Source organism: Ciconia boyciana, chromosome 9 (assembly GCF_034638445.1).
Source record: "Ciconia boyciana chromosome 9, ASM3463844v1, whole genome shotgun sequence".
Taxonomy (NCBI): domain Eukaryota; kingdom Metazoa; phylum Chordata; class Aves; order Ciconiiformes; family Ciconiidae; genus Ciconia; species Ciconia boyciana.
This window is the reverse complement of record NC_132942.1, coordinates 35049061-35292853: the sequence shown is the minus strand read 5'-3', so window position 1 is coordinate 35292853 and position 243793 is coordinate 35049061. Positions and strand designations below refer to the sequence as shown.

General features: G+C 40.3%; 1 protein-coding gene across 1 annotated transcript; it reads right to left on the bottom strand.

Annotated features, from left to right (window-relative positions):
* Window positions 1–6643: 6643 nt before the first annotated feature.
* CHST8 (carbohydrate sulfotransferase 8) lies at window positions 6644–147822 on the bottom strand. The gene is made up of 3 exons (XM_072873172.1): window positions 147633–147822; window positions 10300–10337; window positions 6644–7842 (listed from the first exon to the last, which is right to left on the bottom strand). The coding sequence occupies exons 1-3, from the start codon at window positions 147739–147741 to the stop codon at window positions 6694–6696; spliced, it is 1296 nt and encodes a 431-aa protein (XP_072729273.1). The 5' UTR covers window positions 147742–147822; the 3' UTR covers window positions 6644–6693.
* Window positions 147823–243793: the final 95971 nt, after the last annotated feature.

Genomic DNA, 243793 nt, shown 5'->3' with positions numbered 1-243793 from the left:
TGAATTTAAACAGAAGAATTCAGGTCTCATACAAGATAGGTACATAATGGAAAACTTGACCTCCGCTGCAATTCTGTTAAATGTGTGCCTTCTGTTAAAAAAAGAAGTTGGCAGCAAAAATGGCAATGGATGGCAGAATTTGAAAGAGCTTATTCATGCAACTGGGTAAAAATCACTGTGGCACAAACTGCCTGGAAAATGACACTTAAAAGATTTGCCCATGTAGAAGGTGTTATGTATGTATGCTCCTTGCTACCTGCAAGTTAATTGTCCACTGAGTTGTGTGTATACATAGAACTTCACAAAGTGTTATTTTTAAACTAAATATTTTGAGTTCTTAATTAAACCAGATCAGAAAATATTTTTACAAGGCTGAATGTTTCTATTAGGCTAGTCATAAAGCAAACATTATTCTTATTCTCTAGCATGAGTCACAACTAACTGTATCAATTGCTTCATAATACATTAACCAAATAGCATGGTGGCAGCGAGCAAGGCTTAATCATGTCTGTCTTTCCATTCTGTGTCAGTACCTTCTATACTGTCTTGCCCTTACTGCTCAAGTGATGCATTATGCGTCATGCTTTCACATAATTCAGGATTAAATTGAAGTATGAAACAGGTGAGTGTCTGCCATTCTTAAAACTTGAATCCACTGTGAGTCTAACTGCATGTTTAATTCTGGACACCTATATTTGAATGGATAGTTCTGAGCAATTTTGGCAAAAGTAACTTACCACTGGTAAGTTAATCAGCTGTCACTGGTATAGCTAATGTAAAATCTCACTCTCTTGTACTTGACTCTAGTGCATTCTTGCAGCAGTATCATGCTGGAAGCCATTAGAGATGTTTGTTTACAGGCTCGTCTGCTAGGTTCCATTGACGAAAGCTAAGAAAATTGCTGGCCCTTCTTAACCAGTAGCTGTTGTCTTGGGATGAAAATTAATTACATGCATCTTGCCGTATGAAGCTCGGGACACTTTCCAAGTAATTGTTCAAGAGTGCCCAGGTGCATGCTGAGGCCTTGAAGTCACCACAAATAACAATGCCAACCTGAAAATAATCCCTTGAAGCAGTATCAGCTCAAACAGGCTGTGCTCTGCCTTGTCTCATGTTGTGCTCTGAAAACAAACTACTGCTGCATGCAGGTGTTGTTGTTCTGGTATCACTAAAATTAAAATGAACAGATCAGGCTGAGATTTGTACAGTTGTGTTTCTCATCCAGATGGTTGGCTGGACCATGCCCAGCTACCTGTGTGATCTCTTGTTGGGGGTAGAAAAAGAATGTCAACTCGGTGATTTAAAGCAACTTATGTCAATAATAAAGCAATAATAATTAAGCAAAACAACAACAAAAAAGAAACGCTTTTTCAGTTTTTATCTGGTAATTCCAGATAATGTGGTACCGTTTGAGTTGGCCTAATTAATTCATATTATTGTGCAAAGAAACCAAGAACAAATATTTAAAAGACAGTGCATTATGTTTTATATTCCTTGTATTGGTTTTACAGTTAATCTTTGTGGGATTGTCTCCCCACATGCATTTGTGAGTTCTTACATTAAAATCTTGCTGTTAATAGATACCTTAGTATGTATAATGCTATTTGCACAGATTTTTTTCTATGTACTTTATATCGTTGTATATAAGTAGATAATTATACATGAATTTGTGATAGGTCTGCTCTTGCTCCTACTGTCAGCAATGGTGTTACCCAAATGGGAGAAGTAGCGCAAATAAACTAAGGGTTAAATTCATGTACTGTGGTGTACATGCAGTCCATGTATGTGGATCTCTTTCTTACTCTGTGGATCTCTCAAAAGATACCATTTGATCATCCGAAGAGTGGACTTTCTCTGTAAGTTGCTCAAATGAGGCTGGGGGGGTAAACGGGACCACCAGAACTCAGTACCTACATTTAAAAAACTTTAAAAACTCTTTACTTCAATCATTATGAAGATAAGCTGTAAACCAATAAACCAGTTTGTGGCAAAAAAGCTGATCTCCTATTCTCAATCCATCTTCACTTTTGATATTGTGCAGTCTGATGTGCTCAAATATTGGTGATTATTATGGAAGAAGTGTTGGAACCCCATCATGCAAATTCTGAAAAGTTATGGACATAAGGAGTTAAGAAAATGCACTTTAATCTCTTGATTATTTTTTATTTTTAGAGGCATAAACCCCCATAAACTGACAGTACTGGTATGAGGTCGACCATAGTAAATATCTGTTGTATTATAAAAGCCCCCCACACTACAAAAATCTGCAAATCACCATCACTCAATTTGTGCACATTACAAGGATAACTTTAAGCACACAAATGTCTCAAAGGAGATGACTTTGTTCAGATCCTCATGAACTTTATGTACAGCGCATCCCAATGTCAAGTTCTTAAATTATCCCTTAATTAAAAAGTGATCGCTGTTTTCAGTTTCAGACTTCGCAAAGCCAGGTAGATAATAAACTGCATATTGCACTGTTGGGTATGTTTCACTTGGCCGTGTTCTGGGCATGGTGACTGGTTAGTGTCATTCTCATGCTGAAGTACCTATGGCGTGACAGAACTGCAGCTGGCAGCTTGGAGTGCCAGGACAGCAAAAGCTGGCTAACAAGTTGGGCTTCGTTTAGATGATAGTCTTGCCTCTTAAAAATGGTCTGTTACTGATTTATTCAGGTAACACCTACTTAGTTTACACAACTTATTTTTGTATCTGAGTTAATCCCCTTTCCTTTTTCTGCTATAGGCTTTAGACTACTTTGAGGCATAAGGTCTAAGATTCTGATCTGTTGGTGTTTCAGTGCTTTCATACCTCAGCTTCGGTGACTGCTTTAGCTGGGTCCTTACTCCTGAATTGTTACTATGAACAATTTACTCCAAATGTGCTGGTCACTGAAATCCTAAAATGGGAATTACAGATTTTAGAAGTTTTCAATATATCGGGAGTAATGGAGAGCTGCCCCAGCTAGAATCAAGTGAAGTATCTCCAGTATTGGAAGCAACCTAAGAATGAATTTATGAAGCTGGGAGGCTGGTCTGTTTAACCTGTCTGGGGAGGGAAGATGCTGGGGCAGTTTGCTGTCAGCACCTGAGCTATTTGTAGTTATTAACTCTAGGGTGGACAAAGTCCTGAGACAATAGAAGTTGTAAGTAGAGAGGTAGGGCAGAAAAGGATTGGGAGTAAAAACATTGAAAAATGTTAAGGTGAGAGCTAGGAGTACAGTTCTATAAGCAGTCCAATAGTAACAATTCACCTCTCATCTAAGATACATCAAGAAGAATTAAAAAAAACAATTGGATTGTCAAAAAGATTTTGGCTAATTATAGCAATGCAAGATGACTACCTTGGCTGACCTCTGAGCTAGGCTGTTTGTCTGAAAATAGGATCTTTTTGTACAAAATATTGAATTTCCACTTTCCATATGAAATTGGATATAAATTTCCGTATCAAGAGAAGGATAAAATATGGGAAAAAATTCAGAATAAACAACTCTGAAAAAAGTTCAATTGCATTATCAAAAATGAAAATGTCAAGATTTTATATGTGGGAAAGAAAGGCAAGATAATCCAAAGGGAAATGAGCAGTCTGAAAACTTAACACCATCTAGTTTAAATTGTTGCTTTTTATTTAAACATTTTGATTGATATGAAAATATTAGTTTACTTGTCTGTTGCCTTAGCTTTTTTGTTCAAGATAATACATCTCTTCTGGCTTTAAAATATATACCTTTACAGATCTGATTTTTTTTTTTTCTTTGAAACCATTTCTTGTCTTGTTTCTACTAGTCAGTAGGGAGTAAGCGATGAAAGTAATAAAGCCAAATTAGTGCAACTAGCCAGTATTCAGTACATTCAAGTATTTAGAAGGTTGCTTGTCTTCCTTGAGATACTGTAAAACAGATGCTACTGTGCCATATACAGTTTGTCATAAACACACAAATCATTTATTTAGCAGTCTTTGTTTAAAGAATGCTTGTTACCCCAGACAAACTAAAACCCTGCCAAAGTCTTCATCTTCATCATTAAAAACGTTATTCCCCTGTCATTAGCTTTTATTGGGGTAGTAAAGGGTTTTAATCAAAATAGGTTGGGGGGGTGTAGTGGTAGGAAAAGCACCAATTTGATACAATTAGAAGTGCAATTTTGCTGGTGTATTTTTCCACTCATACAGTGAACACTTCAGCGATGTGTGACTGTACCAACATAGTCTTTAAGATGTAAACATGACCTTGTGGTTCTATCAATTTATGTAGATTAAGCCGAAAAGGAACTGTGGTGAGGGAGGAGGAAGAGGAAGGAGAAAGTCAGGTCTTCAACGTGAATCTGGCTGTAGGGTTAAGTTCTTTAATCTCTTTCCCTTAGAGCTCTCTAAAACTGGCAGAGGTCTGAATACGAATGATATCCAGCCTTTCTCTGGTTGCATCAGAGCTAACCTATGGGTCTGCATGTTCTCTTCTGCTGTGATGGTGCTGCAATAAGGTGAATTGAGATTCTTCTCTCAATGGAAGTTCACCGGGTGACTTGAATGAGTTCAGCACCAGCCTGCAGGAGCAGTGATAACACACTGTGCTCAGGTACACTGACCTGCTTGCAAGATCAGACCCTGAAAAAGAACCTATGAGGGCTCCAATATTTATTATATCCTTTCCTTGTGTTGGTGACTATTTGTGACTTCTGTAACTACAGGAAAATTAATTGCATCAATTAGAGTACTGTCATGTCTTAGAGCACTTAATATCATTAAATGCTAAGGATGGCGTAACTCAAATTCCTAGTAGTGGTCTTGACTATGCCTCCCCACCCCCCAATAAATCCCATCACTATCAGAATCGATGTTCTCCTCTGTCTGCACTAGGAAGTGATTATTGTGCCTTGTTTTCCCCTGGATACTCCTGAGTGTGACCTGTTGAGTGAGGTTATCTGCCATGCTTACCTGTTGGCAGAGCAGCCCAGGTGAATAGCCCCCAGCCTGTTACTGCTGATCTGAGCTGGCCTAGCAGAAAAATTACTTTGAATAAAAAGGCTATTCCCTAGTCATGTGAGCAGATCAACAAGCATCTGAGGGGGTGGGAAGGTGGGGTAGATGATTAGCTGCAGTAGCAAGGCAGTGATGAGCAGCTTGGGCAGACCGGGAATGGTAACCAATTTCATGGAACAATGTAAGTTCCACATTACCTTTCTAATGCAAACAGTTTTTCTCTGAACAAAAAATGCAAGTCTGATGTCAGATGTGTGAAGTATTTGTCAGTAAAGCTTTCAATAGAAGGTATTTTAAAACATTTTTTTCTGTATTAAAATTAAAAAAAACCCCAAAGATACTGGATGTTTCTGGGGAAACTGTGATGCCAGCACTTGTGATGCATGAAACTATCTGTAGGAGTAAACTTTTTTGGATCTGAACTGGTAAATATGAAACCGCTTGAAACAAGTGTTGTTTCTTAGGTGTTTGTACAGTGCCAGTTGTGGTGGAATTCTTGGTTGTAAAATACTAACTCTAGAAATTACTGGGGAGTTTGTCTGACATTGTGGCAGAGTTTGAGACTTGTTCTGATATGGCCAATTTAAATATCATCATTTCAAGTGGTTAAATGACATGTAAACAAGGATACTGTATACAGAATTAATGTGAAAATTTACAAAATCAGTGGAAGGTCCAGTATTTGATTCTCACAAGAGACTTCTGCTAGAGATGAAAGAAAGACTTCTGTTAAGTATAGAAAATGAACAACTGAACTAAAACACCTGGAATATTTTTTGTGTGTAAGTCAGGTCCAATTGTTACTGGAATAAACAAGTGCAAATTGTTTGCAGCAATGAAAAGAACTACCCTGTTGGGCAGGAGGTTGCGTTTATTCTTGCTTGTTATTATGAAGGAAAGATTTGATATTCCTGGTGACTATGAAGATTTAAACCAGAGATTTATGTTAATGCAAAGGATTAAAATAATATTAATACCATTTATAAAGATGAAAGTATTCACCTGCATTTTATCTGTTTGCAGATGGATGTGCCATAAGGGAAATAATGAAGGGGGAGAACATGACCTCACTCTGAATTCCAACATCTGGTTTAATACTGCACTCACATGGTCATTAATTATTAGTTGTTTTTACTAGTGTGTTTTTGAACAGTGTAAGTGTGATGGACTTTTTCCTCCCGCACTAACTTACGAATATCAGGAAATAACAATCTACAACTTCAATTACATAGTGCCTGTTTAGCATATGGCTTTGTGTTGCAGATTTCTACAAGCTATAAATATTACTCAGGGTATTTTTTTTTCTTGCTATTCTGTCACTTTCAGACTTATTTTCTAAACAGTAAAGAGCTTGAAATGCTGACTTCACTGTAGAATTGTCAGCTGTGTTTCCCCGGTTTCAAACCATCCTCCCAGTGCAAACACAGGCCATGCCAGCATGGAAAATTATGTACTTTATTTGGGAGCCCTGACATATAATATTATACATATATGTACATACATTTCATATGGAGAAATTATAGAAAAAATATGATTTGAAAAAGGAGGCAATTAAGGTGAAGGTGTAAACATCACTAGCTGTTTATGTTCTGTTTTGGGTTTTTTCCTGCTCTTCAACCAATTGTTTACTAACAGACAAGTATATATAAACAGAAGCCACCTGGATTTGTTATGCAATTCAACTGATATGACTGTGGAAATGTCCCAGCTCTCAAATCAATATAAATCTTCAAAAGGTTTTGAGTAGTTAAACATCAAATAATCCATATAGTAAAAGTCATAGCTTTGTTGTCGTTGAGAAGGAGAAAGCTCTGCAAAATACTGTTGTGTAATTTTAGTGGTAGTTCTTTCTTCATTGGAGTGCCTATCTTTAAACTTGGGGAAAGTTAAATTTTGTGGAGCACCAATTAAGTGCAAGAAAAAGTTTGCATCTTCTTCCATACTTTCAAATTTCCCAACAAAGTCGTAGTCTATTAAACATGGGCTGCAAAGCCTATTGACGTGATCCCAGTGGATATCCATACCCACTGGCCTATGTACATCCAGGAGATATTGAATGAACTCTTTAAATTTGACTCCAGAGCCTGTCCTTAATGCTTCTTTGGTGGCATTGACACGGTATCTGGAAATGATGGCTTTTCCAAAAACTGGGTGGTAGTAATTGTTTGGATGTTCAAACTTGTCCCGAAATGCAGATACCAGTTTTTCAAAAGGTTCACGAATAAAAAGCATCTTTGTGTAAGTGTTGAGCCTATGATAAATTCCTTTGTGATCAAACCCATCCAGCCTCTTTAAATAGTTTCCATAGTGCACTGTGTTGTGCTGTATATCTTTTGTGGAAGAAGCCAGCCCATTAAGAACCATGAGCACACGTTTCCAGTTAGAGCAGCCGGCTTTTGGTACTTCACAGTATAAAACTCTATATTTATCTTCTACAAATATTCTAGAAACATGATAAGGAGTGATTATTCTTCTGTTATTACTCTTGTATTTAGAACAAGTTTCCCTCATTATCCGCTTTCTTTCTCTTTGGATCTGATAGAGACTTTTCCACTTGTTGTTGTTTCTGTCCTCAGATTTAAGCGTGGGCAGGTTGAGAATGGAGCTGTTCATGGAAATCAGAATTGGGCTCTTCTTAATTATAAATCTTTTCCTCCGTTTATGGAGCCTGATGGAATTAATTTCTTTACCTTTCTTTTGATCTTTCATTGCAAACATTATGCTGCTTTGCCTTCTGTCTGTGCTCTGAAGCTTAGTGGGCACGCTTTCAGGTAGGTGTAATGAATTGCTCTGCTTTACCATTGCTACTCCGTCTGCAGTATTTTTTCTTAATCTTCTATCCTGGTTATTGCTGGAAACACAGTCCTGATGGGGGGGGAAAGATGAAAGATTTTAGTAAATGAGTGTTTGTCACTATTAACAGCTTGTACAACTTAATGGGGATCTATTCATACACTCTGAGTTCAGCAGAATTGTACAACAAAATGCATTGCTGCAAGTTGTCAGCGCTGTGCATACATTGTGGTAATGACTTTTCTCTTGTCATCTTGTTCTGTGCTTACATGAAATTCAAAGGCTGAGAGGAGCCTGAACTGGGAAATTCCAGTTCAGATTTGGATTTAACTGTATTTTAGGTGGTGCCTGTACCCAGACTCTGATAAATACTTTTGTCTTAAATATGTTGTCTTTGAAATTTCCACAAAAGGTATCTGAGTATTTTGAGGACTTAATTATTCCAGGCTGCCTGTTGTCTCACAAATCTGTTTGTTTCCCCCCTACCCCTTTCAGTAGCTTATCTTGGCAGTGAGGGCAATTGTGCACAGAGTGAAGCCTGACAGGAAAGGGAGGTTTATGGTGTTTGTAAAGCGGAGTGAAGATGTAGAGGGAGCAAGAGTGGGAAGAGGGAAGCAGAAAGGACTGCAGTGAGAACATGGAGGCTTTGCAGAGAAGTGGGTTTGGCAAGAGCAGCGTGAATAAGGACCCCAAAGGGAGGCTTGAGTGAGGTGAGCCTGGGACCAAAGCAACTGAAACTTGATGAGAAGCAGTAAGGGGTGGGAATGAGGCTGTGGCTGGGATTAGGCAAGTGAAAATAGAGTAAGCAAAGCAGGTCTATGGATAAGGGGTTTCTGGGACCTGCTGTTTTTCATTAGGTGGATCTCACTGGTTAATACTTCTTTTGGCATACAGCCCAGATGTGCTCCATTACTTCCTGCTTCTCAAAGCAGCTGAATTAAATCCCTATCCACATGTCTATGCCTCTAAGACTAAAATTAGGTTCTGGACACTGTTTAACTACATGTCATCCCTGTTTTGAGAACTCATCTGGAAGCCAAGTGGCATATGAACCACTAGGGAGTATTTCAACAGAGGAAGCAGATGTAATTGCAGAATGTTTATTGCTTACCTAAAATACCTAATGTTTATTTAGAGGTTTTATAAATTGTAAATTTCTGATTTTCAGTCTTTATTTGCTCCCTAAAGTATTTAAAACTGGCTTCAAAAATAAGATACTGAACGAATTTTAAGGTATACAGTATGGGGATTAGTAGGGTCATGCTCTTTCAAGGTGGCAGATTATATCTTAATTGTAATAGTGATTTTACAAGTCTTTCTGTTTGGCTGAAAAAAGAGATGCTATAGGTAATTTATCAAACTTGTGCTGTTATGGAGGTTATATCTTGCCACATCCTTCTTTAAGGATGAGACATGAAAAAAAAAAAAGACTCAGTATTCATTAGAAAAAGTATTGGTGACAAGAAGAAAAAAAAAATTGTATTTTGTAGGTGACTTGCTTAAATGGATAACTATTATACAAAACTCAAACAGAACAGATCAGTATTAAACACAATTTTTAGAGTACTATGCAAGTTGTTGCAGAACTTAGGCTTCTAAAATGTTTTGCTAGCTATTCTGGTACTGGAAGTGGTATGTGATGTGCAGACTGGGAAACCAACTGATAATTCGTCACAGAAGACACTATGTATTCAGTTGCTGGGAGTGATTGTTGTACTCTGCTCTTATCTCCAGAGGTTGTTTCTAGTAGTCAAAGGTGTATTAAAGTTTTTGTCTGTGTAAAATATCAGATGTATCTTTAAACATTACCCTTTACAGAGTGGCTGAAATTCCATCTCATTTACTCATGATGTGGCTGATATTTCAAGGTTATCAAATTCAGACTTCCTAGATATTCGCAGCTTTAACAATGACAATGATGATGAACCTTCAGTTTTTGTGAAACTCAAATGCCATGATTTGAATGTCTTCTGTCAGTGTAACCCTTCATCCAGAAGGTCAAGCTGGAGCTGTAGAGATGGAGTGATGTCGATCACATCACACTGATTTCACCAGGCAGTGGCATTTGGGTAACAGCTAGCAGCTGCACAGTTGTTCCTCTGCATATTTTACACTTGTCTTTTAACTATGAAATAGTGAATGGCTGTGGTGGGCTGTCACTGCTGCTGTGAGTGTGTTAACAGCCACTAGATGGAGGAATTTCACCAGTATTTTTCTTTAGCCTATTTTTAAGTAGCTCTAAAGACATTCATTTGATCAGTACAATTTCATACAGTATGTTAATATATGCAAAGTTTACAGTATCTTTTAGCAATATCCAGTCTAGGAAAAAACTCATAAAACTAAAGTTGCATAGCTTATCAAATTCATATTTTAAAAGGAAAATTTGCGCTTCATGGCAAAGCTTTGATGCAGCTTTTCTTTTCAATGCTTCATCTCCAGTCTAGTGGCCTTATTTGAGCCATCTCTATCTGTACTCCATAGTCGGAATATGGGTACAATTTTCCTTATATACTTCTGAAAACTTACTTTTTTTGGTTGCTGGAATCCCATGTTATATTTTATCCCTAAACAAAGAAAGAAATTAAAGTCATTATTTTGTAGAAATAAAAACATTACTTTCTTTTTTGCTGGACTGATAAGTGTTTCCTCTCAGTAACTAAAAAGAAAACAGGAACAAGTTCTGTTAATACAATGATAAATAGATCAATGATGAATCATAATTAATGTATTTTTCATAGTAACAATATTCCTTGGAAGGCCTCTTTATTTATGGATGTTATAACAATTGTGAAATGGAGTGAATGTCTTTACCTCCCTTTTACAGATGGGGAAACTGAGATGGAGAAAAGTGATTGCTTAACCTCAGCTAAAAGGCCAGTAGCAGAACGAGAAGTGGCTGAAATTTGTGATCCCCAGTTAGAGCTCTCAAAAAAAGGCTGTTCTTTGTGTACTTACCTAAAGCTGTGTGGCTTCTCTCCCCCCCCTCCAACTTTTGATAATATGGTACTTAATCATAGTAATAGCTTGCATTGAGTATTATCCGTTGCTTTAAAACCAAAGCAACGCACAGTAGAGTTATGTATAAGTGAGGCAATGTCTGTAGAGTTTTGGAGAGACAAAACAATACAGAATTGTGTTTTGCCAAATCTTCTGGCTTCTACAGTGATGTCTACCTGAAAATATAATAAAGGTGTGAAAATCCTGGAAGGCAGCTTTAGCAGATGTATAGGATCTCTTTACTGTTTCTAATCTCTACTTAATTATAAGTTAATAATACAGGAATATATAATGGAAAACACTTCTTTAATTATGAAATTTAGTTTGGGGCTTTTCAACTTAAAACTGCTATAGTCACTGTTGCTTGAGAACTTCAGTTGCTTGAAGACTTCAGTTTAAGTCTGCATTATGAATCCACAGCCTTTTTTGACAAGAACAGGTAAAGGTATTGCAAAGCATTATAAGTGAAAGCATCATTGGAACAGCTCGGTCCCATCAGATTAATCTTCATGGTACTATGAAAGCTCTCAAACACTGTGTGTGCATAGTTCACATTGTACCTTATTGCTGTTAAAGTAGCAAGTCCAGCTTACATGATCAGTCATGTTTTGTTTTTTTAAATCAGATCTACAAACTGATGTTTATAGTAGAGGCTGAGTAAAATTGCTATGGTTATTTCTATGCTGTTAGAACTCATCTAGCAGTGCTCATTACTCTTTTGGCTCGTGTTTGAGCTTTAATTCCACTGCAGCAATTTGTTAGCAATAAACTCAAGTTAAGGTGGATGGGGATATTGTGATTCTGTGCCTATTAAAAGCAAAGGGTGTATTATTTTTACTTCATCAGAAAAAAGTTCCAGACATCTTATAGGAGTCTTAAGCCTTTTCCTAGCTGCGTCTCAAAAATGTTTAACTGCAAAATAAAGTCAGAGGTATATTCTAAAGAGAAACAGAGCTAATCTTATAGCATCCTTGTGTGGGTTCTAGAGGATTAAAACTGATTCTGTTGCACCAGGCTTTAGGAGATGTTATTGAGCTGTTGTCCAGTTCTTGATGTAATCAGGTAAAGCCACATTTATTCTACTGCTGTGTAATGTTACACGCAATGAAGATATGGAAACCTCTGTCCAAAAAGAATAGCAAAAACTGAGCACCAGCACATTGAAAGAATTGATGCTAGAGCACGGGTGATCTGTGTAAACCATGACAATGTTCTGTTTGTCAGCAGATGTAACCTCTTCTTTTTTGCTAACCCTAAAGGCATAACTTTAAGCCGCTTGAGCTAGACTTGCGTTGGCTGCTTGGCCTCCACTTTAAGGCATCATTAATACAGCTGGTTGGAGTAGTTGCTTAACTTTAGGCTTTCTTGTAGCAGAGCTTGAAATTAAATATTATTTTCCTTATAAATTTAGAATATAGTTATGCTATTCTTCTCTTACAGGCAGAAATCGTATATGTCAGGTACGGTTTTGAAAAGTTAATGTGGTTAATAAACTTAGTCTGGTCTTGTGGGTTGGTCAGTTCTGCTCATTTTCTATGGATATGTTTTGGTTTCTTGTGTATATATAATATAATGCACATAGTAATTCTCATAATAATGTTATTACAGACAATAGTCACCATTCTGTTCAGTACCAATTTCTTCCTCTCAAGTATTTAATTTCTGGTTTTTCTTTAAACTGTATTGAGTAGTGTTAAGTCATGCCTTGTCCTCTGTCACAGATCTTAGAGATTTACTTTGGCTGTCAATACTGTCAACATGCATGGATGAGAATTTACATATTTAAATATTTATCCTACTGTGAACTAGTTATGCCTACCAGTGCAAGATAGGAGAAGGGTTGTGCAACCCTCCCTGAAAGATAAGATCATATAACGTCTATAAATCCACTCCCTTTCTGAAAGCATTTTGAGCTTTTCATAATTGAAAACATAAATAGGTGAGAAAAGACTTGGTCACCTATCGGAAAACTAAGGAAGTATTTTGGACAGAATCATATGCAAATATTGGAGCATTTGCTGTGTCCAAATTGTACTGTAAAATTGGCATTAGTTTTTCTCCCCAGGTTTGTTTGGTTGTGGTCATTTGTCCTGACTTCAGTGGGAGCAGTGATAGCTTGTAGCAAAACCACACACTTTGTGTAATTACCATTTAAAGCTGGTATGTATCTGTCATGAAAAATAATTATTAAAAAAAAACCCCCACAAGTGCAAAGAGCAGATATGAGTCCATCTTTTTTTGTGGTTAATTATGACTAATCATGTTTTTGTAGTAGTGTTTCATAAAGATAACTTATTTTAGAGATTAATACTTTGCACTGATATACTGTGCTTTAAAAAATTTAAAAATAAATGCTAGTAGGAGATGAGTAACTTTAAAAAAATGATTCTTCATTTACTGGCTTTAGGATGTAATCAGAACAACAATTCATGTTTAATGTAAATGTTTGCTGAAGCACTTGCCAATCTCTTCAATGTTTTCTGAATTTGTGACTTCTGAAGTTGGCTTCTTTTAGCTGTCTTTCTCATGATACAGTCTGTCACTTCAGATTTAAAGCTACATGGAACAAAACCTCTTAAGTACAGTGAATTCAGGGAAGTTATTGCACAGATCTACTATACTAATCAAAATCTAAATTTAATGTTATGCTACATCTTTACTCTATGTTACTTACCAGCTCTCAGATTTTATTGCCAAAATGGTAATACTTTTTGCCATAAATAGAACACTGGTCTGTTTCACCCAGGTGAAGTTAGTGATCATTAAATGTTTGGTGCCAGACACGACAAGGACCAACATCTCGCTAGTGCTCAAACAGAGAGAGTATAGCCGAGAGACAGAATCATTCTATCAATTGTACATCACTTACGTCAGTTTTCGTGGTGTTCTTTTCTCTTCGCTTTGTGCAACCGTGAGTTTCCAGACCTGAGCTTGGCCTATGTTTTATGTCTGCTTTTGTTGTCTTTCATGAAATACGAGCCTTATGCTTCATCCAGTCCTACCATATAGTCAAACCCATCGTGAGCTTTTATTTTTTTTTAAATGCTACTAGCAACACAATAAAATGGCCTTCATCTTCCCTGTGTAATATTATATAGCTTTGCCTCTCTGCCTTCTCCTCTATCTCTGCTTCAAGACCTAATTTTGCTTTGCCTTCGGTGTCTTCCTCTGTTCCAAGACTACACTACAGCTGAAATATTTTTTTACTAAAAATGATAACTTCAAGCCTGCATCTGTGACTCCATCCCTTAATGGGCTTCTGTGTACAGTTTGTACTTGTTTGCTTCATCCTAACTGATTTGCAAAATATACTCTGGAAGGGCCGTTACTGTCATTGCATGAACATCTGTGTCAAGTGTCCTATCTGCATGTGCTCCGGTCTGTGGCCTTTACTCAAGGACAACATGTACTTAATCGCAGAATGAATAGTACACTAGTACTCAGAATTCTGATTATCATTAAAAACTCTTACTTTGAAAAGGATTTCCTCCAAAACATTGGTTAGATCATCTTTTTCCAGTTTTTTTGTCATTTAAAATGAACTCTAACTTGTACAGTATAAAAGAAATGCTCATTTCTGATCTTAACTTCTGTTTACATATTTGAATTAAATTACTCATTAAAGAAATTTAATTATTTTTAAGATTGCTACCATTGTAAACTATTTGTTTTTACACATATATAAAATATATGTAGTGTACATATTTGGAATACTTTAAAAATATATAAACCTCTTGTTAGAAAATGCCTTTATTTTGAAACTGAGGCCTAATTAATAGAACAAACTTTATATGTGTGTGTATCTGTTTTGTTTGCGCTATATATATCCTTTTTATAGCTGAAATTTATAGTTTATTTGGTTAGGGAAAAACACCTCAAAAGTCCCCATCTAAGCTACATACACAGTACCTCATTTTAATAAAGGTGAAATTAATGAGGCAAAGTAAAGAAGGCTTAGCAAAGCAGTAGCACATCTTAAATTCAAGAAAGAAGCAAACCTATACAGTGAATCTGTATAGTCTAACCTCTTTGAGTCTCCAGTGAAGCTGCAAGTATGCAGTGTCATTTCCCACAGATGAGTAAACTTTTACAGTGAGTGCTTTGGTTAAATGATACACTGTCGAGCCCTTGTCAAAGCTAAATGCTTAGTGATGGGACATGCATCATTGTGTTTTAGAGACTTGTGAAGTCATGTATTTCTGAGACACAGAGTGTCTGTTTTCGTGTCTGTTTCACACTAATTGTTGCAATGGTCAAGATAACACAAACAAATGTACTGTATTCTCTCTGAATGACAGGGTGCACACAGGAAAACCTTGAGCCTCCTGCAATTTGACCAAAGAACCTGTCTGTCACTCTTAAAATGAATACAGTCAAACACAGTCTCCATAGCACCACTCATTTTTATGGCACCTTTTTGTATTTGGTGGCAGAATAATTATATGTATGACAAGAATGATTTTATTTATGTATGAATTGTAAGGGTGAATTATTGGGGAACTCATCTGGGGAACTCGAGGTAGCTTTTCTGGAAAAAAATAGATGTTACTGTAAATATTTTATTCTGATATCCATTGCTTTTCTGGAAAAATCAGATGTTAATGTAAATATTTTATTCTGATACCCATCGCTTTTCTGGAAAAAAATTAGATGTTACTGTAAATATTTTTATTCTGATATCCATTGCTACAGTATGTACCATGTAGTGATTTTTTTTTTTACTTTATATCACAAAGCATAGTAAGTTATTTGTTACTATTCCAGCTTTTCACACATGAGAAGCAGAGAGGCTAATAGCTGCATTTGCCAAACTGATCTGGTTTTAGGTTGTCACATTTTGAATTACACACTCAAATATTGATTGTCTGAAAACCCCATGTTACCAGTCAAATTTTACTCAAAAATTTAAATCCAGACTCATATAGTGAGTCTTTAGTAATGTCTAGATTAGAATGCAGGTATCTGACTTCTAATCATGATGTTCAGTTCACCACATTGCAGATGATTGCTCAAGTAGTGAGATGTAGTTTATCCGCTGAAGACTAAGGTTTTGAGGCCCAGATTCTGCTGCACATCTCTGGATGTATCGGATTCTCACTTATATACTATCTGGGCAGTTGGATGTGCGTATCCTTAACACGACACATGTCAATGGACTGTGGGGTGTAGAAACACTTCCAGCTTGTGTGAGGCTGGCCCAGTAAGGTTGGGGACTGAGCTGCTGAGAGAAGGATCCTTCAGTAAGCTTCATTGTAGGGCACATGGGCTGCATGCAATACAAAGTTGCAACTTCTTAAAGAACATCACTGTGAGAGTGACCTACTTTTGCCCCTGGTAGGTGGTGCGTGTTCCAGGGGAGTCCTGATTTTTATAGCCATGATGGAGAACAGGGACTGCTAACTTGAGAGTACTTCTTTTTGCTTCCATGGTGCGATGTTAGTATTTCTCAAGATGCAATTATTTATTGGCTCCTCTTCAGTGCTTTCTACAATCTCTGTTTTTTGGCTAATATTTACAACCTTTTTTTTTTTTGTACTTTCTCTGCTCGTAATATTCATGCTTCTATTCTTTCCAGTAATTTCACTTCATTCCCTTCACCTTTCTTTCCCTGTATAAAGAATTATCAATCTCTGCTCTGACTCTGTGATCCAGCACTTTTGAGGGTGTAACAAAAACTAAGCTTGTAATATTTCCAGAAACAAGAATGTCTGCATTTGATTAACTCCATTTTAATTATCGTTCTGAATTTGAAACTTGTGGTCTATCGCTTTACTATTGTCCTTGCCAGCAATATTGATGCTAAAAAAAAAATCTCTTATAGGGAAAAATCTAGCTGGGATATTTCATTCTTCAGAGGGATGCTCATTAACAGCAACATCTGACAGAAATGCATTTTTATTCTAATAAAAATATACAGCATTTAAAGTAAGATTTATAGAAAGATACACTTCCTTTTTGAGTGCAGTTAAATAAAACAATATTTATTTGTTTGCTTTGCAAATGTTAAACCTTCTTATGTTCTCATGCCTCTGTGGTTCTGGTATGCAACACTGATCTCCTGTTAAGCTTTGTGGCAAAGAACCTGATTCCTTAAGTCCATCTTGCTGATTTAAAGGAGCTGAAAACTTAACAGTCACATTTGGTTATTTCCTTTGCACAGAGGGGGATGGGTAGAATGTTTCTGTGGCTATTTCCCAGTCTGCAAAGTAGCCCTTTGGAGCTCTAAGTAGTTAAATGTGACACTCTGAGTAAAGAGCTTCTTTTTTCCCTATTTTGGGAAGGCATAAGAAGTTTGCCAAGCTACCAAGGGTTAGGGGTTTTTTTAATCTCTTTATGAGCCTTCTTTCATATGTGAGTTCCTTTTGTAAATCAGATAACTCATTCTTCCTGAGTTCTTAGCTTTTTGTTTCAATCCTACCATTGCCAAGCATGCAATTTTTAATAGTTTAAATGCAATCTATGTGAGGAACTTTGAACTCTGACTTGTGGCTTATTCTTAAGCAGTTGTTGTGGTGAAGTAGAATACTTCCCAAAAAGATAGCCATTCACCCTCGTTTTCCTCTCTCCTGTGCTAGTACTGTGCACAAACTGAATTACTTCATATTGATCTTGTGCTTTTCAATCTGAGTCAGCCTCAGAGAGGTAGGCATTGAATCTAAGTGAAACAGTTAGCTTCATATGTCTAAACCAGGCAAATCTGCAGTTTCTCCATCCCATAGGCAGCAGGCAATGCAGTATTGTGCTGTGTTCATGTCATGGGGTACTTATGAAGGTAGCAGCTTGTGTGCACTTCAGTTGATTAAAACACGATTACTCTCGCTTTTTGTGACTGAAATGACTTTCCATCCTAATGAAGTGAGGGAGTCTCTGGACAGAAGTACTGTATATGGGGAATGCAATGCAATTCTGAAGGGCATACCCTGGAAATAATTAACAAGTGTTAGGTTTGTCCATCAGTTTGAACAAGAAAAAAATTACAAATGGGGGAACCAAAGTAGAGATCAGTACACACATTAAGTGACTTTTAATGTTTGCCAGTTGAGGACTTTCATACTGTCAAAGAACTTGGTATTCGCAGTTCATTTGTGGTACCAGTTGCTGATCTTGTATGTCTGAATTGAGCAAAACTGGCATCATTCTGAAGCACAGCGCTTGCTGAGTTGTGGCTGCTGCCCTGCTGTCATTGCTTCCCTCTTCATTCCCTAATTAACTCCCTTGTAACCAATACTGTTGGCATAATGTCCCTCTTGACACTTTAACTTAGGCCATCCTTCGTACACAGTTTTCTCTGCTTTTTCCAGTAATGGATTCTTGGAGTAAAAGATCACAGTATGGAGCTGGTACCCACTGTTTCTAAATGTGGGTGCCACCCAAGTATAGTGTTCATGTCTACACAATGTTTCTCAGACAAAATACCTAGGCTAGCCTCCTGCTGTTGTTTCCCCCTCATAAAGGCTTTGTAACTCTTGGACAACTTGCTTCATGTCTGTTTTGCTGTACGTATTTTTGTGTTAAGTGTACTAGTAAGAAATATCATCTCCTGAAACTTCTGTTTATTATTCCGTTATTTTAAACACAAATTCATGTGAGAAATAATTGTTTTGATATGGTTTGCCTTGCAAATTCTTTTATTCATCGAGGTCAAAACAAGAGAGAAGCAGAAACAGAAATGGTAGCATTTTAGAGGAATAAATTCCTTTTGAATCAAAACCCAGTTAAAGAGTTGCTGTGACTTCCTGGTAAGTCCCACCACCTGCATATCTGCAGTGACTTTGTTAGCTGAGTATTGTTTGAAACTATGGTGTTGGTCCTGTCCAGAAAGTTATTAATTGGCATTCAGACTTTGTAATGAGGCTTTCTTTCATCTGTTCTCTACTCCATTGTTGAGACTGTAAGTTGTTTGAAGAGAATATTCTTGTATTACTTGTAATTTGAAAACCCTGGTGGTACTTTGAGTTGCAACATGCTAACAGAACAGGTATATGAACCCTTAAAGAAAGACACATACTACTGTGTTTTTTCATAATGTTCTTATGTTCTAAAATATACTGAATCCATCTCCTTGACTAAATAATCATGTAACTTACGCTTGATCTGTTTCCTTGATAGCTAATAAAGGAAAGGGAAATGCATGGTACCTTTATATTGCAAGCTTAATTGAATGAATACAAGAAGCTGTTGGTGAGTTTATTATGAGGAAGGTACCACTACTTGTTTACTTTGCCTTCTTTTTGCTGTTTAGCCATCCTAATTAGAGTGCTATTTTCTGATTTAAGTTATATTTGATAAGGATTCTATGAAGAAAGCAGAAAAGTCAAGCCTGTGTTATGGCATTCCCCATTCCTTTTGTGGACCTACCCCTGAGAATATTGTTAATTAGCATCATTAGCTTTCAGGCACTGTCAGCAGTTACTTGCAATTTCTACTTAATACCTTTCAGTTATTCTCCATTCTCATATTTAATATTTGCATATTGCCTTCATAGCATGACTTTGACAAGGACACTACACTTTATTCAGGTTTATTAAAAAGTAAAAGCTAAGGTTTAAAATACAGCACTGCATTTATATTTAGTAGCCTGTAATAACTATTCAGGTAACCAGAGGGGTTTCAATGAATCTCAAAAAAGCACTTCATGTATTTTGTGATGTAGTGGAGGAGTTAGCTAGCCAGAATAGCTCACCTAGAACCCCAGAAATGTTTCAAGAAACTGTGCAAGTAGGACACTAAAGCTTTGGTGGCCTTTCTATTGAAGGGAAGACAAAGTAATACAGGTAGAATTCTGGACTGCTTTCATGTCACTCTATAGAGACACTTCTTTGGGAGAGAAAGTGCAAAGGCTGCAGGCAAAACTTAAAAGGTAGATCTACACAGATAGGCCTCTGAGTGATGAAGTTCACTGATTTGATAGATTGACTGTGGATCAAATACCACAGATGTGCATCCAAATGCTGTGTTACTATCTTTCAATTAGCTGGAACTGTTTCCCTTTCTCCTGTTTTCATAGTTAATTACTGACAAGTCTTCCTAGTATAAGAGATCAATATGTAGTATTTAAAAAAAAAAGTTAACACCTGCAACTTAGCTACAAAACATGGTGCAAAAGGGGTGATAATTGGACAGACTTTGATTCCATGACCTGTGAGAAACAAGCAGGAGAACAGTTCTGGGAAAGCTGGGTGTGAGGCGCTGAGCTCTTTGCTACGCTTTTTATTCCTGACTAATGAGCAACTGAAGGACAGTGGTGATTTTCTGTTAGTCATTTCTCACTGACCCTACTCTTCTCCTTTGTGGAAGACTTCCTGTTTCTTGTTAAGGAGCTCACCTGCACTCCTTCTCCAGCCAGATTTTAGTGGCTGATTGGTAGAACACTTTGCTTGCATAAGAATAGTGTCTTGGATTGATTTTCATATCAGTAAGAATGAGGGGGAAATGATTCTGCTCAAAAACTGAGTGCTGCCTACTTCCAGTATCCATATGACGTTATGTGGTATCCAGAACCTATCCTGAGCTGGAAACCCAGGTAGGAAGAGTCAAAGTGCTAGTCTTGAGTTTTAGTGAGCTTGAAACTTCTTAAGCGTAAATGCAGCCTACTTTAAGATGTTCTGAAGCTTTTGGAACTCGCAATTTAACTTTTTTTTGTGTAAAGCTAGAAAAATCCATGTAAAGCTTGAAAAAGTGGTCATTATTTAATTTTAAAGTTTATAATGTTTTCTGGAGAACTGTCCTACTCCTTGAGTAAAAATACAGTCAACCTAAGATGCTAGCCAGGAAGATAAATGATTGAGTAATCACTGGTAATTCAAGAAAAAAGCCATGAAGTTGAAAGTGGCAAGAAAGGTATATCTATCCTGAAATTACTTGGGAATGGTACAGATCTCCCCACTCTGAAGGGATTATGCCTTGTTACCTCATTTAGTGATCCAGGCCTTTGTCTGTGTTTCCAAGGTCTTACACAAGTGAATACCTAACTTAGTAACAATCTTTCTCTTTTGTTCTTCCTAGTTTTTGCATTCAGTGGGGATAAAGGTATTTTAGAGATGGACTTGGAATCAAAAGTAAGGGGAAGACAGTCTTCGGTTTGGGAGTTCTGCTGTACTCATGGCATACTTCACATGGACTGTGTGAAGTTAGTCTTCCAAAACAGTACAGTTCCTTTCTGCCTGGAGAAGAAGTTGTTCACCAAGGCTATGATTGCATTTTTCTACTTTGGACACCACATTAAGGGATTTGTCTTTAGCAGCATGTTTTGCCGAAAGTGCATTATATGGCAGCCGCTCACCTTTACATCCTTGAAAATAATAACGGTGCTTTCTCCAATAAATTGGAGACATGCTCTAAGATAGCTCTAAGAAATGTACTTAAAACAAAGAGGAGTGAAGCAGACTTATTCCACTCGGAGGTCTCCAGTTTTAATACTGTGGAGTCTCCAGATGCTGTAATGTTGTATCAAGAAATTTAAGAAATTAAGGATAACCAAGCCAAAGCACAAATTAAGTGAATTGTTCTCAAGTCCAATTAATAAAGAAACAAACAACAGTGATGATGTGTCAAAGGACTTCAACGCTGTAGTGGTAGATGACATGAAACTGCATCAAAAATCAGATGCAGAGAGAGTGGTGCCTATGCTTGACAAAACAATGCCAGCAGGTCAGAGAGGCAGTCAGATACTGTTATTGTCCATGGAGGCTGCCAGCATATCAGGAGGCATTTCTCCATCAATAAAGTGGCAGTTTGGTGTTTGTGTTTTCTCCTTGGCTATGTAAATGTCGATTAAAATTGGTAGTAGAACACCTGGAAAGCAGGACTTCATGTCTGCACAAGCTGTCAAATATCTCCTTACCTTAGTGTAAGGGACAGTGCTTGAGGACAGGAGGGTTTTTTAAAATGAGAGAGAAGTTCTTTTGTTCTGGTGAATGGGATGAAGAAGCTTCACTAAGGTAGAGTAATAGTTCCTGCTGCCTGAGAAATCTATCTTATTAACCCTAGGCAACAGGAGAAGAAATAAATAGTAACTTGAGAAAAGAGTACTAAACAAGGAGAGAGACTGAAAAGTGTTAGCCTTCTCCCAGGAAGATTTGAAACGAACAGAGAAACTTATTCAGGATGGAAATGGGAAAAACTCCACACAAACACACTTGCATATCAGATGAAGACTGGTGGTTCTCAGTAGGTCTAAACTGTTTTATATTAGACTGTGCTAAAATGGACATGCATTGCTGAGGGTACTTAATGCTTCACATGATGTGTCTTGCAGGTTCAGGTGCTTATAGAACATATGGTTTGAGCTTAATGAAGCATTATATCATGTGGGCATTATAAGACAATCCAGCAGGAGTGGGATTTAGAGGACATTTGCTCAGTTAACCACTGCTCGCAACTCTTACCATTAGGAACTGGATATCTTGGGGTCTGATCCATTTACAGCTTGGTATTTGCATTGGAGGGAGGCCTTTGATGCCTCTCTCCCTATGCGCTTCCCAGCATAACTCTACATCTCCATTCTAACGTTATTTTTGTACCCACAGTTGACTGCAAATACTCTGGATGGGATGCATAGGGAGTTGCTGCTAAAGTAAATGGCTTTCCCCTATCCACATGACTCTTCTGTTCACTTTACTAGTCACTGCCTCTGCCAGGTCACAGCATTTTCCTTCCTCTCCCCTGCCCAATTTAGAAACATGGCATCTGACAGAGAAGCAAAAAAGAAGGTGCAGCAGTGGTATGGCAGTATACCTCGGTGGTATAGTGCCACATGTGGGTGAGAGAAAAATAGCCTTCTGTGGTGACTGGTCATTGTTCTCTTCATCTCCACACCTGGATGAGCTACATTGGTCTTCTAAAGGGGTCACAGCTGCTATGGCAGGGAGAAAAGGCAAGTATTCTCCATTTGGTTACTATTCTCCGTTTCCTACAGGTGCCACTTTTGTCTGTGCAGCCCACTACCTGGGCTGCAGGAACCAGAAGGGCTCTAGTGTATTTGCCTCTCTTGCACTCTGAACCACCAGTGGTACCTGAAGTGAGAACCCCTCTGCTGCCATTTTATGGCCACATCTGCATTTTTCATTCACACATAATAGCACTTCCTAATTTTTCTAGTGTCCCAATGTAGAATGGTGTATCAGCCCAAGAAGGGGCCATATAAACTGAGAGACTGAATTGTTTGCATCTACCCTGACAATGCAATTTTGGGATACAGTTGCTATGACAATTGAGTCATCTGATTTTGTAAGTCAGTGCATACAAACAGTGAGTAGCCAATTAGTTGCTGAATATGGTTAGCCAGGAATTTAACTTTAGCTGATGAAAGTGTGTGAATGTGTCTGATTTCACTGAAAGCTTTTCTACGATGATCATTGTTCAGAGCATTTCAGTATATTCATGGTTCACTCAGTACATTGCATACAATTATATACAATTCATTTTCTCCATTATGCATTGGGTAAAGGATCTCTGAAGTAATCTGCCACTCTAATTCAGTCTTCTGAGATCTTCTGAGACAATCGTCTTAGAGAAGGAACTATTTCCTGACAACGAAGCACGCCACTGACTGGATGTGTGGCTTATACAGTGTAATTCAATATTGTAACTTTTTTGATGCCTCTGCTCTAGTACTGCTTAAACCCCAGGATTGTAGCAGAAAACCATGTACATACAGGACTTTACCTATCTGACCATTTGTTTCATCTGAAATGCAACTCTTTCACTTCAGATGTGGCCTCTTTACTGAGCTACTTGGTATCTTGTTGAGCTTTTGTTGAGAATGCATACAGGTTGCACTCTTACGTGTAAATGCTAGATAAGACCTATTTTTAAATCTTTGAGAGCAGTATGCAACTCTACTAGGTAGCCTCTAAGTCTCATCTCTTGTGTTTATCTCAATTGTTTGTTAATAAATATTTCGCCTTTGACAAGTCAATTCATTTCAGCCTTTATTTCCACTTTTGATGTTACATTAAACGCATTCAAAGTTGTGACTTTGTTGTAACTGCAGATGACTATTACATTTAAAATGAATAGTGTTTATCACAAACCTTTCACTATTTGCAAATCTGATTTGGTGGTCTTCTCATGGCCTTATAGTTGATCTATTGGGGGGAAAAACCCCAGAATTTATATTTTTTTACTTCAGTGGCTGAGTTCCCTACGGCTTTATTACTCATTGTTCAGGAATGGAATATTTAAAACTTCTGAACTCCACTGTTTGAAGATTTGCTGCTCTGAGAATTGGAATTGGAAATGTGAGTTTAAAAAACAAAACAAAAAAACTTTGTTACAGGTGTTATAACATCTCCTGTTAAAGCAATAGTTAGTTATGACTGTATAGCACTGTCTTTTAAACTATGAAAAATTTGGCATTTACTTTGGTGGGTAGAGGATCAGTTCCTCAGTGAGCGAGTAGTAATGTATTATTGATCTTGCAAGTGATGGTAAACTACTCTCCTAATCTTTTTACTCATGCTGTGTCTTCTCACAGTACTCTTCCCAAAAAGGATTGGGAAGTTAGTGCTGCTCCACTGAAACCATGTATTTTGGAAAACTATAGTGGGCTTGCAAAAAGCAAGTTTCTTCCTATTACATTTTATTAAAGAAAAAATATTTGATAAAATTGTCACTGACTTCTTTGATTTCTGCAAGAACTTCAATGTAGGAAAATAAACATGTATTAAAAAATACTCAGAATAAAGTTTTGGTCACATTTGTTTCATTTCTTTGTGCTCTGCCTCAAGAAAAACTTAAAACCACTGATGTATGGAAAAGATATATGGAAAAGAACATCACTATTTCACACACTCTCACTTTTCCAGCCTTTTCTCCTTGCATAAAAGGGGGACAGCATTTTTAAAACTGTCATAATGCCCTGTAGGAGAAGCTTTAATTACCCAAAAAGTGAAGATGTCAAAAACTATAACATAAGGACTAAGTTGGAAATGAAAATTTTTTTCATCATCGTTTAGAACAAATTTAAATGTCTGTTTCCTGATGCAAATCTAGCTTTGCTTCCCCCCCCCCCAGCCGCCCCTGGCCCTTTAGATTTTCTTTTTCATCTTAAAGCGACTAAGGCCTTCTGGCAGAAATTGGTTTCATGCTCTTCATGCAATCTCAGATTCTGTTTTCACAGATGCTCTAAACTTTCTTTGGTGGAGCTGAAATGAACTGAAACTTGCAAAGGCACACCACATGCAATTTCAGATAGCTTTTCTATACCTTCTGCTGTATATCCTGTTTACTTTGAGAAAATACATGGTAGCATGGCCTTGAATCCCTTCCCATAACTGCTTGTGCATTTGGTTTGTTTGCACAAAAGTGAAATTCTTCAGAGTATATTCCTGAGAGAATATCTCATGCCAATTACACAGAGGAACTTGAGCAACCTGCATTTCACTTATGTAGTTTGTATGTGCTGCAGGGCTGATAATCTTATAAAAGGGGAATGTATCTTACATGAATAAAATGAAATCATTAAAATTATAGGAAGCTTAATCTGATCTCTGTTTACTACCTCTTAAATTTGGATCCATAGCTCTGTTTTGCTTGTAAACAAATGAGACTCCAGACTATCAATTGACATCATTTCCCTTTTTTCCCCATTAAGAAAGGTGGTAATTGCCAAGCTGTTGACAGCAAGTGCTAGGAGAAGCAATATGAGTGATTTCCTTGGTGACTGTCAGACTCTTCAGACAAGGCTTTCAAAGTACATTCATAATAACAGAAATACACTGTGGGAAAGATAGGCAATGTGGTCTTTAGCAAGCTTGTTTCTTGCCAATGTACTGAAATCACCTACCAGCAATTCCAGCTCTGTACTGGTGTATTAGCTGGGGGAACTCACTGAAAGACTAAATGATTCATTGCTTGCTTTATTTTTAGAGAGAAACAATAATGTCCTTCAATTTTAGACACAGAACCTCTGGTATAAAGTCTGAACTTATTTTTGCAATGCTGGGTCCTCAAGAGATCTTTTTGGTAGTGACTAATTTTGTATTTCATAATGGTGTTTCTTAAATGCATTCTGTCAAGTCACAAGACAGCAGATACTGTCTTGGAGTGAATTAACAGAAGAAAAATTCTTAAGTAACCTGCTGTTAGTAAATGGCTAAGTGTGGGTCAGGCAGTTTCTGAGTTTGTTACTTAATGTAGGCAACGCTCCTTTTGTCTTGCTGATTGTTTTAAATGGGCTTAATTTGCAACAGTTTGCAAGATGGTAGGTTTCAAAGCCTATGAGACACAAAATTATGAGCTCAGCATGCTTGACTTGGTCTGTAGGCTTGGGTTCATCACTAAACCTCTCTGCCTTGGTCTCCACAGCTATAAAATAGGAAGAATGTGCCGTCCTCAGAGTGCGGTGCACGTTAACTGATTGACCAAGAACATAAGTGGTTGGTGCTCTGCCAACGTTATAATGGTAGTCTCCTTAATTGAGGATTATATTGCTTATCACAGGCAGTGCTTTTGAACAAGGAATGACTTTTTTTTTTTCTTTTCCTAACTTCTGCCCAAAAGTTTCCTGTTGTATTTTGTGCTACCTGCTTTGTCCTAGAATTTCTTGCAAGTTCTGTCTGTGTTTCTAAGCTAACATTGATGGACATACTCACTGTTGATGCAGACATTTTCCCAATGCTTTTACTGTGCATGCTACTTTGATGGGATAGATTTTTCAAATATCATTATTTAGTTGTTTGGCATCACATCCTATCTCACCTAAAGTGTCACAGTGGACTAACTCATATAGAGAATAGAAATATTCCTTGCAAAAGTTAGATTTGTGGATATATGAACCACTTGAGTGATTTTTAGTGTGGGGGCTTGTAAGCTTTATTTGGTTCTACAGAGTGTTTCAAAATAATTTGCATGTGTATAGGATATGTGGTTATTAAATCAAGAAGTCTTAATGTGTTTTTCTTTTTTTAAAGACTACTTTTTGGTCATATTCTGAAAATCTGCATAACACTGTTTAAAATAAGCCTGTTCTAGTAATTTTTAGTGATGATTTCACCTTTGCCAGTAAGATAATGCAAAGAAATTCTTCCCTGATATATTAAGGCTACAGAGATCTAAAACCAGCTGTAGTATCTTTGCTTAAACCATACTCCTCTCTGAGTCCTCCAAAAGGAATTAGTCTGTTTTATTGCTGTGCACCAATTTTCCCCATAGAACTGTGCTGCCTCCTTGTTCTCGGGGTTCTCTTTCTTCTCTTTCAACACCCTAAAGGCATCACAATAACCAAAATGAATATACACAAACATCTGAAGAGAGAAGTGCCTATTAGGATTTCTGTTTTGAACGTTTTTCTGCCTTTCCTTATCTGCATGTGGCTTTGTTTAGGGAATAAACTTGCAAATAATTAGAAATCCAGATAGGGATTTCTCTTGCCTTAAAACTACATGGGGACTGAGGAACCCTAATTCACTTGTTATTGAATTAGGGAATTGCTGAATACTAGACTAAAGTAATACAGAAACCCTGGGTCAAGTGAAGAATCCCATTTGTTTCAACTGGATTGAATTATATTTATCTGTATTTAATGTTTCCTTTAACACAAATAAATGTTCAGATATTCATGACATGTAAATTGCTGCTACTAGTTCAAAACTATTGAATAAAAATTCCTTTCTATGCATCACTTCTATTGAAATTGAGAGAGAGCTAATAATGAACACATCGTATCCTATATTTTTATAAGAATACTGCTGATTTCATTCCAAGGAAAAGTTATTTTAAATAAAAATCTGTGTAGTGTTTTAGACAGTAAGTTACAGCACTAAACCTAAATCTTGTTAAACATAATTTAATAAGAGCAGAAGATATTTTAGTTGATTTTCATTGTCCAAATTCAGGGAAAAAATAGATAAGGTACACTTACTGCAAAAAGCACAACATAGAAATCTGTAATTATTTTCTTCTTTTTTTCTTCTTTCTTTTTATAACTGAACCTGCTATTTTTAATGTACATGAAAGCCTTTGGTTTTGCAATTTCATATTAAAAAAAGTATTCTTCTAGAACTTCATGCACTTTATAACTGGGTTATGTAGTGAAAGCTAAAAACCTGTCTGTTTTATGTGGCTCGCTTCCTAAAAGTAGGCTTGTACAGTAGTACCACTGGCTCTCATCACATTAAAGTGAACCTGCGTAACAACATGGGCATGAAGATGTCAGGCTTGTAATACTTCTGCTCATGGTCCGTTATTTTTTCATTGATCTTTACAAGCCTATAACTCTTTTAAAAAGCATGTCATTAAATAGATATTGAAAGGAAAATGCTGATGATGGCTCTACAAAACCAATAAAGCTGCCTTTATTAGGTTTTATAAAAGTCTTTATTGCTCATAGGGTCTTAGTCTTGGCAGGCAGTGAACCACATTTAGGTACTTAAAGCCTGTTTCTCATAGGCATCTCTAGAAGCCTTTGCCCCTGCACTTACAGTGCTCCACCCTTGTGAACATATTTCTTTTGTCTTCTAAGTTTCTGCCCAGTAAAGTCAAAATACAAAATGTTAAACATATGTACCTTCTCTTAGGTGTTGATAACCAGTGGAAGACGTCAGTGGTGGCTCCTGGGAAAGGAACAAGTTTCTTTCTGTTTCCGGTATTATAATAGCTAAGACAGTAAACATTAATTTTCATTAAGCACTTTGCTATAAATCTCAGTTTAATATCTGTTTCAGATGTTCTAGATAAATCCTTAACCTTTCAGTTGTTCCCTCTTGTAATCCTGTATCAGTGATGAATCTTGGCAGTGACAAATGGTACTATTAGACCCTGCAACTACTTCTGTTCATGTTCTTTCCTATGCGTTTTCTTTAGAGGAAGGAGGAGGGGAAAAGCCCAGACTGGGGAAGACAGTTTGAATATCAATACCCATAAATGGCACCCTTTTCCTCTCATTCCTCAAACTCCTGAAAAAAAAAATTAAATCAGTAAGCTGACTGATATAAACCATTTGCTTGTCTTGGGTGTAAATTAAGTAATGCTAGATGATCAATTAATGATCTGCAGCTTTCCAGATCACTTAGTTCCAGCAATGATGCATGTAAACGTCTGAAGTAGGTAGTCTCCTGAAGTAGGAACTACCTTGTGCTGTTGAGATCACTTGCAATGAGTTTATTGTATTCTTGCAATAAATTGTCTGATAGCATAGCCAGTATGATTGAAAAAGTGATGCATGCCTTCTTACAGCAACCAGAAAGTCCAGAAATCTGCTTCTTTTTAAAGTTTCTAGTGGCAAAAAAGTTACCAGTTGTCCTATTGGAGAGAGAGCTATTGTCATACAACAAGTGAAAGTTAATAATATGTCACACAAGTAGCTGATTTGTGTTGGACTGGAATGAACTTGAACTTTGAAACTTTTGGGTCTGCCCCACCTTTACCACTACCTGATGAGAAGACTGGCAGACAGGTACAATAACTCACATTTATGAATAGTGTTATTCCAGGTGTCAAAGTGCGAAGGTAGAGGTAATTAAGCAATAACCCTATCTTCCCAAGGACAAAATGAAAAACTTACTGTACTGCTTTTTCCAGTTAAGATCCAGGTGAAAACAGGATTTTGACTCAAGGTTAGAATGTAACTATTAGTGAAATGAAGACACTAGATTAACTTAGGAAACTTTCATTTTGGGAATATTCAGTTTCTCTTATAACGGTATTTCCTGGCATATAATTTTCATGACTATCAGAAGTATCGATGCATAATATGTTTAAAAAACCCCAAACCAATCTACTAAAGCAATATGAGGTGTTTTAATTTTCTTTGTGTATTTTCTGTTTTGAAGAAAACAGTACAGACAATTTTAGAAAATAAAGTTAACAGGACGTGTCAACTCCTATGTAATGTAACAATTTTGTAGTTAATGCTACTATTAAACTGTCATGAAATAGCATGAAACTGTTAAAATAAAAATTAAAAAAAATAAGAATTAATATCTATCTGATAGGAAAAACTTTTGTTTGGGATAATGGGAGATACATTTCAAAACCTGAGTTTCATATGGAAAATATCCTTTGTAACTAGTCTGCTGTAGTGAGGATCTGTGCTGATAAGATCTTCTGGCCTGAGCAAGCTGAACCCAGCTGTTGTGTTGTGCGCTTGTTTGCTATGCAGTGTAGAGCAGGTAGAGCTGAAGACATTGCATGAAACTGCCCTGTGGTAGATAGACTACAGGGACTCCCAGCTGTAATGCTTTTGCTGACCCATAGTAGACCAGCGCAGAGACCTTTTTGGTAAGCATGTAGCCCCAGGAAGTTTTGAAATGAATGAGAAAGTCATTCAAGAAAGCTGCAGTATCACAGAGCAGGGCAAAGAACAGGCTCTGTCTTCTGAAGAGTGTGTGTCCGCAGCTCCGGGCACATTTAAAAGAGCTGGGTACATTTAGTACCTTTGAAGACCTGTCTCAGACCCTAAATTTTCATGATACTACCAGCTCGATATAATTTCCTGTTATTGGTTTAGTGGGAATAATCTTTCTTAACAAGCTCTCAAGGGTGTCACAAAACTTTATTAATATTAAGCAAAGAGCTTGGAGATTCTCCACCACAATGTGGAATATAACAGTAAGGATAATGCTTCAATAGCATGGTTTTGTTTGTCACAAAAAATAATTAATTCTGTCCTGTCTCTTTGAACAACTGCAATGATTTTTGTGCTATTTGTTAAATATATTTGGATTAGATGCTAAAGTGAAAGCCTAAACACGCTGTCATCTTCAGACACACTTAGGCAATTAGAGTGCAGCTTGTGTTATTGTTTTATAATTCAAGCCTAGTGAAGTCATAAATTAAGAAGCTCATTAAATTTTCAATTGCATTAATAGGAAAACTCAACTTATTAAATTCTTTGGTAAGACCTAATAACAAAACATTGGAAATGCATCTTTATTTTTTTTCTCTTTGTTAATCCTTATTGCCCAGATAGCCTTCTCTACCCTTAATATAGGAAAAATAAAGTAATAGGAATATAAATTGTAGAAAACAATGTCTCTTACATGGCGCTTAACACTGATCCTCTGTGTCACATTTTAAAGAATTCTTAAAAAAATTCTCATGACTGGCAGCCTGCCCCATAAATAGCTGCAGGCATCTCAGCAGCAAGGTGCCAGCATCTTTGCACTCTGTGCTTGGCACTGCTCTGTTTATACCAGCGTATCAAATAAAGACTGATAACACTATTTTTATTTGGCAATGCATAACACAATTTGATGCTATAGGTTGAACTGTTTAAAAAAGAAATATTAAAAATATCTCAGTTCTCCCTGCAACTAGAAATTGTAAGTGTATGTATTTAATGGAGCACGCAAATATGAAACTGCTCAGTGAGCTCAGTCTGTACTGGTAGAAATGGCTTCATATCCATTAAAATCATAATGACTGTATTCACAGTTGTGGTGGATTTCCTTATTTAATGAAGCTTTTTTTTGGTACCAGCTAATGGTTCAAGCCTGAATTATTTGAAAATTAATGTAGTTACACCCAGTTATGCTGCAGCTGATTTTTTTTTTTTTTTTTACTGTGTGTTAGCATACTCACAACAGTACAAGTACTACAGAAATTCTTCATTCATCTTGATAGGTGTTGCTGGTGTTTAATTTATTCAGTGGTCATCTCAGTTATTGCCAAATTGTAGTGAGACAGAGAAGTGATCATGAAGGGGCATGAAAGGCTTTGCACATAGTACTAACTCAGTCTAGGTAAGAGAAAGAAAAAAGAAAGAACACAGAAAGAAAAATAATTGGCTAGATAATTTGAAGACTTCATTGTAAGTGTGAGGTTTTTTTCTGAACAGTAGGCTACTAATCTTCTGTTGCCCGCTACCATTCAAATGATAATTTTTGAGTTAAAAAGCTGTCTTCTATATCTAGTCGTACCTACCAAAATCGTATCTATTAGCTGTTTGCTCAATTAACTGCTCAATCTAGACAAACAAATGCTATAGGGCAAAAAATAGGTTTCTTCATTTATAGGCAAAAATAGGCATTTCTTCAGGCAATTCTGGGGCATCTGTTTCTGAACTACATTTCCCCCATGTGCACAGGTCCAGCCTACTGCTCAGCGAATCCAGTAAACTCCTGTGGACTTCAAGGTTTGTAATTGGGGACCCATTCAAATTCCCCAGTTGCATCTCACAGCAGGACACTTAGTAAATGACCTTTTGCCTCACAAAGGTATCTGGTATTTGCAATATTAGCTCTTCCTATTCCTTCTGTGAGACACTTGGATATCAAACTGCAAGGTCAATTAGATTTCTCTTTTTCCTTCTGTGAAACCTTACACTTTTCTTGCGGGCTGGGGGGGGGGGAGGAAATTGGTTTCGGAGGTAAGCGTAGTCTGTCTTGGGGTGTGGGGAACATGGAAGCAGTGCTGCAAATGAAGGGTGTCTGTAGGGGTTTTATCATTTAAAATTCTGACGCTGCTGCTCTTGTAACTTCCTTGTAAAAGATTTCATGCCAATCAGTGCTTCTCAGGGAGGTTTAATAACGGTGTAGGGCTAAGTCATAATCTGATGTGTTCCTGAGTAGGGGAACCCAAAATATCGCAGGTTGCTGGGAAGGGCAGTCCTTCTATTCATGCTTTTGTGAGGTGATTTTTCTCTGTCTCTTCTTATGCTACTGTCACTGTGGGTAATGAAGTGAGTAGCTAGGAAAATAGGATCTAAAGACGCTCTCAAAACATGTAGCAAAGTAAAATTAATCAGATTTTTAGTTTTGTTACCTCAAGTTTCAAATTCATTGAGCTAAAATTATGGTAGTTCTGAGCTTGGTTCATTATTTTTGATTGCTCAAGATAGTCAATGTGAGACATGTGGCATTTCTCTTTTTCTTTATTTTTTCCCTCTCTTTCTTTTTCCTCCCTAAACATCAAGTCTAGCAGGCTTGAGTTTGCGCTGGTGCACCACAGCCGTATGCTGCCTGTAGTCAGGGCTCAAACCAAAATACTGGCTCTGGGGTGGCTTCCATGTCTTCCTCATCTGTTTCCACTAATTTATATGCAGCTTAAACAAACAAACAAAAAAACCACCAACGCCCCTCCCCCAACAACAACAAACCAACCCAAACCCAACAAAAAAACCCCAAACCACAAAAAACCCCAAACAGGCAACCCATAGCTCTGGTAACGTGCTGCCTGCTGTAGTGCCCAGTTAGTTTTGTTTTCTTTGTGTTCCTGTCCAGTCACAAAACCATGAGTCCATAATAACATGGATCTCTCTTTGACCTGTGGCATTCCTTATTCTCCCTGTTCTTATTGCTGTTTACTTTTAGCCTCGCCTCTGCTGAACTCAGCCAGAAGGTTGCTAATAACTCTTCCCTTTGTCCTGTCACCAAATACTAATTAGCAGAGTTTCTTCTTTCCTTGAGAAAGGGACCCCCCTACCCCCCAAAAAAAACCCCTCCACACCCCAATGACTAATTGAGATGAAGACACTCTCTACCCAGTAGAGTCTCTAAACAGATTCTCTGTTTAATGTAATCCGACGTGCTTTAGGATTTTCTAGAATATTTGCAGTATCAAAGCACTTCTTAGATCATCATGAACTGTATAATGCGTGTTTTGCTGGACTTCCTAAAGTCTTCAGAGTAACAAGAAAGGAGTTTTCAAATGGGTTCTGACTGGGCTTCAACTGTAAGGTATTTATTTCCAGAGCTAAAGATTGTCCACCCTCAAGATAGAGAAGCATGTCCAAATATTTAAAATTGTTACCATCGTGATAATGAAGATGTTCACAGTAATGAAATAGTGGTCGGTGAAAGTTCAGTATGTTACTCCCCTCTTTCTGAAATGTGGAAGTTTACAAGCAAGTTTCTACACAAGGTGGTATTTTGTTGAGTACATGGTATCAGCAATGAAAGGACTAACTTTTGTTTTGTTTTGAACCAGTATAGCTCAATCTTGAGGCCAGTTGTTCTTCCTGTTGGCAGCTACAATCCTGTTTGCAGTTCCAGGCTTGCAAGTGTCCACGATGTTCATTATATTTGGAGGTGTATACTAAAGAGCTGAGATACAATGAAGGCTGCCTGGCTCATGCTCAAAGGAATAGGATTTCGTGTAGAAATGTGATCTGCATTAAAGATGTGCTTAAGCTTGTTTTCCCTAATCAGCATCATGATGAAAACTGTTTTCTTTGGTTTGGTTTAAGCATTTATCTTTAAAGTACATAGCTATAACAGAACAATTTGGTGAAACTACCTGTACTTCTGTGCAATGGCTTCTTAAAGATGGTTTGTTAGAGCAAAAGGTTTTGGCTTCTCAGTTTTTTTCTATTGTCAATCAGAATAATAAGTTTTAATGTACTTTTCTATTTATTTCTTTGAACAACGCTGCTGCAATAAAGCATATTAAATAATTTCATTAACCTTGGCCTAGACTTGCACTAAGAATCTCCTTAATTGGGCAAGTGTAGCACAGATGTGAGGTCTATGATTACTGCAGCTATGCCAATCTACTAGCAATGTGTCATTTTTAATGTGACAGCTGTATTCCAGCAATCAAGGGTTACAGCTTCTGGCAGCGTGAAGTTCTCATTATGCCATTTCTGCTCTGCAGTAAAGTAATTATTTCAAAGCAAGCTGCTTCCTTCTCATCCCTAACCTGAGATCAGAAGTCTTCCTGTTTCTTGTTTTGTGACTTTTCATCTAATCATTTTCTGCAGCAGCTGGGTTCATGTTTAAAAGTTAGTGTTCTGAAACTGACCTAAGGTGCATTACTTTAAAAAAAAAAAAAAAGTGTGTGTGTATATATATAAAAAGCAAACAACAAATCAAAACCTGTTCCAAAGTATATTTCTCATTCAAGTAAATGAACTAGGAATAGCTAAAAATTATAGGGAATTTTTTTAATACTCTGTCATATACACAAATTATTTTTATGAACTTGTCTTTCAGGTAATCTATGAACTAGTAAAATGAATACTTTCTATAATGATTTCATCTAGGGAATTTAAAAATAAAAGCTGTGCAGTATCTAAAAATATTTAAAAATATTTTATTAGTATTTTTAAATATTTAAAAAGTATTTTAAAAATATTTAAAAGTATTTAAAAATAAAAGCTGTGCAGAAGTTGCCACAGCAGAAGCCTGAATCAATTTGACTAATTTCACTTGAGATCTTTTTAAGAGGAATATGTTTGTCATTTTTATCCTGAAATGGTGAATTTTCTTTAAAGTCCAAGTGGCAAACAATGCATAAGTGAACTATTAAGAGGTACTATGTTACCACAACAAGATATGCTCACATTTGCAGATGTCAAAGGCTTTGGACAAGCTACTGCTCTATGCCCTTCCCCCTTCCCACTTCTGAAGTTGCTCTGGGCATCTGAGCAACTAATAAAGGAGGGTGGGTGGGGTGTTTTTTTTGTTTGGGGGTTGGGTTTTTTTTACTGTCATAGACCAAAGAATCAAGCTAAATTAAATGGCGAAAGTAACACAAAAAAACCCTGAAACAATTCTGAATTATGACTGCATGACCAAAAATAGAACCAGCATTTCTGGGATCTAATGACTACAGTGGTGATAGCAATTGCAATGGAAATTAGAAAAGCATCTTGTAAAGAGAATCACTTTTCATCAGCACCTTACTTTTAATAAATCAGTGCTGAATTTTAATTTGTAATTCAATTTCCTTAATGCATTCACCTTGTGTAACTGAGAAATCAATACCATTGGATGGATGTATTGTTTTTGCCTCTCTACTTTAAAGGTCACGTCCTAATTCAAGCAACTATAAAAATTAACATTTTTCGGTAATTTTAGAATAGATAAGATTTCTCTGTAGCCTTAAGAAAAGTATACTAACATGCTTTTGGCAGCAGAATAGTTTGATACATAACTGCTATGTGACAAACCCAATACAGAATCCTTATTAATAATCCTATTAATGTTTAATCTAATGTGAGGGAAATGGTAAATAAATTGTGGCTTTAACCCACTGCTGAGCTTCCAATTACTATTTTTCTCCCTATCTGCTTGCAATATATCATTTTTTTTAATATGACTGAAATGTTCTAACAATCAAGGGTTAGGATCCTAACAGCATGCAGTCCTCATTACGTGATTTCTACACTACAGCAAAATAGTGATTGAAGCAAGCTGTTCTCCATGTAACACTTACAGAATAACTCATAAGACTACCCATTTACCAGCTTCTGGTTATGGATTCAATTACTTCATGCCTCAGGTTTGTGGATGTTGGAATCATGTCATGCATCTGTCTTGAGCTGTACCATAAAAAGCATTCAAAGTGAATAAATTACAGGTGATGTTCCCCAGAAGCACTCTGAGGTTTTTGCTTTCTCCCAAGCCACTCAAGGCCGTGTCTTCTAAAAGTTTAATGAAGGTTTCATAAACCATAAAAAAGCCCACTAGAATGTCATGACCTTCTTTCATTTTCTGAAACTGCGCAAAAAAATCTACGTTTTCCACAATTAACAGGGAGAAGAGTATTACACTTGAGACAGCATTTAAATGGTATGTTATAGTCCAAATACATATTAAACAGAACTGAAGAGGTAAATAAACAGTATATCAGATGGCTATGCAGATCTCATAAAGAGAGATTTTATTTTTCCAAACAACAAGTCTTTGTATCAGATTAATACAGTTTGCCTCCTTCAGTATGCAGTATAAAATTGGCAAGGAGATGAAATAATAAATACTTAATTATTAGCAAGTGACTATGGGTACAGCTGCTGTATATCTACTATTTCTTATATTAAGCATATAGCAGGGGAAAATTCAGGGTACCTGACTGTACTTCATCTGACCTATAGCCCAATTCTTTTTCTTCCTGTTACTATAGGATAAAATTAAGGCATACATTAATGTAAGGCTGACCAAATATTTTTTAGAAAAGCCTGTTTGTTCAAGAGGAAGGAATCCTGCTGTGCTGACTGTAAGAAAACTTGCAAATGGTGAATAATTGTTGATGGGTGATCTAAAGTAATTACCAAGTTTGAAACTCAAACAGCGTACAAACCATACCACAGTTATAGCTCAATTATTGATTGTGCTTTTATGAGAAATTTAGCATTAGCTATTGTTTGTTTGCTCTCTGGTGCCCTTGGAGAATGCAGTAAGATGCTTACTTGAAAATGGAAATAATGAATTCACTTGGAGCAGTGTCTTGCTCTTTTTCCTCCTGTTTTGGTGATTTCCCCCCACCCATCCCCCTTCTTTCTCAGCTTTACCCAGTAGAATTTCACAGGGAACAAGGTAGTAAGGCTACCGATACAATCCGAACTCTCCTTAATATCTGGTAAACTCTTATATGCTGTGCTCCCAGCTCACACTTTGCTTTGCAGTCCACAGAGCTGATCAACGGTGCTGAGGCAACTACAGCGTCAAATACTTTTCTCTCTCACAAGTACTCTTGTAGCAACCTGAGGGAAAAATTAAGATTATTCTGACATGATGAGAGAGATTATGCACAGTAAATTCTTAGCTATTTCAGGAATCTGGCTGACTGTAGCAGACTGCCAAGTATTCCCTTATGTCAGACAGGGAAGCCCTGTAATTCAGGACCATGCTTGTTGCATGCAGTCACATGGAGTGCCAGGATTAGACCACATACATGGACTGCATTAATAAGCCTTTTGCTCTGTAAAACTAGGCTTCCATACCTCAGAAAATGGTCATTGTTTTCCCAGAGGGTGAAATGTATGAAGAATTTTTGAATGTAGATACGTTGTTTTGACACTTCTGCTGTGTGTGAAATGTATGCCTGGTGGGTACGAAGTGGGAAATACTAAAACACGTGAGGATTTTCTAATCAATATGCATAGCTCTCTTGCTTTCGAGGTATTTTAGCCATTGACAAGAAAAGAACTTAAGTGTAAGTTATGGCTTGCTCAACTCCAGACAGCAAACTATAGATCAAAGGAGACTGGCACTCAGGTGTTACACTTGTGATTAGATACTCAGGTGTGGGGTTTTAACAAAGATACAATAGTGACATTTTTATGATTGTTTTTTTCTAACTGCTCTGTTTTTGTAGCTTTCCAAGTGTTACTTTCCTGACCGTTGTTTGATACCCCTGATTTGCAGGATCACTCGGAGAGAAAAAAAAAATAATCATGTATCATTAATCCTTATAACGTTGGTATTTATCTCATCCCTTGATACTGTTCCTTTCAGTGTTTTGTTTTAGCAAAAGATTAAGTATTTTAAGTCCTATTTCTTTTACCCCTCCAAAATTTATGGATGTTATAAATAATTTTGTATCCACATGGCTAACATGGTGCATCAGCTGCATGCCTCAGTGGCAGTATTAGTGAGGAATATAGTGATCATGTTATCATTTGACTGGCTACACTAACGTAATTAATAGAACAACATATATATGTGAGCTAATGGGCAACATGCTCTAGAGTCAATGCCCACAAAATCATTACCTTGCAATATACTGAAAGTGTGCCATTTGTCCAACATATATTGGTCTAGGGAGTGTTTGTTATATTAAACATACTGGGTATTCATCTTAATATAAGCTACTTCATTCAGTAGGTATCACAGATATCCAGAATAATATTATTTAGTGGATAATACACACAGAGAAACAAGAATGAAAGGGTTCTAAGTACAACCACTACAGACTGGATAGAATGGGAAAAACAGAAAAGGTTGTGTATGAGGTAACTGGATTTCTTCTTGTGATTAAAGAAATCAGGAGGTACAGAGCTTGGCAGGGCAAGAGTCAGAGAAAGTCTTTAACATCATCTTTAACGTAATTTTTCATAGCAGAAAGGCTTTAACATCATCTTTTTTCAAAAGCTTATGGTGTACTATTGTTATAGACAAATGCAAGATATATGTTGGAGACTGGGTCACTGCACTCCCTTTTCTTCCTGCCAAGTCTGTCAGTTGAATTCTGAATCACTGCAGCCTCTGTGCAGGTTTCTGAAAGCCCTGCAGTGGCAGGAGGCAGGACTGTTCTTGAGCCAGTGAGGAGTCATTTTCCAAGCAAGAAGCTCAGATGGTTTCCCTGATAGATGATTAAGTTGCAATGAGTGTCAGCTGCCTGTAGATGCCTGAGAGACCTTGCAACAGGACAGGCTGAGATGTGTCTTCTGGCACAAGAATGAGGAATATAGGAATACAGACATGGAGAATGTGGCAGAAGTAGAAATTCTCTGAGCAGGTTGGCTGAGGCCTGAGGAGCTTTGAGGTGTGTTACGGTCATGGTGACTGTGGAGAATTTTTAGCTAGATCCGATTTTGGGAGCAGAAATGAGTGCATGGGATTGGCTACCCATAACTATCCCAAGAGATTACCTTCCCCTGCTTTTCCTATACTGCTTCCTTGCTGTTATTGTTAGGAACATGACAAAGCAGTTGCTCTCCTTCACCCGTATTTTTCCTTACTAAAGATTTCCTTTGTCTCCAAGATTATTTAAATTCCACTTTGAAAAAAACCTACCATTGTTCATCACTATCCTGTCATCCCTGCCTATATACTTCTGGGAGCAGCGTGCTCCCAGCTCAGCTGATTTGCACCACAGATTTGAATCCTACCCTGGGGTGACACTGGCAATGGTGGGAGTTCTCAATTACCACTGCAGCTTCTCTTTGGAGTCGGGCTGTTCTTTTGCACAGCATGGCAGGTGTCTGTAGGAGACATCAAGTTAGCAGAGGGAGTTGAGGCTCTGCTTCCCTGAGACTGGACGGTCAAACACCACCTAACCCAGTGCCTTCGTCTTGTAGGGCAAGGGGTTATCAAACCGAGATGCTTTTCAGCTCGACTGTTAGGACTCATGGGAAGTATGATGTTAGGTTGCTGTGGCTTTTTTCAGTTCTCATTGCTGAGGTTGGTCTTTTCCCATCCTTTCTCTGTGGTAGTCCCCCACATCTGGAAAGTAAAAGCACAACTCATGGGATATGTTGGATAGTTGTGTAAATCGGTGCAGATGTTAATTTAATAAAGACTCTATTTCAGTCATGGTCCTCAGTCTCTGTTCTGTATCCAAGTCACTGATTTCCTGTAGGTTTTTACAGTCATTCTACAAAGCTGAGTACAGAAAAAGAATCATTGCTGTGGAAACCTACAAGAGGGTTTGGGAAAGGATAGCACTTCCTTAAAACATTATACGATAGCAATTAACTTAATTGCTTTTATACTTCATTGAGATACTTTTCATTTCTTCCCCACTACAGGAATATAATTACATAATATATGGTATAATATCTGTTTTCCTGAAGCCATGATGCTCGCTTTGTTGGGACCAGATTTTTATCTATGGTGCTTAAAACAGGCTCATATAATAGAACTGGCTATTGTTCTACAGACATACCTAAATGTGAAGAAGACTGACTATATGAGAGATGCCTGGCTGCTGAGCTGAGAATTATAGGTCAAACTACATTGTGCACCTAACTAATACGTCAAAAAGAAACCAAAAAGTTCAAATAAATGGGCCATTTATTGCAAGGTGATCAAAAGGAAGAATTGTGAAGCCTAACCTTTAGAAAATCCCAGCTTGCTTTAGTAGTTCTATATCTTCTAGAAAGAAACCTTGGGATTTCCATTCATATACTTCACTAGGGGTTGGCTCTTTTGTAATCTATATCTTATTCTTAAATAGAAAAGGCATTATTTGCTTTTGTATATTCACCTAAATGGATGCTTCCTGGAGTGACTGTTATGGACTCAGGTACCTATCATACCCCTGAATTAAATTCTATCTATGTAACATATCTTTAGTGTCATTGTGTAACACTTTGTAGCGTGAAGCATGTGAAGTTTCACAGTGAATATTGTATTTTTATTGTCATATACTGCTAGCTTTTCAACAGTCTCTTTGCATCTTGTAAATATTTGCAGCAATTTGTTTAAAAAAAAAATCTTACATTTGAGTATTCATAAGGCTTTAAATTCCATAATGCTCAGAGTACTTTGCAGAGCTGTTATCATAAATACACAAACATTTTTTTCATCAATAAAGAAATCCAGTGAGCATGTGTGTATATATATGAGTTTTTCTAACTGCGGAAACATTACAAGTATCTGCAGGGTAGAAAAGAACTGATCAAGACTCTTGAACTGTTGCCCTTGCATGTTTTGTTCTACAGCTGAACATGCTATTAAACCAATCCAGGCATACCAGGCAACAAGATTTGATGAGACCTATTGAACACAGAATTTTCACAGTAGAACTGCACAAATTTATTTAGCACAAGCATCTCTTTAACTATTAAGCTCTGAATAACTGTGTGGTCTCTGCTGTAACATTTGCACCTATGTAATGTGATTGATAAAATCATGAATATTAACTGGAATACAAAATACAACAGGAATGTCTCTGCCTGAATCCAGTCTTGGCTTTAGCTTTCCCAAATGCTTTGGTGGCAGAATGTGGTTAGTTGCTTCTCACTTCAGAAGGGTATGTTAATGCTATACAGGGATTCTGGAGGAGGCTGCTGTCTCATGTATAAGCTACAGTAGAGTCACTTCACTGGGCTTAGTGTTAGTTGCAGAAAATGATATCATTAAATAGAAAGGGTTGACAAAATTCTTGCCAAACAGCTACAGCCGAGTAATCCTTTCTGTGATGATTTGTTCAAAATGGTGGGAAAAAAAAGCACCTATTTTTAGTACTTTTTTGTTATAATATCAGGGAGGCTTTTAACCTTTTTTTTGTTGTTGTTGTATGGTGCTCTGAATGGAAGCAGAGGGACAGCCAGTGTTGTGCCACTTAGAGGATGAATAAGTGGTGCTTTAGACTTCAGTAGATTATCTATATGCATGAAGCAATTCATATATCCATAAACAAAGATGGCTACTGTTTCAATAAACAGGGGAAGTGATTCTGCCCCTCCTCTCTGGTGAGACCCCACCTGGAGTTCTGCATCCAGCTCTGGAGCCCTCAGCACAGGAAAGACATGGACCTGTTGGAGTGGGTCCAGAGGAGGGCCACGAAAATGATCAGAGGGATGGAACACCTCTCCTGTGAGGAAAGGCTGAGGGAGTTGGGGTTGTTCAGCCTGGAGAAGAGAAGGCTCCAGGGAGACCTTATTGCAGCCTTTCAGTACTTAAAGGGGGCTTATAAGAAAGATGGGGACAGACTTTTTAGTAGGGACTCTTGCGATATGACAAGGGGTAGTGGTTTTAAACTAAAAGAGGGTAGATTCAGACTAGATAGAAGGAAGACATTTACAATGAGGGTGGTGAAACACTGGAACAGGTTGCCCAGAGAGGTGGTAGATGCCCCATCCCTGGAAACGCTCAAGGTCAGGCTGGACGGGGCTCTGAGCAACCTGATCTAGTTGAAGATGTCCCTGCTCATTGCAGGGGGCTTGGACAAGATGATCTTTAAAGGTCCCTTCCAACCCAAACTATTCTATGATTCTATGAAAAACAAAAGCATCAAAGCCTGAGACAGGCAATGTGAACACTGCAGCAAGTCACAGATGTCCTGAAGAGCCACCCAATTATCACAATTCCTGACCGTTGAATACAGGCAGGCAGGTACGTAGAAAGTCTCTTTCAGGTATATTGTAGATACAAAACTAATTGCTAATGGTCTTTATGCTCTAATCTTAAAGTTGCTCTGTAGTAGCATTTGCTAAAATTTATCTTGAAATTTTATAGATTAAACATAACCCCCCCCCGCCCCCCCAGTTCTCTGGAAAATTGGAAGCTTTCAGTTAAAAATACTTTGTGTTTAATGTTTGAGCCAAATGCAATATATAATAATATATACCGCAAGTATATTAGCAGTGGAAGGCTCTGGCTTGGATGTGTCACACTGCTCATTCTTACAAGCCAGGTTTCTCAGCTGGACATGCTGCCGCAGCTGGAGACACCAGGATGGCAGATGCAGTCTGAGCTGCTGGGGAATCCTGGGAGGAGGAGTGTGAGATATCCGAGGTTTGGCTCTGATCAGGCACCACAGCTGCACTTCTGACTGGGAATTTTAGCTTTATCTAGATACACTTGGTTTATAATTTTGTTTCCCTGCAAAGTTGTTGCAGTTTTCCTCAGAAGAATTTTCTCCTTCCCTGGCCTTTGAAGATGCTGCAGTTTTTCACCTTGCAGTATTTGTGTAAATTACTTTTTTTACGAAAAGTCATTTTTAGGAGACTTTTATCTTCTGATCGACAGCTTGGGAAAGGCAAAGAAAACTACCAAAGGAGGCTAAATAAAACCAAAATAATGATAAAAATGGAAAAAAAAAACCAAACCAAACCCCCAAAAACCAAGCCTTCAGGTTTATGATAAATTTTATTGGTCAAAAGAAGCATTACAGGATTTTTTCAGTGACGCCATTCTGTTTCTGGGAATGTAGAAAAACACCAAAAGCTTCCACATCGCTGATGACCGTGCAGTTCTGCTAATTGTAACAATACATTCTCTGCTGTGAGTGCCTGTATGAAGCTGAAGCCATTTAAATGATTTCTTTTAGGCCACTGAACCTCCATTTGATGGTAATAACTTTTTGGTTGCTACAGCCCTGTGCTGGATTCAGAGCAGTGACCTGTAGATGAAAGGCTCCATAGCCCATTGCCAGTCCCCTGAGTTATCCAGTCTTGGCCCATTTTTCTTCTCCTCTGCAAGCAGCTGCTTCTGCCTCTGGAGTTCCTGACTGAAACAGGCAGCAAAAATCATTCTGTGGCTCATATTTCCACTTGGGTTCAGTGATCAGGATCACAACAGAAATAAGTGTGTTGAACTGAAAGGGTCTTTCTGCTTTTCTTCGATGTGCTTCGTGATATAAATGTTACAAAAGTGCTGTGTATTCCAATTAAACTTAAACAGCAGCTCTAGCAGGGAGCAACTGCTGTGCACTCACAGGATAAATCAGCTTTCCTACTGAGCTCCACAGCATAGTTAAAAAAGGAAAATCTATTTCAGCAACCTCCATAAAAAGCATATGCATTTTCTTTCTATCTTGCTTAGTCCTTCTTATGTAGTTCTTATTTTTCACGGATACTGATACCTATGACTCTGTGTGGGGTCAAAATCCTTTTAATTTCAGAGAGTCTTAAACAGTAGTATTGTGTCTGCACCATCTTTTGCAGGCAGATGATGGAGCAAGCTGGGCTTATCAGCCCCGAGTTTTAGTTCTTCTCCAGATCCCCTGTGGGATGTTGCGCAAGTCATTCCTTCCTGCAAATGGAAATAATGATTCTTTTGCTGTTTGGCTCTCTTTCTGCTTCAGGTGGAAAATCTTTGGGCCAGAGATATTTTTTTTTGAGCCATTTAACTCACACCTCCTACACTAAGTCCTGAACTGGATTCCAGTTGGGGAGGGCTATCATGAAACTGAACCAAATCCAGTTAATTGTCACCATTTTAATTTTTTCTATCTGAGCCATAACTGCATCTGAACCCATGGAATTTGGCTCATTTATGAGTAGAGAAAGAGCCATTTTGAATATCTGAGTATACAGAAACATCTACAAAGATAAGTCCCCGGTGGAAGACCCACTGTATATAAGCTGTGACTGGAGTTAGCTCTGTTTAGTCACGTTTTAAGACAAAAGATGTTTTTCACACTTAGCAGAGTAATCCAGTGCTGCTATTTCTCCTGTGGTGCATCAACAAAATGCACTTTTCATTTGGCCAGCTACAAATACATGTGTTACCCTTGGTTATGTTTCTTTTTGCCTCTTGCTACTGTACTGGATAGAAATGACCTTAGCAAGGCATATTAAAAACTGACACTGGCTTGTGCCATGCTTTGACCATTAGTACCGTCATAGCCAAAAGGCTCAGACAGCCAACTGTGCCCTTCTGTGGTCTCCAACCTGACCAAAAAGGGAACAGATTTAATTAAAGCTATTATGGAGGTAGCACTGCATAATGATTTACCCTGAGTGAGAGCCAGAGTCCCATTTGTTGGAGATTAATATAACTTAATATGTTTGAAAGGCTATAGTTCTCTACGTTAAATGTAATAACTGAAATTTCATATCTGCAAGCCTAGTTGTTCCAGGCATAAAATGAAAACCAACCCTGTATTTACTCAGACCATTTCTGTTGTTTGAATCACTTTATGGATACATGAAAGAAAGTCTGATGAAATGAATTATAGATATAAAAAATAGCAAGACTAACATGCGTTTCAGATTTTTATATTGTACAAGGGGAGTCTTGGGAGTTCAGCTTGACAAAAAAAAATCTTTTTTCTTTTTCCCCTCTTTTGCCTGCCTGCCTTTTTTTTTTCATTGCCTATGAAATTGAGATGAGGACAAAGAAAGATATTAAAAACCAGTTTTCCTGACTCAGAATAGGAAGGATTGTGAGGCAGCAGGATGCCCTGTGCATTGCAGACAGTGGGTAGCAATCAATAATAATGAAATTTTAAAGGTACATAATTTTACAAAATATATCAGTGGGACAGTAATCTGGAGGACGTGTCTGCAGCTTTGCAACAGGAGCAAAAGTTCTGAAATATCCATTAGCTAACACTAATTGCCAGATTATTTCTCTTGCAGCACACGAGTATCATAAGAAATCCACAGTGCTGAGATGAACTAAAAGAGGAAGGTCCTAAAGTGCTACCACCTAAGAGCGGGGAATAGTAATGCACTTTGGAAAATGGACATCTTCTGGTATATATTTTTTTCACATATACCTTATTTATTAGCTTTACAGACGGTCATAATGGCTGTACCTGAAGTAGTAATGACTCAGACAAATTCTGCCTTCCCAAGAAACATAGGAAAATAAATGGACATAAAAGCTTTCTAAAGTCTATTTAGAGGAAGAGTCAATATTACACAATTAAAAACATTTTCATTTGCTGTCATATGTGATGAAGTAAGAAGCAGCAATGCCTTTGAATTGTTGATTAAGTTGGTGTTTTATGCATCTCAAGGTGATTTCTGCTAACTCTCTTTTCCTCCAAATTTCACATTCACTTGATAAAATAGGCCATTGTTGTTTAAAAAAATGATAGATTTACATCTACCTTAAACAGAAGGAAAAGGTACCTGAAGATTTTGTATGACTGTAATGAGCCAGTTATCCTTAATGTAGAATTACTCTGTTGATATGTAGTTATGAGTGTCTGTATTGTATTTTCTGGAAGTAACAGGGGAAAGGGAACAAAGCCAACATGGGACAAAAATCTGAAAGCAAACAAGCACTGTAGTATGATTAATGTTTAAAGGAGAGCTGTTGGATAATGGTGTTGAGCTGATTATAAGCATGTCTAAGGAAGTAATTTCTCTCTTTAAAGTATGTATCACCTTGGATTTGAAATGTGATTTGTTTTATTTTTCACTGATGTCTTGCTTATTAAACAGAGTGCTCTTTTGAAGGGAAGAAATGCTTGAAAAATATTTTAGGAGTTGGTTTATTGGAATATGTTTTAATACTGCTGAAAGATTTTTTTTTTTTAAATTAGGAATGTATGAATGTTTAGTCAAAAATCCCAAGCCACATTTTAGATTTAAATTCCCAAAGTAAACTCTTTCTGGTTTGACTGAAAAGGATATAGTCTCTAAAACCAGCTGATTCTGTCTTTCAGACATGCTGATGTTTATCCTTGAGCAGATGTAAGGATTTCCCATCAGTTTTTCTGGAGTTTGATACTGAGTCCTTTCATTCCTAAAGTTCTTGGTAGTAGGTGGCCATTTTAAAGACCTATTGGATATAGCTCCAGATGCACTTCATTATTTCTGGCTTTTGAAGAGGTAAACTTTTTCATGGAACTTTGTTATACTTGTTTTAATGTAAGTGACTCCTTTATACACTGTTAGCTATTGATATTATTTCTGCAGTACTAGGACTTTCAGACACAATCAAAAGATAGGGCCGTTCTCTACAGACCTTACTGTCTAAGAGGAAACTTGGAGACAATGGAAACAATGAGAGGCCAGAAAACATTCACTGTATTACTTCTTGTTCACAAACTAAAAGATAAATTAATTCATGATAAAGCTTGACAGTGTTTTAAAGCTTGAGCTGTTCTGGTTGAGGCTTATATTTTTCATTGTCTTCTACCATAACGTATCCAAAAATATTCTGTGAAATAGGAACAGTCAGCTTGCAAATACGTTGTCAGTCCAGTTTCATGGATACCTATCTGTGTAGCAGGAGGTCACAATAAGGTGGAATAAAAAAAGACATCCCAAGCTGGTTTCCTATTTCCTTTGAAGTATATAACACATCCTGCAGCTGTCAAAATTACACAATACATTCTCAGAAAACAGAGGTGGTGCGACTAAGATGCTTCTGTTTTTGAGAATTAAAATACCATAATTAACTGTGGATGTTTGATCATAGGCTACGTATTACTATCTGTACTCTTATTGGATCAATTTATTAATAGGAAAAAGTAAACATTTTTCAGGTTTAAGTATGAAATTGTTTTCATTTGATATGTTCATTACATCTGTTCTAATTATGAATTGAAATGTACAGGATGTAAAAATAGGATAAAATGCCTTTTGTAAAAGTAACGATATTCATTCTAATTCAATTTAACACAAGATTTTCTCAGGGATTAGATAACATTCTTTTTAATAATTTGAGTAATAACAGTTGGTTTTACTAAATAAAGTATGATTACTAGTATGCTTTATCTTTCTTTTAAACAAGCACTGTATTTCCCTGATTTAGGAACAATTACAAGAACAAGGATTGGAAAGTCACAAAATTCAAGTGTCAAATGTGGATGCTTTTGCATGTTTGAAATAATTAGAGCTGAAGAGAGAGCTTCCTGCTTAGAGAGTCTGGCATTTTTACAAAATTACGTAAATATTGTTTTGGTATAAGCAAGACATTTTTATAAATTCAGAATGCTTCTTTCCTTTCAAATTTTTGCACAATTCATCATTACAGGCTTTTGAAATGAAGAATTATTTTTATCGGGGAAAATTGAAACATTTAGTTTAAGACAGAAAATCATTTTGATGTCTGCTGATCTTTGTTTGAAATTTTTCTGTCAAAACAGACACAATTTTGCAAAGCATTTCACTTTTCACTAGGTATTTTTCCAATGCTTTAGTGACTAATTCATATTGAAATAGGTGGGGTGAAATGTGCTAGAAAAAGTTTGTAGGGGCAGACTGTGTAGTAGTTGTGGTAATCGTGTCTGAATAATTGATAAAATATCATTTAAGTTCCTTCCCCTGCTTCTGCTGGTTGCAAATATGTTGTGCTATAGGCACCACATTTATGCTTTACTAAACTGATAGAGGCAAAATTATTTTGGTTTTAAATTTTTTTGTTTTGGTTTTGATTCTCCCCTCCCCCCCCCCTTTTTTTTTTTTTTTAGAATTAAAGTACAATATCTACCTCAGGGTCTAACATTACAATAAATTAAAATATCAGCATTAACTGCTCGATACCATTACACAGCCGTATGACCTCAGCTCAGTTATGGGTCTCACAAGCCATCAGTATTTACCATTCAGTCATTGCTGACTTGCAGTGTTCAAATCTTTGCATTTTGTTGAATGGCCAAAGTCTGAATTACATCAGAGTTATGGTAATATTTATGATCGCTAAATGCTAAATTGTGAATTACTTTTCATAGCTATAACACTATATGGCTTGTCTATAAATTTAGAGTCTATTCTAGAGATTTCAGAGCAAATAAAACGTTTTCTTAACCTTGTAGCAGACGTGTGTATGCACTTCTAATTACTATTCACAGTGCAAAATAGCTTTCTGTAAGATTTATCTTTTAGTACCTTTCCTTGCCCATAGTATAACAGACAGTATAACTGCAGGTGATCATGTTTATAGGTTGGCTGCTGCTTACCTGCTCTGACTTCTGTTGGATTTTTAGGTGGAGCAACTTAGATATGAACTTCAATTGATGTCTTCCGTTGAAGTTGGTAAGAACTTTAGTTCAGAGATGATATTTAACCCCCTATTAGATAGGACTCTACCCAGGCAAATTCACTGTATAAACACGAAGTGCAGATTCAGCAAGCCATTTAAGTTGTTAGCTTCCCATTGAGTTTAGTTTTCTACTATTTTCTTGTCTTTTGTAAGTTTTTGAATTATGCTGGGCTGTGTCAATACCATCTACCAAAAAGCATGTTGGGCTGCATAAAAGTTTAAGTGGTCAAAAGTCAAAAATGGGTAGGACTTTCTGTGCAATTGCATGCATAGTGCATATTGTTGCGAGTACTGAGTCTCAGGTTTTGTATGTTGAGATGGTTCTTGAAGACAGACTCTTTTTTTTTTGAATTTAAAAACTCTTTAGTTTTGATAACTGTAAAACAGTATTTCTGCCCTATATTACTAAATTATTTATTTCAAGGAATTTTCCATAGTTCTTTGACATTAAGTAATTTATAATTATCCTATTTACCAGGGCTCTGTAATCTTTAATGTCTATTAACATGTAGTTACTGCAAGACAACCCTGGCGTATTAGATCTCAAAAAAAAAAAAAAAAAAAATTGCCTGCTATCAAATATCTATTACAAGGGTAGGTGTCCTTTAATTAAAGCACAGAGGAAAAAAATAGTTTGCTAGTATTTAGAAAAATATTCATAATAGGTTGACATGCTCCAGTTTTGGAGTCAACAAGAAATGAAAAGAATTCTATTTAACTCAAGGTCGCAGAAGAGAGCCTATTAAAAAGGGCTCTGTTTCTGAAGTGTAATGCTAAACTGTCTATGCTTTTTAAATGCATGAAGTTTGAAAGGTAGAATGGTCTAATGTATTTTGCAGTTCCTCATTAACATGCATTATCATTGAAAAATAGTTTAGCTTATTCTCTTTTTCATTAGTAAATATATACTGGTGAGCCTATAACTATAAATATATACTGGTGAGCCTTAGGAGGTTGAAAATACGACTTCTGAAACAACTGTCAGAAAATCATATCAATTTAAACTTTTGAGTATCTCTCTTCAGACTGTGTGCCGGTTCTTGCTTTTCTGACACTCAGGCCCTTGTTCCTGTAGTTAATCTTGCAGAAATGTTGGGAATTTTAATGTGCTGTGGGTCACATAAGCTTCTGAGTCCATTAAAACCGTTAGAATACAGGCTAGCAGTTGGATTTGGAGACTTTCTATTTTACATTTATATCTCTTGACTTATATGTTTTCATGACTGAATCTTCAGACTTCTTAGATGTTAAAACAGCACAGGCAAAAACGTTAGTGCTGGACTAGCTTATCAGTGGATATGATTGGGGATGGTTAAGTCTGGAAGAAGACAACAGATCATCTTGGAAAGATAAAAGGCAGAGGGAGAAGAATCAATAAAATTAGTTTCGATATTAAGCCTGATGGATAAAGGCATAGTTGTCAGCTAGTCAGATATTGCGGAGCAGTTTTGACTGGTGTGATGCTATTGGAAGTGGTAGTTGCATATGCCGGGTATTACTGCGGGTGCTAAATTCCTGTAAGTCGAGGGCAGCGTATCATTGCAGCAGCCAGCAGCACCAAATGGCAGCTTTCCCTGCCTAGGGCCTTGTTCTTGCCAATCCTCCCTGGGGGATGCAGGAGTGAGCCCAGCCTGTGCTGCTTTTGGAGTGCTGACCTGCGGTAGCTGGAGCCCACGGTGCCGAGCAGGGGAGCTGTGGCCGTGCTCACCAGCCCTGGTGCCTGCCCTTCCCTTCCATGGCCCTGCCAGGTAGGAGAGCGGGGACCGGCTCTGAGGGTATGCAAGAAGGGCCCTGTGGATGCAGGGCAGAAGCAGAACTTCTGATCTCTATAAATATTTTCTATTGAGGATATTGCTGCTAGTTCTCTAGATTCATGTGGACTTGGGCAGTGTCAAATACAGACATGTTCCTTCTTGAAACTATCACTTCCTTGGCACTGACAGGAGGCCAGCAAGCAGTTCAATGATGGCTGTAGGGCAGTGAAGGAAATCCAATATATGTTTTAATAACATTTTATTACTTCACAGTAGAGAGCCTTTTTCTTTTACATAAACAGTGGGTGACAAATTCAGGAGCTGAAGTTCAGCAATGATGAGACATGTAAATTTCTTTGGTGTAACTGTTTCCACATTTATGGAAAAAATTTTTTCCACATTTTGGAAAAAAAAAAGGTACATATATTTGATGTACATGTATATTCTTTACCCTTCATGTTGTTACTTTGTCTTCTTTCCTTATATGTTGGGCAAGGATTTTGTGCTTTTACTTCTGATCAAAACTGCATTATAAATAACTCCACTTATCTGTCCAGGAGTGAATAAGCAGCATCCTGACATCATTAGACCAACATCATTTGGATTTTAGTGGGATATATAGATTTGAAGGTCAGCGATGGAAATATTATTGTTGGGTTATCTAAAAACTGACGGTACTTTGCAAGTCTGCTCAGAGATGTGAAATGATGTAATTTCAGCAGGATGGATTAGTTGTCAAAACTTTGAAGGTATATGAAAATGTAATTAATCATAGGATTTTCAGCTCTGTGTATATTGCCAGTAGAAATTTTTGTGCGTGTGTGGTATAAATAATTTGCCAACATTCAAATCTGTAGGAGGTAAAGAGAATTAAGATTTCGTATTATAGTACTTCATTCTGCATTGTGATCTGACCTACTTGGCCCCTTTCAGTTGCATGTTAGTCTTGTTCTGGCTTTAAAAGAAAAACAACATTGTTTTTCTTTACCTACCCTATTCTGTCTGAACCTTCCTCTTAAAATATATCCCTAACAACTGTCCCATTTCTCATGCTTTGAAAAGGTGGTGGTTATGGCTTCCCAACCACACTCTGTGCAATTTGAAAATAAAAAGATACTGCTCTGTCAAATGTTGAAAGAAATCTTCCTTTTCAAAAAGCAGAAGAAATTGTCTAGCTGGGATTAAACAAGGGCAGGAAGTGAAGCATTTGTTTGTTTTATTGAAGTCTGGTGAATTTTGATAATAAGTCCTTTAAAATATATGATATCGAAGCTTTTCTAATTTCAGACAGATACGAAATAATAGTTACATATTTCAGCTTCAAAGACAAAAGTAACCTTTTATCACCTAATTTAACAATCTTCTTAGTAAAATGTCTTAGAATGTGAAATGTTATTTAAATAATAAAAAGCACCATCTTTGAATAGCAGGGTTTTTTTAATTGCCATAATCAAAGTCCAAACACATTTCCCTGCTTGCTTTAAATAGATTCTCTTAATGACAGGTTTTTCCTTAATGAGGAGAACAACAAAGGGAACTCTGAGTCTGCCGGTGTGACTTCAGTATGACGAAAGTTCTAATTTTTGACAGCCCCCACATGGAAAATAGGAAAACTGGAAGTGGTTTAATTAATGTGTAGCTATGAATTGCTAGTTTGCATTTTAAAATATAAACATTTTTTATATTAGCATTTGAATTTATGTTTTAAATTGCAGAAAAAGCCAAAGAAATCTTACGCTGAGGGTGACATAATGTAGCATATTAATTCACACTTATTTTTGATAAATAATACAAAATACCATTTAAAATTGGGCATTCTTGTTAAGTTTACTAATATTTTCTGTGAATTTTGAGAGTGATAAATAGCTCAGAATAATTACACCATTCATGGAGTTTTTGGAGATTAAATCTTATTCTATTACTAAAATCTGTGCTTTGAGAAGGGGAAACCTCTAACAAATTCATTAATAAACAACAGCAGTTAGTGTTACTTAAATTCACATGATCAAGTTAACTGATGTGTGATCATACTTAATAGGAAAGGAGAAGATAATCCCATACTTAATGGTGATCAGATTTTCTACAATTGACTAAACCTCAAAAATATGTTCTGTGTGTGGTCCTTTGTAGAGAGCTTTGTAGGTTTTAATTGGTATTAATGACAACTAAGCAATAATTCAGGTAATATACAAAACTTTACAGTAGGGATAGATATCTCTTTTTAATATTGGATCTCAGAGCGACTTTAGTGAGTCCCATTTATTTTCCAAGGAATCATTTGTTTTCAGAAACTGCTTGGTTCTGTAAGGCTTAAGAGGAGTGAACCCTTATGCTACTAAGAAAATTTTAGATACCCTTCTGGTGTGATAATAGCAGCATAGTTAGCCTGCTGCAATGTCTCCCATGCCTTCGTGGAGAGTTGCACCACTGCCGGAGCTGGCTGCTGAGTGCTGGTGGGTGTCCTGGGCTTAAGCCATTGCAGGAACGTCTGCCTGTGTCTGCAGACAGCCAGGAAGGGTAACAGGGTAACTCTGGGACGTGCGCTGGACTTTTCTAGCTTAATATCACTATTCCTGTTGTAGCTTTCCCCTAAATTCCCTGTAGCCTAAAAGTACACAGATGTTGGGTGACACAAGGAAGGGCACCAAGGTGGAGCTGGGAATGATGGGGCAGTGAGAAGAACCGGGGTCGTACAATCTCGGCTGCTCAAGTGGCTGCTCTGGAGTGACGAATTCAGAAATCGGTGCCCTGCCCAGGAGACAGGGCCCTGGTGTTTTCAGACAGGAAGGAACGTTTGCATACCTATAAGCTTTTTGCTATTCTGTCAAATTGTACGTATTTTTACATCCACAGACTGCTCCAAGAATAATTATAGTTTTTAAACAATTATTGTGATTGCATACTAAGACTGATGACTGTTTGATATCAGTTTAATTGGAGAGGAAATGGCCACCAGTTTTTGAATGGCAGGAATTCTTTTGTTTTGTTTTCCTCTGCTGTCTGTAAAGCTATGAATTGCAAAAACATATGGATAGAATCATGGCTGTTATCTGAAATGTAAATGAGACACAGGGCTGGGGAACGTCTCCCTCCAGTCCACCCCTCCAGTGGCATCTGCTGGAAAGGTTACTGTGCAGAAGCAGTTTTGTAAGAATTGCTCAGAAGAGCCCTTCTGCTCCCTTTTCTCTCAGTAGCATCTGGTGCAAGAATGAACTGCAGTATGAAACTGGGTTTATTATTAAAACAAGAGATTATAATTTCCACGTCATTCTCTCCATTCCCCACCCCCCACTGTTTGATAATAATCTAGTCTCATAATGAAATTCATGAGGCCGCAACAACAAAGGAGCTCATGGAAGAGAACAGGAGCTTTTCAGATGGTATAGATTTGCATACTAATGAAGATTATGATGTTATTAATATTACAAAAACATGGTAGTATCCAAATGCCACTGAAATGGGGAATGATAGATCACGGTTAAACTCCAAAAACAAATCAGAGAATGTATTTTACAATATAGCTACATCTTGCCACTGCTGAAGACAGAAGTAAACCCAGTTCTTGTAACTGAATTATTTTGATTTGTGTGTCTTTTCAAGAAGGTTAATAAATGTAGACTTTCAGAATGTTTTATTGTCTGTACTTTATTGGAAAAAAGGACTCAAAACTTCAAATTTCTTTCAAGCTACAAAGGCTGATCACAAAAAGTACAATGCGTTGGAGTTCATAGGACTGAGGTTCAGAAGAACGTCATGCCTTTGACTTCCAAGTGTGAGTTTAAGACAGGAGGCTCCATCCATTGTTGGGGTTTTATTCCTGTCTTTGCTGTAGGATTCTTGACTCAACTTTGGACAACCTTATGATATTTTCCTTTGCTTGCTTTTTCAGTAAAATAGGTTCATAGACTGCACTGAGATCAGGAAGAGAAGGGCAAAGCAGAATTAAAGCTTCTACAGCTCACATAGTAGGCTTCCCACATTCCATGTCTTCTGAACAGTTAAAGGTATTCGTTTGCTCCAAAAAGAGCGCTTGGCATTTTCCAAGTCTTATGTCAAATGACAATTTGAGCAGCAGTTTTCTGGGCTTGATTCCCTCTTCTTTCTGCTTTGCATGACAATGGTGCCTGTGCAGAGACATGTGATGCTCTCAGAGCAAGCTGGTGGTGTTTTTATATCTCCTCTGCATAAACAGAAATGAGTCCTAAAGTCCAGGACAGTAGACACCCTCACTTCCAGTAGATTTGCCTTTCAATTAAAATATGGAACAGTAAGGCTACCCTTGTTACATGCAGCACTACGATTTTCCAGCATATTATCTGCTGCAGTTCAAATTGAAAGTCTATGTTTGTGAAGAAGATAAGGAGGATCAGGTTCTCACAACATTTGGCTGCTATGAGAGGCTTGTTCTATAGCTCTAACGCCACAAGGAATTAATTCAGTGCAAGAGAAGCCTCTGTCAGTCAACAGGAGAGTTATGAAAAAGCTGGAGTGTCTCATTGCTTGGGTGTGATTGAAGGTGGTGATGCATTTGGGAAGATTTCAATGAGTCTTAGGGACCATGATAGACTTGAGTGAAATTTAGTGTTTGTCAGTGTTTGTGAGGTTAACAAAGCAATTCGTGCTTTTCTGTTACACTGTGTAACTTATCAGGGTCATTTTGCCCAAGTTAAAGTAGTTCAAGCCTTAAATCTAAGTCAAGAACGATGCTTTGACAATGAAGCTTGATGAGGACAAATTGCACCCTGCAGACAGTCAGATTGGCGCAGTTTTGATGTGGTCAGTGTGGCATTGAGACGCAGCAGTGTGCACCCAGGAAGTCTGCAAATGATGGGTGCTAAAAAGCCCAGCACCACACCTTTGCTGCTCTAAAAGAGTTTGTGCCTATTTGTGATGTTTCTGAAGGAAGGGTGGCATACAGGTAGCCATTTTGTGCTCTGCTGCTGGTCAGCCTCTTGCAGAGCTGTAAAATGGATATACAGGAGCCAAGAAGGGGAGGTGGCAGATGCTGAACATCAGCAGAGGACTCTGCTGTCCCGTTCCACAGCCTGGGGGGAGCATCCCAGCCCACAGCTGGCTTCCTTGGGCTCTGTTGCAGGGAACAAGGATGGGTCCATTATGCAAATGCTTCTGTAAAGAGAGCCATGGATTCATGTTCAAATATTTTTAAGTGTCTCTGTTTATAAAATTTTGCCTTAGGCAGATATTTCTTTCACATTGAATTTTAAATAATGAAAGAGTTTATTGTGTTTCACATCAGAAACTGCTTAATTCTTTTTAGGGATTGTGAAATAAGTGTTTTCATAATATTGTCCAATGTTTAGTAGCCTTCATAAGAGTTTGAAAGGTTTCCAGTATCCCTTTCCTTTTTCTCACTATAACAAAAGGTTTTCACTTCACTGTTAATATGTATTAATAAATCTGCATTAAATAAAACATGTAGGAAAGTGACAGTTCTGACAGCCTAAATTGTACTCATTTGTGATGTCTTTTTTCAGAGGCATTGATGAGTGAGCAACAGTTCCTTGTAGTGCTGTAGTTTTGATCAGATAAATCTGATCAAAAACATTTTAAATTTGAGAGAACTAATACAGCATGGTAGCCTGGGAAGAAAAGACAGCTTGTTTAGTCTCTCCCCCTTCAGCGCAGGAGTCTTCCCTAGTGGCTGTTCACCGGTGTCTGCGCCATCACAGACCGCAAGATGCATGATGGTACCTGCAGGATGAGCTACTCGTGGCAGACACTGGGATACATACTTCCTGATGAACAACTGCAATTAGGAATCATGTGGATCTCTTAGGAGGGCCTGTGACAGGCTGACTCTGCTCTCTTTGGTTGCAAGGGACGCATGTCTCTAAACCCTCCTCCTTTAGCTGCTCTCTTCCCTCAGGCTCCCTTTGCATTCTTCCTTCACAGTTTTTCATAAGGGTCTTTCAGTGATGAGAGGAACCCCTTGTGAGGTTGTCACAGCCTGCATGTTCAATTACTGTGTATCTGAGCACAGCTGTCAGCTTCTTTCCTAACCCAGAGTTTACTGTGGAAGCCAGATTGACCTGGTGCCAGGTGGTGGAAGTGAGGAACTACTTATCGCAAGCTAAGGGAATGGGGCAGCTCAGTTGTGCTGCCTTCCATAGATATTGCAGAGGCTGTGTTAACTCCTTGCGTTAAGGCACAAAGACACAGGTCAGACTAGAACAATGAACTCTGGTGGCAAAGGGACCAATCTGTGTAAAAATGTCATTGCAAGTTTGAGACCGGTTTGTAGTTTGTACTTCTCTATTAAACACTTGATGTGAAACAAATTCACTTGATATGAAACAAATTCAGAGAAATGTTCCGGTTCCTCTTAACAACCCTTGAACCCTGGTTCTTCAGACTTATTCATAAAACAACACTTTGGATTGCCAAATATTCTGACTACGAGGTAGAAGCCACTGTACTTCCATTTCTGACTTTTACTGCTTATGAAAACAGTGGTAAATAGAAGTTTAATACAGTTTTGACAAAGACTGTAGTTCTCTTTGCCTTCCTCAGCATTGACAATGATCCAGTGCCTGTTTGCTAGTGTATGCATTAGTGGCCTTTAGACAAAGCACAGCAGTAGCCTGGTATTTAACAGTACAATAATTGCATGACAGCATCATTTAATGGAGGTCTTGGTAAAACTGGAGGCAAAAGAGTGCTCTTACAGCTTTTACTGTGTTCAATAAGACCTATTTTTAACATCTTTTCCAAGGAACTAGTGACTGTTTTGTGAAAGTCTTACTTTTTTGTTTGTTTTTCTTCAGTATAGCACAGTGACTCTATTTAGTATGGGGAGCTGGGGTGTTTACCAAAGCCACTGTTCTCCTTCCTTCCCCAGCCTTCCCCCTTCAGGTCTGTTAACAGCCATCTATGCTATTTCTTTGTTTCTGGGAGTCTGGTGCTGGGCTGAAATGTTGCTTCCCTGTGTGTCTGTACGGTTCACTAGCACATTCAGATACTGAGGTCAGTCTTAGTTGTGGTTTAAGTAGCCTATTAACATCACTGGGATTTCGATTGTACTGGGGCTGAAGCTTCCTTTTCTTCCCCTCTGTTCTTCCCCTGAAATCATGTTAGTTATGAAGACATTGCTTTATGCAACAGAAATGAATCCATTATCTGTCAGAGAACCATTTTCTACAAAACTTGACTATTGGGGTCAGAAGCACTTCACTTTCTTCTTCCAAACAGAAATGTCAATACAATGCAATTTTCAGTTCTCTTGAACTGGTGCATAGCTTTGAATGAGTTCATAGCAGGAAGTGCTATAATAGCCTCCATTCACTGTTGTGGCAACCCACACTGTTTTTCATCCAAGGGATGTATGCCATTGACCAGATCGGGGCTATTGCTTCATCCATATGAAGCATCGTCTATTCAGAATGAATGCGTTTGCCCCACTAACAGTGAAGTCTGATTTTTCTCTGATGTGTGAGGCTGCTTTGCAGAATTCAACGATGGTTATTTCTGATTTGACAGAGACAATGGAAGAAAACTGGCTCCTAGAAATATCTGCTTATCCTTAATCTTTGTGGTGATCTCTCATGGAGGTATGATAGGCCAGGGCAACCTGATTTGACTTTGAAGCCTGCTCTGCTTTGAGCAGGAGGTTGCACTGGAGACCTCCAGAGGTACCCTACAACCTGAATTTTTCTGTGATTCTGTGACACCCTTGCAGTTTAGCAGGTCATCACATTTCTACTACGTTCATATTTTGTACTGCTTAATGTTACCTTTCACAGCTCCACAGTAAAAGACGTTACCTTCCTTTGGAAACATTAAGGTCTCTGTTGCACTTTCAATGATTTCCAAAAGAATTAGAAAGGGATTTTATGAATTACATTCAACAGTATTTTTGAGCCGAGCTACAAGACATGGCTGGGCTTACGGAGTTGGTGGGTGTTGGTAGGAATAGGTGAATACAGAAGAGTATTCTAAAGAAAAATGTAAGTTGAATCCTAGTACTTAAGAGGTGATTGCTCTGAAGCTGTGCTTCCTTACTCATTGCAGTGTGATCATGATTTAAATTACCTGTCTGCTGTTGCCTTTCTGCAAGAATTTTGCCTGTAAGTGGTGCCTAAAGCCATGTTCTGCAGAGCCAAAATTTTGCTATTTGAGGTTCAATTGATTTCCCCTTCAGTTTAAAGGGAAAGCTCCAGGACACCAAACATCAATACTGTGACATTGCAGATGCTGGGCAGCTGATGTTAAATGCATTGCACGTTTGGATCTTTTCCTGTGGCTTTCCCTTTGCTGAGATGCCTTTTGCAATTTCTGAATTCTTTTTCCTGTCACAGCCTCATTCCGCTTTTAGTTCTTTTTATTGTATAAAGCTCTCTCTCTCAAAAAAAAAAAAAGGAATTTTTTTCCAAAGGGTTTTCTGCACTCAGTATCATTGTTGTGTGTCCGTTTTAAGTCTCTCTTGCTTCCTAAAACAATTACCTCATCGTTTCAGATCTACTTGTATATTAACAGCTAATCAGCTTTTTACCCTCTGGTCTTCATGCCCTTCTTCACACAGTCCCTGACCCCTTTATCAGCACGCCTCCCCTGTTTTGTTCACAATTTAATTTTTGTATCTTTCTGTCCTCTTTCATCTCTCTGTGCTATGCATATTTCAGTCCAGATTCTCTTCTCTCCAATTAGCTTTGTTCTGTTTCCTCTGCCATTTGAAGAAGCTTCACTGATGAAATAGTTCACTTAATAGAATTCCCTTTTCTGGTGCTCAGCCTGTAGCAGTATATAGGCCCCATCACCCACAGAAGCCAGTGGCACAACTTAACTGGCAGCAGTGCTACAGACTAGCCCTAGATAAGGTACAGTGGTGGTGTTTTGTGCCAGTTTCAAAGCACCTCTTCGTGGTAATAATGAACCATGTTATCTATTGCCAGCATGGTTAGAGATGAGAAATGAACGGCCGACCTGCTACCATTTCCGTAAACGCTACAGGCAGCCTCATGAGGGAAATCTTCAAAGCGGTAACAATATTAAGAAACTGGACCATGCAACTAACAATATTTTGGTAAGAATTTTCCTTAAAAAAACCTTTGCTTTACTTGTGGAAGACTTAATGTATGAGGAGTTTGGCTCTGTGAAAGAAAAAAGAAGTAACTTCAAGTTTACATGCAAGTTGGCAGAATTTTAACACAGGAGCCTTGTTAGTCTTTGCAGCACTGATAAACAAACAGCACTGTCCAGTGTGCAAACAAGTCATGTCTGTAAGCACGGTCTGCGCCTGAATGTTGTAACCAACTGTATCTAGACTGGAATCCTCTGGTGAGGATCTCCTTTCTCTGATGGATCACCGGGAGTTTCCTATAGCCCTTTGCCTTCCCACCAGGTTTGGGAAGTTCAGAATATGGGTCTGAACTTTGCAATGTGAATATCTCTCTAATGCGGTTAAGCTCTTTCATTTTGGATTCTCCAGTTTCTCCTCCTAGTAATTCAGAGAATGACTTTAGAAATAGCATAAGAAACTGCAGATTCCAATATTTTAAAATAGTTATTCAGGAGGATTTCAGTGAGAGAATCATGTATAATTCCTGTAAGTTCATTGAAAGTGGTAGGTAGAGTCATAACTGTGTTTTTATCCCTAACCAGAGTCCCAGTCACACAAAAAAATCCTATAAGCTCACTCTGATAGTGCTTTTAACTTGAATTTCCTGAATCTGAAGGTACTACAACTTGGTTAATTACTACTGTGGCCATTTATGAGGATTCAGGCTAGTGCTGACAGGTTAATGCTTTAGTGCTGACAGTCTTCCAACACCACCTGTAATTTTTCATGTCAGCCTGGAGAGGACAGACAAGTTATCCTGTACTTTACTACAAAGAGATCATAAAACAGAGAGGCCCTGAAGAAAGGTCCCCAGTGATCTTTTAATGTCCTATACAGCTAAATCCTCTTTTTGAATCTTAAGTGAATTTGTCCCTTAATGAAAAGATGATTAGTTAAAACTGCCATTAGTATCTTTACTGTTTGCATTGCTCTAACTCACAGTTTAAAAACCAAATTGTGTAGACAAGTGCAAAAGCTCTGCTTCTGATTGTGATTTTTAAGAAGGTTCATTAAAAACCAAAGTAAGTCACAGGACCCAGTTTTTCTCTTGGGCCTCATCGAAACCAGCAATGGATGACACTAACTTCAGTAAGGTAGACATCATACGTGAATGTTACACATAATATTAATCAGTGTTATTCTGGTGTATGTTCAGTAGTGTAATTCCTGATTTATAGCAGCAGACATGCACACAGAATTGATCTGGAGGCATTTGTAACTTTGTCATGCTGCACGTGTGTTTTTGCGGGAAATAATCTTTATCCATCTTGTGGTTAAGGCTGTGTGGTTTAGTGTGAGTGTAAACAGAATAATTACCAAAGTGATACATTTCCCTCCGTTAATGTAATAGACTTCTAAATGGACTCAAAGGAAATTAGGGAGTTACATACCGAAAAGAAATGACCGTGTAGCATACTGCAGTCAGTACAGCAGTCTATGTATTTTTAATTAATGTTAAACCCATGAAAGAAGGTTGTATTTTCATGTGGTGTTAAAAAACAAAACCCCACAAACCTGCCCTACCCATTTTGATCCTGTATATTAAGATGATTGTCTGCCACCTGGATTATCGGATTTCATGTATGTACATTAGCAGTCAAAATGTTGAATTAAATTTTTTAAAGTGCTGAAACAACACTGAAACATATATCTTCATCTCCCAAAATCTGAAAAGTAACTGCACAGCTTTATCTCCAGTCTTCAGAGTCCAAAGAACTCACTAGGTGTATCTCAGCTGTGCTGGGAGGAGGAAATACTTGGCCAATAGCAGTGGGACAAACTAAGCTCAATGACAAAACTCCTATTGGTTTTCAAGGAGCAGGATTTCGCTTTTAACTTTCCAGAAATGCCAGTGGATTTGTAGGGTCTGATTTTGTATGAACCGTCACTGAATATCTGGTTCTTGTGTACCATATATTGTGAGAGAGGGGAAAAGGAGCCTTAGATGTCTCGCTAACAGATTTGTTCATACCTCTAAATAATTAGGTGCATAGCTGGATTTTGTACTTGCATTTGATATCCCTTCTTGCAAATGTAGGCTAAGTTTAAAAAATCAGTTCCGTGATGTCTATATATAGCTGAAAAGATGATGTGATATTTGAACTATGTGCTAACCTTGCTGGGATTCAAAGCTGTGGCTCCAGAGGGCCTGTGGGCCAGGTACAGGCACAACACCACACCAAGGCTTAAAATGTGTACTTTTGAGTGACCGCTTGGAGATTGCAATTATTCAGCTAATGTGATGTTCCATTCTTATTAGAACTTTTAATTCTAACTACTATAGGAATTTTTCAGATAAGGAGTTTTGGATCCCAGTTTCATCAGTAGTGGAATTCCAGATCTTTTAAGCATGAGTTTGTGAAATACAATTTTAAGATTAATTTAATCTTTATTTACTTCCTGTTTCCAAGTCAATTACTGATCACATAGAAAAACTTTATATGTTGCCTTCTGGCAGTTCTTGAAATAATTTTTTTCATAGCAATTAGGAATGCACCATTTTCATTTAAAGTTTTTTCTAATAATAACTAGAAAGCAACTCAAGGCATCTTTTGTGTGTTTGTAAATGGCTTGTGTGCATTGTGCTGCTTGAAGTTCTGAGAAAATAAATTTGGTTTTGTGTGTCAGAGTAGGCAACACAGCAGGATTTTAATGTGATCATAATTTAATGTAGTATCCAGCAACAGGACCATAATTAAAGAATATTAGTTCAATATTTGGACTGGTGAACAATTGGAAACATGGGAAGAAATATTCTAGGATATATAGGAGCATAGGTGAAAAGAACACTCGGTAAAATATTCCTCATTTATTGGTGGAATAGTGTAACCGTTCACATGCAGTGTTTAGGTGTTTTCCACCTGCTTGAGACAGTATCAGGCTTCCTTTGAAAGAAGCAACATTAAAATGTCAGGAAACTTAAAAAAAGAAAAAGAAAAAAGGGAACACGATCTGAATGAACTCAATATGGACTTTCTTAGTTTACAGAGCAGTATATTTTAGCATATAACTGGGCAGACTGTTTTGTACTGGGAATGTTCTTCATAGTGCCTGTGACCCTATAGATAGCTAAACTGTGATTAGATGCTTTTGCCTTTACATTTCCTGAAAGCAGGTCTTTTCTGAAGCAAGCAGTGCACGCTGAGCTAGAAACTAATTTGAAATCCTGACGACCGGTTCAGGTATGTGCTAAGGAATAATGAAATTATTTTTGTAAAGGCAGATTGGCCTTCCTGAACCCTAGGGAATGATGCCCTTCAGTTCCTGGCAGGATCCTGGCATTCACATTTTTAAACGGCACATACAAAATTGTACTTTGAAATCAGTATCTAAATGAGTCATTGTCCTAGTAATTTGTTTGACTTGCATCTTTTTGAAGGCAAAAGGAAGAAGGGTGCTTTCTTTTTGGTTTGGACTGAACACATTCTATAATATTGCTATGTTGTTTAAGATAGTAGAAGGTTATAATATTAAATGAGAAGGGTGTGATGGGCTACTTTGGAGGCAGAGGCGAGAGTGTGTCAGTCAACTGTGGCACAAGAAGGGGGATAAGAGGAAAAACTGAAAGCTGGATACAAAAGAACTCTCCCCCCTCCTGTGCACGTACACAGCAATTAGATCAAAGACCGCGATAACCATGAGCTTGATGAAATTTAAAGTTGGCAGTGCTGCCTATTTGTGTAATGAGGTGTCACTGGAGTGAAGATCACAAAATGTAACTACAAAAGAAAGAAGCCTGCCAGGCATTGTTAAACCTTTGCTTTTGACTGCAGTCTGAAGATTCTCCTGAATCCTTTATGCAATGAAAATTTTAAACAATGTGATTAACCTTAACTATGTCATTAATGTAACACTGGATTTGAAACATGCTGTGCAATCTTGGCTGCACCTTCTCTGTTAATCTGGTATTTGTAATTGATTAGTGTGTGTAGTAGTAGGCAAAAAGATGCACTTTAATCAACTGGGTACCACCTGCACACACACACGGGTGCAAGAGACTCCTGCTAGAGAAGCATTCACAACTTAAAACACACAAAGGAATAGGAGTGAGTAGATAGAGATTCTGGTTGTTACCTGTTATGCTAAAATTTAAGATCATTAAAATTTAGAAGTTTTGAATAGTTCACAATTCAAACCTTGTATATAATTTAAGCATCAACAGTACTACCATCTTATACATAATCAAGACTGTAACTATGAATAGAGTTTAATCAAATGTGCCGTATATTAATTCTACTGAAGTTAACGAGTGCTTTTCTACTGATTCAATTTGAATCAGCATTGGATGCAAATATTGCTTTAATTTTATGATAACTTATTTAAATAATCAGAATGCTCTTGTACCTGCTTCCATTGAATACATGCCTGAGCCATTTTGGGTCAGCAAGAATCTTACCTACTTTATTTCATTCTGGATATTTGCCTGAAGTTACTACACATGGAATGCCTCAAAGCATTTCCTCAGTTGCGGTTTTCCACAGTTCTTAACTGTTGCTTCAAATGAAATCTGCTTATTTGTGTTTCTACTTCTGTGCGTTTACCCTGGTGCTAACAATACAATAAGCCCTGGGAAGATGCTAACATACTCTTGTAATACACATCACCATTTGAGAAATCTCAGTGTCTTAAAGAGAAGGGCGATTTTCCCCGAACTGCATAGTTGGAGAACTGAAGCATAAAGATACGGGTTTTACCTGAAATTACCAATTTACAACTATGCTCAGTGAGGGGGACAACCTGACAGTCCTGTCCCCCACTTCTGCAATGTACCTCCTAGGCAATCATATTCCAATCTTGTTTTACCATTTTATTGCCATAATTCCATTTGATATCCAATATTCCTCGGATGTTTGAGAAACTTGGGTCTTAAGTCTTATATACTCTATGAAATATGCCGGTTCTTACTGGATTGAATTATTCAACTGAAAAGTATCTCAGGATTTGGTTAACAGCTGTGATTTTTATTTTGCATGGTTTCTGCAGCAGGGTGTAATGACTTCGTGGAGCTGCATGATATTACTAACTAAAGTGTTAGAAAAAGATGTAAGGCTGTGAAAGTTATGCAGAGCTTGTGATGCAGAGGCTTTCCCTCCGCAAAATAGATGATTGTTCTGAGGCAAACTGATCAAAGAGTTCGCCCCATGTTTCCTACTATTCCATCTGCCAGTAAATATTATTCAGGCAAAATATTGAAGCTCCTTATTTTTATTTTATTAGCCGAATTTTGACACCTAGAAATTAAACTACTTTTGACAATATCCTTCATCATCTTTCACTGAGATTTTGATTAAGTGATGACTGGTTTATCTGAAGTGTTGCCCTTCGCATTAATCTTTGTATGGCTGCATGATGAGTGCAACTTTATTTGGCTAATGTTACTTTTCAGTCCATCTTTGGTATATTTTTCTCTGGGATTGCTATGCATTTACTTTTTTTTTTTCCTTGTTCTTCATAATAAGAATTATGGCCAATTTCCAACAGAGTGCTACAGATTTATATAAAATTCATGATCCTATGTACAAGTTTGTGGAATTAATCTGGTCCTCTGGTTTGTACTTTAAGTAGATGCTTATCCTTTGCCAAATAAGAGGAGTTTTATAGGGTTTTAAATGACCCTTTGAAAGGTTTACTTAAGTTATTGAACTTTCCATGGACTGTAAATGATAACTCCTTAATGTTATGGCTTATTTGTCTTACAGCAGTTTTATCAATAACCTGATCACTTTTTCTTTGTAATCTATTTTTATTTCTCCTTTCACCTACTTCCATATTTTGGAGGAATTAACTAAGTAATGAGGATAGAGTTATTCTAATAGTCTCCAGCCAGGTTTTTAAATTGTCTCATGACCACTATATCTGAGTGCCTGTTTGAAACAATTAATTGGTGACAAGTCAGGCAGGGGAGGGTAGTGGCAAAACCCAAATTACAGACCCATTTGTTTTTAATTTAAAGGATCACTTTGCTTCAATGGCCACATTGATCTGCTACCTTAATGTACAACAAAATATGAACAAACTTAATTATCTACTTGCAGAATGTTTTAGTATCTAGAAAATGCAGTACTTCATAACAAACCTGTAAGGAGGAAATGCAAAACTCCCTGATATTAATGGTTTTTAAACTATAGCTGGAAATAAATTAATTATCCACTTCACTATACTAATTGGTGTTAATCTGTTTATTCTCAGTAGTGTCTTGACTATTTTGAGCTACTGATAAACATTGCATTTATATTTACATTTCGGTGAAGAAGAATGTTCTTGTTGCTGAAGTTCATTTACCACTGATTGCGCAAGATCATTCTTTTGCACAGTCTTCATCTGCTAGTTGACTCTCTGAATGGTTTTCTAGTTCCACTTACCCTCGGGTATCCTTATGATAATTCAAAGCTACCTTGCATTTATCTACCCGTTCTTATTATACACAATCTACTAGAAAGCCTGTCAATACCAAATATACAACTGTATCTGTTTTATGACACTCTGCTTTCAAGGACATGTAAAATTAAGTGTTAGTCCAAACTGCTGAAGAGTTTTCTTCAATTAATGGAGGAAAAAGAAAAAAGAAAGAAAGAGAAGAGGATATCTTTAAAGAACAGATACATTCTCAGAGAAATTAAATACTGTCTGTAACGCTTTGCATTCCTTGGCAGGTTTGTATGTTGTGCACTTGGGGAAGAAACATTTATTTAAAGTTCTGTGAGGTAAACAGCCCATTTTAGCTTGGAGAAAGAATAGCAGGAAATAAATGATAATGAGCAAAGTCTGTTTAAACTGCTACTTCATGCTAATAACCTGAAAAGTGCAGAATTTGTGCTGACAATTCAGTCAAAACAGCCAGGTCCTAGGTCATCTTGGGGAATGAAACGCTAGATTTCAATCACTGCTCAAGAGGCTGGATTGCTAAAACTGCTTTGAAGTTCTCTTGTGATCTTCTATTGAGAGGCTGAGAATCAAAACTGCAGAGAAGTTAAGAAGTAAAAGGAGAAAAGAAGCAAAACCTGAAAAAAATAAAAGGTTCAGAGGCTTTGACTTCAGGTATGTTTTTCAGGTTTTGCTTTACAAGAATGTTTTAAAAAATAGTCTTCGGTGGTCAAAGAATTGCTGAAATCGGTCTACCTATCCCAAAATGAAAATGCAGACTTCAAAGCTAAATTTTGGGCTTTTAATTTTGAATGTGTGGCCCTGATCTCGAGATGGATGTTTGGAGGTGCTATATTTAGAAAATGGCTTTGTGATCTCATGTTACCCACAATTCTTAACTCCCAAACCTTTTGTTTATTCTGAAGGTGCTGCAGTTTCTTGTCTGAGCTAGTCTGATTGTCCAATTAAAAGGTGATTTCTTGCTGTTCGATGTGTCTGTTGGTATAATTTTTTTTGGTCACAATTAGTCATTCCCACAGCAATCAGTTGATTTGAGTTTTATTGCACTGGCAGTGGCATGACTGTCTCCGAGACAAACTTCCCAGTAATTCCTCTTCCAGTATGAGAACTCATATTACCTCTGAATTCTTTCCAAAGTAACAGGATATAAAGCACTGACTTTACTGCAGTATACTTAATACAATAAATCAGGAGCAACAGCTAATGAAAATGTACTGTAAGGTACATAACTATATGAAAAAAAAAAAGATAGGGGTATTTTTAGGTATATAAACTCATTATTGTAATTTCTCTTTCCCTATGCTATCTCTTCTTCCTAGCCAGGGTAATGATCTGTCTTATCACTAAAGTGCCTCTACTAAATCTTTTGAAATGTCAAAAGAGAACTAATATTTACATCAGAATAATAACTACAATTACTTACCCACTTTCCAATTCATTTGGAGTCAATTATTCTTTAGTACTAAGAGAAATAGAGCCTTACTGTAATACTGGAATGAGTTTAATTAATCCTTTTTCACATACAGCAGGCTAATAAATGAAATTCAGCCTGCAATTTAAGAGCTTGGGGAAATAGTATGATATTAAGGGTGCTTTGAGTGATTGGCAGTTTAATTTATTACAAAGAGCAGTAGTCTGTCTTACCTTGGAGTTCATTCCAGTTTTGCAATTAATGATTTCAACTGGGGAGAAGATCATCATTCTAGGAAGACTTTCCAAACAAAATTTTTATGGACTTCTTGGCATCCCCTATCAATTACTGCACACTTGTAACCATTTATTTTGTAAAAATGACTGATAAAGAATGCAATGTGTAATACCAAAAGTGGTGCTGAAAAGTTCATAGGAGCTGGAGAATATGATATATTTGTCTAGTAGAATTTCCCACAAGTTGATATCATATTTTCATCAGGAAGGAGAAAGGGTAATTGGATTTAAATGTCAAGATGTTCTTTATGTAGGTTTGAAGTCACACATCTATTTTCTCAGCTACAGTTTTTGCTTGTGATTATGAAAACTGCACCCACTTGTCGCTGAAGATGACAGTAAAGAATTCCCTAGGAGGGAGTTAAATGCTGAACCATAACCTGAAAGTTTGACACAAGCAACATAACACCACTGGTACAGACGAGAGAGAAATTATTCCATTGGATTTGGTAGACTGTAGGTGAAATAGTGATTTTACTAAGAAGCAACCCAGATAAAGCTAAGAAAGATTAATCCAGCAACAGATTTCTAATTCAGGAAAGTACAGATTCAAATGTCCAAGAGGTGAGGACAGAGTGTCCTACAGGAGGAAAACACTGACAGATTTGTTTTCCTATCCCCCACATTTTTCTAGGTATTTAGAAGCAAATAGAATGAAACATTCCTAGAACATCAGTTATTTCCTGAGACTGGCAGTTGTGGGTATGTTTAAAATAGTAACAAAAAGGGGTTTTAATAAATGCTATAGAAATGTGCAGAGAGCTCCTAATACAATTCCCTTGGCAGCAATTGTGTTCCATGCATTTGACACTTACTACTACTCCATACGTGTTGGCTTCTCCTGACTCTGGCCGAACTCAAAAATAGCTTAAGCAGCACAGTTAATGCTAATTATCATTTAGTAAAATTGGGTAAGAAAGAACTGTCATCTTCCTTCGGTGTCTGTATTGGGAAAGGGTGTCTGGGCTACATCTTTTTTTTTTCTAGAATCTCTAAATTAGAGGAGAGCCTAGGGGGTTTCTCTCGTGTTGTTGAGGTACAAGGAGAACCCCCGTAAAGGCCATCTTCTGTGAATGTTGGGTTCGTATGCCTGTCGTGTGCCATGTTCAGCTGTAACTGATTACATGTGTAAAAATACTTCTTGTGAATAAGGATAGCATTATTTCAGTTATGCACCTGTGTGTGCTATTTGTTACAGCAATGCTAAATATACTTAGAATAGACTTGTCTTACCAGAACTTTGTTTTACAAGAACTGTTCTCTATATGTTTGTTAATTTTTCCCTTTTATAGCTCAGTTTTTTTAAGAGGATGCTTGTAATGCTTTAGGAAATACACAGCTCATGGATTCTCTTTGATACTCAGGTAATTTTTGTGCATCTCTGTCGGTCTGTGCGCTCTATTTTGAATATGCAGTATCTTTGCCTTCTCTTATTATGTTATTTTTTCACCCCTGTTCTGGACTGGTATCTCAAAGACCCAGCAGCATTAAAGGCTGGTTTACTTAGAGTACTTCAGTGTGTAAGATTGTACCTTAGTTTAACAAGGAAAGAGTGCTGAGCATCAGGGAAAGAATTAGGGATCTGTGATTGCCTGTTGGGTCAGATAAGAGAATTCATAATGAAGAGGGATGGAGGCTGTAAAGCCAGTGCTCTAGAGGGAAGCCACATTAACTAGTCCAAGATGAGGGAGAAGTTTGATAAAGCAAGAGAAAAGAAACCCTGACCACCAGAATTCAGTATAGCCTTAGTTTGTGTTTTTAATTGGTTTCTAATCGATTTCTACTTCTGCTTTATCTTAGAAGTGAAGAGCATTTAGAAACCTGGTGGTGGTGGTAGAGGTTGGAAACCTTGTTCCATACCGACTGGTGTGTGGTACAGTATATTTGTGACAGCTCCCTGGTGGTCAGTTAAATCTCCAGGAGGTCTTGCATGGACCTTCATTGTCCACTGTCAGAACAGCTGGGCTTAGAGACTGCATTTGGGCTAAAAACCTCAGCCTTTGTTCAGATGCTGGTGGCCGAACCCCATGGCACAGCGAGAAAGAAAACAGCAGTTACTGCCACAAAACAATTCGATTCTGTGGGGCTTGCTCAGATTTGTGAAAGCATAATCCCTATATTGCTGTTCTTAAGTAGTTCCTTTAGCTGAGTACAGGCAAAACATTTATACTTTCACAGGTTAAAAACTGCTCTTTCCTCAGCAATTGCAGGACAGGGGATTTGTGCAAAGTTTTCCTGCTTCCTGCACGCACAGTTCAATGGAAGGAAGGCGGGAAAGCATGAACACTGTCTGGGGCCAGGGCTGATTTGCAGGGCTCCTCATGGAGAGGAGGAGAGTAAATGTTTTGATGTTCCACTAATCTTCAGTGCAGTGGGTGACTGACAGGCGTCTGGAGAGCGTTTCTCCCCTTCCTCCTCTGGCTCATTCTGCAGGTGCTGCAGTGTTGATGCATCAAAGCTGCTCTGTCAGAAAGTCTAATTTGACAGTTACAAATTTGTTTATAACTTCAAGTTTCTGAGTTACGTAATGAAAGCAATTCATAAGAGATACCAGGCTTGGGAGTGAGAGGTATCAAATAACCTGCTGTTGTTGATACTATTTATGACAGTATCCTGTCTGGTGCTTTTACAGTGCCTTCCAGTTCCAGCGTCCTCAGTACTGAGATGCATTTGGCATCACTAAAATTCAGTGGGTGGACAGTAGTAATTAGATGATAGATTACGTGTGGTAGGGTAACTGTGTGGCCATAATTATTAGCAAAGACACAAATGCAAATCCTAGTTCTTACAAATAGCTCGAAATGAGCTTTCTTATCTGTGCATCGTAAGCATGGCCTCCCTCAGACCATGGATAATCAGTACAGTAGATTTTAGTCATTTTTATCTAAGGATGAAAAACTACTATCCTTTTATATACAATGTTACCAGTGTATGTGGATTATAACACCTAAATTAAGAATGTGACTTTATTTTTTTGTTTTACCATCACTGCATATCATCACTTTACAGTCCCATGTATATCATTATTCACTGGGCTGTTATTTAAAGGGGTTTTTTTATACCTTCCTTTGCTGAGCATCAAGATAAATTGTTGTCTGTACATTTGACTTTGAATTCCTAGTTGGATGGGAGCTTCAGGCTGTGGTTGTTTTTTGTTTGTTTTGGCAGGTTTTTTTGCACCTTTTTTTTTTTTTTTAAAATCTGTGAATGCCAAGAAAATTAAACCTCTCCTTTTCTACCAGTTTGGACTGACTGGTGTACCTGGCAAGGCTCCTTCTGTACGTCGCCAGGTTGTTTAGTACTGTATATCACATGTACTTAATCCAGTCCCTGAAGCTATTTTTTAAATTCCACCAGTTACATGCAGGCAATACAAATTCCTGTCATGCTGTGACTCATCATTGGCCCTATGTAGTCTGCTACTGTCTTAATTTCAAAATGCTTTGTAAAGAGTCACATGGCAGGCCTGGAGGCAAGCTGAAATCTAGTATGTATAAAAAGTTTTTCTAGGCCTAAAAAGTTTAGGAACAGCAGCTCTTGAGAGGATGAGGTACACCTCCACCATGCCTGACAGATGTCTACCTAACCTGTGCCTATAAAGAATGATAGGGTTTCCATAACCTCACTTAGCCACCTGTTACATTATAATTACCTTTTGATGTATAGAGTTTTTCCCAATCTAAATCCTTTTCACTGAAAATTAAGCCAATTATGTCTCATCCTTTCCCCAGCAGACACAGAGGATAATTCATCAAACTCCCTCTTAGTAAGAGCCTTTTACATTGAGACGATTCATCTCATGTCGTCTTCTGATCCTCTCTTTTCTACATGGGGAAAAAAAAAAGCTGACTCTTTGAATTTTCCTCCGTTTTTTCCAAAGCTTTTAGCATTCTTACTAACTTCCTTGAACTCCCTGTTCTGATCTGCTTGCTCTAACAGGGTGTGCCTAGAAGCCAAAAAGATTAACTTCTCTTCAGACCCCCCAGATCTTCAGCATGCCTGGTCCTAGCAATCAGTGACTAAAACAAGAGTCTCGTGAGTGTCTTGTGTGTTTGGTCAGATCTGTGAGCATATGATCCTCTCATAACTGCTGTTGAACATTTCCTTAGCTAAACATAAAAATTCCTGAATTAGGATTATCTTCACTTCTATAACCGGTCTTTACAATAATACCTTAGTGTGATTTTTTTTTTTTAAAGTTCGTTCCCTCTCTGTTTTATAACATGTTCAGAGGCAGCACATGCAATAAGCTGAGTACAGGAATAGTGCTATGGAACAAAGGAAATTTTGCAAAAGTAAGTTTTTGCGCAGGGTCAGTTAGAAAACATTCTTGTTTTCCATCACTGCTTTTTTCTGCTCTCCATAACATTCAAGTGCCAGTGGTAGGCTCTAGGTACCGTATGGTACGTAGATGTTCTACATGATCAATAATTGATGAAATTGGCAATTCTTAAATGATTAAATTTTCAACAATGATAGCAGGTTCCTTCTCTGCTCTTGTAGTTGTTATCCCACTGAATAGTTACATATCAACAAATGCTGAAATAAATATTTCAAAACATTTTTTTTTAATTGTTGTGATCCACATTTTGACTGACAATCTTTTATTAACACTGGGGCTGTATAAAGAGCATACCATTTTTTGCATTTAGGATATTAACCATATTCAGTGATGATGGCTTGCTCTAATTCCCAAGTGACTGAACTATTATTTGTGCTCTGACATAATTTGTAAATTACGGAGATAATGATTTACTTGAAGAGAATCATATTATGTAATGGGACAGACTTTGTTATAGTTGTAAAATCCCACTAAATAAGGTGGAAATTCAGTATGGTAATGAGGTAATTTGAGATTACTGTTTTCTGTAACAATGCTGATGAGAACCGATGTCCTTCCCAAACTAAAGGCAAGATTTGGCTCCATCTTTATACTTGTCCATGGTTGTAATTTTATCTTGGAAGTGTAATTTTCAGAAACTTGAAGTGTCCAAATGACTGTGGTTGGAAAGATGTTTCATAAATGACAAATATGAAAAAAATAGAGAAGCTTTTGAAGACCTTTGACTTGAAGCCCCGAAAGTTAGAGGAAATCTGTTTTCTGGCTTTGTCCCAGTTCTATAAAATATTTTAAATAAAAATCTCTAGCTTGCAGAGGCTGTCCAGCTTCTAATTTCTGAAGAAATTAATTTAAATAAGAATTTAATTGCTGAAGAAAAATGTTACCAATTATGTAAAGGAGAGGAAAATGAAATATGACCTACTTTTTATGCAGGAAGGAAACTTACTATGATATTCTGCAATAATTTAATCTGTAAGAGCTGCTTTGAAGTAGCACACAACAGAGTGGGGATAAAGTTGAGTCTAATTCCAGAAACAGACCTCTATACAGACAAGGTGCTAAGTACACTTCATACCCTACTAGTCAGCAGTAAACATTTCTTTCCCTCCAGGCACACTCTGAAGTAGATCCTGCTTTCTGCAGTGGTGATCCTTCTATTTTCTCAAGCTTCCTATCCATATTAAAATAATGAAGAGAAAAGACAATGTCTTCTATAAGGCTGTGACCGAATAAGAGTTAAATCCCTGTCAGGGGCAAAACCCTATTGTTGCATTTTTAGGCTGGATGTACAGCTGTCATTGGATTACTCTCACCTTTTAGTGAATCCAGGAAATCGAGTTTCTGCTGATCGCCCTCTTCTGTCATATCCTCTTAAAACAAACCTTGATTTTTGCAGTGCATGTGGAGGATTCCTGCATGGTGTTTCTGTTGCGCAGCCTCGTGCAAAGCTGTGCAGTAGTGTTTCCATTGGCATTGCTCATCTGAGGACTCTTTGTTCCTACAGAATGAGCACTGATTTGGGACCAGGAACTAAGCGAATAGAGCTCTATTTTAACAATAACAAAATGAAGTGAATACTGCAGTTAAATTTCAGCTACCTGGTTTTAATTTTGGGTTTTAGGGTTGATGTCTGGGTAGTTATACTGAATTTGTGACTTGGGGTTCTTGCCCATTGCCCTCCTAGCACGCTTGCTTTATTTGCAATAGCATCAGCCCAATTTCTCTAATTTGCTTTATTATATTGGCAGTGTCCTTAACCAGCAACAGCCAAGGCAGCATGTTTCTATTATTGGTTTCTTCTTCTGTGAATTACAGGATTGATTACTTCCCCTTTCCTGTTAATGTATCTTCAGTTTATGATAGATGATATCCCTGGCAATAGCTTAAGCAGAAGAGGAATCTGGCTTACAGTGTGTAGCAAACTACAGTTTTTTTTCATTGAATTCATTTAATCTCTGGATCTGTGATCATAAAGTGCAGTGCAGTTATTTCTTTATCTCTAAATTAAGGTAATTGTGGGAGTGGATTTATGGAGAGGTTTAGTTATATCAGATGGAATTTTTTATTTGTTTTGTTGGACGATTCTGAAAGCTGGAGAACTGTGGATAAAGAAATTAAAACAATATCTTGCTGCATGTGAGGATCGTTAGGATGCCTAATCTCTTATTAGAGAGCAGGATTCAGAAGTCTATTATGAGTTTGCTCATTGCAGAGATTTAAGAAAATAACAGTTGAGACTGAATTTGTTTCTGAACTCTTTGTGAAAATACTATGGTTTACATCCAGCCTCCTTTAGCAACAGTAAATTTACCATTGTGAAACAAAGGAATATTGAGATAATATACTACCAAGATTTTCTTATCAGAGATTTGTGTGTACCAATTACATACTGTGTTTTCAGCTACGTCTGTTGTCACCTACTAGATACAAAGTAGAAGATAGATTTGGCTAAGGGAAGATATTTTCTTTTATAAAGTCCTGTCTAATATCAGGAGGATTTGAAATATTTTTGGCTTCGCTTCACAGCGAATCCCCTTCAGGAAGTGGGCTTGTAGTTGCATGTGATCAGGTTATGGTGTTTTCCCATGTTCCCATTTTGAGCTGAGCTGCTGTCGCTGCCTTTGGACACACTCCATGTCATGGCAATGGTGAACTGAAATTTATGTGCTGAAAGAATCCTTATTGAGGTTTACAGTGCACTGGAGCAGGCTAAAAGCCTTGCACGGTCAGTTGCAGTGACCGAGATGAAGACCAGTAACTTGTAAAGCTTTTGTAATTCAATTGTACTTTAGTTGTGTATTTGTACACTTCTCTTCCCAGGCAATATATTTAACAGCCTCTGGAATTTATGATGCATTCCAGTGGTGTATCACAAAGTTTTGGAATAGGCTTATGTTAAAGCTATCCTTTTTCTTGAAGTTGGTGTTATTTCCTTCCTACTAGTGAATCTATGCCATTTTGGTTGCCGCTATATTATGTCTGCCAGGGATGACTTATACCCCTAAGAACTTGTGGTTGTTTTTGGAATGCATTGAGGTTCAGGATTCCTATCATATTTGTATGCTAATGTTTTAATCAGATGAATTCTCCCTCCCTCATTTTACCTAATGAATGATGACCTTTCTTCTCTGCTCCCCGTCTAGTAATATATTTAGACATTGAGTATAAATCTTCTTAGCAAATTATTTGCTTATGTATATTTGCCACATGATATATGTCTCTTTTGGTATGAGCAAATGTTTTGTTTAAACAGGAAAACCAATTCCCTAGTATCTTTCTTTTTCCTTTTTTTATGCACAGAGTTAGGCACTTCAGCATGGTTATAATAATAATATATAGCTAGTATGCTGTATTATGAAGACTCTTAAGTACATAATGTAGTAGATCTATTATGTGAAAGTATACTTAACTAAAAAAAAACCTCATTTGATGCTTGAAATCAAGGGAGTCAGTTCACATTCTGTTCAAGTGTATATTCTTCTTTGCATCCTTCTCTGACTGTTCACCGGAAAAAAGTATGCCTATGTTGAACTAAGGTGTGTTTGTTTTCTGGTTTTGTGTGTCTGTCCTCCCTCCACCCCCACCTTTAACTTTCAGCAATCCAATAAAAGTCCTTCACATAGGTGGAGAAGCATGTGCATTGTAATGCCCAGGTACATAGACTAAAATTTTAAATCCGCTCTTTTCCACCTTGATCATGTTACAGCATTTTCTGTTAACTATGTCAGCTGAATAAAATGACATACTAAAAGTATCGATTCTCATTCTTCAGGATGAAAATTACTCCATTACCTTATACAGATCAGTATGTAGCACCAAGAGTAAACATTTAGTTCTTCATAGAGAGCCTTTTAAAATCAGGATAGTGTTTGTCATGCAAGCCATGTGTTTGTTAAAGGACAGGATATTCCCGCGATTTTGCTTTAAGGCGTTTGTTAAATGTGACACAGGCTGAAGGAGAATTTTCAGTGTATACTGTACAGATACCCGCTGGGCTGAATGTCCTGGCAGAAAGAAATCTTCATCTTACCAACAGACTGGAGTGGAGTCTGTAGCTGATTATTAAGCCAACTATCGATCACCTGTGTCATTGGAGAAGAGGGCATGTTTGAGATGGACATAACATTTGCAATAAACACTTTAACAGTGTTATCTACATGCATGAATATTTTATATTTTAGATGTCTGATGGTGAGGATATTAATGTTAGGATTCAATGACTTGACCCTACTGCTGCCCCCTGCAGAACCCCTACAGATGCTAAGAGTGGTTCTGACATGAAGTTCTGCAGTGAAATGCTTTGAAAATTATGCCAAAGAGGGAAAGAGAAATAGGACAAAGAAACAACATCAAGGCTGTGCATTTTGGATTTTAAGAGTAAAGTGGAGCAGCTGTGAGCAAAAGCTCCTTTAAACAAAGACTGACACAAACGTGTAAAATGACCTTTACCTGGAGTAGCGTGGATGTGATCAGTAAATTCAAGAAAGGCTGAGGTGCTGTATGGTAGCTTAATAAGCTTCATGGAAAGGGCAAGCATTAAATTAGAGATGAATTAATTTGTTGTAACTTAGATATTTGTCATCTTGTTCAGGAAGGATGTTTTCAATTATTTCCGGCATAAGAGTTAAGATTAATCAACAGTTTTAAAAATGAAATGCATGGACCAGTTTGGAAAAGATGTAATATCTTTTATATTCAGCTGGGACTGTGATACTGGAGAGAGGGAGGTAATGAATGAATGAACGGTCTGAGTGGAAGCTCTGGGTGTGTGAAGAAAGGAAAAAAGTGAGATATCTACAGGAGATATTTTTAGAAGTGGCTAAATCATGTCAAATGCAGTTATATAGTGGTGTTTCTGCTTGACAGGATGAAGTTAAAACTGCTTGATTCGTATGGCATATTAGAGATCTCCTATTTATTTTAGCTTTTACTCATCAAAAAGAATCTGTAAAGAGATTCTGCCCAGGTGAAAAAGAAGAAAGAACAAGAAAATAATGGTTTAACATTTTTGACTTTCCCATTAATGTCATAACTCCCAAGAAATCCTGATTTTGCAACGTTGGCAGAAAAAAGCTACTGGTTCAAGGGACACTGTAACTAATAATTGTTTGACTGTGGGTGAGTGCACATCCATGTGTGTGTAAAGGTAGCTCCTGACCTGAAGGCGGTTATTTTTGATGGAGTGTGGGCCCAGGTTGGCACTAACAGAGTGGAGCTGTGTAAACATGTTTCTTGCCAAGCCAATTGTGATTAGAGCCCCCAGTAACAGGAATTTCAAATATGGGATTAGAGATTTCAGAGTAACTTTAAATTAGAAATAAAGTTGGCCAAGTTGTTGGAAGCACTGTCAACAGCAGCCACCTTCAGAATTATGGGCAACAAAATGGCTTTGCAGATTTTACAAACAAATAAGGAGTAGGATTTTTTTCTTAAAATGTATCTCCTGTAATTATATGGGCAGTTAACACGCCTGCCAGTCAGTTTATAAGTAAAACTAGAATGAGAGATAAGCAGGTATTTGCTGATAGTGTGATACCTACGCGTGCAGTTTCTCCTTTTTGAAGACACAAAACAATCAGTGCAAGGATTGTAATGTGTGTGGGGAACTAACTAAAGAGAAGATTGCAACAGATCCTATTAAAAGGGATATTATCAGATAGCAAATACTAATGATGTTCTTCAGAGATCAGTCCTGGCTTAAGCCTGCTCATTGTATTGATTAATGATGTGTGCGGAAGAAGTAGACGTGTACTGAAATTTGTGGATGGCATGAGTGGAGTGAGGTGCTGCAAACCCTGGAGACTGCAAAATCGCATACAAAATTAATATCACAAAGTTGCTATTTTTGCACTTTTGGGGGTCAAACATAACTTTATGCTATGAGCATAAAGCTTTTGGACGTGATGGAGGAGGAAAAGGTCTGGTGGGCTGGAGAATGGCTGGAAGTGCCAGTGGGCCATGGTGTGAGACGGGCAGGTGTGGCTCCGGCAATGCCAGGCTGGGTGCTGTTGAACAGCAGCAAGAAACACTAGCCTAGATGAGCTGGCCTGACTTCCAAATGGGCTGGTCATGGTGGAAGGGAAAAAAATTGTTTCAAGAGGGAGCTATGGAAAAGACTATATTCCAAACCAGGAGTTTTCTTTGAGATCAGAAACCAAGGGCTTGGTAAGAGTCCTTGGATTCTGTGAGCAGATATGCATAAGGGAGTTTGAAAGGAGACCAGATTGCAGTTTGTTTGCAGTAGTGTAAATTATATTAATACCATACTGCAGAGCTCCTGTTGGTCATCTACAGAGGTGGAAGATACTGTTTTTCCCTTGACTGGTAATTTTGCTCTTTGTCCTGCAAAGTTAGTTCGTTAAGTGTTTTGAGGTCCACAGGTCTCTGCGTTCTCTCAACCCAGGGCATCCGTTAAACACTTTACTGAGCCTGGATGCCTTGATCAGGTGGCTGTACCCGTGCCACACTCCTCTTTGTGGGTTTACATTGCTGAATTACCAATACGTTTCCTACTTGTTGAAATAGTGCTCCACATTTTTCAACTCTGAATTAATCCTGTTCCTTTTTCTTCTAAAGCTCATCCCCTGCCAAAGGTATTTGTTTCTTTCATGCTCAGGTGTGCTACAGCTAAGCTATGATACTACTTGGTGTCTATTTGAGGATTTTTTTCTATCTCACCAGGGTATCAGGCCTGGAAAATCTCACATATTACAGCAAGATATTTCTTTTCTCTGTGTGGTGGAAGGCATACGATGCTCATTTTCAAAGTCTGTTATGCGTCTACTTTATGTTAATTTGCCATTGAATTACTATGCCTTGAGCTAGGAGCTTTAGGAAGCACAGACTTCAGTATTAGATAAAAACCTATTCAGTCGTCTTTGACATCAGCTCACCATGCTGCTCAACGTTCATTTATTTTTAAGCTACAATTTCTTCTGTGTTTGTATTAGAGAGCAATACTGCGAATGCACAAAGGAATGTCACAAGCGGGTAGTGATCAAAGCAGCTACCTACCACACCTTAAGAAAAAAGTAAAGGTTTGATTTGAAAGGTGCTAAAGTTAAAACTTCAGAATTGGGCACTGTAGTCTGAAAGGCACCTGCATCTGTAGTTCTTTCTTTTTCCTTTCGGGAGAGCCTCAAGTGGCTGAAAATTCTAATTGATTAATTTTATACTGTTACCTTAGGGTACCTATGGTACACCGGAAAGCCTATAGAAAGTGTGGCATTCTTGTTTGCTTTGCATGTGGTTGAAAAAATTATCCCAGAAAGTAGGTAGTACATGGTCACATGGTTAGCAATTATCATATTATAAGATTTTTCTGGAGTTAATTTCCCATTTTATGAGTATTTTTCTCTTTTGTCCTTGTTTTCCACTCAGAAGCTATTAAAAACCCTGATGGAATGACAATTAATACAGCATGTTCGGATTTACATTGGCTAAAATTTCACTGATGCAGTGAAAAATATTAATTAGGTTCCTGCGGTGGCAGCTTGTGCCATCCTCTGCCACTGTATTGCAGGGGCATCCCTGGTGTGAGTGCTGCTGACAGAGCTGTCTCTGCTCTCTGGACCTCAGCAGTGTGAAGGACCTTGGCTATTTCTGTGCCCTTTGCCAGGGATGATACGGACTCCTGTCTCTGTTTGCTGCAAGAGAAGTGCTGAAAAAAATCATCGCTTTGCTCCTTTAAAACTTGCTTTTCAAAAAAATGCTGCCAAGAACAGCCCAGTGTTTTGAGGATGATAGCTTAGATAACCTTACAGGTCTTTTCTTTCTTGAATTTCAAGACATCTTTGGTGTTGTGAAATTTCATTAACTGGTGTGATAGACCATGTGTTTATATTACTGGTCACCAAATCAGCTTCTGGCCAGCAAAAGAAAACTCACTCTTACAGCCAGCAGTCCAGGTTTATGCTGTATGTCAGGCTTCACCTGCTCAGGTGCAGTCTGCTAACAAGTCTGAAAATCTCCAGACTTGTTCTGTGGCAATAAAATTTCTCAAAACTGAATGTTAACAGGAAGGTTTCTGGATTGTGAATGTGAAACTTCAGAGAAAAAAAAGTTATAAGTGAAAACAAATAATTCTCTTTCAGCTTCACGTTCACCATGACACCTCCAATATTTAGATAGCTGTAGATGCACATAAATTTCTACAAGTAGAGGTCAGAGTGTTAAAACGCTGCAGTGTAAACTGCATCTTTGATACCAGCTGAACTACTTCCAGAGCCTGTAGATCCCTGCAGCTGTTGAAAGGCTGATGAATATACAAGGTGAAAGGTGTGTGAAATAGTCAAAATGAAATTAAATACAACAGCAAATTTTATTTATTTTCCTGAATGCTGATGAATTTGACAGTCTGTTGCACGTATTTTATTAATGTGTTCAAATATATAGACTGAAAAATAGATCTGATTATGAGATACATTGTAGATGCCTTTCTCAAATAAGGCTTTTATACCCACATATGGTATATGCTTTCCAACAAAAATAAGGGCTCTTTGCTAAAATTGGGGGGGAGCATAGTATTCTGAAGTCTCAAATATGTGGAAGAAACTAAAAAAAAATGCAGTTAATCTCTTCTGCCCTCAGTTTGGCTTCTTCACGAGTAATGAGGATCCAGTGCCCTCACTTCAGAACAACATTCTACTTGCTGAACATACCAATTATTATTCCAAGATTATCTCTGGGAAACTTCTGTTTGCACCCAGCATTGCTTGCTTGTCTCATAAGAAAGTGAAAGTCTTTGAACACTAGTGTAGCGTGGCATCTGCCCAGAGACAGCTCTCAAGAGGTTTGCTTTGCTAAAGCCCCCAAAGAAATGGACTGTTCCTAAAGAGATGTAAAACATGAAGTTTCATTACATTTTTGGATTTTGGGAGCTCCAGTTGCTATCCAGTGTTACAAACTGCATTTCTAGGGATTGCACATCCACCACTGCTGCCAACTTTGGAGCAACGTTTTTTTCAGCTGTTTTGGATCCAGAAGTGCTCTAACAAGATGTTATGAACACCACAAGCCACAAGAAAACTTTCAATTAGCATTTGCACCCTACTAGCCACCAGAGACTCTAGACCTTACATTAGTTTTGCTGCTTGGGAAACTACTCGTTAATTATTTTTTGTTTTTGTTTTAAAGGACAGAATGTAATCTGAATGTATTTGCTGAATACATTCTGTCTAAAGACATAGGATAACAGTTCATAGATCTGTAAAGGGCTAAAACCCTTTCCAGTCTTAGTCAGTTACCATACTATCTGACTTTTTATATTCTGTACCATGATGCTTGAAATATGTGGACACTGCACTTTATTACCTCCAGAAATGTCATTTTCTGTTGAGGAATTTTCAGGTGATCTCATCTCTTTGCTGCAGGCTTGACACATGATATTTTCTAATATTGTTTTAAGGTTAAATATAATTGATAAAATATTTCCTTGTGTGTGCTAGGAAAGGGAGCTTGTCAGATATACAAGGGAAGGAAGCCCAGCAGGGCTATGGCAAGCAAAGTTATGGGTTAGAACTAGTTTGTATGCAGGTATGGTTGTATCACTGCTGTATCCTTAACTGGCTTATCCCTGCTAGCCTACCTTTCTTCAAACAGTTTGTGGCCAACGTAGGATGCTTCTCATTTAGCAGCTGGCTTACCTATTGTGGGTATTTATTTCTGCAGCCATGGCTGTGAACGTTTTTATTGATTGCTGTCAGAAAGACTCTACACAGTATCCATCCTTGGATCACTTCAGTAGGTGAAAACATTTCCGTAGCATACTACTAATAAGCTAGTGTTTGAGGATTTATCATGAGCATAAGTTTTGTGTCAATTTTCCATCAGACCATGAAGCTTTCAGTGTAGCGCAGTGAGTGTAGGAGGGAATGCCATCACGTGAGCCATGACATTTTGATGACATCCACAGGCAGGCATACATGGCAGTCTGTCCCTCTAGTGCAACAATACACAATTATACTGTTGACTTCAGATATAAATTGTAACACATCTTTTAAAGCAACAGTCTCATAAAGGGAAAAAAGTTTTGTACCAGTGACAGCTGCTGAAAATTGCAGTGTCAGCCTTAGGACTGCGTGGCTCCAGGATCTTGCCTGGCTTATCAGTTTATCTGGAAGTGAGCTTGGTACAGTAACAGAGATTCTTGACACTGCAAATTCAGGTTGTATGTGGAAGTTGTCATGCAGGGATCTAGGTCTACCACAAAAACATCTCATGCCCTTCTTAATATTTGCATAACTCCCAATACAGTGTGGCTTGCTTAGTTTATACCATGTTAAATGATCGAATGGGAATTGAATGCAGATAACGTAAAAGGAGGACAGCTTGGTTGATTTCAAGAGTCAGAACTCCCAGGATCTATTCCTACTCTTCCAGGAATTTCCTGTGTGGTGCAGTTAACAGTAGTCACTTTAGTTTACCTTCCTGAAAAGATGAGATGCAATACTGTGGGATGTGTTGCCTGCCTTAGCATAAGTATCACCTAACACATTAATGAATTTTAGGCAGCCAGTGCAGCGGTCTTCCAAGTCTATGCCAAGGTTCTCTATGCGGTTAAGAGAAAGCAGTAGATGCTTTCGAAGGCATCCAGAGGTTCCTCCTGCCTGTTTTCCCTTGGGGACCAATGCAGGCAGACAGGCAGTTGGGCTCCTACCCCATCAACATTTTCCAAGTGCTTTGTATTCCATGGATAGAAACTATTTCAATGCACAAGTGCAAGAAGCTAGTAGTAATAGTGCTAACAGCTATCCTAACATTGTGGACTTGATTTTAGATGTTCATAAATTGTCACTGAAGAAAACAGAAGTTTATGCCTCCCTAAAGTTCACGTGCAATAGACAGACTTTGTTCAGCTGGTATTTAAAGTGCCAGTGTGATGCTAAGGTCTGTCAGACTTCATGTGGGAAGTGCCCACAGTTTTTGATCAGAGAGGGGAGTACTTGGGAAGTATGTTGCAGAGTTATTAGAAGGGAGTTACTTTCAGTGTCAGCTCTTGAGTGTAAAGCTGAGTGACAGACTAAAAGCATTCAAAGCAGCTCATGCTTAATTCCATCTGCCAGTAACAGCTTCTTCATTACAAGGAAAAGGAGGGAAGGAAATACAAAGAAAGCCTCATATAATATACCTATGTATTTACAAGCTTGTTTTCTGCCATATATAATTGCAGTTATCAGTTTCCATTTATAATCCAGTAATTTGCTTAGTGAATGTAATTCCTGTTTTGTTCAATAGGAGCAGTAGGAATTCTGATGGAAGAATTAATCTTACATGTTTTGGCCCGACTTTAAAAGGGCATTTTGAAGCCTGATTCTTGTAGTGGATTTTGCACCTATGTTTTCAAATAGCTGCACATGATTTAAGCAGGCATGCTTTGGTAAGGGTTGTGTGCAAGAGGCACGGCACTCTCAGGAAGCACTCTGGGAATAGAGGGTAAGACAGTGCTGCAGTAGGCATTTATTTGGCATTTATTTAGTTGTCTGTCTTGGCAATCTCTGAACTTGTCTGAAATTCTCTGATCCTGCCAATTGCACTTCATGTCCAGTATTTCTGGCTGACAAAAGGTGGTAAGAATTACAATTCTTTGTTTTACTTCTCCATTACTTTTGACACTATAAAAGTTGAAAGGTTTGAATGAGTTCTGTCTGTACTTTTGTCTTCCTTGGAAACTCATGGAAAACATTGCATGATTTTTAACACAGATTGAAATTCGATGTGCTTCTGACACAGCTCAGGTAGATTCCTGACCTCTGAGATCAGTTAAGAGCAGATTTGCTTCCAGTGTCTGGAGACCAGCAGGGCTTTTTCAGGCAGTGGGGACTGCCTGTGTGTAGGTTGCCTTACATCATCCTGCCCTTGGCACAGTGGTCATTATATGTTGTGAGAAATTATCTAGAGAAAGTAAATGTTGAAACATCTGGGAAAGTTAAGTTTTGAGGCCAGAGGCAACCTGAACTCAGAAAAAATATGTTTCCCTTAGGAAAAAATAGCCATAAACATAGAAATATTAGTTGCAAAGGCAAATAGAGCGAGGTACTGATGAATGAAAGAGCTCTAAAAGCTGGATCACCCACTTGTCTGATTATATTGCTATTTTAGAAATGCACAAAACTAAGTGTTTTGGCCTAGATTAAGAAAAATATGATGGTGTAGGTGCAGGTGTATTGAATGAAACAAGTGTAATAGAAAATAAAAATATCCAGTTATTTGTCTACATGGCAATGGGCAACCAAGGTCTTTGGAATAATGCACCTAGCTGCACATGCACTGCTTTTATGTAAGAATTCTTCCAAAGTAAAAAGGGTGATGCCATGTAAAGCTGAATGAATGTTTTATATCACTTCAATAATGTCTTGTATTGCTAAAGCCACGCTGGGTGCTGAGGGAATACTGCACACTGGTCGCTGGGGTGGTATGCCACTGGTGAGGGACAGGAGGGGAGCATCCCCATTCTCCTCCAGTACTTCTGGCAGCTCTCGTCGTACATCACCTCTGCTCTGGCAGCACAGGGATTGCTACCTCCAGCAATGTAGTCATGTACAAACAGAGCAGTTTCCCTGTGTGGCTCTACTTCTGCTGGAGTTTGGCACAGGTAGCTCATTGGAATAGCAGAAAGGCCAGATCAGATTTTTAAAATTTACAAGGAAATATATGGTAAAGTTTCAAACAAACCACAGTCCCTCAGCTGAATTTAACTGAAGTTCCTTTATAAGGAATATTTAGAATATTTTAGAATAGGAATATAAGGAATATTTTATAAGGAAAATAATTATATTTCAGTATAACTGAAATTCCAATTCATAGCAAGGATGGGAATATTTCTCTCCCAGTTAGTGATGGTTTTTCCTCTAGCAAGGGAAGGCTAATGATTTGAACTGAAACTTATCAATTTAACTGTTTCTCTATTTCATCAAGAATTGTTTCTCATTTTTATTTTTACTGAGAACATTTTAAAGTAGTCATACGTCATACCTGAAGCATAAACTTCAGAAGTTTTGAGTATTATAGGTTTCTTGATTCAGACAGTTTTCATTTTCTGTATGTGACCTGTGAGTATTTGAGAATAAAGAAACTAGTTGTGGTGCATACTGATTTTGGGACCTGGAAGAAAACTTGAAAGTGCTGCCTCTTGGGCAAACTGGACAGAACAAATCTGATTTACAGACTTGTGTTGGATTTCTGAAAGCACTTAAGTAGTTTAAGACCACAAGTACCATTGACCTGAAAGTCAATAAGATGTTTTTGAGAATCCAGTCCACAGTCAGTTATTTTCTAACATGTAAATTCTTCTGCAGCAAAGGCAAGCAAAAACTGCAGTTACTGAGTGCCTGCACCAAATTACATCCTAACCTTCAGTTGGATCTTCTTGCACAGAATCATTGGAGGTCATGCCTTTAGCAGTCCCATGGGGGACCAAGGAAAGGTCTGTTCCAGCAGGTTTAAAATCTTAAAAGAAAAACTTAAATGTCTAGATCACAAAAGTTTCAGCGCAGGCATGGAGGTTTGGGGGAAAATCTATATTGTGTATTTATAGACAGGAGTCATATCCCTTCTTTGCCTTAGGATATTTATGTGGTTGCTGTACTACTCCCAAAGATGTAAGTTACCAACACAACTTTGAATTGTGGAATTTTTTTTTTTTTTTTTTTTGTGAGGACTCATTTTGTCTTTCTTTAGGCAGCCAATTTAGGTATTTTCATTAGGAAACTAGGCTTTCCGTGTAGGAAAGAAGGAAGAGAGAGGGGCAGATTAGAAGATGTGAATACCTTCCTTTGGATTCACAGCAAAACAAAGCACAGTGAGAAACTGTGGAGTCATGGACCATCTTTTATTAGTGGAATTACATAGCTCCATTTTTTTTTTTCCAAGTAGAGGCTTAGAGTCAGGACTAACAACATATTTCTGGGCAATGAGAGCATTAGAAGGCAAACTACCCTTTGAATCTGTTGCAGCAGAGACGAGGTTTATAGTTACATGATGATATGGTTTGTACTCATTTTAATGTTATACCAATGTGGAGACAAAAGAGATCTACTATTCCTGGATGCTTAATTTTTTATTGTATTTAGTTTTTCTTGGAACTGTAGCTATAATAACTAGTGTGTTTTCTCTCCCTGTGCTGCTTTTCCTTCCCTGCTATCATGCTCAAAAAATGAAGAAAGGTGTCACAGCAAGAGAAGTGCATCTGTGGTGCCGTGCTCTGACAGCTTCTCTATTTCTGCCCACGAGTTCTTATACATGCACTGTAAACACAGACATTTCAGTTTGCATCTTTCTCTCTTTCATAATATTATTTACTTATAACATAAAAATTAATGTGTCAGGTCTCTCTAGCATACTTCCAGACTACCTGGTGGAATTTCAACTGAAGCAGGAGAAAACGCATTGAGGAAGGCATTTTCCTCCAAACCTGTTACAGCCTTTCCAGAAGGGGCTAAAATTAAGGTTGGAAACATGCCTCTTTATTCTTTCTTTCCTAACAGGAAACCTTATTTTGTTCCCCATCTAACCAACCCATCTAATCTTTGTAATCCTACCAACTCTCATTTTTCTTTTTCTAGTCCTGTAGTATTTTCTGCTCTTTGCTGAAATGATTGTCCAGAGGAGGTAATGAGTTTTGTGGGAACAGGAGGCCGGTCAGACATTCAGTAATGATGACTCTTGTGGCAGTTGCAGCAGAGGCATGTGGAGAGCTGTGGATGTGGAGAGAGCTGGGGAAATACGTGCTCCCATATCTGAGAGCTCTCCTTAGCACCGCATAGATGTGTGTGTGTATATCTATATACACTCAATATATGTGTGCATATGTCCTCTAGCAATAATATTCAACGCTGCTGGAAGAAGAAGAACTCAAATCTAAGTGGTCGGTGACATTCTGTATTGGCCCCTATAAGTCTGTCCACCTGGGGAAGATAGTTTGGAGCTGAAGACATACATGGCTAATTTTGAATCGGTGCCTATTTGTGCCTTAATACATTGGAGAGTTTGTTCAGGAACAGTTAGTTCATCCTTGTGAAAACATTAGCCTTCTGTTGCTGCCAAGGTCATTGTTGGCTTTGGTTATCTGGTGCCCTGGGACACATTTCCAAACCAGTGAAGTCCTTGGAAGGTTTACTTCAGTGTCTGTCCTTGTCTCCAATATAGACATATAATAAATACCTGTTACTATTCTTAACACAAAGCAGATGTATTCTTTTGGGTAGTCCTTCAGCAGTGTACAAAGTGTTAAGACTGTTACGCTGAAGTGACAGCAAACAGGTTATTCGGTTTTTCTCTTTTTTTCCTGAGTATCTTGCATTTGTTTGTGGTCTCTTACCACAAAATGGTTAGTTGCTAGAATAATATCACTGGGAAAGTGTGAGCTTTTGTGTCCCCCAGGTGCTTGGTCTGTGTAAGAGGTTGCTACACCTCCCCTAGAGCCCATCTCAAAGGGTTGAGAGTCCTGCTTTTACTCCAGGAGCCCAGGGTTCAACCTGTCAGAAAGGACTGGTTGTCACAGTGTTGCTGGAGCTGGGTTCAGTCTTCATAGTGAGTGAAGACAGTGTGAGTAAGTTTGGCAGGCGGCTTAGGACTGTCTCAGGAGAGCGTGCTGTACATCTGTACTACATCTGCCCTACCTGCAGCATAACTGCTGCTGGCAAGTACGCGTTGGGGAGGTGTTAAGGCTGCTTATGACCTAGAAGGCTGAATGTCTCCAGCGTTGGCGGTTCAAATTCTTTGCCATTCAACCCGAGTCCAGGCCAGCCTCCTAGAGCCATAATTGACCCTTAATTAGGAAGCATAAAATTAGTACGTGAGAATTCTCTTAATTGGGACACCACAGTGGACCCATCATCTCCCTTAAAGGGAAAATAATTTATTCTGTAGAGCTTTGAATGCAGCAAGTTTGCATGTGGTAGGAAGAATTCATGGGCAGGTGGTAAGTCTAAAAAGGCAAAATACAATATCAATTAAAGTAAATTCATAAAATATTCACTGCATTTCATTTTTTGTTTTGTATTTTTTAGTCTTTTTAGGGTAGCTTATTTGATAAAAGACAAGAGATGAACATTTCATGCCTAATCAACACCTGGTAAAACACCACTTCTCAATACTGGCCAAATGTCACCATTAAGCAGAATATTTGATAATGCTGTCATGCTCAAGCAGCAGCTATTGTCAGTTAGTATCATGAAACAGAATTGCTTTCCTTGAGGAAAACCCAATTAAGAGAATTCTGAATAACAGTGAGTAGTCTGCTGTGCTCCTAATGCTATTGATCATGCAACAGATTCCTTTGATGACTATTCAAGGCCCTAAATCAGGCCAAAGACTTTCTATGAAGATAGCTTCATTTTTCATGTATGTGAACACATATGAAAAACAAAATAATTATTTTCTTATTTTGGATTTATTGAAACCTCATAACTGCTCATTCAGACTTTGGGTTCATTTTCTACATATGAATACCTATAATGCAAGCTAAAATATGAAGGATTAACGTTCAAATATCTATCAATAATATGAGAGTAATGAAATAGATGTGTACAAATGAGTGCCATGATGTTTCATATGGTAATTGAACATGGAAATGATTTACATTTTCATGTGAATTTTGACATATGGATTGGCATGCCTAAAGGTTTGAAATCAGAGATGATAATTATGCTGTAGTTCTGAGTAACAGAAAGAATCAGTTGCACACAACCTTTTAACAACTTATTTCCTGACCTTCACTGTGGAAAACCCCAGATTTTTCTACCTTCTAAAATGCTATTTTTAAAAAATTTAAAATGTGGTTTGATAGGGGAATGGAAGAGTTGATTATGAGTGGAAAATTGACCTTTTGTTCTGAATTTAAAACACATTTCCACCTTCTGCAAAATTCTCAGTTTTCTTATTACCAAAAGCAACATTATCTGTCAACAATGCAAAGGGTGAATGTGATTAACCACCCACTCACTTGGAACAAGTGGTATCTTGATTCATTTAATTTAGAACATCTAAAGCTGTCAGCGACTTACCATCTGTTAAGAGTACCTGCTGTAGTCTGAAATGCCCTCTTAGTGATACTCGGCTTCGGTTATATAAGAGTTTCCTCATCTGTATTTTGAGAATATGTTTGTGTAGTTTTTACTTAGTTAAAAACTGAGCAACATAAATTGCTTCAGAATGTGTAAATTAATTGCTCCCCAAATCAAATCTGTAATGTCTCTGATGTAATTTGTGTCAATACTATAGTAAAAAGAGATCACATAGTATCAATAATTGACTGCATGTGCCCAAATGAAGATCTTTTCATTATGCAAATATTTCTGAAAGACAGGTACTGCAGCTGCTTTTTAATTGTTTCTCAAAATATTTCTGAATGGGCACCGATTTAAAATAATGTTAGAAGATGGAAGTCTAAATTTAATATTTTGATTTTTACTTCAACTTTTGGGTGCTAGTAAGTTTTGCTAACAAAGCATAGTCATTGCAACTGGAAAGTAGTTTTGACAGAGAAGAGGAGACTTGAGCTGGTCACCTTCCCCCACCTCTAGAGCGGCTGGTTTGAATGGCAGGTGGGGCATGGTTTATGGCATAGGAAGATGTTGAAGTTTGTTTTGTCAGCTGCATCTTTTATGCAGATAAATACAGAATATCAGTTCCCAGTTTTATCAACTTGGCACCTTTCATGACCATTTTCATGAAAGCTTTTGAGCTTGCTGTAGTCTAATATCTATCCTAATTTGCATTCTACTTGAAATTAAAAGCAAGCCTTTCATAAAAGCAGTCTGAATTGGTAAAATCCGTGCCAGTAATACAACAACAAATTGTTGAATGCTCTTTGTAATGAACTGTGGAGGAAAAGTAAAAATACATTACTCTTAAATGGGAAATATAATGCCAGAAACTGTGTTAAAATCAAAGTAAAACATGAAATATAACCAATAAAATGACGTAACACTGGCCAATGATTTCTACACCATCTATAACTTGGCACCAAATGCTGCAGATGTACAAAAGCTTCCATTAAAACCCACAAAAGTAACAGAATTCTTTCCTGTAGCTTCAATATGCTTTGCAGTAGCAGCTGAATTTTTTGGGGGTGTCAAGGATACAGCCACTTATTTTATTTTATTTTTTTAAATACCCAGGAGGTTCTCATCTTGCAGTGTTACAAATCTTGGCAGGTTTAAAATTCTTCTTTGTAAACATAACTAGTGCAGATTCAAGCGTTTTTCAGAGTAATTTTCAAAACTTGGCCTGTGTATGACCATGTAGCATCTTGGGAAAGAAGGAAAAAGATTTTGGAAATACTGCAGAAAGTATACATGAAGTGCTTTCAAAATCAGCTCAGCTTTTCGAGAGTGCAGTGGAAAAGACTCACATCTGTAGCCCTTTAACCCCACTCCTCCATTTCCTTTTTAGAAGCACGTTGTGTGCCTTTAGATTAAACACAGGTAAATTGGCATTGTCAGTATGGAAAATGCATTTTTGTTTGTTTTCACATCTACCTGTGTCAAGGGTCAGGAGCTATACTTGTGGTCTAATTCTTCCACCTCTTTGAGTTGTGCAGCCGTAAGGAGAGCAGACGTTGGCATTTGTACCTGGTTCAGTAGGGCCAGGCATTTGGGTACAGTTCAGAGGGATCTTGTGTTTAGAACCCTAACAAGTTTTGCCCTGTTTCTCTAGCTTCCAAAATCCTTCCCAAAGGCTACGTGTTTTCATCTTTCTTGTGGCTCTTCAGAGTTTTCCCACACTATAAAGTGTCCATGGCCAGAGAGCGGTTGTTTGGAGTGCCCTAGGCGAGAGCCATAGGTGGATGCTGGTGCTAGGGTTTGACATAATGCCCTAGGAAATACTTCACTCACTCATCAACAAAATAGTTTCAGATTAAAAGTTCAGGGTCAGTTGAGACACTTAATGCATTGGAAATTCTCTAGTGTAAAGAAAACCAAGTAAAGTAATCAAGGGAAAAATACCTGCACTATCCAAGGGATTTGGAAAGAATCTTCTGCAGGTAAAGTCTGAAGTGGAAGGACTCAGTAGATTTGATTTCTTGTCACAGCTCTGAGGACACTCCTTGGTTGAAGAACAAGAAGTTGTTTAACTTTACTGTGTCCCAGTTCCCCTATATAAAATGAAGGAAAATTCAGCTCCTTGGACACACCTTTTGTCTGCCTTGGTTTAGTTTGTAAATTCTCGTGTGCTTTGTGTCTGTGCAACAGCCAGCACAAATGGACACCGGCCTATAGCCCCGGGGACCCTGCTCTCTTTGCTCTCTCTTCTTCCTCTTGTAAGACAGAGAATGAGACATTCTGAAAGTAGTATTTTGGAAAACTACATATGCTTGGAGTCTAAATCACATTTGACTTGGTAAATAGGTAATACAAACAGGGTTTGTTTTCAGGTGAACCCAGTGGGTGTATGCTTTGTCACTCTTGGGTTTATGCTTATTTTACCCTATTGATTCCAGCTGAGGGTTGGCTTGCAGTAAAATTGGAGCAAAGCAGGGCTGGCAATGGCTGAGAGTTTTCTATCTGGGGTGTAGTTCCTTGCATTTTCTGTGGTATCAGAGAAGCTTTTTTCCCCTCCTTTCTGTAGTTCCGCAGTTGTGCCCATTCAGGTGTTTGGTCAGCAGGGCTGTAATGCAGGGGGAGGGAGAGCAGTGGAAGCACAGGAACGTGTCCCAAGGAGCATCACTCAGCTGCGCCCGCTGTCACTCCTAGGTAGCTAATGCTATTCAATTCACCTTCCCAGCACTCCCACTGCTTTGTTTCTCCTACCTTAACACAGCATAGTGTTTGACAGACTGGTACAAAATATTTCTCTCTTTCAGAGTGCTGTTTGTTTGCTTGTAAAAAAAAAAAAAAAAAAAAATCATAATTTTGATAACAGGTTATAAAATCATTCCTTAAATAGAAACATTTACCCTTATCCTATCAGTAAAAATGTCTGGCTAGGAGATTTGGAATCAGTCAAATGATCCATATTATGGGTAAATTTTATCACTTCAGTGTAGGGAAGAAAGTAATTTCAATTTCTTTTTAGAGCACAGTAAGCCAATTTGCTCTGAGGTTGATCTGTAGGCTAAATTGTGGGGAATCACACTGCAGACTTTGTTTTGATAGAGAAGTGTGTGGGGAGAGAGTTAAAATGCTTAGCTGAATGCTTAAATTCCTTCTCCTCTCATACCCTCAGTGCTGCATCTGACACCTTTTTATTTAATCAGTTCACAGTGTCTCTCCTGCACCATTTTTATTGCTTATCAAGTCATTAGAAACTGTTTAATCACCGTCTGATTATAGCTCTCCTCTCCAAGGTCTTTACAAAACTGGTACCCTCAGATGTTTGGCTATACACAGTGTTGTAGTTTGGATACTGGGCCGTGCTGCTGTTCGGACACTTTGCAGTGGAGTGTAAGACCCTTAACATCAAATCAAGCTATTTAATGCTAAAAGGTAGCTTTACTTTTTAATAATTTTCTTTGAAAACCACCGTTTTCATTTCTGAAAGTGGCTTGCATGCCAGGCCTCTACTTTAGTGTCTAAATTTTTCACTCTAGGAGCAGTGGGGTACTGGGCTTTACTAAATGAATGTACTGTAGATCCCCCCTTTCTGCAGGTACCTTCACAGCACTCTCTTCTGGCTCCTGCTGTCTGAAATTGCTCTCTTTCCATAACTAGTGCCTTTCAGAGACTGTTTTCATTTCAGTTGGATGTGTTTGCTGACCGTGTCAATTTTTGTTTAAAATGGCCCATATGTGCTGTGTGCAAGGCAACCACTTTGCTTATAGGTCTTAGGCTAAAGTGACAATGTCAAGCTTAGTAAGGCTCAATATCTGACCCTCGGGGGTGGGGGGAACCCAAACAAAACCCAAAACTGAAAACCTCATAGAATTCCACTCAGTTATGTTTTTCTGCTTTGAATAAATTAAACTGCATACCCTTTTTGGGGAGAGAGAAAAAGAGTAGGATGGGGAAAAAAGGAAAATATTCATCAAGGGCACAGAATTCATTACAAAAAAGTCACCAGAATATATGCAAGATGAGAGCAGGATAACATGACAATACACAACTGAGGAAAAAAAAAAAACTGTTTTAAAAACAGCTAAAAAAATTATAAAGCTATATATGCATTATGGTGTTTTTATGCTCTTACAGCTGCACAAAGCTTTAATAGCAAAAAACAATTTTGTACAAAACTGTCCTGGTTATAGCTTTTTATAGTATTCCCAGACTTGGTGGGATGAAATGTAAGGTCTGTGTGGGCCAGATCATGGTAGAGAAGCTAGACAGTTTTGGAGATGGATGAAACATGGCAAGCTGGTTGGCATCAGCTACTTTTTTGGGTGGCAGAGGAGAGAATTTGACTAATACCAAAACCTCTCACTGAATCCTTGTGAGTAAAACAGAAATCTGTTGAATCTGTAATAAAGAAAATTGCAGCTCTACCGCTGGATTTTCCTTTTCTGTATGCTAACGAATGATGCTCATGTGCAATATGTTAGCTGCCCCCTATCTTCTAATGTTATTTTCCCTGAAAGAAATGGCAATGTGCTACTGTTAAAATGCTTACCGAGTTGCTGAGATAACAAAAGGACACCTCACCAAAATGTAAGTTAAACCTTTTCATCACTTACATATAAACTTCAGAAATAGGAGAGAGTAACCATTTCAGAAATGGTTCTCATCCCCTGTGACCACTTCTTTATATGTCTAAATCATTACTGTGCAGTCTGCACTGAGTATATCTAATCTATTTGCATTTAATTTATTTTATCAGTATTTGATAACTAAATCCAGGAATGCTTTTTTAAATTTCAGTGTACTAGCAAGTTCCCATACTACTTATGATAAACATTAAAAAAAAAAATATATATATATATATTGAAAAGATACCTATTAAAAATATTGTCCTTTATTTGAACAAATACCTAATATTTTGTGATTTGCTGAATGGAAGAAATAAGCTTTTTTGAATATTACAAGCATAGACTTGTAAGTGTTCCTCAAGCACCAGACTCTAATGTGTATGTCCTTCTTACAAACACATAAAATAGATTTCTTCAGTTCTTGTGGTTTTACTGCCATTTCATTTATTACATGGGAATCAATATTCTTTCAAGTATAACTTGAATATAAAAATGAGTAACACAAGGTACATATTTTGCATAGTAAATAATAAAAGGAGCCAGAAATGTTCTGTGTGCCTCTGTTCCAAAATTTTATACTACTTATAATTCAGTACATGAACCTTTTAATTCAGTTTCAATAAATTGCTTATGAGCCCTTTGAAAGCCGGTCCAATTTAATAATATTAGATGACAAGAACTTTCATAAAAATTAACTCCATTATCTTCCTCATTAGTTGAAAGAATGTCAGACATAAAAAAACCTACAATTGCTCTGTAGGAATACTTATATTTGTTTTTTAATTAAGACATTTTAAAAATTAGTTCCTTTTGAAAGTTCACTGGTGATGGTTATTGAAAAGTTATTTATGCCAGTTTTGTTATAGCCCTCCATTAGTGGAGCAATTTACTGAACTATGAAGACCCTTAACTGCGTTCAGAGATTTGCAATTTAACTTATCTGGTTTTATTTGGGATATTTTGGACTCATAGCAAGCTCTTTGATGATCTGGATTTTGTTAGTGATAGAATTTTACCATAGGCACTTAGATGGAAAAAGATCTTCATAGTCATTTATTCTTTCCTTTCTTCCACCAAGGTGCACCAGAGTTACCAATGGAGGGAAATCCCAATGTTGTCGTGTTTTTAAATGCTGTGAATAATTAACTTACCATAACAGCTATGTTTAAAGAATCCTCTCTGTCAGTAAGTAGGTTTTGTATTTTCACAGGAGACTGAAACAAATATAGATGCCTAATTTTGGAAATTTGCATGCCTTTGGAAGTTTGAGCTTTAGTCTTGGGAGATGAATTTTTCTTGGCAGCTATTAGTTGCCTGAACTCCCTTTTAGCAACTCCTCTCCATCCTTTTCTTTTGACCTGCTTTTGCTGGTTTGCCATGTCATATCACTATGATAACTGAACATTATTTTGTCCAATATTATAAAAAAAACCCCCAAAACAAACCACCACAAACTTTTTTTCTTGGGTAATATGCAAGTCAAATGTATCTTTTCTCTAAATTCTTTTATTTCTCTTTCCCTTCTTCTTGCTGTTGTCAGGGACCTGCTTGGACAGAGAGGCTCCATGCTAAGGTGCCATGAGGAAGGAATGAGGCCTGCCGGGAGTGGATGATGGGAAGCAACACATGAGTGTGAGAGAACAGAGACTCTCAACCCCACTTAATAATAATAATATTGCTTTTGGTACCATCAAGCTTCGCTCTCCAGAGAAGTGAAAATCCTTTGGTGTTTTGGATGAGTTTAAAAACTCAATTCTCTTTATGAAATCTACCCCCCCCCAAAAAAAAAAAAGTCAATGTTTCTATCAGTCAAAAATGCAGCCCAACAGATCTTTCAGTCTCTGCTGTCTCTGGTCTTCTGAGTTATTCACTGCTACCTCTCTCCTCCTTGAATTATTGACTTACTACTTATAAATACATCCCTTCAAATACAAATTTGTATATACATAATTTTCATTTGTATAATTATAAAAAGAAATCTTGCTATCTACTCCATTTAATCTAATTTTATTTCTAACCACTCCTGGTCCAGCCTTTACTGACATTTATAACATCCTTTTACTTTTGTATTGAGTAGTTTTGCAGTGACCCAACAGAGATAAATATCACCCTATAGGGATCCAAGCAGATATGAATTTTCATGACCCCTTTCATATGTATAAGATTGACAGGGGTTACCTTTCCAAAGAGAAACTGTGATTCAATTCCCAAAATGAAGCACCCACTCTGTAAACTGATTTAAACCAAAGAATGAGTCAATGAGAAAGGAATGAAGTTTAGTGGACCTTACTCTTCTGTACTGGAATTAAATCTTTCCTTTCTGACTGAGCAGAAGATGATGGGAATTCAGGATGTACCAGAATAATGCTCAGTACTTTTTTACTGACAGATAAGGTGCTTGTAAGGATTTAATGGAATATCTTAATGCATCATGTTTTGTCATACTGAATTATGTATCATACTCTTGAATGGATTTTTAAATGTAATACCTTAGAAGGGAGGTCAAGTTGTTGATAAATAGAAATGACATACTGTGCTTAAAATAAAAAAAAAAAGTGATGTGTAGGAAGCTGAATACACACATCTGAGTGAATTTAGGGGTATTTTTTTTTGTTCTTCAGGAAAAAGACAGCAATCTGTACTGTAATCTCAAAAGATAGGTGCAGACAGGAACTCAGCTTTTGTCTTTTTACAGAAATAGACTATCATTAATACCATCCATGCCAAAATTCATCATCATCAGCTGTCCAGCCAGGTAGAAGCGGCAGTTATTCTTTTGAAGAACAGCTCCTACAGTTAGGGGACACAAGACTTTCTTGAGTTCCTTTTATACTGGTTGCAAATATTTATTTTTTAATTTTAATTATGACAGACCTTCAGCTGACTATTGCTTATTTATAGGTACTGTTATGAGGAAAATGAAGGACCTACTGCTTGTGCTTGATATGGTCTTCACGCTTCCACTGTATTTCAAGGAAAGCTTGACCATGCTCTTCAAGAGTTGCAAATTCTATTGTAAAGGTTGTGTTTTGAAGTCTTCTGGACAATGTTTGATATACTTGGACATCATGATGTATCGTCTTACATGCTGTTGGGGGAATGTAAGGAACAGAAATCGCGGGGACATGCTTGGGTCTTCATTTACTAATAGGCATTACTGAAGTAGGTATTTCCAGTTTGGGTAGACCACAACAGTTTGAACAGTGTCAAACACCCACTCTCTTCTACCTAAAAATAAAGTTGTTCTCTCTCTTGAACTGGGTTCTGTCATACTATGAAAAATAAGAACCAGGTAATCTGTGGAGCCCAGCAGACATGCCTGTGTTTTCTGTAGAAGTTGCTCAGCTACAGTGATGATAGGGAAATGTGAGAGTGGGTAAATGAATGACTGTATACTAGACCTGTTTGAAAAGAAAATACAGGACAATAGGAAACACTCCTTGTTTTTGCCTATTTGTATCATTTTAAGAGCTGATTGTATCTGAAGTATGTTTGAAACAAATGGAGTCAAAATAAGATTCATTCAGTTCTAAGTAACGTTTTGCTGTAACACATACCTGTTTAAGCTACTGGATGTTTCCTGTTTCTTGGGAAAAAGGCAAGTAATGCAGAAAGGAGCATCAGGAGGAAGACTTTCAATGGGACATACATGTGTACCTCACCTGCTGCTCTGGCATTTCTTTCATGCTCAGCAATCACACAGAGTTCAGTGGAGTTTGGGGAACTCCATTATGAAGCTGAAATCAGGGAATGAAAAGATTGATCAGAGTATATGTTGAAGCCTAGGAGATGTGAATCGCTGCAGGAAAATTTGGGCTAGTTACTTGAGTTCAGATATATTGGATTCCACTGTGACTCCAAGTATGGAAAATAATACTCAAAAGCCAAATCTGAAATTGGGGCCCTTCAAGGCAGGAATTTTCCCAGAGTGCTGAACCTTTAGCAACATCCATGGACTTAAGTGGAGCATTCAAACATGAGCAGCTTGAAAGATCAGTTTGATTTGAAAGCAACATAAATAAGGATTAAGGTACGTAACTTTCCTGTATCTAAGCTGGGATTCTCAAGTGGCTTTATGAAGCTAAGTATATGTATAGGAAGCATATTTCCCTTATGGCATGTTTCCTGTATGATCTCTAGAAACAGTTCTATTTTTAGGTGTGTTATTTAAAATGTTATACTGACAAAATTTCTAAGCATTGCTAAAAAGCGCTCAAAATGCTTTAATAAGAATGATTTTAAAGCATTTTTCTGGCTTAGTTGCAGCTAGAAATAACTGAAATAAGAAGCCATTAAGAAGCTAGTCATACTTCTTTAAAATTGATACTGAGCTGTTCATAACACATTCTGAACAAAATAACATTTTTTTTTATTTGTTCATTAGAGAATGTGCCTTAAGGAGAATGGATTTCATTGCAGTAAACTAAAATAGTTACGCACAGAATAAATACATGACAAAACAAGGAGGTGGAAGAAGAATCTTAAAGACCTATATACCGTAAAGTGTGAACCATTGTTCAAATAACATGACTGGCTTAGTTGTTGTCCACATAAAAATCTGAGTAGGAACCTGTGCTTACAAATGTCTTGACTATGTGTGGGATACTAAGAAAGAAATGGAAGTACTGGATTACAAGGAAATGCATATTTGACATGCATTTCGTAGTTATCTTCTATAGTTGTCTTTCAATTCTTTCCTCGCTGATGCTTGTTATCAGTAGTAATGCAGACGCGACTGCTCAGTACTGACACGCTACTGAACACAAGGTGCATGTCTATTAAGACTGGATATACAAAACAAGAAGCAGCTTTTTCTGCATGTCTTGGTGTCATTGCAGTGACGATATGACACCATTGTGCACTGCAAGTGCTGTGAAGTTTTTAAAACTGAAATTCAGATATATCAAGGTACTTTACTGAATTCAGATGGCAGGTGCTGCTGCCCTAATAGCTGCTCCAATGGACAGTAATCTGTGTGTGTGTGTTCATGTGCTTTTCTGCTTCTCTTGTCTGGTTAGCCTCTTACATTGCCTTTCTCTCCAGCCTCAGGCCCAACATTTTGTTCAGTCATGCCTTTGGGAAGCTAGGTGATTGCTCAGCCCAACCCATACATGGCGCATACATGTCTCCTGATTCTCTGACCTTATGAACATTTAGTAATAGTGACTTACCGTTTACTTTTGCATGGACATAGGATTATAACACACAGGTTTTAGAAATGCCCCCAAAATAATTTTATATCCTAGCTGGCACAGGAACGTAAGACTACACTGGCCAAATTAATTCTGTGCATTGTAGGAACATACTAGGAGTAGGTAAGGATTTACTGTAGGAGCGCTGCCCGTGACAAGTTTGGACACTGTAACGTTGGCGACAGATCCTGAAGGTGTTCTCAGAAAGTGAACAGCATGGTGCAGACCATCCACAGAGCCAAGAAGTTTTGGTGTTAGCTCATCCTCCCAAGTGGTAAAACACACTACCTGAGGTACTGTTTGCCCTGCATGAGAATCCTAATTACTACCCTATTCCTTGCCATGCAGTGGACTGACCAAATGTAAAGCCCCAGACTGTGCTGTTCTTTGCTTGTTTCCCCAGGCTCTGAAGGACTCGTACGTTTAGATCTCATTACAAGGCATGCATCAAAATCCAGTAAGTCCTTCAAAAGTCTATAATGTGGAAAGTTGTATTTTATTTGCGGCAATTGCAAAGTGGTGGGGCTTTCCTTCATTTCCCTTCTGAGGCTCAGAGGTTACGCTTTGCTTTGACAAAGCATTTACTGCAGTATTTGGTTTCCTTTCAAATGCAGCATCAGTTTAGACCCAGAGCAGGTAGTGACAGCCACTCATACCATGCTGCATCATGTGGGACACGGTGCAGCAACCATCCTGCTGTTTCTCTGCTCTAATAAATGAGGAACCTGTGGGTAAATTACAGCTTGTGGTGCATGATCACGGACATTGTAAGTGGCTGCACCGCAGTTGTCTTAGCAACAGCCACATCCCACAAGCTAAAGAACAGCTTCTTAACTCACAAGCGGATAAAGAGACATTGATGCTTTGTCTCCACATGGAAAAATACATGCACATTGTATTAAGTGTTCTCCTCCCCATTAGAAATAATTTATAGGGAAAGCCTGTAATAAATACACATTTTCTCTTTTACATGACTGGCTTGCGTTCTTTCATGCACTATGGGACACTGTAACCAAGAGGACATGCGCACAGTAAACCTGCAGAAAGCAAAATGCCCTTATGTTATTCTGTCTGAACAGGGACGTGTTCTGTACCTATGAAAAAAATCTTCCCAGAAACCTAATGAGTTGCCACAGAGGGGGCTTGGCAGGATTGGCCTCATCCATCGACAGCTGATAGAAAGGAAAGACTCCCCTAGCTGTTGCTGGCTTTGGATCAGAGCTGTGTGTATAAAATGAGCTTCTAGAATCCATTCCCTGTGAGTGAGACCCATTGAAATGAAATAATTGATATAGGCACCAAAACTTGAATTATTCAATTGCTTTTCTAATGCATGGTTCTAAAGACGTTGATTGTGTGAGGCTGGCAGTATGAATTGGGTTTGGGGGCTGTGTAACTGTGCCTGATACAGCTTTGTGATACAGCAATGTCTGTTTGCTGTGTTTTTATCCTGCGCTGAAAGGAGAGTGATGACTCTATCATGATTGGATAATTTTCAAAGATTTTTACTGGGGATTATTAGTTTTACTGCTCTAATAAACATATAATTAAACAATGCCTCTGTATTATTGGATCCTAGTCTGCTTTGTACACAATGGATTTACAGCGTGTCAGTAAATATTGCAACTGTGATGCGGTAATTAAGATTTACATAAACCTTCTCTGGGAGGAGGATGAGAGATTTTTACTGCGAGACTCAGCTGAAGTGTTGCAGTGGTAGGAAAGTATCTGAATGTGAGGAGGAAACACTGGCTAGTTCATACCTTATAGTTACCTAGTTTTGTTTGAGATTTCAGCCTTAAATATAGCACAGTCTGCACTTTGAGGAAACAGGAGTCCTTCTCAAAGTCTAGGACAGCACTCCCTGACATAAGCCAAGGCAAATGAACATCTAATCTGTAATCTAAGAGATAACCTTGAAGCAGGAGAACATATTTGGGAGCTCTCTTCCTCTACTAGACTGTTACGGCTCTATTCAATTTGATGTGCCCTGAATTGCCAAACGCATTCCACCAAAGGACTTGAGCTGAGATGTTAAGACCTGACATTTGATTAAAAGCACAGCATACTTCATTAGAAGTGGTGAACCTTTTTCAGGAGGAAAAAAAAAAAGAGCCTTAAATTATCAATCAAACAAATTGCAGTTTAGATACCATATTTTATGAATGTTTTGTGAAACTTGCTCATAAAAAATGCAGGTCTTGACAGAACTAATATGTACAGGTTAGTTCGTTTTAAGTACTAATCAGCCTTGCACAGTGCACACCCTGTCACTTTTCTTAGCTGGGGAAAACAGCTAAGTGGTAAACTGTTCACGTGCATGTTGTGGTTTCATTTAGCTGATTTCATTTAGGTGATTATTTAGGTTTCATTTAGGTGATTATTTAACTTGATGTAACGTGATGTAAGCTTCTCCTGAGAAAGATTAGAAAAATGGGCCCCAGCAATATAAAATGATGAAGACAACCTTTATCAGTGCACCATTTATCGTAAGTTGTGATGATACCTCCCCTTTGAGGCTACTTGGGGGGAATGGCTGAACTCTTGACGTGCTTTGGAGTGAGTAGGATTCAAAGGTGCCACATTGATTCCCGTGGTGGACAACCCTAACAAGGTTGAAGGACATTGAATAAAGATGGGAGTAGGGCAGAAGGAAGCTGTTAATTATGTGTTTCCAGTCATAACACTGACAGCAAGCAGCTGCACAATATTTATACCCACCAAACCAGACAGAGTACCCTATGCAATCTTTCCCTGCTTGTGTCACTGCATGCATGGTCCATACAGTTGTTTGCTTTAAAAACTTAGTTTTATGTGGAGAAAAGACTTATACAAGCGTACTGTGCATCTGTGTGTGTTTTTCTGCCTCTCATAACTGTTGAACCCACTAGCCAGTATCAAGTAAAAGGAGCAGAAGGGGTCTCGGCAATAATTACACTCTTACCAGCTTCATGGAAGCGGGCAACTGAGTAAAAAAGCCCTGTAAATGCCCACACTAAGGGAAGGTGGCAGTGCAAGCTCTCACGCCGGGTATGTGCAAGAATTTGCAAGGCAGAAAGATTTAACAAATGTCCCAACTGTTAGAAAAGCTTCAGCCTGAGCAGCTTAGTTCTTCAGTCAACCATGACACACAAATCTGTAGGAAACCAGGGTTTCATTAATCCTGGTGCTCACAAAACTGCTCTTTATACAACTCCTGTTATCTAAGGTCAATCTGAATGGACCACTACTGAGAGACTGTGATAGCAGCACCTATTGTGTATTCAAGGAAATGATATTGCTCTGATTAAAATATTATCTTTGGAGATTTTTTTTTTTACAAGAGATAAGCACTAGGGATCTTTGAATTTACTTTTGGAATCAAATAATGTCCAGAAAGATATCATTCCCAATATGCAAGGTCTTAACTATGTTGTCTAAATTATCCCTTAGTGCTGTTCATGTGAGTGAGATCATAAGTATTTGTCAGGCTTTCCAGAATCAAGAACCTAAAATTAGATTTTGAATTGATGGCTGCTAATTATTGCATACAGTTTAGTTATTTTCCTTCGGTTAATAGATAGGTATGCTCTTGTTGCTGAAATACTACCTCTTGCTGATAGCCTGTTCATTATCAAACATATGAAACAGAAATGAGTCTGGTGGGAGGAAAATGAGAGTTGGAGTAAATATTAAGGAAAATTAGACAGCACTTACAGTTACGTAATTTTGATTTCTGAATTGTGCTGCAGTAACATCTACCCAACTAACCAGGCTTTTTCCTAAGGTAATTTGCATTCTCCCTTAAACATTAACATCAGCATGATAAAGTAATTTAACTCTTATTTTTGTCAAATTAAGATGCTTTAAAAATTATTTTATAGGTAGTGCTTTGCAAAGTCCACAGAAAAAATTATGTAATTATTACATTATGCTGAAAATGTGAGGTTTATACTAATTATATTATAGATTCAGTCCCTGGAATTTTGCCATAGTTCACTCTATAATACTGCTCTCCTGGGAACTGAATCATTTGGCACCTGATTGCACTAATTACCGTTGAACTTTAGAATCTTTAATGCAACAAAAATTCAAATATTTAACATGCACTGATATTTTCAGGATGAAAAGGTGGCATTTACACAGAAATATGATATCTAATTTATTTCTGTAATAATGCCAATAACTTAGAGTTAACTCTTATTAATATTTAGTGCAGTAGTAAATGTAAGGAGTTGACATTATAATGTTATGATTATGATCGATAATACCTTGGCCCTAGGTGAGTTTTTCTGCTCTTGTTCATTCTTTGTGTAACTTGATATGGGAGGGAAGGAAGAAGCAATCAACTAATGAACCAGTTTATAAATATCCAATACACATGCTGACCTACTTAAAGGATTGTGAAAGGGAGATTATTGTAATGTCTAAATATAGGCAACAGTTTCCATCCCTATCAATAGTAAAGAGAATTATTTTCTACTCCCTAATTCCTAACAAGAATGAAAGAAAAGCTTCTGGTGCTTAATGGCATGCAAAACGGTGAACTTCCTAATCAGTGTGGTATTTTCAACCATTGCATTTATGTAGGAAACATATTACATGTCTTTACACAAAGTCATTTTGTATTCAACTGCTATCTCCCATTACACATTTACCTTTTGATGTATGGCTGGGAAGTGTTATTTTGCTTTATGAGCCTCATTTAGGAGAGTATTCTGTTAGAGGCCAAAGCAGACACTTGCTATCAGGAAAAGAACCAGAGAGGAATTCGGGTTCCTCGATCAGAAGCATAGAGAATGACGTTCCTAAGTATCTGATCTGTAACTGGTGGTTTAGGTAAACTTTTTCTGACCCATTTTAGTTATTCTTCACAACATGTCACAGAAATTGCTTTTTTACTCACCCTTCCAAGAGTCACTTAGTGGTCCAGATCCCTTAATTTTCACTGAAAACAGTCTAAATACTTTTGTCTATCATGAGCACATCTTTGAATATTAATTCTGTCTCTAGCACACATAAATGCCATCTTCCATGTATTTTGAGTTCTTTGTGAAGTCTCTAAGTATGTTACCAGGGATGATACCTATCTTGATTGATTTCTGGTTTAATCATCTGGATTAGCTATTTGTAGGAGGCTTCACTGCTATGTTTTTTTCCAAACTTTACTTCTGTTTGTACTTGGCATTGTCCTTGTCTTGTTAAATCACTGCAATGGTCCCAGATCTTATCTGTATATTTCATGAATAATTTCAGTGGGTCATCATTTTCTGACAAAGCAGCCTATGTAATTTGTGAAGATTTGCTTGTCACATAAACCCAAACTTGTTTTTTCACAGAATTGCTGGCGTCAGCACTACCTCTAGGTATAACCATGAAAACTTTTTTTTTCTCGTAAAAAATCATTTGGTATTTATACTAGCATCGTTGCTTTGAAGATATCTACTACTTTGAAGCTAATGCAGGTATTCAGCTAATTCAGCATGTGTAATAGCTGATCCATTCTAATGATCCAAGTCTTTCAGATGATTGTTTCATTGAAAAATTTTCTGATCCCTAGAAATATAGAGGGAGGACTCCTAAATCCGTGCACCGTTACTGTTCTGCAGTCTCTTTTACAATGGTTATGTGACTGCTGCTTGACCAGCCAAATGTGGACTGGATGTGCAGTGTTGCACACTGTCTGCTGTCACCATGGCCTTGGTGGGGACAGTTAACCTTGCAGAACCTCAGTTCCCCGCTACCAAATGAGGATAATGGCTCTTTATTACCTCAGGGAGGTAAAGGTAGCATCTTGGAGGTTGTGAGGAACTTGGTCATCGTGCTACAGTGATGAGGACCAGATAGGAAGAGAACTTTTTCAGCAGGAATTAGCAAAAAATATTCTCTTGTACCCATATGTAGGAAGATGTCCTGAATGTATCCCAGTTACCGATGCCTTCTCTCTCCCTGAACAAGCAATGGTGGCAATTAAAATTAAAACTGGGCCCAAGGTGCCATCAGTCCTTAGCTTGAAACTCATGAACCTGAGAGAAAACCTATTATAGCACCTGTGCAGGAGAGGAATAGGGCTGGACAGCATTTATGGTTCTGAGGACAGCTAAATAAGACCTCATATGGAAGAAAAGTCCTTTACCCGGACACGTGCTGAATAAGTATTTATTTATTATAACATTCTAAATACATATAAGTAATTGCTAATGCAGCATAGATGCTGCTGACATAGTGCTGCTTCTGGAATAAATCTTCAAGAGAAAAGTCAACAGAAAACTGATGAGATTTAATGAGCGAGCTGTGCCAGACACATACTGTAAAACTGTTTGCCTACTGTGCATATATAGCTTTATCCTAATCACTTCTTCACCAAAAATATTCATAAATATGCTCTTCCCACATTCCAAATAATACTATGCAGTAACATAAAGACTAAGGAAATCAGGCATGAAAAGTCCTTCAGCTGCCAAGGACAGGTTTGGGTTTTTTTTAAAAGCAATTCCTTAAGCAATATTTGTGCTGCTTCACAAGGAAAAAAAGAATTAGTTGAGCAGCTAATCAAACAGGTATCCTGCACCAGCCTCTGCCTTGGTGAATGCTTCAGGTGAGCCAGGTGCAATGGCCCGAAGGGAACCATGAGGCGCTTGCACTCTCACCAGTGGTATCGCCACCACTCTTCTTACTGTTGCTTAATCTTGAATTTTTGCAGGACTTCTGTTTTTAGCACTAATGATAAGGAGAAAAATGCTAAATCTTAGGTATTTTTTAATGCATCTAAGGTTCACATTTAGCATTTAAGCATGCTGACTACTTATGACTGACTTTCTGCCATCTCCTGACAAACTGGAGGGTCTGCCTATAGTTACTCATATACTTGATGCTCTGTCACTTTGTTCTTCTTTGACTTCCCCAAGCTAGGCTAATTGGATGGCTCTGAAGAATGCGGGGAGTATTTTCGCTTTTGAAAATGTTCTCCTTTTCAGACTGCTTTCCAACCTTTTCTCCCCTGCTTAATGACCCATTCAAAAAATTTCCAATGAAATTCTTAGACTAGATTTACATAAGATCATTAGAGTATTCCAACTCCTTTACTTTAAAATATTCATGGCAATCTCACATTGCTGGCTTCACAGAACCAATTTTGGGCAGAACTCCCATCAGCTTCACTGAATAAGGATGGCAGGGTAGAGCTCTAATTGTCAAAAGCTCAAAAGCTTCAGCTTTGGTAGCAGTACTCCATGTCAAGTACCAATTCAGGTAGTGCTTCATTGCGCATTCTGCTCACCCTGTGCAGTTGGGGAGAGGCAGATTAGATGCTTTTTATTGTCCCCAGTCTTTGAAAACAAATTGCAAGAACTTGCTGACTTAAAGCTCGGCCTATGAAGGCTTTTCTGTGTATCATCTGCGTGTAAAACTTCACTGGATTTGCACATCGTTATATTAAAATTTCGGGGCAGATTTGTAGCTTACTGGTCTATTATAATACTTGCTTTGGACAATTTTAGAATGGCGAGAGATGCTGTCCTGTGAAAGGGTGGCTTGATTTGTCCACAAAAATGGTAGGAAATCTTTATATATGAGGTGCCTCTTAGCTTAAGCAGGGAAGTGCTTTTCAGCATCAGGATAGTACAAACAGTTTCCTAGGGAAGCAGCAGTGGGGACAGCATCTCAGTCCACAGAGCGGCAGGGAGGAGAGCACGGCCGAGGCCTGGGGTTGGGAGGCTCACTCAGGGGTCACAGAAGCAGAGCAGAAAAAGAATAATTTGAATTCTCTGCTTTTGCCAATAAACTTTGTGTTGAGCTGCTGCACTCTGCGTAGACAGTGACTGCAGCAGCCGCCCGTAGCAGTAAACGTGTACAGCACTAACACTGGCCCTCGCTCTTGACGTGTGTGCCAGCTCAACAGTGCACGGGGCCTCCAATTCCCTCTTTCCTCTTCAACCGCTTCCAGTGTTTGTGCCCAGTGAGTCCAGATCCAGAAATGTTTTCCTCGGCATTGTACAGTCCTTCCTATTCCGCTATTCCTGGCTTAATGAACAACCCAAGATGCAAAGAAAAGTCTCTGGAGAACAGTATGATGTAAATGTCCCGCCATCTTAAAAATTTATTACTGAATCAACTCTGCTTGGATATATTTTTTAAAAAGGAAATTAATAATTTAAGACTGCTTAAAATATATGAACATAACTTTAAATTAATCAGGTTTTTGTGTACATTGCTTGGCAAATAAAATATGTCTCGAGGGGTTTGGTTTTGTTAACAAAACTCGCCTCCCCTTTCTTTTTTTTACCACAGAAGCAACTTGAAAAGGCTTTTAATAACATTTCCATAAAGCTGAAGCATGCCCTTCGTCCTGCCTCCAAGCCCCCGCATTTCAAAGCAGACAGACACCATTAGCCACACCAAGGGCAGGTGAAGGAGATCTGTCTCGGCAGTTACCTGAGACAGAGGGGAGGGTGTTCAACGAGGGCAAATACACCCAGCCCTGCTGGCTGTCACCCTGGCCGCCTGCTGGGGTGACCGAGCAGCCACTCTGCGGGTACCGCAGAAGCTGGTGGCAACTTGGGAGAAGGAGGGGAGAGCGGGTAGGTGCTGGGGTGGGTAGGTGTGGACAGCGGCCAGAACGGTCGTCTTGAGCTGCACGCGTGAACGAGCAACCGGCTGCAGAATAGGCAGATTTGGAAATGAGTGCGGTTCTATTTGTGTATAGTATTTGTGGCTTTTTCTAGGGAAATGTCCTGTATACTCTGCCCTAGATAGTTGATAAGACATAGCTTAATGGCTGTGATAATGGATGATACCTTGAAAAGAGATTGGTCAGTCAGAAGCTCAGCTTCTCAAGTTTGCTCCTGTCTGTTTTTTAACGGTGCGAATATCGAGACCTAGCTTGCCTTCCAAGGTCCAGCGAGTGCAGGCTCCTGCTGCCAAACTCCTCTACTACAACAGTTTCCTTTTTGTGGAAAGAATTAAATACCTGTTCAGTCAGAAAGCGTGTGGCTGACAGGGATGTGCAAAATTCGGACTGAACCTGCTGTTGTGTTTAATTTGGTGCAAGGACAGGATCTTAGGATCCAGAGCGAATGTTGCACCTGTCAAGCCGTAGAGTCTTCTCATCCCTCTCTTCTCCTAAAGTTGTCATTTGGGGTGAACAAAAGTTTTTTCCAGTGTTTGTCTGTCAGAAGTGAAAGCAGCAACTTACCTACTCTAGTTCTAACTCCTGTGGTCACGGAGATTTAAAAAAAAAATTGGCTAAAACCCTAAAATTGATTTAAGGTATAAAACTTTATAATTGATTTATTCTCACTAAAAACAATGAGGAGGCCTAGCTTTACCTCTTCATTTGCTTCATAAATCATTACAGATTTAAGCGTGTTACCATTTACCGTGCTTATATTTCTGTGCAGAGCTTGCGAGCTCTGGAGTACGTGAAGGTGAGCATTGGCGTGAGCAGCAGCGGGCGCTGGCGGGGAGGGCCGGCACGGCGGGGAGCCTCGGCCGGCACCCGAGCGGTGGGAGCTCTGGTGCGAGGGGCAGCAGGGGCTGGTGCGGTGTGGAGTACACAGTCCCGTTGTGTTCCTGTCCCTGGAAATCTTGAGAGTGATCCGATCTGTGGTTCCTCTAAACAACTCGTGGGTTTTCTGTGTGAGTGAAGAGCAGCAGGATGAAAATACCGTTTTATACTTTTGATAAATTGGTCTAACTTTTTCTCCTCTCTTTGGATTAAGCAGTGAGATTGCAATGAATTTGGCTGCTCTCAAAGAGGGCCCCATACTGAGAGGTACCTGTTCCATTTTATCCTAGCAGCTCAAAGACTGGGGTATTTTCACACAGCCTTAAACTTCATTTTCCATCTGCCTGGTAGTTGGACTCATTCTCATCGTGGTTTTAAGGACATCATTCAAGAACCTCCATGTTTTGCACATTGCAACAGTTTTTGGAGAACAGGTAGAACATGTAGGATAGGAAACTGCTGGAATTATGGGTACTACCAAGGATTAAAAAGGCTAAATTTTATGGATTTGCCTATATTTGACAGCGATCATGTTTCTGCTCCTAAAGTTAATTAAAGGCAACAATTAAGGCCTTAGAAACTAGTTCTGGTAATTTATGAAATGCTCTTACTTAGCTGCATGTTTTTGATAGTATCTGACGAATGAGGCTATTGGATCAGTTGAGTGCAAGAGTCACTATAAATAACAACGTAGAAGAGGTATTTCTGATGCTATCTGCATATTCTCTGGTATTTAGATGAAAGCAAAAATGAGCTTATCTATAGATCGCTAGGTAGGAAACGATTAACTGTCAATCATGTGACTTGGTTAATGCTGGGACACTCAATCTTCTGTTACTGTTCGCACAAGGTCTGACATATTACTGATTTATTTAGCATTTTGATATTAGCAAATACGTATGTCTAAAAGAAGCTGTCCAAAACGTAAACACAGAACACAAAGGTTTGTATAGATGACATAGGACAGGCAAACGTTCTTGGCTAACAGAGCATGCCTGACTGACATGGCATATCTGAAATGAAACCATATGGTAGGATTGGGGTTTTTTTGTTAAAAATAAATAAATAAAACCCTTTCAGAACAAATATTTTCTAGTATGAAGCCAGAAAGAACATTTCCTTGTAAAGCTGGTTAACTTTTACAATGTGCCCTGCACTCTGAAAAATGCACAACCAATTCTTTGTATCAAACTGTGTTCGGCAAATGGAGCAGTAATATTTGGCATTATTTGGTAATTTACCCATTTTAACGTTAGAAGTTACAACTATTTATGGAACTTAAACAGTGAGCTGTTAGAAGACAAACATCCATCTGGGAGCATAGTGGAAAAAACAAAATGATGCATTTAAAATATTATTTAATATGAATTAATTCTAAGCCAAGTGTGACAAACAACAGTTGCCAACATCTCATCCTGACTTGTAAACTATAATCACATCTGTTGTATTAGTATTTGTAATAACTATGCTTGTGATAAACGATCACATCAAATTTTAATAGCTTTCCTAATGTTCACAAGAACGATTGCATAATGAGGTTAGCTTCTCTTAAATTTATTGTGTGAAAAATGTTGCGTGTAGTGTACTGACAAAAGTCAGCTTCCTATCAGAAGAACAACTTCCACAACAACGACTTTGCAGCAACAACAGAATAGTGAAGCAGCAAGCAGGAGAAAAAAAGCTTCCCAGAAAAATCTCCTTTGTGAAGGAGGTAGGGACTGCAAGCGTGATGTATTCTAGCGTGCTTCAGAGAGGGTAGCTTGTATCTTTTTACAACTCAGTTTACACAGTGTAAAAGATAATAGCAAAACCAAATCAGGAGAATAACAATAAAAGTAATGACTCCCGATCTTCTATATACTCAAATCACTGCTTCTTCCACTGTCAGAAACTTTTTTGTGCTATATATACTGTCTATACAATTAATGCCTCCATATTTTAAATTAAATCATACCTAAAATGTATCACAGGACCACTATGTCTGCAAGAAATAGTTGGAATTTAATAAGTTCCTTCATGTATCTTTAACAAAAGTAGAAAGAGATTCTTTCCTGCGAAGCGAGGTTCTACCTGCACTGAGCGCAGAGGTAGGGATTGAACACGATACATCAGATGGCTTGAGAGAGAATGTGGCTGTCACCGTATGCTGTCCAGTCTCACCTTTTTGTGCATTTTACTTCCGAATAATACAGGATTCACCTATTCTGTATGTTTGATTTTCTGTAATGTACAAAATTTACAACCACGTTCCCTAAGTCTTTCAAATTTAATTCTTTGTGGGCAATTTTAGCCCTTGTCAGAGACTTTCTGATAATCTGAAAAAAGGCCCGTTAGGGTATGTCTTATAGCCAGGCTGGTGGCTAGGGTGAGAACTTACCTAGCACATTTCCCTACCTAGCAGCGCACACTGCTTCAGAGGATCTTGCATTGCCCTGAGTGCAGAGAAAATGAACAAGGATCCTGTGTGTACTCAGTGGATCAGATTCTGATCTCTGTTACAACAGTTTATATCTAGTTATTTATACTGGTCTAAAAGAGATCACAATCTGGTGGCTTGATCTATGCTATGCAGTATTAGGAGAAGCTGAATTACCCAGTAATTTGCGTCCTACTATCTTTGTCGCAGAGAATCTGTACAAATGGTGTGTTTATAGTCTAGCAAGTCAGTCGTGTTATTTAGGAGCTGTAGTAATGCTATAACAAAGTATAAGAGCAAAGACCAATAGCTGATGCTTGAACCCTGAGATGTACCCGCTTTATAATCCTAGAAATACTTGCTTCTTTAGGGTTTTACATGCAGAAAATCCAGTCAAACTAGCACTTGGGTTGAAAAAGAAATGCTCTGGTAGAAAGAAAAGGAGATCATTCTGGGTTTCCTGGGCTTCTGAAGCATATTGCAAAATGCTGGGAAGAAGTCAATGTTACATCTTTCTGTTGTAGCTCAAATATAGTATCTAAATACAACATAAAAGATAAGATTATATTTATGATAAAGGTTCTTCAAACATATACTTAGTTCAAGACATTAAAATGGCATGAAAACCGTTACGGCAGGACTAATTTAGAGGCTACACTGAAGCAAGGAGGCATCCTCCAATGAACAAAGGACCACACAGCAGGAAATTCATGGTAGCAAATACCAATGCATGCCTGTTAGCTGCTTGTGGATAGGACCAGGCGTGCCATTTCCATGGCTGTGGGTCTGCCTTTCATCCATTGTCCAGAGACACTGCAACGCGCTGCACAAAATCTATGTCCTGGCAATTGAGCAAATTAAGCAGGCGTATAATTTATCAACCTTCTGATTACATCCATTCAGCTCTAATACGTTAAGGGACAAAAGACCCCTCACTCTCTGTAAAGTTTGATTTGAGAATGTGTGCGTGCACATGCAAATTGCAAAGAGACACACCTGGCTTTCACACTCATGTACATAATATGTTATAGTAAATTGCATAGTCTGCTGGTAAGTATGTTTATCATCAGTTTCCCTGAGGCCCCACTCATCTCTTAAGGACTTATTTTGACTTTCCAGACCACTGAACTGCTCTGACTAACCGACCTTATTTAAATTAACCTGACAGATGTGAAAATTTCCTCCTTTTTGCAGCCCCAAACCCAACTCAGTGCTGCAACAGCAACTTCTTTATACATTTTAAATGCTATGAAAAAACACTGATATCTTAGAATAGGGCAGGCTGGCAAACCCGATGTCCTGGGGGCGATCCCTTTGGCATGCCCACACTGAGCCTAGTAAAAGACTGGCTTTGGCCAGGCTTGCTCAGCTCCAGACTGGCACATGGAGGGCCAGGACGGGAATGTTCTCTGTAGCCCAACGCATCAGCAAGCAGCCTGGGCTGCCAGTTTTGGGGCACAATAGAGTAATTGGCATTGCTGGTCCTGCTGTTGTGGCTGGTGAGGGAGTGCAGAGATATCCCAAGGCTGGGATTGCTTTTCAGGTGGGGAGGTCAGATGGAAAGGGACCAGATGCACTGGGGGGAATATTGGAGGCTTAAAACAAAGAGGCTATTGTCGTGGGAGATCTGGGAAGGAGAAGGCGGCACATGGAAATTATCTGAAAGGGGGAAGAAATGGCCTGATATCAGTAGGTTGAAATCTTTAGTGGCTCACATGCTCATCTGATGCGTGTGTCCTTGTGGCAGGGCTTGCCATGGAGCAAAGCAGCACTCTGTTGCTACCAGCCAAGAAAGCTCCTACTGTTTTTTGGGGGGTTGTTTTTTTTTGTTTTTTAGCTCAGTGATGCCAAAAATCCCAGAATTAAACTCTGTTGCATTATCTGTCAACCGGCTTCTTATTTAAATTTCCTGTGCTGCCTGTAGAGTAACTTGTTGAAGTCACCAGGAGAGTGACCGTGCCCACGGTGAGCTCAGCACTCCAACCTCTCGCTAAGGGAGGGGGCATTGGCACTGCTTGACCCTCCCTCGCCAGGCTGGGCAGCCCCTGTGCCGTGCTGCCAGCTTTCCCTGCAGCGTCTGGGCTGGGGAATCTACAGGTGAGCTAATTCTTTTGGTGCCAGGTGGCACCAGCTCCGTTTTCTTTGGGCAGGGATGTGAAATGATTGACCGGCACTGAAAGTGTTTGTGTACGCTTCAGGATTGCTCATCACTTTCTTCCGTAGCTCACATTTTTGGGAGCGCAGTCCTGTTAATTGAGCTACCTCGTGCTTGTTTATACAAGAATCCAGAGTGCGTAAACAAAATACTTAATAGTTCTGCTTTGGTGTCTTCCACAGATGGACTGAGGGAGGTTTGTGATGCACAAGCATTAGGACTAAAATCAAGAAGAGAAAACCAGCTATCAGCAGTATCATCAGTCATTTGGTAAGGATTTTATATACTTGACTATCCTGTTAGTTGTCTGATCTGAGGTTTCAGTGTCCTAAGCTTGGACTGACCCTCAGGTCTTCGATTTAGAAATGCAAGGGAATTGTCTGTGGTGGGAGCAAAGGGTCATATGTGAGTACCTTTCAACAAGGAGAACAAAAGGCAAATCTCTAACACCAGCGCTATCCCTTTACTAGCAACAATGACACTTGTTCAGCAGAATATACATCTGATTTCAGCTGAAACCAAAAAAGGAAATGTTCACTTGGCAAAATTGCCTCTTGCCCTCCCCCAAATAATTTTTTTTAAATGGCTGGATCATTTATTTTGGAGAAAAACAAACAACAAAAAAAATCAGCCCAACTAGACATTCCCAACATGGAAGAATTTAAAGACTAGGTTCTAAGTTTAGCAGCTAAAGTACAAGATCTTATAAGGCAGTGATGGGTAACTGCAGTGACGTGGTTCTCGTCTTCACTTATTCCTCAGTTTCAGAGAAGACCACATACCAAAAATTCTCTTCATGCGAAATAACCTGGTTATCATAAATAACCTGGTTCAAGATGGAGAATTTGTGGACCTAGTTGTTTTATCTACCCATATGGTTCAACAAAAATTTGTCTCTGTATAATCAGAAAACAGTTTAAAAAAAACTTAAAAAAGAAGAGAAGGAAAAGATGGCTTTTTGCTAGCAGTATGAAACTGGGATTATGGGGTTCTTGTTGCTATTTTTGCTTTTCCACAGATTTTCTGTATAAAATGACCAAACGACTGAGTATTGCTTCCCATTGGTAACGTAGGGACACTCACAGCATGTTTGGAGGCTTAATTCATATTTGCAAAGCACTTTGAGACTCTCAGATTGAAAGTGCTGTTAGCACATAGTACTGGTATTAATTAATAAATCATAATTGGGCTCTGTGGATGCTCACAGCTGGCACCTGCAAACCCAGGGATTTTGCATGGCTAGCCCCTCAAATAAAGCTTGCTCAACAGAATAGGAAGTTTTAAAGTTGATTATTTGGCAAGGGTAGGCTTTGGAGATATGTTCATGGACTGAGACCAGATTTTGGCTCAGTGGATTTAGAGTAAAACTTTCAAAAGATTCTAGAGATTTGGGATATCACTATGTAACTGGGATAGATACACATGAAATCCCTCAGTATACTCCAAAACTGTACTGGTGTGAGAGACATTTTTCTTTGTGTTAGTGCAGCACTGCCCTGAGCTGATCTGTTCTAACAGGCATGGCTGTAACCATCATGTAGATAAATCTGTAAGGTCTGTGTTCCTCTGAAGCCAAATGAACTTAAATACATAACACATTTTTTTAAAAGCCATCTCTGTTTTTAAAAATTTTTTTAATGTGTAAGTGTTAAAGTTTTTCTGCTCTCAAAAATGTGGGGAAATCTGAACATTGGATTGTGCTTCTTCTATTAGGTATTGTATTGGTGTTAGATAAGGAGGAAAATCATGCAATGGAGATATATTTTAAAAGGAAGGTTTCATTTGGATGTATAAGAATACGTTTCAGTGTTTCAATATGGCTCCTGAGTTTTAATGCAATTGTTAAAAAAAAAAAAATCAGTCTTTTACAACTTTAATTTTTGTTTCTAGCTACATATTGCATTAAACAAGAGAGTAATTGATGAGTTCCAGCGGGTACCCTGTGCCTTAGGTTCTTCCTGTGCAAGCTGGAGAGAAATATTTATTTCACATATCCTGCAGAAGCTTAATTAATTTATATTTGGATAGAAGGGCAAATATTCATATTTCAAACTCATATTGAAGAAGGAACACTTTTAAAAATCTTTTTTCTCTGTAATTTGTGATCTGTTGAAAAACACTTTTCTCCCAAAGCAGATGGACAGAAGCTAATGCATCTGTGGTACTGCAGCCTGTCAGTGGGAGCTAAAGTTGATCAGTAGCTCATATGGTGAGAACCAACATTTTGCATCTGTAGCGCAGTAAGGATATGGAATAAATACTTTGTAGAGAGATATGAAATGTTAACGGTTGCCACTCCAAGTCTGCAGTAGTCTGTATTGCTAGGAATACTTTGCAATTCAGTTTGGTGGAAGTAGTACTAATGGACAGAAATTTAAACATAATTGTGCAAGGAACTGTTATGCAGATTTCTCCCTTTTTTGTTTCTTTTTGAAACTGCCTCCTGAGCAACTTCCTGACACCAGACCCTTCTAACATCTCTAAATGTTGCTGACTGAGAAAACAAACAACACTGTCACATTTGGAAAGTCAAAGCAGAAAAGTGTCTCATTTGTAGAGCGATTCATTTCGATTTTCATCTTGCTACTGTCACTGAGGATACATGAACAGCAGCAGTTGGTATTATCAGGAGACCTAAGCAGACCTGTTTTGTTGGCTGACTTGACAGCTGTTCCGTGAAAGAGATTCATGCTCACAAAATCAAAAAAGTATGAAGACCAGATTTTCTTTTTAACCCTTTCTTGGCTCACTGTACCTGGGTTATGCTTTAATAAAAAACCAGAGAGAAGGATCGGGTTGCTATGGAAAACAGCAGAGGGATTTAGTTTAGCAAACTGCCCCGTGTGTCCTACGTAGCACTCCTTAAAGCAGTGTCTCTGACCTTGTTTGGATCAGCACAGCCGTCTGGGGAAATTAAACGCTGGGGCCTAATTCCCCTGTTACCGCAAGCAGCGCATAGCAGGGAAGGGGTTTACATTATTCTCCCGAATGCTCCATTTCTCAGGCAACCTGGATCTTTTTGTCGGGCAGATTCTTTTTCCTTAAATCAGCAAATATGCAAATATTTAAATGTTTTAAAAATTATATTTCCTTTTAGTTTTCTGCTTGCTAGTTTTGAAAGAAACATTATTTTAGCAGATACTATTGCCAGGTGGTTGTGTTTTCTAAACAGTAAGGATCTCCTACTATAGTGGTTTTAACTTGCCTCTTTTGAGATTTAGTTCCTAATACAGCATCTGTCTGCGTGTTGACCCCTTGATACCAATGTCATTTATGCAGTAGAAGAGTTTGTCTCACAGTTATTTAGACAAGAGGAACTTTAATATCCGCTTGTTTAATACGAGTGGTACTGATTGCACTGCACTAACATGCATTGGTGACACCGTTTCATTTAGCTCCTGCTGCAAAACTCTGCAAGTTTATCATACGTTACCATGAGGTGTTATTGCTGTGAATTGTTACAGTCAATGGGAAATAAAAGACTGTGGAAATGAATCTCTGTGAGAAAGTCAAACGTGATAAAAAACTGTGCTCCATTGCAAATACATGCGCCTTGCCAATTACAGTAGAAGGATGCCAGATTTCAGTGAGTGTTTAGTTAGGGCTGTGGAGTTTGGTTTGGACTGCACTGAAGACAAAAAGTAAAATAACTGCAATGTGTGAATGAAACTAGGGCAGTTCCTTCCAGTTAGCTCAGCCAGTGTTCCTGGGTATCTCTTTTTCCAAGTCTTTTGAAAGGTGCTGTCCCCCTCCTCGGAGGCTGTGGGGCCCTCGTGGTTAGGCACAGGTGTGGGGAGGTAACTGGTTTGGTCCACAATCATTTCACCATGGTTATGATTAGTCATTTTAAATGAATCACCCATTTATCTGGGACCAGTGTCTTGGGTTGCCTCTATATAAATCTAATTTAATTATTTAATTAATTATAGATACTCTCTTAAGGCTGTGACATTGAAGTTTAGAAAAGCTCTTTGGAGATCATACTCAGAGATTTTGTTGGCTCTTTTGGATTTTCGTGCGCTGGGACATGTGTTAACTATGGTATTTGCCTTCACAGTTGGGTATGAAAACAAGCCTTAGCGTACTTTTTCTACCAACACGAATTGTGAGCGCAGGCTTTGCAGTGCAGTGATGAGATCCATCTGTCTAGCATAGAAAAGCACAAAATCACTTTACTCATTGAGTATTACCACTAAAAGCCATGGGCAGGACTGCCCTTGTTAGCGAGTGCTGTTTCCATTAGTATGTGTTTACAGAACAAGTCTATTAAATATGTATTAAACACTTTTCTGGACAATATATGGCATGTGCATATGCTTGTAGGGAGGTGCAGATGACACTTGTTTGAAACGATGCTCATCAGTCATGAATTCATTGCTCCTGAGCCACTGAAGCCATGATAATACTGCACCTTTTTCGCAGGACATCTTCTGTGTCTTGTATAGCTACTCCCAAAAACATACTCAAATAGAAGAGCTCAAACCGATTGAATTACTCTAGGTGTCTAATACAGTACTCGGCTATGTTGTACTTCCACTGCTGTCAGAAGAAAAGAGAGGAAAGAATTGACAAAGAGCTCTTCTTTCAGACGGGGCTCTGATGCTTTCTTACCCGTTCACAACAATGGAACCTGATTTTTGCAATTAGCTGAAGGCTGCAGCTGGGAGTATTTTTACTGTAGATGAGTATAAGCAAGAGTCCTCATCTTTTATCATTCATTACCGAGCAAGTAGTTGCTTCTCGTTACAAACCTTATCCTGAAAATTGTTGCTGAGCACCTGAAACCTTTTGTTTATTAGGTTGTTTAGGACATGCAGTGACTTTAAACAGTGAATGGATGTGTTTGGATGTAGTGTCTTCTTATCTTCTTATCTGCTGTATAAGACCTAACAATGAGGTTGAAATATGAGGGATGCAGAAATGGAGGGAAACAAAACTGCTGGTTGCTTTTAGAAATCTGTCTTTTCAAAGTAAGCCTCAGCGTAGCTTTCCAGAGCTGCTGCTACTTACAGAAGTCATTCACCTAACTTTTTTTTAAGCATGTAAGCAAAACTAATTACTTACTTCAAACTTAGTATGCATAGAAGTGCTTTGCTAGATTCAGACCTGCAGTCAGCCATTATCAACTTCAATTATCAAATGCTATGCTTTTTTATCTAGGTTTAAGTGCTCATCCCAGTTTTTTCAGCCCAAAGACTCCTGGGACAGTTTTTATGTTGATACCCTCTCTGACCAAGTATGCCTAACAAGTTTTTTACAACCTGGGAATTACAGCAGAGGGAAGGGACAGTCTGGCTGTACTTGTACCACAGCACATTCTTCATTTTCCAGGGAGTGCTATCTTTTTTGTCATTTAAATGGAGGCAAGACCATTGGTTCTGAGTTATTCTCTGTAAAGAGCCTGTGCATGCATACACCCCAGCCAGATATGTGCACAGTAATAGGCACAGTCCTTGGTTTACACATTAGGTAGAAGGACTTGATTGCCTTACTGAGATTGTAATATTTGGTAGCAATGGAGTCTAGATGTTTTAAACAAGGCTGTCTCTTCCAACTCCTTTTTCATGAATAAATTATGAGTTAGTTAATTATGTGATTTTATCCCATTTCCTCCTAAAAGCAGTCCTGCTGAGATTTTTAACATGTGGTTACAGTGAAGTCTAGGTGTTTTAAACAAAGCCACCCCTTCCAACTCCTTACTTTTTTATTAATAAATTATGAACCAATTAATTACATTTTTCAAATCCTCCCTGAAAACTACTGTGCTACGTCAATTGTATAAATACTTTGTCATATGCTTGTTATATTCTGAATAGATCGTTTGATACTAAGCCTCTGAGTTTTTGTAATCTATTATAGAATTATAGAATGATTATAGAATTATTATTAGGAAATAGTACAGATCTGGGTCTCTTTCCCTGAGAATATGATTTGCTCAGGAAGAGCTTTCACATTATTTGATTTGCATACTATGAATTAAGATTTTAAATTCCTTTTATACCTGTTTTGTAGTATTTGTTGTATCACATGACTACAGACATAAGACATGCATCTATTTTTTTCTGCTAAAATATATTCACTTTAAAACTTTAGGCATAATATACAGTGTGAGATGGTGAACATGAGTACGTATCTATAAGCAGGGACTGAAAAAAGAAAAATAAAAAACCCCCTGAAATTGTCTGGAAACAAATTGCAAAAGCTGAATAAGCAATACTTCATTAGCATTTCTGTAAAATATTTACCTAACCTCTACTATATATAACAATCTCTGCAAGATATAACACCTGTAGGATCCACCACTTTGGTTTTCCTATAGTGAAATAAAGCTGTTTTGTGAAATACCTGAATTAGAAATTATTTGTTTTCTGAATCTTTTTTCTCATCCCTTGTCCTTTAGTACTGTTTAAACACCATCAGTTGAAATATGTGCTGTAGTCTCTGGTTTAGTGGTGATGCACATCTGCTCTGTATGAAGCAGAGAGTAACCAGTGCAAATATTTCTTGTTCCACTACTCTAGCAACCAGTTGTCACTGGGGAGGGCTGTCAGCTGGCCTGACCTCTGCCTAAGGACGAAAGTTCCAGCCCTATTGCTTTTGACGGGTTTATCAGGATCAGATGCTGTGACAGCAGAGGCTGTAGGCGGAGGGATGAAATGGTGGGAGGGAAGGTGAGGTGTGGAGGTGACGTAGTGTCCCCACAGCCCTGCTTGCGGGCAGGGACGTGCAGTCTGGATGCTTCGCTGCAGGGAACAAGCAAGGAGCAGGTGTTCTGCCCAAGTGCTGTTGTCGAACGGGAGGGGTTTGCTCTGGCTTGGTATTTGAACTTTCGGGAAAGTTTCCTCTTCTCAGTGATGGCAACTGCAGAACAGTAGGACTGGGCAGAAATTATATGTTAGCAAAATCGTGAAACAGCTCTCCACCATTCTTTTGTTTCGGTTTTGAAGGTGAATATGGGAATTTGCCCTCTATATTTTCAGAAAGTTGGAATCTTTTTTTTTTTTTTTTTTTTAGAAAATGGCATGAGTGTAATGCAGTTAGCTGGGGAGGGCAAGCTAGCTAAATGAATCAAGCCATAATTTCAGAAGGGTTGGTTCCTGAAGGTGAAGCCTGGGAGGCTGAGAGCCTGCAATGCACCTCCAGTGACATTGTTATTTCCCTTGTTTTCTGAGAGAATGCCTAGTAAATTCAAAAGCTGTAACATTAATGCTTGCTGATGGTTTCAACTACTTATATTCTAACTCTCTGTATTGAACAGGAAGGGGGGAAATAATGGAATTTATTTATCCCTTAATACCTACATGCACTGTGCTAAATTAGCCAAAATGCAAAAGTTCTGCTCTCAAGGGGTAGAAAAATTAGATATTTAATATGTTGGCAGGGGAGTATATGCAGCTAACACATTATAGATCTTGTTGAGCCCTTTACTATGTCACAAAAAAGCAGCAAAGGTTTCAGTTGGGGACCACTCATCTTTCAAGCATATAAAATTTGACATAAATCCATTTCCAAACTGATATTCTAATACAGTTCCTATAGAAAGCCTGTGCATTTTCAAAAACTAGGACAAAGTAACAGACTCTATTACCCACTTGGTTATTAAATGTGATTCTTGCCTGTAAATCCAGAATATTGATATTTAGTTATGTTTGATCATTATAAATTTCTGTGTCCTTAAACTAATGCTAAAAATAGAAATGCATACTGAAAAGCTGAGAATATGCTCTAGTAGCTCAAAAAAAATAATCACAAAATACTCTGTGCTTTGTTACAGTGAGTCTCAATTCTAGGTGTTTATCAGCTGAAATGCAAGTTACTGTTAAAACTTGTGGGATAACAGGGTAATAAATAGAGAGCAGGTGGGAAAAGACATCCTGCGTCTGATGATTACATGTGTTACAGTAGCAGTTCAGAGATTACTTTAATAACGGACAAGGCTGCAGCCTGCTGAGCAGATGTATGATGATACGTCCTTGACCATGCACAGAACATGCCTAAGCATCTTGCTGCAGTTTTGAGCTTCACACAAGGACAGTTGGCTGCTAAAAATAACTTAAGAGATAACAAACTAAAATATTAATATGTTGTGGGATGCGATGATTCTGTGCACACTGAACAGCGCTGCCATGCAAATGATAAATTTCCAGAAGGAGAAGAGAGAATTAATTCTCATATTGCCACACTGAAATGGCTTAAATATGCACCGAAGCTATTTTCGGTGACCAGACAATTGCATCCTGTATGGCTTTCTGAATGTGAACTGACAGCCTGCTACAGGAAAGTGCAATGCAATCATTTTTGGGCTCGAGCCAGGCATATCAATCGAATCATGGCTCCTCCATAGCAGCTCAGTGAAAGAAATGCAGAACGAGCATGTCATTTTATATTGAACAGAAGGCTAAGAGTTTAATGACTGTTCGGGGACCTCAGGCAAGACTTCCATCAACATAGTTAGCCACTGTTGTTTTCAAAGGAGCCATGAAGTAAACACTAAAGCTGTAAGAATTTACTGCGTGTCCCTTGGCCCACGTGAAGGCTGGCAGCGTGCCTACATGTGCTGTTTGTTAAATATAGCAGGAAGGCTTTCTTTTATACCACTTGTGACATTTATGAAAATTAGGGTCCCTAGTTAAATTAATTTTAGGTTTTTAGAAGGTCTCCTAATGCTACTGGTAGACCTACATTACCGGTACTTACATCTTCTATCCAAAGTTTTAAGTCAGAGTGACATTGCTGTGATGTGATGTGATAAAAAGTGGGAGGGAGTTCTTCCTTTGGCTGTGAGCACATAGACCAGGAAACAGTTGAGCTTGTCTAGTACTTCAAATTGCATTTGTGCAAGGATTTAACTGCTGAAACAAAACAAGCAAAAGAAATCAGTCGATATTATAATCTGTGTCGCATTTGGAATTGCTCATTGATCAAGGGGTCCAGGTAGCAAGGCCTGCACTTCTGAACTGAAAAAGCTATGGCATCCTTGAGGTTCATGGTACCAGCTCAAACCAGCTCATGAACTGTGCCAGGTGTTCCTTTTAGACAGGCACAGAGGTGTTAGAGCAAGAACAAATAAAACCCACAAAGAGGATTATTTTCATCTTTTTATATCTATACATGGAGAGAGAGAGACAGGTGTATATTTAGTTGACAAATAAGCTATCCTTGAGCTGATTTCCTGTATGATAGCAATGATTCCTCTTCTAAATAGATTTACACTTTCTTTAACAAAGTACAAGCAATACAAACGCTTAACACAAACAGCTCTACTGGTTTATTACTCTTTCAGCATGAGTGCAATGCTGTCTGCAAAACAATACTTCATGTAGAAGACTTAATTAACCAAAGACATCAAGGAGGTAACTAGCTCCTTAGCTTTCAGCAAGGACTTCTTTGACGGATCTAACGTAACTGAAGATCTGATCCTATTATCTGTAATATGTCAGGTAAATTTTAAACAAAATCTTCCGATGTATGTTCAAATGGGAATGCCTGCTCCACTAACAGCAGCCCAAAATATGTTCTTGTGTAAGCAACTATATGAAAAAGGCAACTGGCTAACAGGGTGTGCGACTGAACAAGGGTGGGAAAGGCCATGTATGAGGAAAGCGGTAGCTGCACTGCTGTGTGCCTCACCAGCTGGGCAGGCATCTTGCATTTCTTAATGAAAATTGAATTCAATCCATTGCTTTCCATGACATACCCTCCCAATAAAAGGTTAAATAATTGCTGTTAGAGATGAGTGTCAGCAGTACAACTTCAGACCTGAGTCGGTGCTGCTATGCTGCTGAGAGGTTTCAGACTCTCCTTTTGCCGGGGTATTTTGCTGGTTTCTGTGGATTAATCAGGTGCATACCATATGCAGCCTGTACCTCCAACTCTGAACTTGAGGTGAATTCCATCTTCCAACTGATCTACCTAGCTATCTTTAGGTGGACATGGTGGCATTCAGTAGTGGCATAAACATTTTGAATTGATCCACTTCAGATAACATTTTATTTATTATTGGGACATTTAGTAGCAGAACAAATATGATTATTCACTGTCTTTATCACCATTAGCCTTTTTGCAAAGCTCAAAGATAGGAAAATCCTGAAATGTATTTCTCTTGGATTGTTTAACAACTCTGGGCTTGATCCTGTAAGCTGTAGGTAGTGAAAAAGCACAGCTAAGCCACTGGTAGGATTAAGGAGCATGCTGTATTTATCTCAAAGAGCAGTAGTAGAAAGTTGACATTAAAGTCTGGCGTGCTACTGGAGTCTGGGGATGTTGCTGCCTGCCTAAGTCGTCGTGAGCCACTGGGCTGTAGCTGGAGGGACAGTATTTCACCGCAATTGCTACTGATGTTGTAGTCGGGCATCCTGACAGGCTGGGCTCCTACTTTCCCTTGAAGTCCAATGCTTGCTCCTTGACAAACCAAGTTTTTTAGGCAGCAGCAGGGGAAACCTGTAAGGACTGGTCCAGTCTGTGCATCCTTCCTGCATCTGTGCTGCCCCTTCCCTGGGGGCCCCACCAGTTCTGACGTTCCTGCTCACCACCTCACGGCACTGTGGAGCACCAGGCGCCTTGCTCTGTGTTCAAGGCCTGACCAAGCTGTGCGCCACCACAGAGCTCAAGTTGGCCTTGGGGGAAGATGGTTTTAATAATAATAATAACAACAGCAACAATAATAGTAGTCATATTTTAAACATGATTTAAAAAATTTGTTTAAAAGCATGAGTTCTTTTCCAAATCCCTTGCTCCTGCAAGGGATTAACTCTACTGTGTTAAGATATGTTATCTACTTAACTCTACTATGTTATCTGTTACTACTATGTTATCTACTTAACTCTACTATGTTAAGATTAACCAAATAAATACAAAAGAATTTAAAAATCTTGTAAATTGATACTGTGAGTTCCAGTAGCTTTCAAAATGTTGATGCTGTAGGTTCTTTGTATCTTCAGCCAGCATTTTAAAATGCAAACACTGAATTAAAAAGAGCTTTAGAAGAGTAGAAGCTGAAATACACACCAATACCACAAGAGAGAGATAAAAAAACTTTTGCAATGAGGAAGGAAGGGAGAAGTGTAGGTATTGTTTCTTTGCTTCAGTTTCTCACAATCCTTAGTCTGTTTACACAGAGATGCTTTTCTGTCCTTGTTATATTACTCCATAGGGTATTAAGTATAAAGCAAATACTCACATTGTGTCACTTATTTCCACAGGAGTAGGCGCATAATTAAGGTGTAGCATGTATGACTACATTTGCAAAATCAATGCTTCAGGCAAAGTCTTTCCAAAAAGATCCCTGCAACCTGGTGTTGGGTAATCATAGATGTGCTGTGGATAAAGCACTTTAGAAGGTATGGAAACAGATTTGAAACCATATGTAACACACCTCATGGATTCCCCAAAGTCCAGTCTTTGTTGGATAAGAAAATGCAGGAGGCTGACAGGCAATAACCTCCCAGGCAGCTCCTGGCGGGTTGATGCTTTAAGGGTGATGTTGGAATTGCTCATCTAGAGTATACGCAGCAGACTTGTCAGCGGTGGGTAGTGAGGAGCTCCCAGCCCCAGGTGCTTTTGGCGAAAGGTTAAGAAAAAATGTTATGATGGCAACAGAGCATGTGTCAGAAACTTCACTGCTTTTCCATAAGTGAAAGTGAGTGCTGCTGAAAATAGATAGTACTCTCAGGTATTAGTGCAGTGTAGTTTTCATGCACGTTTAATCTGGCCATCTTTCATTAAAACCTAGCGCTAAACTGTGTTTGCTGAATACATCCATTCAGGCTATGGGCTGCTTGGAAATGAGTAAACCCTCGATGGGACAGGAAATCATGTGCGGTGATGCCTGGTTAGAGCATCTGAGAGAGGCAGTGGACTGAATTATGTGCTAATGTACAGCAGTGTGGTTCCACTGAAGTCACAGATTTAATGTATTTGCTACAATGTGCCTTTCTGTTTTACTTTTTTTTTTTTTGCAGCTATACAGATATTGCAAACTTAAATGGGCTTGGGAACAAAACCTGAATGATATTGTAGAATAGTTATTATCAACCCAGAAATGCCATCATGGAATTTGAAGGGATTGAGAATCCCATGTGGAGAGATCCCAGGCTTCATAAATTTAGGGAATGGCTTTTCAATCCTTTACATTTATGTATACCTTCTATTGACTTTGTTAAATCCAGGGAAGTAGCAAAAATGTCTGTTCCTTAAATAAAACCTGTAATGTCTGAAGATTCCAGGCTGTTCTCTGAAAAAAAATGACACGTGAGTCTTATTTTTGGTTACATTAACGGCCCCTCTGTACTTCCTGGCAATTTACATGGACTTTCCCAGGGTGTAAATTGTAGTGGAAAAGCATAAATGAGAATCAGGCTCCATGATATTAAGCAGACTAAACTTGGTAGCTGTGTTAACTGATACATTTCTGTTACGCTTGAACACCTCCTTTCTCTCTTTCATTTTATTCTGAAGAACACACTCAAGAGGGCACAGGTGGAGAGCATTTTATGCAACCTGGGTGGGATTTTCTTTCCTGCCCCTCCTCCAAAGGCATTTCTCTTTCGTGAGAAAATAACTACTACTTCAGATACATTTTAATTTTGTGGATATTCAGAAGAAGCACTTACATTACAAACTGTAATCTAAGGAATGAATGAAACATGCTGCTCTGCTCTATCACTCATGTGGTTCCAGAAAATCAAGATAAGTGGCAATAGTATTAAAAAATCAATTTTGATTAAAACAAAATAGCTGTACATTGGCTGATTTAACTTAAAGCTTTGGAAACCTGAAAGTTGATAAAGCCCAGGGTTTATAAGTTTAATCTCTTTCTGGAAACTGATTTCAGGTGTTTGCAATGAATGAAATAATGTATTTGTAAGTGAATATTCTATTACAATAATGTGGCAAAAAGAGAAATATATAGGGTAACTAGCATTAAAACAACTGGAAGCATATTTTCCGTGCTAAACTTATGCTTTTAAAAGCATGTATATAGCATGATATGTACTGTCTCAGATGCTATTTTCATTCTTTGATGATTTTTTTATTAGAGTAATAACACTGTGTGATTTGGGAGGCATAAAAGAACATACAGCTTCATTTCAGAACAGAATAATCCATGTACTCACTGCAGTGTTTTAACTCTAAAACCTCTGGAAAGTGAATGAGTTGCCAGATAATAAATAGTAGAGACTGTTGCATTTTAAGATGCTGCTACCCTTTATCCATTTGTTTTTGTTTGATTGTGTCAGGCATTTCCATGTTAAATGAGTAATCTCGGCTCAAAGCACCTCTATTGGTGGCTTAAATTAAGGCAAGTTTAAACTAACCCCCAGGCATGGTTGGGCTGAGTCCAGATTGCCATTGCCTTAGTTTTGTTGCATGATTCTTTTGCAACAGAACTGAGCTGGTTCAAGCAGCTAACCTCGGTGAAAAAAAATGATCTATCTAGGAGGGTGAAGCAGTTGGAGGAACTGAGCTGGACTTGTTTTAACCCAGGGAAAAAAGTTATTTTTCATTTGTAACAGCTCTGTAAACAACTGTCTGACTTTGCATTGAAAATGAAAATTCATGAATTTTTTTTGGCCAGCCAAAATGTGGGAACAGTGATCTCTGGTAGAGAGGCAGAAGCGCGGTTCTCATTGGGATTAGCTTCCTAAACTGAACTCCAGTCCTGGCCTCAGATCTATTCTGGCAAAATACAGTATTTTCACAAAAGTACGTTCAAAATATTTGGTCACTAACAAGCAATTGTAGGATTACAAGGTAGAAACAAAGATTTTAAATTTTTTTTCTTATTTTTAAAATTGTAGTAGACTACATATACATTTCCCCTCCAATTTATCTAACGTGGATATGTAAACTTGCCTCTATGGCCATTTCTATAGTTAGAGTTCTTCAGAGTTACTGAATTAGGTTGTGAATGTCCATATCTGTAAGTAACCTTGCTTTTATCTCCATGCAGTGTTACTTTAGTCCCTAGTACTTGAAAGAGCCCTATGCACATGATTCCACAGTACTGTATGCCATTTTCATAAATGGAATTTGCTAAATAAGAATTATTATAATTAAAATGGCATTTTCCTAGACCGCTTGCTGTGTGTCATTTACTCAGATTCAGAGAAATCTGAGGCTAACCATACTAGGCATGCTGCTACCCTTCTGGTGCCTCATGAAACAGTCCCATAGGGTTCCATCCAAGACACTCCTGGTAAAGTCATCCAGAAACATGAATCTGTAATCATGAGAAGCAGTTTAATCCAAGTTCATAAATGTCAGATCTTCCAAATCAGTGTGCATACTGTGGGTCGCACACATTCCCATATGCTTAACTTGTGTGTGCCAGTACCAGAAGGGAATCCATCCTGCGTGTTCCTATACCTAATGGGCGCCCTTTCCTGCAGACATGCACACGCTGACATGTGGCATAGAGGTACAGAATGACATTTTGCATGTTTAAATTAGCTTCATGCATTTTAAAAAATGTGCTCAGAGCAGAGGCAGTATTTAAAAAAAAAATCAAAACATAGTTCCTGTCCATAAATTGTGATTTTGGATTTAAAAAAGGACATATTGTAAAATATTTTCTGTATGCAAAGTCTTACTGCTGCTTGGCTGTGTCATCCAGCCAGTCTCCAGCACACCTCCTCATGTTAACCAGAGGGGAGTTCTGCTTACGAACTGGCACAGTGAGGCTCGTCATTATAAATACATGACTAGAGGCTCTGAATTTACAACCAGCCTGACTAAAGTTGGACTCCTAAATCTGTAATCCTTCATCTAAATAAGTGTGTGGTTTAAAAAAGTGCAGTTTTGTTCAGTGGGAATTGTTCAGGAGGGGAAGTGCTCCAAAAAGATGTGTATTTCTATGTGAAACTATTGTGTTTGTATGTAGAAAAATAATGTTGTAGTGAATTTTTTCTTTTGTGGGTTTTGTTGGAGGTTTCAGTGGAAAAAGAACCCCAAAACTTCTGAGGGACAAAATCCAGTGTTTGGTTGTTGAAATCCAATTACCTTAGAAATAAAATTCTTTTGTTTGTTTAAAAAAGTCTTTAACCCATTCTGTTCACTAGTCTAGATAATAAAATGATTTATTTAAAGGTTCAAGAATAAGTTTAGGGAACAAGACTGATACTTTAGCATGCCTCAGGATCCTGTATAGCTTAGTAGACAATTAATACGGCTTACTGAAATATTTACCCTCCGCTCTTCTGCTAGTAACAGCTAAAGTGATTTAAGCCACTGTATTTATACAAAATAATGAAAATGTACATCTTCACAGAGAACTGTTGCATAGTCTTACTTATTAATTTGACAAATGTAATCCATAAGAATGAGGCTTATCACTGAAATAGCAACAGAATTTTTGGGGTGTTGCTAAGCAGTATTGTAATTATAAGGTTTGGATATAAATTGCTCTTGCGTGTGAGAGGAGGTAATGGCTCATGAAAATGCATTAACCTTTCACACCAGGGCGTGAGACGATGTCTACTCGCCTCACTCCTACGGGGTACCAACTTCTTCCTGTAAAGATTCACCTCAATTTCCATAGAAGGGGAAAAGATTGTAAAATCAATAAAATAATTATGGTTGTAGCTAATCTATTTTAAAGAAATACTTGTAAGCGATGTGTATTATTAACACAATGAGATAGGTCTGTGCTTACGGGCTTTGCTGCCAGTCAGCTTCCCAGAGACGAATATAACCATGCAAACCCTCTGGTCTGCAAAGTGTCTGACAAGTGTTTACATGTTAACATTCATTAGAAGACTCGGTCAAGCAATTCATGCTTGATTAATTGATTATCTCATGGTGACAGTTCATTTTTTGAAATAGCTGCCAACCTGAGCAGGAGCAGGACAGTCCGACCCATGACAAAAGACGTTGATGGACAAACACTGGACTTACTGAATAGCTGCTGAAGTGACAGACCAGCATCTACAGAGTTTAATCAATGCCTCAACGACATGGCAACACTATAAAGACTGTTTATTTCTTTTCTGTGCATTTATGAATTGTTAATGCAGTCAATACATATTAGCTTCATTTGTTGTTTGGTTAAAATGCAATTTGAATTTTCCAAGTTAAGAGTTGCCTTAATATCAGTTTTTGTACAGTGAAATTTATGAGTCCTTACAGTTTTATGAGGTTTTATTGATGGCTGGAAAGCCAAGCATAATTTCTGACTTTGTTTATTCCAGCATTACAGAATTAGTAAGAGCTGACATTGCAGGGCTTATTGAATAAATTTGTTTCTTGACACTGTGTGCATTTTGAATTTTCTTGAGTTAAGCCAGAAAAAGTGGATGCATCAGCACAAGCTAGTAAATAGCAACTGCACTGCAAGAGGATTTCAAGCTAGAGCAATGCAAGGAAGAAGCTCTAAACCAGAGCAAATTATCCACAGACAGTAAATGTGTTGGAACAGATCAACCCTTGCCTAATGGTACTGAAGTCCATTGAGTTACCCAAGAGACAAGTTTGGCCCAATATTAATTTGCAGCAGATGTTTGACTAACTAATTATTTGAAAGGGCTTGAATGTATTGCGATATAATTACCTGATATTGCAGCGTACTGCTTTCAGAGCTTGTTTTGGTCTTATTCTTGCAGTAGAAACAATAATGCAAAAGTCATGGTGTAAGTCTTCTGAATGATCACTTGGTTTTGTGGGTATAAAGAAACAAGATTCCCAAATCGTTAAATGATTGCAGCTTACAAGTGAAGTGAGGTACTGACTGATCTGTAACCTAGCCCATGGGCAGATGTTGTTTTGAGCCTTGATGAGACAAATATTCAGAGCGCTGCTGTTCTTGCATCACGTACCTCCTTTCCTCTCCCTCCTCAATATCCTCTTTCCTTGCACGTTACAGGGTGACGGGGCAGGACCATGCTGGTGCAGCAGAGGTGGTTTGTTGTTCCTTCTGCATCCCCTGCTACTGGTAAGCCCAGGGAAGCTGCTGTAGCTCACATCCTTCTTGACAGCCCTGCCTAAAGATTTGAGGTGGTTCTCCCGTAGTCAGTAGGAGTTACTACTGAATTCAGTTGCAGTTTCTGCTACTATTGCTGTTGTCTTGTGAATTCCAAGGTTTCTTGAACTGATCCTAAAGCTCAATTATTTCAGCAACAGGCTGTAGGAAAGAGTCTTCTCTACGCATCTCGTTTTTTGCACCACCATGTTTGAACCCGTCAGTTTCTGGTCTTTGTCCTCCCTAAAGTTGTAACCATGCAACCACCATGAGCTGCTCTGGGCACGACCATGATGCTGCAAACAAATTCAAATGAAGAACAAGGAGAGGCATCATACTGTATGTCTTCTGAATTATGAGATTGTTCAGGAGTCACGGAAAGAGAATTCTATGAAGATAAAAAGATTGGGAGTCTTTGCCAGAGTAAAAGGGGCTTTGTAAGAAATATGAGTCCTAATGAGAATATTGAAGAAACTTTACTTTATAGTAGTTTATTCCATAGCAGACTACCTTGCATTTTCCTCTAAATCATATCATACCATCCATTGCTAAAGACAGGATATTTTAATGGATAGATGGGCTGCTGATCTGCGCCACTATGGCAATTCCTATGCTCCTATTAACAGAGGCTGCTGTCATTTCAGTGACAATTAGCAGGCAAATCCTGTTACAGGAATAAGATCACCTAATCCTCAACTCTGGTACATGCTATTCACTATGATAGGTGTTTAATTATAAGGCTTCTGCAGGCTACAATACTTTGTGCAAAAATTCCAGAAAATATAAAAATTATGTTAGAAGACTTCACTTAAAAATGACAAGTTAGATATCTGCTACTTCAAAATTATTACTCCAACCCTTTTAATTGGCATAACTACTTTTCTGTGCCATTCAGAGTGGCTTTTTACAACTTGTGGTAATGTAGGAAAGCTAGCAAGGTCTGAAGTGTCACTAGCAGTTTTCCTCTCTGCTGCATTTTTAACTTGTTTACAAAGGTAGAAAGCAAGAAAAAGATCCTTGGAGAGAGCCCACCAGGTACATTATCCACTCAGTGGTTTGATCCTTTTAAACTTGTTCATTAGGTGTAGCAAAGAGAGAGAAACATTGCAGGAATGAATGCGAGAGAGCCTGGTTGCACGCTGTAATGCATTCAGCCATTAAACAGCCCATCACCGTGCTCCAGGAACCCTTCTCTGGCTATTGCAGCTTGGTGCGTGCTGCAGACTCTGGCAATTACTCAGCAATGAGGAAATCCAGTTTTTATCTAACAGTAGCTACTGTCTTGGGGCTTCTTGTCTGATTGTTTTTTGTCTTTCTGATAGGAAAAGGGCTAACTCCAAGAAATATGAAATCTAATAAAAATAAGATGAGCTAAGGGCAACCTGTACTTTCTGTTTAGTTGAAGCATAGAACAATTTCCATGAAGGATGATGATATGCATTAGAAGAATCCCTTCCACTCTTGCATAAGCTGCCTTTGGGCATGTGTAGTTTGCATAATAAATCTTGTACTTGGTTCCCTGTATATTTAACTAGCTCTTCTTTACTTGACTTTCTACTCTTCAGTATTTGAAGTTTTGCAAAGTATTTAGCACTAGCATAAATCTGCTACCCGTAGAGTTACTAGTTAAAGTTTAATGGTGGGAGATTGAGATTTGTTGTTGTTGTTGCTTTGAAAAATGCCACCTAACAGTCTACATACAAACTTTGACCATGCAAGCAGAATTCGGCCTTAAAGGCTGCACCATAATGTTAAGTTACTGTAATGTTACTAAGGACTCTCAATATCAATGCATTTTAAAATCTGTTCATTATAATTTCTATTTCACAGAGCTAGAATAACTGCTGTGAATCTCTGTTCCCATGATATACATGCTCTTCCTAGTCTTTTATTGTACTTAATAGTTCCCTGGATTAACTTAATTGTGAGCTGGGGGCTCAGACTCCTGAAGGTATGCTGTCTTGGGCTGATGCTCTTTCCAGTTACCACAATTAAATCTCAATTACAACAATGAAACAAAACAATTAACAATGCTTAAAAAATTATTGTTATCCTTTTTCACAAAAATCTATTTATTTTTTTAGCAGCCTACGTTACTCTTGTTTCCCGTATTCTTCCCCAAAGCCCAGGATACACTTTCTCAGTAGCTCTTTCAATTACAAGTACCAGTATTATGATTCTTTGTCATGCTTTGTATTTTGTTATCCCAGGACTCTAAATCTGTTCCTTTCTCTTCCATGTTATCTTTAACATCTTTATAACAAAAGTGCTGCAAAAGCTATTGGAGAAAGATCAGTCTGTCTGACAACATCATTCTTTGCAGCATGGTAGATTTTGAATAGAGGCTACCAGCTCTGTTATATGAAGTAGCATTCTCTTTAACAAAGGAGGATAAGCATCAGAAGCATCTGGGGAAAACCACTGATTCAAAGTGCTGCACTGTGAATATGAATTTTAACCAGTAATAAGAAAAAAGCAGAGTATCATCTTCAGTAAGCGGAGTTCAACTCTATTGAAGCACAGGACTGAAGGAACTGATAAGTACTTGGGACACAATCCAAGTCAATGGAATAGTTCCTAGTGACTTCAATGGTCTTTGAATCAGGTTTTCTAAAGCTATTTTTAAAGCACTTATGTACGTGAACCTTCACCTGCATTAGGAGCTAACAATTGTTGAGCAAATGAGCTATTTATGTGTATGAGTGGATAAAGCAATCATAGAAAGATCTATGCACCCAATGCACCAAAAGGCTGAAAGCAGAGGCGTCGTTGGAACCTGCTGAGGCTGACCACTGATGCTTTTGGGTGTTGGAGTGGGAAGGCTCTAACTTGCCTGTAGGACTGCTAGATACTGTCCCTGTCCAGTCACACTCACTTCCATAAGGGCTTGCACTGTTGTCTGGGCAGGGGGACAGTGGCTGAACCAAACTGCAGCTTAAAGGATGAGGTTGCCACCAGCTGTAGCAGAGGCTCTGTGCATTACTTCTGCATGCTTTTTTGGGGAAGTTGAATTTTAAACCTAACTGGAGATTCTGAAGCTTTGGTTATTTCCCCAGATATATCTTTCCCTTTCTGTTGTTTCAGATATATAAATAAATGTTAGAAGAAGAGATCTGAAAGATCTTTGTTTGCAAGGAGGGTTAAATGTGATTGCCATGAACAGCTGGAGCATAGCTAATGCGCTGCTTCTCTGTGCCTGGCCCGCATGGAATGGCACACAGCACTGCTCACTCCTGGGGTGATGGATAAGCAGTACGGGTAACCACAGGCAGGGGAAGAAGAGCTACATGAAGAGTCATCCTCAAAAGTTCCCCGAATAAAGACAAAACAAATATTGTGTGGCTTCTGAAGAAATGTGGTGCTGGTTTTTTTTCCGCTTGAAGCTGAGCGAGACTGCAAAAAGGGCTATTAAGTGCAGGCACATTTACTCCTGACCCTGCTCCTGTGCTGGCCCAGTGAGATAATGCAACTTTTCAGCTGTGTGGTTATTTGTATCTGGTGTAGAGCACTCCTAATATTACACACCCAGGAAGGACTGTGCTTTACTTCAATCTCCTTTTGGAGAGATCATTTCTGTTTTGTAGTTCAAACCAAACGCATAGCTTTTGGTGCATTTCTGGTAATTATACCCTTAAAACAGCAGTTTCAACCTTCATTAAGTCTGTGAGCCTCTAAAATTATTCTGTGGACATATGGACCTCTTTATATTGAGGTCTGCTAGGTGTAAGCTTACTTTTCTTACCTTTTTCTGGACCTTTTAGTTACCTTAAAAGCAATCCATGAACTTCCCGGGGTCCACAGACCACACTGACTTACTGACAGCTACTGCACTAAAGTGATTGTGGAGAAGCAGAAACAAGGATGCCAGAGCTGTGCTCACAGATCAGCTCCACAGTGTTTCCGAGCATCCAACATCTGGGCTGTTTTTGCAAAAGTAAAGTTGACAAATGTACCTATGAGTGAGCTGTACAAGACTGTTTATGCATTGCCTCTAGAATAAAATTTTGCTGGGGAGAAATCCCTATATTGCATCTTCAGACTGTAGGTATACAATATTACTAGCTAGAAGCTGTTGAATTTTAAGTGTAAGGTTTAATCCCCGTGGTTCGTACCCATTGCATGGTAACGTTTTACTGTGGGAAATAGTATCTACCAAACCTCTATGTAACATATATGGTGCATCACTTTATTTGCCATGTCCAGCAGAAAAGCAGCTGTCATAATTTTCAGTTTTACTGCCTTCAAGTAACCTTTCCAAATGCTAATTTCCTTGTAATGCATTCTCCAGTAATTTTAAGTAGGCCAACATAAACAGCATGTAATTTGCAGTTTTGCTTTCTTTGAAGCACCTGAGCTAGACTTTTTTCATAATAAAATTGATATCTAATTTACCACCCCTATTATTCTAATCACAGTAACAACTTTCAGTTTGCATACTGTGTAATCGTGCTTTCACATTATTCAAAACCAGTTTATATCTGGTGAACTTCTGATAATTTTTTCTTTAGTTTCTGACAGTTATTTAATTGTCTTGTTAACATGGATCATTTGATTTTATATCAGATTAAACTGCGGTCTCGATGGTTCATTTTTGAAATATGCTGTGGTGACAGAAAGGTACAGAGAATTTGAATGGATATATATCTTATTAAATGCAGGTTTCATTAGCATATCATGTTAATACTCTTTTCAGTTCGATAAATTTGTGTGGCACTTAAAAAACTATTAGCTTCTCTATAAAGCTTTGGATAAACATTTTGAAGTTGTATGTTGGAGCTCATTAGGTTTCATATATGTGTGTATGCAGGTTTTTTGCTTTTGGCTTTTGAAAATAGGCACCGGTGGGAAGGTGCTTCCTCAGCGGCAGTGCAGTGGTTGGTAGGTTATCTTGCAACATAGTTTATGATTGCTGGGCTCGGGGCTGGGTTTTTTGCTATACATGTTCATGCTATACATTTTTTGCTATATATGGCAGTAATTACTTTGTTTAGGACTATAATGCTTGAGGAAGGGATTATATCTTTACTGTAATAAAAATCTCTAATTAAGTCACATTTTTCACATCTCTCGCTTTATATCAGGTAGGCCCCCAAAAGACCCATTCATTGCTCTTGCATCATGGGAAGCAGAGAAGAGAGCTCGACACAGCAGGAGAGCAAGTTGTATTTAATGCCATGTCTAAGAGTGATTGTTTACTTTATAAATACTAGATTTCCTTTGTAATGCCACTTAAGTAGACTAGGTCAACATTTTGAATTGGTAGCTAAACTAAAAAAAGTTGGGAAAATAATAAATTGAAGGTTTTTTTTTTCCCTGCTGCAATGTCGCTTACCTTTCAGTGTTGATCATTTTGTTTAATCTAGAATGTTTCATTCTTTTCTGGGATGTGTTTTAACCCTTATTCTTTTTTTTTTTTTCTCCAAGAAATAAAATTTTGCAAAATTTAAATTTCAAATATATTTGTTTAGAAGGATGATTTTTGGTTGAAACATTCGCGGGCTGTCCAGTGGGAATGGTGAGAAAGCTTCCCCTGGACTATGAAGAACATTATCAGATGGCACTGCCCCAGGGTATTGATTCAATATAAACAGTAGTACCGGTAGATAAGCTTGAGTGGTATTTGTTTTAAACTCTGATTTATCAGGGCCAGCCACTGACACAAGCTATTTGGCATTTACACACTGCAGTCATGATACAGCCCCGCTGGGTAACGTGCTAACTGCAAAATGTTTCAATAGCTTTTGAGCATTCGTTTTTAAAAGACAAACTGCAACGTATTAAGTCCAGCAAATGCAAAAAATAAAACTAGAAAAGTTTTTTTCCCCCTTAGTATAAATAACCTACAAGATAGATTTGATTTAAAGAAACATCTTGTATTGCCTTCACCACCTCTGAGAATCCTTCTGGTATCGGCTGTCTTGTCAAGTTATATTTGACACTGACACCATAGTGGCCCACTGTGAGGATGGAGAGACTTCCATTCTGCTTTTATTACTAATTCTACGCTGAGGGATAAAACCCCTATCATCTTTAGGACCTGATCTTGCCCAGAGAATTGTGCAATTACTAAACCTGTTGCAGAGAAAAGGAACCAGCTAAATCAATCAGCTCTCTTCAATGAACTCAACAGGCACTACCTAGGCCTGCTGCTAAGGGAGAGGGGACGTTTTAGCTCCATAAATTAAAATAGCATGGAGAGATAACAAAGCTTGAAAGTGTAGTGTAGAACTGTTCCCATATATTTTGCACACACGTTTTCTGCCTGACTGGCCACCACCCCTTGGTGGCTCGGGGACGTTACGTCTGGCTTTGGCTGGACAGGCTTTCACTGGCCTTACGTCATGACGTAGTGTGTGTTGCCCAGGGCAAAACATCATGGCAATGTGAACGCTGTGCTGCATGCTGTATTACAGCAACTGGATGCTATGATGCCTTCTGCCCATGATACTATCAGACCACGTTGCTTTCCAGCTCACTGTGGGACACCGGTTTTTGTCTGCGGCAGCAGCCCTAACAGGTGTCGATGGTCACTCCTACCCCATGACTGCAGTCTGCTGTTCAGCACTGAGTTTGCTTTGACTGTGAAGGCTGTATTTATTAGTCAATACCAATTTTCTCCTGGTGGTAGGAACATTATCAGAGAAACAACTTGTGGATTGTCCCATTCTGTGCCTAAAAAACCCACTTGGCCACCTGCACCTGGGTTTCCATTTCCCCTGCAGGTGCCCTGCAGCTGAGCCATGGCTCTGGAGAAGATGGACACAGCAACCCAAATGCAGCTATGCATTCAAGAAATCTTTGTTTTGTGAAATTCCTGCCAAACAACACTTCAGCTTACTAGATATAAGAAAGAGAGACAGATTAATGCAACTAGGCTAAGAAAATGCAGTCGTTACATGCAACAGATCAAATGAGTGCTTTGTTTAGGGAGCAAAGTCAAAGCCGGGAAACAGAATTGCCTTTTCCCAAGGTAAGCTTCTAACTCTGGGCACCTTCTCCATTGAGACAGGAGATGGTAAATATTTTGCCACTATCAAGACCAGTGTTGCTGTGCTTACTTCTGATTCCTCTAAATGACTACAAGAAGATGGTTTGTCTTGCTAATTAGAGCTGCTCTCATAGTAAATAGGGTTACTCTTGGAATATTAACAATTTGCCCTTCATTTGAATGTTTTTACAGCATCAATGGTTGGTTGCTAAAAGGACAGAAACTCAGAAACATTTAATTAATGGATGTTAAAATATTCAGAATTCTTGAAACGCTGTCTCAGCAGTTCTTTGTGAAACATCTTTTGTTTTATATATATATATCTCAAATGACTATCTGTTTGTGGTGGCGAGGGAGGGCTGTGGTCAAAGTGGCTGAATGCTGTAAAAATGCCTATAAATACAGGCACCCTTCTGAACTCAGTAGGAGCCAGCATTGACTCACACTCCCTAATTTGAGGATTTTGAAATCTAATTAACATTAAATTGCAACAAAAATATACAAAGATCAAGGGACAGAGAGATGCCTTCGCTACGCAAGGTAAGGACAGGGCTGGAAGGCGCACGCTTGGATGAGGGAGGTGAAGAAGGATGGCAGTGTGCTGTCTGCCGTGTCCCTGAGAGACAGACTGCAGGCGGCTCAGTCCTGCTCCCCAGGCTGCCTCATGTGAGATGTTTAAAAGCCAGAGTTTTCTCCCCTGCACAAAAGTATAAGTAAATAACCAAAAATGCAGTGAGGCCAATGCTGCAGAAGTTTCTCCCCAAAGCCCCGAAGTAAAGAGGGCAGGAGGCGCCGAGATGACAGCTGCATGCGGTGAGAGTACCTCTGCTGATCTGCTCAGAGTCATTCAGAGCGAAAAGGAACATCTTCACACTTGGAAGGGACTGTGGTGATGGCACATCCAAGACTAACGTGAAGGGTAAATCAAGTACCATTCAGCCTTTGAAGCTGAAGGGGAAGAAGAGTAAAATTCACGCGTCTGTACTGTAGGTCTCCGATTTCTAATGTGTGATTTCATGGAGGAAGGAAATTGTGTCACTGAACTCCTTTTAGGAACTGTGTCCTTGGCTTATTAACTTGCTTTATGCGTTGTCCAATTTCAGAGGGGGAAAGGGCTGCATTTGTGTGTGGGTGGTATTATTTTAGGAGATGTCTTAGTTAATTATTATCTACTGAAACATCACCTAGGAGATACTCTTTCTCTGTCATGCAGCTTGATACTTCATGCAGTAAAAGGTAACTCTTCCGTAGTTCATTAAATTATGTTGTGGTGAACTTATCTCCACTGGGTCTCAATTAAGAAGTGAAGCCAGTGTCTTTAGAGGATAAGGCAGAGAACAATCAGAATATACTGAATATATAATTTGATCTCTGGAAACAAGCAAGAGGAAAAATATGGTGTGCAAATGTGTAGACATTAAGAACATGTTATGTCTCAAAGATTTGTATATGGAAGTATAACGTAATTAGATCATTATTGTTCATTAGGAATATTTAGTGCTTTTAAAAATTTAAGGTGTTCTTTCTAAGTTCATTAACTACTGTAAATTTACTGTAGTAAATATTCATTTTCCTTACTACTTCCCTTGTCTCCATTTTAGCACCCCTGGGAACTTCAGTCCTACTGATTCTGGGCCCATTGTCTGTTAACATGAACTATAAAACTACAGTAAATTTTCTGTTACATTCTAATTTAATTAAACATTTTGGTTTTAATAATATTTTTTATTTTCCTTTTAAAAAATGTTTGAAGTATCTAGCAGAACTAGTCTCTCTGGATATTCTTCTACAAAAAACCCACAAAGCTCCTTTCATTAAATAATTCCAAATGTGAAGAACAGAAAAGGAATCTCAACTTGCGTTTCTCAGACCTCCTTTCCTAGCATTGTGTGCCACACACACCTTTTTTTCTGTTTCTCTCCCATTTACATGCTTTTCTTTCCTAACGCTGCTGTTACAATGGTTTGCTAAGGTCTGTTCATTTTGTTTTTCTCCTGCAAAATATAAATCATCCCCAGAAGCATTCTGCAGGTATTGGTGAAATGCTACTGGAGCAGGCAGTGACATGGCTGGTTTAACATGCAGCACTGAACACATCATCAATATATAGGTGTTAAACAATACCTGACTCTGTACATTCTTGAGTAACTTAATTCCCTTTAATAGCATGAGAATGAGCAGCTCATAAATGCAGAATAATTGGAATTTTAATTAGGTAGTGACTTAAGGATGCCTCCTGTTTACAAGGTAATAACGTCTCTTGAGCTAAATGAATGGAGGGGCAGGTTTCAATTTAACAGCTTATAAAAAAGCAGTTGATTGGTTTCCACTATTAATCTTGGCTGTTCACAGTATCTAAGTGAACTTGGTGGCTGAGGTGCTGTTGTTTGTTTTGGGCATGTGAATGATATCCCAGCCCTGCTGAAGTTCTCACCAAAGTCTTCAGGATGAGTTTTAAACAATTAGAGTGAACTACATTAAAGTCTCAATGAGTACAGAATTGCTTTGCTACGGCATAAAATTCACGGTATCTACCTGCAGGTGTATACTTTTACTTTTGTGACTATTTGAATACACACCTTTTCATTTGTTTACAATGGAGTAATGAGAGGAATTTGTTTTCTTGTATGAGATAAGCATCATTATGTTTTTCCTAGCAGCTGCATGCACAATTAGGAGGACCCAATTAAAGCTGCATTCAGTTCACACAGAGCGGCAGTGATTGCTGTCTATAATTTCTCCTGTGGTTTGACTTATGGGCATTAAGCTGTGCAGAACTTTATTAACAAATAAAGTCAAGTCAAACAAGTCGAGAAAAAAAATGCGACAAGCTGGAAACGGGTATGTAGGATCTGGGCTATTGTGCACTACCTACAGCTTGAAAAAAGGAGTCTCCCCTCCCACCGCTCTCAAATAGTCACTGGGCAAATGACCAGTTTCCTCTGTTTGGGCTTGTGCTTTCTGTCCTCCTGGCCAGAAGAAAAAGGATTTGTGTGTCTCCTATGCTTCCACGTCAGCCACTCTGACTGCAGTGGGTGCAGGCCATCTGAAGACTCCTGCGTATTCGAGCCTAAAATAATTCTAAAGCCAAATATACCTTTGTCCCAAGCATTATCTGTGCCATCATTACAGAAAGCTCAGCACTGCCAGTCTTTATGCCAAATGGAAGGAGAAAGGTAAATGAATTAGAATAGAGAAGGAACAGGGCACTGGAGCACTGGTGCCTTCTTGAAGGATGAGGAATTTCATTCACAACCTGCTTTTTTTTCCCTCCTGAGGCTGTTCAGTTCCCACTGCTCCATAAAGGGACTTGATGTCCCTTGATTTCCTCCCAGCCCGTGTAACTCTCCTTCTGTATGCACATACGTACTTGGTGGCACAAGATGTTTCGCTTTCATCATTTAGGGATACCCGAAGTCTGTAAATACTGATCCCTTGGCTCCTGCGCTACAAAGAGCAAAACATCAGACATCCAGTCCCTGCAAAGAATTTTATGAGAAAATGTGTGGTTTCCAACTGAAAAGCAGGAACAGAAGCCCCAAAAGACTCCATTTCTGTAGGTATGAACAGTCAGTGGATAGTGATTCTGAAAAAAAGAGGGAAAGAACATGTCTGAATTGCCCTGATGTGCAGAAGTGGCAACGGAGGAAGGGCCTGGCTGGAGGATTTTTCCCCTTAATCACCACATAGGTCTCCTGAAGTGGTTGAGACCAAAAAGGGACAAAGATGGGACTTAATTGTACAAGATGCAGAATATTCTGACCCTCGGGCAGCAGAGCACTTCAGGCATCAGAGCAGAGCTAGCAGGCGAGCCACTTAGTTGCTATCGAAGTGCTTTTCTGCACTGATGCTATGAGCTAGCATCTTGTAAGATAGGGCCTGTACTGAATAAGATTAAAATCAGTTAATCACCTTGCGTATGTCAAGTGGTGACAGATCCAAAAGCAGACACTTACTTTCAAAAATAGATAGATTATTCATTTGGAGAAAATGATAAAGATGTCCACAAGAAGTTGCTCTTGTGTAGGGCCTATACAAGATCAATTATTTGGCTTTTTATGCTCTCTTGACTGGTGCTAAAGCAGTAGTTAACTGGCAGTTTTGATGCTGATACACAAAGCAAGCCGTAATAGAGAAGAAAGCCACCTTTAATTTCAAGCTCCACTAGAATCATGAAAGGAAAATTAATGTTTACTAAATGAAAAAGGATGATATTGCTGGAGAGAGGAAGTTTTGGTTAAGCTTTTAGGGGAACCTTAATAACTCTGAGAAATGGAAACATATATTATAAAACATCTTTAAAATGGCATAAACTTTAGAAAATCCAGAAAGTATTTTAAACTTACGTAAGCTCCTCAGTGTGGTATCGAGTTTTAAAAATCAAGCAAACTGAATGATAGCTGACATATGGAAGGAGGCTTTCTACTACTGACACATTTTCTATGAAAAATTCAATATAGCCTTGTATTTAGAATAAATGTTTTGAGGTGAAATGAAAGTCTGCTGATCAACTTTTGCACATTTCTGTAATGCCTCTGCAAATTTCCAGGGGAATCTGAGAAGCATCCAGGCTCGTTCCCTAGGAATATACTTTCATAAAGCTGCCACTCTGAGAGTCTTCTGACATATCAGTGCGGCGGAGTTTTGCCTGTGATATGTTGCCAAGCACCATAAACGAATGCAGCTCTGAGATGGCAGGTCACTTTTTATTTTGCCAGACACAACAAAGAAGTGTCAACCTCTGACAGTTTTTAAAAGGAGGCTTTAAAAGAAATATCAAACCTTTTTTTTTTAACCAGTCAGTATCTGAGAAGAAACGCTCACAGATAAAGAGAGGATAGGGAAATTTGTGGAAGTGGAAGCTGCACTATGTGAGTGATTTAGCACTACATCACTCTGGTTTTATGCTGATAAATACATTCGGGATTAGGTGACGTGGACTTTATGCCATCAAATAAGTGGGCAGTGGATCCGAGTCCAGTCATCTGATGTGTGTGTGCACCACTGTGGTGGGATTATAACTGCTGCCAGCAATGCACTAGATTTTGTCATAATCTCACAGTTAATACGCTTTGGTCTTGCATTTTTGTTGTAGGATCTTGCAGTCCTTAGGTACCTTGAATGCCCTGCAGAGAACCCCCGTAATAATAGGAAATGGAAACCTTTAGCAGGTGAATTGCCTGATTTAACACAATATAGCACAATCTATGAGCAGTAAGGCAGGACAGGAACAAACCACAGCAGCTTTGGATCCCAAATCCACAGTCTAACAGCAAAGTGCTCCAGATCTGTGAAGCACTTGCTCATGGTCTGACAGGAAATACTGGTCCTATAAATGCTGGCCTGCGCTGCTATAGCTTAAGAGCTGTATTTGCTTTAATGGGCTTTAGGCTGGAAAAAGTACTGACTTTTGAACTGCTAAAGCATGTTAACAGAAACTGTAAAAAAAAGTAAAAAAAAAAATAAAATAGTGGCGCTCTCTCAATACCATGTCATAAATAAATGCTGCATTTTTCATAAGACTGCCAAGGATATGGTATAGTCATGAAAGCAGGAAAAAAGCAGTGTGGGAGACAATCTCTGTATATTATTCATGATAAAACAGCTTATATGCGATTGCTTTCAGCACTAGACGGCACGTCCTTTGAATGGGGTTGCACTGGCAGTGTGGTGTAGGGTTTCCTTTGTAACCATCTGGGCAGCATTTGATCCCCCTATGGCAGTAGACTGATGAAGTTGTTGCCAGCACTTCTTTCCAATGTAAAAAATAACCAGGTTCACATTCACAGTCAGTCTAAACCACAACCGCTTCAAGCAACAGAAAAGGGAGTATCATACTTATAAGACCACATTTCCCTTACAAGTACCTTGCCTCAGCAGACAAGGCAATAGATCTTTTTCTTTTCGTCCCAATAACTGCAGACCGTTGGGAACTAGTCTGCACACAGGGAAGTTCTTTGCTGGGGGAAGTTCAGCTAAAGAAGACTCGGAGGATGCGACTGCAGAAGGTTCATCCACTCTTGAGTTGGTGGAAGCTACCCTTACACACGTAACAGTATGCCGCTTCTGCTTGAAAAGCGTATCGGCGAGCCCACTTGCCTCCGCTACAGTCACCAGGTTCTTTTGTTCATGATTTCTTCTGATGCTGTTAGTTGAGAAGCAGATTAAGTGGCTTCCAGTTTACAAAGAGAAGTAAGTTGCAAATTGTAGGAAAATTACTTCTGAAATTATATATCAATGCTAGTTCATTTTCAATTGTATTTATAAAAAGTTTCCAGTATGACAAACAAGCGGTACATTGTGCACTAGGATAGTATTGTGGAAATGTACAGGGAACATGGAGATGTGCATAGGACTGTAATTTGTGAGTAACAAGGTGTACGTGCTCTGAATAAGTAATTAAGAAAATTTCAGTATAGCTGTAATATTGGTATTTGCTCTAAGGCTACTGCAATATACAGTAAGATTTCTGCACTGTGGCTCCCTTGTGCCGTCAGGTTTGCAATAGCATTCGCATGCCAGTCTTTCTGTCATCTCTCCTTCCTCCCTCACCTCCCTATCACACCCTTAGTAAAGCAGAAAATAAAGAAGATGACGTTATTATGTTAGGAACTGGTAGATGAGGTAAAGAGAGCAATCACTGCAGAATCTCACTCAGATGAGTTTCAGGCTTGGTTATATTCATACTTGACTTTCAAATTCTGATACGGTCAGACTGCAAAGCCATTTCCATTCTACTCCCTGCTTTCACCCTTTTGGAGCTTTCACAACATGCATCCTTTGAGATGTATTTTCCACCTTTCACCAGCTCCCAGAGGAGCGTGTGTCCATATATGTTCATCTTAGAAGTTCTAACTGAAAACTGTTACAGGTTTGTGAATTCAGTAACCATATGGCAAAACCCCAATAATTTTTTCCCATGGGCTTATTCACCATCTAGAGAGAAATTTGCTACCTACAGGTGTATAGAATTAGGTGTAAGAACACCTAATATGTATATAGAAATATTAATACTTCCCCTGGTTTTTATTTGGCAAAATCTCCTATTAGAAAAGTAGATACCATTTGAGAACATCCCTCCTCTTCTGACTAAAGTCCACAGAGCACATGGTCTCAAGTACAGCTGTAGATACTGTAGTACAGCTATAGATGCTGCGTCCCTGGTGCAACTCGGAAGCAGTGGTCCCGGTATCCATGACCTTACCTGCCCGCCTGCTATTCATGACCACAGCCCTGTCTCCAGCCCATGGACTGGCTGGTCTGCAGCTCAGAAGTTTGTGCAGGCGTTTGAAATCCACCCGAGAGCTGTCAGGATGGGTTGCATCCTCTAGACTCTCCTCTCACTTGCTGATGTTTGTCCACGTTGCTCTCTCTTGTACCACCCAAATGCAGCTCTCACAAATCCAAGCTCTCCGTGCTGTCAGCGATCTCATAAACTGCAGTGGCCCTGGCCAAGGCTGCAAAGGTGCTTGTTAGTCCTAGCAACTCTTCCACTGTAAATCCCGAGAGAGAGGGCGCGTGCCGTTATGCTGAAGAAGCCTCCTGCTAACCACAGGGCTGGACAGGCCCCGTCCCAGCTGCTTTTGTGGTTCAGGACAAACACAGCAGTGGACTGGCTGCACATTTCGTTACTGTACAGTTTCTGTATGTTTAATATCCTATCACAGACAGGAGATTTATACATTCAAGATTCATTAGCATTAGGATGGGGATATATGTGTTAATTTTTTCTTGTACACCATGTGCAAATGTTCTTGACTTACCCAAAACAAATCCTTTACTGTGTCTGTTTAAGAATAATGGCATGATTACTGCAGAAGCCAAGTTTTATATAATTATACAGGGATAATTATTAGAAGAGCATTACATTTCTGTATGGTGTATGACTATCATTCATACCGCTTCTCAACCCACACCCCTGCTTTATCCTGCATTCTCCATAGTAATAGCACTCTTCATAGATGCCAAGAAAATTACTGTTGTAAGTGAAGTTATTGTCTCTTTAATGACCACAGGAATATCTACTGAATTTAATATATTGCCCTGGGAAATCTGTTTTGCCCACCCTAAATGGCTGTCTGTCTTAAATATATCTGCTCAGAGTGATGTGCGTTATATAAATAAAACTACAGACAGGATGTTTGTCAATCAGCAAAAAAGGCTCTACACCCACTATCCTGGGCACATATACTTTGTAAGCATTGGTTTCCAACAGATAAATGTAATCAAGGTTTATATGCTCACAGAAGCCAACAGGATGGGATTGTTTCACTCGAGAGATCAGAAGAAAATTGTAACTAATGTTGTGGAAAATTACTTTGATATTGCTTTCTCAGTACAGCATCACAATTAGGTAGCAATGTGAAGCACAGGGAAAGAATAAATGAATAGTAACAAATCAACACAAACAGCTACTGTCAGGACTGCTTTGCTCAGTCAAAGTAATGTAAGCATTACTTAAAGTTTTATGACTGTGGATTTTATACTGGTTTAAGTAGTACATCAAGGTCTCACCATCATGCTTGCTAGGACTAAAACAATCAAGAACAATTTCCAGAACAGACAGATAAAACTAAAGTACCAAAGTATTTTTATTAATCTTGTTTCATAAGTTGTACTATCTTAAATTAAAGATGACTGGATGTACTAACAGTGAAAAATGCCCTTTTGGACAATGCAAAATTCTCCTACGCTGCTTTTCAGTGGAAAATAATTGTGTCTGAACTTTTCTCCAGCTTTCCTGTTGAGATTCCAATGCCTGGCAAATATGTTTTGCTACATAGTTAACTACATGGGAAATACAAAAGCAAAGGCTAATCCAATAAAACTTCGCTATGCAGAATCTGTTGTCCTAAGTACCTTAATGACACATGCATTTGTTCAATTCTATTGAGGGAGCAATCAGACAAGCAAATGATAGCAATATCCGATCTCCATTAGAAACAGGCCCTGTTAAGGAGAAACACTCTGGACAGGGGAAGGGAAGGATCCTTCTCAGCTCAATCAAAAATGTCGCTTGTAATTGACAGATTTTCACAGGAGACTGTCTAGAGATTAAATAAGCCTACCTCTCTTTTGAATGAAATTAATGGATATTTTTTCCTGTGTCCTTTAAGCTGCCTAATATGTTTTGGTGATAACTGGTATTGTTTTCAGAAGCAAGGGATGTGAGGAGTTTCTGAGTCCGCTGGGAGCTGAAAGCACTTAACACACATGAAAATCAACCAAACATAAATAAGAGTAATTGTATTGAGCACCTTTTACTCAAGGGTACAGTCTGGTTCCTATTAACGTAAATAGTAATTGAATGTGAGAATCGAGCAATTGATTACACACCTTTGGCAGTAACAGCATCGTTGGGATGTTCACGTTTTAGCTATGCAGAACCCTGCCCACAGCAATCGAGTATGTTATGGAGTGAGTTTCCCTGCTGGGAGTAGGAGCTCTGTTCAAACTTGCTTTTATTTAAATGTGTTTGGGCATCCCCTTCTACAGTTATATCCCTCTCAAAAATCACTTCACAGTGTACGACAGTCACCAGTCGGCGTTTAAGAGTTTGTGGCAGAGAGACAGAGGTACGACAGGTAATGATGAGGGACCAATAATGAAAAAATGGTGAAGAAATGGCACTGGTTTTGAGACACCACTAGAAATTCCTTCTCTTTCAGGAGCAAAGAATTAACTTTTTAATGTAAAGTTACGCATTCTTAGATGCATTAGAGTACTGCCTGCATTTGCTGTCCATATGTCTTTCCCCTCACCCCCAATCTACTGGCCGATTTCAGTCGAATGTGGCCAGTACTGCCAGTTTTAATCTGTAAGCTCTTTTGCATCTAAGTATAGAAAAATAAATTGCAAAAGCACTGAAGGGGCTGGTTAATTATCTGCTTTGCACAACACAGATGATTCATTATTTCTATAGTTTCAGCTGAGTGGCTGCTTTCAAAATTGGTGTGCAGTTGGAGTAAACATATTAAAGTATAGATTGTTTAGTGACATGGAAATAAGCACTTAATAAACCCAGACACAGAAATTAGCACTTAATGTAATTATTTAAGAGTTCTCTGTGTTAGGGTTCAGCTCCTTTAAAAATGTTAATAATACTTTAAAATACACACAATCGTGTTCACTGTACAATGAAAATGTCAATCGAATAGACTTTTTATAAAGCATGTATTTAGTCAAAGGAGAAGTTCAGTGCATATAAGAGCAAATACAGTGACCAAGCCTCAGCACACAGAGGCATTATTATGAGCTGGAGTAACTGCACTGGCATTTGTCTAGGCTCTAAACCAGCCTTCACTACAGCCTTAGTCAAAGACAAAGCAACTGTAAGGAAATCAAGAGTTCTCGTGCTTTTTCATACTTCTTGCGTGCCCCTCGTTTAAAATGAAACTGCTATTTCAGCCCACAGTTTTCTAGTTCTCACATGGATGTGGTCTTTGTGGCTCTTGACAGTTTAAAGTTAGTAGCACAGGAAGATGGTGTGCGTATGAATGAAAGTTATGAAAAGTTTAATGGAAAGTAAGCACATTAAAGCAATGCATCCCAAAGTATTTTGTGTTTCTTGCATGACTCATTTACGCATTTCTTATTTTGCATCTCCATGACACATTGAATACCATACACAGGCAAAGGGGGATTCAGAGGCATGTGTTTGCAGGAAATGAACTTTTGGCAAAATTTTTCTTTTTCATATTTATAGTGGTATAGCTGGTAGCAGAAGTTGGTCTCAACTTTAGCAGAAAATTAACTCCATCCAGCTGGACCCTGTGCACCTTGGCAAAGATCCCTGCATAATCAGTTAATTGGTTCTTGGAATTGTTTTTTAAGCAAACTCCTCTTTTTTTTTTAAAGAAATCGTTAATTAATTTCAAAATAGTCTTCATTAAAAAAAATTACATACCTTTGTTGAGGCAACCTCTGTGAAATATGTAAAACATATTAAGGGTATAAGTACAAAACGTTGAACATGAAAGAGCGAGTGAGTCACATAGAAACAGGAATGCTAACCTGGTGTCTGCTGATGAACTATTTCTTCTGGATCCTGCAGGTGAATGAAGACAACGAGCCCAGCTGCTCCAAACAGCAAGATGAAGGAGAACATACATGTCAGCCTCATAATTATTGTTCTCAGATCAATCTGGTTCTGACCCAGGAAAAGAACTGCACGCAATCTCCAGGACACTCTTCACTCATAGTCTTGTCCTCTCATCTGGAAGTCTGGTGTCATACGTCTACAAGAGGTAAAAAACCAAACCCCTAAAACTTAACATATAGAGCATTTATTTTTTCAATGCAGATTAGTAGATTTAAGTCCTTGTTTAGACCAAATAGCTGATTTCTCTAGTATTTCTTTGGTACAGTTAATTGCAGTAATTCAGTCAATTTCTGCCCCATCAGTTTGTCTTCAATTATATGTCACGGTTTTTAACGTGTTGAAAAGACAATGTAGAATATCATTAAAAAGTGCAGTTTGGGAAAAACGGTCATGCCATGGCTGCAATTTGCACAGACACCCCTCTTAATATTTGCTGGCTTCAAGTGAAGCATGTGTCACTTTTTATTTTTCACCGGTTAAACAATATGAAAACCATAAAGTTAGATAATGGGGGGGAAACGATCACAAGAGCCGCACCTTGCATGTCAAACATGGGGAGGAGGATGAACAACTGGCAGCTGCCTGCTTCACCCTTGATAAAAACAGTCAAACTAAAACGGTGCTCCACAGGTCACCGTGCCACCCGTTGGAAAAGCTCTGCAAGCGGATTGATTTCCAAGGGAAATACTGGTCACAGTGCTTGGACCTCCTTTTACTGGCTTGCAGAAAATGTGAGAAAAGAGAGCATGGGGAGCAAGCGGGCTGTCTCTGCAGGAGCGACGGGCACGGCTGCCTCTCCTCCCCCAGGAACTCCCAGTGAGTTTCTGGGCTGGGTTCTGCGACTTCTCACTGCCCGCTCTAACACCTGCCATTACGTGCGGCCCCAGTGAGGCGGCAGCAGCCCGACCGAGTCCCAGATGGGCACATTGTGTCTCATTCTAAACCCCTCACCGAGCACAGCCCTAAGGCTAATACTTCACTTTAAGCCCATGAATAGTCCTCCTGGAACCAATGTCTGTTCTGGTAAGATACTAAGAAGTGAACAAATGAAAGAACGGGCACTAGAGAGGAAAACCATTAGCAGTGCCACATGGCTTTATTAATTAAAATAAATGCTTTTGCTACACAACTATGCTGGTCCTGCATTTTTCAGTAACTTGAAGGAAGGTGCATTAGAGCACACACAGCGGAACTGGGTCCCAAAAATGTAACTGGATTTCTTATCAGCAAATTATTGAACACAAAGGCTCAGTCTGGAGATCAGGAACAGGTTGCAGGGGTGGCGATCACTTTGCTTTTCTCCTATTTCTAATTGTAAACGTGACCTGGTCTAAAGGAAGGTTTTTGAAGGTGGTCTTTGTTTACAAAGGAGGTTTTAAGTACAGAAAGACTGTGTAAGATTAGTTTGCAGGAAGGATGGGTTGTGGAAAGATGATGACTCAAAGTAGTTATGCCAGGAAAAGTCTTTAAAGATTTGTTCTCAATGTGCCTGGAATATTTGGTGTCAGGGGCAACTTGTTTGCTTTTCATGGTTTCCACAGCAGGTTTTTAATTTTCTGCAGTGTACTGGTATTCTAAATTTCTAAAATGCACCAAAGAAGAACACTAGTTGTGCAGTCCTGATGAAGTAATTTCTGTGACTCTGATTGATAAGGTTATTTAATGGTAACTATGTTTATTCAGTGTGTAAAGTGGCTGGAGCTCCAGGCCAGGAACATTGGTGGATGCTTGTATCTTAAATGAATGCAGAGCGCTAAGTTCTCTCTATACATAGGCAAATTCAGCTTTATTTTCTGTTAAAATTATGGCAGACATTAACTGTGTATTTTTATTATTTTTTGGCTTAAACCTTTCTCACCCCTTTAAAAGTAAAACTAAAAGAAAATATCGCTAAGTTTTTCAGCACTAGCAAAGCCAAATCCCTATGGGTCCTTGTGCAGGTTCATCTGTGCCTGTTGTGTGCCTGTGTATGTAGTATAGATGGACTTTTTGCACATACATTTATTATATATATTTTTTTAAGGGTCAAATACTAACTCTAAAGCCCTAGGGGAGTCAGATTAGGGAAGGAGGATTAGCCTTCAAAGCAACTGTGTTACAGTTCCAAACACTGCTGTTACAAGCAAACCATAAGGGAACATGAACCACCCTCTCTGGTTCACTACAGAATTTGTTTGCGCTACATAGTCAGTGGTTTGGATAAATGGGTACTTTGAACCAAATCCACCTGTGGCAAGGCTGGTACACCACCAAAATCACACCATCATTTTGTAAAACCACCCAGTCAGAGCTTTCTAAGAATTGTATTTGATTACCTAATATAATCTCCCTTTTTGTAACCTATTTACGCTCTCTGCACGCCCATGAGGATGCTACTACCCCAGTTTTACAGGACAGGCACAAGGCAAGTGTCTTGCCCAAGATTATACAGCAAGGCCGTGATGGAGCAGAAAGTTGAAGGGTCTCCCAGCCCCTGGGCTGGGGTCGGCAGCGCTGCCCTTCTCTGCTGGGAATGCCCTGGCAGCTGGTGGGACAGAGAGCTGGCAAGAAACGCACGATCGTAATTTGAGAGAGAGCAGCTTAAAAGAATCCACTCCCAAATAACAAGGGTTTTATATTTGCTTAACGCTGAGTTTTAAGGTCATTTTTTGAATGAATTATACCCTTGAGCAAATATAGGTTTCTAAAACAATTATTATTAGCTTAAAATGCTAAACCGTTTTCCCTGGTTTTGAGTTGTTGAAATGTTTTTGTTTGAAGTAGAGGCAGCATCAAGAAAGAAGATCCCTAGCCAGTTTTTAATTAGTGCAACAAATGCTACAGTAGCAGTTTTTAACAGCTATAATGTTTACATTATTCCACATCCTATAGGACAGCTATGTTCAGGATCACATAACCTTTTAGGTTAGACACTGCAGTGTCTTCTGGACACCTCAAGATGCAACAGTAACGCAAGCTAGATGAAAGCATCTATTGAAAGAAGAAAAGGCCACATGTACTTGCATAACTCTAAAGAAAAGACTGCTGCTTATTGCCTGGTGCCATTACACGTCTTTGCAAGCAGTGAATATACAGGGAGTCCAAGAAGGAAAAAGAGAACCTTTTTCCTCTCAACAAAATTATTACCTCTCAACAAAACACAAACTTCAGAGATCTTTAAATTATGGGTCTAGGCTTTTCCCCTCCGTTTTCTCCTGTAATTATTTTTTCAATCAGTTGACTTTAATTAACGTGTCCTAGGAGAGCAAACCTGGTGAATGGGAACGGCTGTTTTATACATGCTGAGCGTGTGCTTCCTGAGCCCTCCCAGGCTGGTCGTCGAGTTACAGGAGCAGACGAACTCTGAAAGCAGTTAGCACTGACTGATAAATGCGAACAAAGTATCCTCATTAAGGAAATATTTGAAAATATCTTTTACACTCAAGTCACATCATTTTAAAAATGGATTAGATAAAAAACTACAAAAAACCTTAGTGGAGCATCAGCTAACAGGTTCTTCAGCCAATACTTCCTCAGGCGTATGAGGGAGAGGGATGCTGTATGTGGAGCTTTGGATTGATCCATGCAGAGCCCCATCATCTGGGAGGCAGAATTTGGATGAATCCATAGCCTTCGACTTACACTTTGGATTTGCAGTCACATACTTTAACTGTGCTCCTCACAATGGGCAATAACATATTTTTATAATTCTTATTAGTGTTACAGAGAGTGCGAGAAGATAAGGTTGCAAGCAGCTTCCAATCTAAACTCCATTTTCAGCTGCCCTGAACTTACTAAACAGATGGGGAGCGGTTCACTAGAACGTGCAATAATGAATTGAAACATCTAACTTTTAATTTATTCTTCCTTTATACCTTTCTATGATAGATAAAACTCCTAGGTATCAATATGTGTTTTTCTAAGCTTTCCTATTACCATGGTATGTGAATGCTCTGCCCTTGAAAGCAGCAGAAATATGTGCATATGCGGATAATAATTAGCACTCGGATAGCACTTTCCAGTTCAAAGACATTCATTAATCACCACAGTACTCCTATGAATTGTGAGGTGAGGAAGTATTAGCATCGGGTAGGAGAATAGCTGTTGCATCATTAAAGAAAGCCTTTTAAGGAAAGAAGGTATATGGTTTTAGGTAAAAATAATCCAAATATATTTGTGGAAAATATTTTAATATTATAGCAAAATTTTCAGGCACCAAATCTTTTACTTACAAACACAGAAGCAGGACTAATTCCCCCCTGCTCCCAGGCAGTACTGAAAGACATTGCAAACCAACATGATGGGAAAGATTTATTTAAATCTTTTGACAAGAGCGGCACTGAAAGTAGTGCTTTGTAGGTGTGCTTTTTTGCAATCACACCCTGAAAGCCTGATGGCTGAACATTTTTACTGTGAGCAATTTGACGTTATGATAATGGATCACTCCAAGGAAGACAAAGAGACAGTTTTCCACCAACATCTCTGTTGTTTGGTTCCTCATCTGAGAGGGGTCAGCCGTGCTGCACTCGGGGTTGTGTCTGATAGCACATGGCTGTTTGTTCATTCATGAGTTTTGCGGACATGACATTCTCTCCCTTGTCTGCTAACAAGTCTGTGTGGAGAATGGCAATGATAAGATAATAATCTAAGGACATGATGTAATTCTTAGGTAGAAACTCAGGGGATTGCCTTTGGTCCATCTACAACTGGATCTTTCCCTAATAGTAGCCACGTTGATGCTTCAAAGGAAATTTAAAAAAACCTTGCAGAGCAAAGCAGTGGGATAACTTGCCCCCAGGAAAAGATCTGTCAATCTTTAGTTGAGGTCACCTTCTTTTTATGTGCTTAGCGTACATGAGTGGCTGTCTTAAGAAAACACGATGTCGGGGTATGTAGCTTTCACAGCACTACCAACAATTGCTTTCCAAGAGCTTGGTCACTCGCAGAGAACAGGAGGGACAGGGGGCACAAGATAGCTACAGCCCTCATGTCTCTCTGTTGGCTGCTCACAGAGACCCTGCAGAACCCCAGCTACCTGACCCTCTGTGCAACTGGGTGCCGCAGTGCTTTCACTCCCCCGGATAGCTGGTGACCAGCCCAGCTAAATTAGCCTGAAGATGAAAGGAACTGTGCCAGGATGAGAACAGAAGAGGCTCTCTTCCTATGTTGAACCAGGGGAAGGGAAGGACCAAGGTGGGCCAGAGACCCCCCCAGGGCACCTTGATACTCTCCCTTCCTGGGGCTTCACTGCCAAGGTGCTGATGCAGCTCCCAGTGAATCAAGGAACGCAAACTAATGCCAGCATCAGGTTTACATTACCATATACATCAGCAAGTCAACAAAACACCCAAGTTGTTTGCAAACATCTACTGATTGCTAAATTGGACGATTACAAATCACCTATGAATGAATGTAAATGCCTAGTTCACATGTACACGGTAAACTTCATTTCTCATGCTGTGCGAGCTTTAGTTGATATTCCTTTAGCTGATAGCAGGCTGCCGGTTCAGAGCGGAGTCAAAGCCCACTGTTTATTGAAAGGAGAGCAGCAGTAAGCAGGTATCTTTGCCTTTTGAAAGCAGGGGTTGATGCGTTTCCACCAGGCGCTCTGTGTGCTGTTGAATAACCAGGTACTAAGCAGCAGAGATTAGCCTGGGCGCGGGCTCCCGCTGCTGTGGTTATACCATTCTCCGGAGGCAAACTGGGATGTCTCCACGGTGCTGTGGAGCTCTCTGTGGAGGTACGGGCCCGTGCAGCGCGGTCCGGGCTCTCTGTACAGAGAAACGTGGCACTGCATGGGCACAGCCTCAGCAGTGTCTTTTATCTTTGCCAAACTGTCCTCAGTTAATGGCACGCATTGACTGCTAGCATTACCAGTTCAGAGAGAGATGTTTATAAATGCAGAAATATTTTTACAAGTCAGTCTTTACCTGATAGAAATAAAAACTACACGTTAAATTTCAGCACCCCGTAGCTGATCTGGGCAAGTTTAACTGTGAGCTGTTGGCAGCTGGGGGCTCTGATGGGGTTTTGTCTTCTACTGGACTTTGTTTTGTGCGTTCTGAAAGGGTGCCGTATTGGAGCACTTACTTTATGCGTTATTAAGATCATTTTACTTAGATTGTGTAATAGTTACAGATAGATAGTCTAGATAGAGACTGGGATAGTGACTGTGGGCAATTAACTGAACAGAAAAAAAAGGGAATACTATTACTACAAGAATATTAGAAAAAGATTTGCTATTATTACTGAAATGATCACTTCAAGATACATTAGCTGTGTTTCTATGAGTTGTGTGAACAATGGCTGCTTCTCATCTCTGAAGCTGAGCCAAGCATGCATTTCCTTGCTTCAAAGCACTTACAGAGACAAAAGGCCTTCAAACACAGGGCACTAAGTTTTCCCATCGCTCAAGTGTCCACTCTCTGCTTTACCCCTGACTTCTAGATCAGGCTTGTCACGACATTTACAGAAGAAAAAAGGATTTATAAATATTATTCATATTCACCAGTAAACCTAACTTTTTATAGCAGTTTTACAAATGCAGGCACTGTACTAGAGGTGGAGATATTAAAAGTCATATTATTCTGTAGCTGTCAGCACTTCTTCTTGGAAATAGGAAATGCAAATAAATCCCAAGTATTATGCCACAAATCCTCTGGCTTCTTTAGCATAGAAAGAAGTAGGAAACTAATAATCCTGTGGCTGCTTCCATTCACCAAACGTTCATCTTTGGGTGCTGGATTTTCTGTCGCTATATTCTTGCTTATGTATAAATAGAACAAAAACTTTGATTTTCCCTGAGATTTGGAAGCAACAAATTTGTTTCAAGCTGATATTTCAAATCAAAACAGTTTGTCTGGCTTACTTCAGCTTCATCTGTAATTATGTTCTTCTTTGTGTAATAACAAAAAATAAGTATTTCGAAGAAGGGTGAAATAAGAAATTTTAAGTTGAATCTGTTCAAAATGCCCTGCCCCTGAAATGTCCCCAAATTCTTTCTTGAAAAAAACCTGGATTCATATTTTTCCTTCATATGGGGAAAGGAATTAAACCTGCTTCAATGAAATCATGAGTGAAGTTAAAGATTTCTCTGGCTCTGACAAATCCCTGGAAATCAGAAGTGAAATACTTGAATGGAGAGTGGTGGCTCAGCCTTCCCACCTCTGTGTAATACCAGCCAACGTCCGAAGGATGATGGAGAACCCTCGCCCGCAGGTAGCTCTAATGGGTAAGTCCTGAGCCGCCTGGCAGCGCTGCCAGATGCACCAGCCAGTTTAGCAGTTTGAATTCAAGAAGCGAAAGCATACCTGCCGTGTGTGATTTTACGCAGCACTACTTTGAGCTCTCAGTTTCCCTAAGAACCACTTGCAGAGGCAGGAATTGGCACGTGGGTGAATTGCACCTACTGACCTGCCCGATGAGCTGGCACCTCTTCTCCCCTGCAGCTTAATTAGTCTCTTCTGTGTCCCAGCGATCCTGAATGAACACGCTGAGCTGCCCACCTACGTTACGTGCCCCCCAGCACGCACCAGCAGTGTTGTAGGAAATTAGGCAGAACTTGCTGCCTTTGAACAGCTCTATTCTCCAGTCACTGACGTCATTACGCATCTTGGCTTTCAGCGTCTCCTCCAATTATGCAAAATGGGGATTTCTCGACATGAAGAAAGTCCTGAAAATTATAGGATCCTCTTTTGCTCACATATACACGAATCCATATACCGCAAAAAGTGGGGGAAAGGGGGTTTAAAGGCTTTCTTTTATTCTGGTGGAAACTTCTTTTGTCAGGTATCAGTGGGTCCAGTTTACTCTGTTATGTATACCAGTTTTGTCCTGTGGACCTGCACACTGCTAGAAGGTATATTCACCCATGTAACGTGCCAAAACATGCATTTTGGTGTAACTACAAAAAGCTATGATACTGTTTTATGTGGTTGAAGTCAGAGTGATAACATATGACCCCTTTTTCCCATTCCAAACACCCCGGCAAAGCTGCTAAAGCTGCTCCTCTCATTTCCATCACATATTGCAATAGGAAGCAGGCACTTCTGGTTTCCACTTTCATCTACAACTTTAAGACCAAAAGGGACAGCACTCAGTAAACAACCAAAATAATCCTTTCGAAGTCGAGAAGATTTCTTTCCTATCTTTCTGGGTGCAAATTGTAGCAGGAGTCATGTGCTACTAATCTCCTCAGTACTGCAGCAAGTCCTTAGCAAGTTAATACACACACCTCTCCAAGATCCTCGAGGGGTTATAATACTATTCCTAAGCTAAAATATAATCTCTAAAGCAGTTTGCATTTGAAATGAAAAAAGTCGTCTTTACTTTCTCTCAAATTAACATCTCACAGGAGCTGCACAGCGATGGTGTAAACAGTGAGTGTCACTAAGGAACTTGTCCAGCTTTCTTGCACACCAGAGCGGAAGGCTCACAATTTGCATGGCAGATCTCACGCACAGGCAGCCCAGCCCTCCCAGGCTCTGCCTGGCAGCAGGATTTATAGGGGTATTGTCCCACTTACAATATTTCATACAGAAAACTGTGCTGAATGCAGTGAACTCTGTTGTAAAATACAGTGGAAAGGTTCCTAGTTTTTCAGCTGCCCGCTTGGTTCTAGTGAGCGCCCGGTCTGAAATGCTTCCCTCTCCCTCCACTTGCCTCAATCTCTGTTCTATTTAAAGTAACTATTACATTTTCAAAGGTTTTTTTAGATGATTGCACCATCGTATGACACTGGTGGTTGCACATCCCTGAAGGTGCTTCATTTGTCTCTTCTATAGGTTTCCTGGCTATTCCAAATAAAAATGCCGTCTTTCAGAAGATACGATGCATCTGCAGTAAGCGGGACTTCCAGACGTACCAAACAAGTAATTACCCCAGACATATTCCCTCCTTTATGTCAGGATGAAGCAAATGTACATTGGAGTTTGCTTTAATAAATTAATTTTTCTGTGCAATTTTAGATGTGTTGTGGTAAGGAGAAAAAGATGACAGAGCTTAAAGATTATGGGCTGCTTTTATATATATGTATTCTTTCATATATATATATATATGTATAAACTTAAACAATATGTTCCTAGCCATTGGGTAAAAGTTTTATTCACATGCCAAACCTCTTGACATCATGAAATTTTGAACAGTTTTTATAACAACAATTTTGAGTAGCTTTATGTATATATATGTGTGAGGCCCTGTCCTCCAACATTATGGCTGAACTTTGTGCCATAGGTAACACAGTTCATATAATACAGTGTGGAGATTCATGATTCCTCAATGCTGTTTCCTTTTCCTAAAAGATAAAAGTATCTGAAGTGGAGATTCTTTGTCTGGGAGTTGTAAGCAAGCAAGAAAAACAGGAAAACTGTGAAATGGTCCCTGTAAGCTAGGAATTAAAAACGTTTGTCACAAGTGAGGGTGGTTTTAATTCTGTGCTTGAGGAAACAAAATGCAACAAAATTTCTGCAAAAGCAGAAAGAAAACAACCTCCTGGCTCACACTGTGTCTAGTTCATTGTGATGCTACTATGGTTACTTCAGGAAGAAGAAAATAGCCCTCGTAACCTTGAAATGGAACATTTTGCTGTGACAGTGGAGTGGGTTCCTTTATTGACTCGAGCAACTTTTGTAACGGTGTACATCTGATTGTTTTCTCTTAATACTGGCTCTTAATCCTTCTAGCCGTGATGACTAATTTGTTTCTTATTGAAATTTTACAAATGCTCTCTCCCTAATGAAAGATTGCCATCGGTTTAGTCAAGGTACTTTTTTACTCAGACTATGCCCGTATGTCAGAGATAAGTTATTTTTTCTTGTTCTTGATTTGGGCAATTGAAACCCAGCAGCTAATTGAAAGGACGTATTCTATAAGTAGATCTAGTTGGAAAACTACTTCTTTTTTCTTCTCTAAAATGCCTCTTACATTTTCTTTCCAGCTGAAAATTTCCCCCCAGGATATATTGCAAAGCAAACTGAAACAAATATTTCCATTTTATTTTGAAGTGCAGTGTGTAAACAAAACAAAATAGAATTTTTGTTTTTAATTCAGTTGTCACGTTATTGCAGTGTATAAAGGGAAGCTGCACTGAGTGCTGAAGGATGAGTTGGCTGGGTGTGCAGAGGCGTAGCTGTGACATGCCACCGGCTGGATGGGCTGGCAGGTCTGAAGCAGGGACTGAGCCCCTCCAGCTCCCATCCATGTGGGACCAAAGGGAAGAAGCCCTTCTGCAAGCTGAGAGATCCCCGAGGTGTGTATTAGGGAAGAGAAATATCTGGGGGTTTTGCCATCACTTAAAGAGGAGTGAAATGGTTCTGTGTAATGATGAGTGAGGGAAAGTACATGTGGAAGCTGGTGGAGTTGCAGAGAGGCAGAGCTTCATGGTCAGGAGCTTCCTGGGGAAGCAAGCCGAGCGTTTGCACTAGATGGTGCCTGTTCAAAGGCAGCATGAGGGTGTGTTTATCAGTATTATACTGGAGCGTTGCTTACATTGTGTGGTGAGCATTTGCTCTACCCTTGCACTCCTTGGCTTCCAAAAGTTTTGCATTTTGGCAAGGTCAGCTTTGGGGAAGGGGTGCAATACCACCTGCACCTTCAGCACAGTCGTACTCTGAATGACAGGAGTGCATAGCTGCCAACGGAGCCACCGAGGAGACAGACACGGTCTGTGTTCAGAAATGTTGCTGTTTCATTATGTGGTGGTTGCAGTAACTGTAAGACTGGGTGAGAAAGGAGGTGCAAGGTTGTCTGGCCAAGGACCATAGGTCCCCATTTACCTAAGGGAGCAGAGACACCAGTATGATAGTCACTGTATAAACAACTGGGATGCCTACATGCGATGCACTTCTAGTTCTTCCTTATCTGTATGCTACTATGCACCAGAATTTCAGATGCGCCAAATTTCAGAGCGGTCAGAGGAAACACATGGATTTCAGAGCAACTACTCAGCCTTTTAAGCAGAAGGGGATTTGCAATATTGAGCTGTAATGAGAATCCTGAATAGGCATGAACTCTCTTTAAAATCAGTTCTGTAATGCCGGTAGAGTGGGAGAATATTACTATTTGGTTTGCTGTTATTCAATTATTTTTAAGCACCTTTTGTCAGATTTGTAATAAGAACAGATAAGGCAACTAGCTGCTAGGCATACTTGTGTGCTGTAAATATCGGAGATCATTAAATGTCACTGGGGAAGTTCCTGTTGTTACATTGATACTCTATAGGAATGGATATAGTCTATTGACTCGATGCATTTGATATCAGACTCAGTTTGTAACTCCATCTCTTCTCAGCTTCTGCATTCAGTGAGGGGAAGGGAGACGCAGCCTCAAAACTTCTGTTCGTTCCTCCCTCTTTTTGCTGTAATATAGACAGGCATAATAATGCCTGCTCCAGGAGAAGGAACAATTGTCAAAGTCTTTGTGACACAAAGGAATCCTCCTGGGGAAGAAAAAGGGTATTCTGGTATTCCCCTCCCCAGCACCAATGCTCTGGCTGTGCTGTTGAGACGCTTACCAGCGTGTTAGTACTGGTGAATTAGGCTCAGATAACTGACCGGCAAAGATAATACGAAATAGGGATCTTTTCCCGTTTGGTGTGTTTAGCCCTGTGCCAGGCGGGGTCATTCAGACACCGGGGGATGGCTCTCAGGGCTGGCGGTACCATCTCGCCCCTGTGCCTGCGCTGTCTCTCCTGGTTGGCACCGATCAAGTTCTGGCTGAGGGCTGGGGGAGATGTTACCGCAAACACAAATATTTGCATTCCTTACTGAAACTGAGGCATTCGCATTCAAAGAACCTGACTGAAGCTCAGAGAAATTACTGTTAGTTTTCCAAAGCCAGTCACATTTAATGGTTCTGTAAAGGGTACCAAAAGAATTGGGTTTTGACTGTAGACGCTGCATTGTATGTCACGAGCAGTAAAGGAAGGCTGAGACTTAACAGGTGCAAAGATGACTTGCCTGAGTAAGACTTGGTAAGACAAATTTCAAACACATTCTGCACACACCGAAGCATCAGTATTTGTCCTGGCACCAATAATAAACACCAAAGTTTATCTTGGTTTTTTGTTTGGTTGGTTTTGTGGTTCACATCAATGTAATTATCTGTGCCTCACAACCTTCAGTGTTTCCCCTTGCAACACTTGTCTGAAGGGAAGAAGTAATTGCATTGATTTTGTATTTTTTTTAACATACAGATGCACCGTTGCACAGGGAGGAGTTATGTGATTTGCATGAAGTTATTCAGGATATTTCTTATGAAAGCAATAGCTGATGTTGGCTTTCTCACGCCACAGATAAAGACTAATCATGAATTCATTAGTGACAGATGAAATTAAACTACTATTTTTATACACTTTTCTTTCAAAGGCTTGATCAAGCATTTGTCTTTTAAATACAAAACCCATATGGAATAAAATGTGTATCTGAGGGGAGTATTTCCTACTAGTAATTTTACTAGGGTAGCGTCACTATTGATATACGCTTAATTCCACAAAGCTGGAAGAACCTTGGTTAAAAACCCAAAAAATACTATTGTAATGCAAAAGGTGACCAGCGAAAAGTCAAGGCTAGAGTCAAGGACCGGGGGTGCTGCCATATGCTGTAGGTCTTGTTCCACACCTGCAACCTGCTGAGCATTGCAGCTCTCGTAGCAATTAAGGGGCATCTAATTCTTTTCCTTTCTGTGCAGTGTTTGGCAGAGATATGGTTCAAGTTAGTCAGACTGCTTAGCTTTGGATTTTGTTGGCTACATCACTGTAATATCCCTTGTGGACTTTAATTTTCCAATGATAGCACATTGCTAAATGGTTTTTTTGCTCAGTCATACCGGTTTGTACTCCATGACTTCACTGGGGTTGCCTAGAGAAACCAAACAAGGTACAGTCCTGCAGCGCTGGTGCCGGAGCTCCTGGGGTTGGGTGAGTTTATTATCCTACATGCACAGTTTGATAGGAAAAGATTAAATATCTGCATTTTCAGATTTAGGGTTTCCTTAAGCTTTCAATAAAATTAGGTGGCAGCAGCTGACGGTTACAAACAGATTATGGGAAACAGTGCCAGAGGGGCTGAGCTTTTCTGGTTTGCCCACAGTGTAAGTTATCCCCAGGATAAACTACATCAACTGTACTTAAACCAGCACTAAAAGATGCTTCGCTAACCTGTCCACAGAAGTAGCCAGGCACAGAGATTCCATGGCCTCCTAGGACTTTATAAAGAAATGATAATTTTTATAATATTTCCTGCTTTTATCACTCTGTAATTATTTCCACGATAAAGAAACCGGGTGTGCCTGAGCCAGGACTCCTGAAGAGTACGCAGAGCCAGGCAGCCCTTGAGCTTGCCATCAACACACCAATGACAATGGTTTCATTCAAGCCAGGACAATAGAGACAACGTTTTAACTCCTGGTTCCATCAAATTCAGTTTTTATATCAATGTCCACATGTCCAGAAAACCACCTTAGACCTGATCTGGTGCTTGACAGCTTCTTAAATCTTCCTCTTTCACAAAAATTTCCTACAAAACCACAGGTCTGTCCCTTTACAAACTGATTATGCCCCCTTAGCCCCAACTCTGGCACTGGCAAAATCCTCTGAAGATTAATTCTGACCATTTGCATTTCCTGCGCTATCCACTAGTGCTTCGCGGTTTCACTTCATACCCTTTCAAGAAGCATTTCACAGATACAGTCTTCTCCAGTGAAGCAGATGGGAACATTTACGTGCGCAGCTCCTTTGCTCCAGTTCCTGAGAATTAACCTTGCCTAATCCCTCTGTGCACTTTCCACTGTGAGCCGTCCCACCACTGAAAGAGATTGCTAAGCCCGCAGTGCGTAAATATTTGTATTAAGCTATCCAAATTTAAAATCAAGACCTTAAAAATATAATAGTTACGACCTTTTAGCTCATTTATAATTAAAACCCATTCTAATGTTGTGCATATAAATAATAGATAGCTGTTTTCACAGATCAATGCCTTCTCCTGCTTTGTAAGAAATATTTTTAAGTAAAATTACTGTGCCTTTAAGTTTAATAGGAAAATTTGATGTGTTAGCAACTATGGGTTGATCTCTGGACATTTTTCAATTGTAAATTGCATTTTAAAAATGCAAACAATTATTAATATTGATTTGGACTAAAACAATATTGAATTTCAATATATTTCTGGCTCTTTTATGAATTACCCTGCACAGCCAGTGTGATTATGATGAAAGAGTATCTGCACGCTCAATTTCTTTTCAGCAAGAAACCTTGAAGAGTGCTAGTTGTGTTCAGGCTGATAATGATAAACCCATGCATTCAAGGAAAATAAGACTACCTTAAAAATCTCAACTGAAGCATAGTAAATTAATATTTCATCCTATACGTGCAGTTCTTATATCATGCTAGATGAACTTTTGTTATTAACAAACATTGAGAATTTAGTTAGAATGCAGCTCACTGCCTGAGCCCTCTGTTTTGGTTGTGCATCGTATGCAATTATAAAATGATGTCAATCCATCACTGCAATTTCCTGCGACTAAGCAAAGAGACAAATATATTCATGACCTAGAATGCCGTAAGACGCCAATTTATTTAAGTGCCATTAAAACCATGTTTCTGCTGCGGCTGGAACAAACATGTCATAGCTCTGTTGGTAGAGGGTTTTGAGCTTTTCTTCTGATCTCAACTATAATCTCAAGGCCTGTTTGCTAATTGCTTACTCAGATACCCCAGCATCTCCCTGGAGGCCTCATCTCGGGGACAGCCCTTCCCCATGCGATGTGGCAGCGGCCGTGGCCAGCAAGGTCACTCCAGCAGAGTGCCCTCATTACAGCACAGAGGAGTGGGTGGCCAGGGGGTCTCCCGAGAGCCCTGCGATACGTGGACAGAATTGTCTGGAAAACAGAAACCCTTTCCCCTGGGGAAAAGAGGTGTATTGAATCAGGACAAAATGTCAAAGTGAGATTTTTGTAGAAATGGATTTCCAGAAAAATTTAATTTATTGGGCCCTTAAGTGGCGCCTTCATTGTGCTTGGCTGCTAACCACTTGGACAGATGTGCAGAAAACTTGTGAACGGCCCAGGGTTTCTAGGTATGTGGAGGGCTCCAATTCCCCACTTCATCCTCTTCCTCTCCCTTCGCAGCCGTCTGCGTGCCAGGAGGGCAGAGAGCTGGGGACTGCTAACCTCCAGCAGCCGGCCTGGAAAGCGGCTGTGAAATTCACTTTCTGCCGAAAGTGGAATTGAGGAGCGTGTAGCAGGCAGCAGCCGGGCGAGACTTCATTTTGATTCTCCCAGGGAAAAATGTATTTTTTCCAAACTTTCTTTTTCCACACAGAAAACTTCAGTTCTGTGAAAAGGGCATTTTCTTACTGAAAATCCTTCTGCTGGAGAATTCCCCAACCAGCTCTTTTTCTGGAAGTTACTCCCACATAAACTGAAAATAACCCAAACTTGGTGACTTTCCAGTCATGTTACAAAAGCTAATGTTTTGCTAGAGTCCCTGGAGACGGCCGAGTTGTGCTACTTATATTAAGAAAGGGGTAGTAGCCAGCTAGCAAGTGTCTGCAGGACCGGTGTGACGGCTGCTGGCTCTTAATTCAATCCTATGTAATGAAGGATTAGTAATATTAAGTACTTAACCTTGAATAGTGTTGTAATTATTTTGATTATGAAATAAAATCCAGAAAGCGTTTATGACATTTACTATTTTTAAACCTCATTATTTTGGAGAGCGTCATTCGAGAATTTTGAACACTTGAAATCAGTAAAACAGAAAAATGAAATGACGCGTGATTTTTCTTTACCTGACGCAGGTGCTCTCTAGTGTGATTTCTCCCTTCTGTGGGTAGAGTAGTAGGTGGGTAACAGCAAGTGCCCTTCTGTGAAGTAATCTTGTTTCACCGTTTTATGCTCAGATGCCCACAAAGGTGTAGTCACCTCTCTGTTATTTCACGTTGTAATAGCATTGTGGTTTTGATTAGAGCAAGTCAATTTTCTTTGCCGAAATGGCTTTTTAACAAAACAGTGCCTTTCAGAAAATGTATTACTTGGTCATGATTTTGTGATGTAAGAGGTGCTTTCCTTGACAAAGTTAAGTTCTGTGTCCTGTATTGCCAAAACTAATACTGTGAATATTACTATAGTTTTATAATACATACATGTTGCGTGATATATAGTATATTGAGACAAAATACTCTTAAGGACTCCAGCCTCCAGGAAGAACCTGGAGCTGTATCAGTTTGATGCAGGAAATGCAATCCATAATACTTCTCAGCAGAGAGAAGTCCGGGTTTTAAGAAGGAAGGATATTCTTCCTGTTAATTTTTCCTTAGGTTGATCCAGATCCTGCCCAGTCACTCCATACTCTCTAGCTAGATTAATTTTGGATACACAACAGATTTCGTGCCTTCCAATCTCAACAGCTGTGGCCGACAGAGCTAATTCTGCATTGCCGGAGAACAGGCGCAATGTATCGGCTACCGGTGATTCCCCACCGGGCGTCTGTTTAAACAGGAGAGCACGTCAGCTCTCAGGTGGTGGGGCTCTGTTACGCTAGAAGGATGTACGGCTATATAGCGATACATGCTAGCGTTACTGTGGTGCATTTCTAAGGAATTCCTTTCATCATCCTGGTTTTAGGGAATGAATTTTAGCATTCTTGGTGTCTCCCAGGGGATGCTTCCCGACACCCTAAGCTGGTATCAAAATTCTTGCTCAAGTTCACTGAAAGCAACTTCTGGCTCCTTAACACCTTTCTGTCCAGACCGATGCCTCTACTCATCCTAGGAAGAGGGAAATACCCAGAGCCTGAAATCTACCTTTTAGTAATTACTGTACGTTGTGCTGCCTCATCAGATGACAGCTCATGGTTGTGTGACTCCAATAGAGGAAAAACAGCGTAGGATTTGAGGAAAATACATTTTTTTAAAGTCAAACCAGGCTGCACATTATTTCTATCCCACTTGCAATTAGCAGCGTGTGGGCTGATCGCTAGCAATAAGCTGTGGTTAGAACTGAAACTTAGCTGTGCCACTCTGGGTGTCACATGTGGCTGTAAAAGTTTAATCTAACAAACTAGAGAAGCCATTAGAGGAACTCCTGTGGCTCCAGATAGCAACGTTTCAGCTCTGCAGCCCTCTTCAGGGCTAACAATGACTGGAGTTTATGTACATTCACCACGGTGAAAATTACAGCTTTGCCCGTATATTAACTTGCTGTGTGTGTGCCTAAGAGTGGCTGGACCACAGTGTTAGATCCCCAAAATACCCAGGTATAACAGAGGGGTTAAGTGCACCATTTTAGAGTTCATTCTGGACTTTCCCAGCTTCCAGCCAGCCCACTCCATTCCTTTTATTTAAATTGTTAATATTTTTTATTATTTGTTTTTACAGATGAATTTCACATCCCTTTTCAGTAGCATCATGACTGTATTACTAAATGTTGCATTGCAACGCAAGGTGGATCTGAGACCTCTTCAAACCATTAGCTCTGGTTTAAACGTATTTCCAGTACACACTATGTGAAGAAAGCACTAAAGAGCTTCTTTCCCACATAAGTGTACTGTAACTGCAATATCATAATTGTGTACAAAACATTATTAGAGATCAGTAAAACAGAATGAATTGAGAGCATCAAGACTAACATAAGTAAACTGTGCATCTGATGGCTAATGGTTGTGATGTATTTGTGTTTTAGAGACCTACTGAAACATAAAAAAAGCTTTTTTGGCTTGAACCATTAGTGGTAGCTTCTTTGCTGCCTCCGCTTATCTTTTTCTCCTTCTTGCCTCACCCCTTTTTTCCTATTCTGCCTATGTATAATGAGCAACTTCCTGTTGAAGTGTTTTAATGTCAAAGACATTAAAGTGATAACCCAGGGGACTTGGGAGACAATGCAGACAAACAGCAACCGTAGGCAGAGAGCAGCGACTGCGTGGTGGAGGAATTTTCAAGCTGAGTGTACGTGGGCTATTTCTAAACTGTTCTGAAAAGTATCGAAGAAAAGCAGCCTTACTGTCATAGACTTGTTTATCTGCAGAGGGATTCAGGCACTCTTAAGAAAAAATGAGGAGTCTATCAATCAGGAAAACAAACCAACCCCCAAACTGAAGACCTGTCTGAGGTGGTGAAATGGTTGAGCCGTATCAGCAGCATCACCCGACCCTCACTCCCGCAGCTCCTCCCGGGTTAGCTGCAGGAAAGGGTGAAGTTGGGCAAAGAGATCCCTCACTCTTAAATGGAACTTGTATTATATACTTGACCGACTGCTCACCACTAACACTGTAAGTCCTAATGATCAACACCATCTTTTCCCTTCACACTGAAAACCACTATAAAACTCAGTCTTATCAGAGAAGAAATACACAAGATTGCAAATGAGATGCTGAAGCATACGGTAGCACAGAGTGTAAGCAGAGCGTGATCCTCTCCGAACTGGCTTCTTGTTGCTTGGCTGAGATGCCTGAGAGTACCTGGAGACTGCATCTTGCAGAATGAGAGAGGAAAAGAATTAGCAACTGGTTTTCTCCTACCTTGTGCTCCTGACTGTGGATTTGCTGCCCTTCAAAATGTTATGACTAATGCATAAAGCGTTGCTCCTCTCCAGACACTCAACTTTTCACTAGCTTGAGACTTAAAAAAGCAGCCATGAATCTGTCTTTGGCTGTAGGTCTCCAGGCATGTAACCTTTACTGTATATGCCAAGCTGGCATTCGTTGTCTAGTCTGCGCTGTGTTTATCAGCCTCACTTACTTGCTGTGTGTATTCAGTCTTTTAGATCCTTCTGTATGTACTCTTTGCCACCCTCCCCCAAAACTAGAAAACTAAATGGGAACAGGATCTCTTGGAGACAACAGCCCAAAAGGGCCTAGGCAATATTTTGTGCTGAATCTCTCTCCTTGGACCTTTATATATCATTGATGTATCTTTCAAGACACCTCTGGGGTTTTGAAACTAATTTTCCATCATCATTAGCGAGAAACTGACCCTCGTACTTCCTTTCATTAATGTCTAATACAGGAATGAGAAGAAGTGCTGTATATGCACGCTCTTTTTAACTTGATGATGCCATATGCAAATAATTAAAGAAGGCACAGAAGCAATGGTTAAAAATTCTGCAAAACTTCCTCATTAAACTAAGCAATTATCTGCAAGAAGAGAGACATCTGAACCCTCTCCCTCCACACCCAGGATAAAATCTCCACATCTTGCAGATGTTTAATTTTTGCCCAGGAGGAGAAAATTCACATTTAATTACTGTCAAGGGTGAGGACAACATGGTGGGTGCATCGATGGTGACATTCAGTTTGTATCTGTCAGTGAGGTGGCTGTGACTTTGCATGTGATCTGTTTGGATATCGTATAAAAGGTCACAGCTCTATGCAAAATCAGTGGAAACATTAACTGAGTTCCAGCTATGTCATATGCTACTGGGCAAAAAATGATTCATGAAACTCTAGGGCCATGATTTGCTGTTTGCTGGCGGTACAACTCAAGCAGTTAATACTTTTCGCTGTCGTCCCACCTGCTGCGTTACATTGGCATAATGTCTTTGAGCTGAGTAGTGAAGTGAACTGAGGAAACTGATTCAGCTGAGAAACAGTCCATAAAAAAGAACAGCACCAAAAGAAAGTCATATGCGTGGAGATAAATATATTTTCAAAGTACTAAATCAGATTAAATCCCTCCATGTTCTGTTCTTGCAGTACAGTTTATCTATTTAGTCACCTGCATCGTCCCTGTCACTGTAATAGCTGAGATTTTCACAAACTATAGTTGTGAAAACATTGTTGCTCCATTTACAAATGAGAAGCTGAGGCAGAGAAACCTGAAGAACTTGCCTAGAGAAGTGGGAAATCTGTGGACAAGGAGAGGTTAAGTTTGGACCTTCCACAGTTCAGGTTAATATTCCAGCTACTGAATCCTCCTCCTTTTCCTTAGTTACTGGAGAATAATGAAAAAGGTAAAATGTTTATTTTTTATATAAGAGGAAATTGAATATGCAAATCTGAAAACGGGAATAGATTTTTTTAAACTTACAACCAGAAGGTGTGTAAATCTGCCAAGAACTTCAGTTAAGCAACTGTTTCGCACTAGCTAGGATGTAGGTTAGTGGTTTCAGCAAATACACAGATAATTAACTGCAACTCCTTTTGTTCTAGCTGACAACATAAAAGCAATGAGAGAAAGGAAGAAAAATCACTGGGGAGTAGTGGGGCGCCTTGCAAGGTTTCCAGTGCAATATACACAGGATTACACTGACAAGCTTTTCTAGTGCTAATGAAGGGGTGTCAGACTGGCAACACCAAAACCTGATGTATATGCTGAAAAGGAACAATATGAGAGAGAGTAGCTCAAATTTCCTTTTCCAGACACCAGTGGACAGTTGTGAAGGGAAGGCCACGTACATTTAGTCTGTCTTTCTCTTTCAGCGGTGGTACAGCCTGCTGCACGGGCAGCTGGCGACCGAGAGGTGGGCAAGTGAGCAGGTTCTCAGGTGTTGCCAAGGCTGGGGCACAGAAAAGCAGTTTGCCTGTAGGGAAGGGAATCTAAGCTGGATAAGTGCAATATATAGCGCTATATTATTATTACATACTACGTGCAATATATGGCACATAATAATTATACATTATGTGCAATATATAGCAAGGATATCACTGCTGTCCCTCTGGAGTGTCCCTGCAGGTCTAAATGTGCACAGAGAGGGTCTCTGTTCAGTGAGGACTGTAAGATGAAGGGAGTTACCAGCTTGCAAGCTCCTCTTTTCCTCACTCCCTCCAACAGTTGGTAACAGATTACTAAAGCACCGTATTAATTTATTGCAATAGTTTGCAATCAATAATTAATTTATTGCAATAGTGAATCCTGTGGTTAGTGAGATGTGAATTAATGAGGCCTCTCCCAGAAAGCAGGAGGTACCTTAACCCAGCTTCTCCCATGCTCACCTTGCATCATGTTACATTACTATTAAAGTTATTATTAATTTTTTTATTGTAATGGCGAAGCCAAAACTTTTATTTACAAAACAAGGCGTTTTATAACAGAACAAGCAGTGACCGAGTTCCCCAGTCAGGTCTGTGAGGTGCTCAGCAACTTTTTTAGATGAGTTCCTGATAGGTGTTTTATGAGGAGCAAGGTTAGCGCTGCAGGATAAAGACAGTTCTGAAGTTTCTGGAGCGGGCTGGGAGGTAGATGTAAAGTGTATTTAACAGGCAGCAGCAACAATCAGAAAACCACTACTGGCAAAAGAACTTGCTGAGGTGTTTGTTGCTGCAGCCTTGTTTGCCAAATAAGTTGTCTGTAAACTCTGCCATCATTAAAATTCTCCACGGTGGTAACAGCACTTTCCCTGGAACATTTTGTTAAGGCTTGCAAATAGAATTATCTGCTCTGACTGCTCTTTTAAGCAGTGTAAATCTTCAACAACAGTCCTAAATAAGCCTGTGATATACAGCGCATGGAACACCTATTTTTATAAATATCTCTGCAGAGGAACGCTAGAGGTAGGAAGAATAAATTACAAGCAAGAAAAATGTGCTCTAACCCTGTGTGCTCCCACTCTCTCTTGGCACTGTTCTACATTAACTTAGCTCCAGCCCCTGGAAAGGCAAAGGTCACAGCTTTTATTTACATAACACAAAGTTTCTAAATAACAAGCATTAAAGAAGTGAAGCTTCACAGGAAAAAAAAAGAAGTATGAATAAGAAATAATAGTTTAGCCTCTGTGGCCAGAAAGATATCAGCATTGGGAATAATATGCCATTTTAAGAGAGATACATAAACACTATCACTATTGAATATAGTACAAATACCGGACTCCCTGCTGGGGAAATCATATCTCATTTCAGCTGAGGGACACCAAATTACTCTCTGTTGCCTTGTAAGTGCTTGGTGCTCGGCACCTCACCATGCACAGGACAGCTGCGTTTCTGCTTTAGGCTCTGACTGCTCCTCAGAGATCTGAAACGACTTCCCCGAATTTGGGTGTAATCCCAGGCATGAAGTAATTCTTCATCTAATCCTAAACTACTATTGCATGTAAATATCCAAAGCTGAATTTAGTGCCTGGAAAGCTAAGGAAAGGTTTAGCAATGGCCCTTTGAGCACCCTCTGTCTTCTTACACTTTACAGTCCTGCCTCACATCGGTGAAGTTTGGGCTGTTTAGAAAGGACCAGAAAGATTTGCCACATCTCACTGCTATAACTCAAAAGAGTCTGCTTCATCTTGCAGCATGTACAGGAACAGCTTCCCATTTCACCCCAGCCCAGCCCTTCTCATTCTAACGCTGCTCATTTTGGTGAGCTTTAGGATGAAGGAATCTGGTCAGGCAAAAGAACCTATAAAATTGGTGTGGGATAATGATGGTCCAGGTGTCTTATTATAGAGCAGGTAACAAATATAATAGGTCTTATCCAGAAGAAACAGTTGCATTGTACCGTCCAAAGGAGATTCATAACTATAACCCAGTATAGAGGTTACGATGCTGCTATACTGAGTTAGCCAATATAACTTGTTATGCTATGCTATTGTACCTTTAAGTAACGCAGAGCAGGTATGATAGATCCAGTCGTGCTATGGAGCTTATATCATTTTCTACCTGTCTGGGAGATGACTTTTGTCACCCATGCAATATAACTCCTGTGCAGCTGCTATGACTGCTAGATGTGCTACTGCCAGGGGAGAACACAGCTTTTTAGGCATTGGCCATGGTGAAGGATGATTGTGAAGAAATATAGAATTCATTTTCAGGATCACCTGCTACTCACAGCAAATGAGAAGTACATATGGATGTTTTCATTTTTCAGACTGTACTGCTGTCCCATGAGGCCCAGGCTTTGTAACTACTGTCAACTCAACAGTCCATTGGTATTCATTACACCAGAACCAGAGCAAGGAATTTCTAAAGACCTTAAGGAAAGCATATTTGGTTTCTCATGCTCGAGAGAAACTTTGGAAAAATCCCAAGCATGGAAAGAAAATGGGATAAGAATTTTTGACTTTCAATGAGCCGTATCTGCACATACACATTTCCTGTGTTACCGTATTTTAGTAGGACTTTTGAAACTGATGAGACATGACCAACCCCCACCCTTTCCCAGAGACGTAGTGGAGCTCTGCTTCTCTTTTGTAATTCAGGGCTACGGAAATAATACTTGCATTATACGCTCAGTTAAATTACCCTTCCCAGAGGCAGAGCTCCTGTGAGTACCAGGAAAAATGCCGCCTGTGAAAGAACAGGTGAAACAGATTCTGGTCCACTCCATCCTTACAAGCCCCAGCTGGTTGGTATCGCTCTTACCAAGAGCATTCAAAGTCCTTGCAAGGAGCACGGTGAAGCTGCTTCCTTGTCTTTGCTGCAGCCCCTCTGTGGCTAGTCCCTCTTATTTGCTTGCTGAGGCCGAAAGGTAGAGGCAGCAGGAGAGAGAGCAGGAAGGGGGCATGCTGGGCGCTGGTGAATGGCCCTGTGAAAGGGCCAGCTCATCCCAGAGGGGATGGGAAGGGCACGTGGGGGCTGCTGGCTGGAGGATGTATGAGTGTTATGGAGAAGGGGTAGCTGGAGACCACGTTAACAGCAAAAGCGTGGAAGTAGAAGGCTGAGATTGCAAAAGGGAAACTGAGCCCCAGGTGGGGGAATACTGCCTGGATAGTAAAGCTAGTGAGGGAATAAACAAAGACAGACAAGTGGGACTCCCAAAATAGAAGAGACTCCAGTAGTATGAAGACAAAGGAAGAGAAAGCTGTGGATTCAGTATCCTGACTGTGTCCCACGCAGGTAAATCACTTTCTACCTCTTTTTTTCTCTCCCATTGTGTGTATGGCAGTCTCTCCTCCCTGCCTGCCTGCACAGCTCCTGAGTGCCCTGCATTGCCAGGCTATTGCCGTGCAATGCCTCAAAGGTGGTGCCTTCCTGGGATGGATGATGTGATCTTTGCTAGCAGGCACGCTGCCTTCTTTGGTTCGGAGAACATTTTGGAATCTTTTGGGTTGAAAGGTGCAACACTGATGTCTTATTCTCTGCTAAAAGGATATACCTGAGAAAGAATCAATAGCACAGCCCCAACACACCACTCCTCACAAGGGAGGCTCTTGGATCCTGCCCAGTGTTTGTAAAGCATGTGTAAATTAATGAACGTATTCATTATTAATAATGACACAAACATATGAAAACCTTTTAAATAAATACTTGAAAGAGTGCTAAGCCTACTACCAGAATGAAGTCTAAGGGTTCTCAGCAGCAAAATACAGTAGAAAATTGTGGCTGAAAGGAACAGATGTTTAAAATGAATGCTTTCAGTGCGCTGAACTAAAATATAATTCAAACACATACAGAAGACATATAGACTGCCTTTCAGTAGCACAACCCCCTGAAATACCTACACAAGTAACCTTGTTTTGGATCAGCAAGGCTTATTCTATTTATTAAATCAATAAGTGTAAAGCCCATAGACCATTTTAGTTATCAACCTTTTCCAAATGAATATCCCAAGCATTTCTAATCACAACCATCTGATTTCCATTATTTTGACCTCCTTCTTCTTTGGCTGGATCAATAATGTCTGATGTAATAATTTATCAACATATACTGGGAAAATTATTGATTCTACTTATACACATTAGCTGGGAGAAAAATATGTCAGGCTCTCCCTTTAGTCTAAATGCCTTTCTAGATTTAAATTAAGCTGCATTTGGTATTTGTATGAAGGATATTAGCACTGTATGTAAAACAAATCACTGTAGCTGAAATGGATGTTTTACTTGCACCAGTTCCCCTGATACTTTTATGGCACCCATCACTGCAGTATCTGTTTTTCATACCCTAATTGCTTTGTGAAATCTCTCACTCCTCTGCCTCCCACCCCTGTGCATTTGCACAGCGTACTGCAACGCGGTCTGACGCTTTTCATCCTACCTCTTGGGGAGGCTGAATTTAAGGCTAACTGGAGACTTTATTGAGTTGAGACATGTACGATATGGGTAGAAAGCTTTCACATAAATCCTGGATGTTCACACATATGTGTCCAATATGGTATGGGGTAAGATTAATATTTGGCCGCGATACATTTTTAGGTGTGGGGTATATTGGTGAAAGTAGTATTCTAAAGAAGACAATGAAGAAAAGCTATATGTTATGTATGTTGCAATATGCTATATTTTCTAACAGTATTGTGCCTGAGAACTATCAATTGCAATTCATCTACAAAAATCAAACACATGGAAATCTGGCTAATTTTATTTCTTAACCGCTCCGTGCTAATATACCTTGAGGGGAGGAAGATCAAAATACTAAAACAATGTGCTGAGTCATTAAGTGGAATGAACCACTAGAACCATCCTTCCTCCAGCAGCTATAATCTGTCATCAAATTACTTACCTAATGTATATGTTGTAATAGCCAAATGTAGTTTCTTTTTCATATTCTTTTGTTTCAGATGAAGCGACTTAAAAATTGCAAATGTTTCTCCCCTTAGATGCAAGAGCATAAATCACGAGTAATACTGAGCTCTCTGCCTCATATTGATTCTTTCGTGAACTAAGCCAGATGGGTTCAGATATGAGCATGATCTAATATTCCCCTTAGCTTGATTTATAGATTTCTTTGTGCATTACCTGACCATAAATGAGTCTTGCATTATTTCTTGTGTGCCTGTCAAATTAAAGAAAAATATTCTCGTTGACCTTTAAACTTGGGGGAAAAAAATGAGTCAGAGACATTTTACTGCATGTATTACAGTGATCTTAGTGCTTACATGCCAATTAAGAGTGTGTGATTATAAAAGAGGTCTAGTAATTTGTGTTGTGTGTAATGATTTCATTTTCCTGTAAAGCACGCAGTAGATACACAGACAGTAGCATAAGCTACATCGCAAATAAGCCTGGAAGAGAGAAAAAGAGGAGAACAATTTGGCACAATTCATTTCTTAATTTACAAAAATGAGCACTGATTGCAAGAACTGAAATATTTTTCTGGAAGAAAATAATGTTCTTTAAAATGTAGGCACAGCAAGCAGAAATGCAGAAATGACTGCCACATCGGGTGTTAATGCCATTCAAGGGAATGAGCATCGTGAGGCGTTTGCTGACCCCAGAGACCTCTTCTGTGAACAAAATGAGTTTAATATGTATGAAAAATAATGAGCAATCTATTATGAACCTATCATTGGGGCACAACCCTAGGCTCAGGACTTGCAACTCAACTGTGGTGAGACACACTAAGTTTTGGCTGAGCAAAAAGCTTATGCTTAAACTGAAGGGACTGACCTCAAGATCCAGCACCTCCTCCCCCAGTTTTCAAGAGTGATTCTAATGAGCCTTTTATCTCCTCTGTACTTATTTGTAATTAACACTCAGAGCTATCAAATCTAGGCATTAAAAAAGAAAATATTTCCATCTTTGCTATTCTTCAGTTTTTTGACCAGGTGAAATATGGTAAACGTGCTCTGAAACTGCTCAGTAGACCAAATCCCTGTCACATTTCTATTCAGGTTGTATCTCTATTCTGTATCTGGAGATGACATTTTCAGTAAGAACAATATTTTAGCTTCTGTCTTCTAAGAAAGCACTCTTTTAACAAGTCTTTCCATGCTATATGGGCATGCCACAAAACCTGGCTCGTGGCCCTGGCCTGGGCCCTTCTAGGAACAGGCAGACCTGTTTGTGTTCTCAGCTCTCTTTTCCAGATACCCCCCCCATGTGTCTGTATCACCGGAAGAATCCCGTTTTAGATTTTTCTCCAGCTCAGGTATGTTTAGACTAGCCAACCCGTTCCTACAATTGAAAACAGGGGTTCAGGAGTATTAATATTCCTTTCCAGTCTCTTGTTAAGGTCATTGAACTATTGAGTATCCTGTTTCCTAGCCCGTGGTCTTCATTATTTTATTCCTAAATGGCTCTGGCGGTGGCAAGAAAGCTTTTCTTAACACTGCCAACTGGCCAAAGGCTGAAGTGTAGCCAGTGTTTTACATCTGTCCAGGGATGCACCTAAACAGTGTATCTGTTTTCGGGGCCAGTATGTTCACGAGAGGGACATAAGTATAGATTTTCTTCGGCTGGGATGCTTTATTTTAATTCCAGTGGCTGATCACATTTGTTTATTTTTATTACAGTAAGCTTCCAGTCCCTGAGAATGGGATCTGTGGTGCTAAAGACACTTTTATTATATATGAGACTTCAAGTGATAGTCTTTGCCCTGAGGAGCTCACAATAAAAATAAGCAGACAGATAGAGAGATAAAAGACATGATTCAGCATCAGATGTAATTTGCTGTATGAAGCTGATCCAATTGTATTTGAAGGATTTATTTTACAGATGAAGAAACTTAGGTACAGTGAAATGAAATGACTTGCAGAAAATACCACAGAAGTCTATGGAAAAGTAGGAACTAAAACTCCGAGTGCCCTGTAGCTCCCAGGACAGCCCTTCTCTTTGAAGCAGGGGGAACTATTTATGCATTATTTGAACACCACTACATCCCCATCTGTAGAAATTATACAGCCCTACACAGTTATGCCACACAGATTTTTTTTTTTATTCCTCTACTGTGCATAAGCCTGGCACTATCTCTTCTTTCTTCTGTGAGTAGTTCTTACTCAGAGATACTCGACTTCTAGCACAAATGGTGCTTTGAAGAGATATGTTTACTGCATCAAGACATAGAAAATATACCTAAATTCCCTACGCTGGTCAGGATATTTATATGAAAAGTATTGTGGCAATAAATCAAAATGCAGTGATTGCCATTCCCCTTCCTGTAGTGATTTATAATTGTGGCTGTACATCTGGCTAAAAGATACTGTTCAGACTGTCTAGCTTGCACGGTAATAACAGCAAGCTCTCCTCTGTTTCCTTTTAGTACGGCAATGGAGACTGAGAGCCCCTTCACTTTAAACAATTCGATGAACACATAAAATGAGAGTTAAAACCTTCTGGAAAATACAAAAATAATAAAGCACAATCAGTGAAACCCTAAATCATAATGACAATGTGATCCAGTGTCAGCTAGAGACACTCGCTGACTACAATGGAGTTTAAGTGAAGCATTGCTCTATCTGGTAAACAAAAAAAAAAAAAGGAAAGAAAAAGAGGAAAGAGGCAGGGAAATAATATTCAAGAATTTCTTAATAGAATTGAGAGGCTAACAGCAGATGAAAACTATTCACCCTCTGGTACTATGGAGTTTTACTTCACAGAAAAATAGGATGCTGTAGGATCAAGATGTCTTGTTCCCTTTAACAACATTTCTCAGTCTAAACAGTATAAACATCCAGGAGTCACCTCCGCATTTATAAACTATAAACATAACTATCCTCAGCTCCCTTTGTTAAACCCACTCAGAAATGTTTTTTCTTCAATTGCCTAGAAAAGCAAATACACAAGGATGAGGGCTGGTAGCTTGCTGTTGGTAAGAGCTGGACGATGGTATTCTTGTTTGAAAAGTAAAACAACGGGCTGACCTGCAAGACCTTTACCATGTAACGAACAGGATCTTAGTAACAGACTGTTTGGCGGAGGAGTTTTCTGCTGGCATCAGGAGTTCAACTTTGTTCCTATCCTGAGATCAGTAATGGACAGCCTGTGAACGTGCTTCAGGCTCAAGGTAGTCCTCAGGCTTCCAGGGAAGGGAAATGCTGTAACCCATGCATTTCCCCTGAACTCTTCTCCTTACTTTAGCGTTTCCAGAGCTGTAGGGACAGTACACAGGTGCTAAAAATTCATTCCAGACTGAAATTGTCTCACAAAGACTGAAGATAAAGAAAGAAAGGCAAAATTTGCCGCTCAAGTTCATATAGATATTCATCACCATCCAAGCCAAGCATCTTTGCAATCCGTGATATCCTTCAAGGGGAATATGCTATGCTCTACAGATCATCTCTGCACAGAAGAGAAATACTGCTGTTTTGCTGGACAGATACTGCCTTTGTAAGGCAGTGAGGAGATGAACTAAGTTGAACTTTTTGGTAGTATCCATCACTACAGTCAAAGCATTAAATCCTTCTCCTTGTCCAGTGGTTTATTCCATAATAGAAACATAGATAGTAGTGACAGAGAAAATCACTTGGGTCATCTAGTTTATCCTTTGCTGGGAGAAAGATTGTTTCTTGCATTTGTTGTCTTTGCAGACAATACCTCACCCAAAATTACCACCTGACCTAAAGTCTGACAGAGAAATGGAATATTACTAAGATAAACCATGCTCGGGTGCCTGGTTTATCGTTTGTGTAGCAGCAGAGAATGAGATCAAGGTACAGCTTACAAGATGAAAAGGGGGGGGAAGAACTGTAAACCTTCCTCCCGCCCAGGGATACCAGCTCAGGGGAAATGCTGGGGGAAGGAATGGGAGAAAACAGAGCATTATCTGTCTGCGAACAGTACTGTCCTAAGGGGGTGGTAATCTGTGAAAATTGTTGGGAATCACTGGAAAAGGAATAAATACAGTAGTGGTCTCTAGGGGTATCCTAAAGGAGTCTTCTCCCCTAATCATGGGGATTCTCTGGGAGAGGACTGGGAGTCCTTTTCTTCCCCATCTCTTTTCCCTACAGGACTCGGGAAAGAAGTCACATTACAGTGGTGATCTGTTTTCTTCCCATCATTGTAAAGGGAAGAGAGGAAGAGAAAAAAAGGAAGAGGATTATGCCCCGCAAAGCTCTGTACAACAGCTGGAAGGTACAGTTGCTCCTTAGCACCAGACCCTCTAAGACATGATTGTGTAATGGCAGCAATGGTTTTTCAGGGATTCACGTGTGCTCCTACACCACAGGTTACGATTTAATTTTCAGCAAGTGTTTGCTTTCATAACATTCAAGGTGACTCTAGGACAAGACCTAGGGGAGTGAGAGGGAAAAGCAGGGCTTTGCCATGCTTTGACTGGTCCAAGGTCCAGGCTGTGGGAGACTCATCAAATAACCCATCCCTGCCACCAGGAATTGCTGCAAACTGTTCCCCTGTCCTCCTTGAAAGGAGACTTTCATGGCTGGGCAGCCTCCTGTTCTCCACTTCACGAATCCCTTGGGGCATGGATGGCAGGTCTCTTTTCAGCTCATCTGGCTCCTTCTCACTCCTGTGTTCAAGTCTCAGCTCTTGCTCTCAAATTTACACCTTCCCCTTGCACGCTTTCCCCCCCCTTTGCCTCACTAGAGCCTCCGGACAGCCCAGATCCCTCTTTTCTTTTAGCAGTTGCACATTGTGCTGTCTTTGCCTGATTTTATTCCGTATATTTTGCAGTCAGTGCAGTGTCTGGGAAGGGATACAGGACTGACTACGCTGAGAGCAACGTCCAGTGACAGGAGGTCAGGAAAAGCAAAACCAATTAATGGATCAGTGTCTTACCACGGACTGCGCGCTCCTCAGACTCCCCCTGCCCTCCTTCACCCCTGCCTTTCAGGAGGCGGCCCCTTCTGCTCCATAAGCAAAGAGCACAGCCTGTTCCCTGGGCTTCAGACCAGGGCTCATGCTGGGGCCCCAGTCTGCTTCTGCTTTGCTTGCCCGGGCTAAGCCATCCCTGTCATCCTCTGGAGGATGACAAAGACCTCTGCATTCCTATTGCATGAAGAACGGGGCTGGCCTGGCCAATCATTTAAACAATTAATTGAGAAAACAGTGATATTTTGGCCCAAACGGGGTGGAGATAGAGATAAGAGATTCTTGTTCTTGGGGACAGACAGGAAATACTGCTTTCCAAATTAGTTTATTTTGCTTATGTTTCATCGCAGGGTTTTTACCTTTCCTTTCTGAATGCTCTCAGGACACAGGGACAAAAGACGTGGTATTTTGGTACACTATTGTATTTAGAACAGCCACAAAAAATTAGGATCCAAATCATATCCAACCTATCGTGTGATTACATGGCAAACTTGCACAGCTGGAGGTCCTCTGCGCCACGCTCAGCCCTCGACAGAGCTCTCACAAGCAATGTGAGTGATGAGCTCCTATTTAGGAACTGACAAATTTGTGTGGATCAATGATTATTAAAAAGAAAATGTCATTAAAGAGGACAGGGCGGTGCAGTATCATCCAGGAGCTGTCAATGTCTCTGCTGGGAAAATTAAAATAAAGTCATCCTACAATGCTTATTTCAAACATTTTGAATTTAATAATTAACTAAAAGACAGAAGCAGCAGCCTATTTCCAGAGTGCATTTTGGTGTCCATTAAAAACACCGATTCTCTGAAAGGCAGGAGATTATAACTTCTTGTAATTCTTGCTAAAGCTTGCTGGGATCTTTCATTTACAAAGTGTTTGTAAATTGACCTGTATGGGTTTTCCTTAAATGAGGGTAGCAACTGACTAAACATCTTACAAATTACTCTAAACTTAAAAAAAAACCCAAATGTTTTATTTTTATACTTGTAAGCAAAAAAAAAATCTTTGTATTGGAAATTATTTTTAATTTTGAAGATTTCTGTTTCATTGATAAAAATGAAACACTCACTTGTCTTTTGGACATACCTGAAGCAATTCTTCGCCCTACTAATTTTGGTTCAACCACTGAAAAGAAAAATTAATTATTCAGAGAGTTCAATTCTTCTTGCAGGAACAAGCCCTGCAGATGTTAGTAGTCCACTTCGTACTGTCGTATGAAACCTGTCACGGCTCTGCTGAAACAGAGTGAGGTGAAGTTCCAGTAATATCAGCAGTGTTGCTAAGAATAAATATTTGTACAGTATGAAGACAGGAGATCTTTTAGAAAGTTTGTCGTGTCCTGTATGACAGCAATCCTTATGCACATTGCTGCTATTACTTATTGGAGGAATTTTTTCAATAAACCAATGTAGAACTAAGAATTAATTATTTTAAACACAGTATTATTATTACAGGTATTTTTTTTCTCATGATCTTTCAGAACTGAGACCTTAATTGCAGATTCAGTACAAGCCCAGGACAAAAAGAGACAGTTGTTTCAAAAAATAAAGAACTAAGTAAAACCAAAGGACAGGTACAGAGTGATGGGGAAGTCCAAGGAAGAAGCTGGAGAAGTACTGGTTAGTTTGATAGATTATTCTGTCTTACAAGGGACATCATTAGTGTCAGGTTCTACACAGGCATCGGAGTGAATGGGAGATGTGCAGAAATCTAATCCTGGGCACATCCACAGAGCCACACATGCTACAGTGTAGGAAGCTTTTTCCATCTTCCAGTACTTTGTTAGAAATCTTAATATGACCTAATTTTACAAATTTAGGTTCAAACTTCTCCCTTCGTCTCAACTTTCCTGTTGCTCTGGGGGAGCTGTAATTCTTTCCCCATACAAAGGTCTCGCTCCCAGGCACGGTCTCCTTTTCTGTGATATGATACAACCTTTTCCTGAGGCTTTTTACATTTGTCATTTGTAGCTTTGTTATAAACTTTAGAAAAAGCAGCAAGCTAAGAGGCAGTGCTGCATGGTGGAGCCCAGGACGCGGCTGAGCTGCGGGGTTTGCTGGGGCCAGCTTGGGGCAGGGTGGACTGGGACCTGCAGCTCCTGGGGGGCACTGAGCTGATGAGCTCAGCCGAGAGGTTGCAAGGGGAGCTGTGTGAGTACAGCCAAATCATAGTAGCTAGGTTAGATAAAAACCATCTAGATGGAGCATTTCTACTTTCCCCAAACTGAATTTCCTTCCCAAGAATTTTGTATTTCATGACAAGTTTTAAAACTGAGATTTTTAATCTTAAAAGAAAGCAAAATCAGAATTTTCCATAGGACAGAAATTCGTATTTCAGTGATAAAGCGGAGGAAATCATGCTCAATGGAGAAACTGAATGGCTGGGGACAGGTAGCTCATTTTGCTTTCCAAAATGGCAGACAAAGAGGTCCTTACACAGGGTACAGGCATAATCCTGAGGACGGGCCTTCCTCCTGTGTGAGCAGCTGCCCTGTGCAGAAGGCTGCACCTAACTCAGGCAAGGTTTTTGCAGCAAACGAAAATTGACCTTAGGAGTCTTTACGGTCAGTTGCCGCCTTTAGCCTTACTGCCTTCTGTTGATACCTTGGCAGCAAAATGCAGAGTTATTTGGTATATTTTCATTTGCAAAACTAAATTTGGAGAGGAGAGAGATATTTCATAAAGTAAACCAATATAAACAAAAATAGCCCTGCTGGGTGTAAGAAAATACAGTTAAGTGGGGGAAGTGCATGCAAATCCATATAAATAATGGCCGTGTAAAACCATGACGCTGTTTGTTTCTAGTAACCAACCTTCAAAAGAAGAAGATGAAAACAAAAGAGGGCAATGATACGTTAGAGAACATAACATGTGAAGAGGCTGAGAAAGCTAAATTCATAGAGTCCAGCGAAAGAGACGGCTCAGGGGGAACATGATCACAGTCTATAAATACCTTCAAGGTAACAATAGAAATGAAGGGAGGGAATTATTCACAGTCTCAGAAAATTGTAGGCCAGGGAGCAATGGCCTGAAGCTAAGAAAGAAAAAGTTTAGGTGAGATATTAGAGGGGGAAAAAGAAGCCCTGACAAAAGAAACGGTCAGGGCAGTTTAATAGCCACACAGGGAAAGTGCCCAGTGTAGCATAACTGCCAGGTTTATGCAACCGGTGGGATGGCGTATCGCTGGAAAAAAGAGAGAGGGGCTTTAATCAGACACACAAGAGCCAGATCAGATTGAAAGAGTACTTCTTGGTCTCTGTCGTGGTTTAGCCCCAGCTGGCAACGAAGCCCCACACAGCTGCTCGCTTACTCCCCCCCAGTGGGATGGGGGAGAGTAAAATCAGAAGAGTAAAAGTGAGAAAACTCGTGGGTTGAGACAAAGACAGTTTAATAGGGAAAGCAAAAGCCATGCACGCAAGCAAAGCAAGGAATTCATTCACTCCTTCCCATGGGCAGGCAGGTGTTCAGCCATCTCCAGGAAAGCAGGGCTCCATCACGCATAGTGGTTACTTGGGAAGACAAACGCCTTCACTCCAAACGTTCCCCCCTTCCTCCTTCTTCCCCAGCTTTATATGCTGAGCATGACGTCATGTGGTATGGAATAGCCCTTTGGGCAGTTGGGGTCAGCTGTCCTGGCTGTGCCCCCTCCCAGCTTCTTGTGCACCTGGCAGAGCATGGGAAGCTGAAAAGTCCTTGACCAGTGCAGCAACAACTAAAGCATCTCTGTATTATCAACGCTGTTTTCAACACAAATCCAAAACATAGCCCCATACCAGCCACTATAAAGAAAATTAACTCTGTCTCAGCTGAAACCAAGACAGTCTCGCAGGCTATGCTCCAGGTAATGTCATATAGTGCTACACGGAACTACAAGGCAGCGCTATTTCTTTGAACTAGCCCAGCTGCTTCCTCTTCTGTTGCACTCTCTTACATATTTCCTTTATCCATCATGCACCCCCTGCCTTCCCATCCAAACATTCCATGTCATCCCCTGTTACTGAGTTTGGCTTTCCGTCCCGCTGACAGGGGCGTCAGAACTGCAGGAAGAAGGAGCAGTTCTTACTAAGGCAAGTCCAGCCAAGAGGGCTGCTGATATGAGATGGTTTATAGAAGGAAATCTCAAAGTCGCTTAAGGATGAGGAGCTGGAGGTTTGCATGAATATTACCAATAATCATATAAAAAACTCTCTGCAACACTGAAAAGTTGGAAGAAACTGCTGCCTCTGCTCAGAGCACCTCAAAAGCCAACTCTGATTGGTCTCCATTGAAAGAATGAGATTTCCAGGGCTGAGCGGGACTTTTTGAAGAAGTCCCTTTTTTCGAAGGCTTTTCCTGGAGGAAACAAGTGAGTAGGACCCTGTGAGCTCTGGTGGTGGGTCCCCACTGCGCAAGCTCTCCCCGCTACTTCCCTTTGCCTTAGAAATGCAAGGGAACGGGGTCAGCCAGGTGTGAGAGAGGCTGATATTAATTCTCTAGCATGTGAGAGAAAGGTGTTTCTAATGCATGCCCAGCGCACTTCATAAGGTGTGCTAATAACCAAGGACAGCGAGTTCACAGTCCAGAAGATACCCTGGAGGTGGGTTTGGTCGCTCGGAGGAGCGTGGGAGGACGCAGGAAGGCTGTTGCTACCCACAGGCACGGGGCTCCCGCTGCGAAGCGATGCACGATGATCACAGAGCTCGCCATTGGCTGGCATCTAGTCAAACTCCTGGGTACACAGCAACCGGTACCCAGGGTGGTTTACAGCACAATTACAGAGCTACTGCCAAAACAAATACTCGGTGTACAGCACAGAAGCCTCTTGTAGAGAAACCTTCCATAAATACTGCCTGTCGCCCTTTCCCTTCGGGCAACCACAGCAAAGGTACCTGCACACCCAGCACTGCTGCCAAGGGCCTTGCCACAAAGCTTGCTTGTGGACATTGCCCCTAACTTGCCAGAGAAGAGACGTCTTTTTGCATGACGCCCCTCTCCCGGTGCTTTCTTTACGATGGAGTACCCACGGAGCATCACTGCGTGACTGCTCAGCAGCTGCCACCCATGCTTGCAGGGCAGGGGGGGAAACAAGAGCTGCAGCACGTTGTGCACAAGCAAATAGGAGACACTAAATGTGAACCTGCTGCATCTTTAATGCTAGTCCAGAAGCATTGGAGTAGCAACACTGTATCTGAAACAATTTTGTACCATTTTAATAATTTAATTTTAGTTTTGTTATTAGTGAAACAGAAAAGCCTAATGAGCCTATGCTGAAGTTCTCCAGTCGAGTGTCACCACCTTTTAGACCAATCCAGATAGCTGATGAATGTTTTGCCAGTGGTATCTTAGTGGCGAGCACCTTGCAGAGGGAGTTCCTTGGTTTTGTTGGTTTCTTGTTTACAAAGAACTACTTAATGTAATGATTCTCTGATGTCTTCACAACAGATAATAGAAGAAGCATTTCAAAAGAGATCTATGTAAAGTTGGGGGTACGACTGGGTTACAGAGAAGGTTCGTTTATGGTAAATGCCAATCACTAAAAATATCAGACGCAATACTTTGAAGACCAAAAACAATGACAAGTTTTGCTTTTCTTTGTTTTAAAGCTAAATCTGTATCATTTGCTGTGCTGAAAATCCCTGATAATTACTGGTGAAATAACAAATCTAAAAGACTTTTAAAATAATGGTTTTAAAAGTCACCCTTTTTTATTTGAAAAGTATTCCCCATCTTAAGGAATCCAGATAGGAACCCAGTAATCTAAACAAGTATTTCCAGAAGATATGTCCTTGAAAAATCTGGAAAGAATAAAGGAACAAAAGAGCTGCATGGGTCTGCTGCACCTTCCCCAAAGTTGCTTTCATTCAATAACTTTGTTAAAACAATCCGCAGTTACATACATAAGCTCAATCAATCGTATTTCTGAATAGCTATTTAACTGAAGGGAACTACAGTCATTCTAAAGACATATCTCTGTTACAATCTATAATGAATGTAATCTTCTAGGGGCAATAACTTCTCTCAATTACACAATTTTTCTGTTAAAAATGGCATATGTTGCAATCTGGGTTGTCAGCTCCTCTGGCCATGAACACACAATTTCTCAGTAAAGCATCTTAGGCACCCCTAGTATACTATCAATAAGATCAGTAATAATGTTAAAACTTTTTTTTTTTTAATTGCACGTTAACATAATCTTTCAAGTTATTTTTCCAATATAAATACATAGGGCACAACGGCTGTTTGGAGATCTCCAATTAGAGCTGTTTTGTGGCTATCTCTACAGAAAATGCCTTTGGCTAATATAATTTAAACCTCTTCTGTAAATGCATTTCATGCTTTGAAGTTAGGTAATAATTTTTTGTCATTTAAGAACAATGTTCTGTGATTTGCTCCTATTAGTAAAAGCGAGAAAAGGAGCGCTGCCCTTGGCTCCCCGCCTGCCCGAGCACTGGTGATCTGCTGCCCTGGATTTACTGAGAGCTGCCCTGCTGCTGGGCTGTGCTGGGTGGGAAGGTGGCGAGGACTCCGGGACGGCATTTTTACAAAGAACACAGGCGGCCGGGGGAACTTCAGAGTTAGGTTCCAAGGTCACAGCCAGAATCGAGAAGGAGAACTATAAATTACAAAGCACTGGACTGCAGCCAAGCCCATGGGAAGCTGCATTTAGCATATCATTCTCTAAGCAGCAGGATGAAACCTTAACTCCCTTTCAGACAGAATTTGAATGGAATTTGTTATAAGAACACTCTGATTGAAATATCACCAACTGACTTTCCATGACAACTCAGAAACGGGTTGCAATCGCGGGGGGATCCTCTTCCAACCAGCCCAAAATGATGATGAGGATGGTGATAGGACCCTATCAAATATTTATGAAAACCAGATGAATTTCTGTGCTAGCAACATGCTGATGTTATAACAGAGACCTCAAATAAACTCCTGACGTTAACCTAAGCTCCGATTTCTCCCAGTGTAAACCAAAGGTTGAACAACAAGCTGATTCTACTATTTTGAAGTAAAAATGCTGCAATGGAGGTTAATAGCAATGTAGTTAGACCAATACAGTGCAGGTAAGTGTGATGATTTATTACTTGTAGATACTATTTACACACTGCCATCAATGCTGTAGACCTCCTGTGTAAGGTGCAGAATTAGAAGAACTTTACGTGAGCTATAGGCTCCTTGGGCAGTGTCTCCCATGTGTTACGTGCACATACAATATCTAATGCTGTCAGGATATGCTGAGTCCTCCAGAAGCTGCAGCATACACAAAACAATATGGGCAGTGCTATTCCAAAGCATAAAAAAAATACAGTTTTTACAAGAAAAGGATGAATTAATTATTTTAAGGACGCAAAAGTTACTTTAGATTTTAAGTGTTGAAAAAATACAAAAAAGAAATTATCCATGTAAATTTTCTGTATCACAAACGTAAAACCTCTGCCTCTGCATCTCGCTGTCACACCATTAACTCTGAGACCCGTATTTAAAGATGTGAGATAATATTTTTGTCAGTCTCTGTGGGAAAAGGGGCAGCTTGAAAGCAAATCCCTTCCCCCTTGTCTACAAAGGAAGAATACTGGCATTAAGTGCTGAGACAGCTGCCATCCTTCCATCTTGGCACAAAGTTAGGTGATGGAAAGCAGCAAAGAGATGCTGGAGAGTTTGGGGAGGGCTGCGTGAAGGCAGGCACGAGTAGGAATTTATTGGACAGCAGCTTCCTCAGGTGGATCATACAGCCGTAACTAGTAAGTAGATGTGAACCATTTTGCTGGTAAGTTATAACTGATTCTTTAAAACACTGTTGCAGGGCTTTGTGACCAGGGAAGGTACTATTAGCAAGAAACACGAACAATGTGATCTGAATAGCTGTTGTGAAGGCAAGCCAGAAAATTCATAAATTGGCTTCTGTAGTTGGCGAGTTGTTTTTTTTTCGGATGCGAGTGTGATAAAGTATACTTTCGGGGAAAGCTGGAAAAAAGCATCTAAGTATTTGTAAAACATCGTAGAGATGGCAGGGAGTGAACTTTCCCTAGAACTGGCGTATGTGGAAATCTGTGTTGGATGGACTAAGTTCTGGAGTGGGACACACAAGGATGAAATAATAGTTGGTCCTGCTCCGTCTTACACCCCAATGCTGTGATAACCTCCAGATGAACAGGTTTCGGTCACTGCAGATTAGGACAGGATTATCTCTTCTCTTACTTGAGAAACCAGGCAAATACATTGCTTCTGCAAGAAAGGAAGGGCAACGTTCTTTAAGTACTCCTTTCTCTGAGCCTTTGGCATCTGCTAAAATGAAGAAAATAACTGCTCGTCTGAACTGCAACACAAAGAAGAGATTCAAGGCATCCTCCTGTGTATGTGCCTGCAGATTCATATGTTTTATTGACCAGGGTGCTACTTTTACAATTTCTTCCTTTATTTCATAGATCTTTCACAAATGGATTTTGTGATCCCTAAGAAATGAGGTGTCCAAAGGTTCACAAAACAACAATCTTTGTGCTTTTTGCCAAATAAAAGAGCAACAGTTTTCATCCCTTCTTATGCACTAGTCTAACTTCTGATACACCCTTTAGGTTTCTGAATTTATTTTACTAATTCAGCTCATACTGATTTATATGCTTTAAGCAGATCAAGCAGCTCACGCAAGAAACGCTGTTAAAGTATATTAAATAATTATTTATGTAACATCTTCCATTAAAGAACTTAAAAGCAACAAAAAAATTAATTTATCTTCTTTGAGCTAAGTAGTATCCCCATTTCAGGATATAAAAATGAAGGCATATTAAATCAAATATTCAAACATAGGTGCCTAAAGTTAGTCATCTAAATATACATGTCACCAGCTAACTACTGCTTTGATTCTCCCAGCTCAGAAGGGGATCATTTTTGCATTTGAGGGTCACACTCAACAGAATGAGAAACCAACATTTCTGAAACTATTTCTGTGCAGGCATTAAAGGGACCCAAATTTAAAAACCAGGATCTCCTGCAGCTTTGGCTCAAATTAGCAACTGTTAAAAAATAAAGCAACTTTTATTTAGCTCCTAGCTATAAGTGGATGTCAGATTGCAGGCATTCAAGTTCAAAAACCACTCAGAAAGTTTATGTAACTGATGCTGCCACCTCTCCCAACATGAGTAATTACTGCTCTCTCAACAAGTGTCATTTACTTACATTAACTGACTTCCATGAGGTTGGTTACTGTACGAATGGGGGTTGGAAGAGCAGGCCCTGGGAGATTTTACCATGGTCGTGTTGCTCTTTGGCAGCACTGAAGACAGAAATCAGCCCCCCTGCCTGCCTTCTGTCTTCATCACAGGCACAACCTCCAGCCCCTTCTCTCGGAGCAAGGACTTGCACCTCCGAGTGAGCGAGGCTTCTTTCTGATGAAGAGTGAAAGACTATTTATGGATGCTGTGTTACACATTTCAAATTAAGTATTTTAAGGGAGGTGCAATAATTGTCAGGTCTGCATATTTAATGGACCTTGAGCTATAAACATGCTCAAAAAGTGTCTAGTTAATAGCAGTTTGACAGTGAATTGGCACAGTGCTAAGCTCCGATGCATCAAATTAGCATCGATCCGCAAAGTATTACTGAAAGGTTTCTTAAATCTGCCAAGTTTTGAAATCAGTTTGGGAGAAGAGGGCTTCTCCCCCCAGCCTGCCTTTTTTAAAGTCCTTTCTAATTCTCTACCAGGAGTCCAAGGGCATTCCTTCAGAAATGCTTCAGAAATGTTAATTCTTTTCAAACTTTCTTTTCCCATCCTCATTCACGAGTGATCGATTCCTCTTAGGGTGCTTCTTTGGCGTGCAATTTAAAATCCTCTCCCGCTCGCTCTGGATCAGGAGGAGCGGAGCTGTGACCGCGCGGTGCCCAGACGAGGTTCAGCTGGGCTCTGTGCAGACGATGCGTGTTTGATATTCTGGGATGCAGGTGCTCCGCCGCCTCCAGTGGATGGCTAATAACTTCCAGGTGGGATTTGAAGGAACTGGCACTGCCCCATTACATTCCTCTATGGCTTCGGTCCTGGCAACCTCAACAGCTTCCCCTCTCCCTGCGTGATATTAATACAGCTGCGCTCAGCGGACCCGACTATGCTGGAACACCCTCAATAAACAGGAAAGCTGGCACGCTCTGCTCTCTGAAGGGTTCATGACTCCGCTGCAGTTTCAGCTCCGTCTGCCAGCGCCGGGGTTTGTTAACCTTCCTGGCAGCCTGCAAAGCCACTCTGGGGTGCACTGCCGGGGGACTGGCAGAGGCTGGCCGACGGTCTGCCACGAAGGCGAAGAGTTTGAAGGAGGCTTACGCTGCTGGAGGAGGCTCGTCTTGGTTGGTATTAGCTCACTTTGCTTGCATTTTGCTCTATGGATTTTCAATAACTATGATAGAAGAGCGTACATTGAAACAAAAGAATTAAGATATAATGGTGACATTTTTCTCCAGAATTTTTATCTTTGTCCAAGCAGGGATACAAACGGTAGGGTAAGGTTCCAGTGTCTAGTCACAGAGCTTTCCTTGAAAACATGCTGTAACAGCTATTGAAATGTTTTGCCAGCAAAAGTCATGTAACAGCACCTGCGAGAGAGGCTTGTGACATTGGTTTTTATCCCCTGAAAGAATGGAAATTGGGTGGCTTTCGGAAGAAAGCCATTGAATGCGCTGTTTAATGGTTGCTTAGTATTAGGGATGCATACTGTGGCACGGTTACCATGAGGTGGCACATGCAAGCACCTAATGGCTCCAAAAGAGGTATTGCCAGACCTGGAAGGTTGTCCCCAGCATGGCAGGGAGCACGCTGCAACAGTGTCTCCCCTTGTTCCAACCTTTCTCAGCTGTCCTCCCGCTCTGCTCTTCACCAGTGGGGTCATGCTGTCCCCGGACTTGCTCTTCTCATGGCACGTGCTCCACCGCTGAAGCCACGGCTCCAGGTTTCAGTCGTGGCAGTGGGAGCGGAGACTGCGCCTGCAGAACGTCTCCCTGCGGAGTGGCTGCTCCAGCTCCCGTTGGACTGCCATGGTTGTGCCTCCCGGCGACAGAAAACTCCCGGAAACATCCATGGGACGGCGTTTGTGGTTGTCCCCACCAGCTCCCACTCAGCATCAGAAACAGGAGGAGGCTGAAGGTGTTGCTCCTGTGGCTCAGCTGAAGCCAGGGAGAAATGTCGGCTGCTGTGTGATGACTAAGGCTCACATGCTTATTACTTCTATCAGTTAGAGCTCTTAATCACTTTGTGCTGTTTCATCCTATAACATGAATTCACTTCAAGCTGTGAAATTCACCATTTTTGCCATGACTAATTTGTGAAATCTGCCACCTTCCTTCGTGGTTCACTTTGTGCCCTAGTTAGGCATCATCTGTCTGATTAGGGAAATCTGTGATTTGTTTCTTGCAGTTAAGCCAATACAATTTCATTCCCCTCCTTTCTCCTCTTTGCACTCAACTGTGATTTCATCATCACTTTTGTCTTTTGATGCGACGGGGATGGAGCGGTGTGAAAGCCATCTTTGCCGGGGTTTGTACGCAGTGAGTCCTGGCTTTCCTCCTCTCCATAACGTGTGGGTAGGGCTCAATCTTGCATCAGTGGGACTCAACCTGAGGCTTTAACCCTGGCTTTAGTTAAAGCCGCTTAGGTCTATTATATTATGTTTACCATCTTACTACATTTCTCCCAGCCTGGTTGCTGCAATATTTTGGAAATCATTTCCCACCTGCCTTGCCAGTGCCTTGTTTCATGATACATTCATCTGTTACTCTTTATATTGAACATTGCTGGCATTACTAAATGCTATAAATGTACCCAGTATACCATAAAAATACACAAGCAGCTGACTGGTCTTGCCTACAAGAAATACTATTAATCTTTTGTTTTTCACATGCTCTGGGCAAGATCCAGAGGGTGCTCGAGGAACATCTCATAACCGAATCGGGTCCTAAATTCCGATTTTCTCACTGATTGGTTAATGTCTAAAAATATTTTCCCACACTCTTAATGTCTTAATTGTTCTTTGAAGACGTTGCCAGCTCATCCATCCTTTTACCCATAATTTACACCCTCTTACAAGCCCAGTGAAATATTATTTTAGTATTTCTGTCACTGAAATACAGTGATAAATGGTCTTCTTTTAAGATCAGCGGGAACAGTATAATGGATGTGCAGGAGAGCTTATTGACTTGCTCTTGCCAAAATGGAGTCCTGCCATGAAGTTCAGAGGGATCACGAGCTGCCCTGGCTACTCCTCATGCTTCGAATAGTCCTTTTTAATGGTGAAGCTTATGGGTTTGTGCTACACAGAGTTGTATGAGATAATGATAGGAGAGCAAAAGAAACCTTCCTTCCTAGCTCTACTCGTTTTCACTATAACTTTCCTTTCTCTCTCTTCTGTATTCTGCCTTTTTTTTACCAGTTTCACTCAAAGTTAATCACCTCCCTGTCTGAAACACAATCATGTAAATAAGATCAGCAGCACCATTTCTATTAACAGATAAATAAATGGACAAATCTCTGAGAATCCCTGGCTGTAATTAACCCTTGATCAGAAGCCTGCAGGAGGAGGTTCAGGAATGTCCCATCTGCGTGTTCATTACTTCGTCCAGCTATCAAAAAACGTACAGGCCTGATCCTGCTTCTGCTCATACGGTTGATAAAATTTCTTTGAATGACTCTGCGAGCAGGATTATGCCCTGTGCTCTTCTCTGTATCTACTGCATTCAGCACGGGAGTCTTACAGCCATACTAGCCCAAGCTATTTACTTACCACCACTGTGGACTAATCAGATGGCAATAAAAGCTTTTACTGTGCCATCCTGTTTGTGATCAGCAGAAACATAAAAAGCATGTTAGCAAATTGATTTTTGGCATTAATTGTGAGCAAAGAGCATTATACTGAGTACAGATAGGGGGTTTTTTTTTCAGGCAGAAAAATTCTATTTTAGTATTTTAAAAGTGATTCTGGAAGATGCTGAGCTAAGCCCAATGGACATACTTTTCAAATACCATAAGGCAAAGAGTAGTTACTGAATCTCCTCAGTCTTATTAGCTTACATAAACATAAAAATTTGAATAATGTTTAAAAAGCTAAATTCTCCAGATAATCCATAATCAGTAAATGTTCATTACAGAGATGTAGCAAATATGCATGAGATTTCCCTGGTGACATTTTTTACACGATTTAAAAGGCGTAGCAAAACCCTCCTCCACATGGGGCCAGGCAGAAACTTCCGCAGGCTCCAAAGGTCACTTGGCCGCAGCTTGGACCTTCCCGGTCCCCTTCAGGAATGAGCAGGAGAAAATCAGAATTCACTGTCTCGTTTTACAGCTCTGGTGATTTATAAATAAATCATCCCCACATGATGATTGATGTCTCCATATAAATAATTAAGTCTTGACCTTATGTTATGACACCTGCTAAATTTTCTGGCACTTGCAACCAGCGTTCAGGAGAGATCCTTGACACCGGATAAATAAAGGTAGGACTAGATTCGAGGGGGAGGGGGAGCCAGGTTTTTGTTTACCCTCATTTTGTTCTGTTTGATTCCATCAGCTAATTGATGATGATGATTATTAATCTCCGTTGCCATCTACTCTATGGATTTAATTCCTACCTGTGATTGCTGTTGGAAAGTTTGCTCCATTAGAAGCAGACTTTGATTAGATTTCCAGTAGCCACAGTTTCCCAGAGCTCCCCCAAATCGCTGTGTGACCTAGCCTGGCACTTTACACCTATTTTTGTTTGCGATTTACTTTGCTCAGTGGCAGAGCTCCAGTAGCCCGGGTGACACTGTCATTCTGCTCAACCAGGCTAGGTAGCAGGTGTCAGCAAAAGTTTAATTTGGAAGCTCATGAATTCAAAAGAAGAGCTTAACGGTTATCCCCAACACAGAGAGCTGCTGTGGCCTGCTCCTGGAAAAGAGAAAATCCCGGGGACATGAAAGGAATTGATGAGATGCCAGGCATCTGACAAAATGAAATCTTCACGGGATAAACTGGGGATAGCTTTCTCATCAAACGGTGAGCATCATTAATAAACAAAATGGATTTAGCGACTGCATTTCCGATTTTCACTTCTGAGACTGTTCAGGTTTACCATTCATCCTCCCTCACTGGTACTGAATACAGCCTATTCTCTGAAGAGCTGCAACTTTTAAACCTTGCCATAAAACACAAGCATTTCAGGGTAAGCGTCTAACATAAAAAAATGAGCATATCTGGGTTTTTTTAAGTATGTTAATCTGCACACACCAGAAGTCAGCTACAGACAGAAAGCAACGTTAACACAATTACAATAAGGGGCTTTCATAACCCCTCAAAAAGCTTAAAAAAACCAACCACGCAGCTACGACTGGGTATCGCACTGTTCCTGGCTACTTCCACAGCCAGCACCAGGGAATCCCAGATGTCAGCGAGGTGCCTGGGCTGTCCGGTCGCCCATCGCTGGCACGCTGGTGCTAACACACGTGTACAAAATTATTCTTTGCTGTACGTTTGCCGTGTTTTGAATAGGGACGTTCTTAAGGGTTGAGCGAGATGTAAGGTGGCATTGCAGGGTCCGAGTTGCCAGTATCACCGGGCAGGGGCAGGGGAACGGCCGAGAAGCACCCCTACGGGAGAACCGCGCCTAAAGCAAAGCCCTGCTCCCCTACAGAGCAACTCCAGAAATGAGAAGTGCCTTAATACCCCCTCCTGCTTGCGCATAGGTTGAACTCCGGGTGAACTGGATTTCCAGCCTAGGGAGATGCCGGCATTTATCAACTAATTTGCTTTGGACCCCGTTATTTTCGCTACAGAAACCCAAGCCAGACCCCCACCCGCGAGCGCTCAGCCCGGCTGCGGCGCCGGCTCCATCCCTCACCTGAAGCTGGGGTCCCGGTGCCGGCGCCCCGCGGAGCCCCGAGCCCGACCGGCGCTGGGCCGGCCCCGCCCGGCTGCGGTGGGAGCGGAGCGGAGCGGGGCGGGGGGCCGCGCCGCAGCCCCGGGGCAACCCGTACCGAGCGCGGCACCTGCCCCTCCGCCCCCCAACTACCGGCACCGCTAACTGCGGCGCCGCCCGCCCGCCCGCCCCGCCGCCGCGGGCAGCCCCGAGGTGAGGGGGTCGCGCCGCGCCGCCCGGGGGGAAACGGGACGAGGGGCCCCGGCGCGGCCCCGCCGCAAGTTTAGGCACTTTCCCGAAGTGGTGCGGGGAAAAGTTGGGCAGCGGCCGGGGGTACGGGAGGGGTACGGGGCGGGGGCCACTCGCCACTGACCTGCGCCGGCCCGCGCCGCCTCCCCGCGCTCAGCGCATCCTCCGCGCCGCTGCCGCCGGCCGCCGCTCTGCGCGCCGCAGCCGCGGCTCCGCGCCGGCGATCCTCGGCGGGGAGGAGAGAGCGAAGCGGGACAGCCCGCCCGGCGGCGGGAGGCCGCCGCCCCCCTCCCCGCCTCCCGCCCCCCTCCGCCGCCGCGCCCCGGCCCCGGCCCCGGCCCCGGCCCCGGCCCCGCTCCGCTCCGCTCCGCCCGGCGGCAGCGCGGCCCCCGCCCCGCGCCCCGCTGCGCACCTCCGGGAGCAGGTGCGGCGGCCTCCGGCGGGGAGCGCAGCCCGGCCCTGCTGCGCCCTCGGCGCATCGTCCCTCGCCGCGGCACGGGGAGAGCGCGGGCGGTGCCGGAGCCGGAGCCGCCGCCTTTCCAGGGGTGCCGTTCGCTTCTCAAGTTTGATACGTTTCCGCGGCGCCGTCCGCCCCCCCGGCCGCCTTCAAGGCTGCTGAATTATGCATTATCTGAAGGGCAAATTACCGCCGTGCGGAGCGGGGGGCTGCCGAAAGAAGCGCGTGTGCGTGTCGTGTGTGTGTACGCACAGGCGCGCACACGGCTCCTGCTGGGAAGCTGCATCGTGAGCTTGTGCCCGGGCGTCTCTGACCGAAATATTGCAGCCCCCGAATGGGAAGTTGCGGGGGAGGGAGGAGAGGTCCCAGGCGGGGCGCGGGGGGAAGCCTTGGGTCCCTGCTGCCGGGGGTCTCGGGAGGAGCGGGCAGGGGGGCTCTTTTCACATCTCCGGTGTGCATACAGGCATCCTGCCGGGCATGTCCTCCTCCGGTCTGCAGTTTAGAGGTATTGAAAATACATGTGTTTTAAGACCAGTTGGGAAGATCGGTGGCCCACACTTACTTCCAAAAGAAGGTGGTTTTGAACACAAACCCCAAGGGGAGAAGCAGTAGAAGTAATGGGAAGAGAACTGAAGCAGTGACACTCTTGAACAATAAATCGGAGTGGATGCGCTGTAGCCAGGGCATGGTGGGGACCAAGGTGCCTTGTCTAGAGCCTGGAATGTGAACTGTGGAGTAACTGCACATAAGGTGCCTCTTGCACTCTCTGCTGGCTATTTTCCACCCTAAAATACCTAGAGGCTTTTCCTGCACAACTGTGCAGCAGAACAAATGGCCTAATAACAGCAAAACCAGGGTATGGCTATAATCCCCAAGAACGGCCTCTGTGGCATGCCCGGCTATTGCTAGGTGTAATGAAGTGGCCACTGGATGAAATCAAGAAACACCGGAGTTGGATGAAATAGTGCCGCCCCCCCATGCATCAAGGAGGTGTGCTGTGTTCTGGACCCGCTCTTCAGCTTCGGGAGCAGCGGGTCCCAGGAGCTGCCCTTTCTGCCAGGGAATTGTGGAGCTGAGCTTTGGCAGCCTGGAGGGAGCAGCAGCGGCGCTCGCCGACAAACAAAGCCAGCCACGCTATGTTGACGTACCTGCCATCCACCCGTAATAAGACGTTGTGTGCATACAGTGTTAAACGTGTGTCAAGATGGATCCTATCTACAACCCTCTGAATAGTTCCAGGTGTGTCTTATAAATAAACTATGACATTTATCCTTTGTCTGGATTAACAGAAATACATTATACTTAGTCTGCTCCCTAGCAATCAATTGTTCCGACTAAGTAGGTGTTATTTATTAAAGTATTGATTAGGGACCCGATCCTCTAGTCTTTAAGCAAGCCAGTTCTTTGCTGATGAATGGAATATTTGATTGAGAGTTTTGAGAGCAGACTTTATGTAATTCTATTGTCACAGAAAAATAAAGTGCGCCTGGTACAGCTTGCCAGGGGGAGATGCATTCATGCCACTTGGAGTTCAAAGGAAGAATAACACACATTCCTTACAAGAAAACTGCAATCATTGCTTTACTTGAGCGCCTTCTGTCATATTCTTTGTGATGCAGGGCGCATAGGCTTTAACAGCAAAAATAAATAAGTCTAACTGGGGAAAGTGCATTGAGTTACATACTATAAATGTAAAACATTCCTCGATGTCTGTTGCTATGGCAGGTGATCAGGGAGAATACTGTACTCGGAGGGCCAACTCCTGTTCACGTGGCATAGGGAAACTTTCCTGCTACATCCGTGGTGGCTGCTTTTGTGAGCAGGGTGAGCAGAACATGGCTCTGTGTTCTTTATTCAGGTTGTGTTATGGAAAATGCTTTAAATGAATGACCTTGAAAATAAAGCCCAAATAAGAGTCCTGGCCCTAGGTCCAGCTACACTGAGTTCTCTGCCCCACTCCCTGCGGGGCTCCCAATGACGTTTTTCTTCAATTTTGTCTCCATTACTTGCAAAAAATTATTGGAAATTTGAAAAATAAGGTCTCTCAAAACAATGATTTCTGGGGTTTATTTTTGTATTTGGGAGGATTGATTTTTATTTTTTCCCTCTCTGTCTTCAATGGAACAGAAGGCAACCTGAATCCCTTTTGTTTACTTCTTTGTTTCTGCTCCTGACTGCTTAATAACATGAGCAGATATGTGTATGGCTCTGGCTGTAGTCTGGTGCTAGTTAGCGGCTATTACAAAGTTAGGAGGAAGAGCAACAATCAAAAAGCCTTGGTTTTGAGAGGGTAGAATGAAATAAGAGGAGAGAATGGAAAAAAAAATTAAAATATTTACATAAGAAGAGAATATACTTGGTAAATGCATACGCTATAACAATAAAATATTTTCATTCAGGTATTCATATGAAATAGATTTCTAATTTTTTTGAGATTAAAACATGTTAAAGCACCTTCAGCATTTACTGAAGGGAATCTTTTGTATTATTAGTTGTACAGACTCAATACACTCAGGGTGTAAAGAAACATCCCAGCGTATAAGCTAGCATTGTTGTTGTGATCTAGTGATACTAGTGCTGTGCTTATAATCAGGATTGCTGGTTATCATACATCACAAATTGTCACTTAGAATCCTATATATAATCCCACTTCTTTTAAAATTGGAAGGAATTGTTTACTTTTGTTTAGTCATAAGCAAATGCAATTTATATTTTCAGATCGTTTGCTATAGAAGGCTGGAAAACATTTGGGGGAGGGTGAAATGAATTGTAAAGTTGTTTTTGGTGTTTAGACACATGTAAAATATTTCTGGTGGAAAGGACTGGAAATTATTTATCTCAGTGATTTGGAGCCTGATATTTATAGCAATATTATCTGAATGCTTTAGAAAAAAGATTATTTCCCCATCCTGCCACTTATTTGGAAAAAAAAAAAGTCTTTTTTTTTATTATATATTACAGGAAAGTTCAGCTTATATTGAGTCTTTATTCATCTCTCAGAAAATAGCACAGAGGAAAAATGAAGAGAACATATGGTGTCTTCTATCAGTCAGTCATCATTACTGCTTCTTCACACTATGTCATCACCCTACAAATAGCAAATGAGTGTGAATTTCTCCCTGCTGAAAGAGAAAAGAGAAAACCGGTTAGTGCAGCCAAGTAAAAAAAAATTAATAAATGTTACAATAGCATCAACTGGAAGATTATATAAAATATTAAAGACAATGAGAATGCAGAGGGAAAAACCCCTAAACTGTCAAACAATAGTATCAAACCTGCAAATGTTGAGCTGGAGCAGAACTCATGAATTTCTCTTGATCTGATAACCAAGCTTGAAATATTGATGGGACACAGTCTCTCTTGCCCATTCTTTATGAATGATTCTGTGCTATTTGAGGTGCTCAAACAGACAGTACTCAAATAAGAACTGCGAGGAATGTAATGTAATAGTTTGTCTCTGGGGCATCCATAAAATCCTGAATTTCCTTTTTAAGCAGACATCTAGGAAAAATATAATTTTATTTAATTCCCCGATGTTCCTATTACACTTCTAGTGTAAAGGTTGCAATTCAAATCCTTATCTGCAAAGCCTCTCTTCCATTCTTAAAGTCTCTTGCAAAGGAAGATATGACAAAGCAGCCTTGGAAATAGCTGCCATAGGAACTTAATAAACCCCAACACTGGAAACATCCATCCCAGCTTTGGAAAGGATATTTCAAAATCAACCTCCTCTAGAAGCAGCAAAAGCAGTTGAGGTTTATGGAAAAAAAATGTATATATGTATATATATGCGTGTATATATATATTTATCTGCAACCTGGTAGGTTTCCTGAGATCAGGCAAATCCTTAGGCTAGAAAAACCTAAGTGCTCATTTTTTCCTTCCATCTTCCTCCACCTCCCCCCAGTGTGGTTGAAATACCACAGAGACCCAAAGGCAGACCCTGTGAATAAAGCTCTGAGTGGTGCATCCAGAATAGTGCAACAAGGCAGAAAATTAAGAGCCTTATAGGAAAGTCTAAAGCGAATCTAGGCCAGATCATCTCCCAGATCTCTATCCTTCATTCCCTTTGGATCCTTCCCTTGAAAAGCAGCTCATAACGGGATGCTAACGCCCCTGGAATTGAGCCCCATACGTAAACTACGTGGGCAAGCAAGCTCATTTGCAAGCTCCTTTCATTTTGATACCCAGCTGAAATAGGTGCATACAGGCTGGTAAAACTATGGTTCAAACAACTACCTGGAACTATGTAGACGCTTGGATGCTGAGACCCCTCCCAGGATCTGATATTATTTTATTGATGCTGCTTTAGAGTAGCCGTGCCTGACTGTGGAAACAGAGCTTTCCTCTAAAGATAATTTTCTAAAAATTGCTTACACTGCAGACAGCTAGTGAGGGTGAGCTTGGCAGGCTGGGGAATGGGACAGTGTCAGCTAGGGTCATGGAAGAGGGAAAAGCGCAGTGGTGGGTAATGCTAGGGATAGAAGAAAGCAGAATAAGAGTGAATTTTCTGGGAGTTAACCAAAACCAAGAAAATATGAAATAATCCCATGCACTCTCCCCCTGGAGCAATGCTTCTGCATGTGTAGTATCTGGAAGATAGGACTTGTATGGAGAGGCGATATCTTTATCAAGCCAAGGAGTACCGATGGGACAAACTGTTGGTGCACAAACTATTATTTGGGAACAAAATGAAAGTCTCTGGAAAAATTATGGAAACCTCAAAAGACAGAGCTGGAAGAGATGTATTAGATCATATGGGTCATCCTTTGGTAGCAGCAGCAAATTGTCCCCTAGAGACAGAGGACATCAGTTATTTCATAAAATATAGCCAAAAGGCCCAGAAGGAACAATATGGTTTAGGCAGGGAAGCCTGAGAAGCATTTGATTTAGCCTAAGTGAGACCAGCCAGACCTGCCAGACTCAGAATCCAAAAACCGCCCTCAACACTACTCTTTGGAAACTCCATCGATAACCTGGAGTAACCAGGAGCTTTTGTCCTCATTACACTGGGTAGGCGCTGAAAGAGTTTGTTTCAGCAGGACGTACAAAGATGTATGTTGTATGTATATAAAGGCACAGCTCCTGTTTTGTTTACTGCTCCTGTTTTGTTTACTGCTCCTGTTTTGTCCATCCTTGAAGAACAGTGGTTGAGATGGGTAATTGCTAATGGCCCTTTGAAGGACTGAACGTGAAGGGCTTGGTTCTGTCGGGCAATGTTGCTCTCTGAGACATAATTTGTTGCAACTGAAATGCTGTGCTGTTCTAACTTTGGGTCTCCACTAGATTTATTCAAATCCAATCCAGTTGTGGCTTTTGGGGCTTGGGGCTCCTTAGGAATGACTTGGCTGTCCTGGATGGATTTGCTTTGTCATTTCCAGAGATAGTAAAACTCAGGGACGGAATTTATATGCACCTTGTATGCAGCTCCTTATTGCCCATGTTTGGGCAAGAAATGGAACCTTGATCTGTCAGTATTGTGAGGGACTTTGCTGTGCAGTGGTTGGGATGGCCCTGAGCATGATTTTTGAAGTGGATGAGTGGAATGAAACATACTGGAAAGATGAATTGGAGAAAAATATGCTTAATGCTGGCCAGCAAAAGTGATCCTAGTGGGATCATTCCATCACTGGAGAAATGTGTCACAGCTCTTTCATAGGTGACATAAACAAGTTCCTTTTTAGGCTGCCAGGAACAGGGGCAGATCTCCTGACACTTGCATTCATTCTTCTTGATTTTATGTGCTTTGTGAGTTGGTGGTATGACTCAGCAGAGAGGGAGCACAGTGCAGGCACGTAAGCCTGCTCCTGAAGAACCATTCTGAGGACCAACCAAAGCAAAATAACTAACTACAAAGTGTAATAAACAATGCTTTCCCTAGCCTCAGGGTAGGCCTGGCTCCTGCTTCCTTATCATGGACCTTCTCTCTCTTCAGCCTCTCTTGCCTTCTGCTCCTTTACCCCGGGGAGCGTGCCTCTGCACCATCCATCCCAGACACCTACTGTGGAAAAAAACCCGCCTTTGACCAGATCTCCCTTCTACCTCTTCTCTTTTCCTTTGCTGCTACTGTCTTTTCCCTCTCATGTTACTATTACCAGTTCTACTTTTTTTTTTTTTAACGTGAAGAATTGATTTTGTGCGTGGTTCACGTGGAGGAGGGCTGAGTCTGTGAACAAAGCCAATATTTCTTCTTCCTTCTCCCATTCTTTTGCATCTGTCGTGCTGTTTTCAATAAACAATTAAAATAAGTACAAGGCAACTGGGATTTCACCTAGTCTGCTTGCTTGAATATCCCTCCTGTGAAATGGGAATGTCTTACTCTGGAACCGCTATATGATACACGGTTTCATTATATGATACTGTTCCTTGTTTCTCCTGTACTTTCACTGGCTGAAATACTGAGAGGAGAAAAACAGGGGGTAAAGGGGAAGCCATAGATTTAGTTCTGGCTTTGCATAACCTCATTGGTTGGGTTTTGTTTGCAAACCCAAGGGTGCTTGAGATTCAGGTCACTTCTCTCAATCCCCCTGCAGTGGTAGGCGTGTGTGTGAATGCATCAGAGAGGAGAGATAAATGACTCACATTATGATCCATCTTTATTTCAAATAGTACTCAGCAAAAGCAAGAGGGTGGCTTTTGTGTTGCAAACCCCTGTTGATGTAATTTTTATTTCGCAGAGCCGGGCGTGGTTTGGGCAGAGGTACCATATATCTTAACACACAGAGGGTGAGGGCAGCACAGACCTGTGATTTTTAGTTTGGCCAACTTCTCTGAGGAAAGCTAGCAGATCAATTTAGAAAAAAAATAAGTAAACTATCTTTCGCCTGTAAATTTTTCCCTGATTCTTTCTTGTCGGTTTTCTTTTCTAAACAGGCATCGTCATCTCATCTCATTAGAGGTAATAGAATCTGAAGGGTAAGAAGGCAAAAATCCTGGCCATTGACATATGTGATGCAAACTAGCTCTTATTTCCTTTGTAAATCAGGGATTGTGGAGTACTGTAGCAGATGTCTTGTCAACCGGGGAAAGTCAGCTGTTGTCCTTTAAAAATCAGCTGCTGCCTAGGTGCACTGGCTTTCTTTAGAGCTAAAGCAGTGGTGCTTCCAGAATCAGGCTTCCAGTCTTCCCTGAGTTTTGAATCACAAAAGCATCTCCAAGGTCACTTCCTGGAATACCTTTGGATTTTCATCACTTTTGGCCATCTGGACTAGATGAGCAAGGTGATAGCAGTGAACTCCTTTGTGAACAACTATCCATATGACAAAGGGAAGAATGCCTTTAAACGTTGTGAAAAGGGGAGGCAAAAGCTCAGGGCGGAATCAGGATTTCAGTTTTATTTTGAACTGAGCAATGTAACCTTTCAAATTCACAAAGCATTGTCAACTCTTATAATCCTTTATTAGTCTGCTTGGTTTTGATTTCTGTTTGTATTTTTACTGTCTAGGGAAAAACAGATTCTGGCATCCTTTAGTCTGAACACTCTCAGCTGTCATTGTAGGAATAAGGTGAGTAAGAATTACTTGTGTGAGCAAGGTTTAATTGACCGGGCACTTAGGGAGAAGAAAAAAGGAGGAAGAAGAAAAAGGAGTATCTGTAGCTTGATTCAAGCATTCTGTCCGTTCTGGAAATAAAGGAAGAGAGAACACAAGCTGCTGCATTTGTGTGCTTGCACTAAAATAGCAGCTTGTGTTTACATTTTAACTTTCCATTACGAGGCTGCTGGCTGCGTAGCTGGAAGCACAGATTTAGGATGTGGCGAGTACCTGTTTTGTGGGCCCTGTTATGGTGCCCCAAACAGCCAACACACAAACACTTATCCTTTTGATGTGAGTGCCAGCTTCTGGGGCAAAGGCTTCTGGCACCGGGGATTTCATTTTGTCTTTGTAAGTGCCAGAAAAGGAGAATATGCAGAAATAAGAGACACACAAATAATGTTTGCTCTGGCTCTCTCAAACTGATTCTCTTTGTACACTGAAAGTGGTCGGCAACTCTTTGTGCTGCTGTTAATTCAATACTGCATTGAAATTCTCCTTTATATCACCTAGGGCCAGACGCTGCCCTCACATTCATTTTGGATGGTTTCTTAGTATGTCAAATGTCTTGTTAGGCTCCAAGTGTGATATGGTAAAGCACGAAGCAATATTTTATAGCATGGCAGACCTGAAGCACCAACTGCAATGTAAACGCTCTCAGTCTTGTATCTAGTTCGTTCACACTGGTCCCTAATACAGGTGATACTGATGGCAAAAACACAGCCGTATGCTGGAGATGGCGGTGGCCTTTCTTTTTTAATAATTCCTATTCTAGTTACGAAGCTGTTCTTACGGTTGAAAGAACTCCCTTCCTTCCCCTCCTCTCTCCCCAGATTTTTGGAGAGACTGAATGAAGACCTGACTCTAGGTTGTCACTTTGCAAATCAAGCTGTTTTCTAATCAACACAACACTCAATTATTTGCCCTTTTGTACCTTAAAAAGCAATGATACAGATCACTGATAGGAACTTAGTGATAATATGTCAACCCTTTTTCATTAAGCATGCCAGCTTGCATTGTAACCTCGCTGCTGCTGCTGTCAGAATACAGTAAACTTTTTGTTTGATCCCGCAGGGTCCTTGAAGTTTATTTCATTATGGAGTATAATATCTCCTAATGGAAACTAGGTAATAGACATACCAAGAATTAGCAAACAGGAGATTTTGTGTCAAAAGAGAATTCAATTTTAATTAATCTTTTCAGAGTAATTCAATTGAGTCTTCAGGAGGAACCTATTTCTGCTTTTCCCCACAGTTTCCTACACTGATTCTGCATATTTTAAATCTGTAATTCAGTAGTCCGAGAGTACATCTAAATAGAAAGCAAGAGATCCATGTTAGACTGCATCTTGGGAGATTTGCTTGTATATAAGGATTGGATCTTTTCATATTAACAGGACTACTGCGTTTTGGTGGCAGCAGGAAGATCTTAATGCTTTTTTCCTGTGTCTCATTCTCCCTCCCCCAGTGTGTGTACACGTGTATGTGTATCTATGTGTATGCATGTATATGAACACATATATAAATATTCTGTAGGTTTTCATTGGCGAGAAGACTTTCCTTTTCTGACTTTTAATTTAAATGTGAGAGACAGGTTTCTTTGTTACTTACTCTGCATCCATTTAGCAGTGCAAGAGTTATGTGTCAGCATGTATGGGTGTGGTGTATATGTGTTTAGTCTCTGTCTGCATCTACAACCTCCCGAGCCTGATGTAATAATTCATGCATGGGTGACAGCCAGTTTAGAAATGATTCTCTATAAAATGGAAAAAAAATACACAGAATCTATAAACTTGTAGTATTATCTCCTTCTAGCTCGTCCTCCTCCACCCTCCGAACAACTACTTTCTACATTTTTATTCTGATTGTCTTTAGGGCTGAAAAAATGATCTCTTGGCATCACTCTGATTTTTCTGACATGGCTTTCAATTAAAGCACCTTTATTTCATAGATGATATTGTATTGATTATGATGGGAATGCATGCCACCCTGATGTGCTCTGCCCCCCCTCCAGCTGGGGAGGGTCTTGTCCTAAAAGGATGTGGGTAGAAGGTAGGTTAGGATTCACTTGCTTTAGGTGTAAAAAGCACAAAATCATGTAATCTTGGAGGAGTAGTTATTTACTGACACCCACTTTATGCAGAAGTATCTAAGGGTTTACCATGAAAGCAAGGGACTGCTCAGCCAAGTGTGTGCAGGAAGGCATAGTTGTCCGTGGGGCGACACGTGGTTCTGAGCAGAAAGCCAAGAGCAGAACACGCTCCCTCTCCCTCTCTCATTTGTGCTGCAGCCTGTAATAGAAAATAAATTAACATATTCATTTTAATCTTAGGCAAGGAAGAGTGACATATATTGCTTATCTGGCAATACAGGGTGTCCGTATCATCTTTGGAAGAATGGGGAACACGTAGGTGAATAGAGACACCTCTGCAGAACTGGAGCCTGATGAAAGGTGTGCGGTATGGCTATTGAAGTGAGAGGAGCCGAGTGCTCTGGAATCAGGCATTAAATACCCAATTTATTTTCCATTTAATTCTCTCCTTAGCTTTATTTAAAATTGTTTTGATAACAGGAGGCTTCTGGATTTGCAAATTTAGCATGGGGAGGGGAGAACACTAAGATTATGTATTGCTGTTTCTGTAGGTATATATAATATTGCTTTTGGTGTATGGTGCCACTTGAATTCAGATGCACTGCTTCCCCTCACCGCAGTAGGTAATACATCTAGCCGGGAAGCTTCAGTGGGATGGGGCAGGGAGAAAAAAGAGAAGCAGAGTTGAAGCAAAGAGGGAGAAGAGAAAAATGGATCAATAGAAACATGGGAAAAAAAATAGTAAAGGGGATAAGAGTGGTGAGCAAGAATGAAGGAATAGGGCGTATGTTAGAAAATAGAAGGGAAAACATGAAGTGGCTTGAGGATGCTGGGAAATCTCATCCTTCCAAAAAATGAGACTCTCCAGGAACCAGAACAAAACATGATGCTAGAGCATTGCCTCACGGGCTGAGCAACGGCAGGAGTGAGAAGGGAAGCCTAAAATTAAATTGAAGGGAAAAAAAGGGAGAGTGCTTTTGAAAGTAGGTGCAGGTGGTAACAAGAGGGAGGTGGTGCTGCTTTTTACTGGGGTGCAAAGATGCTGGTTGTCCTTTTGCTGAGGATTGTGATGGATGCAAATGTGAGGCTGGACCTACCATGAGAACTCCCCGTTTTCTACGAAATACGTTAAAAGAACTTGACTATATTGTACTTATGGGCTATTTATTTGACATGCTGTAGAAACTTGCTTTTCATTAAGTGAAGAGAGAAAGTGAATCTGAGCTAATAGCTTAATTTATAAAAGAAAGTGTCTTTTCCTCAGCATGCTTAATGAAGGAGTCGAGCTAAAGCAGAGAAGGCAGCAAAAGGCAGCTTCGGTGAGGTCTGAGTGAGCCAGCCCCACGTATCCAGCGCAGGATAGCAGTGGCCACTGGGCCAGCAAATAGTTAGATCTAGCAGCTATTAGCTTTTATTTTGGGGCACTTTCGAAATCTCTGTTTCAAGGTGCGTGCCTGCAGAAGCAGGGGCTGCTTGAGCTCCCAATGGCGGCTGGCACCGAGACACTGAAACACTGCTAGCAGTTCTCCCAGTGGCGGTGGGTTTGGGGAAGGCTCTCCCTGCGGCCCCTGCACAGGCAAGGCGGTGTTATACTAACACGTAATACAGCGTAATACTAACAATGGGCCTCCTTGTGTGGGCCTTTTCACCAGCGGGTGTTAGTGGCTGTAATTTGATTTATCAAGGACTTGGAATTCCTCACCTAAGGCTCCTCTTAGCCCAGCTGAAGCAGGCTGCCCTGTCTACGCCAACGATGTGTGTTATCGCATAAACCCTCACCTTCTCTCTTCGTATCCGCGCTGCCATGCAGCTGGTAAACTTACCCAGGGAGTAGATAAGAATGAGTGGAGCTAATGACTACATAGAGGAGCGAGAAGGATGGGTTGTGGTGTAGAGCAAATGTCTGCAGTCATTGTCTTTGTCCAGACAAATAGTGTCTCTCCAAAACCAAAACAGAACAACGAGGGTGAGGATTGTGTTTCAGTTGCTTTAATTCCTATGGGAATACTGGGACTGAGAAAAACTGGAGAAAAATATAAAAGCTTAGAAATGTCCATGGATGATTCTTGAGAAATGTGCTTAGAAAATCAGATAAATCATAAGGAACCCAAAGGAAAAACCCAGCGGTGTTCAGAGCTCTCCGTAACAGGCTGCAAATAGGAGCCCTCTTTTTCTTGAATGGAAGTGAAGGAGAAACATTAGGAAAATCTGTTTAGATTTTATGCCACTGTATGGTATGGCTGGCATCTCATCTGCTACCTGTTAAGGAGCAATGTTTAGTTACAGCATCATATTTACTGCCATCCTTTTTTATTTGAGCATGTGTAATTTAAAGTCATTTGAAGAACTAACAGTGCGAAACAGTCTGAAGTGCACAAGGTTGTTTCCTTAAAATTTGGGCTTTAATGACGTGCAGAAAGGGACTTGCTTATTTTCCCCCAGGCAGTCTTGGATTTTGTGCATTTCCTTTGAGCCCAGCTTTGTATAAAGTTGCCTTGGGAAGGCAATAGTCATCATGTTTCCTAAGGGGGAGAGGGGCCAAGTCCACTTCTGCGTACCACAGCGACAGTGGGGTGGCACCAGCACTGCGTTTCGCCCCGTAGATGAAGAAACCTATTTCTGAAGATGCTTTGTTTACTGAGCAGGGCTGAAATGAAGAGCTGTCTCAGACCTTTCATTTCTGCAGAATAAACTGTGAAGAGGTTTCCCCTTTCCCCCACCCCCATCTCACAAGCACTTGGCTTAAAATTAGCTCTGACTCCCTTGCCAGATTGCTGGTAGGTAGTTCAGAGCTAGCGTCTCTGCTAGGGAGAGAGGCCAGCGCTGTTCGAAAAACCTTTCTCTGAGTGCATGCAGCCTGGTGCGGGGCTGGGACGTAGATGATCTGGGATCTTCCCTCTCTCTGCCATGGACTTTGCCTGGGGTGTCATGCCTATTTTAAAAACCTCTGGGTTGTTTTCTTATGTTTCTTGTCAGAGCGTGAACCACCAGTCTCATGCCTTGGGTTGCCTGCCCAAGCTGTGAACTGACAATTAAACCAAATTCCTGATTTGTGCAAAATGCCCTGGTCTCTCCATCTGACGTGGGATTTAGCGACACGCAGCTGTCCCAGGTGGACTTTCCAAGAGGATGAGCAATCTCCTAATGCACTTCCCATCCAGCATCCTGCTCTGCAGCTGCGCTGGTTGTACGGCCGAGAGGCATCTGAATGTCACCGGTAGAGGAAATGTGTCAGGTGCAATCATCCATACTGACTTCAGCAAACGCAATGGTAGGATCAAAGGTCTAAAGCTCCAGTAAATAGAACAAAACAACAGATGAAAGGTCTAAAATAAAATGTTCTAACTCAGAGCTCGTGTATGGGCTCATCCTCATCCCTACTTCAGGATTAGCTTTTCACTTGCTCCCTTTATTTCCTTCTTTCTTCAGCTGGCTTTGCTAGGGGTTTTCAGTAACGTTCTTTATGTTTAGGGGGTATGACATAAATAATTAAAATCCTTACCTCTGTAATTTGCCCTGTATTGACAAAGTCTGATTGCTTCCCCACTGAAGGCATTGACGGCTCTCCAGCGCAGACGTGGCTGGCAGAGATGGGGCTCTTGGCTGGGAATGTAAAGCTACTCATTCTGCTGAACTTAAAACTTTGAAATAACTCTGCTAAAAGTTGCTTTTATTCAGGCCTCTCTGGACCCAGACCTCCCCGAAGACGTCCCAGCAGCCCCAAGGGTGCCATTACACCATTGCGCTGGTGGCTCCAGGGCATGGACTGTCTCATCCCATGGAGCTGTGATGTGTCCTGCCCAATGGCCCCAGCCTAGGCCTGTCTACGAGCTGTTGCAGCACATGCACTACGTAAGCGCAATAAGTGACATGATAACGACATTCAGGCAATAGTATCGCCGGAAGCTATTCCCATGCCAACTGCCTCAGCCATTTTGCTGTAAAGCTGTTCAAAAAATGACAGTGGGAAATAGGAAAAGGGTTTTTATTTTTGTTGGGTTTTACTTTTGATAGTCTTCAGAACAACAAAAGTTATTTTTACTCGAGCTGTCAAGGAAAAAATATGGTGTTGAGGCAAAGGCTGAGTTTAAGACAACTCAGGTGGAGCAGGAGCTGAAAGAGCAGTTGGTTCCCCACGTGCAAGCGCATGCTGGGGCTCTTGCCTCCACCGGCTCTCTGCTTTCTGCTCCAGCCATGTTTTGTCCAGGAGCTGGGGGTGCCCAACCAGAAGAAGGCTGGGACACCTGGACATCAGGAGGCAGCGGGAAGAGACAAGAGGAATCTGGACAAAGCGGTGCTCCATCACCGTCTAGTCCGTGGTACCTGGGAGAAGAAGGTGGGTATTTCTCCTTTCATGCCTCGGTACAAGGGACAGCAGGGTGGCACTACTGAAAGCTGTGGCCTTGCTAATGAGCAGCATGTTCTGCTGTCGCTGCCCCAGCCAACAAATATTGAATAAAGTTCAGCTGAGGCTGGGCCACCAGGGATCAATTCTGCTGCTGAAACGGGGAGAGCCAAAACTTCTGTCCTAAAAGCAAAAGGAAAGAAAGTGATGTGAGATCAGATACTTGCGTGATTTTGTATTTTGGAAAGTCCAAAGTGACTGTAAAGCTGCCGAGAAAAAAAGGTTCAGTCTAGTTCTGCATCTTTCTTCTAGGCAAGCAGGCAGCATGCACGGAAGCCTGCTTCAAAGCACATGTCAAATGGAAATGTCATCGCTAATACTCAGTAATTGCCATATCTTGTCCCTATAATATACTGCATTCATAGCCAGGCAGTATTTTACTGAAAGCATAGAAAAATGCAGTGCTGATTTAATGCATCCTCATGTGTGTTATGGATGGGGAAGGGAGGCATGGAGAGCAGCGGTGCGGTGCCCTGTGAGCCAGCCGGAGCAGGGCCGTGTCCTCGGGGCTCCCCGTGCCACCCATGGCCACGCAGCAACTCCTCGCCCCGCTCACAGGCTCGTGTGCGGTGGCTCCTGTTTGGAGTCAGATGATGTTGTCTGTCTGACATGTGAAATAACTGAATCAAATACACCTGGCATGTTAACAACTCATTTTGAGTCTCGAGAGAAAATATAGCCTTTTGAGCTAATACAGTGCGCAGTGGGGAGAGGAGAGGGATGCGCTGGAAGATGGTTGTAGCTGTTGTTAACAACGCGGTTTGCCTGGAATCTGAGAGGGTTATTAAAAGCTGCTGTGTTTTACGTTTTGTCTACCCGTATCTATATTTTACTAAAAATGTGACATGTGAAATGTATATTAGGATACATCAAAACCACCTGGTTCCAGGAGCATTGACTTAGATGTGAACGCTTGAATTTCATCAGGCTTGAGGATAACTTCCTGAACAAAGACAGGCTGCCCAGCCACTGGAGGAAGTTAAACACAAGGGAGAAATAATTCCTTTGTTCAACTGCTGCCAAATGACGGATACTTAAAAAAGCACACATCTAAACAAACATCTTCAATATTTTTCTAGCCATATTTTATAGCTATTGCTCTCGAGACTGGTCGTAGTCCAAAAGACAGGCATGCCAAAATTCCTTGGTAAAAACGTAAGAAACTTTGGGGTTTGAAACAATTCTATGAATCTCTGTCCATGCCTCTCTCCACCTCCCCTTTGCCACCCATCCTGCTCCATTCCCCCACCTGCACCCTTATCCGTCATTGCTCTGGCCAGCCAAAGGGAAGCAACATCTCGGAGAGCGAAGACTCATCTTCCTTGGTGCCCGCGGACTGTGCATTACTGCTCTGCGTAGGAACAGGTAAATGAAGAGCCTGATGGGGAAGGATAATACACCAGAACAGTCAGCAAAGATACTCCATAAATGGCATGCCTTAGATAAAAGTAGTTGCAGCATGTCAGTAGAGATGCGGTGGCCGTATCCCGCTCCAAGTGGGACCCAGCAAGCCAGGATTAACTTCATGGAAGTTAGCAGATGCTCCATACTTGCATCAGCAAAATCACAGATGGAATTGGGTTTTCTGAAATGTTTGAAAGAGAGTACGCATCTCCTGGCAGACCGAGAGCGGTCGGATCCAGCCCAGGAGCGGCAGAGCTGGGGCGCCATTTTACTCTTTTTCGGTTTTTAATAACTCCAGGTTTTAGCACTTCCACTTATTATTGCAGCAGCTGACAGGGGACCTACAGGAAAATCCAGTTTTATTGAAACTGAAAAGGTCAGTTTTGTTGAGCGTTTCCATGGTGAAAATAATAAATTAAATATATTCAGACTTTTCGAGCTACTCAGATCCACGGGTTGGGCTGACCAACTGGAAGATTTTCCCGCAAGCTATTTTAATAGTATCTTGTTGCACAGCTTTTATTGTTTGGGGTGGGCTTGGGGTTTTTTTCACTGGAAAAAAAAAAGATTTTTCTCTTTTGTTAAACCAGATTCTTTAGTCTTTGCAGTGCTGTTGATGGACAAACCCCTGTCAGGAAGCCTTGCGAAGGGATCCGAAGCCCCCCGGGAAGGCAGCTTTTCAGCCATTTTCTGTCTCACCACGAAGGCCCCGATTTGCTTCCCCTTCAGTTGTGTGTGCAGGCTCCTGTTGACTGTCCCCCTAAGAGGTGTTTCGAGCAAATATTCCTCATTTGCCTCTGGCGAATGCCAGCTGGGACTCGGCTGTGTCCCACTGACGTCAGTGAGGTCTTTGCTTTGTGTTTGCTGCCGGTTGGGTTAGTTATATAACGGGATGCATTTTATTAGGGCTCAGATTGATTTTGGCTGATTTGTCAGGTGAGTATGATCTGTCTTTCATTCCCTGAGCATTGGATGGTATTTGCAGCTACTGTCAACTTGGCAAGGAGAGATACGGGCGCCCTTCTCTGGGGTGCTGCACCTTGAAATGGCCCTCCTCTTGTCTGTGCTACAAAGCTGCCGAACATCCCTGCCCCAGCAAAGGCATGCTGGAGCCCAAGAGGCTTCTCTCTGTGCAGTGACTCCTAGGATGGAGCAGCTAACACATTTCTTGTTCAGTGGTTGTAACTAAATGCCCAGCCCTGCTCTATGAATTTTCAAATAATTTCTCATCAGTCTCATGTACTTTCTATATTTCTTTTCCCTTCTGCTTGTTACTGAGGTGCCATAGGCATAAAAGTAAGGTCTTCCCTTTTAAAGAGTTCATCTGCTCCTACCACTCACTGCTAATTAGTTCTTTTTTCCCATAATTTTGATAAAGCGCTCTCAGTAACCAGGTATGGTGGCATCTCCTACAGGGTTTCTTACCTTCTGCGGTGTACAGTGCTGTCACTGTGGAAGTCTTTCGCATGATCACATAGAAGGGGGTCCTGTCACCTGCCCTGGCTATTCTGTAGACATCATCATGTGTGTGAATTATTAAAAAGGTGTAGAGAAGAGATGGCACTGGGAAGGGAGAGCTCTGCTTCACAGTTAGGCTATCACCCCTATCCCCATTGCTGATGTCAGGGAAGTCAGGGCCGTGACTCCTATGTTGTACTACCAAAGCTCTGCATATCTCGTGCTGGATTTCAGCCTAGAGGCTGCCTGAGTGCACAAAGGACAGGTTGGCCATGGCCTGGCAGCTGGTGTCATCAGTGGCTCATCCCCATGGGGAGCCTTGGTCGCCACCGAGGTGGTGTGAGATTGCTGCCACCCGTCCTGCTAGCCGGCTCCAGCGGATGTGGGGTGCAGAGAGGAGGGGAGAGCACGTCAGTGGGAGATTCCCTGCAAAGACCAGGACCCAAGTTATTTTGTTTTAAAACTTATTTGGCATGGATGTTTGTACCTTGAGATAATCCCTGAGTAGGTCAGCCAGTGCCAAGGAATCAGTCTTGGGCCACTTGACTGCACCCTGGCACCATGCTCATCACTTGTGTATTTTGGGTGCTGCCCACACCGCCCTGGGGGTGCGGGGAAGCTGTGAGCTACAGACCCCTCTTGTCCCAGCACCAAGTAGCACTGGGGACTGAGCCCAGCCACAGTTTGTACAGGCAGCAGGCCCCTGAGGAGGCAATTGTAATGTTAATGCAAGACCTGCCTGGGTTTTATAGTCTTGGATCTGTGCCCTTCGCTCCCTCCTACCCCAGACTCTTCTTTTTATCACAGCTTCTCCTTCTGCTCTGGTTGCTGCTCACCCCTGCGCAACCTTTTTACCACTCGAGCAGCTTTTCTCCTGGAATCACAAGAAGCTGGAATGGCTGAATCTTGTATTTTACCTGCAAGACTATGTAAATTGAGGGAATTAGCTTTGGTTGTTTTTTTTTTCTTTCTTTCTCTTTTTTTCCTTTCCTTCTTTTTGCCCACAGTAGACTGCAATATGTATAACATGGTAATCCTCGTATAATACCCTCACAGTTTTTATAGCTCCCAGTTTTCCTATATCCTTATACCTGCCAGTTTCTCTATGCGGTACCATACACCATATGGCAGTGTGGAGCTGATGGGAGGTTGGGTAGTGCTCCTCGTCTTACCTACCTTTCCACTCCCCACCACACCTGCTGGTTCATGCAGCATTCTCTCTCTGGTGGGTTTTTCCCACGTTGCACATGTATTAAAAATTCCCAACCTAATAGCTTTTTGCTATTATAGCTGACTTCAGAGGCGTTCTTCAGTCTATACAGCTAAGAGCCATTTCATTTTGCATTGAATGCGACATGAATTGAAGACTGAAGACCTGGAAAACAAGTAGATTGTGAACTTTGGTTATCCACTGCCACTGTGAGTTTGTATTCACACTATGCTGCACACACATGTACACCTACTTGCTTACTTACTCACTAGAGTTTGGTTGTTTCTCAGTGCCGACAGTTTTGCTATTAAAATCTGTAGAAATTTTTGTTTTTAAAAACAGATGAACACCCGCAAGTTGGTGTACATGACTTTGTTCTTTTCCATTTCCCAGTGACAGAAGTTTAAATGTAGCCAGCAAACTCAGAAGAGACCAAACATCTTTGTGATCAAAATGAAGACCCAGCAAGTAGCTGGTTTAGTCTCAGTGTCTTAGGGAATATGGTGCACTCTGCAGAATTATTCATTTACTACACAAATGAAATAAAATGGGTCCTTGCCCCTTTCTCCCACTGCATAAATCCAATCCACTGTGACAGAATATTACTGTGATGTATGGTATTGTAGGAAGCAATTACCAAGATGGAAAGAAAGAAGAAATACTCACAAATTATTACTACCAATCATTATTTACTTTACAGCTGAACTGGAGGGCCTGCTTTTACTCAGGAACTGTACACGGTCATAGAAAGACAACACAGCCCAATACGGGGAGGGAAGGAGAGGAATTACACCCATTGCGAGGGTGAAGATGTGAGGAACAGGGACCTCAAGGAAGCCACTCAAGATGAAGCAAGGAATCTGTGGCAGAGCTGGAGCTCACTGCAGAGTGCCAGTGCAGCAGTGCCTTATCTGAAAGATCGTCTTTCCTCTTATTAATAATGAATATGATCTTTCAAATAAGATTTTATGTATGTTTAAATTGAATAGCTCATCCTTCAGGAAGAGCTCAATCCTGCTAGGTACTACATCCAATTTGGGCTGGTTTAGATCAGTTGGGAGCTGAGGATGCTCTTCTTTTTCTGAATCAAGCCCTTAGCGAAGCGGATGCTATTGACAGATTACCATTTATAGCTCTTTATTGCTTACTGTAGGTTTATTGCAAACTCCTTTTCCGCTTAGTTCTCCTTCCCTCTCTCAGAGCAAACATAATGTACAGCCCATGTAAATATAAAACATTAAGCAATTACTGGGTTATTTCAGATGCAGCACTAATAATACATCATTTCTGAAAACCACAGCTTCAGATGTAGGGCATGCTGTACCAGTCGTCTCATCCGATACTCACTGGAAAGTGAGCTCAGCCATTACTGTTGTATCCCTGAGTTATTACTCACTCGCCCCAGGAAACAAAGGGGAGTCCCGGAGGTTAATGTGGTTAGTAAAGCAATTTGAGGAAGCTGAGCTTGTATCTGCTTATACAGTGTACAGAAGATATTTAAATAGCAGACTTCAATCTCCTGCTCTTGTCTGCTGACTCCTACATCGCTGCCTTGCTTTTGTAATGACTGCCAGTCTTCTGCTGAAAGAAGAAATGGTGAATTTGAGAATTTGCTATGTACGAGGTCCCTCAGGCAAATTGCCTGGCGCCAGTTTTAAGAGACTAGATGCGGGTTTCTTGCTGAAAATTAAGACTTCTGAGTTTGTGTGGCTTTTGTGCCCTCCTGTCCGGCTCAGCCCTGGGATACGTCCTGGAAGCAGCCTGAGCAGCACAAGGTGGGAGGAGGGCAGTGGTCTGGGCAGCAGTGCGTTTCTGAAGAGGACGAGGGGCAGGGACATGGCCGTGCACCCGCTCCCCCAGCCCTGGGAGGCCACATCCCACCGCCTCCCCTCTGCGCTCTTGGTGCTCCGTGTCTGGGCAAATGGGGAGGAAATGCTATTGCCTCTCCTCAGGACAGGAATATTGCCCCAGCCTTGTCTGTGGAGAGGGGCTTCCGGTGCTTTTAGTCTGACGCAAACAAAGAACCACTCCAAAACTCTCCTTGGGGCTCAGTGGTGCATTAACACTAACGTAACACACCAGTAATACTGAGTAATAGTATCTCTGCATCTCTCCCACTGCCCGTGAGCTCACATCAAAACGGTGGGGCATTGAAGGCCATATGATGTCAATCTGCATGTGATTAGCACTGCCGTAAAGTGGGTCGCTGCTGCCAGCTGAGGCACTCGATGCTCTAGCCTGCTTCCCTTTGCAATGCATACAATGTATTTGAGGGTGTTAAATTTTTTAATAAGTGCCAAAGGCACATTGGTAGGGCAGGCTCAGCGAAGTTTGTGCTGCCTGCGTTTTGCCTGTTCAGTGGGTAAACAGCAGAATGAATCTCCAGAGCTGTCAATCCAGCACTTCCACCAGCACTGAACTCCCTAAAAAAGATGTTTTTAAAGAAAGGTACGGATGCATTGTGCTTCCTTGGAGTACAGAGTTGAAAAAAAAGCTAGGATGTGCTCAAAAAACCCACTTGCTACTATTTATAGGCTTCCTTGATCCACCAAATAATCTGTCTTCTGAATTTCTGAAGTTCGTTTGGTAAAATATTAAAATCAATGCATTGCGGTCCTCGCTGCGTAGCAGGCTCAGAGTGACTCAGTGGCAGCATGCTAACCTCTGAGCTTTGCAAATGACTATGCCCTGTGCTAATTATTTCTGCTTTAATAGATTTTGTTTTGAACAGAAACATGGCTGTTTCTAGTCAGGAGCAGCTCCTTGATGAGCCCCGAAGGCTCGCTCTGCAGTGCGGACCCGTGCTCTGGAGCCTGGCCTTTGCAGAGAAGGGCTGGCCGGCTCCGCAGATGCTGGCCTCAGATGGCAGCACTGGTTTTTCCTTTAGCAGTGATAAATGAGTTTTTACTGATGGATTTTGGGCTGGCCTTTTCCAGGCATTTGGCTCGCAGCTGAGCTAGTTGTCATAGCAGTAATGGGACTGCCTATGATCCCGATAAGGGGTCAGTTTGCTGACGGATTATCTTGCCCTTTCCTGTTTTACTTAGAATGTGAAAAATGTGCTTCTTATGTTTTCTTGAAAATACCTGATCCACAAGTCCAGTTTGGGACCCTTGGTATATGGGGGGTGCTTAGATGGGAAGGGTTGGTATGACAGAAAGCGATGCAAATCATAGGAGTGGGCTGCAATTTTAATCTTTGAACCTTGTTAAATTTGGAGTACTAGAGGGCACATCTTTGGTGCAGTGTCCATATTTAATTTGTGTTTGTGTAGGAATAAGCAGTGCTCACTTATCTCTGCATCATTTACCAATTACATAAACAACATTTATAATTATGATTCATTTATTTAGATTTTTCTCTTGTGGGATTTCCATGAGCACAGAGATTTAGAGAGAATTAAAAGAATATGGCTAGGTTACTAGCAAGGCATTTTTTCAGGCTTGCTCTGACTGTATATAATTCCCATTTGATTCAGCGTGCGAGTGCAGTGGCCACAATCTAATTCTTTATGGACGTGATAAAAATCTTCCAAGCTGAACATTAATTGGTAGCCTGTTTGGATGGCCCTGTTTATAACCTGCAGCAGGACCACGGCAGGTTTCTTTCTGGGGAAAAGAACTAAACTTGGGGCACCGTGAGGAAGTCTCTGCAAGCCACGCTTATAATGCGCTTGTCTTGGGAACATACAGAAGTTTCCAGTGTCAGGCCTGTGCTTTTGTTAAATTCAGAATTTCAGTGCATTTAAGCAGCAGTGATCAATAGTTCTTCTCATCTTTCTCTCTTTCTGATGTGCAGAATGTGCTGAGCAGGGCTGAGAGGCACAGCTGTGAGTAACAGGCTGCTATTCAATCCTTTGAGAGACACTGGCCTGCTTTGGTAAAATGATTATTTTTTGGAGGAAAAATTTTGATTTCTCATAGAAGCCTTAAGGAGCTGCAAAATTAAATATTTTTAGTTCAGAACTGGAGAAAATTAAAATGTTTTCAGCTTTCCCATAAAAAGTAGACTTCTTCAGGAGAAAAAAAACCAAAACATTTCTGCCATTTCCCATTCTGTAATCCTCCCCTCGGACATCCCCCACAGAAATTCCCCAACACATTCATAAAAGAAAATCAGAAGGAAAAATTTCAAGCAACCTTGGTATTTACAAAGGGAATTTTTATCAGCTCTCAGTTTGCAGAAGAAAATCTCATTCCTGCAGAAGAAGGAACCCAGACATATCTCTTTTAATGAATTTCAACCATGAGCATCAGTTTGTGATGTATTGGCCAAGTCTAGTCAAGAGAGTGGGATATTGATAGCGCTGCGAGCAGGGGAGAGATTGGCAGATAGCCTTTCTCACATTTTGCAGAAGAAATGACAAATGTGTATTATTTACTATCCTTAAATAACTTGCCATAGTCCAAAGCTACCCTCTGTACTTAGCCAAAGCTCACGGTGACTTACAATAATTTCACTGAGTTAGCCATTTAAAGCGAGAACACTGGGACTGAGCCATGTACCAGTACACCGGTATTAAGCACCCATTCCCTATAGTTTATAATTAGGGCAGGAGAGGAGACAACCTTCTAATTTGCTGCTCCTCTAAGGGTGGCAGAACTGCTGGGCTGCCCCTGTGGGCTCTTGGGACCACGAAATGGTTAATTATTCAGTAAATAGCACACATGGGAAAATGGGAGACTGGGAGGGCTCCTGGCCTGGAGAGTCCCAGCCCGGGGACCTCCAGTTCCAATTTCTCCTGGGAGTCAGGCATGGGGAAAGGAGCCTGCTTCGCCCATGCTGGCACCCAGGCTCTTCTCAGGGAATGTTTCAATGGAATAGATAAATGTTCCTTTTTTGGGGGGAAGTTGATTAATTGACTTTTTCTGACAAGACATGTTTTGCCAGAAAATCGCTACCCACTCCTAATTAGAGGGCTGTATCTGGCCTCTGTGTTTCAGGCTTATAATTCCGTTTGGAGACCAGATGGTGAATTTTTACCACTGAGAGCAATTTCCTAAAAATCTGCTTAGTATTCTGGCAGTTTGCAGGATGGGAAAAAAAATTAAAAAATGCTTAGGGGCAAATTTTCTGCTTGGTGCACAGAGAGTTTTAACACATAGTAACCCCAGCTGGGTGGGTAACTCACTACACTGGAAATTTACTTCTTCATCTCTTGAGATTATAAGGCAAGGTGGTTTTCTATGTAAACTTTGGAGTTTTGCCTTTTTAGATCTCAACTTTGTAACTAAGAGGAAGCAGACAAAGTTTGTAATGCGTAGAGAAGGGAAACATGCACTATTGCTTTAATCAAAACCGTCTGAAATAGCTCAGGTAGACTTCTGCTAGTTGGCAGTTTCTTAAACTGTTGGCCGTTTCTTAAAAATCATATGGTAATTGAATCTAATGTTTGTGCTGGAAGCTGAATGCATTTCAAATGTGAATTAGACCTATGTAATGCAGAGCAGTGGTGCATATTTAAGGCGCTTCATAACTGAGATTGTTAGATTTACACAATACCCCCATTTTCAAGGCACTTGCAACATTCCTCCCAAAATGAACCCAATTACCTTAAAAAAACTTTCCAACGATTTGGGACAGAGGAGAAGTGAGGAAGACAGGACTTTAACAGGGTGGTTTAGGTAGGGGCAGTGGCGTGCTTTGCGGTGAGTGTTTGATGGTCTCTAGTGTTTAATGGGACATTGGGACCTGAACTGCGCCATGGACCATAAGATTATTTTAGAGCGTACCTAATGCTTTTTCTCTTCAGAAAGCTTTGATTCCCTGAGCAAGGGGAAGATTTGTTCTAGGTGATCAAGCTAAATCTAATCCAAATTAAACCCACAATCCATGCATGCTGGAGATGTGAAGGGTCTCAGCACCTGCTGCTTTGGTCTCCTGAACCCATTCCAGCTGAACCAAATTACTTGCTAATGGAGACACTGCTGAAACCATATACATGGCTGCCCAATTTTCTGCTGCTTTAGCACTGGGTAGGTCTCTCAGTGGGAGTAAAAACAGTCTGAAGGCTGCTCTGAGTGTCTCTGGTGAATGCCAGCCTCCAGGAGAGTAGCACAAAGGACAGCAGGGCCTGGGAATGGGGACCACGAAGCTGGCAGGTGAAAGAGCAAAGCTTGATGTATAAAGAAAAGCTGAGAGAAAAAGCGGGTTCTGTGCTACCAAGATTAGGAGGAATTAAATTCTGTCTGTATCTCCAAAATACTCTTAATTAGAGCTGACCGGAAGATCTGATATGCTTTAGAGGTTTTGACAGTGACTGAGACATGAATAACTTGGGGTGAGAGGTTTTGTTGAGTTTGACTTCCAGATTGCTCTTGGCAATGGTAGCAAGCATGTTGGATGAGTTATTAATTTTAGTTTTAAAAGTTCTCAGATTTCCATAAGCTTTTACCACATTTTTAAGTTTCCTCCTGTTCATCATATATTACTAAGAATATAGAAGCTGTAATAATTATAAAATTTCCTTAGCTCTTATGATATTTCTTAAACCACCCTAATCTGGCAAAACAAATAGTTCCCCATTATTACACTCAAGATGTAAGAAAAACCCAAAGAACCTGATTAGCCTTTCCCAATCACTGCTAAGTTGACACGGGAGGGATGAAGATCATGCTAAAAAAATCTTATTTTTAAAAAGCTTGTGTGAGTTGGAGAAGTTGTTCCTGGCCAGCACTCACAAAATACAATGCCAACGTCAAAACAGTCTCTTTGCACACAGAATTGTGAAAGAACAGAGAAGTCTAACAAAACATTACTAACAGAGCTCTGTAAAACGCATGTTTCACTTCATAAGGGCTGCTGCAATCATCTTCTTCTGATTTTGACCTTTGTGGGTTTAACATTACAATGCTGTGCTGGAGCTTTGGATTCAGGTGGAGACAAAACCTAAAAATAAACCGAATTTGTTCTAAGACAGAAAACTGAGGTCTGTGTAACTTTAACATGCAATTACAGGTGTGCTCAGGTTCACTCAACTAGTTCCTATAGAGAATCAGTTGATAACACTTGCAGTGTTAATTTAAAGCTAGTAGCAGAACCTGCCAAAAGACAAATCAGGCAGGTTTCCTGCAGCTTTATATTGCTCCAGAAGCCTTCTTCCAAATGAGTAGTTTTCTCCTACTGCTAATTCATTAATGTTACAGTACTGTGCGTTACTGTCAGAATAAGATGTGGGAGTTTCTTAGGGTGAATATTATCATGATGGCTATAAGCAGCAAAAAGCAAGGTGGTTGTGAATCAGGCTTTGCAGGGGTTTTGCTAGAAACAAGTTTGACTTGTTACGGTTGTGTCTAGATGGTGCAATGCAGCTCCGGACTGGCGATGCCTGTGCGGGATCTGAGCAGGCTGCTGTGGCCAAGGGCGCTGTGCTTTGCTGGACCTAGAGGTGGGTCCTGGTGGCTGCGATAGTGTGCTGGTGTGCTTCAGCTAAAGAGCCACGGCTCTCGCAGTGCTTGATCTTTTTGATGGTTTGCAGGAGTTTGAGGGGTTTGGGATGGTGATAAAGGGCTCCTTGCCACTGCCTGTGTTTTAAGAAGCTTCTGTTCTGTCTTCTGTAGGCTTTGGAGTAGGGTCTGTGCAGCTAACGCAAAAGCAATCCCCAAGAAACAAGGCTAGACAGTAAGAGGTGAGGTTGAACGGGATAGATGTCCAGCAGGGGAGTGTTTTAAGTGCAATTACACAAGCTTGTCTGATCCTAAAATTTGATTAGGAACAAATAAAATTATATTGCTGGGCAGTCAGAGACTTCTCTGACCACTTTAAGCCCTCGCCTAGGGCAATCTATGAATATTCAATGTGATGACCTCTCTGGTAATATTGCAATCACCTGAACATACAAATCATGGCTTTTTTTATCCTTAAGGTAGGATATGTTTTTCATTATTTTTCCCCTTGATTGACTGGCACACCTTGAACTCAACCACTCAGTGGTTAGTGCTCCCTGATCATTGTATGCTGATCTTGGCTATGCCTTTCTCATCATAGGATTGATTATTTGAAGTCTTAAGCAGTTGTTTGAGCACCTGCTAAACTGGTTTCAGATTATCTGAGTGGTTTGGGGTTTTTTTTCTTCTAAGAGAAGACCCCCTCTGCACTGCCTGTATTAATCAGCTCTGCGGCTTCTCTCTTTGTGCAGGGCCGGGGATACTGGGTTCTCACTGCTTCCTATTCTGTCAGCTGTGCACAAAGAAAGCATTTGATTCCTTGTGTCTTTGCACCAGAACATTAGGCTAAACAAAAGTACTCATTCACAGTTTCCATGTAGGCCCGTTTCCTGGACTTTGACCTTTCCCACTGCTCTCCTTCAGACTCGTACCAAGTGGTCCAGGTCTCTCCTGAGGGGCAATGCCCCACACTGGCTAAACTTTCCCACCAAAAGCCTTGTTGCTCTGCACAACTTGCAGACTATCCCCTTATTTTTGCATGCATATTTGTGTCTTTCAAAACTGTGGCGTTCTTGATTCCCACTCAGTATAATTTACTATAATTGCTCGATCCTTTTCTAAAGAACTTCCAACTAATCAATTTTCCTCTGTCCTGTATTTCTGCAGTGGAGTATTTTTGCATGCTCTAATTGAAATGCACCCTATTGTTTGTGCTAGTTCCCCAGCTTGTCAGGACCATTTGCAATTCTGATCCTATCCTCCCACGGATTTGCAGTCCCTTCTGGCTGGAGGTCATTTGCAAATGTACTGAGAATACTATATATCCTACCTTCCAGGTCACTATAGTATGGCATTGAACAGAGCTGGCTCAGGACAAATCCCCAAGGAATACCTTTGTTTTGTGCGTCCTTCCATTCTGACAGTAAACAATCAATAACTTCTCCCCAGCTTAAGTCACCCTGTCTTTCTTGCATCCACCTATGGTAGTTTCATCTACATTGTGTATCCATAGCTTATATAAAAATATCACGGGAAACAGTGTCAGAGGCTTACTAGGTGAAGTATGACATTTACCCTTCTCCCTTTGCCACAAGCAAGGTCTGCTACCTTGTTGCAAAATTAAATGATATTGTTTTGACATTATTTTTACGTGACAGATTCATGTGCGCTGCTGTTCATCTCCTTCATGTCCTCCATGGCCTTACAAATCACTTGTTTATTTGTTCCAGCATTCTCGACTGCCCTTTCATTCCTCACTCTGCCATCCTTCTCCGTGTTCAGCATGGGCACTGTCATTTTCCAGTTGTCCTGTGCCTCCTCCATGACTTCTTGAAGGTGAACTCCTAATGATGTCCCTGACTGGTTCTGTATAATGACCGACAGGCTACTTACCTCAGGAACTAATTGGCTGAAGCAATCAGAAAGATCTAACTTACTCAAGTACCCTTGAGTCTGGGTTTCTTTTTTTTCTTTCCCTTAATGTAGATGGTGATAGTTACCTCCATCATAGGTCTTAATTGTTAACCATCTACATGGTGTTGACCTTTTGATGGAGATTATTGCTGAAAAGAAAGCCTCAAAATCATCAGCATTCACCTCTGCTGAACAGCAGTATGACACTCCTGGTTTTCCTCCCATTATTCAGTTACTTACCGGATTTCTTAGTTGTACCATGTTTTGCGATTTCACTGACCTTGCTCCAGCCTACTTTGCGATTTGTTAATGCCTGCCCTGGTAGGGTCAGGCACTTTGCAAAGCCCCGTCATGCAGGCTGGCAGGGAGCGCAGAGGGAAGAACCTGTGGTGGGGCGCAGCAGGGGTTTGCTGCCGACCTCCCTCCTGCTGGTCCGGAGCTGCTCAGCAATCGCACAGAAATAAGCGTGCCGTAGTCACTTCCATCCCTTGTTCTAGGTCTATGCTAAGTCAGTGCAGACTAATTAGATAATCTGGCCCTCATTTTACCATTTAGGAGGCAGAAGGCAACTGGTAAATATCACAGACAACCCTTGTCTTCATGCCGAGCCGCTCTATTGTGTTTCTGTCGCACGTGGCTGTGCACGGCGGAGCCAAAGGACCGCAGCTGGGAGGAAATTGCAGACAATGAAAGTCCTCTGGCCTAACCGGTCATTGTGATATATGGAAGAATCGTGTTAATTTATATAAAGTGGCTTTTGCTAAGGCTGCTTCTACTTGAATTTGATTTTGAAAAGAAGAAATTATTCTCCCTCCTTACTGCAGACTTCATAATGCATATTGTATTCTCCGGTCAGGTCACTCAGTACCTGAAGCATCCCACTGCTTTTCCGCTGCAGATAAAATAGTGCTTTTTGTTTCCCCTTGTTCCAGCCTGACCTCTCCTCTTACCGTACCTCATCCGCATCTCTCTGATGTCTCAATTTTTGTGGACCCAGCCAGCACATGAGGAAGCCTTAAAGGAGGCAGTCTCTCAGGTCCTGACATCCTCCTTCTAGTTACAGCCCTTGGCCTCTCACAACTGCAGCGGGGTCCTTCCTCCAGTGTCCCAATTCAGACTGATTCATCTTCCTTCCGGCAAATCTGCTGTGAGAGCCCTCTCACCCTCTGCGTGGGGAAATTGCATGCCCCTGAGGGCACGTGTGCTAAAGATGGCCAGTCCCCAGCTTCCCCGGCCGGCTGACAGTGCTCAGGGAAGTTCAGCTTGGAGGATGTTTGAGCCATCCTCAGCATTGCAGCAAATTCCCACAGGAGTCGGTCCTTTTATATCCCAAGACCGCAATGATCCTTTGGTCCTTGAGGGTTTAGAGGCACGGAGTGGGAAGTAATGGGGGGATTTTTGTTTGTACTACTCTTCTTACATGTATCAAAAAGTCTCTGGGCCTTGGCAGATGCTCTGGAATCACTCTGCCTGGATTTGCTGCCTGCATTAGGCCATTTAGCCAATATACGTTCACCATAGAAGTCCAGTGATATTCATCCTATAGGAGCCCTTCTTTTTAAGGGATAACCCAGGGCTCAAGGTTAGGCCAAAAGTGACTCTTGATGTATGAGCTGAAGAGAGAGGAGGTGTTTTGAAAGTTGCCCTTGCCAAGGGCAGCCTCCTCGAGGAGCGCTGGCCTGGAGCGGCTATATCCTTGGTAGGAACTTAGTCTGCCTTGCAGCTGGACAGGAGTCTTCCCTGGGGTACAATATAATCTCCTCTCTTTAGGAAATATTGTTTTCTTCCTCCTCTGGCCTTCCCAGCTCTTTCGACCGGGATCCATTCCCAAATCTTGATTGTATTTTTTTTTAATTATTTTTTTATTTTACTTTCACTGCCTCTTTCCTGCCACTCAGTGCCTGAGCTGGAAAAAACTAATAAACCTTTTACAACTAATAAAGCACTGCTACTCTCACCCTGTGCTTTTCTCCCTGTGCCTCCGTTGTATCTTTCTTTACTTATAACCCCTCCACCTCATTTTCTTTCTTATTACTCCTCTCATGCTTGTCACTTGCCCGTTTTAAGATTTTTCTGCACCTGATAGATCTGGTAAATGAGAATTGGATTGCTAATAATTAGAGAAATTTCTGTGTGGAGACAGGGTTAGAAGGTCAAGACTAGCTAGTTCTGAAGAAAACTAGTAGGAGTTAATGTATAAATCAGAATTTGAAGTCAAATTTCTTCCTATTTGCTGTTTTAAAAGGACATGGAAACATTAAATTCCATTGAAAGACAACAATGTAAAAACTAGTAATTTTTTTTAACACGATACATCATGAGTGCGTTAAACTTGCTGCTTTTGGGTATCAACATATAGTGATGTTCACTGGAAAAGGAGTGAGGCATTGATTTATATGGCTAATGAGAATTCACACCATTAGAGAAGATTTAATAAATAGAAGAAATTTGTAAGATGTATGCTTAAGGTATATTTACAAACGTGTGTGTGTGCATTTAGAAATACCCGCCCTGGCTTCAGACCGTGAAGCTGCCACTGGCAGGAGAGAGTTTTGGTATGATATACATAGCTGGGCAGCGTGTGGTAGGAGGCTGTGCCAGAGGGACCGCTGCTCTGCCTGCAGCGGTTCCAGCGCCCGAGGCACCCAAGGGAGCATCTCCTGGCTGGTGAAAGCATAGGGCGTTTTCGGCAGCCTGGTTGTACGTGCCTGTTGGCTTTTTTCAGGATGGTAGATCTGGCATCTGTATTTCAGAGAAGCTTCAAGAGATCTCTTAATGAGAACACACAGCTAGATGGATTTTCATTTTATACAACTTTCAGTGTTAAATACACAGAATAAGGCTCTGAGAGTTTGTGCTTTGTGTTCCCAGCACACACCGCAAAGCCCTTCTGTCTGGGAGGGCTAATACCTGGAAGATGCTTTACTGGCCGCACACCTTGAAACATCTCTCTGCCCTCAGATATGTGCACGTGCGTGCAAATATACGTGCACCCTAAGAAGCATTTTCTCTTGTTACCTTGTTTGAATATAGAACATCAATATTTTTGTCACTATTTTGCTTTTCATTACCTCTTTCAAGCTGATGTTAACTATCAAATTAGACCAAAAACCAACCACAAAAAGCTGTCGCTGAGTGATGCAGAACAGCGTGGTATTTGATTGGAAATAACCGCAACTATCACAGCAATAGCATTGGCAATAGAGTAATAAAACTAAGCACATCTCTAGCGGGCTCTACATACTGAATGATCTAAGCCTTGTAAATCTTCTGTCATGCAGCAAAATACCAGTATAACTCATTTACAATAGACAAGCTAAGGTAGAGAGTGTGAGTCAGTCTCCAAAAGTCAAAGCGAACTCTCATCAGCTGTGGAAAACGGCCGGTGGTGGGTGTATGCTTGTTGCCTCGCTGATCTCCGGGTGCACAGGCATGGTGGGGCATCTCCCCGTGCTTGGTGTTATACAGAGCAAACCGGAGACGTTTCACCCAAGTCGTACAAGCTGATAAGGCGGAGGTGGGAGGTGTGTGAAGTTACCCCGCGGGGCTGTTGGTCAGGGGTGCTGCTGCTCCACAGCCCGTGCTCTGTCGGAACCCGCAGCAGGAAGGCCAGCATGGGACGAAGCCAAGGTTTTGACTGTGGAGCTATCCGCATCAATAATGTTAGAGGAATAGATATTATTGTAACTCTTTGATAAGTAGCTACAGCAAATAAGGGGCAGATAAATGCTGTGATAAAAAGACAAATAGGTTACACGAGATATGCTAGGAAGAAAACAAGTTAGATAGCTTTATAAATCACACCAAGGAGTTATGTGACACAAAAGTTTGCTCTTTGCTAGAGAGGCTAATGGGGAAGTATGGGCAGTACCTACAATCAGGAGAGCAGGACAATGGTAAATGAGAGAAGTTAGGTGTAAGGAGAGCCTCCAGGATTACAGGAAATTATTATAGTTTTATCAATATACCATTTAGGCCTGGCAGCTTAGGCAGACCTGGGCTCACATCTATCCTTCCGCTTTTATCAATAACTTCAGCTTAAAGAACAGTAAAAATGTTCACAAAGGACTTGGGGGTTCCTGCAGAAACTCCGGGTGATGTCCTTGGAGCAGACCCCGTATTTTGCTTCCCTTTGCTGTTGAAGCACTGTGCACTTCTTGATCCCTCTTAGTCTGGGATCACACCTCACGTGCTCAGGGGAAGCGCGGTCAGGGATTTCATCCACTGCCAAGCAAAAGGGTGCATTGCACTGCTCCATCCATACGGCAGCACGTAAAAATCTTGGTAGGATCCTTTTTTTGCAGGGATGTGGGAACAGGCAAGCCAGGAGCCAAGTGGGGGTGATGTCAGGATTTCTGAAAATCCCTCTGGAGCTGCTGCGTTTCATCCCTTTTTATAATCTTTTTGAGCTAAATGACACATTGATAAACTGTCTAGGATAAATAGTGTTTTCCAGACATTATCAGACAGTGGGGACTTTTTCAATGATCCTTTGTCACCGTTTAAGATCAAAAGGGTTTGTAACTAGTGAAATGGGAGGAAGAAAAAGCTTCTTGATACTGCAGCGAGTGTTTAAGTATCCCATTGTTTAGTTAACATGTTTTGACAGATGTGGTTTCAAGACGCATAAAAGTCTAAAAAAAAACCAACCCAACCCTATATAAACCTCATCAGTCGAGGATTGGAATTTAGATTTACTACTTACTGAATAGAGCTATTGTGTTGTACCATGGAGCTAGTGAAAATGCATAGCCATAACCGCACTTGGTTTTAAAACACTATATACCAGGTGGACTTGCACGGAGTGATCAGAATACTAAGTGTGACTGGTGGTTTACAATGAGACCGAGAGATTATTTGTTTTAGGAAGAAAGATGAGTAGGCCTGCTGTAAAAGTGTGAAGAATCTCTGATTGGGGGACACATGGTAGACAGACTGAACATCTTTCATTATGATTAAGCAATATCAAACACTGAAGTTGGATTGCTTGTTCTAGTGATGCTGTTGCTCCCTGCGTGTCATGGCAAGTTAATCTGCGCCTCTGGCTCAGCAGTAGCTGGGGGATGAATTTTAGCATTTGGAGTATATTTTATCACTTGTTCCCCTTCTCTGATTTCTCTATTTGAAGTAAGGTGTATGTGTGAGAACAGTCGCTCTGAGCTTTGATCCGCTTCAGGATTTGACCCAACGTCACTGTAATCTTTGCCATGCAGAACAGAAGGCTTTAAAAAAGAGCATGGCATGATCTTCACCAATTTTGAGCTGGGCTTTGATAAGGTTTGTACCGCTGTTTGATTTTCCACATCCTGCAAGCTTCCACTTGTAGTACCTGCTGTGCTGGGGCTTCAGAGGAGACTCTCGGGGGACCTTGCCTGTTACTGAAGTTGCAGCTTCTGATCTGGTCCTCGCCTCACTCCCTGCAGAGGAAAGGTGACATGGAAGCATGTCATGCAAACATGTCACTTGCATAGGAATGCATCATTTTGAGCCTTTCCCAAGCAGTACAGACCTCCTAGTCCACGATGAACAGAAGCCATAACAGTACTGCTAAACAACGTTTGTAAAACAGCAGGTTTTGGCTAACTGAGCTTCCCAGCGCAGTCCCTCCTTGTTGGCCAGCAGGGCCTTCTGGAAGGCTGGCCAGCCTTGGCTGCAGGGACGTGCTGCTGGTACACACATTTGGCAGAAAACCATGCTGGGAAAAGCAGGCGCAGCTACTGATTTGGATGTAGTTACACTTGCTCACGCTTGAACTGAGTTTGATCCTCAACTCTGTGGTAGTATTTAGGCTTCTGGTGCTTTGCTGTGTCTGCCATGTGCTCAGGCCACCTACACACAGAGGCAATGCTGCAGCTCCTCGGGGCTTACAGCAATCCTGTTAGTTAGGGTTTTGTAGGGGGTTTGCTTTTTTCCCCCAAATATGTTTAAACAACTAGTAGCATCATGCTCTGCTTTACTGAGCCAGTAGCAAAGGAACTGAACACAACAAGAACAGCAGGAAAAATACAGAAAAGATGTGGGGGATTAAATAACAGGCATCTTCTCATCTTACCAACAAAGCTTTTACTGAAATATCTTTACAGAAAGAATTTGAATGGTTCTGATTTTATACAGAATAACATTAAAAATAAATGCAAAATGTTAAGCACCCTAAAATTTCAGTCACTGGGATACTTCAGGCTCTGACAGTACGTAAATATACTTCCTCTTGTTCTCAAGACTGTTGCAGTGGTTTGGGTATTCCTAGGGTGAAAGGGGAATGGTCCTGATGGATGAGTCAGGGTTGCCACTGTGTGGTATATGTCCTCTCCTAGCTGCTAATGAAGAGGTGCTTGCTGCTGTTTGTAACCAAGAAGGCTGAGGGCTCCCCGAGGCTCTGATTCCTGTGCTCCTGGCCATCTGTAACTTTCAGTGTAGTGGCATGACATGAGCAAGAGAGTGAAAACAAAAAAACACTGAATGTCTATAAGCATTTTTGAAAAATCGATCCAATAAAATGTTTGATGAATATATTCACTAGTCATTTATGCAGCTCTATAAACTGAAAATAAAGATGGGAAGGAGGAAGGTGAATCATTATACACCTTATTCCAAATAAATAAAAAAAGTTGTCAGATCAATTATTCATCAAATATGAATTGAGCAATTTCTTGGTACTCTGTAGTAGTATGTCGGAGAACTACACTTAATTAGTGTTACCTTGGCTCACCAGTGCATGTTGTCTTGGCCTTGAAATTCTGTAGGCCAAATTATTAAGCTGCTCAGATTCTTCATGAATTTGTTTGCTCATTTTGGCGATGTATTGCTAGACAACCAAATAGATGTATGTCATTGTTGGTTTTACTCCTGAAGTGTTTAATTTTACCTTATGCCCTTGGCAGATCCTTCGTAGCAAACTGTTTGCTGAAAAATAATTTCTGTGAATATCTTCCCATTTGCTTCCATTTACTGTAGCTGATGCTACAATAGATTTCCGTTCCTTCATCTCCGTGTTACCCAAGTTGATTTAGTTATTAGCCTGTAAATGTCCCTGAGAACTTAAAAATCTTGTCCAGATGGATTGACGGCTCGTTATTAATAGAAATAGCTTTTCAGAACTCATTTGTATGTTTTGCTGGTAGGTTCTGCCCTATTCTTAAGAGTTTGTGTCTGCTATAATTTGAGAAAAGACTGATTCTTAATTTTGTACCCAAATACGGGGATGCTAACTGACAGCATCTCCTTGCTTTCTTTTCCATTTTAATATACACAGCATTTAAGGCCAAATCGGGCAAAATCACTCGTTGACTCTTTAACTGTTAATTTCAGTGGCAGCTTTGCTGAATGAGGATGGAAGGTTTTGTCTAGTTACCAGTTTTGATGCTGCAGAAATATTGGAAGGCCATATACCATATCTTGCACGCCTTGGACAAGCACGATGGAGGACACAAGATTGCCAAAAGGAGGAGATGTCAGGGAGCAGAGTTGGCAAAAAGGCTGCAGGATATGGAAAGGGAGGATATACAGATTTGGGAAGGAAGATCTGAGTACAGAAGTAGAAAGGAGACTTTGAACAAATGGAAAATCTCTCTAATACCCAGCACCAACAGTATCATCTTCAGAGGCAGCTTCTTATTTCACTTGGCTTTCTCAGAACTTAGACTCATGTACATGCAATATTTGATGACTTAGGCAGAAATAAATCTATTTTCAAAGCTAATCTTTGCATTACATATTGAATCCATTATAGATTCTCTTCTACTTTAATGAAAAGCCTGCATGAATGGCTTAAAAAAAAGAACGAACTTACATCATAAATAGAACTGAGGCAGTTGCCTGAAAATTAGCATGAATATGTTGCAGTAAATACTGCCCCGGTCAAATAAATGGTAATACTCAGTAGAACTATTCAAAGACCTCAGTATGAGTAAAAGAGACATAAGTGTATTCTGTGTTCTGTGGCATTTTGTGTACCTTCCTAAGGGGCAATATTTCCATAGCATTTAAAGGACACATTCTGTCGTTTTATGTTGTGATGCAGTCTCCGACATGTCCCACTTAAGCATAGTACTTGGATCAAGAATTTATGGCTTGTGTTTAAAAAAAAATAAAAAAGTCCTTCTATGGAAGAGATGTAGAACTAAGATATAAATGAAGTCTTCTGTGACTCATAAGCAAATGCATGAAAGTACATGCCTCCATGTACTGTATCCTCACAAGGACCTATCCAAGGGATGTATCACAGCAGGTCTGCTGGTGGTTGCATGTACAGGAAAAGAAAAAAAAAAAGGGGGCATAGTCCTGTCCTCATGCAGTTTTTTCACTCCAGACTACTCTTCTACATTGCAGTCCTTGCATACAGAAGGGAATGATTGCCCAGCAGAGTGAAATAATTGGGTCAGGACTGTGATTACAGTGTAGTTTTGCTTTGCTAGTTAAGCCAGTATTTAACCCCTGAAGATTCAAGAATTTTGTATTGGTAACAGAAATGAGCAGACAGAATAAGAACAGCAAATAAAGTAAACTTGGAGCAACTCTATGTATCATTTTTCTATTTTCTTTTCTTTCCCTTCTTTCTTTTCTTTGCTGGGCTGTACAAATGTTGCCTTGTTGACATTGCTATAGCCAATAAGTTTTTCCTGCTTGGTAAGGGAACAAGCCTTTTCCACTTACCTGCGAGAACAGCATACTCAAAGTAAAACTATTATTTATTTATAGGACAAATGGGAAGGTACTTAGAGGAGATCAAGTATGTAGAATGAAATGGCAAGGTTTTCTTTTACATCACAGATGGAAGTGATTTGCTGTCATCCCTCATTTGGGAGATCCTGCTCACTGTGGATGTCCTAACCCATCTATCCCCACGCAGAACATCCAGGCCTATGTGCACTGCGTTGTCATGGGTACCCATGCTTATCCATGAACTCTGTTCAGACAGAGCCTAAACAATCGCATACCTACATAGAGAAAAATTCTCTTTTCATCAAAAGGGCTGAATTTGTGCTCCCGCTCCTCTCGGTCTCTCTGCAGAAGCTTGTTTACTCAAACACAGTAATATGGAGCCAAATGTCAGCATAGCTGCAGCTTTCGAGTGTGGGGGGAAGGATGCTCTGCTGGTTTTGGCTGCGGTAGAGTTAATTTTCTTCACAGTAGCTAGTATGGGGCCATGTTTTGGATTTGTGCTGGAAACAGTGTTGATACAGGGATGTTTTTGTTACTGCTGAGCAGTGCTTGCACAGAGTCAAGGCCTTTTCTGCCTCCCACCCCACCCCACCAGCGAGTGGGCTGGGGGTGCACAAGAAGCTGGGAGGGGACACGGCCGGGACAGCTGACCCCAGCTGACCAAAGGGCTATTCCAGACCATACGGCGTCATGCTCAGCATAGAAAGCTGGGGGAAGAAGAAGGAAGGGCGGATGTTTGGAGTGATGGCATTTGTCTTCCCAAGGAACCATTACGTGTGATGGAGCCCTGCTTTCCTGGAGATGGCTGAACACCTGCCTGCCCATGGGAAGGAGTTGCTTGCGTGCATGGCTTTTGCTTTACCTATTAAACTGTCTTTACCTCAACCCACGAGTTTTCTCACTTTTACTCTTCCGATTCTCTCCCCCATCCCACTGGCAGGGAGTGAGTGAGCGGCTGTGTGGGGCTTAGTTGCCAGCTGGGGTTAAACCACGACAGATGCTTTTTCCCTAGAGGAGAGGTCTCCTGCAGTAGACTGACTGTGTTGGTCTCGTGACCTTGCAGAAATGAAGGACCTCCAGGAAATTCTGGGGTTTGGTCCTGCCTCCTGACTACTCCTGTATTGGTGGTCGTGGCCAAAAGACCGACTGACTGCCTCCCCACCGGCTGCCAGCTCTTCTCCCTCTCCCAGGATAAGTGGAAGCAGCAGATTGGAAGTAAATCAACACAAAATAAAGTATCCAGTAAGGATTCAAGCTTCCTGCCCCCCTGTTCCACCTACTCTATAGATATTTCCCAGCCCATGGCCTATGGGTTCCCAATTTTTGATGGAAAACACAGGCAGATCTTGAAATGTGACAGCGACTCAGAGGGAGGAAGGAGAGACTGCCAGATGGCTCTGCTTTGCACCTTCTTCAGTTTGCAGGATAATGCTTCGTGATTTGCCATAAATTTATCATTTTCCCCCATCTCTGTGCTGTGGAATGAGGCTAAACTTTTGGCCTCTTGGCTCTATCTTTCCACATAAGTAGCAAAATGATGTGGTATCGTGGAGGGAGAATAAAGAAAGTTTGTCATCTTGTATGCGTATGTGCAAAGGAGAGAAAATGGGGGTGGGGGGTGCTGTGGAAGGAGAAGCAGCTCATGAAGGATATAACTAGCAGAGCTGGGAACACCCCCTCACTGCCCACAGTGAGCATCTCATCCCTCTGAGAGTCTGGCTGGAGGTGTCTTAAATCCATGAGAGATGAGAAGGAACTATTTATTCACATGATCATAATCTAAGGCGGAATTATAGCCTGAATTCATGAACTTTTTGAGGTACATTATTTGCTACTATACAAATCCAAATGGCACTTTATTTCCTAATTTTCTTTGCTCTCTTCCTCCTAGTGCAGCATGAAACTGTGAAGCAATTCCACTGGGGCGTGGTGGGCCACTAATCTTCACGCACGAGACAGCGGGATGTGCTGTGCTTTCAGATCTGTGTTTCATCGTCCTCCTCTGTCCTTCTGGGCTCTCTTCAGAGCTTCCATGGAGAAAATTTTAACCGTGTTATTATTCACTTTTCACACTATAACTAGTAGGAGTGTGATAATGTCACATTATGCGATTATTTTTGGTGGTTGTTACACCATAGTTATTTACCAAGGACTAAAGAGTAATAAGACTATAAATACCCATTGCATGACCTTAATACAATCTTTCTGGTTTATGAAAATGTTCATTTTCTTTTATGATAATCTGCACAAATATAGCATGTATAGCAGAATGGAAGTCAGAAACTTGTAGCTGGGAGCTCTAATTTTTCCAAGTTCAAGACAGAATTCAGCACAGAAAACATGTCAATAGGAGGCTTTTGGAGCATGTGTTACTTCTGCAGAGAAACTAAGTTTATGCATGCAATTTCCATATTCTGATAGAATTCTCAACCAGGCTTTAAAAATTATAGTCCTAAAATCTGAAGTGGTGTTTTGGCACTTCCAAGTTCAAATCAAGTTTTGTGCATGCATTAAGCTATTTAGCAGGACGGTGTGGCTATATCATCTGCACACAGAGAAAATGGCCTCCTACAGCCTTGATCCCCAGCATTTTGTGTGTGTTTTGAACAGAAGTCTTTGTGTCGCTGGTGGAAGGAGGAGTTCAGCCCAGGAGATGCTCCAGCTCGGTCATCAGCTCCAGTGCTGTCCTGCTGCAGCCAAGGAAGGATTCATGGCCCTACACACACCCATGCAACCTCCCCAGTTTCACTTCAAAGCAGTCATCCCCAAACTCCCCAGGTCCTTTTGTCTCCCTTATTTGTGCCTTTTCCATTGTTTTGGTACCTGTGCAGCAGTACAACACATAGAATGAAGTGTTCTGTCCCAGAGGACAATGAATTTTTTACAGAGCCCACGTTTTTTGTCCATCTCCCAGAATAAACCATGAGCTGATCTGTGGGCAGGTCTCCTTCAGCCGTCCCGTTCAGGCAAGTCATGCCGTTGCATCAGGAGACCAAGAGGCTTGATGTTGGCGATTGTATGAGCAGTTAATTATGCTTAATATTTTGGATGTGATCTAGATGCATTTTATAAATAAGTCAAAATGTAAATATCTATTGGTTTTACACCCTGAAATCTATGCCGCTTTTTAGTACGATGTTATCTTAAATGGCTTCCTACTGAGCAGACTGCCATAACAACTCGCCCTCCGATATGGCGTAAGTGCACATAACTCAGTATTTGCTATCATTTCTGATACAGATGTCTCAAACATGCTGCTTTGTTCGGAGACATCCAAACTTAGGTTTGGCTATAAATTTACTGTAAATGTGCAAGCAAATTAGCTTCTACTCAGAAATGTATCTAAAGCATTAGTTTGCAAACAACCGTATGTGCAGAATTTTTGTTTTCTCAAGAGAGAAACGTGCGAACATGCAGCCTAGGTAAGAATAATTAAATCCTTTCTGTCTGCTCCTGTTTTAAAAGTTCTTCAATGCTACTGCAGTGGCTACAAGGACAAAGCTGCTTTTGCTACAGAACATATCTAAATGGAAATAAAGATAGCTACAAGTATATGTACTGTGCCGCATACGTGAGCTCTGGTCAGAATAGTAGCTTTAATATAAGAATGCATACTTTCTCGACAGCTCCTGCTATATTTTTGGTACCCCGACAGGGATTCTGGACACTGAGAACAAATCCCTTTCTCTATCCAAAAATACGATTCAAATGAAAATTGTAATTTAGACACAAAGGCTATGATTTAAAATAATCTGTGCAGATTGTAACAGGAGTCTGTCCTTAATAAAACATTGATCTCAGTCTTATTTGTCACCGTTAACGTGGTTTCTCTAACAAAGAACTGTCTCCAGAAGGTCTGCTTTAAGCAATAAAGCAGGATGAGGAGGTTCCCTATTTTCCAGACTGGGAGTTTGTTTTATGGGGAAAAATTGTATTAAGCCTACATTTAAATGGAAACTCAGCAAGAAGACAGCACTGAAAATAAGCATAATTTTCAATCAACTAAGATTTGGGGGTTTTTTTTTGTTTTTTTTTTTATTATAAGACTTGGTGGCAAATCTGCTAGGACTGAAAGTTTGCAGTTTTTGTAAAAACATGCTCTATTTTTTTTCAGCTCCATCTCCAAAGTGTTTTCAGGCCCTGGAGTGGATTGAGATGGTTCATTTGATGCAGGACGTCTTTTGATTGCTCTTTTCATAGTTCTGGGCAGTGCTTCATGACAATTGTCACGACAGGTGGGCTCAGCACTGGGCGGATTAGGAGATCCTCAGGAGGCTGCTGCCGTGCCAGCTGCGCGTACCCAGCGGCTGACAACTCTCTGGCCCTTGCAGGGATGATCTGGAGCTCTCTCTTCTGGTGAGTGCCCCACAGAGCTACAACTACCAGACCTTGGAAATAAATAAAGCAATGCTGTGTGTACACATGTGCACACCCCTCCGTTAGCTAGTGTAAAGAAATCCATGGTGTTAGAGTATGATCTGGCAGTCTTGACGTGGTTACATTGGTGGGAGGTCTTCCTGATTAACATCTACAGCCTGAGTCCTTAATCCAGGTATGGCATCTTGGTGCTTAGAAACCTACACAAGAAATCACTTCCAACTGAGATACTGCTAAAATATTTTTAGCAGATTGGAGTGATTTCAGGAGAGATGGGCATTAGGCAGGATTTTCAGGCAGATTGTCTCAACATGGGTCACGGTTTCTTACTGCAGGGATAGGCAAGGCACAGAGCAGGAGGCAAGGTCTGCATGGGTCTCCTCTGCTACCCCAGGTTGTCCCCAGGAAAATACCATCCACTTGAATTTTCTTCATGTGAAGTGGTGTTGGCCAAAAGGCAAGGGATTTCTTCACCCAAAAAGGGGTTTGAACTCGCATCTCCTGTGTTCAAGAGGTTCGTCTGAGACACATAAGATTGGGGTCTTATTTTAAGCTGGTATTTTCCAGTTAGCTTTCTCTCAGCAGGTTCCACATTTGTCCACCTGTGAACAAATAAGTGCCATGCTCAAATTCAAACTCCCAAACCTTGCACGTGGGAGAGAAGCTGCTCTTACTTCTACACAAACCCTTGGTATGTGCTCCTGCACTGCTATGCCACCAGTTTGTCAGGAGGATTCCCAGTTTAAGTGGAAGCTGTTGAATAGCAGGAAACTGTCCTTTTTTGCAAATGCCAGGGGTAGGGAGGGTTTTGGAAATCACTTAGCATTTGTGTGACAAACAAATCAAGATTTATACTTCTTAATCATTGCTGTATGTGAACAAAAGGACACTATTTTGTAGATTAAAAAAAATTGGTGAGTGGCATCTGTTTCTTGTTGTCTCTGAGACCCAATCCAACATTGTCTTTCTTTAAGCTTTCACAGCATAGGTCTGTCACAGTAATGCCGGATCATACTAGGACCAATATTGATTGTTCCAGGACTACACAAGGTAGTAGCTGTGGCAAATACTTTGATCATTTCACTTCTCTACAGCATATACACTGCTTTTATGAAGACTTTAGAAAATCCCAAATAAATAGTTTTGATCAAAGGAACATGGGTGAGAGAGTCAACTATGGTTATGTATGTGTAGGCGAGAACAGAAATCTTGCACCTGGTATGGGGAGGCCTGTGCGTTTGTATCACCCAGCCCATCTGTTTATCAATATTATGATCGCTCAAGAAAAACTGCATTTTTAAACCCTTAGTTTTGATTTTCATATTTTTTTCAGCGATTTGTATATGATTGGCAGAACTTTGGATATAAAAGCCTGCTTCAAGCACAGAAACATTAGATCAATCATGAGATTTTATAGCTACTACATTTGGATCCTTTTCACTTGCCACCTAATGCTGAAATGCTGGGGATTCGCATTTGCAACCTGTCTGAAAAAACTTAGCAAAAGAGTTACACTATTTGTATCCTTTGCTATACATTTTGTGCTAACCTGATACCACATATGGTCTTCATGAAGAGCACAAATAGTGCAAGACGCATAGTCATGAGCCCTGCATTTGCAAGATGGGTGCAAACACCCGAGTTACCACCCCCTGGTGAGCGAGTTGTGCTGGCTGGTTGCGCGTGCTCTTTGAGCTGGCTGTACGTGGGCAGTCGTATGCCTTAGCCTCGACTCCCTGTGTGGAATAGCCTGATTTAGCGTTGGCTCTTCCAAGTGACAGCAGAGGTTTGACACTGCATGTCTGAGCACACCCTTAATTACATTACTCTTTCTCTGCTTGCTACTGGTATAGTGAAAATATTTTTTCATTTCAGTGATTGAAGGCTCTGTGACATCTAACCAGTGCCTCACAATAAAACTGTCGGTCCTTTTATCTCTCCATTATTCCTTAAGCAATCTGATTCTCTCTTTTTCATTTCATATGTACATTGGCTGAAAACCTTAACAATATTACACTGTAGGCTTTATCTCTTTTTTGAGGTAGATCGCTCCAGTGCCTTTCCAAATAATAGCTATTTCTTCTGCAGGTTCTTTGCTTGAAGACTTAAAAGTCTTTGTGTATCTGCAATTACCATCTGCTAATCCAGGAGTATAATCAATCCGACACCTCCATTGTATTAGAAATGGTTTGGATGTTTTCTCTAATCTCATTTGCAAAATTTGAAATGCAGCTTTCAAGTCCATCAGTCATGTCATATCTATATATGATAGTACAGTGGAAAGATTGAGTTCAAAAGTTCAGGCACGTAACTTTTTTCTCAGCTCCTTTTGGGTTACATGTTATTTAAGCTTTCTGCTTAGTCCTTCTCTTTAAAACACTGCTAGTTACATTTGATGCTTTGAAATTCTGTTTTGCTGGTATTTTATCTTCTGGTAATTTTTTGTTTAACAACAGAATCTCTTTTTTTCCATCCTGGAAATAGAAGAAATTAGGGTACAAGGGTCAACCAAAGCCTTGGGTCAGTTGGAGTCTTTCGGTGAACTTCACTGAGTTTTGGGTCAGGTCTTGAAAAAGGGGGATAGAGGTAACTGAGGTGGCAGCTCATCACCCTAGGTATGCCTGTTTGGGCAACAAGCCAGGACTGAAGAAAGCAAGATAAAATTGGCTACCTGCTCTCCCTCCAGTGTTGTGTAGATAGGTAGATGTATAGTATTTGATTTGAAGTATTTCTGTAGTGTTTGGGGCACTTGGTATTCCTATATCGTACCATTCTGCCACCAAAATATTCACCTTCAGGCCAGTGAGCCTAACAATGTTCACTTGGAGATTTTGATAATTGGGTTATTTGGAAGTATTTAACATATTAAAATAGTGTCGATCATCTCTCTTTTATTTTTCTAATCTGAATTTAAGTTTCTGTTTTTAAGGCCAAATTGCTGCTGCCCATACACTCTGCATGTGTTTGAGAGGAAACATCTGTTCACACGTTTGGATCAATACTATTTTTCCGTGGAAGGTCCCTGAGTCCCTTTCATCCGCAGGTACAGCAGCACTCTCACACCAGGTACCTGCCTGTGGACACCCACACATTGCTTGCTACTTCTTCCCTGGCTTTTTAAGGAAAGATCTATTGGTCAGATTGAAGATTGGCTAAGATCACATAGCTTCAGCCAGAAAAGTGATGATGTTCTGTTCCCCGTGAGCAGCTGGGAATGCCTGTTTGAACAGAAAATACTGTCTGTACAAAAGCTGCCTCCTGCATGGGGTTGGCCAGGAGCTATTGCTGCTATCAAATGCTCGCAAGGAGAGGGGAGGGTGGGAGGGAAAGAGGCACGCTGCCTGCTCGTGGGTGACCAGCCAGGGTGTCTGTGCTGCCTGGTCTGGGGGAAAGGAGACCTCTAAGCTGCTGAGGAGTTGAGCCTGCGTTTGACAGTGTAGAGATGAAACGTTATGTCTCTCTATATTCCCACTGATTTTGCTGAAGTCACTGGAACCTCTCAAGGACCCAGCTGGCTGCCCAGGCACAAGTAATTGCAGGATTGAACCCAGCTGATTATATTTGCAATTGTCTTTAAAATGGTTAATCCATTTTCTGAAGGTCCATCATGTTAGTAGAAATCTAATATCCTTACTGAATCTATTTTTTGTGTGATCCTGGGTTCAGAAGAGAGCTTGTTAAACTTCTATTTGTACTGTTCATGCCATCAAGGCTGCTTATCATTGTTGCACAAGAAAAGGAAATGTATCAAATGAAAAAAATCCGTTTTATAGTTGGCAAATGCCTGTATTTTGTCTTTGTATGATGTGTTGTCATTCATCATCTAACCTTGGGGAAATCACGGGCACTCTAACAATGTAAGAGGCCAATAAAAAAGAAAATGATTTCAGTAAAATTGTAGCTAGGGATATGTAAAAGAGAAATGCCTCTGGGTAATAAAAATTACCCATGCATAATGGCTGTGAATGTATCAAGCAGGCGTACTGTATACAGCGTGCTGCACCAGCTCAGCTACAGGATGTCCCTGCTCACCGGGCTCGGTGAACTTACAAAGACGACGGGAGAGAGAGAGTCGGGAGAACACGAGGTCAAGCCCAAAGCAGAGGACTGAGAAGCCAAGTACTTGGTAAGTGTTCGCGTGTCTTTACCTATCTCTTTCGCCTCTTTGTTAGAGCTGTCTCCTTTGATCTTGCCTTTCTCATTATTACTCTCCGCTACAGAATTTGGGCTTGGTTCCAAGGTCGAGGCCTGCTCCTGCTGAATATCTCCCATATCCTTCCCCCGTTAGTCAGCCTGTCTCATTAGAGTCTGGCAGGCTTGCACTGTGCCGTAGCAATGGCATTCCTCACTCTTCAGTGCACTGTAGGGACTGTGCTTCTCTCCAGTTAATAGTTGGATACGTTTTCTACTGTCGTCCCCTTTGGGCTCAGCTGTCATAGCTTTAGGATGCTTCTGAATGTACAGCTCTTTAGTCTTCACTTTAGTTTTTTGAGGACCTAGCCCCGATCCATGCCTCAGCCGTGACCGTAAAGACTCTGAACAAGAAGGCAGTCTTTTACAAGAAACTGCTTTTCTCAGCAAGTCTTGTTCTGACAGATTGCGATCTCAGCAAGCAGTGTGGCTCATGGTGGAGATTTGAAGTTTACTGGATGTTTTAATTTAATATTTTACATTTTTGTTTATGGCACTTTTTGATCTTGCTGACTCTCAAGCTTGTGAGAAGAAAAAAATCTAAGATTAGGGTTAGGTCAGTAGGTTAGGTTAGCAGGACTATGTCCTTCCTCTTAGCCAGAAGTTATCACACGGTGAGCATTTGACTGCCTTGGGCAATTGCCTGTCCTGCTTGTCTGACCAGCCCCTAATAAGCAAGAGTAACATGCATAAAACAAGTCACTGTTGACAAGAAATTTTATTACAAAGGGGTAGTTCTGCCAGCTAGCGCTGGGGATGTGGGAAAGGTCCCTGAACTTTGACACCGAAGTTAGAAGAGTCTTCCAGAAGCAGTTAAGTCAGAGCTCTTGAAGCACATAAAGCTCTTTGCAGATAAACAAGTCCAGACACAATCCCTCCTCCTCTTCTACTGCACATTACCCCAGTGACTGTTTATTAATAGGAGTCTCCTTCTTTTCCATGTGACATTTTCCATTTGCAATGACATAAAGGGTTCACAGTGAAGGCCAGACCCTTCCCCACAGCAGCCACTGCGTTTACTGGCCCTCTGCCTCCTCGTTGTCCACCACAGCAAATTTAAGCTTCATGTCTTCATCTCTGTAGCCTGTCACAGCTCCTAGTGTGAGCAACTGTGAATTTTCTCTTTGAATCAGACTGTTGCTGAATCAAGTCCTTTGTATCTCCTTTTTCTGATTTTAAAAGGGTTTAGTTAATCCTGTTGGCACCAATATTCGAGCCAAAAGCCGGGTAAATGAATCCGTGATGAGCTCTCTGCTGCTGTAGCTGGCTTCCTCTGGTACCAAGCTAGGTGGTTTAAAATTAGCTGGGGTACCAGTACGCTCCAGCACAGTGATTTCTGTGCCTGGAGCAGAGACATGCCCAAAGACTCTAAATTAGTAACAACTTTGCTGATTTTACTCCAGCTGTGCCAGCTGTTTGTTTATGTAGATAGCCAAACAGCAAACACCCACAGAGCTGTTAACTCTGCAAATCTTCAGTAAGTATTTCCTAAACTACTGCTGACAAATTTCTGACGAGACCTTAATCTCTGTAAAATCTATTGGGTGTTGTCAAAGCACCATTAGTCAGCCTGTCATCGGGCCCGCTTTGCGGTGTGACTCAGAGATTCGCTTTCCCATATTTACTGCAGAAAAGTGAAACTGGGAAAACCTCACACAGCGAGGGAGCTGCGCGCAGCCCCAGGCCGCTGATGAGCTAGTGGACGGTACCAAAATGCCCTAAGATGTGATTTCAGAAAGAAAGCTGAACCTGGAGAGGTTTCTCCTTCTCTTTTATCTTTGGAAACATGTGAAAATTACCTCTTTTCAGTCTTGGGAAAGCAGCAAATGTTATTGCTTTTCTGCCCCTGCTCCACAGAATGCAAAAGGGGAAGGGTGGTGTCATGAAAGGGGTGCTGCACAGTTAAAACATGCGATTAGTAGCAAGTAAAACAACACACAAAGTCAGGTCCTAAATTAGCACTGCTGTGTTGTGTTTAATTCTGGAACTGTTCTGGTTTATACCTGCTTTATACCTCCTGATATACAGTATAAACCCCTAAATATTTGCATTGAGAAGGGAGCTGGGGCTGGAGGAGAGCAGCCTGCCTGCTACACCATGATGGCATCCCAGGGTGAAACCTGCACTTTGCTGCTGTTTGGCATCTCCCCAGTTCTCGAACTCAGTAAAAACCTACGTTATTTTCTGAAGCTGAATTATTTCTCTCTGGCCGTCATATGATGCCAGCCTGGACTAGAAGAGTTGTTGCTGTCAACAGTAAGAGTAGCAAAAAGTTACCACATCTTCTGAAAATGAAAACAAAACAAAAAAATCACCTCTCCTGCCAGCATAAAAAGCAAGGACACCAGGCAACAGTTCAAACAGAGCCCCTGCATATAAACAAACAGAGATGCCTGTCAGGGCTTAAGGGGGAAAAAATGGCACAGCTGTAGCACCACATTAGTGAAATTGTATGAGCCTTTTTATTTTCAAGGATGCAGACAGATGCCACCTGAAACACAGGATGCTTGGAAATACCACACACACACACACACACACAATTAAACCACACACGTTCTTTGAGCTTCCTTTCTGAATCTCCTTAGCACAAATTACATTAGCACTGCTAATGCTGATGGAAACCAAGTGAAGCTGTTCTCAGAATAGTTTAAACTTCTACAGAACTAAAGGGTAGTTCAGCAAAACAGAGTTTTGAGACGGCAAATAACCATTTCTTAGAAATCACGTCTACATTTGTGACTGTGAAGTTCAAAACAGACAATGATATTTGAATTTAGAAGCTAGGCAGCAGAGGATGGTGATTGTGGATATTATTTTTGTTGCCCAAGTTGAATCTGATTGAGACTAATTTTCATGCACGCATCCAAGTGACTTTGTAAATACCTGTGCCCAGCGTAACTTCTACAGGGAAGCTGCCAGCATGGGGCAGCTGGGCATGGAGTGGATAGGTACATGCTCTGGAAATGAGGGTTGAGCGTCTCTGCAGTGAACCGAGTCTCACTCTTATCAAACTGGTAATCTTTGAAAAATGCCTGCAAATATGACCCATTTTTAAAATAAGTGTTAGTCAGTCGATTCATTAAAAGGCGAAGAGGCGTATAACATCCTTAGTGCACTTCGTACTTTTGGCACAGTTTCCACCGCCTGGGAAAAAGGCTGTATTTTGTCTTCTGGGGAGAGAGCGGTTGTGTAAAATAGCCATTTTTTACAGTTCAAAAGATAATTGAATTCCCTGATTCACAAGCTCTTGGTTTTTATCTTCTCTGTCCTCTAGCATGTTATTGCACAATCCCCTCCATTCCCTTCTAAGCTCCCAGGCTAGAGCTTGCTCATGGGAGTGGGATTTGGACGCTGGGTAGCATAAGTGGTCTGACCAAACTGAAACAGTGCTGCAGTCACAGGACGTAAGATGCGATCAGATAATCTGATGGCCAGTTGCTTATCACTTTGGTTTTAAATTGAAGCCAGGAGCCAGCTGGGTTAAATTTCCAGTCAGATGCAAAGGAGATTAGATGAGTGGTTTGTACAAATAGGAAGTCATGTATCTCATCTTCTGCAGTTGGCACTGAGAGCTAACCCTGGGAGTCACTTTGGGGCAGGAACACTGATGACTTTTGGCCAGGAACAGCCGCACCATTGAGTTCACGGCGGTGGCAGATATGCCTCCATGGCAACCTCGCCCTCTTAGACCGACTGTTGCCACACAACGGAACAGCGTAAGAAAGGAAAAGCCGAAGAAGCGGTGGTTTCTATCATTAGAGAGCAGCATCAGAAGAAGCAGGTCTTTCTTTCCCGGCATGGAGGGCAGGACTGTTTCAAGCAGAAAAAGGAAATGTTGCCCATGCAAAGCCTGAAAGAACTCGTTTCAGATAAGTCTAATATGTGTGTATAAGAGAAAGCAATTTCTTCATCATCAACAAAATGCAGATCTTGATAAAACAGTGGCTTAAAATTTTAATGCAAGATCTCAGAGTAGAAAATACTTTCCGTATAAACAGTAAATAATTAAAGAGGATTTTCTTACCAAAAAAGTGGGAAATCTGACTTTAAATCGGTGTGAAGATATGAATCGTAATCTGCAAAAACCTGAAGGCATTAATCTTTTGAGAAAATATTTACATAAGCATATTATAAGCTTGTTTGGGGATTTGTTATGCACTGGGTGGAGAGTATATTATGCAGACAGTAATGAAAGAAAAATTAAGATTTGTAAACATGTTCTCTATTATAACTGTACAATATATTGCAAGGGTTCAGGTAAATTTGTGGTACCACAGAGAACTTGCATGAGAAGTGATGCTTTGCCATTGTACAATTGGTTGTATGTTCATACGTGCAGGCTAGACGAAATTTTCTGTCACACAGTACAGGAACTTCATCAGCTTCTTCCCACGCTTCTACTCTAGAAGATGGTGCAAAGCACCTTTGGTTTTGCCCTTCCAAATATAGCCAGTGTGCCACTCCTCTTTGTAGAAAGAGGCTATGCATTTGAAAATGGGAAATGCTGAGGAAATAAATCATGAGTAATGAGAAGGAATTTTGTTCTCAGATGTGTCCACAGTAACATTGGTAACGCTGTTGGAGTAACGGCTGCAGTGATACTACATTCATGTCCTAAACCCAGTGTTGTAAAATTTCACTACAGCACTTTCTGTAAAACTTACTTAAAATAAACAAAAATGTCCATCTATCGTACTAACTAGTAACAGTTATAAAAAGAAAATACAGGATAGTGGCTTATCTCTTATACCTGGCAATTAGCCATAACTGAACTATGCTCACATCACACAGCACATTTTTTATGTAGTACAAGGGCACACAACTCTTAGAAAAACAAAAAAGGAGCCACGGTCCTGGGCACTATGCAAAGGATACACAGACAGGTGTAAACTGCGCCTTCATGGCTGTGGGTTAGCAAAAAAAAACAGTACATGATCAAACAGACTGAAAATCATTGAGAAATCTCCTTTTATTAAAGCAAAACAATAAGTTGCAATATACAAAAACGGATTCTTTCAAGCTGCCAGAGATATTAGAGAAACATTACAGAGATCATCACATTGGCCACTAATTCTTAAAAAAACCTAACAAACCAAAACCCCCACTAAAAAAAGTCTTCCAAGCAGTTTTGATAGTGCTGTCTTAATACATTTTCATGAGATAATAGTTCCCGTGGCAGCAACTTATAAATACAGATGGGCAGACTAATTTAAATGAAAAAATAACAGTCTATACTAAGGAATTGCAAAAAAACACACCAAAAATAGAATTATGAAATTTTGTAAAGATCAATCAATAGCCGGGGAAGCTACCTTAGACTGTCCGATCCTTGATGGGCGCATTTTGACTATACTAGATTTTCTTAGTCTGAAGTGAAAGTCAATGGGGAGAGTAATGAGGCAGTGTAATGCTTTACCTTTCTTCTCTTTTATAATAATTTAGTTGAAGCAGGCTTTGGGAAAAATCACACTTTTATTTCAAGATCCAAAAGATCAATACAGCAGTATACATTTAGTGCTTGAGGGAAAATTTACTCAAAATTGTTTCATGATGAAAATGCCAAAGGCAGATGT

Bases quoted from the DNA above. Each gene is read 5' to 3' on its own strand.
- CHST8 (XM_072873172.1), bottom strand. From the start codon at position 147,741: ATGAGGCTGACATGTATGTTCTCCTTCATCTTGCTGTTTGGAGCAGCT. The intron at 10,338-147,632 runs GTTAGCATTCCT...TTCTTTGTTTAG, and splicing joins AGTTCATCAGCAGACACCAG to GGATAAAATATAACATGGGA. The intron at 7,843-10,299 runs GTAAGTTTTCAG...CCCCCCCATCAG, and splicing joins GATTCCAGCAACCAAAAAAA to GACTGTGTTTCCAGCAATAA.